Source organism: Falco peregrinus, chromosome 4 (genome assembly GCF_023634155.1).
Source record: "Falco peregrinus isolate bFalPer1 chromosome 4, bFalPer1.pri, whole genome shotgun sequence".
In the NCBI taxonomy this organism is placed as follows: domain Eukaryota; kingdom Metazoa; phylum Chordata; class Aves; order Falconiformes; family Falconidae; genus Falco; species Falco peregrinus.
The window spans coordinates 81,096,384-81,360,869 of NC_073724.1; the positions used below are offsets into that span (position 1 = coordinate 81,096,384).

Below are 264,486 nucleotides of genomic sequence, written 5' to 3' on the forward strand. Positions count from 1 at the left end.
TCTTTTTTAAGGATGACACACTCTTCTGGCACTGTACCCTCTGTTGGCACCATATGATCAGATCAAAATAAGAGTGACTTGGGGAAGTGTGGAAGAGCAAATGATTCGCAGTGAATAATTTAATAACATTTAGCCTCTTTTCCTTGTGTCAAGTGCCCACAAGTAGCTTAATACTTTCTTAACTGTATTCATAACCTGCGACTATTCACCACATATTTTCTCCCAATAACATGGATTGTAAATTGTTCTTTTGAACTATTTATTCAAATGGAATATTATTTTTCTTGGTATACAATTTTTTTCAGTGAACGGATAGATGCAAATGAATTCAGGTATCTCATGGAAATAGATTAAAAATTCATAATTTACTCTCTCAAATATTTGCTATGTGAGCAGTAAACTTATTTCTAGTAGCAAGTTTTCACTGGAATGCCTGAAAATATTGTCAGTAAAACTAGAAGGCATTTAATAGCTATATTCTGTTTGTTATGGTAGTCTTCTAGAATAGGAAACAAAATCAGCAAAAACTATTAACCCAATTCTCCCCCCACCCTCAAAAATCACCCCAAAGTAAAATCATGCCAATATTAAAAGAAACAGGTCTGATATTAATTTATCTCTTAAATCAGTTTCTTCTGGGTAGTCTTTAAAGTTTTGGGGTAAGTTCTGATGTCTCTATTTTCCCTCTCTTTCTCTAAAGCTCTCAGATATATACACTGAGCAACCTTATCTGTGAGAAGCTGTCTATAGCAGCATAGAGGTCAGGCTCACCCCTTGCCCAGGAGTCCTTGGAACAGTAGTTTTAGAAGTGTAATCTGGCCTTTTTTTTTTTACTGGCAAATGTGGCAGCCATTTGGCAGAGCTCTCATAAGCTCTCCTCCCTCTAATTTCAAAGTGCTTTACTACATGTTCCATGTTCTTTCTCTAAAAGCTAATTCAGCAGGAACGATCAAAACATATATTAAAGCCATTTACCTGTTCTGTGCTCCCTGCAATATTTCATGATGGTAACAAGGCTTTTCATAGAAGACTATTGAGGTGCTACAGTGTTTACTAGTATCTACTACTTATAAATTCTATTACACTTTTGCAGCATGCTGAACCCATTGATCACTCATTTGTATTGCACATGGACTCATTCAAGCATACACAAGGCTGAATTCCTCCAGCTGTTACTACTGTGCTTGACCATAAAGGAGAAATAGCTCATGCATGACCCCCCTTTTTGTAACTGATGTCTGTGGCATTATTTTCCTTTAGGATCACCTGTTAAGAGGACCCAAAGTTCATTTTAACCAAAATGCTAAATTCACTGTAAAGTTAGATATGGATATCTTGAACTGATGGACACAATGTTGGTAAAAAAGTGGGGGTTGAGACAGGTCATTCATTGAAATCTATTGTACAGAAGGCAGCTACTGCTGCTGCCACCTGATAAGCTGACAAAGGCTCTATTGCTCAGTTCCCTTTTTGTAGCTATATTCAGAACTTTTAAGTTGTTGGGACTTGGTTCTCCTTCCTTTCATGCCTTTTATTTTATCCTTATTGCTTCAATATCCTTTCTTGGAGATTTGCAGGCAGGTTATCAGTGCAGCAGAATTCTCGACATCTTTTTGTTCTTCTCTTACCCATATTCTCCCAAATTGGAAATGCCTGGTTTTAGGCCATCAGAACAAGTCTGGTGGTGCTAACCAGGATCATCCGAGAGTCCAGATCACCTGACGAGTCTGTAGGGATGGGGTACATCCAAGGTCAAGCTGGGAAGTCGTCAGCAAGCCAGGGTCAGGATCTGGTCTGGAGATAGAAAGAAGCATCAGACATAGCCCAGCAATTTCTGGGCAGGTCTACAGTAATGATGCAGGCCTGAGATCAGGCCAGAAAGTCAAGTCTGCAGCATGCTGTATTTACCCTTGTTTCACTAAACATTTTGTTCATTTGAGATTTACTGAAATTATAATCATCAGCACCTACACTAATCCAGTGAGAAATCCAAACAAATCTTACCATGTATCTAGCTATATCCTGTGGTAGCTACAATGAGAAAGAAATGTATGAATTTTCTCAAGAACTTGTATTTTTCATAACATACTCTTATTCACAAAGCAAATTCTGCAGGTCTGTTTCCCTGTTAGCAGCACAGTATTGCATTTGTTTTAGGTCTGTGTTTTGCCTGCTTCATAGCCATATTCTGTACTCTTTTCCCTAAGTATCTTTACTATTATCCTGCTGAACACCTATTTTGAAGCAAGGTCCCATCTTCCAGTATCTCTGTAGTGAGGACATATTATTCTGCTTCTTGTGCTGTCCCCAAAGTCATTCTTTGTTGCAGTTACTGTGGTTTATAAACAACAGATGCTCCGTGCCCCTTGTCCATCTTAAACAATTGCTGTCAAGATGTAGCATCAGAATAGGCCACCTTGGCAACAAACAAACATAAAATCCCCCATTCCAAAGTCTGGACATGCTTTTCAGTGTTAACCGCTCTGGCTGGAGATGTGAACGTGTTTCCAGCTCTTCTGCCTTTTCTCTGGGTTTAAAGAAACAGAGTTCCCAGGACACTTGTAATTCCAGCAAAAGAATTAATTTAATGAATTATAGTCCAACTAAACACAATCATACATGTAGTTAGTGTGTAAGATCCATGCCCATACCAATACAAAAGAACAGTGGAAAGCAAAATATACCCTTTTACTATGGAGCTAACTTTCCTCTTTTTGTTCATCCCAGAATTGTTTTGTCCATGAACTGAAAAGAAAAAGTCCTCCAGTGTAAGAATAGCTGTTTTCCATCTTTCACCAGAGAAATTCAAGAGTCTGTATTTGGTAATTATAGGTCAAGCTTTAAAAAAACATGTGAAGGTAAATCAAATTCTCTTATCTAAGGTTACTGACTTGTCCTTACATTCTGCTGATACTGTGGAAATCAGTACTCTTTTAATCATTAATTTTTCCCAGGCTTTATGCTTGATGCTTTCTTTTCTCAGTGGAAATTTAGATATATGATTGCATATTTTTCTCTTAAAATCTATGTTCCAGTTATGTACTTTTCAGCATACAGTTTACAGACCCTTGCAAATTCAGGAAAGGTAGCTAAGGAAGAAAGCTGTATTGTCAGAGAGTTTAATTCTGGACTTTGTATTTTCATTGTGAAAGTATTCAGGGACTGGAAATCATTAAAAAATACTGACACTTTATTCCTTCAGTTACATCTATTAGTTCAAAGAATTCATTCAAAGGGTCCCATGACCTGTGTTAAGTCTGGCAAGATGATTAAGATGATCTTTTCTGGCCTTAGAAAGTATGAACCTATGAAATGACTTATATGTGATATACTGGAAACTTATGCCAGTTTAAGCCTTGTGCAAAAAAACCCTGAGATTATTTTACATATGAACATTTTTATTTATTTATTTATTTATTTATTTCCCACACATGTGAATTTCCTTTAAAGCAGACAGGAGAAAGCTACTTTTCATGAGTTTGCACACCAAGGACCCTGAAGACAATACAGGATAAACAGGCTCCCAAATTACTTTTACTTACACTTTCTTCTTGCCTTCTGGCATAATGATTGCACCAATTTACAGTCCTTTATACATCACCAGAATGAAGGCAAGTAAAAAAGATTCCAAGTGAATTTAGTGGGAAGGGCTCTAATTTAGACAACGTTATGAATAATTTTTGGACTTTCCCCATAGAAATTAATGGTATAATGGAATGTCTATTAATTCACCTGTTCCATCCTCTACAGTACAATATATCTACGCTGGCCTTACATGGTCTTTCTTAGATGAGAAAGTAATGAGAAGCTGTCTTAGAAAGCACCTACTTGGACAATGATTTGGGAAAAAATTCTGACCACATAGGAAGGGAAATATATGACAGATTAATTTAGACATATTACTCAGAAGTAATTTGCCATTCAGGAATAAAATATACATAGCAATAGAAACCATTCTAATGTGTCTAAATTTGCTATACCATTCATAACAGAGATTGAACACAAAATTCAGCAATTTCCACCCATTTCTCATTTTCTAACAACCAGGTGCCACAGTGATTTCACTTACAGAATATTACTAAGACCTTTTAGCTTTTACAATATTTTAGAACATGTTATTTTATAAAGCAAGACGTGGTCACTGTGATCATCTATCCTCTGAAATGTGGACACTAGGACAAGACTGCACTTTACTAGCTACTCCAGTACTGATGAAGGTAGAGTGCAGTCCCAACACCAGCTCAGTATTGCCCTGCTTGTAAATGCAATATTCACACCAGTTCTTTTGGTTCAGGTGTCTTAATGGGAGCTTACATACAGCTGATGAACCCTCTGATAACTGAATTGGGTTTTGCCCAGACACATAGCCCTGGTGTATAATTTCTTATTTTCCATTTTATTCAGTGTGTGACTACATGTTTGTTCATACCAAAACACAAGTTTGTTTGCTTGTTTCTAGCTTAGAAGCATCCATATAACTTCCTAGCAATATATCATTCTTTTCATTTTTTAATATTTCCCAGTCTTTATCAGTATGTTTATTCCATATTGTAATAGCAATATGAAATACATGAGTGCAAAAATCCAAGACCATATCTACACATAAGGTGACCAGGGGCAGATCTCTGTTCCCCAAAGCCAAGTTTAATGCTGACACTGCTTAAGTCTAGCCTCTTGTACAGCAGACAGGCTACATTCACCATCTGTGGTATCCCTCTGACCCCAAGGCATAACCACTACAACTACTTCAAGAAAAAATTCAGGTCAAGTATTTGAAGTAATGTGAGAACTCTTTTGCACAGTTGCTTGAGAAGGGAAATAGCCTTGTCAATAGCCACACCTGGTAGTGTCTTCTGGCCTTCCAAACATGCTAGTAAGTATTGGGCACTGTACTTTATTAATGTATTGTAAAAACAAAAGCAATATCTACATCAGCCATGGTACATTATCCAAGAAAAAAACCTCTGTTTGCTAAGTAGTCTGGCATCTTCTCTTCAAAGAATATCTATTAAGATCAAGATTATCATTATATATATTTTTAATTGCAGCACAGTCAGCAACTATATCTATATGCTACTTCTAATTCCAGCCTACAGCTACTGCTTATTAGCAAGGAGATTTAAAAAACATTGACAATGTCTTTCAATGCTCAAAATATATCAGAAGTTTTAAAAACTCTCCTTTTTTTGCAGCAAATGAAGTGCACTGCTTAGAGAAAAGTAAACAAAGCTAAACATGTACTTGATATTGATTCAGTCTACACAACAGTTAGCAATATGGATGCAAATAAAGTGCTTGTCCTTTTATTATTATTAGTTAAAATTTACATCACTGGAATGCCCAAAGGCCTCAGTCAGAAGCAGAGGCCCATTACGCTAGACACTACACAGATATGCACCAGAACATTTTGTTCTAGTATCATCTTTCTCCTGCTGCACACTAAACTCATTGATGACTCATTGCTATTGCCCAGAGAGTCATTCAAGCATACAGAGGGTTGATTTCCTCCAGCTGCTCTGAAAAGTTTATAACCTAAGCAGCAAAGGAAGGAAGGGAAGAAAGCAAGCTTCTGGAATGGAAAATTTCATTTTGGAGGTTTTGCCTTGTGTTTCTTACAGCACAGATGTGTTGCAACACCCCTTCACTTTCTTGCTTCTCAGGTTCCCTTAGTTTCCCACTGCTCCACCATTCCACTCATTTTCTTAATCCTGTCTCCTTCCATTTGCTGCATTCTCCTTGCTTCTTCTCTATCACTTTCATGGTATATGCTTTTACCAGAACATCACCCTGTATCCTCCAAGCCTGGTAAGACGCTAGGATCTATATAGGAGTTTCAATACATATTGTATTCACTGGCCAACAAAGACCTCTGTAATTATTAATTAAAGTAGTGCGTTCAATTTTTAAATTCAAAATGTTCCACTGTTTCCTTCCACAGAGTGATTTATTCTAATTATGAAAATTAATGTGTTGCTGTATTATATATGTTCAGTTCTACTTCAGTTCAACTGATTAGTATATATAATCAGCTCTCCACAGAAAAGCCTCTTTGCCAGTAAGTATTTCTGCTGGGTAACAGGAGCAAGCCCCTCCCAAATTCATCCTTGCCCTCAGCAGGTGCATCGTTCTGTCTCTCACAATTAAGCCTTAGTAGAGTTTGAAACTAGATTCAATCAACTGCTCTCTGATCCTGTGGATGTGTCTTAACTACACTGATAGACAAATGTTTTTCTCTTTTTGCCTGTTTTCTCACCTCTTAGAAGGAAAAATTGAAAGAAGTCAACTAAGTGTGTTGATGTTTAGGATTGAAATAGGAGCCGACTATTTAGCTAATTTCAAATCCAATTACCTCAAAAGAATAATTTGTATTATTTTAAAATTGAAAAGATGGAAAAATCAGGCTTTATATGGAAATCTTGTAGCAAAGTAAACTGCAAACTACTGTAGTATTAGCCTTACCATAAAAAAAGGCAAAAAACCTTAAATGCAAAAGTATTCCTTTGCACAATAAAAGCATTTAAAATTTCATTTCTATTAAATATTATCAATATAATTTTTATGTCTTATACATTATATAAATGCAGAAAAAATTAAGATAATTATTTCTTAGACTTAGTATTAAACTTCTGTACTTCCCAAAGTAATGAAGTGTTCCTGATAAAATTTAAAGGAACCAAAATCCATTATGTTTGCAGTCAGTCATTGTTAGGATTCAGAGTTAATAACCGTACCGCTACTTTATACCTCTTCAAAATTATCACAGTGATTTGTGCATACAGTGTCACAAAGCATTTATTTGCTGAAATGTTAATTAGTTTTATTGCTAGTAGTGTCTTTCTTTAGTAACTCTTGGGGCTAAAAGAAATGTATCTACATGGATTGCTGACCAGTACAGCTTAGACTAAACTTAGACTCCAAGATTCACTAAAAACAGTTAATAAGTATATTCATACTAAGTTTCTTTGGGAACTCTTGGCTAACATCAGGGAGCACTGAGGTCTACTGACAGTCATTACCGAGGTGATCTTTTGATTCATATTTTTGTAAAGAAGAAAAAACCATGTTAGTAATATCAAAACCAAGGATGATTGATTATGTACAATCTTCATGCAGCTGCTCCTATGGAAGACTGGTAATACTGTCCCAGTTACTATTACTGTGCTGCACTACTACAAGAAGTGAGAAGCATTGCAATATTCCCCCAAAGAAAACAATACGCTATTCCATACAAATACTACCCTTTTACAGATACTGCCTTTTGTCTGGGGCTGTTGCTTGAAAAATAGTTCTGGTAGGAGTCTTTAATTAGCTGTAGTTATTGAAAATCAAATAGAAACACTAGGTTAAGCTCTCACCTGGAAAATTGGGAGAAAATTATATTAACTGCCTGTGTTTGGGAAGTAATAATTCCTGATTCTTTATTAATAATTCTGGCTTTAAAAAGAACAGGAAATAGTGAATGCAAAAATTAACCTAGAAGTTAAGATAATGGGAGGGGAAGGTTTATCTGTAATGGACTGGTAAATAATAGAATAATGTTATTTGTGAAAGTTCCCACCTCAGGATGTTTTGACAACAGATATTGTCTCCTGATCATGAAGAGCTGTTGCTATTCAACCATTATCCATCAGCTATCCTTCCTTTTATCTCCAACAGCTTATTGTCTGGTATCGATAACCTGCATTTTGGACAAGACTACCTCTTGTCCTTCCAACACATGCAGTTCCAGCCAATCAAGCAAAATTATTATTGTTCTCTGTTTGGCAAGGTTTCCCATGGAAAGTTTTCTGGCTTCAAATGAAGCACTCCCAACTTATCTGAATATTGCCTTATAGTACTGCCATCTAACTCAGGTCTAAAGCCATTATAATATCAAGTGGGAGACTGTAAATAGACTCAAATGATCCATACATGCTCCAAACCAATGAGATAAACATTTCTCATTCCTTCTGGAATAAAGCTTTGGATCAAATCCCATCAAGTAGCTCTAGTGGTATCCATTACACAACTATATTCTATTGCCCAGTTCTTGATTTATCTTCAGTTTTGATGCAAGCAACAATTCTGGAATTCATTTCCCAGCCTTGATTTTTGTAATTAAATGTGAATGTGGTGGCCTGAGTGAGCACCAAAAGTGCCATAGAACATGTGCTGTGAACTGCACACACTCTCCATAAGTTCCTAACACTAAATCATTTAGGTAGCACAACATGAGTGTTACGGCCATTCCAACTCTACAGTCAGGAACCTGTTATCTATTTCAGAGCAGTAATCTGAACTCTGTTCAGCTGGCACTTTTGGCAGTGGCACACATTTAATCAGAAGTTCTTGCTCCCTAGCTCTTGCCAACTATGGTAATACCATAACCCCTCACTGACAGTCTTGATGACCTTCCTTTATTGCCAGTCCAATTACACAAGGTAAAAACCAGGAATGACAAGAACATTGTGTAAGGTCACAAATTCAGATACTAGCAGTAAATCATAACTTCAAATGCCAGTAAAGCTAGATATAATGAATGCCACTGATAGCAGCTCTCAACATGAAAAAGTTATTTTAAGTGTTTTTTAAAACTGCCCAAGTATGGCTTTAGAAAGGCCCATGGGCTTATTCTGGTGATGCAAATAGTAGCAGCCTTTACAGCAAAGCGGTCAGATTCTATTCTGGTTTATGTCAAAGACTCAAAACAGTATTCCATGTTGACGCTGGGGACAAGGAAGGAAGAATCTGACCCTCAAACACTTGTGTTGAATGCAGGACAATGAGTTTCTTGTCAAAAACACTTGGTTTCAATTTGTGTGTAGTTTAGCCTATATTCTTATCATAGTTCCAGATGGTGGACATGAAAATATCACTTCTGAACTCCACTATGACTTACATCAGCTTTATTACAAACGACGTGTAATTAATGTGGGTCTTTTTCATTATCAAAAAAGAGGCCCAGACAGAATTTCAATGTATCAATTCTGTATTTGGCTTGATCTTTATCACTGCTCTGTACTTTTATTGACACAATTCAACCGTACACTTATGAGTCAGTCTTACTTTGGCCTAGCATACATAAAAGAAGAAAGGTTCAAAGAGCATGAAGAAGCAAATGTAAGGCAGACTTATGCTGCTAGTATGGGTTAGACAAATTTTCTTAACTATTTTGGTATTCTTTTTGCCAAAAAAAGTTTTAATATGTTTTGCTGCTGAAAAGAGGAAAACAAGCTATAGATTGTTTTCTGTCACACTACTTTATGAGCCACAGAATTTGCCATGTGTCACATTTCTCAAATAATACTTATTAATAACGTTAATCTTCAGCTATTGGCTAATTCATCTGAAAATTCCTTACCACCCACACATGATACAGCCTTTTCATAAATGTGAGTCATCAAATTAAGGAAGTGTTTATGGCAATGTAAAATATTAATTAGTTATCAGTCTAAGAAGATTCCAGGAATGCATGTTGAAAGTCCTTGTATTTTAACAAATGACAAAGAGATTAAGTCAAATAATTAACCTCCATATGACAAAAAATGTGATAGAGGAGAACAAGTCTTCAGTGTATCTGTTAAACACAGAGAAAGAGCATGCAAAAGCAAGCAAAAATCTAATGAGCAAAAAGAGACACAGTTATTTCTATACAGAAATATATTTTACATTGCATGTCACTCGGGGTACTTCTAGCCTTCAGACTATGATTCACATTGCCTGGGCAGCATGTGCAAGTGCCACAGAAAATCCATTCCTTAGATTATAGTCTGAAATAAAATAAATCTTAAATTATGGTCATAGTTTACTAACCCATATTAAATAATATGACGTAGTGAATCTGCATTGCCTTCCATTTTGGGGACTTGCTTGTCCTTGGTTAAATAATGCCCTTGTAAAATTGCAAGGCAAAAATAAACTGTTTTCCTCTTAACTAAACAGAGATAGCCCTGTGATGTGAAATTACTGAAAAGATGTGATTTGGGGAAATTACAGTTCCTTGTTAGTATGTATTGTGCATGCCCTACAGCCTTCCCTAACCAGTAGCTCCCAATTTCATTTAAATTGTAATGATTTCCTTTAAGGACAATTATGTTGCATAAGAGCAATGCATGCATAATAATGCTGCTTTGGCATGGTTCAGTATAGAATGAGAGTAATAACTGTTTATTAATATGATAATTAACTGTTAATGCTTAGCAACCTAATTATATCTGTTAACTTACATTTTTGAGCCTAATTCTAGCAAAAAGAATTCTATTAAAAATAATAAAAAGCTATGAGCATGATACTAAGGGCACAGTTACAGTTTAAAGTGCTGGATTTTGACTTCACTTACATGAAACAGATTCTGAATTTCTGCACACTGTGAATAAAAGTGGCTCTAAGGGCTTCCTTGTTTTAATAGGAAATGGTTCTATGTTAGAATTCGAGGCTTATTTCAGGGAATGCATGAATGAACTACACATATCATAAAATATGAAAAAAGTAATAAAACTATGTGTGAGTACTCTATAGGGTTATTAGAGTTTAGAAAGGGAAAAACTCTTTAGCAATTTTCACCAAAGGTGATATCAGTGGACTGTATTACTACTTTTCCTTTGTTTGGTCTAGCAACAAGAACAGCCTTGATTTTGAACAAATACGTGGACAAGTATAGCCCTAGCAAGGTCTTGGCTAGGAGCAATGAAATTTCAATGGCATACCTCAAAAACATGGACTAATTGGTGATAGTCTGAAAGAGAAAAATAAGAATGATCAAATACCTAAATTGTAGAACCTATGACTGCATTTGTTTATGAATGCATTCATTATGTCTATGAATGCATTTGTTTAGCCTACAGAAGAAAAAAATGAGGAGGAACATGACATTCTGCAAGTCAGAAGTTAAGCAGAATTGAGCAAGAATTGAATTGAGTCGGTGAACTGAACATGAAGAATCATCTTTAACAAGAAAGAAATGTTGAGTCATTAGAATGTGTTTCTAATGATTAACATAGCAAACCCATGCAATATTTTTTTCTGAGAAGACTGTAAAGTCTCCATCATTGGAGGCCCTGAAGCTAGTTAAGCCATTGTCAGGAATTAAACAGACTGAGCTGACTCTCAAGCAAGAGGATGGCTCAGTCAGCTCCTGTAGACTCTTGAGCCCTGGGACTCTTTGGTAGTACTTTTTCTCCAGAGCAGCATAATGGGACTGACTATTACTTCAAATATACAAAATTTAAGTATTGGCCTATGAACAGATTGTTTGCATTAATTTGTCCAATTGTTCTCTGAAGTACTATCACTGCACTTAAGATATCTATGCCATTTGATTGCCACTCTTACTATTAACTGGTCTTGCAACCTGTAAACCGAAAGCTGCCTTTTCACCTCTGTGGCTGCTAACATTTTGTTGTGTTCTCATTTCTTGAAACATTGTGATTGCAATTTCCTGTTCTACAGACTTTAGAACAAATGCTCAGGAAATAATTCACCTCAGAATATCTAGAAACACAAATAAGAATGAATCTAAGTGTCCCAAAGACAATGCCACATCATAGGCTTCTGTTCTTCAGATAGCTCATCCTGAAAACATTTGTTTAAGATGGAAGTGGAAATTTTCCACCTTACTTTCTTTCCTGCAGCATCTTCTTTTGCCCCATACTTTTGAGGACTTATTTTTCATGTTTGGTCTCACACTAAGCCTCAGTCCAGAATTTTTTTTTATTATAGTAAACAGTCTTTCTGAAAGCCTAACAATAAAACCCAGTAAGAATCTTCCCCCAGCCCTTTCCTCTGTTCATCACTTTCAAGTTAAAAAAGAATATAATGTAGAATAATTTTACTTGATCCTTTTGGTTTCCTTTGGCTAGGACTCTCATAGCTCTGAAACGGTTTGTATAACGTACCTCCTATCAGCTTCATTATAGTAATTGGTAATTTTGCTCTTCAGGATAAAGAATACAACTGGATTCAGTATTTCAGATAAGTCCTCCCTGCAGCATCCAAACATAAGTCATTGAAGGTTTTAATAATCAACAACAAGCATTTGAGTTTAATTTTGTTCCAGAATTAAGACTAACTGTCATTTGCAGAATGCAATGTCATACTAGCCAATGTCACTTACTTGGCAGATAGACACTTACTGAACCAGTGCGCTTTTTCCCTAGGAATGCACTGGCATGCCAAGGTCAACATGCTAGGGGTATGTTGCAGAAGATTAAGGATGGTAGGTAATACAGGGATTGATTCAGAATCCGCAGTTATGATCCAGAAGTTTTATATTAACTCACTAGACACTAAATTGGACTTTACAATATAGACGTTACAAATGCCAACAATTAAAATATATCTTAATAATGGTCATTTGAATCACAAAGATAATGGTAGGAGAACTGACTGACACAAAGTGTACTCTGAGATGTCCTATTAGTCCTATTCTACAGAGTTTCATTTGTAAGAAATGAAGGAAGCAAAAAAAGGAACACTGAAATTCGTGACCTTTCATTACAACTGGAATAAATCAACTCTAAAATAAAAGGGCATAACACTAGCACTCTGCATTCTCCATGTTGGGAAACCTCATCTATCTCTTACAAGAGAAATGGATTCTTGGCAAGCTGAGCTGGATGACAGTGTTCTGAATTGTTTGAGCCAGCTATTTCAGGCTGATTCATTAAGATCTATTAACACAAAATTTAAGATCCTTGACTTTACACTTTTTATTTCAGAATTAGAAATTCTGCTGCAGACAGATCAATTAAACCCTGTATTACTACCAAGCTGGTAAACTAAAAAGGACTTCTCTTTTCCTTTAACTCAATTATGGATGATGCAAGCAGATTAAACTGAGTACTAGAACTGTACTGCAATCAGAATTGGGAGATTCAATGATCAATGGACTTCTGTGCATCACCTTGCAAAACATACATATATAAACATGAAATAATTATGATTAGCATGATTCACAGTATGATCTGAGTGTTTATCCCCTTCAGGGGAATTGTACTTGTATCCCTTCAGTTCTCTGTAATGCAAAGAGATAAAGAAGATTACAGTTGCTTAGAGGAATCTAAAGCACTTACCAATGCAGTGCTGGTTACTGCTATACAACATGATGACCTGACCCTACTGGTCTCACCTCATCCCAGATACAGACACCTGGTGCTAACAGCATGGCTCACAGATCCTTATTTAAGCACCTTCACGATTGTTTTGCAAAGGGTAGATATGGCCTGCAAAAGACAATCTACAAAACGATTTTGCATTTGTTAAGGAGCCGTGTAAAATCAGTCAATAGAAAACACTTTATACCTATTTCTGGATGCAGACCTTTCTGCTCAGAGACAAGAAGCCTCTGTCAATCTAGGATCAGAGGCTAGGCCCATTTCTTAAAGTTTGGAGGCTTAACTGAGCAGGCTTATATTCATTAAAAAGTAGATGTCAGTGGTGCTGTCTGACTGTATACACTACCCTAGTGGCTAAGTACACTTGCCTAAATACTGAGGGACCTGTGCTGAGTTTCCAACTCACCCTGAGGAAACTCACATCTGCATTTCAGTTTGGGTGAGTTCCAGGTTTGGCTTGCATTCGTAGCTGGATGACTATATGAAAAGGAATGCAAGACTTATGGTGACAGGTGGAGAACAGGACAGAAAGATGACTCAGCAGTCAGGTTTTGAGTGTCTGCTGCTTGGATGTAAAAGAAATTGGGTTCTGGTTGTTGTCAGTTTGCTCAGGAACAATGCTTTCCAATGAAAAGAAAGTTAGGCAAAAACACCACGAGACCTGCATAGATGAACAAGGAGCTCCTGGACAAACTCAAACACAAAAGGAAGTCCACAAGAGGTGGAAGCAAGGACAAGAGGACAGGTATCCTGGGAGGAATACAAATAAATTGCCCAAGCACCCAGGGACCAGATTAGGAAAGTTAAAGACCTGATAGAATTAAATCTGGCCAGGGACATGAAGGGCAACAAGAAAAGCTTCTATAGGTATGTTGGTAATAAAAGGAAGACTAGAGAAAACCTGGGCCCTTTCCAGAAGGAAACAGGAGACATGGTTATCCAGGACATGGAGAAGGCTGAGGTATTCAATGGCTTTTTTGCCTTGATCTTCACCAGCAAGTGCTCCAGCCACGCTGCGCAAGATGCAGAAGGCAAAGGCAGGGACTGGGAGAATGAACCGCCCGCTGTAGGAGAAGATCAGGTTTGCAACTAAGGAACCTGAAGGTGCACAAGTCCATGGGACCTGATGAGATGTATCCACAGGTCCTGAGGGAACTGGCAGATGAAGTGGCTAAGCCACCATTCATCATATTTGAGAAGCTGTGGCAGCATGGTGAGGTTCTCACTGACTGGAAAAGGGGAAACACAACCCTCATTTTTAAAAGGGGAAATAAGGTAGTCCCAGGGAACTACAGGCCCTCTGTGCCTGGCAAGATCATGGAGCTGATCCTCCTGGAAACCATGCTAAGGCATATGGAAAATAAGGAGGTGATTGGTGACAGCCAGCATGGCTTCACTAGGGCCAAATAATGCCTGACAAATTTGGTGTCCTTCTATGATGGGTTTATAACATTGGTGGATGAGGGAAGGACAGAGTTGTAAAAAGCATTTGACGCTGTCCCATATGACATCCTTGTCTCTAAATTGGAAAGACATAGATTTGACAGCTGGACCACTCAGTAGGTAAGGAATCGGCTGGATGGTCATACTTAAAGAGTTCCAGTCAATGGCTTAATGTCTAAGGGTAGACCAGTGACAAGTGGCATTCCTCAGGATGAACCAGCGCTGTTTAACATCTTTGTTGGTGACAGGGACAGTGGGGCTGAATGCACCCTCAGCAAGTTTGCCAACAACACCAAGCTGCGTGGTACACTCAACAAGCTGGAGGGAAGGGATGCCATCCAGAGGGACCTTGACAGACTTGAGAGGTGGGCCCATGTGAACCTCATGAAGTTCAACAAGGCCAAGTGCAAGATCCTGCACCTGGGTCACGGCAACCCCAAGCATAAGTACAGGCTAGGTAGAGAATGGATTGAGAGCAGCCCTGAGGAGAAAGACTTGTGGTGTTGTGGATGAGAGGCTCAACATGACCCAGCAATGTGTGCTTACAGCCGAGAAAGCCAACAGTATCCTGGGCTGCATGAAAAGAAATATGACCAGCAGTCTGAGGGAAGTGATTCTCGCCCACTATGCTCTCACAAGACCCCATCTGGAATACTGCATTCAGCTCTGAGGCCCCAATGTAAGAAGGACATGGATCTGCTGAATCAAGTCCAGAGGAGGGCCACAAAGATGGTCAGACGGCTGGAACACCTCTCCTATGAAGACAGGCTGAGGGAGTTGGGATTGTTCAGCCTGGAGAAGAGAAGGCTCCAGGGAGACCTTATAGCAGCCTTCCAGCACCTCAAGGGGGCCTACAAGAAAGCTGGAGAGGGACTTTTTACAAGGCCATGTAGTGACAGGACAAGGAGGAATGGCTTTAAACCGAAAGAGGGTAGGTCCAGATATTAGATATTAGAAGAATTTCTTTACTGCAACGGTGGTGAGGCACTGGAACAGATTGCCAGAAAAGTTGTGGATGTCCTAGGTTGTGGATGTTCAAGGTCAGGTAGGATGGGGCTTTGAGCAACCTGATCTCACTGAAAGTGCCCCTGCCCACAGCAGGGGGTTTGGAACTAAGAGATCTTTATGGTCCCTTCCAACCCAAACCATTCTATGATTCTGATTTTCTAGTCCAGTTACCATGCAATGTTAAAATGCGTAAACAGTTCACGGCACAAGGATTCAAATGCAAGTCTGTTTTCAGCCATGTGTGCCATCCACTCATCTACAAAGCCCAGTTTCTAAATTATCTCCATCTGGTCCCAGGAATCTCACATCTTTTTGTACATTGGTGCAGGTGCAACAGTGGGAAACATCTCTGACAAGGCAAGCTGTTGTGGCTCTTACCTCACCTAAAAATTGGAGAAGTCTTTCAGGAGGAAGGCACGGGTTTAAATACTAAGCAGAGAACAAAACTGGCACCAGGTTTGTCCCTTCCTCCCTAAACTGCAAGCTGTTTGAATTTGGAGCTACCTGGCTGAGTAGTGCCATAAGGGACACCTTTCCTCTTTCCCTGTATTCCAGTGAAAGTATCCACAGCTAATACTCTCCAGGGAAGGTCTATACACAGGGTGTACTTCAGGAATGCTGTGAGCATGGCTGTGGGGTTGGGCTTTCCCAAGGTGCCCATCTACCACCAGCCCAGGTCATGATGGAGCACAGGTGTGTGCTGGTCACCTCACTCTCCAAGGGCCACCTCTCCTGTGCACGTGTGGGAGTCTATGAAACTTTACAGCTCAAAATTAAGGCATCAAACTACAGTGAACAAGTGATGTACTGTGTGCTTTGGGGATATATTTCCATATATGGTGGGGTTTTTTTGGTGCTTACTCTTCCTGGTTTGTACCACATCAGTAGTTTCTCAATCTCCAGACACACACACAAAAAAATAGATCCAAATGGATAAAAAATGGCTCTCCCATCCTTCAGTCTCATTCTACCAGTGGCCTAATGCTCTTCCTAGCAAAAATAAAAAAAAGATTTGATTATATTATCCACAGATCACTGGTCATGTAATATTTTGTAACATGTCTGCAAAGCCCCAGTGGAGCGATATAAATAACAAGGAGAAAGTAAAAATGAAAATCACTCAGCAGTTAATATAATCCTCTCCACGTTGTTTTGTATCATCGAAAATCTTTTCTTGTCTCTTGCCATTTTTTTCCTAAAAATTAGTAAAGTGGAGAAAGGTTGTGCTGTCATATGTCAGCCTCTCTAACAGACTCTTGCTCACTTTCAATTAGTGAATGACATTGGACCTCAAAAGTGATCCCAGACCATATTCTCTTTTAGTGTCACTTTATTGTTACTTATTGTGTTGCTAGAACCTGTATGCAGCAATTTGTAGAGTATGAAAGGCAAGGCTATATGGCATTCCTCAGATTAGCAAAACAAATACAATATCATATTCATAAATTAATACACAAATACAAAAAAAAAGATATATAAGTCCCAGTGTAAAAGGGAGAAATAAAATCAACGTTACTTATTATTTATTTTTCTCATAAAGTTTTTCTGTCTTGGCAGTTTTCTTAGCGCACATATAAATACAGACATGATAAAACTTTTTTATGACTTAAAAAATGTAGGAATAAAGGCATTATGAAGAAGACTATAAGGTGATGACCTGAAGAGACTGGGCAATTTTTTGTGGGAAAGGTATACAGAAGTAAAAGGAAAGGTATTTGGAAAGGAAAGTAAAATTACTTAAAGACTCACAAAGCAATATCCTTGCAAGAGATTTAAGAAACCTGATTTTTTTCATAAATATGTTTATATATCTACATGAACGCCAAGTAAACACCAAAAGTTAATACTATGCCAATTTAATCATCCATTTCAGGCTGGTGAAGGATTTTAGAACAATAAAAGTAATATGTTCCTCAATTTTAGGAAGAACTATAACATAACAAGCCAGACAGAATAAGGAGAAGCATACAGCACTGAAAAAAAAGCTTTCATAGAAAAAGTATTTCCAGTCTGCAAAATAGCAGAGCAGACTGTAAAAAATGTTAATATCCATTTATAAATAAAAGTATTGAAGACTATGTGTGGCTATATTCAAAACCTTGAGATGTTAAAATATTCTCAGCATTTCATTGTCAATTTTCTACCATCATTGTAAATTAGTTCTAAGTTATTTTTAAAAACACTGATATTATAGGTAACAGTGTGTGGAATAATTGTCTCCACAGCTGAAACTGACTTCATCATCATTCAATGTCACATCTGAGCCATAAATATTTGTACCATGTCACAGCTATTAAATGATGTCACAGCAACACATTAGCATTATACAACACTAAAGAGCTGAGGGTCATCAGTTTTGAGACTTTACATTTACAGCACAATTTTTTGGCCACTTGGAGCCATTTGATACTATATTCTCCTCCTGATCCATCCACAAATAACAGAGAAATACATTTGGTATTCGCACCTGAGTTAATCACATTCACTAGTCTTGCTATAAAATCAGTGGAGAAAACCAGAAACTTTTGGACCACCATTCATCTCTTTTTAAAGCATCTAAAATAGGCCAGAAGTATTGCACCTTGAAAGGTCTTATTTCCGTCCCTTGGTTAGAAAAGGAGCCCACAAAAGCTACATCATGTATAGATGTCTCCACTATAGATTTCTGAAGAGATTTAATTCCACTAATACATTTTAAATCTTTATTTTTCTGTATAAAATCCTGGTTACATGTGTCCAGAAGTACAGGTAATATTCTTGTGAGCACAAGTGATCACTCTGCTTGCTTCATCAGATTTCCCAAGATTCTGTCAAAGCAGCATGTAATATTTCAAATATATGTACACTGAATTGTCTGTAACATTTTGGGTCTCAGTCAAAACACTGTTGTCTTCAAGGTAATATTTTTTGAAGAGAATTAATTATTCATATACTTAGAAAATGTTACGATAAGGAAGAAGACCTTATGCCACTTAACTTCCGACATATAAAAGTTTTAAGACTGAGCCAGTCACCCTAACTTCTCTTGATAGTCACTGGAAAGAAAATGGCATCTCCAAAGGGCAACCCATCTGACCTATCCTAGATACCAATCTTAGGATGAGATGAATCATTCCCTTGAGATGCCTGTTTCTCTTCGTTGACTGTAAAGAGAGAATAGGGTGAGTTAGACAGATTTAATTTTTTTTTAATGCCTAAACTAGGGCAAATTAATCTTACCTGAAGAGGAAAAAGGTTAGGCTGCTTTGTATAGAAAGCTCATAAGAATCCAACAGGGGCCAAATTGAGCTCTGTTTAAAAAAGGGCAACAGCACAGGATTTGGTGAATTTCTTAATGTGTACTAGGCTGAATATATATACAGTATAATTGGACATGCAAGAAAACTCAGGAAAACAGTAAACAAAAAGGTTTCAAACAATGAAATAAAATATCTGTTCCAAAGCAGCCACATACTTCATATTTAATGATAAGAATCTTCTTAGGAGTTCAGACATTAAAAAAAATTGATAGGCTAAATTTACCTGCACTTATAGAGTGTCAAATTAACCCTTCTGATACTGGTGTCGTACCCATAGGAAAGATTAAAGTCAACACCATTCCTATATGTAGGGAACTTTCAATACAGAGGCACAGGCTTAAAGCCAAATGCAAAACTTGACCTACAGTGAATGCGTGTTTGGAAGCTAGTCAGGGTTGAGTGGAGAGAAATGTAAGTTTGAAAGAAACTGACTGGAATATAAGAGGAATAATAATTTATTGTTCAATAAATTAATAAGAACTATCCTATACCAATTACATGTATATTTAAAACTTGTAGTTGAAGTGGTTCCTAAAATATGGAAATTGCTTGTAAAGTAGGGAAATTTCTTTTGTCCTATCTTAAATTCCCATTGCTCTAACTTGCCAAATTCTGCATGAAATTATTTAAAGCTTTTTGTCAGGGTTTTGTGGTTGGTTTTGGTTTTTTTTGGGGGGGGGGGGGGGTAATACTAGCTTAAATTAGAAACATCACGCATTCATTCAAAGTGCAATGAAACAAAAGCATTCTAAAACTTTTTTTAACCATAAAAACAAAACAAAAAACCTCCTTACATGAAAATATTTTTAAATCTATTAGAAAGGATAATGCACAGAGGAAAAAGAAGGAAGATTTCTTACATTCTTCAGCTAGATATTGGATAAAGTCAGGTTGGATGGGGCTCTGAGCAACCTGATCTAGCGGAAGATGTGCCTGTTCATTGAAGGAGAGGTTAAACTAGATGACCTTTAAAGGTCCCTTCCAACCCAAACTATTCTATAATTCTATAAGTTAATATTTTTATAAATGTGCATGACTTTCTATGGAGAAAACCTATAGAATAGCTGCCCCGAAGTCAGTAGGAACATTTCCAAGAACTGTAAGGGTCAGACTTTCAAATGGTTCTGGGTGTATTGAGACTGTTTTCTACCTAGGCTATTGCACTATAGGTACTCTTTTTCCCTCACTTATTCTGTTCATTATGCTGACTTATTTGCACGATGCAAATAGTGTATCTGATGTTTTTCTGAAAAGCGACAGGACTTGCTTTGGTCAGGCATGGGGCATGGGGCAGGAAAGAAGGGACACGTGCATGAGCACTAGGGAGTGGGAGAGCATCAGGATAAATGACAGACCAGGCTGTGCAAACAGCAATTGAAATACAGGACCAGTGTCATGAATAGCCTGACATCTCAAAAACTTCAATAACATTTGATTTTAAAGTACATCTGACTACATTTAGAATCATGATATCAATGCACTATCAACAACCTACGCTGAGAATTTTTTTTTTAGCCTGTTTGATTTTACAACCACATTTCTCTGATGGAAAGTTAATAACCTAAGAAGTTCTTGGAAATCTCATTAAATATATTTTTTTAAACTGTATTAGATAGGAAAAACATTTACGCATTTTTTTCCCCCAGCAAAGTCAAGTTATCTAAGAATTTGTTTTTAAACCCTAGTGAACATACTTATGCTTACAAAATGTTACCCAGAGTATATGGCCTGATGCATTGACAAAGGATAGAAGGAAAAGACTTTATCAAAACCTTGAAGATATAGACTAAAAGAAAGACAGCATTACACTATGAGTCTGAGTTCATGAACACCCCAGGGACACTGGAACTATGCACAATGTGAAAGACATGATGCAAGATTCTGTTTTTTTACTCTGGAGTTTATCAAAAGTTATATCAATGAGACTAAGTGAGACTAGAAATAAAATTTTCCATAGCAACAGTCTTGTTTCGTAATGGTTCTTTTTAAGTGTCCACAGGGGACACTAGGAGGACACCAGGTCAGATAATCCACAAGTCTGATACAGTATAGTTAATTTAATGGTGGAATAAGGAAGGCAGATATGTGATCCAAAAGGTAGGAACTGAGCATAGAATTCCCTCAGTCCAGTACTGCAGAAGCTGAACTGAATAAGATGGAGAAACATGAAAGGAAAGAAGGATAAAGGGTATGTTTAGAAAACATGTCAGTGTTAGATAGCTTAGCATTTAACTTTCAGCACAGCACAGATGGAGGCAAGTCCAGTCAGGAATACTTGCCTAAATGAAAACATGCACTTGCATGTAAAATGTGCTTTTTTTTTTTTTTTTTTTTTTACACCAGATTTAATAAAAGAATTCAACAACAACATAACATTTCCATTTTGTAGATATCATGGACTTCATGAACCTTTCTTTCACTCTTTACCTACATACTGTATTAAACAGAATGAGCCACAGTCTTTCATAGTAGATAAGCACACAAAGGTCATAGACTTAGGCTCCATACCTGGCTGAACTACTCAGCAGAAAAGCAGCTGGACTGTGGAAACTGATCCTGTTAAATTCGACAGGTGTCCCCCAAAGTAAGTAGCTGGGAATTCCTTATTTCACTCAGACCAGTTTCTTTAATTTCATGCTTCCTGTGCACCACTGATTCCAACAGGCCTCAAAAACAACTTCCTATAATGGAGAAGGCTTAATGAGAAAATGAAGCCAATGTTCTGGATTAATGCCTTCCAAAGTCACAGGCTGTTAAGCAGGTGCCCAGAACAATTTTCAGACACGTTCTATAATCATCAAAAGGTCCTTAGTACCTCAGCAATGACCTCAAGCACAATTTTATTAATGTTTGTCATTAACTTATTGCTACTGCATTCAGGTTTTGAATTTTGAAAGTTGCTGCCAATCAGCCTTAGAATAAGCTTAAAAATCTTCCTACTTGTATGAATGTCAGTTAAACTGCTTATAATATTTGATGGCAGTTTTTGACTATGAAATTAGAACAACATTGGATGATGATGTACTAGTAAGCACAGGACAGAATTATGACAGTATTTGTTAATATAAAAGCTAGAGTATACTATCGAACAGAAAAATTGAGAGCAGGAGCTTAAGAAGAAAAGATTTAAAGTATATTCTTAATAAATGTACTTTCTTAAACGTAACACACATTTCTTATGATCACTATACAGGAAGTTATTCTCTAAAGAAATTTGAATATCTAAGAGCTGCTGGTTAAAGACTTGATAACACTGGAGAAAATCTGAGGATCAGGTGGAAAAAGAGTAAGGAGAGTAGTGCAAGAAGGGAAGGAATTGTGTATGAAGGTTAGAGCAGAAAATCAGGGGCAATTAGTCTGGAACACTGCAAAGAGGCCATTGTTCCTGGCTAGGATGTTTGCTGAGACTGCAAATCACATATTTATTTATTTCTGCTGAACTAGCCTTCTAAGTAATAAAGTGCTACAAGGGCACAGACCAAGAACAGTAACATAATTCATCTGAAATTAAGTCACAGCAACAGCTTATAGATAAATGGGTAAAGAGGTACATATTCTCCTGGCATAAATTGGATGTAACGTCACTGGAGTCAATGAAATTGTGTCATTTTACATCAAGAGAGAATTTGTTCTACAACAGAAGCAATAGTTTTGGCAGTTATGTCCCATCTTCAGTAACACCAAAGCTACAAAAAAAAATCCCATTTGCAGCTTCTTGTTCATCTGTCTAATAGTTCTGTCTAACATCTGGAAGGGTCCCCCAAGAATTACAAAAGAAATCAGTTTCCCTCCTAGTGACATCCAAAGACAAAGATATGCAATGAAATTCTGACTCTATTTACACCTGGAAGTCTCACTGAGCTCAACAGCACCATTTTATGACACACAGATTTGATACATTGTTTCTATTGTTCTTTGCCATTTAAATGTCTGAATATTTGTGTAGTAATAAATACAATATCTGCATAAACACAGATTCTTTGACACTTCAGCACTGCCATTTCTTCCATACGCAGTTTGATTAATAAAGGAATTATTAATCTGGGACAAATTGTCCAGACTGAACATTTAAACAATTTTATTCCTTAATGAAATTTCCATATTGTTTTTTTCTTCAGGCTTTTAGAAATTAAGTTGCAACTTAGACCAATGATAATTTTTTATTTCACAAATTGCAGAATTTTATAGGGACCCCCAAACACTTCAAAAATTAATTTATATACTTGTCTCTGCAGAGGTACTGCAATTCTTTCTTGCTCATATTTTGTTATGTATTTGTTTCTTTCATGTTATCATTTTTTGCTGCTGCTCATTCTGGTATTTTTCAGGTGAAGAAAGAAACTAAATCTCTTCAGGAAGACAGATGGATCTAAGAGCAGCATAAGCGTTACTAAGAATAGGCCTTTTATTCCAAAATATTTCTATATTTTTAATTCCTGTTTCTGACAGTTCATGGAATCCAACAGGAAAACAGAAATGCCTTTTACCAAAAGCGAAAGCTTTCTTCCAGAAGGTATTAGTCATTTCCTAAATATTGCTACATATTTCTTCGGAATCATTCAACAACCTACATGGACTTCCAAGAGTCTCGTACACTCTTTAACCCATCTTCAGTCTGCTTAAATGCAGATAAAGTAGGAAGAGAATAAGACATTGTTATTGCCAATGCTGCTTGGATCACAGTCAGCTACTTACGGTTATGACAAGCACCTTTTCATCTTTTTAGTAAACAAGAAGTCTAAAACTGAGGATGTGACAATGACAGGACACCACCTTACACTAGAAGCTTGTGGAATTTGGAAACTTTAAGAAAAAATGTAGCCTGCAGTGCTGAAGAATTCACAACAAATTTAGACTGTATGCTAGTGATCTGCCATAAACATGTTCTGGTGCTGGAAGCACTGTGTCTGTGTTACCGTCATACTAGGCTACACTGACAAAGGGACTTGTGCACTGAGCACTGACATCATGGCTTTACTGTGTTGCTCAGAAGCCTTGCTGGATTGCCACCTACATCTATAGGCAACTGAAGACTCTTTATTTGCTGTCCAATTATCTCCATAATAGAGGTCCTGATGCTACCACACTGCTTTGTGCCTATCTCCTGGTAAGGCTGGCAAATGGCTCATCTCACCAGGAACTTCCAGTATGTCAACTCTCTTATGTGTTTTAACAGCGTCACATAAAACACTTTTGTCCAGTATCTTAGTAGTCTCCTAGGACAGAGACACTGAGAACTGAATCCTCACCTCTGACCTCGGCCTCCTTTGAGATGAATACTCTGTCACTATATTGAGAGTGGCTGGGACTTTTCTGTAGGCTTTCTTATTGTTCTGTTTTTATTTGTCAGGTTTAGGGTAGCAGTGTGTAAAAGAGGTGTCTCAGGTTCTTAAATAAGAGAATTCTTGTGTCAGCAAATGTCTTCTTGAGGGAGGGGTTGAGAACCCACCCTTCTCTATCCTCAGTATTTTCAAAGAGCTTGACTATTTCATGTGAATCCCTGTTCAGCTTGCAAGTTTCTATGACACCTCACTTTCCCCATGCACTGAAAAAGTAGAAAATATAGTTTGTCTGCAGAGCTCTCAGAAGCTGGTATTGCAATATTTAAATTTTTCTCTGGATCCTTATCAATCTCCCTGATGACCTGGGGAAGAAGGAAATCGTGCTGCATTTATACCCAGCACAGCCTCTGAATTTCAGCACACTATACTATAATTACAGTTAGGTAAACAGATATGCAGCTTCAAGGTATACATTTCTGATGGCCTTACATCCACATGGAGAGGTAAGTGAAATGTCATAGCTGTGCAGGATATGCTTCCTCTTTATCAGTGACCATTACACAGTATTTGTAAATATTAAAACATTTTATTTCCAGTCCTTCTCTAGTTAATGGTTTTCAAAGTATTAGATTGAATTCACTGGCTTGAAATGCGATAAAACCAGTGGAGTTTCACTAGGAATGTGTTTGATTTAGTAAGAACAACTTTCATCTATGTTTCATTCATATCAAAGAATCCAAACTCCTTTATAAACAAAAGAATGAGTTCAGATACTAATGAAATGCAATCACCCATAGATGAAATGTAGCAGATTTCCTCTTTAGAGGAGTGGGGGGAAATGTATGTAACAGTTCAGCACCAGTAGTGGAAAAGAATCTCTAGATGAGAGAAAGGGGATTTTTTTACTACTCTGAACTAAGCAACACACATTGTGAAGTTTCAGGGTGAACTGCAGCCACAGTTATAGAAGAAAGGAAGGCTAAATTAGGCCCTTAACACATAAACAAATGCCTGAGAAAAATAACTTACAAAACCACTGATCACTGTCTTGGCTAGGTTGAGAGCTTTTTGATGAGCCACTTATTTGGGCAGGGACATGTGACTGTTATTAAAAGAGGTATATGCAAGGAAAGAAAAGGCATTCTCACAATGAAAGGGTTTAAGATGTCAATAAAGCACATGTTTATGGCAGTAACATTAAGCAGTTAACTGTGATTCACGGTTTTAAAAGCAGAAGTCATTTAGCTTGCTAATTACAATAACAGCTGCAAAATTGAAGAATTCTTCAACTATTTATGAGGTACAAAGACAAAGCCTGAAGATAAAGCATTAGAACATTTGAGATCTGACTGTTAAGGGTTTCCTATTACAACAGTCTCATCTGAGCCCAGCAGCCCCACCAAAGGGACTTTAGAAGCATCCTCAGTCTTTGCTGCTCAGTCCCTGTCTTGCTTTGCTGTTTTGGACACTGCTGGTTCTTCAGTTGATTGGTTTTGCCCATTGGCCAGGTGTTCGGCATGTGAAAGGTCTTGACTGGATATTGTGAATTGAATCCTTATATGCCTGCAGAAAGTCTGATTCAATGAAATAGTAAGTCCTTTCACAGGATGACCAGGCCACAAACCACAGATGTCTAAACCACTTCATATGAGTTGTAGCTTCTGACCCCTTCTTTTCTGCACGTACCACAACCATGAGATGTGGGCTGTAGCCTATGCAACAGTTCCTGGTGTTCCATACTCAGGTCTTTTTCCTCCTGCTTTCTTTTCTGAAATTCACTCTTACTCTTCCATTTCCTCTACAGATGTGAATGTTTTCAATCAGAATGTATTATACTATATAACCTATTAGATAAACAGCTGGTTCTGTGGTGGGATATAAACGTCTAGTCACAACCCTACAAATACACCAGGGATGATATGCACACAGTTTATGCTTAACAGGACTTTGGACAATTCCCTGTATCTTTTAGCAGCAAAGGGGTTAGGTTTCTTTCTGAGAAAAGTATAAAAGGGTCATTAAACTGTGTTTTGAGGTACATCCAGATGGAAAAATCTAAGAAAACAGCTACATACACTGTGAAGGATCTTGAGGATGCTTTTACATAAAGCTGATCAGAGTTGATCTCAAAGGATTACAAGTTTTGAAAAGCAGTGCAGGCAAATTAAAGCCAAGGCACAATATCCATCAAAGTACTGTAACAAAGTATATAAACTGCCCTTTGGTAACTATCAAGCATTGGATGCCACTGCAATGGCACTGGCACTAAATACAATAAAATCCTGTAGTGGTCATCCACTGTCATGTGTTGGGCAGTCTCATGCTAAGTGGTACTGTGTGTGTGCTGTGGTATCCTTAGGAGAATGCAATTAACTCCCTGGAGCCTTCTTATTATTTCCCTTACGAAAAAGATTTCCGGGGGAGCATGTGATAGAAGCTGCTTTTACAACTGCCTGGACAATACCTGAGATTTTTCTCTTCTATGGAATAAGTAAGGGAAAGAGGCAGCTGGTGGACACTCCCTCTGTGCATGGGCAAGAGTACCTGGAAATCAGGTTTCACTCAATACATCACTTGTTGTATATCTGCCATCTTAGCATGTTTTTCTTGACAGTAATTAACTCTTGCACCTCAAGACTAAAAACTAAAATTAAATCCACCATAGGAAACAGTCCTTGTCCTTTCATTTTGCATCCTCATTAGTTAAATATTTTGGGTAGGAAAGGCCCTTCTGATGGACTTCCTTTTCTGTCCTCCTCTTTGTTGCCCACCTACCAGCCTATCTATATGAATAAAATCCACATTAAATATGCAATGGTTAGCAGAGATGTACTGGAGAACTTGCCACTGAATAATGTCATTTAGATAATTAAGTTAGACTGCTAATAAAGCTAATGAGAGAAACAGTAGTTTTGGCAACAAGAGCTGGCAACTGCAGAGGAGAATGTGATTGCTGCTTGGATCATATGCACCTTCTAAGGTGCCATTTTAACATACATAAAGCAAGCACTACTTGGTGGGAAAAGAGAGTGCTTTCTTTCAGAGCTGCATACATCAGTAGTAACTACAGAATTGGTATAAAAAAGACTGTTTAAGATTCTGGGTGTCTCTCACACCAAACTCTGTGTTCTCCAGAGAGTTCAGAAGCTCACAGACAGCGTCTTCTGGAAACGTGTCACCTTCAGTTGCTATTGATCAGTAGCTACCTACTGTTGTGCTGGAGATTCAGCTCACCAGCAACAAAGTGTTGTCAGCACCAAGGGTGTTGCACAACAGTGCACAGAGCTTTTTGATGACTAAAGTAAAGAAAGAGATAACTTTGAATAAGGTCAGAAATTACTCAGTGATAGCATGTTTTCATGTTATCTGTGAAAGCATCACCATGGTTCACTTGACAAAGGTGAGAGACTTCTCCAAAACACTGAGAAACAATCATATAGGCTATCTTGGTTTTTAATACTGAAGAAAAGAGCTTCCTGCTCTTGTTTTTATCTTCATTTTTATCAAACTGAACTTGCATTATTTTACTTCAGTTTTATGTAATAATACATAGTGAAAAGTGGTTTATTTTTAATCTATCAGCAAAATATTTCCAAAAGGTGGTCTTTCTAAAGTATAAAAAATCAAAGTGTATAATAATTTCTATTAAAAAATGAAAATCATCTGAGAGAACTACACATTTAAGAAGTTAAACCTGTGCAAAAAAGAAATACAGTTATGACATATGGGATGCACAGAAGTCACCAAAATACATACATGCACATTGATTCAGTTTACAGTCTAGTCAACCTATGGACTTCCTGCCTAACTCTTTTCCTGGAAACCTGTGGGCTGTAAGAATTTGAAATATTTTCCCGCTTGAATTCAAGGTCCAAAGCTTGCTACAAGAAACTATTATTTTTTGGTGTACTCAGTTGAGAGAAAAACCTGTGCTGGCTGCATGTACCTGTTCTCTCTGCAGCCCCTGAGATCACGGCAAGGGTCTATTCAGTCCTCTGGCAGGCAGTAAGAAAGTCCTTTTGAGACCACCACTTACCATACTCAAGCAAAAGAAATCCTTCATGTTTGAATAATCATCTGATTTGGTTCCTTGAGGAATCCCTTACAAAGCTACACATTTCCACAGAAAGAGCAGTAAAGAAGGGGTATAGAAAAAAAAATTGAAGTCACGAGAGAAGACATCATTACTAGATATGCACAGTAAGATGATGCATAGATATTTTATCTCAGGCCAGAACTACAATGGAATAGATTATCTTATCCATCTGTGGTGGACTTTTCAGAAGGACGTATCACCATGGACCTGATTCTGTTTTGTCGTAAGTTTCTGCAGTTATTTCCCATATTTCCCATAACATTCAACAACAAAATATTGTTCACATAGTCATTATCTAACCGGCTATACTTAACTTTGGGAGGGCCAAAGTTACTGAAAGGCAGTATTTTTTCTTTCTTATCAGCCTCATTTTTGTGACCAGTGACTGACTGACTTCCTTTTGCTTTTACATGGGTATTTGCACTTTTATTCACATTTCTAATTTTTCAATAGCAATTAGGAACAGTTGGATAAAATACGTTAATGTCACACTGTTAGTATATAATTAGTAAACGTGTTTGTGCTTGAGAGCATACATCTGTGGGAAACCAGGGAATGGGGGGTAAGGTTCTTAAAATCTAAGGCCCAGTCTTAAACATACGCTGTACGTTTACTGTAATGGGGGAAACACTGAGTTATTTTCAAAATCTGGAAAATTCTGCAGCCTATCACAGGACGCAATGTTTGGCAGGCTTAATAAAAAAGATGTGCCCTTCAGACTGCTCTCAGTTTGTCCTATCATGTCTTTTTCTATCTTCTGCCTTATAACATTTTCGATGCCTTGTAAACTGATAGGGATTCATTCCTCAATGGTCATACACAGAGGTTAATAAGCTCCCAGCAACAGCTGACTTGGCACTAGAGAAGAAATACTCTCCCCTACATCCAGTTCAGAAATGTTACCTTCATATCCCCTTCCCTGTTTTGGGAAACTGAACTGACACTAAGTCTTTTTCCACCTCAGTTCTTCTGGATGTAGACTGGCAATGCAGGAAGTTTTTCCTCTTGTCATGTAGTTTAGATGCTGTTCATTGTGCAAATTGCTGGTCAGTGTGATGTGACACTGAGTCAGCCAGAGCCATGAGGCAGGTGTACCACCATTATTCCTTATGTCAAACCACAAAATAGGGCTCCGAGTGTTAAAAATAATTGTTCATTAGGTCACAGGGTAGGACAAGGTAACTACTACAATAGAGAAAAAGAAGATTGTGCAGGGGAAACAGCTTAAACTGAAAAAAATATCTCCCCTGTACGCTGTGTCTGTCCTTCTTTCTGACCTTGTTCTCCAGCCAGCAGTTTTCACCGTGGATTGCAGCAGACTCCCTCTGACTGCCTCAGAAAGTTTCCTTTCCATCACCTCTGTGTCTGTGCTCTTTGCTTTCTTGCTGGCTCGCACGCCAGCTGCAGGCTCCCTGCCTGCTCCATCCTGCACTTGCCAAAGGTTTTCCAGCAAAGCCTCTGAACTCGCTCTCAGAGATAACACCATCTCCCTCTCCCTTCAGAGGGTGCAAAATCCAGGACAAAACAAATCAGCAGCTTTTGACCTTGCTGTCCGGCGCAGCCTTTCAACAAAACACACTGGCACGGAAACTGTGAATAAACAAATAACTCAGGCTGTTTAACTGTCAGATTGACAGGGTGGTGAACGGTAGGAAAGGCTAAAAGAATTTAAGAGATTATTGGAGGACAAGCAACTAATCCTATGTGTATTTCTCCCACATTTCTTACATCGTAAAATGTCATTTCACTCATGTAGCCAGGAAGCAGAGAACTTGCTTGTTTAAGAACAGATCAGTAAGGTACTGAGGATTTTTATTACTCACAAGGATTCCTTCTAAGGTGATAAAAGAACATAGTTATCTATACTGGCACAAACAGCAAGGTGTCTCTGCCTTGTAATATTAGAGCCAAAATATGACACTTTCTATGCCTTAAATTCCTCTTTCTTTTTATCCTCAGAAGACGTGTACAAATTCCACCATAAAATAAATAGACCTTTGCATCAAGTGTTGATAATGTTAGAGGTTAAAAATATCCTCTACCTCCTGCCCCATCCGTGCCCTGCCAACTCTATATATTTTCATGCACATGCAAGTTTATTCTATAACATGTTCCTAGCAAGAGTCTGCTGTTAAAACTGCTATGTATTATACCTGATAAAATGCTGAGATAAAATGGAATTACAAAAAGCTCTGAAATACACCTTGGACAGTTCATGATGCTGTGCTAGGAAATGTACCTCACAGGACACTAAGAAACCTGTAATCTAAAGCATGGCACCAATTAATCTATGAGGAAAACTAATATGCATGATGCCTGGGTTTTGTGTACTCAATGAGCATGTTCACATGGTGAGGCTTTTTATTATTTGAATGTGCTGCACCAGAAGGGAAAGGATAAAAAATACACTGTCACCAATTTGGAATGAGGTCTGTAGCAGTCAGCTGGAAAGGAAGAGGACTGACTATAAATGGGAGAAAAGGAGATGTCCAAATAGGCAAAGCTTTCTACAAAAAACCACCCGGAAGAATGAAGACAATTGCTATAGATTTTAATTTTTTGTTTTCCTACAGGTTTTTTCAATTATAATCCTCCAAAGATTTGGAGACAGTAATTACTATAAATGTTGAAATGTCCTTAATTTATCTTTTTTTTTACTTTCTTGCTCCTGGCAATTTAATCCAACATGAGCAACACTGAAGGATTTTTTACCCCTTTTCCATTCTTCCAGACCCTCAGTTCCTTAAACAGTCACGAAAGCACCAGAAGAAATATTAAGCCCTGTAATTTTTCTAGTCTGCCACTCTTCCAACACTAGGTTTTTAAAGCTAAAGTATTCCTTCTTTCACCATTCTGAAGCTTTCATAAGTGCAAAGTTACAAATATAAAAATAAACCCTAACAGAACTATCACTCAGTGCGTTGAACCAAACTGCAAAAATAGGGCAGGAAGAGAAAGTCTAAGAAAGGGAAATAAATAATAATAATAATAAACAAAAATTAAAATACTTTTTCCAAATCAACTGCTTTTAAAAATGAATGTATAGTTGTATTTTTTGCTTGTGTCCCTTCTTCTAGTTAGATCTTTACAGCACTGGAATAAACTGCAATATACCGTTTATTTATGTTTTTGGCTTTGCACAAATGTTTCTCTGCTTTTCAATAAATTCTGCTCATAACATGTAAATATCTGTGGCAAAGACCATCCCCCTGGAGTGATCCAGCATGCATTGCTAAGCAATATTTTTTGAGTTTACTTTGGTTTTGTACTTTTATTCTTTCTCGGAGTTCTTTCTGTCATTTGCTTTCTTACCGTATGAATGCAGAGGGAAGTTCCATGAGGGCCTCTTTCTGCAAATAATATGCACGCAGCTATGTAAAGACTTCAGATTTCAGATAGCCCATGCAGAAGATCATGGCATTTACTAACTATCTTTGAATCTTATGTTCAGAAGCAGAATCCCAGTGGAATGTGGGAATACAAATTGGGAGTATTTCCACTCTAGATTACCGCTACTCTCTAAGTGGATGGGTCTGCTGCAGGCTCAACTCCACAGCAGAAAATTATTAAACTTTCCACTTTTTTTCCTTCCTCTGCACTTTGTAGTTTTTTTGTAAAAGATATTGGAGTACAGACTACATGAGAGCTACAGAGCACTCCAGCGAGGTCCCTTAACTAGGTTATCAGCAGAGAGTTCTTGAAGACATGCTGGAGTACGTAGTTTTTGGCCAACTGCTGACACAGCCTCAGCTTGTCCGAGTCTCACTTAACTAAAGGTAGAACACACATACAACAGAGTTTCTCATATCATTGAAACACAAGTGTAAGCCTGAAGGTGTAAATGTGTATCTCAGTACTTAACATGTTCGAAAATTATTAATGGACATACATGCTCTAAACCTGCCAACCCAAACAGCTAAAATGCAAGCACTCTGATGTTCATAGGTCTGTGTTTGTGCAAAGTGTTCCTAATATAGAATACTCTGCCAAGAGCTAAAAATACAAAATCAAGGTTTTATGCCTTTTCCCTAAAGAGGGGGGTGGGGGGTAGGGGACTGGCGAGGTACAAGCTACTTCTGAAACCACCATTTGAGAATGTGAAGCTGTTCAGCTCCTCAAACCATAACATGCCTTCCTGCCTTGCTCTTTTATTGAGATGCCAGTGGTTTTTGTTGTGCCTGCTTTTTTGTTGATGCCAGTGTTAGGTATGACACGGCAGCAGTTTCAAATGGGTTTACAACTGACCAGAAGCAGTCAGAAATGGTACATTTCCAGGTGTTTGTGAGAAAACACATCTCTACAGACAAGGAAATTTTATACTGGTATGATACCAGCAGCTCCAAGGCAACCTTGACATAAATTTTCAGCATATTCCTGCCATTGCTAGCTTTGCTATCCTATCAATTCAGTGTGATTATCTGCTCCAATACCAGGAATCCACATTTAATAGAGGGTTCCAGCAGCAATCCTTTGACACCATCAGCTAAAGCTTGTTCTCACTATCTTTTTTACCCTCATCTTTATTACTGTCTGCAAGAGAGCTTCGCAGTTCCATGAATTGGTATGTAAGGGCAGGTATTTGCTTCATAAACTCCTGCTGTTTCTCAACCGTTTGTCAGTGCAATGGAAGATTTTCAATACAGCATGTAATTATTACTGAGCAAGTAAAAACAGGAGCGAAAAGTGTTTGCTGTTGAAGTGTAGCAGAGAAAAATGTGATTTGTCAGGGTTGTTCCTTCCTGGAGTTTTTAAATTGCACCATGTCTTTCCCAAAAATGAATTCCTAAAAGACTATGGTATTTCTACCAGTGATCTCTTCTTGTGGGAATGGAAATGCCTGGCTGCCCTCCAGAAAAATAAACTCTCTATGAACAGAAACACCCCCCTGACATTGCATGTAACAGGCTAGCAGCACAGATGGTTATAGGACACTTAGCCATGGCAATAATTCATGGGCATCCCTACCCTTTTAAATAAAACTATTCATTTTTAATGAGCTAATAAAACTAATTTTGGGCAAAAGTTACATCAAGAATTTTACTTTGAGTTTTCACACTCAGGGTAACCGTAGCTGTGTGATCTTCTCCACTGAGCACAGAAAACATTTTTGCAAGTGCTGAAGCTATTTGGTGGGGACAGTCTGAGACACTCTGACACCGCCTTTAGGACTGAACTATACCATCCTCTAAGGACACGGGAGGTCAAGGCATTAGGCCACTGACAACATGACAACTGTACACCTTCTGTGATACTCTCAAATATCAGCATGTATTAAACGTAAATATTCATATCAAACTAGCAGTTAAGTTTGAAAGTATGGCTGTATAACCACTAATCAAAATGCTTGTTTTAATTATATCAAACTTACATAGATGCTGCTATTTTTGTCTTTTTATTTCTTATTTTATATCCTCTCTCTTGAGGTTGCCTTTGTTTCTGTTTCATTATTGGCCTTCCCGACTACAGACCTTTCTTGTCAGAATACTTCCACATCTTTTGCTACCTAGTGCTGCCTATACGTCGATCATCTCTACAGCTAAATTGCATAAAGCAGTACTTCGCTACCAAAAAAAAAAAATCTACTGCGAGGGATTGCATTTTCCTATTTGATGCTCCTATGGACCATTTCCATTTCCCCAGCTATCTCAGGATAGGAAGCCCAGCTCTTTGCTTTTTCCACTTCTTTCATTAGAGTTCACACTTCACCTCCAAATACACTGCTAGAGCAACTGTCTTTCTACACCAAAACCCTCTGGAGATGTATAAGCATTAGTAATCATCTTAGAGGTACTAACATGCAGAAACTTACCCTGTACTGTGTATGCTGCCTCTCGAGTTCTGCACAGGGAGCAGTCTCACAGTGCTCCTCTGTCTGAAAAATAAGAGTGGATGAAATAAGAAAGGTTCTGTGCAACTGCATGAACATGTTTGTTTTCTCCTTACAAATGCATTTACCAGGCAAACATCCAAATCCAGGGGCGTTCTGCCTGATGAAGCACCTGTCCCTGCAGGGCTGCGGTTGCTGTCTCTTCAGGAAGAAGCTCTGGATGCCGGTGCACTTCCCCCATCCCCTCCAGCTTTGTGCTTTGTAACAGGGTGTGCTATCAGCTCTGTGGTCTCTTCCTTATCTGAGAAAGCAAGGTCTTTTGATTGTGCAAATTGGTTTGAAATAGCATTTTTAATTATTTTAATTACTGTTACTACTGTTACTTGATCACAAAGAAGATTATAGTCCTATCATCCTTGTCACCAAACTTTATGAGAGTCAGTAGAATGGGAAAAGCATCACCTGATGGGCATCCCTTTTCCTTTAGCTTCATTCCTGCAAGTGTTTGCAACTTTTCTTGTCAGGCAATGATGCGCTGGATGCAGTAGTGTTTTTAATTACCTGAGTCACCATTCTAATATTATCATTACTCCCATAATATATACCCATATAAATGTAAGCTTATTGTTGAATGCAAGTGATGTCAACCTTCAAAATGCATGGTCATTTTAATTGTAACAGAATTATAAAAGGAAAATTGCTTTTTAGACAGTATTATCCTGTCAAAGATTTTAACTGTAACTAGTTAATTTGACAGCTTTACTGAAACTTTGTTATAATTAAATTCCTGTATCATGTAACTGTCTTGTTTGATTTTATTTCATATTAGAGTTTTTAATTCATTTAATTAACATTATAGCCTCATTAAGCAATGGTATGGTTTTAATGTAACTCATTTGTAAAACAGATATTAAGTTACTTCCTAATGGACCCATTGCACTCAAGTTCTATACAGATTGCACTCTTGCCTGACCCATGACTGAAATTAGACACAGCCTTAGATATTTAAATTCTTGCAGAATAGTATGAAACCGTGACAAGCAGAAGTGGGATAGCACATGGAATTTGTAAGTCCTTTGGCAAAACAGGGGTAGCAGAGAGTTGCAGGATGTGAAGATGTTTGTGGTCTGGACAAAATAAAATGCAACATCAGTTAAGGCAAACAATAACACCTTTCCTCACAACTTGTTATTTACATACAGTGTGTGTGGGGGGGTTTGGTTGTTTTATTAGGTTTGTGGGCTGTTTTGTTTTGGTTTGTTTTGTTTTTTAAATAAGAAAGGTTTCATAAAGAGTTTAGCCCAGAAATTGAAAGAACCGAATTATAATAAAAGGGAGGGGAAGACTTGTGTAACTTATCATCTGCTGATGGGATGAGGTTTTGTTAATTATTGCTGCATCTAAGGTTGGAAAGAGTAATGTCAAGTAGCTGATGTAAGATGACATTCAAAACGTGCCTCTCCTTTCAAAGAGATAATTTCCTACCATAGGTCCCACACTATTGTTTGATGAATTAACAATTAGTATTCGCTATTATTAGTTAGGTTTTAAAATATTTTTTAAAATTTCTTTGTGCAATTTGAATTACATCATATTAAGTACAAATAACTAAAGGCAATTATTTAAATATGCGCTGGTCAAAACTATGTGATATTACAGATTATTTCCTTATTTGCTATTATCGCAATTTTACATAAAAGTTTGTGACCTTAACTGAATTAAATCAAAAACTCACAGTAATAGTGGATATTAGCTTAATTTTTTTAAATGTCTGCCATTAAACGAACAGCCTTAAGGCATCCAAATAATTTGTTGCGCCAGCATATTAGGCTTTCTGGTTTCCCAAAAGCAGAGTGCATTGTATTCAATAATACTTTTTTTTTTTTTAAGAAGAAAAAGGAAAAGATAATTACTATGGCAACTCTCTAGCTTCATGCTTTCACTTTGCTTGTCAAAATCTTTGTAGAAGAGGTGTCGATGACATGCAGTACTTAAAAATATCCTCTAGATGGCACTGTTTACTACACTTAGAAGATGTGCTGGCGTTTCTAAGAAATAGCTGTACTTTGAACGAAATACATCAGACGAGTATTGTTCGAGCCTAAGCCTGCTCTCTTGACGTCAGTGGCCAAGATTTCAACAGTTTCAGTGAAAACAAGAATAGCTTCTATATTTGTCTATAAAACTAAACAAAAAATCTTGCACTTTTCTTTCAACACAAATGACCACTCTTTAAAATACAGTTAAAACAGTTTTCATTGCATCCTAAGCTATAAAACATACTATACAAATGCTTCCTAATTACTGAAACTCCTTCTTAAATACACACACATACTTAATTACTCTGGATGTCTTTGTTTAAAAATGACACTGTATAAATATTAATTTTTTTCCCAACTATTCTTTGTTCCATGATCTACATTCATTGTAGCACAGCAAATTTGAGTTCATTAGATCAGTTACTGCTATTTAGATGTAAATGTCTTCAAGGAGGAGTAATTACTCTCTAATCCTGATTTTTCTTAAAGTCAGGATAATGAAGACATGCTCTGACATTTCCCTGATAAAAAAAAACAAAAACCAAAAAAAAAAACCCCCAAAAAAAACCCAACAAAAAAACCCTGCAGAAACTCCCCTTGTGCCTCTGTATAACACAGTTTACAGTAGATACAATTTTGGAAATAATCTAGGTAATTTTTGTGGGACTTGAGCTAGTAAATTAGGTTAGGTTGAGCTCCAGGAAGTCATTTAGTGGCTGAAATGCCCATGCTCAAATTATCCGTCCCCCACAGGGGCACCTTGGTCACCTCTAGAACACACATGAAGAGTGAAAAATTCTAGAGTGCTCTGCTTCGAAAATGAACAAAGGGCCACTCCTTCCTTTAAACCAGTCAGAGAAGAAGGAACTGCAACTACCATGGTGATTCACCCACAAGCACATGTAGAGCATGTAGCTGTGGATGTTGTAGCAATATTTTGAACAATTTTTCGATTTGCACCTCCCTATAGATTCTCTTAAAGAACAAGACAGCCCTGTTTAGGAAACTGAAAGTAACTCTTAGTAGCAATGTTTTTTAATTACTTGTTACAGATCTCAGAAGTGATAAAGGAACCACCAAGAGCACTTGAATCACAGCCTGGAAATTCCTGACAGTTCTCCACAGAAGCAGGAGAGCCAAGAGGTTTATCTTAACCTGCAACTTATAGTAAGTCTGACCCAAGGGTCAGGCTTACTGACACTATGCAGGATTTTCTTCTGTGCCTGTTTGATGCAAGGGATATCAGCAGTTCATCAAGTAAGGAATGTAAGCCAAGGCTCTCTCCAGTCTTATCCACTATGCTTGGGAGTTGGTGCACATGCAGCCTGTCCCAGGATGACTTTAACCATATTATCAAAGTAAACAGCATCATCAGGAGACACAGTTAAGATGTTCTTTCAGAAATCAGGAATTGTGATTTTGAGTCTACAGAGGCAAAACCCGAGAAAGTTCCTTCTGGACTAAGAGAATATTAAAACCATTTAAACACAGATTTCATGGTTGTGCTTAAAAATAAGGTAGAACAAAATGTACTACGTTTTATACAAGGTTTGATTTTGTTGGCATGAACTATTTTATCCAGCCAGAAGAGTAAAAGCATCTTATTTATAGATCCTGATAGGGCTTGAGATACACATTGCTCAGACAGGCCAAGACCAAGAGGGTTTTGAACAGCCACAAAACTACAAGTTCAGCCTCTCAGAAATTTTAACTATGTAAATTGAAGCAAGCTGGGGAGAAACTTCCTCCAATTTGATGGCATTTAAGTTCAGATTTTCAGGATCACATCATGAGGCAGATGCCTATATTCTGTCCATAACTTACTTTAGGCAGCTAAGAATTTTTTAGATCTGTTTTTTGAGGCTTTGGGTTTTTTTAACCGCATATCTTCTTAGTGGTCTTACAGTATTATGAAAGATCTACTTCACATCAGAACAAGCAGTATCAGCGTTAATGAGAACAGAATTTGTGACAGTATACTTTAAATCAGAGCTGCCATAGGCTATATGGGAACACTGACATAATGATTTGTAATGCTAACGTAAAGAAAAAAAGTAATTAAAGAAAGAATTATGAAAATAAGCTTCATGTCTGTATGTTGAGGGAAGGGGCTGGGTTTTCAACATTTCCTCTTAATACTATCAAGATGTGCAGGTCCTGAACTTGAAATGAGTTCCAAGTACCTTAAAGCCCATGTTTAGGCACAGCAAATTGCTGACACAAGACCATTTCACTTCCCCTCGCGCCCCCCCCCCCCCCCCCCCGCCATGTTTAAGGAAGTTGAAACATATAGCTTCTGAAAGAGAACCAGTTAGGTTCAACTTCATAGAAAATTAAAAGCTCACAACTCCACTGGTTCTCTCACAGTAGCATAGGTATGTGTACAGAGAAGGATTCCTGCTATACCATCTCTAAAAAATATGTATCTCTAGGGCTAGCAGAGACAGTGTCTTCATTCACTTAAATGTAATCATGTTAATAAGAATTTCATAGTTTCCAGATTAAAAAAAATCTTATTTCTGTCACTAATGAGCAGCATATTATCATGCTGAATATAACTGGCTACTCCCATTGTATATCCTCAAGACCTCTGGCACTCACGCTATAAGAAAAAAATCCTCTTCAATAAGACTCCCTACATTTCTCAGTGAAGAATCAGCTGAACAGTAACGTAAACCAAGCAAGAGCTGAAGTTCTTCTTTGAAATGACGGGTGTTCAGTACATGAAGTTTACTAAATTGAGCAGGAGTTTTGGGGGACTGACAGCAGTGCAGCAGTGGGGAAAAAAAGGCTTTGTAATTACTACTCCTCACTGGTATGATAATAGCATGGGCAGGGTGGATCTGGTTTTACAGTGACTGATGTACTTTGTAATGCCTGAAAGTAAAAGACCTCCCAATTACAGAAATGAGATAAACTTACTGGGTTTGTATTATGCCTTCATGTGTCTTCTCCTAGCATCACATGCATTTCATCTGAGAAAATCTGTAGGTTTCTTTTTTTATTGCATAGATTTACTGTCCTCAGTGACAAATAGTTACATAGGTATATACCATACAGAAAAGGAATGTCTAAATAGGACTCTGAATAAACTTGAGTTCTGTTATCAAAAATATCCTATCTTGGAAACAATATCCTCTCCTCATCACAGGCCTGAGGTCTGCAAGCATGGATATAAGCTAATCAGCCAGAAGGCCTTCAGTCTATACAAGCTTTAAAAAGATAAAGGGGAAAGACAGAGATATGAAAGGGAATCTAAGCATTGATCCCTGTAAATCCATCTGAAAATAACAACTTTCTGGCCTATGTCAGAACAAACTTTGCCAGGGAAAAACTATCGCACTTCCAAGTGATTCCTAATATTGCATTTTTCTGACTCTAAGGTGTCCTTTCTGGGAGGGAGGATTTTCCTTGCTCACACAGCCTGAGTCTGCTCAAGCCCGATTACTGGGCAGAGGGAGGTGGGTGCCTTGTTAGGCTTTGCTGTGGACCACTGCGGCACCCTCTTGCCTCTGTTAGGACTAAAAGCAATCTAATCTACCTGTCTAGACAAGGCTTTGCTCTGGTCTGATCCCTCTCTTTGGTGTTGCTTGTGACATCCAGAAATTTGACAAGGAAAGCAATTATTGATCAGTCTGAGGTGTGTTTTGCTGTGATAATTGTCTAAGCATGACTGAGTGATGCCCCTGTAGATAGGTGCTTGCTTATTTCCTGAGGCAGGTTGTCCTCAGAGCGACAGAAACATTGATAAGAGGACAAAATGACTAACTTTGATGGAGTTTGTTTTGAAACATCTGCTGCTTGTCGACATGTGAGGCAGAAGCAGTGATTTATTAGTAATAAAAAGGAAAACCAATGAAACCTTCTGTCTTATTCTTGTCCTAAACTATTTTCTGACTATGAATGACTAGTATTTGCCCATGAAGAACTGCCCCATTATCTGTGTATTTTTAGTTTGCTTATGTTATGATTTACCACATACATCATAACAGATTATTAACTTTAAGACTTTGAGTAACTTCTGTCTATTAAAGAACCTGGCCAATAAAGTCACTGAATGGAACGGTGAACTGCTAAGAAGTGATATTGTAGTCATTTAGATTTTTTTTCTCTTGTCTAGAGTCTAAATATTTTTAGGATATTGAACAGAATGTAAATGAATGTGAAGGTCTTTGGTGACATTTCCTATTCCCTGAATGCATACCAAACACAGACCTGTAATTTTCCCCCAGCGTTTTAATGAGAGTAATTTCATTTGGATCAATCCTTTCTTTCAGGCTCAGCTCTACATGGGCACTCTGCAGAATTCTGACTTCCATGTCAAGAGGAGCTCTGACAGGAATTAACCTCCAGAAAGTCAAAATTACATCAAAGTATTTTCCCAGAACATGGTGGCATGTACAAAGTCGGGGTACTGCTGCCCATAAGAGGAAGACACAGCTTCCCTTTTACAGCTGTCAAGCCCTGAAGGACAAAGGTTCTTTGAGAATCACAGCCGTGCCACTGGTGCATGGGAAAGCGATGTGGTTCAGGAATCTGTGTTCTTCCCTTCACTGCATATGCATGGTAAATAGATGTGCATAATCTGTTCAATGAAAGGGTATAGCTCCTGCAATATTTCTACCATCAGAATGCAAAACATACCACCCCCAAAAGATAAAACCTCAAAACCATACATCCTTCGATTAACTGGAACATTAAGAACAGCAAAAGTGTTAGAAATAAGAAGACACGATCATAACAGCACAATGCTTTTAAACAGAATTTTGGCATCTGTCTGCGTGCCTATCTGTAATTTAAAGAATGAAGCTGTGTCTATGACAAATGAGTATCTTTTTCCCCAGAGGACACAGAGTTTAATCAAGCTTCACTACCTTAGTAACCTTTTGTAAATGGTGAGGCATAACTGACATGAGAGTAGAACTGAAAAACATAAGGTATTTAGGTTCAAATCTGGATGTAAAGATGTCAGTCTCACTAACGCAAGTTCGTGTGACTATATATTGATTTAAATTGAGCATTTTCTATTTTCTGTGCAAGCAAGGAGCAGGTCAGAAGTTGAAAGCAGAAAAACAAAGTGAATGCCTGAAGGAGGTCTCATTCCACGCTTTGAGTCTCATTCTGATCCTGTCAACACTGCATCAGCATAACTCCATCAATCAGATTTACATTACCATTTTGATGAAAATGAAAATGCTTTAGTAAAGCTTTCTTCAGACATTGTTTTGTCTGAAAACCTTTAGACTTCCTTTCTTTTCCTGTCTTTTTCTTTCTTCTGTTTTTTAAACAATAAAGCATCAATAAGACATCAGGTTATCTGCAGGTCTTGGAATATTTTCACCTTACACAAAAGCACGTTGGTTGGAATCTGCTTCTGTATTCTGATTCATCAGCTACTTCCATTGTAACAAATAACATGAGGGTAGCAAAGAATAAAACATTTTTTTTCTTTTTGTGCCACATGCAATTACATCTCTTTTAAGTGATTCAGTAATTGCATTTTAAACGGCACTTGTTTATTATTCTCATTTTGCCATATTGAAATTGATTTTTATTGTTTTACTAAATAATTACCAAAGCCCTGTGAGGGAGGAAAAAAAACCCCCATACTTTCTAGGAAACAATTCTAGTCTGTACATTAATCTGTACCTTTAAATAAACAGCAATAATTAATGGGAGTTCAGCACCTTGCTGTATTGTACACTGACAGGGATTAAACACTGGCACTGCAAAATGCCAGTTTTTGGCTTGTGCGTTTGTAGACCCTTCAGAGCCATGAACTGACATTTGCAATCTTTGCCAGTCAAAAAAAAAAAAAAAGGCAAATTCAGTTAAATTTAGTTCTGCCATTCAAATGGAATGAAGTTCATCACCTGTCCCTTTTGTGATTTGATTATCCAGGGACCGAGTTTATTTTCCTGAAGACAGACACATTAAAAGGGCCCGATTCTGCAACTATTGCCCCATCTCAGCAGCTCGATTGACTTAAATTATTCATCACTAACTGACTTAGCTATTGCTGTGTATTTAATAGTACAAATTAACAGTTCTGGACTCTTTGCTTAAGTGTTTTTCCTTTCCTAGAGCTCCCACAACCACTCTGACAAACAATTAAACACATTTTGAAATTATCAAAATTAGTATATTAAATAAATTATGATCTATAATTCAACTACCTGCCTTTTTTAAAACCTGTAGTTATGTATGGTTTACATTACCCAAAATACTGTTATTGACTTTGTTTGAACTACTCATGTAAATAGATTCCAGGTTCAATCCCTATACCCAAGAAGAGAAGGAAATTCTGAAGCAAGGTCCTAAAATCCAAACCATTAGGTGTATAAACTCTGGACAAAAGCAGCATGCTTGTAAGGAGAAATGTGCTTGTAAGAATATGCAGGAAACACGGGCTCCACAATCCTCTCCGCATGCTGCTCCCACCTTTGTGGCATTTTCACCTCTTGTCTTCACAGACTTCCCAAAGTTTTGGGGGTTAGGAGCACAGCAGATGATAAGCACCACTTTTTTGGCCCAGTAGTTCTTGTAGGAAGTGGATTTGGATTTCCTGTGTTTACCGTGAGACCGAACTGTAGCAGAAGCCCGAGTCAAGGACAAAGCAACACCAGGGCTAGTCTGGGCAAAGCAAATGCATGCCTTGTGAAGGTGGACTACTCCACAGACTAAATACTGCCCATAACAGGGCAAGTCCTCACTCACCCGCCACACTGAACTCCAACCTCTTCTCTTTCTGAAACACCCTGAAAGAGATCGGTGGAACTGGCAATTTGGCCTTGAATTTCCGATTGGAGATGGGACCAAGGATGTATTTGCTAATGATTTAAGCAACATTTAAGAAACCAGGCCCCCAGGGATAATTATGAGGTTTGTTAAATAGCTAGCACATAACCTGCTATTTGGACACCCAAGTGAATATTTATAATGCGTTTTTTCACTGTGCTGGACTGAAGAGGACATGCTACAGGTGCACCATAGGTTAGGAGGTTCCAGTGTTGCAGTGCAATGGCATGAAGTAAAAGAGCTCGTTCATTAGCATATGAATCAGCTCTCCGTAGAAAGTGGTAGAACTGCAGGAGAGGAAAAGCCATTTTGCTTTAATAATAACAGTCTGTAAGAGGCAATCCCAGGTACAAAATGATCAAGTGACCAGAGCCAGTTCAGTGAAGAATGATAGCATTTTATGCTCAACACTTCGAGATTAAAGTCTTTAGTTAGCTAAGCATAATGTGAATCAGTTTCATGTATAATGCATTGTGTGAGCCTGTAGCCAGTACGATACAATGTAAGCAATTCCATTTAGTGCAATTTGACTATAGCTAGTACAGAATAATTGGAGTCAGTTTCTAGCAAGCTAGAATTTGAGTCAAATATGATATGGAAAAGAATTTGATACATAATAATATGGAGGCGAAGATAACACGCAATGATGTGGATGAATAGTTAATACACTGTAATACAGAAGTCATTTTAATAGGTTATGATGTGATTAGAAGTCCAGTGTTCTTATACACAGACAAAAGCCTAATACATCACGGTAAAGAAAAGAGACTATTAAAGAACAGTACAAATAATGGTACATAGCTGCATTTGAGGGGAGTGTTAACATAAAATACTGCAGTTTTCTCAAATATAAGAGTGAACGAATAAACATTTACTGGAGGATAAAACATGGCTACTCAAGTGAACATCTCAGAGCAGTTCCTCACATCTCAGGGGCAGCATAACACTGCGTTGGGCGATTCCAGCTCCTGCTTGGGAAATCAGCACTTTCTATTCATTTTCTCCCATTATTAGAAGCAGTTGTGACGGGTCTAGCCCCTTTGGTACTCTGGGCCTCAATTTTACAATCTGTTGTGCAAATACTACAGTCTGAAGACCTGTCTCTGCTGTGAGTTTAATAACGTATACTTAGTTAAAGAACTACAGTGTTTTAAAGCAAGCATGGAGACATTAGCATGATAAACCTGCATGTAAAGAACTTTGGCTTTCTAAAATAACTCCAGAAAACAGAGAAAATATGCTGTTACTGTGTTGGGTTTAAATCCAACAGCCACTAGTTCATTGAAATTTTACTTTTGGGGTTTTTTTAGTCTTCCTAACTTTTCATGAGGCTAACCCTGTGTACATGAGAAGAGCTCATTTATGAGCATGTGCTAATCAGTTCTGACTACAAGTTAAAGTCATCCCTGAGCAAACAGAAAACTATGCAGCTTAGCAATAAAGTTAAATAATTATTAGCAGGCTATGTGATGTGACTACAATGTGACATTGAAATGACTATGGTGTGATTAGAATAAGAATGTTATATGTCTGTGATGTTACTAGAATGAGGCTATAAAACGTCTGTGATGCCATACTGCTGTGATACGACTAGTGTCAGAAAAAACGTGTGCATTATTAACGCATATATAAACATGCCGTATTTCAGAAGCAGACTGCGTTACACAGGATGCTAGTAGTTCTAATTATCTGCTTTATTAATGGCTGTTCTGCTTTGTATTTTAAAAGACAAAAGAATTGCATACTTAACTCATTCACAGAATTCATTTTTTAAGTGGTTTGGCAGCAAGGTTGCTCTTTCATGTCACTTGCTTGACTTTCAATGCTGGGGCTCTAGCCATCCTTCCTGTATTACATAATGAACATTTTTCTTAAACTATTATTAGATTCAGTTCCGTTTGCTACCATTACTTGATGTCATCAAAACCAGGATCAATTTTTTTTTTTTTCTGTGTGTATCTGTTAACAGCGGTCTTTCGGACACAAATACAAAGCACAGCAAAACTAAAGAGTGTTTAATCTTTACACATCACGGGATTATAGGATGCGCAATGTCCGCGTACAGTGCCTGCATCCATATGACTAGCAAGGATATGTACATTTATCAGTATGTACCACACAACACTAAGCCATGCAAATTACTGACCTCTGACAGATACAAGCAGCTTCCACCATTAGTTAACAGTGTGTCGTATGTGCAGGTGCATATGGAAGTCTAAAGGTAGGAGCCTGCATCTGAAAACGTAAAATCTTCCAGGTAGAAACTCACATCTTTAGCTGGCCAGTGCTATGAACTGAAAATGTGTAAATTATCTAGATGTAGTACCGCATATAGAAAAAGTCAAATGCTGATGTCATCTTTGCTTTTTGTGTGCATACATATTTGAAAGGCTTAACCAAAACCAGCAGCCAGTGTGGCCACATACCTGGGCATACTAAATCGGATCGGTACTGTGTCATATGGCTTGCAAGTTCAAGCTGAGAAAAGCTAGCAATAAAGGCAGAGTCAAATGAAGGCTCATTCATGCTCCAGAAAACGTTGAAAAAGGCACTACATATAATGCGTTATATATAATGCACTATAATCATCTTCTTGTCACACTTTTGAGGTCACTCATATCGCCATACACTGGCACTTTATTACACCATCTTCCAGGCATGTGATGCTGCTTTGTGGCTAGCTGGATAATCTACCCGTGTCATTTACGGGGAAGGTGCAACGATCACTTTTATTATTTATCAAACCACAGAGAGGAATGTTTTCCAGTTCAATGTTTAAGCAGACAAACCCCAAACCAGCAGAGCAGCTCTCCCCCTCCTTCGGCAACTATCTCGGCTGACCCTTCGGGAAGGGGAAGGAGAAAGGTGTGCAGGCATAAATGGGAGCCGAGACAGGGCTGGAGTCTGAGCAGCGTGAATTATAGATGAAAAGGCATGTATTAAATATAAAGCCGAACCGCGCTGAGGGCCGGGCCAGGGTGTTTCCTCCGGCACCGCGCGGCGCCGGGCAGCAGCCCGTGCCAGGCCGCGCACGCTGCGCACCCTGCGCGGCCACCAGCGCTGCGCGCCGGGGCTCCCCGCACCCCCGCGCCAGGGGCGCGCTCGCAGGCACCCCCCGCGCACACAAACAAAAGAAACCCCCGACCCCCCCCCAACGCGAGCCCACAGCACATGCTCATTTCTCCAGGGCACCCCGAGGCCACTCGCAAGCCCGATGCCCCTCTCCGCCCGCCTCCGCGCCCCCCGCCGCGCCCCCCCGCTGGGCTGCCCCCCCCCCCCGCTCCGGGGCGCTGCGCCCCCGACCGCGGAGCCCCCGCCGCGCCGCCCGCTGCGCCAGCCCCCGCGCCCCCCGCCCCCCTTCGCCTCGCCGCGGCCCCGCGCGTCCCCCCCACCCCCCCGCGCGGCGCGGAGCCGCTGCGCCGCCCGCCGCCCCCCGCCCCCCGGCCGGCCCGCGGAGCGACGTGCCCGGCGGCCAATGCCAGCGCCGCGCTCCGCCATCCACCGCCCCCGCCGGCGCGGGCCAATGCGGTGCGGCGGAAGGGGGGGCCTAGCGCCGCGCACACCCTCCCTCTGGGCTTATTGAGAGTTATATCAAGAATTTCAGTTCAGAGAGAGAGAGAAGGAGGGAGCGTGTGTGAGGGAGAGAGGCTGGGAGGGAGGAGGGAAAGCGCCGTCGCTTCCTCCCGTCACTAAAGCAATAACCCATTAGGATTTTTTTTTTATTTTTTTTATTTTTTTTTTTTTTACGGGCAACTATCAACCCAGAGCTAAAGAAGGAGAGAGAAGCATCGCCAGACCAACTCTTGTCATTTCCAGTAAGAAGTTGCAGACTTCATGTAGCTGCCTCTGCTCTGCTGAGAGAGGGATGGAAATTGTGTGCAGTGCAGAGTGGAAAATACCCCCGGTCTAAAGAAGTGCACCGGCGTTTTTCTTGCTGTTTGTTTGGGTTGTTGCGTGCACATTAAACACCCAAAGGATCGCCGCTTAATAGAAATGAAACGTGGAGAGGATGACTAACGACAGAACTGTGAATTTGTTCACTGGAGTTGCTAATTTGCCACCCTGAAGCAACACATATCTCAAGGAGGAAGCATTTAGCTGCTGCTGATTTCTCCAAAACTGGTGGTTTACCAGATGCATTGTGCTGTATCTGCTGGAACAGATCATTGCTTAGCTGCAGCAGATCGTCAAAGGTAGACAACCAACGTAAGTGCAAAGTTACCCATACACTGTGATGCATTTCATTTAAAGGGGGAGAAAGAAGGAAAGAAAGAAAAAAGCCAACACACAGTATGTTTGTCTAGGCAAAGAATAAGAATTGGTGTTTTGGATTCAGTTGGTGTTGGTAGCAAAGGCTCACCTACTCACTGTCTCTGCATCCCTACCTGCATCACTCTGCTGGAAGTAATCACGGGCATCAGCTACCGTGCAGCTTAATGCAGATAAGATTAGTGCTTGGGGGCTGCCCGGTTCTGCCAAACTGTAGGTGCTGCTGGCAGCCTTGCACCAGGGCAATTCGTGGTTAGCAGAGCATGCAAACAGAAGTGTCTGTCGGGTTTTCTTTTTTTTTTTTTTTTTTACACCTGCATTATTAGTCTGCAGTATTTATGTGTGGCAGCTGCTAATAACATCCTGAAGGGAGATCAGTATCAATGGGGAAAGGCTGCACCTTTTTTCCTCCCCTCGTCATCAGAAAATTTATTCCCCCCGCCCCCCTCCCCAATCTGTAAACATGCTGGCTGCTCCTAAGTTGCATTTGGAATTTCCAGCCTCCTGATTTAGGCAGTGTTTAAAAACAAACAAAGTTTAAGGTTATTACACAGAAGAAGAAGTATCCAACATCTGGAGAGGAAACATTGAGCTGAGAGTCTAGGAAACTGTAAGTCCTGTTATTGTCTCATCAGTTAACAGGGATGTGAAGTAGCCAGTGACGACTGCTGCAGCAGCAGCATGTCTGGGTGGTTATTTCCCAGTACGATAGCTATAGAGAGGGATGCAAGGCACAAGGAGCAGAGAAAAATCTGGTTAGTAACAGCTAAAAAATATGTACGGAAGCAAACAACAAATTACATTTGGCAGCTGACATAGCAGTTAGAATCCAGAAGTAGTGCGGGAAGATTTTTCACTTGCACCAAATGACTGGGTGGAGGAGGGTAGAGGGGGAATGCATGTTATGGATTACACAGTGTACCAAGAAATTTTTCAGAAAGTACGTGTTGAAACGGTAGCTACCCTTAATCCTGCAAATAGTTATTTCCATTCTCACTCTGTGCAAATGCAGCTGAAAAGATATTGGTGCATTTGTCCGGAGGGATTGCTTGTAAAGGGGAGCAGTAGGAATTTGTACTGCTGCATGTGTGCATTGCAAAACCAAGTAGTAGTTGGAGATCGTGGATTTGTCATGCCTAAAAAAAACCAATAATGCTGTTCTGTATCATTGTGTTGACAGTGCTGTCTCCAAATAAGAAATGAGATGTAATGCATCCTGCAGTCCATGCATGCCTCCTCTTGCAAATTGCGCATCATTCCTCTCTGGAAACCTTTAAATCCTAAAATCCAGGAAAAGAGCCTAAAAACATTATCATGAACCTAAGGGATTTTTACCTGTTGGCCGCTTTGATTGCCTGTTTAAGGCTGGATTCTGCTATAGCTCAAGAACTTATTTACACTATTAGAGAGGAGCTGCCTGAAAACGTACCCATAGGGAACATACCAAAGGACCTGAACATTTCTCATATCAATGCTGCCACGGGGACCAGTGCCAGCCTTGTCTACAGACTGGTGTCTAAAGCAGGGGATGCCCCTCTGGTCAAAGTCTCCAGTAACACCGGGGAAATCTTTACGACATCTAACAGAATAGACAGAGAAAAACTCTGTGCTGGAGCTTCCTATGCAGAAGAAAACGAGTGTTTCTTTGAACTTGAAGTGGTGATTCTCCCCAATGACTTTTTTAGGCTGATCAAAATAAAAATCATTGTAAAGGATACTAATGACAATGCACCTATGTTTCCATCCCCTGTCATCAATATCTCCATCCCAGAAAACACTCTGATCAACAGTCGCTTTCCAATCCCATCAGCAACAGATCCTGACACAGGTTTCAACGGCGTTCAGCACTACGAGTTGCTAAACGGGCAGAGTGTCTTTGGACTGGATATTGTAGAAACTCCAGAAGGAGAGAAATGGCCTCAGCTGATAGTGCAGCAGAACTTGGACAGAGAGCAAAAGGACACCTACGTGATGAAAATTAAAGTGGAGGATGGAGGTACCCCCCAGAAATCCAGCACAGCCATCCTGCAAGTCACAGTAAGTGATGTCAATGATAACAGGCCAGTATTTAAAGAGAGTCAAGTAGAGGTTCATATACCAGAGAATGCCCCCGTAGGCACTTCTGTAATTCAGCTTCATGCTACGGATGCAGATATAGGAAGCAATGCAGAAATCAGATATATTTTTGGTGCCCAGGTCGCCCCTGCAACCAAAAGATTTTTTGCTTTAAACAACACCACAGGGCTGATTACAGTTCAGAGGTCCTTAGATCGAGAAGAGACTGCTATTCACAAAGTGACAGTGCTGGCTAGTGATGGTAGCTCTACACCAGCCCGGGCAACTGTTACCATCAATGTCACTGATGTAAACGATAACCCTCCTAACATAGACCTCAGGTACATAATAAGTCCCATCAATGGCACAGTGTACTTATCTGAGAAAGATCCCATCAATACAAAGATTGCCCTAATTACAGTTTCAGATAAGGACACTGATGTGAACGGCAAAGTGATCTGTTTCATTGAGAGAGAGGTCCCCTTCCACTTGAAGGCGGTTTACGACAACCAGTATTTGTTAGAGACCTCTTCCTTGTTGGACTATGAGGGCACCAAAGAATTCAGCTTTAAAATTGTTGCTTCTGATTCTGGCAAGCCCAGTTTGAACCAGACTGCCCTGGTAAGAGTTAAACTGGAGGATGAAAATGACAACCCTCCGATTTTCAGCCAGCCTGTAATTGAGCTGTCAGTTTCTGAAAACAACCGACATGGTCTATACTTAACAACTATTAGTGCCACAGATGAAGACAGTGGGAAAAATGCAGACATTGTTTATCAGCTTGGCCCTAATGCCTCCTTTTTCGATCTGGATCGAAAGACAGGAGTTTTGACAGCCTCCAGAGTTTTTGACAGAGAAGAGCAGGAACGTTTCATTTTCACTGTTACAGCCCGAGACAATGGCACCCCTCCTTTGCAGAGTCAAGCAGCTGTAATTGTTACTGTGTTGGATGAAAATGACAACAGTCCCAAATTTACTCATAATCACTTCCAGTTTTTCGTATCGGAGAACTTACCAAAGTATAGCACGGTGGGGGTGATCACAGTGACCGATGCGGATGCTGGGGAAAATAAAGCAGTGACCCTTTCCATCCTGAATGACAATGAAAACTTTGTGCTGGATCCGTACTCTGGAGTTATAAAGTCCAATGTTTCTTTTGATCGAGAACAGCAGAGCTCCTACACCTTTGATGTTAAGGCAGTGGATGGAGGGCAACCTCCTCGCTCTTCAACAGCGAAAGTAACCATAAACGTCATGGATGTTAATGATAACAGCCCTGTTGTCATCTACCCACCTTCTAATACTTCTTTTAAGCTAGTGCCACTCTCAGCAATTCCAGGATCGGTGGTAGCCGAAGTCTTTGCTGTCGATATAGACACTGGCATGAATGCCGAGCTGAAGTACACGATTGTAAGCGGAAATAACAAGGGTTTGTTTCGGATTGATCCGGTGACAGGTAATATTACTCTGGAAGAAAAACCAACTCCTAATGATGTGGGGCTGCATCGCTTAGTTGTCAACATAAGTGATTTGGGTTATCCTAAATCCCTGCATACTCTTGTGCTTGTATTTTTGTATGTAAACGATACTGCTGGAAATGCCTCTTATATTTATGACTTGATACGCAGGACTATGGAAACACCTTTGGACCGGAACATAGGGGACAGTAGCCAACCCTACCAAAATGAGGACTATCTCACGATCATGATCGCTATTGTGGCAGGTGCCATGGTTGTCATAGTGGTGATATTTGTCACGGTTCTCGTTCGCTGTCGACATGCGTCCAGATTCAAAGCCGCCCAGAGGAGCAAGCAAGGTGCTGAGTGGATGTCTCCCAATCAGGAGAACAAGCAAAACAAGAAAAAGAAAAGGAAGAAAAGGAAATCTCCGAAGAGCTCTCTTTTGAACTTTGTGACCATTGAGGAGTCCAAACCTGATGATGCAGTTCATGAACCTATCAACGGGACAATAAGCCTTCCAGCGGAGCTGGAGGAGCAAAGTATAGGAAGATTTGACTGGGGCACAGCACCACCAACAACCTTTAAGCCTAACAGTCCTGATCTTGCCAAGCATTACAAATCTGCCTCTCCGCAGTCTGCTTTTCATCTCAAACCTGACACTCCAGTTTCAGTGAAAAAGCACCATGTGATTCAGGAACTCCCGTTGGACAACACCTTTGTTGGTGGTTGTGACACCCTTTCCAAACGCTCTTCCACTAGTTCAGATCACTTCAGTGCCTCAGAGTGCAGTTCCCAAGGAGGCTTCAAGACAAAGGGCCCCTTACACACCAGACAGGTAAACGAGCACTTTTACTGGTCTATAAGTACTGCATACAAGTGCCCGATCAACCAGTATTAAAAGTGCCACTATATTGTGGGGTTTTTTGTTTCAGTCTGATTTAGTTACATTACGGGGGGAACAAAAAAAAAAAAAGCCAAAACCTAAAACAAAAAGAAATAAAAAAAAACACTTGGCCCCTTTATCATTTACCTGGGGCTTAATCATGCATTTGTGAAATGCCACCGATACTTTGAGTTTTGAATATTACTGATTGTTAAAGGACTGTTACACGTCTGTGCAAGTGCATATACATGTGCATAAAGAAAACTGAAAAAAAGAAAAACTTTTTTTTTTCTCCCCAGTATTTCTTCAAATACAAAAGTTATTGAAGAACAAAACCTCTTTCCTTATATGCTAAATTTCAGTCAGAAAATCTGACTGTTTCAAGATTGAAGGGATATGTACATTCAGTTTGAAATTTCAAAGTGAGTTGGCTTGAATTTCTTTTACGGTTCAAGCTGATTTGGAACATTGCTAAGTTAGTGTTACTAAAGGGGTTAATTTTATTCCCTAACAAAGACAGCCAAATTTCCAAGCTACTCCATCTGTGAAGCACGTGGTTTGTTAATAGGATATAAATAAGCCATACGGAAGTCTTCCTCTGTTTTGAGTTTAAAATTACGTTATTGTAATAGATGAAAGTTGGTATTGCATAGAAAGTTTGTTGCATACTTTAAAAAATGGCCAAAGCATACTTTTGAAAGGAATGCGTTCTCTGAATACATCTGAATTATGCAGAAAAAAAAAAAAGTCATCCCATTGTAAATATTTTCTCATCTTAGTACTGCATAAGTGATCTGTCATAACTCATTTTAAACTGTGAAATACGCCATATGAAGAGGGATTAGGAGGCTGAGAATCTCATATTTCAACCAAATCCAGCATTAGTTTTTCTTAGGTCTAATAATTCCTTGCTAATAAAGATTTAAATGCGGCGCTGTCTAATTTATTTTATTGGTGCTTTTCTTCTGCCGCCGCCGCGGCGTGGCACCCGGCGCCGGCGCAGCCTGTAGGTGGCACTACGGTACCGTGGCGCCTGCGCTGGCCCGCCGCCAGCCCTGCAGCAGCTCGGGGAAGCGGGGGGGAGGGAAGGCTCGAGCTGATCCTACAGCCAAAGAACCTTTTATTTAAGGATAGTTGCACTGGAGTGGTCAGTAGTTAAGTTTTGTGTGTTTGCAAGGCAGCTTCCTTGGCGCTTCGCTTTCGCTGCACCGACTCGGTAGGTGTTAGGAGTCGCGTTTGTATTCCCGCTGGCGCTGTGCTCTCTGAGTGATGGTTATTTGTCTGAATTTATTAGGGATATGAATCCCAGAGAATCAAGTGAGACACATTTAGGCTTGTCTTTGCAAAAAGATTTTGACAGTAGCCAAGTTTAGGATAAAGTCATCCTCCTGCTCTTGCATTAGCCTTATCTGAGAGGAATGTGATGTTCCCAGAACTGTGTCTTGACTTTGGGTGTCTGTAAGGTGTCACACTAACAAGATGCTAAGAATAAAACAAGCGCTTTTGAGGCAGTTCTGCTAAAGTAACTGCTTTAAAACAACTCATACCTACAACCGGACACTGAAAACGTCTCAGAAGACTCACACAAAACTTTAACCTTTCTAAAGACTTTAAAGAAAGGTATACTCCCAGAGCTGTCTTCAGGCTGTTACGCAGCACCATACAGATACTGTCAGCAGAAGTTAAAAAAAGAAGCAATGTGGAAAAAACCCCAACAAATTTTTAGAATGAGTTCTGCATGATCTGTGGTTACTCGGCAGAAGTTTTCTCCCCAGTTTTAGTTACAAAACGTAACACCCCCAACCCACACATTCCTTTTCTGTTCTGAGATTTTGTTAATCTAATTTAAATTAGCTTTCCAAACTCAATTAGGAAACTCAGACTTAATCCCCCACAGTATCTAGAGGCAGTTAAGACCCCCCAAAATTATTTACCCAACAGAATGTGCAAGCTCTGCACAGTGACATTGAACACAGGAAAAAGAAACCGCCCCCCCCACCCCCACCCCCCCCCAACCCAAACAAAACCTACTGGTAGTAGTAGTATTTTCAGTTACCTGTGTTCATGACATTGAATACACTGGTTTTGGTTTATTGATAATATCAGTCATTATACCTGTATATGGATCTGATTCAAATCCCACTGAAGTCTTATTTTACCCTTTTTGAAGTCAGGAGGTGCTTGTATCGTATGATTTGGATTTCTCCCTGCAAAAGCTGTAATATTATATGTAATTTAATATATAACTCTTTCTTACGTAGGCAGTTGTCTGTACTGAGTTTGTGTATTTTTATTCTGTGATGAAGGAGACAGTGTCTTTCTTTTTTTTCCCCAATAAGGTTACAGGACATACATAACCTTTTTATGTCCCCTTGTCACTTTTGGCTGGAGGAGTCATCATTAGCAGCATTCCTATTATTCTATCTGTAAGTCCTGAGATGAGGATGCGTTTTAGCTCATATTCATTGGCACAGGGGTTAAATAACTTTCATAGGTCTTTTTTTAGATTTGTGATAGAGTATGGCTTTTAAGCAAAGCATTCAGACTTAAAAATCTTATTGAATAGTAGTGTGTGCTAATGCTACAGTATCTGAAAAACATTCTTTTAAATTCCTTTAGGAAGAAATACTTAGTTCTGTGCCACAATACCGTTTTCTTGAGGTTTAGCGTAATTAATTTTTCGGTTTCTAATGTTAGAAGTTGTATTAAGTCGCCTACATATTCGACAATTTTTTTTATGTGGTTTGCAAAGGTTGCGGGAATTGTGGAGGATGTTACATTAGGAAAAGAAGACATGTAGGATGAATATAGATCTAAGAAATACTAGCATCCTCCATTTTTACTTACAGTTTCTTTCAGTCCAAGGTAAATACACATGCAAATTATCGTGTGGATACATTAATATTAATAGAGCGCTGAGACCTGGAGTCCACACTTGGACTTCATTCGAGCAAAATCCCGTTGCTTTTAATGGGAGCTTGGCCCTAGAAATCTGTTAGAACTGGGTCCTAACTCAGAAGGCTTTTAGAATTCAAAAATAGATTGTTCAATACAATTTTCTTAATATTTCTTTGCTGGGCCATTTCTGTGCAATCGTCAATAAATTTAGTGGAAATTCTGTGGTTAAGTCTTCTCATGTCCCTTTGAATTGCACAAGCTGATGTTTCAGAAGGACCCAGTATGAAAACCAAAGCCTCCTTCAAGTGCCTATCTTGCAGTAAACCTGGTGGATGCTCTGAAAAGAGCATTTTTGAATACTTGAACTTGGGATTGTTCTAAATGCTAATTCACATAATTAGGAGTATGGAAATGATGTTGCACACCACCAGCTTATATAGCTAAGCTTCCAAAATCAGTGTTCTGACTCATAAAGAATACTGAAATCTATGCAGGCTTCTCAATCAGTGTTCTTTTCAGTATTTGATTGAACTTTAAAATGCACTTCAAATTAGTAAGTCATTACACCAAACAGCTACATAGAAATACAGTAGAAGACGACGTGTTGTATTATTCTATGTGAAAGGCCTCTTATAAAAACCAAACAAACAGAAAAAACTCCTACTCAATGTCATTAAATTAACAATAGATTAAATAATAAAAGAAATTAGGGCCAATTTACCGTGGTTATCCCAGTTTTAAATTATAACAACTTCATTTAATCAGATTTGAAGTACAGCAGTGACAAATTACACAGGTTTAAAATATGTATCAGTATGGGTTATGAGCAAAACCTTCAGCCTTCATTCCTAATCAAGTAGCATTTAGGCACGTGCTTAACTTTCATTTAAAGTGGTGAGACTGAAGCAGATCCTTAAAGTCCAAATGATTTCAAATGTTGTCTTCAAGAAAGACAGCCATAAGCACACTCTAAGCACTTTTCTGAATCAAGATGATAATTGAAAAATTTTGGAAATGTTCACAGTTCTACCAGATTCAGAAAAACTCAATATTTGTTAACACTGTCCTTTTGTTTCTGTGCTCTTGTGGCAGAAATTAAGGATCTGGGGCTTGACTGACACATTAAATGCATTCCGTACTACGGTATATTTTTAATCATACAGTCAATAACATAAGCTCTGTGGAGCTTGCTTTACTCCTTTTTCAGTCAATGGACTTCTTGCCTGATCAAGGAATGAGTAGCCAGGCTCCCACTGATCAATACACATCACTTAAGCTTTCTGTGGGAAATGTAATTGATGTTATCTTACTCTAGAGTGTTTAAAATTGTAACTTTGGGTTTTATGTAAGAGAAAAGAAAAGCTGAAAACATTAATGACTCTTAATTTGATATGCTGAGAGTGGCAATTTCAAGGTGCATAAGTTGATGGAAATCTGCATTGGAACAGCAGTGCAGAGTCTACGTCACCTGCGAATATTAAAATTCTGTAACCATAGCATTCCATAATTCTGTGTGTGGTATTATTTTCAGTGGCCTTATTTTACTGCTTAGTATAAAAAAGTACACTTCCATTTTTATTTTTTTTTTATGCTTAATTTGTTTTATGTCTTTGCATGGGTATTCTTCTTGGATGAGGACTAGTCATCTGGAAAAATGTCTGCATGTAAAATTCAGTTGTTTTCTAGTTATGTGTATTTATATATCTATACTGAAAATATTAGAAATGGTAAAAATGTACAGTGTATTTTTTCTATCCTGGTGTAACTGGAAAATAGGTTAACAGATTTTGCTTAACTGTCTAAAGAAATTCATCTTTGAGCTGAGACCAAGCATGGAAAATTTCAGCTGAAAAGAAGAATTTTTCAGAAAGTTAAGAGCATGTGAAAACGTGGGGTTATAATGGAAATCTGAACATAACCCTAAGCTATAATACCATTTTGTATAGTGACAGTAGAAATGCTAAACTAGCGAAGGGAACATTTTGTGTATACAGATACAGACAGTAAAAGCTTAGCAAGCTTCCTTTCTCTTTAAATGTTTCCCATGCAAAAGATTTTTCTCAGGATCACTAGAGTCTCATCTGTCCTAAATGTGCAAAGCCAAAATTTCACAAATGCTAATAAATTTGTGCCACATATGGGAGTGAGAACTGGATCTTGAGAATTTAATGCTATTGAAATTTTGTGATAATGTTCTTTTGTATATATGAACAAGGGAGGATTTTTTTAGTTTCCATTTCAGATTTTCACTTCCAAAGAGACTCGCACAGCAAAACCATATCAGCCACACTTTATTGACAGCAATTTTATTGTAGCTAGAGGCTTACAGTAAGCTGTTTATTGCTGTTCCCTAACTCGGTTGACAGCAATTGGGGAATTAATTTTCTTGCCCCTGATGTGTTTTCTTGGGTATAAACAACAGATGTTAAAGATATGAAAACTGTGACCCATTTATATTCAGCAAGTCTTTACGGGCATAGTCTACCTGTCTGAAGTGCAGGTTTCAAGTCTTAAGTAAGATTGCTTCATCAGTGCTAGGGTTCATACTTACACAATAGAACTGCTCATCTATACATATTCTTTACAAGGGCAGATACATAATACCTGAGGGACCAATCCTCATCTAGGTAAATTCAGTTCAAGAATAGCTGAGTTCAAGTTTCATTTATTTCAGGAGATGCTGTATTTTCTTACTCTACCATTTAATTGCACTGAATATACAGAATATAACTGACAAAATGGACATAGCGTGTTGTGAAAGATCTAACAGGAGTTACAGGTGATACCTCAATTTTTGATGTTACTTCTCCCACAAAATATCATGGTGGTCTGTAAAATCTACACTCGGAAGTTTCCTCAGTTGCTACTCAAGTACAGCTGTCTCACATATATTCTGTAATGTCCATGTCTTCACTGAAGGAAAACCACACAAAATCATTTATTACTTTCCTCTTCTTTTATTACTGCTTTGACTTACCATCCTGTGGTGGAACATATGTAAAATTATTTATCCCAATAGACCAATGTGGGCATTTAATCAGTTCATTTCTCATTTACATGAGATAAAATTCCATTGACTGGAAATATATTTCCCAGGCTGTAGATAAGAAATGAATGGATGCTATCATATTTTACTGAAGTATGGGGGGAGGGCAGCATCTTTTGTTTGTTTCCATTGGCGTCTTTCAGTAAGACATTTGCAGCACGAGGGACTTCAGCATCTTTCCTAACTGAGATTTTAAGTGCTTGTCTAGACGCAAAATGCATATCATCTTGACTGTTCCTTTAAAATTAAAATACAATAAAAAAAGTTCCTTCTAATACAGTTGCAATTGTTTAGTTGTAATGGATTGTGTTCCAGTGAGCTATAAGCTTTCTCTGGAAACAAAAATAGCCATTACTGACAGAAGACACCTTAAATTGCCATTACTGCACTATTACATTGGTCATGCAATTATGAAAAGTTCAAATAATAAATAAAATTGTTTGATAAAGCAACATTGTTGTAGCCATACAAAACCATGTGTAGATTATTCCTAGGACCTACGGATGCAGGGAAGCATTGGGGCCACTGTAATTTTGATATTAAGTTTGTATTGATCTTACTGGGGGAAAAAAAAGGACTTTAAAATCTTGGGAAGATTTGGCCTGCATTCTCAATTTAGTTTTCAGGTTTTGTATGTACCATCAATTATGTGTGAAAGTACAGGGAAGGTGGTTAAAAATCTGATTTGTAGTCATATTAAGGTGTCTAAATTGTACCAGTCTCAAAAGTTACCCATTATTTGTTTGTTCTTGTTTCTTTTGCAGCTAGTGAGTTGTGAGGGAGATTTGGTTTAAATTTGTTTAATTTTTTTTTCTTATTTGTTTTAAAGTCTTGGCATGGGTTGTCCTGCATCTTCTGTTGTATAGAGGGAAAAGTGAGTAATTCAGAATTTCTCAGGATTTGCTGGTGTGTAGTGTCTGTAGTTTCTTATGAGCTGATATAAGTTTGCCATTTCTTTTGTAAAATGCCACACTAAATTTTTTGAGCACAAATATTGGTATTATTACTTGAATGTTGTTTTGGAATATGCACACTTCTTGCTACAAGAGGAATATATGGAGCCCTTTCTTAGAGTAACAATTCAAAATTTGAAGCTGAATTCAAACTGGGGAAAATCTGCTGATTTACAACATCTGCAGCTCTTCTTGGTGTTAACTGCACAGATTTCTTGATGAAAAAGTTCTTGATGTTAACTTCTTTACAAAAGCAATAGGATGATATTGAGATTATATTTCCAAAATCTAAAAAATATGTAAAATTATTGGGAGTCAAGTGAGTAAAAAACATTTTAGTTTGAGCTGAATTTGATAAAATGTGGAGGATCATCTGTCACATTTTTCTTCCTTCCTTTGTTTCCTCCCCCCAGGTTCACAGAAACAAGTTCTAGGGAGCATTTTAAAATAGCAGCCTCTCACAACTCCAGAAAATTAAATTGGATATTCTCACTGGCTGATAACTGAAAGAGGCTAGCTATTGATATTGATTTGTAAAACAGTTATTAGCCTCAAATTGATATTTGTCCATTCTCCTTCATTCCTTTCAGGCAAATAAAGTGTTAATACAACTTCTTTTATTTGTAATTTTGCAGGATATTCTTAGCACCTCCTAGACTTCCATGTGTTGCTAGTAAGAAAATTCTGTGATTTGTTTTTTAATTGTATAAAATTGTTAAATATCTGCCTGTACAATATTTTTGATCAAATAAGCTACTGTAGCTTATGCCTTATATGGTCATATAGCCTTTAAAACACCAGAAAAAGTAAGAGGAAGACCATCTTTCCTTTGTGAGTATTTTTAGCCATTGTTACAGCCTCTTGTTGATTGATAGCTAGCATTTACATCTCTTCAATGGCTAAACCTGATAGGTGCGGAATTCTGTCTCATAATCTGTGCTCCTTCAAAACACTTAAGGTTATGGAGGCAATTGTGTTTCTGATGTAAAGACATCTGTAGGATACATATGTTTCTATATATGACATATATATATGGTTATTATAGGGAGTGTTCACTTGGATTCCTTAAGGGAAATAAAGGACTTGCTACTGAACTTCATGGTGGAATACTTCTGCCACTGAGGTTCACGTGAGTCTCTATCTTCTCCCATCAGTACATTTTGGAAGAAAGTTTTAAAAGAAGTTTGGTTTTACAGGAAGAGGTCCAGGACCTCAGAAAAGGGTGCAGACTCGTGAATTTTGGTTTAAGACAACACCTCTTTTCTATGTAGAGTAAGAGGCAGAGCCTGAAGGGGAGTGATGTTTAACCCCTGGTTTTAGTAGCTTTCCATTCAGAGGGGCAGTTTTTGGGAATACTGTTGTTATGCCAGTTCCTCTCCTTTCAACATATAGCGAATATATCTGAACATTATAGCTGCTTCAGATGCCCAACTTCTGACTGTGGATCTAGCCTGATTTCTGTAAATGACATTATCAAAAAAGCATAATTTGTATAATTTTCAACAGTATACTTAACCGGTAGCACCTATGCACACAGTACCTGATTTTGCTTCTGTTGACGTTGTGGTAAGATTCACTTTGTCTACCTTCTAATTGTATGTCAAATCTAATCTGCTTTACTGGGTTCATGACTTACACTACACTAAAGAAAGAATTCTCTGATTAAACTGGTTGCCAAAGCTGATGGATACTGTTGGGTGAGATGCATCCCACACCAGTGAAGAGTATGATCCAGTGGAGTGTGATGCAATCTGATCCATACTCTTCACTTTACCAGTGAAAAGCGTGATCCAGTCCAGTTTTCTCACTGAAATGGAAAGAAGGGTTTTAAGGGTATGTATTTCTTTAAATAAAGGTATTATTTGAATAGTGTATATGTGCACAAAAAATGTATAATGTACACAACTGACTTTGGGAAAGTATTCTTTAAATTATGTCTCACATTCAAAGGCTTCCAAACCAACTTACTGACCTTTTATTAAATTGTTATCTGGCCATTCATATAGCTGTCTATTTTAGTAAGATGGTGCAATGAAGCACCAGTTATTTTGTTTTGGTGCTGTTCTGGGTATTTCTGTTTTTCCTCAGTGCTGCATATTCTCTGATACCTCGTTCTGTGAATGTGAGTAGAGAAAAAGGAAGTTATAAACTTTTGATCTCTACCCTACCCTTGGTCATATCTAGCCATTTGCATTATAGTGTAAAAATGCTTCTTTTACCACTCTGCTTTAGGTATGTGTCTATAGCGGTATGAATTTTCAGCTACTTGTCAGATTGTTTCACTTTCGCCATTTCAAAAATATAGGTCAAAATACCAGTGAAGTGCTAGTGTTACCAGTAAAAGAATTTGGAATTGCCTTCAGTTTGTGACAGCAGTACCCTGAAACATGGATCACATTGAAGTCTGCAGCATCCACAGCAGCAGGAGGTAGACTGTGCACCAATAGCAAAGCCCTAGTCATCTCCCGTATTTTTAACAACTGCCAGATAAATAAAAAAAAGAAATGAAATCTGCATCTGTCTAAGGACAGTAAACCTTGCCTGTTGAAATTTAATCTCTCCCCTGTACAGGAGATGGACTTTCCTATTTGAGATTTCATCAGTTTCGTTTCACAAAGCTGTTACACCTGTCAAACATTTCAGTTTGAAATGAATGCCTGATATTTTTTGCCTTTATATGCTACAAGAGCACCAGGTTGTCAATCAGCAGAAATACAAAATGAGATGAGATAGGTGATCCACTACTATGATTGGCATTTTCTTTTTATTTTACAACCTCTTTTTTCCCTCAAACGGCAGTGACTTAAAGATGGCAATACTTGTCTATACTGTGGAGACAGATGAGAAACATGGATATAGCGAAGGGAAGCTGCCCTTGGTTTGCCCCAGTCCTGTTTGTCTTGACTTCTGATGGCCATCCTTCTGAAAGTACTGGTACAGTCCAGGTGGCCAATGAAACTGTAGGTGACTATTGCTATGAATTGTGTGAATATCAATCTCGTGTGAATGAGATGAAAATACACTTGCTTTGGTCTTTCTTAATTTTTGCTATAGAATTAATTCATTGCAACAAATCTCTTGCAGTCCGTAATGTTTAACTAGTAAAGCAGGACCACTTCTGGGTGGGATGTATAGGTTTTCAAAGTGCCTCCAGGCCAAGGGGTGGTCCAGAACCATAGCAAGGGATTTGAATCTTGTAATATTTTTGGTTTTTTAATCTGCTTCCATGATGATGAATCAGAACATTTGTTTCTTAATGTGGTTTTTCAAATTCTGGACTAAGAAATTGTCAAAACGGTAGGTGCTTTTCAATAATTTAAGAAACTGATGCACTTCTGTGGTTCTGTGATGTGTCTATTAATAGCATCCCTGCTGATCATCCCCAGATTTCAGTATTACTCAGCTTTGCTCAAATTTAGGCTTTGGTCTTCTTCTGTGCTTTTAACTGTTGATTAAGAAATATTCTAATCCATCACAGAGTACCAAGAAACTAATGGCTTGTGGAGTATTTTAGTCTTCAAGCTTCCACTATAAATGATACCAAAATAGTGTTGATTGGGTATGCTTGAATACATCTCTTTCTTTTATGAGATACTGTCACTGTCCTTTCTTGTTTCTCCTTTTAATCTTCTCCTCTGTTCTCTGAGCTCACTTCTTTTCGTACAACATATGTATGCACATATTAGAAACATGAGATTTATTGTCAAATGAATACTATCACAGGAAAGAAGTGGCACATGTTGTTGCGATCTGTTGTAGCACACCTAACTCGTAACCACTCATTGCTCTAGGTAAGGATTTCTAATGAACCAACTAGCTTCATTAAGTTTCAAAGATTTGAAGCATTTGGAAGCGTATCTGGATAGAAGCATAATATGGGAAGTAAAACACTTTCTAAACTAGATAGATAGTTGCTTTGACTTGTTCCAGTAGATTTAATAGAATCTAATCAGAATGATTTATAGTTATTAATACAAATCAGAGGAGAAAATCCATTCCTGCATTATGTATCACACATTTTTCCTCTGTAGCTTGGTGGCTTACTAGATTTGGATTGCAAAACTGAGCTGAAGGTTTGGCAGAGGAGAAACTAGGGCCTAACTTCGTAACTGTGGATTTGCAAAGGTGTTAGCTAGGACAGCTCTGTCTGGTTATAATTGGAACGGAGGGAGTAAGTTGCATGCCCTAAATTGCATGTCAAAATCTGAAGTATGTTTAATTTAGTGGACTTGTGAGTACTAGAAGCAGGTATAGGATGAACACATGCAGCTGGTTTTGTAGTATAATGCACTGTATTTTAATATGGACCAAATCCTTGTAATTTCCTTGTAATTGATATTACATAGGCATCCTAGATGTGCATTAGGGAGGAGTGAAACTAGTTTCGTACGGTATAATGGCTGGCATGAATCATTTCCCTTCAGAACAGTCAACATCTGTATTATAGACACACATAACAAACCCCACTGTATTATCTTCACCTACAGCTGCTGGAGTACCGGACAATATTGTGGTATGAGCTAGCCTGCTGGATTTCACCAGCTATTTTTGTAGCCGTCCTGTATCTGTCGTAGTTAAAACAAGAAGACAAAATAATTCTTTAATATATGTTTTGCTTGCTTGCTTTTTTTTATGACTGTTCATACTTTTCTCACAGATGGCATAATGCATTCACAATGTGTAATAGGTGTGGTATCTTGCTGAGACTTATGATAGAAAATTGATTCTGAAAACAATAGTAAAAAAATGTAAATCACAAAGCAGAACAGTGGAGATTGCAACTCAATAACTGGATAGTGCTTCTTGAATGCAGCAATTTGAAAGGGAGATTGGGATGAGAGATGAAAACGTTAATGTATCTTTACATTTCAAAATGGTTAAAAGCTTAGTGTGGATGTCTGGACTTGTAGGAAAACTTACTCTTTTAATAAGAAAGCTGGCAGTGCTGCTGTGATATACAGAATGTCAGTGATCCTTGAGTCTGCTTGTTTAAAGCAGCATGCTGAGCACTTTTCAGCAGAGTGGTTTCATGCAATGCCTACTAAGACGCTTTATAGATGGTGCAGATCAGCTCCAGACAAAGTACTTCTTGTTGCCATTTATGATTTTCATCTGTCATAAAATATGCCACAGAAGTAACTCCCGATTTCAGAGCATTCATTCTTTGGATCAGTGGTGACCACATGAAAAAACATTCTGCATTCACTCTCTTGCATTTGGTATTTTTTAACATTTTCATGTCCTAGTGCTAAATACAAGCCTAGTTTGTATTCAGTATTGTTGAAGTTCATTTCGGGAAGCCTCTAGCTATTGAAAGTGTTATATCTTACTTCCTGCTGTCCTCGGTAAAGATAGTTGGGGGTCAGGAGAGCCCTCTGCACTGTGTGCTGCTGCTTGCTCATGACATTTGAAGGCTGATAGGGATGCTGTGATAGCACCTTCAATTAAAGACACAGGCAACAAGCATAAAAAAGAGAATCCTCAAGACTGCCTAACATTATGCCATTGCCTCGATTAGAATAAAACCAGCATGAGAATAAATTGGCTATGTTAGCTTAATTGTGATCTTCACCTAAGTGCTGCCTATGAGACCTTAGACGTAGCAGAAAACCCTGGCTGAAATATCAAGGGGCTTTTTTTGATATTGCTTAGATTTATCATATTTATGTTAGAAAACAGTAAGTCAAATCTATTCCAGTTTTAAAGCCTTAAGCTTTTGCTGCCTGTTTGGGGTTTTCATTACTTTAACATGTATACAGTTACACAGATAATGAGAAACCTGCAAAACCTGCATATCACTGCATGTAACCGCTCTGCAACTATTTACCACCTCATTAGTTTTTTCAACAGCAAAGATAAGTTAGCATTCTGTCATGAAATTTGAACTGCCACCGCATCCAGCTGAAGCTTATAAGCCATGGCATAGTAACTTCGCAAAGTGCATTAACACTTGCACCAGAAGATGCAATCTTGTAAATACAAAAATTTCACATGACTTTTTATATATGTGAAGCCAGTTTATTTGACATTTTCTCCTGTAAATTTTGCTGCTCTTAGAAATCTTTTAAAATACAAAGGGAGAAATTTAGGTTTTTTTGTTATTCTGCACAACTCAATTGACTGAGGTAGACTTGATCTCATGTATGTTTGGACTGTGTTGTACACTCACTACTCTTTAAACATGGTGTGCCTTTTTCTCATTTTTGTTAAGGCTCATCTTCTCTGGAAAAAAAGGTGCATTTTACATCAAGATTGCTGTTGTGAGGTATCTGTCTAAATGTGAAATCCTTGTGGAGACAAGAAGCAGGTATTTCATACCTTGATGTAGCTGGTTGAGGTCAGCCTCGAACAATACACCTGGGGTTGATCACAACTGGCTATGTACAGGTGAAACTACAATACCTTTTCATTAGCAGGATTTTACACTGTATTACCTACTTCAGTGTAAAATCATGTTACACTATCTTGCAATGTCAGGATGCCTCTGAGGATATGGATTACATGCATACTTATTCTAGGTCCTTCTATGTTTCAAAAGTGATGCAAAATGAATCTCTGCCCTACTGTCTGGCAAAACTTTACAGTCTGGTTCTGTGGCTGAATTAATGTCCTTGTTGGACTTTCACATATATCCTTGGTAATTCTAGCAGTGATGTCCCTAAAAGTTCCTGCCAGGATTTCATTACTGTCTGGTATAATTCCAATGCATTTTCATACCTTCTTCAATATTGGTGCTACTGTTTTGCATTACGCACAATTGCATCAATGACTGCAGCTGCACACGATGGTTATAACTCAGTCATCCCCCCCAAAAAGGAGTAATATGAAGCATCAAAATCAAAACATTAATTCAACATAGGCCATTAAGTCATGACGGTACAGATGTGCCTGTATTCGATTTTTACTTAAGTAAACCACAGTATTTTATAGGAAGCATGGTCAGAATAAAGCATTTCATCCACAGGTTACTCCATGTTGGCAATAAGTGAGTAGAATAGGAACAAATGCCAGCTCATTTGCAAGTGAGGTGAGCAGGCCTGAGCATGAGTTGCCTTCTCCAGTTTTTTTGTGTTGTAATTTAAGTCTGCCTGCTCCTAAAAATGCACTTCTCAGCGTATGTCTCCACCTTTGTTAAAGTGTCTCCTGAAAATGTCCATAGGTTTGGGTTGCTGTCAGCCGAAGGGTTACCATCCCTTTAAAACCAGATTTAAGATTTGATGTTTATTTTAGGTAAGGAACCTGGATAAACAGTTGGCTTATACCTCTTAAAATGCTCCTTTACTGTTGTCTCATCTCCTTCATTTTTGATCTAAACTGAATTACTTTTGTGCTTTCTACTTCTGAACTTTCTAGGTAAGTTGTTTGCCTCATATCCTGCACAGATGCTCCACCCATCTAACGTTCCTCTCATTTTCAATATACTTTTTTTTCCCCCTACATATTTTCGCCCACAAACCTACCTGCAAGACCACATATTTGGTTCACAGTCAGTAGTTACTCAGTGGGAGGCATTTCCCATTCACATGTGATACATGCTGGCTGCTGCTTCCAATTATGCCATATGCTGGAGAGCTGAGCTGTTGAAGTATTGGAGTCAATGTTATAATCAAACCAGTTAAGAAAGTAGCAGTGTTGTCTTGTAAAGGGTTCTGGACAATGTCTGATTTCTGCCATAAGCAAAATGCTGACAAGTCCTGCTTTGTTTTGCTGCTTTTTCAGGTGGCAAAGAACTAGACATACATTCATTATATTGTAAAATCACAACCTTCGAGATCTTGCTGAATCTGCCCTACAGCTATTTATCACATGATTGCAGGGAATGAAAATAACATTTTTCCTTCTACTAGGAATATGTTGCTAACCTTGAGGCAAGACAGTGCATAATTTTATGTGTGCCTAGTCTTGCTGTTATATATAGACTGTTTTGAGATGAATCAGTGTTATCATTTCCCAGAATTTAGCACTAGTGTTTTACCAGAGCCAAGGAGATTTCATGTACTAGGCTCTTGGCTGCAAAAGTGACCAAGGATCCCAAGTCTGAGTCACATTTACACTAATGACATTTTATAGTCATGGAAAGAGGCCAAGAAGATGCTAGTATTATTTACTCCCAAGTTAATTTTTTTGTGTTGAGGTTAGAGCTGCACATAGTAATCTCTGTGTAAAGGCTATCTGAGCTCAGTCCTGATTTCACATCCATTAATTTTATATTTGTGAAATTACAGCTATTTCAGTGATGGTTTTGCTTGTAATCAAGAGTTGAATCTGTCTCCTCATGTCTATGTGGTAATCCCTCTTCCTCCCACAAGCAACAGTCTGCAGGAGACTCAGAGATCTCTAAGACTTTTTTCTTTCCTGTGATACCCATCCTTCTCTTGAAGCTTCTTGAATAATTTCTGTTTTTTAAAATTAAACATTAATTCACTTTAAATAGCAAGAATTAGGGAGGCTAGAGCTCAGTGCCTCTCCACAATTACTGGTTTAACCATTAAATTGCCTGTCTGATGCTCTATGTAGCTGCCTTACTATAGCTGTGTACCTAATATGTAGCTCTGACTCCTTGGTTTCCTTTGTTCATAGGGTGACCTGCAGCAAGTGGTTTTAAGCACATTGAAATTATTTCTGATATTGCATGGACACTTTCTGTCATGGCCCACTTTTGAGCTACTTATGCGCATGGACAGCATTTTTTAGGTATTGTCTAAACGTAAACATTTCCAGAATGTGATTTCCAAGCTATGTAAACTCAGTTTCAGTTTTTAATACTGTGATACTGTAACATATTAAGAACAGCAGGACAGCATGAAATTTATAGAAATAAATTGAGGCATATACTGATGAAAACAGCTGAATACACAAATCAGGCTACATCCACTGTTTTAAGTAATAACATACTTCTGAGTGTAGTTGTTAGCACTGTGTGTGCCTGTAACAGGCATTTGTACAGTTATAAAATAGATGTCATTATTTTGCAAGTACAGAGACAAAAGAATCATGTTTCTTGTCCACGGTTCTGTGCTATTTTAATGCAATGAGAGGTAGTTTAATGCAATGGTGAGATGCATTATACCTAATCCAAACCCAACAGAGCTTCGCACTATGCTGCTCCAACTTGCTGTGTGAATTTTTTTTAGGGGATTCCCAGCTGATTAAAGCTTAATAAAAACAAACATCAGAAAGGGAGAAGTTTGGTTTTACTCTCTTCCAGATTAGGGTAGCTGTCTTAAAATACAGGTATGAAAGCAGCTGTCTTTTTTTGAAGACTTAGCTGAGGCAAAAATATTGTGAAAAATTCTGCAGAACATACTTGGGCAAAATGCCCATTTGTTTTATTGAGAATTTTGCCTGATTAAGACCTGTTTTCCCCTTATCTCAGAGTTTCTTGGACAAATGGTGTTGACTCTGATCCAGTAAAGTAGAGCAAGCTTCTTAACTGGCACATTAAATAAAAGCTCAGCTGGGAAAGGAATGCAGTATTTTGTCTTTGCATTTCAATTGAGTTGAAACTTCTTATTTTAAGCTTAGGCTGTGAGAATCACCTCCAAGCAATGTAACATCATTTACAAAGTCAGGTGATAGATGCTTGGACTGAATACAAGTTTATGATGGGATACATCTTTCCTGTTAATAAAACCAAACCCAAATAAATGCAGTGTTCAGACTTCCTCATTCATTTCTTTCAAGCAACTCCATTCTGACTTCAGTACTCCTGCTGTTGTGAGTTGAGGATTTTTTTTAATTTTTTATTTTTTTATTTTTTTTAGCACCAACAGTGTATTATGCTAATCTGCATGCTGGGCAAAAGCCCAGTTGAGAGTCTAAAGGAAGTTTCACTTTTGACCACATCCCTGCTTTGAGCCAAGATTGCTAATGTAGAAAGGCTTGCTACCTCTAGAGGTGTGCAGAGGGTCTTGTACCTCTTCCTTAAAACTCTGGTGTACTCTTTACCTCTCCTTTTTCTTCCTTTTCTCTGGGGAAATGACTCATATTTTTACCAGCGTAATAACAAAGAGATCCACACTTTTTATTTCTAAAACAAACAAGTATTTTTTTTTTCCACTTGTACTGAGGCTTCAGTCTCGGCCAAATATTTGAAAAGATATCACCAACTGGTCTGCAACTCTTTAAGCAATTACCGTTGAATACAAACACTATGGTTCAAAATGAAATAAATACAAAAAATTTCAGCAAGGAAAATCTAGCACAAATCATAAGTAACTGATGCAAGTACTAACATACTTTTTTAATGTTAATACATAAAAATTGCAAAAGTACATTGTCAGTAATCCTGTGAGTGATTTAGTGCATTGTCTTATCACATGGTGAATGAAGGGAGGCTGCATGTAACACTGAATGCTTGTAACCTGTTTCACTATTCCGAGGAATACTGAAAATATTCAGTTTAATATACAGAAGTATTCGTTAAGAAGCTTACCAAAACAATATGGTGGGCTTAGACTAGGATCATACCAGAAGGTCCATCTCTCAGTTCTCTGAATCATAGGAAGAAACAGATTGTGTGACATGGAAAGTGAGAAATAATGTAATCTAACCAATCTGCACTTTAATAGAGTCATTGTGGGCTCGCTGAGGTTTCTCAGTTGATGTAGATATTTGACACAATACTGAAGAACTGACCATTTTAATTGTGACTATGTTTTCCTGGAAAGCAAGTGTCTGGGTAGGTTCAACGGAGTCTTTATCTGTGGGCTAGTTACATAGTGCTCTTCAGGGTGAACCAGCTGGTTGCATCAGTACTTACAGCAGCCCTCGTTTGGGGAACTGCAGTATTTAAGAAAGCCCAGGGGGAAAAAAGGTACTTGCTTCCTGCACTGTTTTTATTGCTTCCCCTGAAGCCTTCTGTTCATGATTCCTGTTGATCTTTGAAGTTTTTTTTCTGGGGCTTGGGAACTGTCGCTTTTTAGAAACCTATTGATGAAAGTTTTGTGACTCCTGCTTTTTTTGCTGAGTCTGCGGACTTAGTTTTTCCATTTCTTTAAGGTGCTTTGGCTTCCCTTCCTATTGTCTAACCAAAGTTACAAGGGTATTTGTAACTTTTTCTTCTCTCTTGCCCTTACTGCAGGCTTACTGGTTTTCACCTTTAATTTATTTCACAGGAGCATGTGCAAACGCTCCAGCAGAGTAACCATAATTTTTTATGGAGTCATAGGTCTGTTGCATGTTACTAGCTTGTGCTGTCTTAATAAAAGTTTGTATTAACTATGTAGGCTTAATTAGCATATTTGGGTTTGGAATCTTAAACTATAAAGCTTTCCTGTTTCCCAAAACAATCCATTTAATTCTGTATCAATGAGAAATATTTAAAACAGAATGGGCAAACATACTTATATGGGATATAATGTTGCATAGCTCCTTACAATAAAATATTTTTAAAATATTTTTTATATAGTTCATATAAATTTTAAGTGAGTTTAGAATAAATATCGTTATTGCTATTTCACTAGAGGGCAAACTGAGGTATAGAGAAAAAACATCTTAAAGTTAACACTCATTTTCAAAGCCAAGAGTAGAATGTGGATTAAAGACTATGTACATTAGATGCAGTGGCCCTTATGCAGAATACTTGTTGAATTAGATATAAGATTTTAATGTTTTCATGGAGGATAATGTAACAGATTTAGAAAGCTGAGAATGCCAATAAAACATCAGCAGTTATTTGCACAGTATTGTCAGGGACAGCTATTCTGGAGACAATTCAGTGATTCAGAGCTATTTGATTAATCAAATGAAGTCTCTGTTGTAGCAATGCAAAGAGGTTATGTCTGCTGGCAATCTGATTTGAAATCAAATGTTTATGGATTAATGAACACAAGACAATTGCTTCTAAGCCTCTTTTCAAGCAAAATCTTAGGTCTTTAGAAATGTGGATAAGTAGGGAATTATTAGCCAGGTCTGACAGCACAAGTGAAAATTTATCCCCTCAAACATGCACTCTTTACAATTAAAGGAAATCCAAGCAATTAAAAGCAGCCAAAATAAAGCAAAGACCAGAGCTTACAAATTGTGTTTGTTATTTTACTAACATATGGTAATGTAAGCAAATTGTAATCATAGTTACATTACATTCTAATTGAATGATAAACTTAACAGAGCTGTGTCGTTTCATATCAACTGAGGATCTATCCCACAATCTGCTTTTTAAAAAGCAGTCCTGGCCTCATCTTCACATGGCCCTTGTGCTTTAATGTATTGAAAAAAAATAATCATTCTTTCTGTCTTAGCAGTTGTTGTTCATTACATTGTCTTTGAAAACTGTGAACAATGTGCATATTACAAAAAGAAATGTATAATCCATTTGAGCATAAAGGAAAGTTCTGCTTTTATAGGAAATGACTCAGAAATAGTTCAGGTACAATTTTGCGTTCCCTTTGGTCTCTTTCTTTTCTGAGAAGGCTCTCTGCTTTGGTTTGATACTAAATTAGTTATAACTAAATGCCACCTTCGTTTCTGCCCCCACTGAGCTTAACAGTTAATTTTCCAAGATAGAATAAAGAAATCCTTGCTTTCATATTTTATCCCATCCCCATGGTGCAGCAGACCAATAAGAAGCATATAGTTCTTACCGAGTTAAAGAGAATGGGAACACTTCTCTGAAGAAAATTGGCTGGCTTTCATGCACTACATAAAAAATCATCAATTAAAAATGGAAACAGCTGGAAATGAACATCTTCCTTTTATTGAAGTTGAACATTAAACTGCTCCCTGATTTGACTTTCCCTCTATTTCTTTTAAGATGATCATCATTATTTTGATTTGCTAAGGTAACAGCAATAGCATTACCTGCTTGGGCTTGTTTATTGGAAAACCTGACTGTATGTAACAGCTGATCTACATACAAGTAGCTGCACTAGCTTCTGTGCACAAGGTAACTGAATCCTAAGTTTACAGGGGGATGAAATTTTTATCAGAACAGTTTAGGGTTAGCAAAAGACTTCCATTAAAATCTGTGGAAATTTTACCATTGATACCAAGTGCTTTTGAAAAGCCCACCCTTTTGCCTCATGTTAAACTCATGAGGATCACAGAACTAGATCCTAACGGTGCTGTCATCTACTTCACCTGAAAGGTGATCTAATTTGGAGGTTAGAATATGTTAAATGGAAATATTAGTGATAACAATAGTTAATCTGGAAAAAAAAAATAGCAGGACATCAGTCACACTGTCTTAAAACTGTAACAGATGCTGTTTTGTGGAAGGAGAAACTCCATGAACTGGCCACTTTGTTCAAGTTTCATACTATATCATCATCTCAAATTACGATTCTTTTAGTGTGTAATAGTGACTCATTTTTTAGCTGCTTGCTTTAGTTCTGCTTTATTTGTTTCTTTGTTTATTTTAGTTACATTAGTTTAGTTGGGCCAAAAGTAATTCAAGCAAGGAGAATATGATGTCACTCATCATGTCATTTCTTACTATGCATGTGCATGCGTAGATATGTGTACAGATATATACATGTGCTTGTATGTACAGGATCGTGTATACTTACGGAAATATACTGAGGATTCTACCTTAAAGCAAAGACGCAACACTGGCCAAAGGTACATTGCTCTTGTTGCCTCAAGAATATGCGCTGCTGTATAGTTAATAGCTAAAGAGTCATAGGAAGGAAGTTCAAAGTCCATTTCAACACTTCCAGAAAGATCAACGTTACTTCTTTTATGACTAACCTAAAACTGCTTTACATTTTCAAGTTGAGAAGTCAACCAAGTCCTCAGATAGTACTGGACAATCTCATTGTTTATGAAAACAGCTGAGGATCTAATTTAATGACATTTGAAGGTTCATTTTACAGGATAAAAACTGTAAGAGTATCCCACTGTTTTGAACAGTGTTGCAAGGACACATGGCTGGTATTACCAGTAGATCACTTCTGATTGTATTTAGAATTAAAAATGTTGAGAATTGACAGTGAAATCTCAACTATTTTTAGAACTAGTCATAGAAAATAATTCCAGTTTGCCTTTCAGTACAGAATGTGTTAAATTTGGGTTAGGCTTCAGTAGTCCCATCAAGCTTAGATATGATTCTTCTGCACAGAATTTTCCATATGTTATGCTCTGTGTACATCAAAACAAAACTAGCTCAATGATCTGGAGGCAGTGTACACTGCACCCATGGGTGAGTAAGACTGATTCATGCAGCAGTATGCTAAGAAGCATAAGTGGTGTGTGGTGGGCATGTAGATAATGTAATCGCACTCATGGCTGCCGTTCTAGTGGAAAGGATAACATCTTGCTGGATTTCTGAAGGATGAGATAGTAGTGAAAGTACAGTACTTCCAAAAGGCACGTCAGATCTGGGGAATAAAATGTTACAACTTTAAACATCTGAGATAACTAAGAAGAGGTTTGTTTTTATATTTCCTCTATTTTGTGGCTGAAACAGCTTTGGCTGTTTCATATTTTTTTGTGATTTATTTGCTTGTTTATTTATCTATTTATTCTATTTCAGAATTAAAATATCTAAATATTTAGTCAGTTTTTTCTTAATTAAAGATTTTCATTAGGCATGTCACTGAATACAAACCTTTGTACAACTAGTAACCAAACAAGCTTTTCTGTAAAGGCTTCACTAAATAATCAATCACAAATCCTGGCTCTGGGAGCTTGTAGCTGTTGCTTTTTCATGTCAGTAGAATTAAACCAAGGTTTACAGGTTTAAATTAATCAAGCTGATGAAAGGCCGGGTTTTGTTTGTTTGTTTGTTTTCCTAAAAAAAGAGATTAATTTGACTTCTGTCTATATGAGAAAAAAGATAGATATACACATACCTGCTGTCGGGTGGATACCCTGTGGCTTTGTGTGTGCATTAGTGTGTGTGCCTGTGTGCCTGTGCGTATGTATGAGAGAGAGAAAATTCAGAGAAACAGATTACTTTGCAGTGTAAAAATGTTGAATTAAAATGAGAAACACTGGTGTTTATAGAGAATCTCGTATTTAACGAGAACAGCCCTGAAAAGGAATGCTTTCAGTAATCTCTCTTTAACTGACTGAAGTGGAAGAAAGCCAAGTTGTTCAGTTGCACAATAGGTTGCAATCATGTGGGAGAGTTCCCAGTTGGGAGCTGAAAACTGAAAACCTGACATGCATAAGTGAATGAAGCTACCCTATATGATGTGTTGATTTAAGATTTTTTTTCCCCCTCCTTAAAAATACAGCTGGGTTTCTGCCTTTGTCTGAGTACTGAAGAGGCAACACTGTGAGACACAAGATTAGTTTAAAATTGACATTTTGGATGTCAGTGATAATTTGTCCTGATGTTATGGCTACTGGTTGCGACTGTGACAAGCACGCTTGATCCAAGCAGGCGCTGTAATAGCCAAATTTAATAGACGACCATTGTAATTTTCTGTCTTGTGGACAGCCGAGACTTTCCAATGTTCCTTCATCACAACAATCAAGGATTACTAAATAACAAGTCCACAGGATTGGGGGAGGATTGAAAGGATTAATGGAGTATGACAAAATTGCACCTGAGGGGGAAAATCTGTAGCAGTTTTTGTATGGTGATGTGGTACATCAGGCAAACTGGCAATTGCTACTGATCTTTACACATGCATGTCTTCAAATAAAGTGTGTGAAAGTCAAGCAGACGCAACTATGTGGCTAAGACTGTCATAAACATTTATGTCATCAGCCACATAAATCACTTAATGCTATCATTTTAAGTATTTTGATGATCAACTATATTAAGCATCAGTGAATTGTAGGCACTGTACTAAATCATTTTTTTCTCTGCTATAACCTCTTATCCTGCTAAACTAAATCCTAAAAAAGATTAAAAATGTAGGGTTAGTCCAACCCTTCTCTTCAAAGATAATTAAGGAATACAGTTCCTGTTTAGGAAGAATGTTTCCAGTTTTGGAACTTTAAAAAAATAAACAAACTGGTTTGCCATCTGCATTCATGTGCTAACCTGATGTTAAACCCCCTCCATCCCTTTGATAAACATCCATTTCAAAACAACAATGTTAGCCCCAAGTTCTTACGGGATATTACTGGGTTTTTTAAATGAACTGTTTAGCACTATGAAACATCAACAGTTTGTTAACAGATACTGGGTTGCTTTTCACACTGGTTTAAACCAAGAATCCAACCACTGATGGCAGTGGATTTACATGAAATAGAAACAAGGAGAAGCAAGAGGAGAGCTATCCAGCTTTATTTTTGAAACTCTTCTTTGGAAAGGAACTTATCTATTAAACATTTTTTATTTCTCTCTCAGAAAAATCTGGACTTGGGAGTATTTTTTTGACTTAAGTGGAAGTTTTAGATTTATGTTGTGTTCATGGTAGCTGAACTTAGCCTTTGCAGCAAGATACTTTCTTACCAGTTTGATATAAACACTTAATCATTAGGGAAAATAGCAACTGGTGCAAATGTTTAAACTTTTGTCTATGTAGATCTACACGAGAGAAAAAATGAAAGAAAATTCGCAAACACATTTAAAAGTTGCGGTCTAAGGTCATCTGTCATGTATTGTGAATTGTTTAAGGAAACACTTCTTTGCGAGCATTGACTGAAGGTCATGTTGTTATTTAGACTTTTGACGAGTGGAACAGTAAACGATTCATTAATTCCATTAGCCATCCTTTCTGCACACTGGGAAAAGCAAATGTAATTGTCAAGTATTCCTACTATATACTTAAGCTGTCAAGGATCCTGGAAGGCTTCAGCTGTCCTCTTCGAAGATATCAAAGGAAGGGGTGGGCAATTTTGTGTCTTTAAAACAGAAACAGGGAAAAAATGTGCCACATAATTTAAGCTAAAATATTTATTTTTAACCTAAAGTGACATTTTAATACAGAAACACTGGACAGGTTTCTGACTGGGAAAGCTTCTGATTATTATTTTTTTTAAAAAAAGAAGTTTTAAAGTACAGCCTGTCAGCATACCATTGGTGTTGTCTCTGAACCTGTCTTGTCTCCAGGAGCCATGCCAGCGACTGCTCATTTCCCTTTCCTTTGGGTTCCCGAGGCGATCCGTAGGTCTCACTCTGTGTGCTGCTGCAATGTGGTGGGCAGGCAAGTGTAGTATGACTGAGGTCGGTGAGCATGCTGCACTCTTTTTGCATGAATATTAGGCAAAATCAGGGCACATATTTTTATAGCTTTTCACCATGAAGTTTCCAGTGGGTTAGTGGACAGCAAAAGTGAAAAACGTCAGGTAGATCTGCAAAGTTCTTAGCATTTCTTCCTGTTGTTAACAGGGGTGACCACTGAAAGCCTAGTCTACCACATTTAGCAAGAAAAAGCAAGGAAAGGTTCCAGGATTAGTAGTCCAGCCAAAAGTGGATTACATTTGAATTAGAGTGTCTGCCCCCTGAGTGGTCACTGCTATTAGGTAGCGTTTTACAGAGAGAGAGCAAACTTTTTCTCCATAGAAGAGAAGTTGTATTGAAAAGACAGGGAGGCTCTTTGGTGCAAGAGGCTTCATTTCAACTATGGTGAAGAAGTCCAGGAAAAGTAGGTAAGCAAATTCATGTAGGGTGTGTTTATGTCCACCCTACCCATGTGCTTAAAAGAAATAGCATGCTCTCTTCTACAGATCTTAATGTCCCAGACATACTTGGTGGTAGTGAAAAACCCACAGTTGGTTATTACACGTTTCAGCAGATTCCTTTTATTTTGGCAATAATGAATGCAAAGCTGTCTTGTCCTTTGCAACACTTTGAGCTGATTGGATAACACATTGCAGAGTGGTTGGACACAAATCATGTAACCCTACTGTGCTCTGTTTGAAAGGAAAGCACAAGTTTTAATTCATTATTGGCTAACATTTTCTGGTATGCTTTTCCCACAGTTTTGAGTGACAGTCCCACACCCACAATACATGGTTTGTTTAATTGTGGTGCCGAAAACTTGACTTTCTCTTTAAAGAGGTAATTCTACATCTTGATTGTAAAATAATAAATAGTTTGCTGCTCAGTTTTCCATCCTGAAAAAGGAAACACATTTTGCATACTTCTGAAGACATAACTTTGTCACTGTGTGATTGTTTTTCTCTAAAACGTGAAAAACTGTGGAAAAGGAGGTCCACCTGTTGGGAAAAGTTTTGCTATGTGTGTGATATAATGTAATGAGTAATCATAAATGTAAAACACTTAATGTGATGATTTCCTATATAATGATTATGCAGTAGTTAGTAGCCACAGTATACTATATTACTCCTGTTATGTATTTTGGAGGTGGATGCTATGGATTCATAATATGTTTTAACTTGTATAAGTAGTACCAGTCCATCTGAGGGATAGTCTTCCCCCAGGTTGAAAATTATGAATTTACAGTGTTGATTTTTTGAATCTTATGAGCCACTACAGAGTGGAAAATATTTAAGGATAGCAGTGTATGTACTTCTGTATGTTACTGAGTGTTAAAATAAGCAATCAGTTGATTGTTAAATTAATATATATATAATGCATTATATTTATGCAAAAATAGCTGCAAAAATCAGGTGAAGTGTTTCACTTTGACTGTAGTAATAGGCACCATTGCTATGTATTTATCTATGCATAGTTTAGGAGAGAAGAAGAAGCTGTGAATGATTCTGTAATATTTTCTTCATTGTAGTGGCCATTGAGTTGAATAAGATTTCACTGCTATGTATAGTAATGAATCTTAAAAACTATCATTTCTAATCAGCGTTGGACAGTGCAAACAAACAGGTGTCCTTTAAAAAATGGACCTTTGTACGCTTTGAGTAAAGAACTACCTAAAAAGGATATAAAGTAGTTGTACATTCAAAATGTATTAAATTCCATTTTTCCTTTGCTATATTTTGTAAAACATTTTCATTGTAAACAGTATGCCTCTCATACATGTCAAATCAAAACTATTTTAAAAATATATACCTAATGTAATTGGAAGCTTATTGCACTCTCATGCAATGTATATATTGTGACTTCAAAAAGTCTGTACTGAACTTTGCTTAAACTACTAGTATGTGGATTTCTTTCAAATTTATTTTTAATTAATGATATTAAGGATAAGATCCTTTCTAAATGTACTTTAAAATTCACAATAAAGATTCAGAAGTTGTTTTGTACAATGTTGAGGCTTTGTGTTGAATTTTCTTGTTGAAATCTTTTCAAACTGGTACCTTGACTAGGTTCCACATTCCTCAAGTATGTGTTTAACATCATCATGATTTAAATCAGGTGTGTGCCATATCACAAAATACGGTATCTCCATTTACTTAAGAGCTGTCTTCATTAAATTAGGGATTGCTGCTCTGCTGAACACAGCATTTCCTGGCACTTCTGTAATTTCTACTGGAGATTCAATCTGGGTTCAATAAACTCTCTGTATTAGACTTGAAGGGTGAGATAAGCAGGTGAATGGTCTAGAGAACAGTTCTTATGGGAGCAGCTGAGGGAACTGGGGCTCTTTAGCCTGGAGAAAAGGATGCTGAGGGGAGACCTTACCGCTCTCTACAATTAACTGACAGAAGTTCATAGGCAGGTGGGTGGTGGTCTCTTCTCCTAAGTAACAAGCAATAGGACAAGAGAAAAAGGCCTCAAGTTGCACCAGGGGAGGTTTAGATTGGATATTGGGAAAAATTTCTTCATAGAAGGGGTTGCCAAATGTTGTAACAGGAGTCCCCATCCCTGGAGGTATTTAAAAGACATGTAGCTGTGGCACTTTGGGACATGGTTTAGTGGTGGACTTGGCAGTGCTAGGTTAATGATTGGACGATGATCTTAAAGGCCTTTTCTAACCTAAACACTTCTATGATTCTATAAAATGTATACTGTATTTTGTGTATCAGTTCAATCCAGGAGGCAATATAGAATGAGTTGGATCAAATAGTGGGGTAAACATAGAGAAAACCATGTGCTTATCTTAGAATATCTAAAAAACTGGTTTGTAACTCCCAATGGAAACAAAAAATAAATATGACATTATTGGGGAAAGATGCAGTGGTACAGTATACAGTCAAATCTATTGCAAGCTTTCATTTTTATTTTCTATGTCTTTTGTTTTTAATGTTATTTTTTATTAGATGATTCAGTAGTTATTAAGGTAAAAATGTTGGTGGCCTCAGTGGGGAACCTGCCTGAATAAAGACTTAATTAAGCTCTGTAGAGCTTGTAATAATGACTTTTTTATATCTGTCCTTCCTCATCTGGAAAAAAACTGACAATTATTTTGCTCAGAAATAGATGTTTCTGTTTAGCTTTGTGTAGCAGTGACTGAAAAGGTTAAGCAAGAGAACAGTATAATTTTTCTTTTGAGGATAAAATAGTCTATTTCCCGTGAAATTTACTACTTCTTAGCGGTTTACTTAACCAGAAGAGGATTAGGCTTTTAATTTTATGGATGAAATTTTAAAAAACATTTAACGTTGTCCCACTGATGTCACTATGAAATTGCTAGTGGCACAATTTTAGGTCATTGGTGTACATGTTTGACAATCCTATATGGCATACCTGTTTTAACATGGGATTGTAATTTTTCAAGATGCTTTCGCTGGTGCTGTAGATCTGCATATCTGAAAACATATATAGATTGATAGTTCCCATTCAGAAATCCCAATATAGGTCCTTAACTATGGCTAGCTAGAGTTTTGCACATTCAAAATGTAATTCTGATGTCAAGTAAATCTGATTTGAGAATTAGCTAGAAATCTATATGTCTTTCAAAATCCCCTATTTAACTTGTCTGTTTAAATAAGTAAGACTTTTCCCAAAATTATTTCCCACTGCAAAGCTTCAACTAAGGTCCAAGGTAAAATTAGAGCAAATTATCTTAATGGCAGATAATACTCAGCTGAATACTCAAGAAATGCCTTAAATTTAATGGTGCTATTCCTACAGAAAATCACATCTTTCTTTTCAAATGACTCCTTCGTAAAAGACTAAAGAATAGTTCTGGATTGTCTTCAGAAAAGAATCTGAAATTCAGGCTCTACAGAGAGCCCTCAGATCTCTAAAGACATAGTTTCACCATACACAGCTATTTTTTTTCAGTCTTTAGTAACATTTATCTCATTAAAGTTCTGCTATAGGGCTAACTCAACACTCAATTATGGTCAAGCACTGGTACTCCAAACGAGAGAACCATTTTCACTTTTAATTCTGGAAATGGGAATGGATGTTCAAGTACTCTTATGTGAGGAAACACTGATGACCAAACGGAGGTAGGCTCATGTACTTTCCTTGCAAATATAGCCAGAGACCAGAAATAGTACAACATGATTGCACGACAGAATAAACAAAACACTCACTGTCATCAGGAATGAAAGTCGATGCGTTGTCTGTTGGCTGGTTTGATGCTAGTCATCGCCTGCTCAGCTGTCTGGTATCTGAGACCCATAATTGTCTCTTGATTTTGTGTCTTTTTGCTAAGGTTCACATCTTTGTCTTCTCCATTATGAATTATGAATCTTTCTATTGCAATACTACTGCCAAAGTTAAGTGATTAGCCTAATTTAGAATCAGATTGTGTAACCCAGGCTCACATTAACTTGCAGCTAAATCTGCAAAGGGCCCCGTTAGATGCAATGTCGCAGTGTGCTTGTAAGTGCTCACTGGCATGCCAGGGGTTGTGCCATCCAGTGCGGAATAGGATTCCCCTGTGCAGAACCTGACTTTAGCCAAGGTTGAAGGCCCCTGTGTTCATTTTTAAATAATCTTATCTGAGTGACAGAGAAATGATCCCAGGTGTCCATAAGCAGAAGTCCCATCCTGAGTTTCATTTTATAAAATTTTATAATGCTGCAATATGTTGGTAAAATGGTGGTAATAACAAAGGTGTCATCAAACTAGGTTATGGTAACTCTCCTGAAGTAGGACAGACTTCTTATATCAGGGGTTTTTTTAAGAGCTACATGTGAGACTGATGAGCAATGCCATTTATTCATATGGAATACCATGCACCAACATAAACCTTGTCTAGGTTAATAACAGCCAGATTCTGGGGAGAAAAAAAAAAAAAAAAGGATAGGTGGGAGCCAGCTGGAGAAGGTTTGGTGGGGAGCAGGATGAACTAAAGTCACTGATATCCATCACTGGTAATCAATGATAAATATCACTGATAGCCATCATCAAAGGAAAAAAGAAAACACAGTTTATTATGAACCCAGGGGAACAATTTACTTTAGTTTTTGAACACAGATAAACTCAAAACCAATACCCTACAGTAAGAGTAAGTAAAATTAAATCTTATTTTGATCTTATGAACATCACATTTTTTTTATTTGTTGCAGTTTTTTATATTCCATGAAGTTAGAAGTTAGCAGTTAACAGTTATTTAACAGTCAGACTCAGTTATTTCTGTATGCATTTCTGTATTTATTTAAATTTTATTTTCTTAATGGAAGAAATTATTTTGCTGATGAGTTTCAGGAAACGCTCAAGTATTTTTACTTTGCAGCTTTCTTGAAGAAAGAGGGTATCTTCCAACAGCCAGTGTCTAAATATCTGATAAGAGTCTGCTTTGTAAGAAATGCAGTAAAATGTTTTTGTCTTTGAAAAAAGCTTTCCCTAGATTTTTGATGGGGAGTAGATTTGCTGGAGCAACTTGTTCAATTTCATTCTTGCATATTCACTTTGCCTTTAATACAAAATGTTTTCTTGCTTGCAACCTGAACCAGGATCTTGTCACAGCATTGCAAAAGGAAAATACATAGTGGGCTTGGCATTCCCTGACAATATGCTTTCATTAAAACTTCAAAATTTAAATGTATGGGGAAACGCATGTCATATCTCATCACAGAGCTTCACAGCTATTGCATTCATTGCCACTAGTATGTGGCAGAGTTCTTTTTATAGCTTGTTTCCCTTGTAAATTTAACTATAGTCAGTGAGTTATATTTGGGAGTGAATGTTTTGCCAACCTTAGCTAATCAATAGGAGTCTTACCTCCATCTCCATTAGCAGTTTAAATTAGTAACCAATGGTTAACATATTTTTAACATTGCAATTTTTCTCCCCCCAAGTTCCTTCTCAAACTTCTTCGCAGCACTATTTTCAGGTCACTACTCAATATCTTATCAGAAGGAGCGGATGGATAAGAATTCAGATACATGAGAAACGTTAAATGGCAATTGCTCAGTACTGCTTTGATTATTGCCAGAAATATGTTAATTAAGAACAGTGGAGAACGTAATCCTTTTCTGAACCCAAATGGCTATGACTGTTTCTAGAGCTGGGAGGCATGGGGCATGCTTTAACCAGTTACAAAGCTATTTAGATGGACCAGGAAATATAATGCAGAACGATTATACCAGTGAATCCGGTTCCAGGAGTGTCACATCATCCTTCCTTTTGCTGTTAGTTTCTTATTTTAGTGTCAAATATTTGAAACACAATCTATCATTTGGAACATATGTTAATTACAAAATAACATAAGAGCTCATTTTGCTGTCAGAAACATTACTTTTTCAGTCTGATAGTACAGAGCTATATGCCTGACAATAGCATTGTTAGTGGTTTGGAAAGTTTATTTTCTCCAGCCTCTTCAAAGTAGCCTTTCCAAAAGCATGTTCACAGATCACAGAGACAAGTCTCATTTCATGCCAGAAAGTCCTAGGATATTTTTTCTTTACAAACAGGAATGTCACTGCTCTGTCCTTCGTGGGAGATAGTGGTAGAAAGGGCTGGAGCTGTGTGTGCATCAGTGACAGGACTAAGAGACTTCATTTTACAACCAATACACTTGGTATTTATCTCCATGTGTACTTTTACACCATGGTTGTAGAACAATTATTTTTACGATTGATATTTTCTTTTTATAGAAGTCTCTGATAGGAGACTTGCAGCTCTGTGGTGGCATACCTGCATCCACAGGGGTACAGTCAGAAAGCTTCAACAGTGTTAAGTCTCCGTGCTTCTTTGTGGTTTTATGCTTTATTTTTAAAAGTATTTTGACATGGCTTTTTTGTGAGTTGGATTTGTTGTGGGTTTTTTTTTCTTCTTTTTCTCTTCTCTTACGGCAGCCCATTCTTTCCAGACTTGTAAAATTATTGATTTTTTTTCCTAATTAGTATTTTTTCTTAGTCTCTTTTTCTCATATAGCTGTTTTTCAGGATGACACAGTATTAGAGGCAAATGTTGACATCACCTAGTTATACCTTTAAAAATGGAAATAGTATATTATTGTTCCAATCCAAATCACTATACAAATACCATTGTAAACATCTTTGCTCTAAACCATGACAAGAAATTAGGTAGTCTGTCTTTGTAGGTGTGACAAGAATGTCAAGCTACAGTTAAAATACATGGGAAACCAGCATTATTTAAGAGAAAAAATAATTCAGTCTCATATCCAAAAATAGTTGGTCACCAAAAGCAAATATTTCACCTTAGGTAAAGGCTTCAAGCCTTCTTTAAAAAGAGCTATTTTATGGATTCTAAGAAAAAAGTGACATAATAACCATTAACAATTTTTAATTATCAAAATAATACAAACTTCACTAAGAAATATTTTTTAAATCCACTTAATTTTTTTTTCTCTAAGGAACTGGTGACACAAAATGCTATGTAAGAGGAATAATTTCTGAGTAATAAATGCTGTACTCCTGTATTATCAGCTGCCTGCTTCTGCAATTATCTTGGATTAAATTCATCTGACTGGCTGATCTAATCACCTAGACACCCTTTATAGTTAGTGGAGAGAAACAAACAATTTGGCACTTTGATTGATCTCATTTCATTCTGAAGTAGGTGCCCAAAATCAGTCCTGTGAATTTAACTCTTAAGTATTAAGTAGCTCACATGTAGACATGAACCTTGTAGAGATCTGAAGCTAAACAAGGGCAGTTTTTTCAGACCCCCTATTTAAGCGTTCTGTCTAAATATTTCCAGCCTCAATATTTCTGTGCTCAAGGCTGAGACATCAATGTATAGAATAAGTCATTTCTTGCAATGTGCTTCATTTAGAAATGTGTAAAGAACAGAATTAAGTGGAGCTGAGTGTTTTCAGTGATGGCAGGCTGAAGCCTTGGTAGGCATTGTGATTGCAGTACCTTAACAAAAAGCATAAATTATGAGCATTTTGGTTATTCTTTAACAGTAATGTAAAGTAATATATGTGGTTTTATACCAGTTGACCAATTAATGACAAGCGATTTATATATTGGTCATTATCTCCTTTGTAGTAGGTAAAGGAGTTAATTCTTAGGACATTTCTGAGAGCAAGCCCTCTAACCACCAACTGCTTTGACCTATTTTTTAGGTGGGGGTGGGTGTGGGTGTGGAAAAACATTAAAATTAAATTTTATGCTGAAAAGTGCCTCTTTTACCTTTGTCACCTGCAATCATTTTCTTGCAGCTACCTCTATCTGACTTGTGTCTAGCTTACTCTATAAATTGGTGTTTTTCGAACAGCTAGCCCAGAAAACTCAAATCTGGATAGGCTAGAATTCTTCCTTTCTTATGCATCATCACCAATTATATATGAGTCAGACTAAATTGCTCTATCAGGTTAATGTGTTATTCTCTGAGGAATTTGTGTCTGTAAGGTTTTCCTCTCAGATTTGTTTTTGTTTACTTTTTTCTGAATGGGCAGGATTTGCTTCATTATTAAACCCTAGATATTATGACTGGGATGGAAGAAGCTTTATTGAAATATTTCTGGAATTTTCTTCCAAATTTCACCTTACTGGAACGTCAAACCAGATGGAATGGATTCTTAGCTGTGAACTTCACTGGCAATGCAGTCAGTCCTGTCCAAGCTCCATCTCCACACCACCTTAAGACACTTAACACCTTAGGTCTAGCTGGGTTTCTTTAGGTGTCAAGGATGCTAGGGACAAGGCTACCTTGGTTGCTGTGTTCTCAGTGTTACAGCTTTGAGTCCACTTCTTCCATTCTTTTTGTGTCCAGAGTGAAGAGGAGGATTTTAGCTTTCAAAGAGAGCAATGATAACCATAACGATAAAAAAAATGAAAAAAGGAAGAGGAAAAAAATTCAAGCATAAATCCTGAAAGAGAGATCAACAAGCCTATGGATATGTAATTTCAAAGACCTATAGATTTTCAATAAATGTACTAGGAAAATATTTATTTCACAGCAGGATATGATCAACAAGCTGGAATTCATAAAAGACTGAGCTCTCAATCCATTCTTTTTTTCCAGCTGTTCTGCCTTTGGGAGCAGTGGAGCAGTCTGGAAAAGACTGCAGCAGATGAATGCAGAGACTCCTTTAGGAACATAGCAATGAGCACAGTATATCCGCATTTCTCTACTGACGATATGCAGTAGGTGATCTTTTTCAAAACTCTGTTACTCACACAGTATTAAAAAGAAATACAAAAGCTTAGCATACTCATGGGGCTTGCGAGTCAGGTTATTTCTCCCAGTGAGTTGGCATCCACAAGTTAAGAACTGTATTCTGGATGTTAGCTTTGTTGGTATAATAAAGAGAAATATATAAAACTAGATCCATTACCATGGAAATAGTGAAAGGTCATTTCCATGGCAACCATGGGAAGCTCTCATACTATAATTTTGAGGAAGCCTGTCTTTGAAGCTACAAAGCATTTATATGACAAACCTTATTTTAAATTAAATTAAATCTATATATGTAAAGTGGTAGACATTTTGAAAATTCTAACATACTACAGCCATTTGCTGGAAAGGGAATAAATATCAAAGCCAGACATGTTACTCATTTTGGCTATGGGGAAGCTGTTTGGTATCTTTTTGATATCTCATGTTGTAAATAGCTAATCTTTTTTACTGAGAACAGTAATCTTTTAGGATTCAGGACTGAGGTTTCTTTTTTCCATGGCTTCCTTTCCTGTCTAAGCCCAATGCCAGAACTTCAGCCTCAGAAGAATGCTTTCTAGTGTATATATATGTATATCTTTAACTTGAGAGCTTATTCAGGCACAGTGATTAGACAATTTGCAAGGGTCTACCTTTATGAAGAAGTTCTATAAAATTAATACAAAAAGCAGGGTTCTGTAAAAATATCTGTGAGATCCTGTGCAGGCATCTTTACCCCATTTTTTTGTTCCTTAACATCTATCACACAATCATCTTAGATTTTTCTTTAAACAGTCCCGTAGGTAGTCCTTTTTAGAAGTCTTGATTAATATTTCATAACAACTAAATAGACAATCAGCCTATAGATGCCGAAAAACAATCTTATCTGAAAAAATAATCTGCCAGTGTGTTTTTTTCTCAATAAGAGAGAATTTACTGTTTTTATAGTGCAAATATGGAGAGGTAGATGGAAAAAGAACACTAAGGTATTTAAAGGTGTTTTTGATGATACTGGAACACACATACACCGGCCTTCAGTGTGGATTTCCAAGCAAATATGAAGTTTGCCTGCAAAATCTTTGGAAGTTTGCTAAACTAGCTCTAAAAAGTAATTTAACTTTAGGGTCATCAAAGCACTGGAGGGGAAGAATACTGACTTATGATAATTTACATAAAATCATAATGAAGATTGGAGCCAGACTACTTTCTTTTTCTCTTATCTCATCAAAATCACTGAAGCAAAAGTCAGGGCATCTACTTTTACATACCTGCTTTAGATTTGAAACAGCAGTAAGCTTTCAGACATCCTACTCCCCAGGGTTGCCTATGAAGTCAATGGGAAGTTAGTGATATCTGAGGTTAGGCAGACTCTGAACTACAGGTCCTGCCCACAGAAGTATTTAGGAGTCTGTGCCCCATTAAAATCATTGGAGTGCAGTCACTTAAATGTCTTCTGCAGTCTGACTGTGCAGTTGCTTCATTACAGAGGCAGCAGCCTGTTGCAGCCTGGGAGGGCTGTCTGATTCACCCTTCAGAAATAACAGTGCTAAGGCTGGGGCTGCACTTCTCTAGAAGAGGCTCTGGATACTGTCCATACTGTCTTTCCTGTCAGGATTTCAAAATGCTTTTGAAACATTAAAACTTTTATCTTTCTTAGTTTGAGGGAACTAGAGATCAAAAATGTTAAGGCCAGCATTTCTAAGTTTCCACTAACTTGATGCAAGTTTTATCAGTACTCTTTCTGAAAAAACTTGGGCCTGGCTTCAGTCTGAGAGTCTAGGAGTCTAGGACAGGGAGTTCTTGCTGAAAATAGTATCCACTAGCATCTGCATTAACTGCAAATCAATTTAAGTTGTTTACCAGAAAGTTTTTTAGATTCACATGTAGGAAGGAAGGAGTGATGTACTGATCTGATGTACAGGTCACTATGAACAAGATTTTCCTGATTTGACATCCTGACCTTCGAGATGCAGCTAAACCAAAAGAGATAAATGAAAACATTGTGAGTTTTCTACATTATTCGTCACGTCAAGGGGACAGCCTTGGCTGGAGTCACTATACAGTTTGTCACAAACTATAGTGCAGCCATGCACTTCAGACTTCGAAATTGGAGATTATTCAGTCAAAACATTTGCATATTTTTAAGGTAGTATTCAGTGAGGCAACTGTAATGCAAGGTCTTGCCAAGACCCATCTGGTGTCATTAAATACTCTAAATGCATAGAACACTGTTTGTAGGGTTTTTGGGGTTTTTGGGTTTTTTGGGGGTTTTTTTTGTCATTGTATGCACGTATGTAATGCTCTCCATCTGGGAAAGCAAATGCTTGAACTCACTGAAGGCATGTATTTAATTTATATTATTTAAGTTCAGTTATACTTTTTTTTTTTTTTTTTGATATCTCATTTTTTTGGCCAGTCCCAGCTTGGCTGGATGAAGAGGTGTGGACCCTGTTATGTAGAAAGTCCACTTTGCTCCTAGATCGACTGAAGGAGTTTGCTAAACATTGGAACGATGGTTTTTTTTATTCTTCCTCACTAGTGCTAATCTCCTCTGATGAACAAAGATCAGATCTTGATAGCAGATGATGACCACTACAATCTCTCTGTTGAGTGATGTTTAAGTTGGGATCTTTCAAAAAGTTCTACTCACATCCCATATTTATTCACTTGTCTTAGTTTCATGTATGATATAGAAGTCTCCTTGATTTTTTTAGCTATTTGAGGTGTCACTACAGTCCTGTGGCATTTATCAGAAAGTGTCCTGCTCTACAGATTTTCTGGAAATCAAACCAAAATATTTTAAGAATTAAGTCAACAGCAAGTAAAAATTAGTTGTATCTTTTCTATCCCATATCTTTTGTCTTAAGTCTCACTTCTCCAGTCTTCCCGACTGGGAAGTTTTGTTCAAAGTTATAATTTTTTTGGCAGGAAAGTTCTACACAACATTCAACAGAAAGTACATCTATACTTCTTAATTAATTTGTTTTATTTAACTTTTTGCTGTGGCCAAGGAACTCTAGTTATCTAGTATGTTTTCTTCACATTTGGCCAGATCCAGATCAAAGTCAAAGGAAGACTCAGAGAAGTTTCAATGGGCTTTAGAAGAAACTGGTTTCATTTGTATACAGCTAGAAATATCAAAAAATAGTATTTGTAAGGGTTTCCAATGACATGAATCAGTCCTAAGGCAAGTATTGCAGTTACAGAATTTCAGTTCATATGTGCTGCATATAAAAAATAACTTTGAAGTCAGTTGGGATGGAGGAGGTGGGAAGAGACACACCAAGGAGTGTTCATATAGGATCCCCTTTGTGTCATCCCATAAGCTAGCTTTTAAATATGCAGATGACTTTGTTATTTGGCTACTTTCAACGATCCCCACTCCGCACACACTCCCCCCTGGTTTTTTTCCCCCGGCTAGGTTTTCAGAAGACTAAATTCAGTAGAGTGAGTCACTAGCCAGAAATGGTCAGTTGGCCCGAGCCTTCCCTGACTTTTACTATTTTCATTGGTGTAAAGAAATTGCTTTAAATAGCATTCTTCCATATTTTCCAACCATTAAAATAAGGAATGAAACAGGCCCAGACACATTTGGTCTTACTTTATGGGCCCAGTCCAAACCTTCTGCAGATTTTCTCAGTGACAATACTAATACCATGATGTACTTTTCACCTTTGATATTTGGAAGTACTAGATCAGTTCCTTTGCCTATTAATTTTTAAAGGATATGATTAATAAATGCATAAAAATGGGTCTGTATTTCTAAACTAATCTTTTTCATCAAAGGAAGTAGGATATGTCATTTGATACTATTATAACTGACAGTATTTAATTGACATTTTTGAGATTAAAAGAAAAGAAAAATAGTTTTAAATTATTAAAATGGGTCAAATGGTAATTTGGTGTTTTGAGCTCAAGAACAAGAACCAGAACAGTATTTCTTTGTATATTTCCTGCTCTTGATGATTTGAAAGTGGGAAATTGGAAAATATAAGTTTGATTTCTTTGGAGGATATTTATCTGCTGAAAGGTCAAACAAAAGGTTATCCTTGGATGACATTTTTGAGTATTATAAGAAAAGAGGGATGATAAAGATTGTAGAAAGAGATGTAAGGAGTGAAGAAGCTTTATAAAAAGCATCAAAAGAGAAATTCATAATTTCAAATTTTCAGGAGAATATATGCTAAAATGTCAGAAGAATGTTCATTTTAATTATCAATTGATCAGTAAAAGAGATTAAATACACCATCACCCATTAGAGTTACTGATTTAATGTTTTGATTAGAGATGCTGTTTATATAGACAATAACTTCAACAGCATACTATCACAGCCAGATCCCATGTGCCTTGCACTCGCCATTTGCAGAACATCTTAAAGCACTGGCACCAATTCTACCGGCAATCACTTTTAGCAAATTAAAGAAACTTGTGCCATATATGTGTTTCAAGATCAAGCCCCAAGCTGAGAAGTAACTCTAGGAAACCAGAGACAGAATTTTGGGTATGTCAGGTGGGAAACAAAACTGTAGGAAGATGCAGCTGGCAGAGAATTTTTAACTAAAAGGTGTCCTCAGTCTGTATGTATCATATGAATGTCAAAAGTGCTGTAATTGAAGTAGAGATCAGAGAAGACTGGACTTGAAACACAGACGTTTGTCAATATTTTTCAGTGGAAGGCATAATGAAAACAAAGCAAAAAACCCTGGTGGTCATACCAATAGAAATTAAATCTAGCCTCATCCACTCTAATTTAATATGTATCAATCATTCATATTTTTTCTGTAAGCAATAATAAATACACATAAGGTGCATCTGAAATGTAATGGGTGTGATAACTGATATACTCTTCACAAACACCCAAAGAATCTTAAGCAATTCCCTTCAGCTCAAAATGTGACACTGGTCTCCTTAGGGGTACGCTGGGTGCAGAAGGGCAGAAGTGGGAGTGACCAACAGTAGAGGCATCCATTCATCCTGGGCTCATGAAAAGCCCTCTGTCAGTGGCAGAAAATCAAGCTGCCTGGTAAGCACTGGCTGAGGTCAAGAAGAAGGGTACTTGTTTCTCGTCAGCTCTCGTATCCTCCCAGGGCACAGGGAAGGACTGAAGCCAGTGATTATTAGTGCATGCAGTTACTGAAAGTAGGCAGACAAACATTTACCTTTACACAATTCTCCTCCGACATATAGCACTGCCCAAAGGTCTGACTCAAGTACAAACACATATGCAAATGAAAAATCTACCAGATTTCAAAGTTATCTGTTAGTGGACAGTCATAGCATTGTCTGTGAAGATACAGTTCTTGCTTGTCTACATTAATGACACTGCTAGTGCTAAAGGAAGTGATATTAAGTGTAAGACCATAATATAATCCATAATGATGCAAGATCTAAGGCCCACTTCTTCCATCACTGAAAAATCTGCTGAAGTTAATAAACCAGAACCAAAGTAACGGGGGTTGTTACAAGATCCTAAGAATAAAAGTCTGCCAAAGACACTTTCAGGTCTTTTATAAGTCACAAGCATTTGCTATGCATGAACTATATAGCACAGGACTTCTTTAATGTTTGTTATACCTTAATCCTTCCTTTAATATTTAATAAACCAAATAAGTTTTGTAGAGTATCCCCTAATCTTAGTCTTCATTTCCACTTTGAGAGTTTTTTTGGAAATACTTTTTATTTTTTAAATTCCTGTAATAATCTATTAATTTACGAGGTTTTACAGTCATGGCATTACTGGCAAAGTGATTAAACAAGTAGGAAATTTAGTAATCCCAATCTTATTTTTATATTATATATTGTTATGTAATATATATTTATAGTGCATATACTATTATGTGAAATATATGTTACATACATGTAAGAATATATATAATATATAACATGTAATATATATTATACATATAATAATATATATCATATATGTAACATATATAATAACCTTGTATAGAACACCTTTTTAAAATCTGTGTGGGGGTGTGTGCATGTATCCTGTAATTTAAGTAAGGTGATATATTTGGTGTGGCTTACAATTTCCCTATAAGGGTAAGTAATTTACCTACCTTTTTGTTACAGAAATGTTTTACATAGTTTTATACGACTTACTATCATAAGGTTCAAGCTCATCTCAATGCCATTAGAGTTTTTGTTGTGCAGGAATTATCTCTGTCTTATAAATACTGAAAACTTAAAAAAAAACCCTTTTTTGCTGTTTTTATTTTCAAAATGATAATAATAGAAATTTTGTGAGTGATTGCTGTGGGAGCTGGCATACTGGTGTAACAGCACATCTATCTAGATCATGCAAGTGGCATTCAGAATCACAGAGTGGTCAGGATTGGAAGAGACCTCTGGAAATCATCCAGTCCAACCCACTGCTAAAGCACGTTTGCCTGAAGCAGGCTGCATAGAATCTGGGCAGATTTTGAATGTCTCCAGACAAGGATACTCCACAACCTCTCTGGGCAGCCTGTTCCAGAGCTCTGTCATTCTCAAAGTAAAGAAGTTTTTCATCATACTCAGCTGGAACTGCCTGTGCTGCAGCTTGTGCCCATTGCCCCTTGTCCTGTTGCTGGGCACTACTGAAAAGAGCCTTGGCCCCATCTTCTTGACACTCACCCTTAAGACATTTGTAGACACTGGTAAGTTCCCTTCTTAGTCTTCTCTCCAAGCTAAACAGGTCCAGCTCTCTCAGCCTTTCCTGATAAGGAAGATGCTCCTATCCCCTCATCATCTTTGTGGCCCTCTGTGGGGCCCACTCCAGTAGTTCCCTGTCTCTCTGGAACTGGGGAGCCCAGAATTGGGCCCAGCACACCAGACGCAGGCTCACCAGGGCAGAGTAGGGGGGGGAGGATCACCTCCCTTGGTCTGCTGGTCATGCTTCTCCTAATGCACCCCAGGATCCCATTGGCCTTCTTGTCCACTCCTCCCAGTTCTGCATCATCAGCAAACTTACTGAGGGTACACTCTGTCCCTTCAACCAAGTAATTTATGAATGAGTCAAAAAGGGCTGGACCCAGTGCTGACCTTTGTGGAACACCGCTGGCTACAGGCCTCTAACTAGACTCTGCACAGTTGATCACAACTCTCTGAGCTCTGCCATTTAGCCAGTTCTCAATCCACCTCACGGTCCACTCACCTAACCCACACTGCCTGAGCTTACCTGTGAGTGTGTAATGGGAGACAGTGTCAAAAGCCTTGCTGAAGTCAATGTAGAGAACACCCACCACTCTCCCCTCATCCACCAACCAGTAATTCCATCATAGAAGGCTATCAGGTTGGTCAGGCATGATTTCCCCTTGGTGAATCCATGCTGACTACTCCTGATAACCTTATTTTTTTCCACATGCTTCAAGGTGACCTCCAGGATGAGCTGTTCTGTCATCTTTCCAAGGATGGAGGTGAGGCTGACCGGCCTGCAGTTTCCTGGGTCCTCCTTGCCCTTTTTGAAGACTGGAGGGACAGTTTTCAAGATGTTGCATATCTCAGGCACCTCTCCTGTCCTCTATAACCTTTCAAAGATGATGGAGAGTGGTTAAGTAATAACAACTGCAAGCTCCCTCAGCCCTCAGGGTACATCCCAATGGGGCCCATGGATTTCTGTGTGTCAAGTTTGCTTAAGGGATCTCTAACCCTATCCTCCTTGACCAGGGGAAAGTCTTCCTTTCTCCAGACTTCTCTTGCCTCTAGCATCTGGGCAACTGCATGGCTGGCCTTGGCAGTAAAGATGGAAGTAAAGAAGGCATTCAGTAACTCCGCCTTCTCTGTGTCCTTTGTCACCAGGGCACCCACCTCATTCAGCAGCGGGCCCACATTTTCCCTAGTCATCCTTTTCCTAGTGATGTACTTGAAGAAGCCCGTCTTGTTGCCCTTGACTTCCCTCACCAGATTTAACTCCAAACAGATCTTAGCCTTCCTTGTCACATCTCTGCATGTTCTGACAACATCCCTATATTCTTCCCAAGTGGCCTGTCCCTTTTTCCACATTCTGTAAACTTCCTTCTTCTGCTTGAGTATTGCCAGAAGCTCGTTGCTCACCCTTGCAGGTCTTTTGCCCTCCTTTGCTTGATTTCTACACATGGGTATGCACCTATCTTGAGCTTGGAGGAAGTGATGCTTGAATATTGGCCAGTTCTCTTGGACCCCCCTACCTTCTAGGGACCTAAGCCATGGGATTCCTCAAAGCAGACTCTTGAAGAGGCCAAAGTTAGCTCTCTGGAAGTCCAGGGATGCAATCCTACTTGTTGCATTGCTTCCTCCATGCAGGATCCTGAACTCAGTCCCTGAAGCCAAGGCTGCCCCCAGTCTTCACATCTGCAACCAGTCCTTTGCCTGTGAGTACAACGTCTAGCAACGCACTTTGCCTTGTTGACTTCTCCACCACCTGCATCAAAAAGTTATCATTAATGGTCTGCAGGAACCTCCTGGAGGTCTGTGTGTGCCTAGCTGTGTTGGCTTTCCAGCAGATATGAGGGTGGCTGAAGTCCCCCATGAGAACCAGGGCCTGTGATCATGAGGCTACCTCCAGTTGTCAGTAGAAGGCCTCATTGACTTCCTCTTCCTGATCAGGTGGCTCATAGTAAACACCCACAGCAGTGTCCCCCATGTTGGCCTGCCCCTTAATCTTTACCCATAAGCTCTCAACTCATTCTGCATCCACCCCTGGGAAAAACTCAACACATTCCAGTTGCTCCCTCACATAAAGAGCAACTCTACCACCCTGCCTTGCTGGCCTGTCTTTCCTAAAAAGTACATAGCCATCCCTGACAGTGTTCCAGTCATGCAAGCTATCCCACCATGTCTCTGTAACTGCAATGAGATCAAGGCCCTGTGACCACACACAGATCTCTAATTCTTCCTGTCTATTCCCCACGCTGCGTACGTTGGTGTACAGGCATTTGGGAGAGGTAATCAAGCACGCAGGTTTCCCAGGAGGGGTGCAAGAAGATCCACTGTAGTCATACACACCCTTGAGGTATCTGGCCTTCTGGTACGCGTCTTGGGACGCAGCTAAAGAGCATTTGTCACAGCTCAGGCTGGCCTTTCTTATTCCCCACTTGGATGCAATGGCATAAGTATTGCCACTTTGGACCTCTCCCAGAGTTTGTTGGATCTGTGTCCAATCCAAACTACACAGTGCAATCAGATAGTTATAACTAACTACACTGGAATCACTAACTTTGTGGAGCATTGAGCTGGTAAGTGTACCAAAAGCTAACATATCTTTGTAAATAAGCATTAGAATTACTGTGTTTGGGATATTTTATATCCTTCTTGATACTGGTTTTCATTTCCATCACTCCAAGTCGCACGCAAATATTTTAGAGAGATAAGATTGCTGGTAATATGATCAGAAAAATGACTCTGAAAAGCTTGTAAAGTCCTGTACTTCCTCTCAATGACTTTCCTGTCAGTGCAGATAGGAAGTCAAAGATGGCTTTTCTAATTGCCAGATGTGTGAGTACAGTATCTGAAAATCCATGTTTCTGACTTTCACATTTAGCTTACTAATAAAAATTCTGCAGTTCAGATTTAGATAAATCATTTTGCTGATGCATAAGGTAGAACAGGAATTCAGTTCATTTTTAAATGAGGTGTAATTCTGATAGTAGTAAAAACTTGGTATTTAGTGTTAAAGGAGATTTGCATGAGTTTTAGAATAGCTGGGCAGATAGATCCTTATGAGGGCGAAGGACAAGAATTGATCAGTGATTTTCCTGAGTTTACTTTTAAATACTGAATGTGAAAGACCTGACCATAAGCCTGCTGAATAGAAGATCCTCTGTAATTTCAGCAGGCTTTGAATGTTGGGCTGATTACAGAATATAAAGCACTTCTATCTCAGTTCTTGTAAATACATCTATGAGAGTTTCTGAGGTTCTGCATGTACAGTATGTATCATGATAATACCCGGGTGAGGCCAGACCCTTTGAACCTGTCCTCCATCGTGCTTATTCTGATTATGCAGGTGTGAGGTCCAGTTGCCACCTAGTCTTGCCTTTTTCAACTTTAGAAACATCTTCATCACATTTTCAACTTAATATATTCCAATTTCATTATTCTGTGAGAAAATACTTTTTGAAATCTAAATTTGCTAAATAACGCACAAGTTTTGGTTTTTTTTTTTCATGCCCTTAAGGAAAGGAACTTTGAATTGAGTGTACAAGGAAGGTATGAAAGGCAAAATGTCCTTATAAATCAACCTTTATGCTTCAAAACCTGTTTGATGGAATCAAACACTTCTTTGAAATAAAGCTCAAATATGCATTTGATACAATGATTTTTAATGGCTAGAGTCCATGGGTGTCATGAGACATCCCATTTCCCATTTCTTGGCCATTTGTAACAGCCGATGCCGTGTAAGTCAAATCCATCAGAGGACATCTTTCAGCAGATTTCCACGCACCACCATTGCGGAGCTCCCTAAGGGCTCTGGAGAGACACGAGAAGAGATGTTTATTATGGGCTTCGTTTATTGAAGAAAACAGCTCTCGTATTTAGTGGGAGGATCACAGAGGCGCAGTGAGGCTCAGAGAAGTCCCTCAGCTCTAGATTTTAAATCTCCCAAGCTTGCTTGTTCTTTTATTTCTCTGTCATTGTGCACAGAACAGCATGACCACTGTTTGCCTCCTGAGACACAGCTGCCGGCGGGGGATAAGCGAGAGGCCCAGCGCAGCAGAGGGGAGGGGATGGTGTTTATACAGACTCAGCCTGCTGGAAGTTTATGCAGGAGGAATTGCTATTAAAGACATAAAAAAACGTTGAAAGGGAGGATTGCTTGGCATCTAATGGGGAGCTTTCTTAACCTCCACCTCACTGTCTTTCTGCCTCACAGAGTCTTTCTGCCTCCACCTCCCTCCAGCTCCGCTGAAATATTTTTAGCTGAAGCTTTGCTGATCAGGTGGCCAGTGCTGGGGAATCTGGTGAAGTGTTAAAATAGGCCAGGGCCATGCCCCAGTGGGCAGCTGATAATCTTTCTTCTCAGCACAAGCAGTGGGGGCTCATCACTGCTCTGTGGCCATCACTACCCCCTTCAGTAGTGTCACCTCAGAGCTGTTTCTCCACCGGTGCCCAGGCTCCTCTGAAAACACAAAAAATAAGCCCCCAAGCCCTTCCTTCATCCCTGATGTTTGCTACGGGTTTTGCAGCAATTGCTAATGTGCAGCTGACCGACCACACACTTCAGTTTCTTGGGAGCAGCACAGCTTTGAATACACATCCCAGGAGGCTGGGTGGCACACACCAAGTCAGCCTTCGGAAGGGTATAATTCACTTCTCCTTAGTTACTCAGCAACTTCAATGGACTCTTATTATCCCTCCTGGACAACTGGCAGTGTAAATAAACAGCAATCCTCCTTGCATCCCTGCGACACCCTGATTGCTGCTGTGGGTGTACAAAGAAGGGAGACAACCCGTCATGTGATCTCACGGATGCTTCAGCTGCAGCTTGGCCTTTTGCTTCTTTGGATTAACAAATATTACGTGTATAATATGTTTGTAGTTTTTCTTTAATATGCTGTTTTATGTAAGCATGTGAAATTTTACTCAGAGATTATATCACCTGAAAGACAAGGTGGGGTGGTGTTCCAGGTGGGGTTCATCTCACTGAACCCTAATGTTCTACAACTTAGATATTACATCTGAGCTTCATATATAGCTCTAAGGAAACAGAGAATAGGGTGTTGCAAGCCATTTGCCATTTTTAACAGCACTAAGATGACCTAAAATTCCTCATTTGCTCCACTCACCAAAGCATGCTAATGCTGTGGCATACTAATATTTCTTGCAGGATCAGATTATTTGGATTTAATATGTCTGATCAGAGAAGGAGCTGATTCAGTGTAACACATGTATGTCATAACGTATTCTCCCAGGGAATGTTAATTGCTTGTATTAAAAAAAATTGTAAAGTTTGTTGTTTTTTTTTTTTTAAAAAGATGTTTGTAATTTAGAGCAGCTATGTTATATGAATGCATTTTCCTTTATAGCATGCATGATTTTTAAAACTATGCTACTACAGTGTTTTTATAATCAGGCACAAGCTTTGCCTCAAATTGAATCATGTTTTTGTCTCTCTGTATTTATTTCTTTTCAAGCGTATTTGTCTCTTACATACCTGAGTGTGTATTTTATTTGCCTATGGTTTCTTTCTGTTTTATCTGCCAGTCTAATCTGCCTAACCTATTTTAGGCTTTTATAGTGGGCTTATCACTACAGTATCTAGGCATTAAATGCTTCAATGCATTTCTGAAGGCTTTCATTTTACTGCAATGCCTTTGAACACACTTAGGAAGTGTTATTAATTAGAACCAGCAGCACAGTACAACTTCAGGTACTAATTAGACATTGCCCTTCCATAGATGCTTTATAAGTTCCACCCCCAACCCCCCACCCCACCCTGGAGATTTTAGCTAACAGTAATTTTGAGATGGAGAAAACCATTGTATATGCTTTTGTCAATCTTTACTGTGTACACATTAGATATGACATGGTTAGATTATGCTTTTTTTGTAGAAAGCAAACATAACTCTTAAAGTTCTACGCCAATTATATATATTTAGGTAAATTCTGCCTTTGGACCCCTTCACGGGAAATTTAATGAAGACAATGAACTTTAAAAGGAGTCACCCAGTGGCAGTTTAATTCTAACATTCTGTTTCCTCTCATGTCTGGTAGGGTTTAAATGTTTTATTTGTTTGTTTGGTTGGTTTTTTTATCTCTTTTATGTCATAGAAACAACTTGCCCGGAATATTTTAAACAACAATTCCTTCTTCATAACAGTATAACTGTATTTCCTTTTATGTGAGTGTGACAAATTGTTTCATGCATCTGGTATTGTATTAGTGTTCCTAGCATGAGCAAGAGTTTAAATTTCTTTTAAACTTAAAAGAGTTTAAGTTTCTTGTGAGCAAGAATTTAAATACATTAAATAGCTCAGAAAATATCTTACTGTTTATTGGGAGCTAGGCTATCACTAGGAACTAACAGAAGCTGTCCTTACTTCACTGGAAAGCAAAACTTTCTTTGCAGTGCTACAACAGTTGGGGCTACAGAGCTTGGGATGCACCTTTTGCCACCCAGGGGCTGTATGAGTTATGGGCAGTGTAATGCCGTTAGGCAAGGCTGCCTTGCCCTCGATCTCACCACTTGAGCTACATCTGCATGTGCATCCTTGCCCAAGTTCAGTGTCAAGGCTGTTACTAGTGATCCACCCGCTGTAATAGTGCTTCACTGACCTTCACACAAGGCAAGGAATGGATAATGCTTTCTGCTGGTAGTTGTTTGGATACAAAAAAGAAGTCAAATATGAGAGACTTAAGTTACGTACATAAATGCCTTCCTTGGCATTTTTTTAATGTAGTGGAAGTACTTGCAGGACACTTCAACAGATCATCTGCACTTAAGAAAATAAATTGACTTAATGTTATAAACTCAGTGGGGAAAAATACAATACATGCTAAATGTGAGCTGCTTCAAGTCTTGATTCTGTGCTAATGGGTTTGAAGAGTAACTCCTCTGTCTTTTGTGCTGTAAATTTTGAACTGCACCTTTTAACTTTGAAATTGTTACAATGGGCATGAAAATTGGATGTTAGATAGAATAAATGTGAGGCTATTTATGATGTGAGGCTAAGATAGATTTGCTTGACTTAAACAATAATGTTTTATTTGCACCGCATTAATCTTTATACCAGAACTCTATTTCTGCCTTGCGTATTTCTTTTCTAGTATTAGCACTCAATATTGTTTCCTCCAAATGATTCTGCAAAAACCTGAGCCAGCTTGCTACATTTGGACAACATTCAGTTGCTTATGACCCATTTTTATGACCTTTTTCTTTCAAATAGGCCCTATACTTCATGTACCTCATAAAGTCAAACAAATGTGAGTATATTCTGTGATTAAAATTGCAGCTAGTATAGTTTAGCCTCTTGACACAAGTTTAAAATGAACAAGTCTTTCAAATTATTTTACTTTCCATTACTTAAGGTGCTGAAAAGGAACAAGTAGATGGGCTCAGTTTATTCTTTTGCATGAATCAACACTACAGTGAGGGATATCGCCAGTGTTTAAACGGAAGCAAAAAAATCCTTCCTAACAATAGCATTTGTTGGTCTTAAAAATCACAGGAGATTCTTCCCACTATGTTTACTACAAAGAGATAAGGAAGGAGCTCCCAAGACAGTTAATCCTTGCTTAGATTTTGGCTAGAAATTCAGCACCAGCATTTGTCAGAAATGGACCCACAGTGTTTGCAGAGGTGTGACCAAATGGTACTCATTGTTAAAACTATGTTTAAAATTGCATCTGTATAATACCTGAAATTAATTTATGAATCTCTAAGGAAAGTGATAGTGCACTTGATGAACACAGTGCTGGAGCAACATGCCAGTTCTAAAGACTGCTGTCTCCAGAAAGGTTTATCTCAGCAGACTGACTTCCCTACCTGAAAATAAAAGCATCATAGAAAGGCAGTGCAGTGATTTATGAAATATAACAGGAACCGAATCCCACATCTCAGGAATCTCCACATAACCTCTGCATGTCTACAGCTATCCCTGAAGTCATGATGCTGAATCCTAAAGAGCTAGGAAAGAAAGCAAGCTTTTGTCAGAAGTAGAGCCTTTGCAGTTCTTCAGGAATGAAGCTTTTGTTCAGCTCAGTGCAATGAGTTGCAGCTCAGCAGAACTTTTTGTACTTTTTTTTTGGCTGACATTGGACTGCAGCTGTGGTACAGATACCTTTTCAATGGATCTTTGCTGAACAAAATGAACAGTTGAGACAGGGCAAATATTTTTATGAGGTCCTTGGGGAAGTAAGATCCTTGGAGTAAAAAGAGTGATGATCATGAATTCACATAGTAATTTGACATTCACAGGTCACCTGAAATCTGAACTTTAAACTAAAGGACATATAGGTCACATTTAGTACATGGAATGCCATGACCACAGCATCTCTCTTCCTTACTTCCAGTACAGCGTACCATGTACACAGCAATCTAAGTGAATCATAGCTCCTTAGAGAGTCAGATTCCTGTGAAATAGCAACGCTTCTCTTAAATTGTATTACAGTGAGTTCTGCCAGCAGACCATCCACTCTACACTGCCATTCATACACAGAGACTTATATGAAGAAGTGATTTGAAAGTGTGAACTGGCTATGTATCAGCCACAGTACAATGCACTGTGTGGGCTTCCAGTTGTGCCATTTGACACTGGAGCATCTGATACTTCTTCTGATCCTCAGAATACATGCTAACACACAAAGAAATGCTATTTGCGTCAATGTGTACATTTAATGCATTTTTGTGCATATACACACTTTTCTGATAAAAATCAACTTGTAGTTATGGTTAAAGAATGGATAGAAATTAGCTATGTAAAATGAATAAATCATCACATTATATAAACCATTAACACAGAAATACCTGACACATTGTCAGAAGAATACAGCTGTATGTATATTTTAAACATGCAGAAACTTCTCTCACTTCACTGAAAAGTGGTATTGGCTGACGACAGGCATGCAATATAGTCTGGGGCAAATTAATTCTCTGGGGGTGAAAATTATCTTTCTAACTGGAAAGAAAGTTTTCTTTCTTAAAACTGATTGTTTTATTTATTCAGTTTAGTAGAGCAAGTCTTTATTGTGCAAATTGCATGCAAGTTGTTTGTTCTGCCCTTTTTTATTCCACAAAGATTTTTCTCATTTTTATACCAGAAAAGACTTTTATAAAGAAAAAAAAACAATAAGAAAACTAATTGTCTATTTAATCTGCTCCACCACAGTAGAATAGCCTTTCTTGAGTTGAACTTTTAGTTTATGTAGAAAGTAAAAAAAAATAAATTTTAAGAAAACCATCTCAATTTTTAAAATGTATAATGTAAAAAATAGTTTTAAAGCTCAATCCACATCCATCTAATCATTGCAGGGTTGCCTTCCTTCAAGTGTGGATGAAATTCCTTATATATTAATGCCAATAGGTTAGAAATACGTAGGTTCAATGCCCTGTGCTTTGTCCAGAGCAAGTGACTTACACGAATCCTTTTTCCACATATTTCTAGGGCTTCCTCAGTGAGGATGACAGGGCTAAGCATCCTATCTGAAACATGAGTTGTTAGCCTCTCCATTCTGACTACTTTGCTCCTGTGCATGGTAGTCCTTTTAAACAGATATTTGCAAACTTTGAGATGAACACAACTGAAGAAGATTCCCTTTCTTCCCTGTGTATTAAATACAGGAAATTCCTAGTAACATAATGTTTTCTCTCTCTGTAAGCCTAGCTGACCACTGGTGTAATAGGTTCTTGATTACTTATAAAAAAGGAAACTTTCATGGTCTTTGGGTTTTTTTCTTTAAAAATTGTTTAAAAGACTTTTTTGGGGTTGTGATGACAGGAAGAATATACGATATTTTTCAAAGGAGTCTCACTGGAACTCTAAAACTTTCTGGTGTCAATTGATTTAAAAAAACTCTAGCCCGTTCTCTGTTTATCTTGTACAATGTATAGAAGAAACAGCTTAAGCATCATTCCTACTGTCATACCTGCTTCCAGCCCACCATCCACATAACTCCTTAGCATGAGAATTTAATGGCCAGAACTCTTGAATGAAAAGCAGTAGCTATTTGACTTCTGCTGTCTCTCTCAGACATTCTCCAGATAATGTAGTATTGCTTGGTTGACATCATCCTAAAAATGCACCTTGGACGGATTTTTTCTATAAAATGATAGTTTCCTGTGCAGTCTGCTCCATCCTGGATCCAGTTCAGTACGGAGGAAGGTAATGTATCATTCTATAGACTGATTTCATAAGATGTCACAGGTTGGCTCCTGCAAAGTCAGAATTAGTGCAGTGTCTGCAAATACTAGCACCTGGGAGCGATGGCCTTGCAGTGATCTCATGTCTAGTGAATTAGGTTTTTCCCCATTCTGGAGCTCTCCAAAGCCCACTCATCTTCCAGTCCTCTCTCCAAAACCCCAAGCCTCCAAAGACAGTATCCTGTCGAAGCTGTGTTACCAAAATGGACCCAGTGGCATCATGCCATTACGTCTTGATGAATATGAGGTCTCATCTACTGCTCCAGACCATCACTGTGAGGTCTCTGCTTCCTAAGAGGGAAATACTGTCCTACAAAATGCCCAGGTTCTCTCTGTCCTCTGATCAGCCTAGATAGGAGGGAGCATGACAGCAACAAACCTGACTCTCTTCATGTCTGATAAGGTGTGTCATCCTCACTTGTGGGTAAAGGGAAGAGAGGACACACTGTTATGTGACTGACAGTGATTATGAAAGATCTGTAAGATCCTTCTCTACAGATTTTCCTGCTGTCCAGTGGGAATTAGAAATGGTTGCTCACAGTGCCTTTCCTTATGCAGCGACAGAGCCATCAAACATTTTGTTTCCCAACAATTTTGGCTTGTATCAAATGCGAAGCTGGCTCAGAAACAGTTTGTGAAAGAGAGAAAAGTAAGACTCTTAGCTCCAGTAAGTGCCTGAACACTCTTTCTCATTAACTTGGCATGGGTATGATGGTATTTCAACTTGACATTGACATGAACATTTCAATGGCTGGACAGTAAGCTCTCAGATAAAGCCGTTGTCTGACTAGGAAACAAGGCTCTTTTACAGGGCAGTCTCTTTATAGCAATTATAGTAAAAATTAACCTTTCAGAAGTTAAGTTTCTGTTGGAGGAGCCAAAACAAGGATTGAAAGCAAAGATTAATTTCCCAGCAACGATCTGAGCTGTTTCCTTTTCATATGAAAATAAAACTCAGACAGGTTTTTATGAGAGGTATTTAGATGCACATGAAAATACCAGTCTTTTAATTTTCCTAATTAGGCTCTGCTTCCAGATATGAACACTACCGGTCTTACACGTGAAAACAACCCTTTCCCAAACTTTGGAAAATTTGAAGCAAAATAAAGAAGAAAACCACACAGAAAATAATGTGGTTCTTTTTTTATTTTTTTTTTTTTTTTTTTTTTTTAATATGGCAAGCTTCTATATTTAGGAATAGACTTTGACAAGAGTTGCCTCATATGCTTGGTATTTTTTGGCATGCACTTTGAATATAGTACTTTTTCCGAGTACATTGCAGAAAAACATAGCTTTGATATGCTTTAGGATGTCTGTTCTGTGGTTCTGTGTATATTTATTAGTTTTACATTAGTTGCTAGTGTGTGTTTTTTCAAAATGTAAATGAAAATCTTTTAATCTGTCTCTACTTCTTCCTGTTCTTTGTTTTCTTCCCTTTGGTTATAAGCATTTTGTATCAGCCTTCTGAATCTATGTTACTATTACTAGAGCAGTGCCATAACGTGGTATCTGGAAGTTCAGTAGAGGCATTATGTATTAATATGATTCTTAAATCCCATGTTCTACTTTAAGAAAAGTCTGGGTGAATAAAGGCTCTGTAATGGCTTGTAACTAATGTGTGAAAGACTTGCCCAGTACTGTCAGACAGTGATATCCACAGTGAGAGTCCATATTTAGTTTATCAGTTTGCAAACTTTTGTTCTGCTTTTTTCATTTGAAGGTTTATTTTCAATAGCTGTACATTCATCCACTTATTTAGGTTTCAGTCGTCTTCTCTCTGAATGTATAATCTTAAACCATTTATTAATCTGAAGATTAATCTGCTTGTAAAGAGTACCTTTCCCCCAATTAGCATCAAGAAAGCCTTATTTTTTGCTGCTTTAGATGAATGCAAATTGTTTTGGTTTGTACGTGATGGCAAAGTAGGACTTCTGCCAGTTCCCTTGATTGTTTTAGAGAAATTCCAGACAGCTAGAAAGTAGTAGCTCCTTAATGCATGTAAGTCTCCTCTTGATGGTGCATTAATAGCTGTCATCAGAAGCATCATATAAAAATGTTGGTGTCAGCAGTGCTATGCCTAATGGCAGTCTCCTTGTGAACAGACTACGGAGAAAGTGAAAAAAGACAGAGGATTGTTTTAGACCCTGGTCCTTTATTTAGAGGAAAAGAGGGGTGAGACTGTCACTTTAAATAATAGTTTCTACTTCAGGAGATAGTTTGCTGGTTATTGTCTCTTCATGTTATGCCAAAGTTGATTTTTGTGTACTGGAGACAATAAATGTAATGTGGGAGCCTGATACATATTCATAATTTCGCTCTAAGGCTAAAGTGCTTTCCTTGTAAATTCATCTAGCTACAGATATTGTGAGCACCAAAAGCAATTACTTCACCCCATCAATTTGGTCTAAAAAAGAATACCATTAAAATCCTTGTTCTATATTTATTGTTCTAACAGGGAACAAGAACATTCTGCTGAGATACCAGTGCAAGAACCAAAATTAGGATGCTTTTTATTCAATTATATTTGACAAAGCTGGACACCTTTTTTGCAATTTGTAATGTAATAAATTTATGTACCTATCAAAAACAATTCATAGAGCTCTCCAGTGTTACAAAAATTTAGAAAAAGAACAGTATGCTTTCCATTTGCCAAGGAAAGCATGAAACTCAAGATAGAATGCTAATTTTTCAAGTTAGTGGTTCTGTTATCTGTTTTTCCACTACAAAACACCTAGAAACAAGAATCCATTGACTGGGTTCTGTACAGAGATCAAAAAGATGTGTCCTTCCCCCAACACTTCCATATAACACAGAATTAAAACTGTATAAAATCAAAGGGACAGTGGAAAACAGAAACATGAGGAGTTATTTTATGGTAAAGGACAACTGCAAGAGAAAATTTTAAAAAGAAGGATGAGCTAGCTTTCTAAGTGGGTAGCGAGGAGGCATTTCACCAAACTTGATATACACATAGAGGGAGATTTTTCTGAAAGTGGGTAAAAGACAGAAGGGCTCATGGGTTAATCAGAGACAGAGGTCAAACTCTCTGTATGGAAGAAAAATTGACAGAAAGGTGGAAGGTCATCCGTGAAAGTTCTTGAACATTAAAAAAAAAGTTATAATTTCTATGGCAAAGTAAATGATACAGATGAGACAACCTTTAAAAGGAGCAAAAAGCATGGAATGTGATGAAAGCATCAGACCAAGTCAATTATCTTTTGCATAAGAATTTTGAATGACTTCTAGTGTGTCAAGATTGCAGTTGTTGATGCAAGGGGGGGACTGTGAAGATGTGAGATGGGGAGAGGCTATACGCTAATTTTTCCTGTGTGCTTTGGGAAATACGATATACAGACGCCGGCCTGGAACTGTCCTAATTCATGGAGCTGCCTACACTAATAACATAGTGATCGCTGATTCACTATGCAGTCAATGGACAGAGGCACCTCCAAAGCATCATCCATCCTAAACCAGGCAGGCAAAACAAATCAGGTCAATCATCTTTCAGGGTTTCCTGTTTCTTTTGCTATACAAGGCAGTTTAGTGACTACCCCGACTTATAACATAAACATCTTGTCATAACATTATGTAAGATGAATCTTACCAGTAGTTGGATCATTAATGTAGATTTTTACTGTAGTACTGCCAAGAGGCTACAGACTACATTAAACTCTTGTTGTGCAGGTGCTGTAAAATAACGTCCTTTATACAAAGAGTCATATTTTTCTGTTTGTGCATCATGCATCTTACTTGGAGATTTCTAAAGCAGGAGTCTTGTGGACCAGAGGCAGAAGCTTTATAAGGTGAACTACAAAGAGCTTTTGAAATGTTTCTAAGTGGGCCCAATTGTGTCCAGAGATGTTCAGAGGTCTTGTTTCTTCTCCATTTAATGGTATGAATTTCAGGAACATTTTCTGTTTGGGAATGTCAATAATATGAACTGCTGCAAATCAAACTACATTAACTATATTTTTATAACCTATCAGATGAAATACACAACTAAAATTATGTATTTACTATGAAAAAAATGCTAGTGAAAAAGAAAATTATTTTTAAAACTAATTTAACTGGGTTTTTTTAACAAGTACTGTCAGTTTAGAACTGGTGCATACAGACTTAATATCTACAGTTGTCTTTTGTAAAAATGTGCTCTAAACAGTCTGAGTGTCCATGAGTGAGTACTTGTAGCTATAGAATAATTTAATACATGTGGGAAGAACATATTTCAAAGCATATACAAGGACTGACTCCTATTTTTGCACAGATTTCCAGATTTTATTCTTTCCTGCCTCAAAGCAAAAAGGTTTGCTCAGGGAAATTAGAACTTTCATATTTATTTGTTTTATTTTTAAAAAATTAACCTCAGGACAAAGTACTTCCCTATGCAGCACTGGACTTATGGGCTCACTTACTACTGTGTAGGAAAAAGACTTTATCACCTAGATCTGCACCTCAAGAAAGGACTCTCCAGAAGCTGAGTTACTGCATGATGGTGAGAAATGGATGTACCATCTTGGTCGCATCAGAAATGTGGTTAGAAGTTGTTGTTGCACTTGTCGCTGCACTATCTCAGGGTGACAGTTTGAATTTAGCTGTCGTGGCTGTCTTCTGTGAGACAGGAACTTGTCCTTCCCTCTGGGCTGGCAAACATGCTCATTTGGCCAAGGTGACATAAGAAATTTGTTGCTATAGTAGAAAATGAATACATGCCTCCTTGAGCCTATTCAGTTACTTATCAAATAAGATCATTAAAGCCCACATCCCCATCCCCACCCCCATTTTATTTGTTTTTCATTAGGACAGGTGTCTCAGTAGTGTGCATACAGAAAATCTTTGGACTCTGCTGAAGCTGGGATTGTATGTCACAAAATTCCTAGAACCCAGTAGAGAAGATATAATTTAATGAGATTGGTTAATTGAAGGAGGAATGTTTTAACTTGGTATGATACCTATGTAAAGGAAGTTTTGCCTAACTACCAAGGAACTGGAAAGAGGAACAGGACCTCCACATGGGAAACCCTTATAGTTAATCCAGGGAGCAGACATCTTCAACTTTTTGTTATGTTTTTGGTTTGGTTTTGGTTTGTTCTTTTTCTATTTGAAGTTCTCAGCTTGTTTTGTATGTGAGTTTTAAAAACATAATTTCAAATCCTGGTTGGCTTCTCTGTTCCTAACAAAGCTTCACACACATTACCATCTCAATATGCTCTGTCTGGACACCTATTACAAGGTCTCCTTCACATGGTAGGATGCATTGTCCACTACACAAGGGCTTTTTTTCTTCAAACGCTTTTGTTTGGTTGGTTTTTTTTAAGTAAATTTTTGTCGGTGTGAACGGGATCTGCCTATGTCAAGGTGGGAATGAAAACTAAATTTTATTCTGGATGTCCATCTGAAGCAGGTAATTTGAAGTTTGGATTCTGTTAATCAGCAGTAATGGACATCCACTAGTATTCAGGAAATATTTTGGATGTTAAATTCTGTTGCTTTAGTTACATCTGTACTAACAAAAACTCCTATAGAAGTTTCACAAGAAAAACTACTAATAGTAAATTTAAGATGGGGAGGCTTTCAGTTCAGTGTTTCTAATAAATTCAATAATATAGGAACTTAAAAGAAATTAGGTCTTTTCTGTGAAGACGCTGTAGTGCAAACAGGATAGTTACAAAGAGCTACAGCAGCCATTGCCAAAAGCCCTTTAAAATAAGATTACATTATCTCATTGTTGTGCCATTTTCAGTTGGTGAATTGTGATTTTGTTTTATAAGGCCCATTTAATATACAAATTTCAATGGAACTTGAAGGAGTGAGGTAATAGCTGTGATGATCTAAGATTACAAGTGTTTGGATAAACACAGATGATAGTTGTAATAGATCTGAGTTGTCACCTGAGATTATATAACCTGATTTATCATTTCACTGAAGAATTGCAGGTAACAGTTTACAATATATTTTCATACATGGTCTTGTCATTGTTTCCTTTAGTAAATTATGCTCCTCTATATAATAGAAAAAAGAGTTTTGGTTTGTCCTAAGGACATGTAAGATTTATGGAAAAGTTATTTTCTAGGTAGAAGAACTGATATTATTTGCTCATTCGCTTTAATACAGGGAGGGGCAGTTACGATCTTCATGTACTTATTTATATTGAATGCATATTTTTTTTCTCCTTCATGTTCTGGAGTTGCTAGAGTAACTGCATTTGTGAAAACTTGCAGGTAATTTAATTTCCATTTGCCAAAGTTAATAAAACCACTCTAAGAAAATTGCTTCTTTGTCAACATATTCTAATGATTACAGTGACTAGACAGGTCATGTCTCTTAGCTTCTGGAATCAGAGGGAGACAAGAAAGGATTCTGGTAAAAAAATATAGTTTGTGCATAAGTGGTTTTGAGTAAGTATTTTTACATGGATTTCTCAGCGAACTTGTCCAAACTTTACTATTAGAATTTAATGGCTAGTTTAGGAAAGATTTTCCATTTCAGTGGTCATGAGTCAGATATATAGCTGTTTTCTCTGCTCGAAGCAGCAACTTGTTTGACGTAGATCTTTTTTTCTGAATGCGTGATCACAGAGCGCTGCCGGCAAATGAACACGCAGTCACTTCCCATCCTCCTGTTGTGCATAGAGCAGTGCAAAGGTTGCACCTTGTTTTCCTCCTTCACTCAGGCCTGTAGCCTTTTTGTCAAGGGCACTGAAGTACGTCCAATTTTTATTTTCTAATGCAGTCTCCTGCTGACTGAAATCTAGGTCAAAACCTTGTGACCTTACTCCACGTGCATTCTTTCTGCTCCTCGGCAGCAGTGCTGTTTGATGGCTGCACCGCGAGCTTGTAGATCAGCTGCTGAGAGGCATGTGGCACCAAACAGTTTTGGCTGCGTGTGAAACTGTTGTTATAAACGTTTCTTATGTAAGAGCTGAAAAGTCATTGTACTACCTGTTTAGAAACATCATATTCCTCCACGAGTGCTGAGGCATTTCAGTAGTGATCCGGCAGTGTCTACTAGAAGAAGAAAATAGCTTTCTGGGGTCACAGCAAAGGTCCTGCTTCTGGAAGTGAGTGTCAAAGGAATGGTGTGATGGCAGGGAGATCACAGAGGTGACCTTCTGAGGTGGGAGGTTATTTATTTCTTGCTGCTCCATTCAGAGCAGTTAGCAGTTAGTACAGGTAGGAATCAGACTTGCTTCATTTCATAGCAGGGGCAGAGGGAGTTAACGTGAAGTAATGGGAAGCAGAACATGAATCAAGGGGAGAAATATAGCTTGAGTATCAGAGAAACTACTTAGTGGTAAGCTGTATTACAGAATCAGGCAGCTTCCCAAGGAGAGGTGATGGATTTGTATTGCTTGTGGCATTTAAAAGTAAGCAGCGCTCAGCACATGAAATACGTTAAGGGAGATCGCACCATCTCTAGCAGAATGACAGATTAGATGAACATCTCTAGATACAAATGTGTCACTACTGAGAAAAAGAGTGAAATGATTTCCAGAAAAGCTTAAATAAACACAACAGAAACAAAATACATTAACTTCTCTTTGAGATTGTTAAAAAAAGTTTCAGCTTCTTTTTCCTGTTTGTCTTGCAGAAATTAACCTTCTTTCTGTGAACCATAGTTCTGCATGTATGGCTTAACTTTTGTAATGCTTGTTCAGAGTTATAAAGGTCATACAATAATAGGTATCCAAGTCCATGCCACAAGACACGTACTTAATATATATATGCATTTTTAGAGCACTAGGTGACTGAAAATATCTTGCATAATTTTATTTTACAAAACTGAATTAGTATGTACTGTATTCTAGCTAATGCCAAACAGTGTCTTACACCAACTCTAGCTCCATGGCAGCAGCATACTGTTCAATCTAAATAAGCATTTTGTAATCTGGGCTTTCATTGTAACCAGTTGAATGCATCTGCCTTGTGTCTTTTAATGAATACTATGTCCAGAATGTCATAAACCCTCTAGTGGAATTAAAATCTCCGTAGTCTGAAGCATTTACTTTCAAAAATATTTAACATGCAGCTGCCTGCTAACATAGATAGCAAATCTCCATGTGAAGCTATCAAATAGAAATAAAGCACTTAAAAACTTGAGACATCATACAGTTTTGCCATTGAAGACCATTTAAAGCTTTAGGCACTGAGGTAACAATTTTTGTAAGAGGGAAGAAAGATATTTAGGTATTCAGAAGAAGATGAAGTCAGAGAGTGCTGTGCCAGGTGTTTCAGCTGTAGGAAAGCTTAAAGCATGGAAGGAGCAATGTAGCAGCAAAGCAGACCTGCTGAATAATTCATCACTGTCTTACACATTCCTGCTGCTGTACCATTATTTAGGAAAGAATATTATATTGTTATTGATTACAGCACTTGCTGACACGTTTCATTTGCTGGGAGGTGTGTGTGCATGCTTTTGTATTTCCGACACTTACACCATCACCAGAGAAACTTATATATGAGCTTGATTAAAATTTAAGAGTCTGGATGTTATACACACACACGCACGCACACGCATACTCAGCATTTATCCCTAACACTCCCGGTTTGGGGAGGGAGAGCTTGCTTCATGTGTCAGGGGAACAATCTTCCCACAGACGGTGTTTCTGAAGTGAAGAAAAACATTTCTTAAGGGAGTGCAAGTGGCTTTGCCTTTACCATAACACTGCTGGGAAAGCAACTCCTTTGTTATACTGACATGCCACCCTGCAAGTGCCATGGGAGCACGTGGGAAAGGACCCAGCAGCATCCTCTGCCACGAGAGCCAGCTCCACTGTGCTGTGATCACGGACAGCCCCATTTATACAAGCCAAACCCCAACAGTGCCCTTTCCCTAGCCTGCTGCAGTGGCTGATACAAGTAAAATTTCACCTGTAGTTGACTAAAGGCCAGAGGAACTTGATGGCTGTTGCAGCTAGTACATGTTATTTGAACAATGAAATGAAATCCTGTTCCTTACATGTTTGAAAACAAATCTAGATCTATCTATGCATGCATATCTGTATGTAGAAAATTTAATATCTACATAGAATATAGATAGGAGTGTATACAAATATATGCCAGTATTTAAGCTTTCAGATTTATACTGGAGCATTGCAAGATGTTTCATTTTTAGACTTCTGAAACACTACAGGATATTTTCCTGATTTAAGGAAAGGGGAAGGGAAGAAACAAACCAGATATATTTTGCCAATTTTTTTTTTTTTTAAAGGGAAATCTAGTATAGATGAAAAAGGCGTTGTGACAAAATCTAGATGTCTAGTATGGAGAAGATCCCATGTGGCTGTGGTGAGCTTTCTCTCAAATTTTGAGCTGGTAGGGGATGCTGTGCCAAATTCTGAACAGCACTGAAGGTTGACAGAGAATAAATGGCTTGTATGCTAGAGGAAACCCTTTCCTTACCTCTCTTTGAGTATCCAAATCCATAAATAGCAAAAAACCCACTACAAGCAGAACATAGGGTACCCAGAATGCTTTACTAAAAGTATAACCAGTTTTTTTCCCATTTTGAGAATCAACTTGGTGGAAATGAAATTAATTTTATACCAGGATTAATCCACAATAAGATACTGATCTGTTGAAGCAAATGGCTGCCCTTTCAATAATTTCAAAAGACTTAGGGCTCACTCCTAATGGCCAGTTTTGTTAGATGGCAAACAGTGATTAGATTCATAAATATTTGCTACATAAGTATTTGCTTCTTCTCAGATTTTAGAAGAGCCTGTTCACATTTAGGAGGTCCAGAGGCTTAGTAGATTACATGATCCCCTAACCCATCAGTCATATGTACACAGCGTATCCCTGTTTGATGTATGTAAACTGATTTTGCATAGCTTGGATGTTTCTAACTCTCTAAATACTAAATAAGGATTGCTCAGTAGAATATTCAGTAATATAACCTGCAAGTGTTAGTTGCAGTTTTGTTGTTGGTTTTGTTTTCCTCTCTCTCTCTTTCCTTCTTTGCCAGGAGAATTACGATGGACAGTTAATATTTTGTTTTGTAAATTTTTTATTTTACTCCTTAAAACTTAGATGGCAAGACTGAAGGGAAGCAGTGTGTTTAGAGGAGAAGATTTTAAATGAATTTCTCATGGTTTGTGTTTGCAGTGACTCTGGATATTGGATCAATATCTGAATAGAAATTTGTGAACATAATTTTACAACACCATTCTTCAAAATGCTTGGCCTTTACTAAGGTGAAAAAGGATGAATGCTGCAGATTTAGAAATAGGTGCTTCAAGGCTTGGATGATTTTGCATCAAAGACATCTCTTACTTTCACTGTTTAGTTATTGTGATTTACCTAGAAGAAATCCATACATAGATTTAGTCAGTGTTTTGTTTCTTGGTAGCTAGTTAAAATGAAAAGCAATAAATCTCTGAAACTTACCAAGAATGTTAAAAGGTACAACTTAATCATTATTTATTGTCTAAAGCTTTTGATATGTTTTATTTACTTTCAAGATGTGCCAAAAAAAAAAGAAAAGAGAGAGAAAGAAATGCAATGTATCTTTTACAAAATGTTCAGTAAAACTCACAATAATATAGTAGTGATTAGTGCAGAGCAATGCTTACAGCAATCATATAGTGCCAGCAATTATACTTCGGATCTACTACAAAAACAAGCTGTTCCTGATGTGCTCCTCAAAAGTAGGACAAAATGTTCTCCATTAGTCTGTTACTACTTAACATCTTTCTCTGCGTCACGTCTCAATTTTTTCTCTCATGCCATCTGCAGAAAAACATGTCTCTCAGCCTTCTAGATCCTGAGATGGCAATATTCAGAGCTGTAAGGGGAAATAGGACATGTGAGAAAAGAACCTTGCCATGGTGGTATTGTCGCAGCTTTTAAAAATATATAGATAAAGAACAAAGTTGCCAGCACTGATTTTTTATCTTCAGTAAAAGCAGTTGTATCATTACTCACATAAAAAGTTAAACATAAATTCATATATAAAATAAAAATATAATTCATATTCTGTGATTTTAATCTGTCTTTGCTGCCAAATTATATGAATGTTTAAACCTTTAATCTTGACCTTGGTTGGTAAGTTTTAGGGAAATGTGAGAACGGAATGCATTTTGGGCCAGCTGAAAGGATCTTTTCTTTCTCTAGAAATTAAAATATTCTATAAATAATTACATGTAAGAATGCACTCATTGTGAAACACATTCTTGTACATGTATGTGTCGTGTATTCCACAGAGAGGTGTCCCACTAGGTAGGGAGGTTTGCAGACCAATCTCATAACCTGAGTACGTGCCCGTGCCAGCACATCCTTTGCAGCAGAATGCTGATGAGATGAGCCTGGACCCAGGTGTCCTGCCGGACTGATGCTGTGCTGCTGAGCATCCCACCAGCCCTGGCTGCCTCCAGGGGCTGCCTTGTATGTTTTCAGCTGCTTTTATGGCAGGTAAAGAAAGAGCAGGAGCGTGCTTCTGCTGCAGGGCAGCACTGGGACCTCTCGGGGCTGGTTGGTGGTGAACATGTGGTGGGAGCAGTGCAGGAAGGGCTTGAGCAATACACCTAAATTCATTGGGCTTTTCAGAAAGAGGAGCACTTGTGACCTAGTGATGCAGTGAATGGTGGCATTTTTCTATAACATACATTGCTTCCTGACACGCTAATGCCGTCTTATGCCCTCAAATGTAATGCTGCTCAGTTACACTGAAGAATTTGGCTCAAGAAGCTAAATGTATTATTCTACCTATGAGAAACAGGGCTGGTTTGAAGAAGATTAGAGGCCAGTGGAGCTCAAAACTGTACTCTAATACACTGACAAACTTGAAGCTTCACAGTGAATCCAAACTGTTGTGACTGTAAGGAAGCACCTATGGACAAAGAGGAAAGGCAGCTAGAAAACTTTGAATGTCTTTGCTGAGGTGATAGAGGGCAAAAAATAATGGGAGATGCAACTAAGGAGCTTATGACAGGCTGAAATATGGTATGATGTGAAGTTAAGTCAGGGAAAACTGGTGGAGCTGAGCATTAAAGGGACATCCACTCACCACATGTGCGTGTCATGTGGCAAATCCCTGAGACTTTTAGCATGTACAGTGTTCTTCTCCCTTGGCACTTTTTCTACTTCAAACATGCTCCCTTTCTTGCTCCCATGTGCCCTCAGTTTTCTTTTTACGGTGAGTTTCTTCTTTTTCTTAACAGTGAATATTTGATTAACAGCTGCTCAAGTACTATCCACATTCTTCTCCAGGTAGCAACAAGTTTTTTTGTCTTTTTTGTGTATCTTTCACACTGGCTTTTTATCCTGGGAGTTTTTATCAATGTTGCATTTTTGCAGCTCTCACTGGCATCACCATTTTCTTTTTTACTCTTTCATTTTCTTTCCATTCTATATTTCATTCAGTACTGAGAAGGGAGATTGACAGTTATTTTATGCTCAGAATTAAAGGGTTGGAAACAAAGGGTTTTGCGGAAGTAGATAGAATTATTTATCCTTGTAAAAAATCTCAGTGATCTTTTAAAATTAATTGAAATATCTTCAGTGCTGGAAGCCCAAATATCACAAGGTTGTGAAAGAGCTTAGCCTAAAGCAGACTGATGCCAATAGAAGGATCACAAGTGACTTACAGTCGATTGGTATTAGAGCTGATTGGAATCAGTGACACTTCTGTGAAAAAGATGTCCCTCTCCCTGGGATTAACTAGCCTTAATTTATCTTTATAGTGTGAACATAGCTGATGTTGCCATAGGATATGATTGCCTATCATATTCTGAAATGTACTGTGTCATGTACTATGCTATATTATGTATCATGGTTTTAAAGATTTTTCTGTTTTCCGTTTTACAGTTAAGAACTGAGGCATGCATTGCTTCTATGGCTTGCTGAGGGTAACATGTGGAAGTCTGTTTCAGAGCAAGGATTTGAATTTCAATCTTGTGAGTCAGTGCTTTAGCACTCAAGCAATTGCTACTCTCTGACACCTCTCTGGTAATCAAAGACCAAAAAGTGAAGAAGGCTGAAATGCCTATGGTATATCAATCTTTATGTTGAACAAGAAAGAGAGGGAAAGAATTATCATAAAAAAAAAACCAAACAAAAACAAACAAACAAAAAAAAAACCCCAAGCAAAAAACCCAAAAAAAACAAACCCCAAAAAACCTTCTAAAATGTTCTTATTCTATTGAAACTGGGCCACTTGTGCACTCAGGGATTCAAGATTCATGGATTTAGGACAGCAAACACGAAGGTGCTTGGTTGTATATCCTAGTGGCTGAACAACTCCCTAGAGATACAAGAGTCTTACAGATCTGCTCATTGCACTGCTCAGACATTTTATATTAGAAAGTTGTTAGCTTAAGAAAAAGAAAGGAAGAATAATGGAAATTAATTTCCCTCCCCTCCCCCTGAAATGCAAGGTTTATTTTGCTTTATTCCTGTGGAAAGTAGATCTCTAAGACTGCTTAAATGAGAGGTTCCAGGCATTCTCAGAACAAATACCTAGAACATGGTGTGGTATGTAGTTACAGCACACATAAGCCTGACCAATTCAGACATTTTTCATCCTTTATGCAAACATTTTATTTTACATTTTTTTTAAAAAATGTTATTTGTGCTTGCTGGGTATAAAGAGATACAATTAATGTGTATTTGAACGACAGCTGTCTGCAATTTACCGTGTTACTGTGCCTCTGAACATGATGGATAACGGGTGCAGAGAGAAAATATGGTCAACAATAATATTGTCTCTTTAATTAATTTCACATCCATACAAGTACAAATGGACATGTGTCCTCATGGACATGATTCCCACATAAGAACTGTGGAGCTAGAGAGGAAAAATGTTGCAGCTCTAAATTCCACTATCTTATAATAAAGCAGACATGAAAATTTGGAGCCCTAACAAATGTGTACACCAGCCTTACTTAAGAGCTTAGTGTTACAGAAAAAAGAGTTTAAAGCTATTAGATGGTATCTTTAGGAAAGCTTTTTTGACAGCAACTATCTGGAAAGGTATGTGTCAGGAAGCTGAGACACCATCATATACAAACTTTACTGAGAAGACAGTTGATTTTCTGATTAAAACATGTGGTAGTAGTTGGGGGGTGGGGGTGGGGGGGGGTGGTGTCTTCTCCTTTCCGCTGTGAATTGCAGTGTTGGAATACTTCTAGAATAAAATAGAATCAGTTGTTTGCCCCTTCCCTTCCTGCCCCACCCCACCCCGCCCTGCCCTCCCTTTCCCTTCCCTTCCCTTCCCTTCCCTTCCCTTCCCTTCCCTTCCCTTCCCTTCCCTTCCCTTCCCTTCCCTTCCCTTCCCTTCCCTTCCCTTCCCTTCCCTTCCCTTCCCTTCCCTTCCCTTCCCTTCCCTTCCCTTCCCTTCCCTTCCCTTCCCTTCCCTTCCCCTGTTATCTTCGTGTCCATGTATATCTGTAAGGTATTTTACTGTGGTTGCTCCTTTAACAAATTCCAGCAAATATTCCTTCACCAGTAATCTTGACAAGTTTTATTGCTACACTTCAATTTCTTCCTCCACTAAGGGGTAGAATAATGACAGTCATCTTGCTCTCAAAAATAAATAAGGTAAATGCCATTTCTTTCCTCATTCTTCCTTTGACAATATGCAGTTCTCTGTTTTCACTGTGAAAAAATGCTGCTTTTTGGAGAATGGCCCTGTTTTGGAACATTTCATAAACAATGTAGTATCATGGATTTTATAGATTTGGACAAGGACAGCATCATCTTGACTGACACAGTGAGGATTTAAGCAATTAGTTGAGTAGATGTGCCTACATTTACATGCATCTGTAATTGTAAAGAGCCACACCAGATGCAAAACATTGATTAATGTTAAATGTCTATTTCAAGACTCGTAAATAGAATCATAGAACCACAGAATCATTTGGAAAAGACCTTTAAGATCATTGAGTCTAACCATTAACCTAGCACTGCCAAGTCCATCACCAAACCATGTCCCAAAGGGCCACATCTACATGTCTTTTAAATACCTCCACGGATAGGAACTCCACCACTGGCCTGTTCCAATGCTTGGTAACCCTTTCAATGAAGAAATTTTTCCTAATATCCAAACTAAACCTCACCTGGCACAACTTGAGGCCATTTCCTCTCATCCTATCATCTCATCTTATTGTTACTTGGGAAAAGACACAAACACCCACCTTGTTGCAACCTCCTTTCAGGTAGTTGTAGAGAGTGATAAAAACAAATAAAAGAGCTAAAGCCTCTTTAGCTCTGAGGACAAGCAGTATGTCATAGCTCACATCCATGCAGCTAGACTGTCTTTCCCAAAATCAAGATGACCACTGTCTGGCTTTTAGGGAACTGTCCCCATTCCAAGGTAATCCCTGAACCCTGGAACACCACAGTGTTGTCTATGACAGCAATAGTTGCCTTAAAACTGACAAGGACAGTGCTGCTAAACATACTGAAGGTGCCTGCCTAGTTTATGAAGCTGGATGAATGCTTCATTTTGTTTGGTTCAAGGACAGCATGAGAAGGCACACTGCACACTGAGAAATTAGCTGCACACGTTATTGTAGTTTTCTGCCTGCTACACTGAATCTCAGCAGTATCGTATTTCCATAGTAGTTGATTTTTTGGGATTATAAACCCAGAGGATGATAAACCCCAGGGATTATAAATCCCAGGGGATGATGAACCCCTGAGATATTAATCATGGACATCCAGAAGTCAAAGTCTGTGGATGCTAACCCAACGGGGGACCAAGCCCAAAAGGCACACTTGGTTATGGGGTAGAAACAAGCATGACTGACTCTAGGATACCATGTGTCTTCAAAAAGTTGTTTTGAGAAAACACGGTCATATGCAGAGGAATTAAAGCCAATATGCTTAATATGCACTGTCTGATCATTCTGCTTGTATTCACAGGTCTAGTTACAGTAGTCACTGTTAAAAAACAGAACTTTTTTTCTTTAGCCAAGCATGTGCATGCAACCTGCATTCATTGACTTGGTAGAAGGCTTCACTGAGTGAAAAACAGTGAATAGCAATAGGTAGCTATCTATCTATGTTCTGTATACAATTCTTTAGTTTTGAAAGGGGAAAGTATTATTCAGTTTCAGAAATTGAGATGTTTTGAGTCATCTAATTGTATTATTTTGCAGAGTGCTATTTCTTTTTCAGGGGTGACCCCTATTTCTTAGTTTTACCATCTTATGTTATAAACGACACCAGTATTAGCAAGAATGCCCCTGACTCTTAATTTTTTCCCGCACTGAGGAAAAATTGCTGATATTCCTGAATATTTTTTATATTCCTGAAAGATATTGCTGAATATTCCTATGTACTCAATGGCTGCTTCTAAAATATCAGTGTCTACTAAAATCCTTATTTATTTTTTGTGCATAAGCACATATGCATGTTGATATAGAACCACACCATATACTTCCCTCCTTCCTTCCTGCCTGCCTTTCTTGCTTTCTTCCTTCAGACATAACTGTTTGCAGATTGCTCTCCTGTTTTGCCATACAGCAGGGACATCGATCATTTTGAAGCTCAAGATATTTTTCATGAAAATGCTCAGGCCTTTTCATATTGAAAGAAGCCTGATTAAGTCAGAGATTTGAAAACTTCTTTTACCTGTCCGTGGAGTCTATGAATTTGACTGCCCTTATGTTGTCACTGTAAAATAAAAACAAAAATACATATGTTTGTGAAAAAGACATTCTTTCAGTTTTGCTCTTTTATCAATAAAGCAGCTTGAATGGCACATTATCATGGCCTCAGATACTGAGGATACACAGCTGTGAGAACTATATCATTAATTTCATCATCTCAGAGAAAACCAGGCCTGGAATTAATTTTTCCATTTCGGTATTGAAGCAGAGAATTCGGTTGGGGCTGGCCTTAGCATCTGCTTGGAGCCCCCCCAAAACCACTCAGGACTTCATCTTTGAAGCTAGCTGAGGAATGGACTCCCAGTCCAAAGAAAGCAGTGTTTATTCCTTTTGTGTATTTGGTGTGCTCACTTTTCTTTGAAATGTGACAAAGTCTGATGAGGCAGGCTCAGGAGCTTTATAAGCTTTACAGCGCAGTATGGCTATTAAGTTTATCTAAGATCATATTTACATAAGCATGCTTGTTTTTATCCAGAAAACATTTTACATTCATATGCTGGTTGAAAAGACACCTGTAAAGGTGGCATGATACTCTGGCCATACTGTAAGTCACCTAACTCAATCCTCATGTGTAGTTCCTAGAAATACTTCCATTATTGATCTCTACATGTCTGTCTTCTTTTCTGACTGAACTCCTCCTAAAGTGAGATGCTTTTCCAAAGTAGCATAAAGTCCCTCAGAAAAATAGTTATGGAACCTTTAAAATGAAGTCAAAACAGGAACCTGTTTTCCCCATTGCTATTGTACATTATAACCCCCCTCTTCTGTCTTTGTTGTGTTTCCAGACTAGAAGCTCCTGGGGTGAAAAAGCTGCTTTTGTTGTTGCTGTTGCAGTCTGTGAAAAAAAAAAAAAAATAAAAAAAAAAAAGCGCAAGCTTACAGTGAGCAATTATAAGTAATAATATCCACTGGTTTGGGAAAAAAACCACCACTGTGATTCCAGATTTGGGCAGATTAGTATTATGCTAGATTGAAATCCTTCCAATCATTTAATTTGTGGGGTGACACAAGATTTAATAAAAAGTCTTATCCTTATAGCACTGAAGCCAGTTCACACCCTCAATGACTGCTGTGTGAACAGGATCAGATTTTACACATGCAATAAGGTACAACTCCTGTGGTGCTTTTTTAAAAAAGAAAAAAGTTTACCTATCTGATAAAACCAAAATTGAATTAATTCTGGTTTTCTCTGAGACAGTAGGGTGATAAATCACAACTGTTACTGAAAGTCCATTTAAATGCCAATGACTACCACTGCTTTAATATTTCAGTTATCACAGAATTTCAAGGTTCGTAAAGAAGCAAAGGCTACATGCTGCTGTCCTTGAGTCAATGAGAACTTTTCATTGATTTTGAGGGAAGCAAGACAAAGGCCCAAGTGCGATATCTTGGATTGTACATTCTGGTTATCAATGATAAATATTGACTTCTTTCATGGCAGGTACTAAAGATTGGTTTTCCCCATTTTACAAGTGACAAAAATCAAAGCTGAGAGGTTAAATGCCTTGTGTTGAGCCACAGGTAAAGAACTAAGAGGCTCAGGGAGCTCTTGACAGTCAACTCTGAACTGAATCTTCTAGAAATTTGGCAGATACAGCAGGCAGCAGACAAGAAAGGAGGCATGTACTGACCGAAGGGCCAGGGAAATGCACAGAGATTCTTAATTGTATCAAGAGAAGCATGGGCAAAAAACAAAGCCCAAGAAAAATTTCCATGAGTTGAAACTGCAGTATGTGCTGTTCCTAATGGAGGAGTGGAGGAGCCCATTCAGAGTCAGGACTTGAGGGGTGTGGGACCCTGGGGATCCTGATCTTCACATTTGCTACTTGATGAGGTTTGACAAGGTCGTGCATTGCTTTGCTGGCACAGCGGGAAGTAAAATTGCAATGTGCAGATACAGAAGCACCAGGTGAGCTTGCCTGTCTGGTATACTGTGTTGAGGGAAGCTGGGATTGATTTAGCCATGTTTCTCTGGATGACAAAGTAGAAGAAGGAGCTGAGTGGCAGGCTAGTGGCCCTTTTAACCTCAGAACATGAAACCTTTTGCACTGATCAGCTTTTCCAGAAGGAGTCCCGATGAAAATGTCTTTAGTATTAAATGATGTAACTAGCAGAACGCACAGCACAAGGAAGAGGATTTTGTTAGCCTTTTCCCTGGAAGAGTTTTGCTGTCTGGAGTTTCTGCAGAAGGGAAAAGAGGAGGAAAATAGCAGCTATAGGAGATGCAATTTGCACAATCCAAATTGATCTGTTACATTTCAGATGTCTGCTTTTTTTTTATAGGGTTCTAGTTTACAGTAAAAATTATCTATCATGTTAAGATAGGGGGTTAAGGATTACTTATACAGAGCTAGAAAGAAAATAATGTGTTTGCCTTGTATTCTCCATGACATATAGCATCCCTGTTACCTAGGAGAGGAAGGTATATATGATAGGTACAGAAATTATAAGAAGATGAAGCAAATGTCTATAATTGGTCCCTAACTGCGAAAATAGGTGCTTCAAACAAGAAAAATGATCTTGTTGGGCAGTGTTTTTGCATCTTCATTAATAGAGAAAAGAAAAAAAAACAACACCCCAAACCAGAAATTATATATTTGCAAATAAAAAAAATTAAAATTTGCAATAAAATAGTCTGAATGTACAGTCATCAGCCATAAAGAGGTGTGATAGGTATTTCATATATATGTGTATATGTATATATCTCTATCCATGTATAACTATTTATAAATTCTTAGTATCACTGAGAGCTACTGGGCTGCTGAGGACTTACGTTAAAAAGATAGACTTGCATTTAAATGCTGATCTCAACTTTCCACTAGGGACCACTAAAAAGTCTTTCAGTAGAAAAGGCTGGGATCAGCAAAACACAAAATCATTATAGCTGCAGACTTTCTAGACCTGCTTTGTATTAAGCTTTTGAAAGGGACATTTGTTTAAGGATAAGATAGTTTTATCTTGCCTCGAATGCTTAATCTTCTTCTATAGCAGAACCCCGGTGTTCTCACAGCAAGGTCACTGAACAAGGACTGAGGGACATACCTGTCCACCCCCTCCCAAACTGGCACCCAACACGTCCTGCTGCAGTCTGTCTCTTAAAGGATGCCTACACTAGGAAATCTGGAAGTCTTTGTCTTGATTCCATCATTGCTTACATCATCATTTATCAAAGCAGACCTGTCTTAAGGTGTAACATGGATTTAACACAGGTGAGGGGTCAGCCAGGTGAAAATTTACCTGGGTGAGGGCTTTAGGGGATATGCCAGCTTTTTCCTTCTTCCCTTCCCTTACTACAAGCAATGTGAAGGTAATACTTCCACTGTCATGGAGTGAGGATGACTTTTTCAGCTTGTCAGGGTCTTTTTGAATTCTATCATAAATTTGGTCATGCTGTCACTTTCCTGTGGTAGCTGATTGAGGGGCTAGCATGAAGTGACCTGCAGCACCAGGGTGACCTGCTATTAAATATCCGAGTAGATAGCTCCTGAGAAGAAGGAATATCTCCCCACTCTAGATTCAGTTATGGGACAAAATAAAGTACCCACTTATATGGTAGATATTAGATATTTTTTTATTTGCACAATCTGAAGCATCATTGAGGAATTACATGGGAGCACAAAAGGGATCCCATACCAATGTAATCCTCTGAAAATCTGGATGAAGAACTGTAGATCATCTGGGCTTCACCTGTGAGTTGATTTATCCTCCAGCCCCACATCGGTCATTGGGATGATTTGCAGACCTAGGCAGTCCCTATAGTCTGCAATTTAGGGAGGAAAATGCTATGAAGAGACCGTCGGTAGGATGAATTGCATTAGGGTTTTCAGAAAAAAAAAACATTCAGAAAAGCTATACTATGAAAGTGAATACTGTTTCAAGTAACCTTTTTTTCCCCCTTGCATGTATTTTTGGAATTAAAGAAACCCTTTATCCTGACTTCTTGCTGCACATCTCTTTCACCCGGCAACAGATGACTTCTTATTCTTTTCTCACTTGTTCATGATTCTTGAAGAGGCAGCATATTCCAGGGCACTTTTTTAAACACCCCTTCAGTATCTTTTTATGCTACTACTTGCCTTAGGTATTAAGTTCTTTAAAACAAGGATTTTCTCTGGGTCACTTACCAAATTCACCCATCCAATACTCAAAAAAATTTAGGTAAAAACCATAGCAATCACTGTGACTTCGTAAGCAAGCTGATTCTTGCTCCATTCTTCTGAAGTAAGAACGAATGGACTTGCTTGTAGTAAAAACTGTGGATAAGAATGGCAAATATAATAAAGGGGCTGCTAAAAAACTGGTTGCGTGTACAGGGTAAATGCAGACCTCAAAAACAGAATCAGTTATCTCATAATAGACTTAAACAAAGTCTTTGATTTGATCATATACAAAACAAGACCAGGAATTCAACATGTTGAGAGGGACAGATCTGAACTTAAGTTCAGTTGCCTGTTTAATATCTGCATGTAGTAAAACCAGAAGCACAGATGTTGATTGTTTAAGCTATTCAGTGATACGTGCCATGTATCTGAGTCTATAATTTGGCATCTGGGATATAGAAACTGTTCTCACTAGAAGATTTGCTTATAATCCAATGATAAATGGCATAAGAAGTATCTTTTCCTAGAAAGGAAGGGTGCTCAAGGAAACAGGCTTTGAAATCTTTATTCTCTTCCCCTTTTTTACAGTAACTATGAGTCCACTGAAGTATTCATATCCCTGATGAATGCTGAACAGGAACACTGTGACAGAAAGTGCACTGCTTGGTAGTCCAAATGCGTAGAGTTAGATCACATCTCATGAGCTGCTGAATTTTAGCTATGTGTAGGTGGAATGTAACAAAACAATGTCCGCATAGTTTGTGCACTAGTGTATAATTAGTGAAGTACTTAAGCTTTCCTTTTCATTTTTGATCTTTTACGTGTGATAGGTAATGTGCTGTGCATAAAAATGACACAAGGTTCTCTCTACAATTCTTTCAGAATATTTCCATTTATAGAGACGTCAGAGAGCTTTTTTTTTGTTATAATTCTGAGGAACATGAATGTCTGAGAATCTGAACTGATTAACATCTCATACATGCAAATCTAACACAAAAGAATCTATTTACAGCTTGATTTCACAGCAGATTGCTACCATATTAGCAAACACCTTTAAGTAGTTTGAAAAAGTGATGATTTGTTATTTCCTTTGGGCTGTGTATTTCGCACATTTATATGACTGCTTTTTTCTTTCTCTTAATGATCTCCCCATCATCACAACCACCACCACCACCACCACCAAAAGAAAAAAAAAAAAAGCCTCTAACAGTTGCTCCCCATGTTGATGGATGATATACACAAAAATCATTCAAGGTCTGGCATAGAAACCAACTACTTCAGTCTATCTGTGGTTGTCTTTAAGTTTTTAAAGATAGCAGGAAGACAACCCATAGAATCTTAATTCAAATTAGAATTTCAATGTGAAAATGACTGAATATGACTAGACTGTAACCCAATATATCAGAATGAATTGGTAAAGAAAACTGTTTTGAAAAGATTTTTTAAACAAATTTCTGTTTAGCTGTCTTTGCTATTGCTATACATATATTATCAATTTAATATTGGATCAATTCAATTTCTGCTGTATAGATAAAAATTCATGAGCATTAATTAGCTTACAAACAACAATGAAAGGAAAGCTGAATAAGCATTGAGACTATTTTACATTTCATGCCTAGGAGTGGTTATTTTAGGTCAAAGATATTGTGAAGGAGAGAGCAAGCAAGGACAAACAAGAAAGCTTGGTCATTGCTCCTATGTTGTGCCTGTTCTAAATTTGGCTGTTTTCAGGGAATTCAATCCTAACACATTCAAAAGCAGTGCTGAATGAACAAAAGCATATCTGGGAAAAGGGGACCAGATTCTTAGTTGATATGAGTTATCATGGCTGCACTGACATCAGTTAAGCTACTGGCTGCAATATACAGTGCTCTACAAAAACCAAACACACACACATATATACATATATCTTTGTGCTAAGAGATTTATATTAATGGAGAACAGGAGGAGGGAATCAGATAAATGTTTGCATTTGTAATGGGCACAGAGAAGAAACCTACTCAAAAGTTACACAAAAATATTTTTATAGTTAAATATAGCCTTAGAAATGGGAAAATAAAGACTGCTAAATGTTTCATAATAAAGTTGCAACTTAGTAGATATTTCACAGTGAAGTAGGAGGAAGATTAGCTACAGAACTCCACTCGTAATTTCTGTGAGCTGCTTCTGAGCTGTCCAAAACATATTGTTTTGGACAGCACACAATATGGTGTAAGTATACCCTAGCTAAAACCAATGCCTCTCACTGAAGAGTGTGCTTACACTTACTGATACAAAAATGGCACTACAAAGAAAAAGCAAAAAAAAAAGGAAGAAAAATATGTATAATGAAAAACAAGTCATCATCATCCTTCAGATGATTGGCATGATCTGTATTTCCTCGTGTATCACCTCTATGCCATTGACACAGTTGTGGTTTGATGGTTGATACTGAGGATGCTCAAATGACCAAACAACATGGTTGCAATACTGTAGTGTTAGGTGCTGTGAGTATAACATGATGCACGACTGAAATGCATACAACAGAAGTGCTGTGATTTTGAAGTTCTAGCACTGGTTCCTATCCTAAGTAAATGCAATGCATTGGCATTGCAGTGGCTGGATACTTGCTGTTTTATTGGTCTGCCATACCATTTAGGAACCTTAGTCTTGGAGATGGATTCTGTTGCATTAGATGTTACCCAAGTGCTGTTAACACCTGAAGTACTGTATGTATGTTCTGGGCTCCCCAGCACAAGAGAGGCATGGAGTTGTCTGTGTGAAAGGCCACAAAGATGATGAGGGGATTGGCATATCTGTCCTGTGAGGAAAGGCTGAGAAAGCTGGAACTGCTCAGCTTGGAGAAAAGAAGGCTCAGTGGGGGTCATACTAATGTGTAGAGGGTGCAAAGAAGAGGGATACAGGCTCTTTTCAGTGGTGCCGTGACAGAAGAGGCAGTGAGCACGAACTGAAACACAGGAAGTTCCTCCTGAACATGAGGAAACACTTTTTCACTGTGAGGATGGCCAAGCACTGGCACAGGTTGCCTTGGGAGGTTGGGAGTCTCCCTCCTTGGAGATGCTCAAGCACTGTCTGGATATGGTCCTGGGGAACCAGCTCTAGGTGTCCCTGCTTCAGCAGGGGGGGTTGGACTAAATGACCTCCAGATGTCCCTTCCAACCTCAACCATTCTGTGATTCTGTGACACAGGGCTTCTAACTGCTGAATGGTTCAGAGCATGCTTTATGGTGCTGTACTTTTGCCATACTATGAAACGTGAGGGCTATTTTAGGCATCCATCTAAATTTATCTATTAGAAGACTTCTTAAAACTCAAGGAAAATAAGTGATTATCCTAGGTTAATGCCAACATTAGTCTTACAACACTTTATGTGCAGTGGAAATTATACTTGTGCAAATAGAATTGTGAAGGATATAGCCATGCTAATTAACATGCTAATTCCTCTTATGGTAGAATAAACAATCCAGGTAAAAATTAAAGCTAAATTAGAGACTTCACATGAATGAAAAACATTGCAAAACGGGGAGGAGCCAGTGTTTCTAAGGGTGTGAAACAGAACGGAAACTGAAGCTAGCCTGTGCTTGGATTTGAACCTTATAATTCCTCTTTAAGAGGTCTATTTCCAAATGTAATAAGAAAATACAAAAACATTGTGTGCTGGGAAATATTGGTTGTATGTAGTATGTGTGGGATTTTATCCTCACTCCCCCCACCCCACCCCCTATACGTCTACCCATGAAGTACCTTAAATTACAGAGTATTAAGAGTAGGATGGAAAGAGCAATCAGAAGGAGAAAAGCTTTTGTAAGAGGCTGACATCACAGCTTTTTCAGGTATCTCTTTAAGAGATTGAATATGGAAGGGAAGACCAGGTGTTCATCTGAAATAAGGTCACCAACGAATAGAATACCAGACACAGTTTTACTAAAATTGGGTCTGACTCATTTTGTAACAGTATGAAACATTTTTTCTCAAAAGGACCAGCTCTCAAAAGGATTTTTCTCTGAAGAGCTGGTTGGTCAGTCTGCTTTTAGAACATCATATGAAGGGACGAGGATTTGAGAAGCGCTGTCATTAAGCCATTCAAGTTTTCATTATAAAACCTTTGCTCTTCCTGTCTTCATGAGAGTAGTGAAGGTTTGCTAGCATGATAAAATGATGCTCAAGTATTTTTTCATTTCAGTTCTATTATATTCTGTTCTGCCACCCTTCAATCCATTGTATGCCTACAGAGCATTATAAATGTATCAGAATATAGTTTGCGGTTTATCATTGTTAAAATGCAATGCAGCTGTGATTAGTACAATAAATATTGAAAGCACCAAAACCCAGTAAATAATACCAAATCTTTAACAAAATTCCAAATGAAAGCTTTCTACTTGTTTACAAAATGCAACCCTGTGTTTATTGTCATACACAAGCACAATGCTAAACAATTTTTAACATGAACAGACCTTAATGATCAGAGATTTAACAAAGAAGGATATATTAAGCTGCCTTTTAAAAGATAATTTCTTCTCTGTGCCTTTCTGAAAAGTATGGCTATTAATCAGTCAGACATTGTGAGTAACCCAACATTGAATTAAGTCAGGGAACAGAGAAAATACACCAGAGTACAGGAGGTAAAGGAGTTTGGACACCTTGCAGTACACAGAAAATTGATTAGGAGGGTTCGGGGTTTCCAACTAAGTAAACAGTTTCCTGTGTGGTCCTCTCTCTGAATTCTTATCACTTTTATCTGCTGATGCCCTTTGCCAGCCTATCATTCTTAATCCTTGTTCTCAATAAAGTACTTCAAGATGTTTAGATTAATTTTCTTAATTTATTCTAGCCCAGTTATGCCCAAATATCTGTTTCTCCTGTTGACTTGGCCCATTATTTATCTTTTATGCTCTATTTGAATTTTTTACATTGCTCTTCTTTTTCAGAAGAATTGACTGATGTTTATTTAGCAGAGCAAAAGCTATTAGAGCATTTCAAAGCAAGGTAGTTAGCCTTTTTTTTGGTCTATTTTGGCAATATCAGATGATGTGTTAAACAGCTTTTGAAAAATCTTGGTGATATGCCTGGTATCACCTTTACTGACATTATTTCTATCGTGTCTTGTTTTATTACTTGTTTCAAAATGGAAAAAAGACCTCCTTTAAAGAACTTCAAAACTGGAACAGTAGAGATGGAAGGGGACCCATAACTCTGCATTACTATTCTGCAAATCCTAATGTTAAAAAAAGCAGCCTAGTCTAGTGGAAGGTGTCCCTGCCCATGGCAGGGTGGTGGGAACTAGATGATCTTTAAGGTGCCTTCCAGCCCAAACCATTCTATGATTCTGTGAAAATACTAACTCCTTTGACATCTTGAATTTTTTTGTGTTTCAGTTTTACATTGATTTACATTTCATCCTGAATTTTTACTTTTATTTAAAGTGTGTAAATTAGCAACTCATATGTTTATGTTACATCCATTAATATTCTCAGTTCTGTTGCTGCAAGTTCAGTTACTGACAAATTATAGAGGAGATCATCCCAAGTATGAGGTCTTTTACTTCTGATTAGAAAATGCAGCTGTATGGTTCACACTCATCTCATTTGAGATTAATATCTGTTTACTGTGCTAGGACATTTTCTTGCTCACATGTTGAAGAAATCTGTTGAGTTTATGTTAAAGTCATGGTGATGAGATTTCTGATGATACCCATATACAAGATTAATTTACCTTAAAAAATAGTAGGGACTGTTCTTATTAAGGATGACAGTCAATTTCTAGCTATTGAAATACCTAAAATGTTCAATCTTAATTAAAATTTTTAAACTATTACTACCTCAACTGATAATTAGTAAAATTCTTTATCAATTCTGTTATCTATGTGAACCAACAAATGGCAAACCAACAATTCATTACTTGTCTTTTAAAATACAAAAATGGGAAAATGGGATGATATCACATTTGACTCTATTTGCATTTGCCTTTGAGAAGGTTGACTCACAGAATGAAACTAGATTTGTCAAAAATCTTTTTGTCTGTTACGGATTTCACTTAGGATATAAAAATAATTCCACTTGAAACAAGAGTAAAATCCTAATCAATTGCAGTAATTTTAAGGTTGCTTTGGCTTTAGAAGTGACCAGTAATTTATCCTGGTTGCCTACAGAAAAAAAATCCTAGAACCATGAATGTAAATGCTCCTAATTCATTTACATTGTGATGACAACTTAATCAGAAGTAATCTTGTAGTTCATATTATTTACTTCACATACCTGTTTTGTACTTTGACATTTCCCTTAAATCTCTTTGGTTTTAGGAGTGGATCCTTGTGGCCTAGACATTTTCCTAACAATCTCAAGGAGTTTTATTATGAACTTGCTATAAAATTTCAAGCATGCGTTAGCTTCTTTAATTCTTCTATTTATCTTTGCCTGTTTATTTTTGTCAGTCATGTCTTCAGCCTGGATTCTCTGTCAAGTCCATGGACTTTGGAACCTGTCAGAAGATAGGGTCTGTTCAATCAGAAAAAGCACTCAGCTGTATGCCAAAAGCTGCGGTTATTATTTAGAATTAACAATGTTGCAAATGCAGAGCTTTTTTTTTTCAGTACTTATTTTGGTTCTGTTTGAGGGCGTTAGGCCAAAAACAGGAACAATACAAAAAGCTGTAATTCTGTTGATGTCAGTGTATTCAGTCCTCTAACTCTGAGGCTAGATTGGCCCGTTGCCCATGTATTGTAACTTTCGGAGGATCTGATCCCAGACCAATGGACATAGAAAGCATCTGCCTGTCAGTCTTTTTCAATTACTTGAGAGTCAGTATGGTATATTCCTCTATAGCTGTAATTATAGTTCTCAAGGGATAGTCAAGATACAGAGCTTTCCTTTCAGACAATGCTCACTGCCTCAGGGGGGAACAATAAACATGCAGATATTCTTAGACAGCCACTGCCACTCACAATAGCTGTTCCTAGATGTATAGGATCATAATACTGAGGAATTATATGGTTTGTTGTAAGGATTTTTTAATATAGTTGCCAGCAGCCTCAAACAGCAAACTAGTTCAAAGACTGTATTAATTTATTAAGCTTAATCTAGGCTAGTATCAACAGCCCACTGAAATGGTAGAGAGTTGCATAATAATTTCACAAATATGCATACATTGCACAATTAATTTCAAAGTTAGCCTTATCTGCCTGTCATTTCTCTTTAAATAAAGGATTTAGATTGGTAGCTCTAGACTGAAAAAATTTAGATTGGTAGGTCTACACTGAAGGTGAGAGATGGAGTCTGCTGGGGCTTCCCTTCTCCTGGGTCAGAACTTACACGTATAATAGGAGGAGCATAGGCAAAGCCACTGAAATGCTGATGTTGTCCAGTGCCTTCCTACATTCTCCCTTAGCATCTGCCAAATTTGCTCATAATTTACTAGAAGCAAATGCTGGAATATCTTAGCACAAAGAATCATGGGCTCTGGCCACATCAAATACAGCTGAGTGCAGAAACAAAAGACTCGGGTATTAATGGAATGCCTTTGCTATAGAATGTTCTCATGTGGGCAAGGTGGGCCTGGATGCACAGTCTTGGGTGCCAGTCTGTCAGTTCACTGGCTACTGCAGATAAGACCTTGGTACCCGAATGAGCTGCCCTCTCCCTCTCCCTCTGCATGTGACAGTATGACCTGGCTACAGGAATCAGAGATAGAATGGAAATGGTCTGTCACTCTTTGTCATAGGCAACTGCTGTTCAGAATGGAGAAAAAAGGTTTTTAAAGTGGAGGCAAAAGTGCATGCCTATTATAAATGTCATTTATTTAAATACCAGGATCACTGAAAGGGTATTTTATTCATTTTCTTGCTTCTGAAAAATTAAAGGAATATGTCTGAGAGTTTCACCTCAATGATTGCAGTACAGAAAGTGAGGAAACGGAGGTCAGTTTTCAGTTGTCATTTTTCCCATTACATTATGCATCAGCAAATGAAGCTTTCTGTGATTTACCATTTGTGTTGTTTATTGCTTTCATCCTGTTTTGGAAAATCCATTTTTTTCAAAATTAGATTTAAAACCCCGGAATCCTTAATTCTGTCAGAATGTAGGGAAACTAGCAGAATTCATAATGAAATCATGATTCCTAGTTCTGAAGGTACCTTGAGTACCATTGCTAAGCCATTCTTTCAGGTGGTATAAAGGTTATTGGTGCAACAGATTATCCAGTACATTTTGTTTAAGGTCTTTTTTCTTTTAATAAGGATAAGAGTCTGAGGGGCTGATTACTTGCATTGTCTTAGATGGAAATTACTAAATGGATGACAACATTTTTCAGTTGTGTTTCAATAGGTTTGGACTACTTTCACTCACAGGAGCCTACACCTTTTCCATTCACAGAATTCCCACGGAAGCAGTGATCCTAGTAACTTTAACTCCTTAAAAATAGTTGAATGACTGTTTTCAGGTTTGTCACCAGATTTTACTGTGATCGGCCAAACTTCTGTGTGACCAGAGTGAAGGAAAAGTGAAAAATTGCTTGCACCTCATCTTCGGAGCAGTACATCTTCCTCCTCGTGTGACTTTATGTGTATGTCTCTGTGTTCAGGGCAGAAACGGTTTGAGGATGAATGCATGCTGGCAAAGGAAAGAGAAGATTGTCTGGAGTCCCCATGGGGCCTACATTTATAAAAATGATGACAAAAATGAGGAGACATGTGAAAAAAAATTCAGGTATTTTTAGGGATATGTAATTACTCACTCCTCGTGTAGGTATCTATGAATGAAAAGGTGGAAGATTAGGTTTTGAATATTCAGTAACTGCAATTCTTCCCCTGTAAACTCTCATCTGTGGCTTGTCCACTGTTCTTCTGCTGGGGCAAAAGAAGAAAGGGAAGGAGAGTAAGTTAGAGGTCTGCTGTGAAAAAAGTAATGAGCATAATATAATTCTCCAGATCTAGGTATGCAGTGCTGCGTTAAACAACCTTGTTTGAAAGATGAGCTTTGGAACAAGTGAGGTTATCGCAGTCCACAGCTGAACACCAAGGGGCTCTTGAAAGATATATAAATACCTACCATCAAAATTCATCTGCCTTCTCTAAACACAGAAGATAAAATTAACTGAGTCCTACCTATCAGAAACATAGTGGATGGATTTAAGGTTAATTATTCTTAATTTGTGACACATTTTTAACTGCTGAGGACAGGTTTTTAGTTAATAAGAGCATAATAACTTTGTTTCCTGATATCTCATCGCCACATCAGGTAATTCACTAGAGGATACATGTATGTGCTGTGGAAAAGAAACTAGGCTTATTATACTAATTGTTTATGAATTGGTCAGAGTAACCAGATGAACATCTCATGAGACTGAGAGTTGCTTTACTTATTATTTGACTGTATGTGCCGGCAAGGTTCAGGAGCCTTATTGATTGTACATAGTTTAAGTCTCATTTCAGGGCTAAAACCTTAAATTCACTTGACTTCTATCAGGGAGAGATGAATGCTGTCTGACAGTAAAACTGAGGGACAAAGAGAAATTTCTCTGAATAACTTTCCAAAGTATTTATGAACTCCCATGGAACTAAAATACATAGAACTTGCACTAAATGCATCCTTTATTTTTGAATGCCAATTTAAAATATATAGTAAGAAAAATGAAAAAATAATCTTTTCAGATCAACAGAATTCTTAAACTTTGGTAGATGTTAGTTTTAATTATGAGCTTCTTAAAATGTTTTTAATAACTTCAAATGTTAAAATTAAATATCAAAATTTTATCATGAAGCCATGTCATTTAGGTAACACCAGAACTAAAAGTAGTTGTCTAGTCCCTTGACTTTATAGGGAAGTTTGAGTTTGCATGTCTTCTTCATGGATTACTGAATATTTCAGTGTTGGAAAGCTGTATTTTTCCCCACCTCTCTCCTCTCTGAACTGTCCTTTTGGGCCAGATTTAGTAAGTGTGCCTGATTAACTTCCCTCACTTTGGTACAAATAAAATAAACTGCTGGAGCCTTTCTTTCCCCAAGTTGATAGCTGTGTAACTGCATGCCTTCTCCTCATATTTATCTGATCAGAAAATACCCTCTTCATATGCTTATCTTCTCTAATGTATTTTTGTTTTGTCTTATGTCTTAAGCCATATATCTGCTTTCTTTCTCAGAAACCATCTCACAGAGAGAACTAGTTTCTTTAAAGGTTGCTCCTTTCAAGGTGACCCACTGCAGACAAACTCAGTGACTTTAATTTGTCTGTACCTTCCTCGGGCAAAGCAGAGATCACAATTCAGTAGTCTGCTGGCAAGAAAAACACACAGTGACAACCTCAAGCACTCCAGACTTCTCAGAGAGCACTCAGTGTATAAAAATAACCAAGTTCATATTTATTTTGTTTGCCTTTTGATTTTAGAACATTTTCAGTCCACCTAAGTGGTATTTTCAAACTCTTCCCTGCAACTAGGCAGCTGCATGTATTTTTTATTTACAAGCCACATGTCCTGGTTCCTTCCAAATGTTCATGTGTTCTTAAGACCAAGAGCCAAAAAGCACAGAAGAGGCTACAAAATTTGTGATAAATCCTGAAAGCTGATCCAAACCAGATTTGAAATATGCAGCTTCCCTTGGCCTGACTATTCCTTCCCTTTATTGAGGAGGGAGAAAAAAAGAGGGGGGCATATGTGCAGTTCTTTACTCAGTCATTTTATTCTCACTTCTGCTCCAGCAAAGGTGAGACAAAGGATAGTTTACCACAACAAATAATCTGTTGCTACAACAAGAAGCTTCACTTAGTTAGTTCAGTCTCATATACAAAACAGAAATTGAAGTTTCCCTGTGCAGTTATTGTTTATCCTCATTGTATGAGTCTTTTTCTCCCCTTTATGTGACTCTGAAATTGAGCCTGCAATAAATAAAGTCAGCGTGAGTGAGGACAGTGTTATAGAGGACCACAATATCCTTATTTTAAATGGAAGAAAATTCTAGAAAAAAAGACTTTTTACTGTCCCATTGCAGGTACAACTGAAGCTGAGAGAATTGCACTAATGCTACCTCTGCCATTGCAGAATGGGTGATGGGTGTGGGGGACCAACACTACAGAAGATGCTCTTTAGGTAGTGGAGGCTATGAAAGCCAGCTTGCATAACAGGATGGAACTGCGGACATTTCAAGGTGTGCAGCCCTGTAGTGTTTTAAGATCAAATACTGTGAACAGTAGGACCCAAAAGCTTTTCTCCGTATAAAGGAGCTTTCTGCTGTGCCAAACAACTTTTACATTTTCATTATTAGCTGAAGTGTAGCAATGAACGGACCTGATCCAAGTAAATTACTCATGCATCAGCTGCTTGCATGTATGTTACTTACATGGAACAAGTTAGAGGTTCCAGCAGCTTCATAATCAATGCAGCAGCTCACTGAAGAAGACATACTCTGTGCAGACAGATTTTGTAATTTAATCTGTCAGTTCCATAGCTGCCAGATATGGTATATCACATAATATCTCTTTATATTATGGTGCTTTGCTATAATCCTGAATTTCATTGAAAGCAATAGGACCGTGCTCTTTTACTTTCAATATGAATTTGACCCATTGATCTAATTTGGTCCACTCTATTTCATCAGCCACTTCATGTACCAACTTCCTGAGGCAAAACATTTCCATAGAGGTGCCTGCACACTAATTATGGAAACTTAATAAAAAAAAACCCCAACAACCTCACCACCACCACCACAAACCCCACACAATATAGAATTTTACCTACGTAAAAAAACACAAGATGAAATCATTAGAGCAGTTAAGGAGGCTGATATGACACATTTTCTCTTTCGCCTCTGTGTGGAAAGGATACATTTTCAGGGCAGAGTCTGTGGCCTTGAACGCAGTATTTAAAACATTGAAGTATACAGTTAGGGTATTACATGCTTTAAATAAACCTGAACTGAAAAAAATTAAAAAGGATATTTATAGGTATCAAATTAAAAAATTGTAATTTAATCCAAATTTAAAAGTAAAGAAAAATAATTGTGAATACCTAAACATGCACACACAGAGATAATAATTTCCTGTGTTTAAAAAAAAATCGTTGGAAGCTTGGGCTTTGCAGAACAACTTAGAGTTTCTAAGTTTGAAACTTTTTTTACTTATAGTAGCTAAGTGGTGCATCCATAGCTACTGTGTTGGTCTCATATGGCACAGTAATTGGGGATATATAGAAAACAGATGGAAGAGATTTGATAAACTAATATACTAAGACTGCTTTGTTTCCAAGATTTCTTTGTAAATCTGTGGTTGAAAAATATTTTATACATCATATTACTTTGAGTGAAAAAGAGATGCTAAAGATGCCAGGAAGAGAAAAATAATGCAGCTTTGTTTCTTTTTAAAAAAATGTTGTATAACAAACCAGAACCCTCTTAGGTTCCCAAGTGTGTCTCTGTGTGTTGACTCTATGTTGGGGGTGTTTTATCTGTGATGTTGGTAAGTTAATGGCAAACATCATAAAAACTGTATAAAATAAAAAAATAATAATAAAAAAAAATTGTTGGCAGAGGATATGCAGTCACCCAGAGCAACAGACAGCATTGTTCCAGGAGAAGTGACAAAGTTTCTCCTGGTATATACTGATTTGTCACTTCCCTTGGGAAATAAATACGTCAATGCATTTTCTGCCTTATGTGTAATAAAATACCCTTCCAGTCACAGAAATAAATAAATGCTCCTCTCCTCCTTCCCTCTCTAGATAATAAGCAAAACTTAAAGTCAAACTCACTTTTTGTCTCCCAATAATCTGTCAAATAAGAAGCAGTGTCCTATAATTCAATTCAGTTAAAAATTACTCTCCATTCTTTTATTCAGGAATGTCAAATCTAAGTTTATGGAAGAAGGAATCTGAGTGAGGGTGGTTTTTATGTGGGTACAGTTTATTTTGGTTTTAATGCAAAGTAATGAAAAGTCAGGCACAGCAAATCTGAAGTCAGTGCAGTGTGACCTGTACATGTGGATTAGCACCACTGCACAGTGCGCACAGTATGCAAGGTCCATGCAACAGGGTGCAGTCACACATTAGCAAATGGTGTATTCATTGAGTACTCACTGCACAGAGTGCTCCTCAAGTGTCCAGCAAAGCTACAAATTCCGTTTTATGTTCCGACATTATCCTCTGTAGTGGAAACTGCTGTAGAGCTGGACTGACAGTGCCCTTTGCTTGGTCTAGGCCATCTGTCTCTTGGACTTTATTATTCCTGGCATGGAGGAAATTAAGCAAAGATGGTTTGTGACTCTCGGTATTGCCACATTGAGTTTCCATCTGTTTTATTCCTGTACAAGAACACATATTAGTGCTACCCCAATGAATATACGTAGCTGTGAGTTCAGCCTGATTCTTCAGGTGTGCTTTATGGGAAGTGTCCTGCTGGGCTTGAATGCTTTAGGTGACCTCAGCTAGATCATTTCCATATTGCTCTGTTTAAGGACACTTTTGGTGGAATTTGATGCATGCAAGTTGAGTAAAACACAGAAATTTTTTTTATTATTTTTCATTTCTGGGGTGTTTTGCAGTCATTGGCAGTGCTAAAAAAAGTATGTAATAAAAATTGGTCTCAAAAATTGTATTCTTTATAAAACATTTATTATGAAGGCTCAATCTGAACTTCCAAAGCCTGAAAACCATTTTTTAAAAGATGATCCTGTATTCTGTTATCAGAAAAGTGTAACTAGCAGCCATTTTAGTTTATGCTTAATTTAAAAAAAAATAATTAAAAAAAAAAGGCTTGAAGGGGAAAGAACTGTTCTGTTTAGTGCCAAACGTTTATTCTTATCTTTCTTTTTGAGTTATTCTTTTTTGTGTGAGTTACTTTGGCTCCTTTTTTGGAAATTTAATTCGGTTAATTTGTGCAAGTAAAATAGGGAAAAATAATTATATCTATTTTATTCAGGTAAATTTTGCCTTCCCAATTATGACTTGTTATTTGACAGTGTCTTAGTTCAGGGCGTCACATCTTGAAAGTTCTACAGTCATTTTAGACCTTTGAAATTTCTTCATGAATACTTAATTCTGCATTTGTAGAAGAGTCTGTGCTGGAGAGATCTGTAGTACTGTTCAATCTGTTGCCACTAGCTCTTAGTGCAGATTGTGCAAGGCTGCGGAATAAATCAGTATTATTTTGTCCACTGGAATGTTACCCCTTCAGATCCTTGCACAGAGCATACAAAATAGCACCAGATGCAGACAGTGATATATGTTCCAGGGTGGTTCTCCCAATTATCATCATGAACCTCTCTTGCCTGCATTGATGTTTTGTGAGAAGAACAGGGAACAGCACTGGTTCCTGAATGTGTGTGATGGATGGCATTTATTTTCATTTCTTTGTTCCTCTAAAAAGGGAGTGACTGGGTAGGAGGGAGGTAGCTTTATTTCCTTGTGTAAGGGAGATCCCAGAGCACAGGGGAGAGAGTGTGTGGCAGCTGAGCAGGAGCCTGTAACAGGGAGCTGGTGAGAAGTGCAGGGAGCAGATGTGCTGCGCAAGTGCAGAGGTGGTGGAAAGAAAATTTTTGAGGGACCTAGAGGGTACTGCACAGTGTGCTGCAACCCAGATTGAGTCATTTGGTCTGAAACCAAGCCTGGAGAGAAGGAATTGCTTTCAAATATGTGATTTGGGATACATTGAAGGGAATGTTGTTTACAATCCTGTTTACAGTTTCTGTTGTTTTACATAGCCGATTGTGAGTTTACTCCATTGAAAAATATCTGATCTAGTGTTAGTTCAAATACAAACTTTTGATTAAGAACATGTTGGAGTTTTCTAGGTATTCCTTATACTGAAAGGAAGTACCATTTCAATATGAGTAAAGGGAGTACTTTGAAGTTCTGGCTGCCTTTGGCTCTTGTCACAACAGATTGAATTTTTCAGATCAGAAATGCATATTTATTTTTTTAAACAACATCTCTGAATTACTTGCTCTAAAAATGGATTCTGTAATCATTGAGCTATCAGGGTTGGGCAGATGTACATCAAGAATGGCAAAGTCACTGCCCTAGATTTCTTTTTTCCTTTTCTCCCCTCCGCCTTTTGCTTTTAACTATTTAGACTTTTCCCAAAAGAGAAAAGACCCCACCAAAACAGAAACCTAGTTAGCATGCAAGGTGTTACTTTTAATGCCTGTTACAAGTACTGTCTTGAAGACCCTAATCTGCTTCTTGAAACTGTAAAAATAAGCAGTAAGAATCAAAAATAAAGTATTAATTTTTTTTCCCATAATTTCCAACAGAATTAACTTGTTTGAGCTACCCAGGTATAGCACCCTTAACGTACTGAATGCTATGCTGTTTAGACAAACCAGAACCTGTAATAAAAACAATTCAAATAGACAGGACACTTAACTACTTTACTCTTAAGTGTAAATTGATATGTGAACTGAACTCAGTGGTGTTTTCCCACTGAGCTCAGTTGTGCTGGAATAGATAAAATGTTACTGGTTTGTGCACACATCTTAAAAGTGAGAGTGTTTGACACATGCTACAGCAATTCTGGCAAACATTCCTTCTCATCCTTTTCTTTACATTTGAATTTCCTGAGGGTCCCAACTAATAAAGTTTGTCAGAAAAGCAGTCTATCGGCATCCCTAAAGGACTTTCATTAGAAGGGAGGCCAACTTCTTCCCTGTTTCTGATTCTCAGTTTATTTGCCACAATATCTGGATTGGATTTTAAACATTTATTTTCTTTCAGGATTTCTGTAATAATAAATTCCTTGCCAGTCAACTCCATTTTCTAAATTTCATACTGAGGTAGCCTCTCTACAATGATGTCCTTTTTTTCAGGGGAAAAGTTAGAGAACTTTGCAGTCACAAATCTTCTCCTGCCTTGCAACCAAACATCTAACTTCTTTGCCAGAACACCTGAAAGACACAGCAATCAATATATTTACACAAAATACTGGGTGTACATACCTATAAATTAGCAGTTAATCAGCAGAGCTCAAGCATAACCTTGGGGTTGGCTCTGTAACAATGTCTTGCTTAAAACCTCTCAGTGATTAAAAAATAATAAATACTTAGTTCTTACTTTGATATTTGTCTGAGTAGATTTAAAAGCTTTTTAGAAGAGGTAACCTCGACTAACCATGTTTTACAGATGGGAAGAGAAGGACACAGTCCCCCTAACTTCACTGAACAAACCAACAACAAAGTTACAATTAGAAATTCAGGCCTCCAGACTGCCTGTCAGGGCTGTCAATGCTACGTCACACTTACAGGCAATAATATAAAATGAAATTTGTCCCCGTGCCTATTCTGGATGGACTATTATTATTAGCATTGTGTATTTACATGCTTGTGTCCTTTGACATTTACACATCGGTATCACTGTTCATAGTAGGTGCATAATGTAACATCAGCAACACTAAACCAAATGCGAAGTGGCTAGAAATTAATGGGGTCTATGCCAAAGACATTTGGGTGGCAGACTTTGGCTCTTGTTCTTGCTTCGTTAACCATTGAAAGAGGGGGAAAAAACCAGTGTGGAAGAAGGCAGAAAATTGGCAGTAATTGATGAGGAAAAAGAGCAATTGCCAGAAATTCTGGAGGAGCGTGAGTAGACCTCTGGGAGTAAGAGAGGAGAAGTCAAAAGTTTAAGTGGTCACAGGGAGAGGGGAGGTACACTGACACTGCAGCATTCTTTGAGTACAAGAGGGAGGACGTCAGAATGGAACAGTGGCATGGACACTGGTTTAAATCAAACTAACTAAAAGCTAAATGCAGCAGCTAGTATTTTCCTAATAAGGCTATGTGATTTTCCTTACTAATTTTAATGCGAACCAGAGTAGGTCCCATGGTAAAGGTTTTCCATGCAAATTTTAAATAAATCAATGTTAAATTTAAGTTCAGTTATGATAATTTTTCTGTACAGAGCAAGAAGAGTGCACATCAGGGCATTTCCGCCCCAAAACCAGGTGGTGAGGAAGTGGCCGGTAGCAGATGGGACAAGGCAGTGGATTTTAATCTTGTAGTAGACTGGAGTTTCAATGTGACTTGAACAAGTCAGATTCAGATTATCAGGCGCAACACAGCATGCAGCCGATTGTGGGCAGCCTGCTGGGCTGCATCTCTCGAGAAGAAAATGAAGCACTCTGCAGTGGATGGGAAAGATGATTTACTATGGGAGGCTTACTGTATTTAGTTTAGGTTCTGTTTAACCTCCAGGACCTTTGTGAAGAGAAGAGACAGAAAGTAAGGAGTAAAAAAAAAATGATGGGAAAGGAAGAATAACTGAATCAAAAGTGGATACAGGAGAAAATGACTAGGACATGAGACAGGATGAAGTGGAGGAAGGATGGCACAAGGGAGAGAGGGGACCATCTTGCGTTAGGGGAGAGACATGGAAGAAGTTTCCTTTTAGAAGTTTTCCATCCAGCAGTATCTAAAGCCCACAATAAAGATTTTGTTGTTCATACTACTTTTAGTAGTATGTACTAAAACATACATATTTTTAGCATCTGGGCTTGAGCCTGCCCTGCTGGACGGTGCCCATCTGGTGAGTAGCAGGGTGAAGATGGGTGCCCCCCAGCACCTTGTCTCTCCTCTGTGCAGGGTGGTTTGCTCAGGGCTGCAGGCACAGCACTGGGGGGAGGCAGCCATGGGCAGCACAGGGCTGTGAACCCCGCGGGGGCTGGGGCCCAGGCTGAGCTCTATGCTGGAGTGACAGCAGGTCAGGGCTCTTGAAGCAATGGGATACAAGGGCAGTTCCCAGAGGTACCACTCAGAAGTGGAAAGGAAGCAGAAATGGCTGCTAGGTGAGTGGCTCTGCTCTGTCCTTTCTCCCAGCTCAGTTGTCATATTTTTAACTATCTTCATTATTTTGTTCCTTTCCTCTGCATTAAGCTTTTTTTCCTTTTTTTTTTTTTTTCTTTTTTTCTTTTTTTCCTTCTTAAATTCTGCTTTTTGAGACAAGGAAAAAACATAGACTATTTAAGGTCACTGTATTTACAAGCTTGATTTTCATTACTGTTCTCTCTTTTAGTACCCTGCATTCTTCAGGCCTTAATAATGTTGTTGGGCTTTTTGACTACTGTTATACATGGAACAAATGGTTTTATTGAACTGTCCAAAATACTTTCCACATCTTTTCGTCTGAATAGGTGCACTTAATTTAGAACTCATTTGTACATAGGAGCAATTCACATTATTTCATCCAGTGTGTATTGCCTCTTGCCTACACTGAATTTTATCTGTTGAGTTTCTTAAATGCACAACTTTGTTTAGCTTTTCTGAAGTTCTCTCCAGCCTTCTCTAATCTTGACTAACCCACGTCACTTTGACTGTGAGTTTTAAAGGTTCCATTAATACTTTAAATGGTTTTTAATTTTTTGTTTTGTTTTGGGATTGGCAAGGCAGTATCAGAGGTACACTGAGAATACCTTTGTTCAGCAGAGTTACAGTAATTGCTTCTGTCTCTTGCAGTTTGAAGAAAGTGAAATAAAGTGAAAATACCCATTCATAACAGGAAAATGTAAAGTCAAATAGGCACAAAGTTTTTAATATTTAATTTTCCACATTATAAAGCAGACTCTTCTTCTCCGCCTTCCCATAAATGCAGAAATGGATAGGATTAATTAAACATTAAACCATTATTCTTCTTAAAAGAAAAGTCCTTGCTGGTCATGTTTGATATAATATATTCCCAAGGTGATCTTTCCCCCATACGAAGCTTCCTCATCATTGGTTTAAAAAATAATTAATAAAAAAATAAATATTTTGTTATCATATTGCTCTTATCTTTTTACTGTAGGAGAAAAGGGCATTATTTGCTAAATCTTCCTTTAATTAAATAATTGACTGGAGGACTGATTCCATAATGGGAATGTTATGTGACATTCAGTGCAGGCAGTGATTTAGAAATGAGACATAGAGTCTGTGGAAGGAAAAAGGTTTCTAGGTCCTTGGGCTCTAAGGAAGAAGCATATTTACTTTCTAGACTGTTTGCCTTCTAGAAAAGGAGGAGGAGCAGGGAGTGAAACCAACAGAATAGGGCCACTAGCATTTTTAGCTAATGAGATGCAGTGTCAAGAGGGTGCTATTTCTATCTGTGAGATATGGCTATAGGCTGACAGAATAAGAAAACAAGAAACATATGAAGTAAACTCAAAAAAGCAAAAATATGCCATCCAGGAAGAAAATAAACCGGAGAATTCCTCTTTTTTTTGGTATAAAAGTAACTCATGCTTGCTTAAATTACTTCAGGATTGCGTTTTGTGATCATGAGCATACAAACATAACTATTGCATTGGTTGTGTACTGTATTCTTTAATTTTTCTCTATTACTAGCTTTGTTACTTTGCAGAGTGTGCTTAAGCTAAATGGGTAGTTCTGGTCTGCATTTTAACCATAATAGCACTGAATAAAAATGATGGTTACTGACATATTGACACAGATGAATAGAGAAAAGTCTTTATAGACCTACAAAATTAGGGGGTAGGTGGGTGGTGAGAGAAGATATGTCCATGTAATACATTTCCTGATGCAATACTCGTAAATAATGAATTGTCAGGAAGTCTCCAGACTTAAGGAGACACAAAACTTTAAGAAACAGTCTAAGAATTTCCCTACTCTCTTGATTGCTCCATGGAAGCTCAGACGACTTCTACTGGTCCTTTAACTCAGATTTTACCTACTCTCTTTGAGCAATAACTCTGCAATTTATAGCACTTCATTTTAATCTCCCAATGGTATATTTACTATCTTAGATCATATGTTAAAAGCACAGCGAGCCACAGAGGAGGAAAAGGGAGACCTATTGCTGCTCAGATGTGTAGTACCTTCTTTCAGGCCTCATCCACTACTACCTTTTAAAATGAAACCAAAAGAAGAGTGGACAAATGATACAAACTTGGGGTGCACATGTCAGTGGGAGAGGAAATGAAAAGGAGAGAGTGGTCCAATCACTGCTGTGACTACAAGAATTCAGTGTAAGGTAGGGTCTTTCTAGCTCCCGACTGCCGTAACTTTGATTAACCTTGCAGTGTTTCAGCACAGGGTCATGCTATCCCGTTGACACTTTTCCTTTGAGATGTCAGTCACATTTCAATAACTTTCCAGTGTGGGCTTGTAAGTCCTGTCTCTTCATTGACTTTGAATGAGGCAGGTTGCTTATGAATGCAGCTTGAAGTGTCACTCAGATATTCTTGCATTGTGTTATCTTTGATTGACTTGTCTGGAGTGGTGGAAAATTCAGGGTATCTAACTGTCCCTGTTTTGACAGTGAGAACCCTCCATTTTTTAATTTTTATTTTTAATTCCTGAGACTCTTTCACCCTTCTGATGATAATGGGATTTGGTACTGCCTTTTTCTTTAAAGTTTTAACAAGCCCAGGAGAGTCATGCTGCAGATGTAGCATCTTAGCATTTCTGACTGGAGTTTAGGTTCTCACAGCATGAAAAGCATAAACTCCACTAATGGAAGATAATGTGTTAATGATAGCAGGGAAAGAACTGGTAGGAAAGGGCATAAAAGTAATTCCTATTGGTTTAGTCTTCAAGATAGCTTTTAGTTTATGTCTGGATTGTGTAATTCCTAATGGTTAGGCCCAAGGCCATTTAAAAAGGGCCAGCAAGAAGGAAAGAAAAGCATTTCTAGTTTTTCAGTGTTTATTGTTAGCAACATACACTGTAGCTGTTTTTGTGGAAGTTTCACTATATAGTAGAAGGCTGTGTCCCAGAGCAGTGATTGTTCCAAGGCTGTGTTATTCAATAAACTGATTTATAACATATGACTGCAGTTATAATCCAAGAGTTTCTTCATTTATTTTAAACAAAATAAATATTTCTGTGCTGTAACCACTTGAGGTTTATAATCTCATTTTCAGGAGTGCCCTGGCTCACATAAACAGACTTACCCCCTTCCAGTGCTAACAGAAAATGCAGAGTCTGTGGTGGAGGAGGGTAAAAGTCTGTAATATAAAATAGTTCGTATCTGTTTCATAGTGCTTCATAAATCTGGTTCCCAGGCAGTAGAGGGAAATGAATAAGAAGCGTTTTTGTTTTTTTCAAGCTACTGCTACAGCTTGTTTGCTCAGCTGAACAGAAAGAAGTGTATAAAATCAGCTAGTACTAGAAACTAGATGTAAAACAATAGCAAACAAAAAACTTTAACAACCATAATCTGTTGTCAGTGAAAGGCAAAGATACTAAATTCACAATGGTGCTTATTTTTCTAATGTAAGTGGTAGTGGAAGCTGTCATGCTGAGGTGTGAAAAAGGAAGCAAGGACTGTATCCTGAGCATTGCCATGTCAAACTCTTGCACGCATGTCCATATCCAAGGCTGAACTTTGGCTAGATCTGTAGCCACCCCTGTAGTGCACAGGGAGAGTGCTGTGTCTGAGGTGGTATCCACAGACTTTACTATGATGAGGAGAGAGCTATTTAAGCAAGCCAATAGCAGGGAGAAGGTGGTGTCTTTCAGCAGCAGGAATGAAAAATACCCATCTAAGCTCATAGTCCGATGGCTACGGCACTTTACTTGGCAATAGGAGTTGGAATACTCTTGAAAGACAATTGACCTGTTATACTCTCATATGTTACATCAGTGCTTGCACTACTGTGTAATTGGGACCAATGATTCTTGGTGCAGCCAGGTTTTATTTTTTAAGTAGTACTTACAGTGGCACTCTGTATAGACCTCAATCTGCTACACGTGCTTGAGGGTGCCTGTAAGATGAACATCTCAGAAACAGGAGGCCGAAAAACGTCTAGTTTCTTATTCATCCTGATGGGGCTTAAGTCTGCTCTGGCTGTGAAATTGTTAAGTTCTGTTGAAACTGAGACTCTTCCCAGTGTCTTCAGAAGCAGGACCTTAAATGTGTGAAAATCTTCGGTATATGAAGTGTAGTGGGGTGATCTTGGCCAGATGCCCACCCAGGGGCTCTCACTCCCCCTCCTCGGCAGGACAGAGGGAAAATCAGACACAAAAGCCCACAGGTCAAAGTAAAGACAGGGAGATCACTTACCAGTTACCATCATGGGCAAAACAGACTTGACTGGGAGAAAATGTATTTGATTTATTGCCAATTTACATAGAGTTGGATGGTGAAAATCAAAGACAAATCAAAACACCTTCCCCCCACCACTGAGTGGTGCAGGAGGATGGGAAATGGCAGGTAGGGGTCAGTCCGTAACAGCTCTGCTCTGCCGCTCCTTCCTCCTCGCATATTTCCCCTGCTCCAGCAGCGGTCGATCCCATGGCCTGCAGTCCCTCAGGATACACTTGCTGTGGCATGGGACCCTCCGCATGTATCTGCTCAGACGTGGTCTCCTCCACGGGCTGCCGGGAGCGCCTGGGGCGCCTCCTCCCCCTCCTTGCTCTCTCACTTCAGTGTCTTCAGGGCTGGCTTACACTTTATTCCTGCCACTGCCTGTGCAGCATTTTGACCTTTCTGAAACCTCTTTCCCCGGGGCGGCACCGCGCTGGCCGGGGGCCTGGCAGTGCTCTGTGGTGGGTGGGCTAGAACCAGCTGGAACCGGCTGTGGCCGGCCCGGGGCAGCCCCGCCGTCTCACGGAAGCCCTGCAGCTGCCGGTGTGGAAGCCCTGTGGCGTACAGCAGTGCACCCAGGTAAGCCGCCTGAGAAAGGCAGGTGGGTTCTCACATATTGTAGAAACTGTTTTTCAAGATTGTTTTGTCTTAACGACCTATGAAAGATTTTCCAAGTTCTGTTTTGACCTCAGGAGAATCCCAGACCGGATTCGTAAGAAATAAGGAGACGCTATTTTAATTAACTTGCCTTTAACTTAGTAGGTGGTGTCAGACTAACCATTTAACAATTTTACCCAGAAGTTCTTCTTCCCTTTCTTTATATATTTTCTCTAATAATTAACACCAAAACTCTATGTCTTAATGTTTGCAGAAGCTTTGAGAACATGGGCAGGAAAGAGTAAGTTCAGATTTGTCCAATATATGGTGCTTTGATTGGAAATGTCACCTTCTCCTAATACGTATCACAAGCAGATGTTATGTTTTATTATGTGTCACTTAACGGTACCAAGATTAACCTTAATTTGCTTTCCTTATGGCTTACACACAGAGAAAAGGCAAACCGATCTATGAAAATGTAACAGGTATATATATATAGGCATTAGGCCATCAACAGGCTTGGAATCATGATTTTTAAATGAAAAGCAAATAGATGGATTCACAAATACCTAGATGCCCTCACTAGCGTATTCTTTATGATTTCATTTCTGTGAGTAGTTACATGTTTTTCTTAATACGCTGATACCTCTTTAAATGTTTTGGGAAATAATGTTAGCATGTTTTCCGTGCAAGTAGTTTCTTTTGATTTCTATGTGTTTATTTTTGTATAACATATTGCATATCACATAAATGCAAAAAAATGTGTACATATGTGTATGTGTATATTTGATGTGTGTATAATGTGTGTAATATAATTTTCAGTAGCAACATTATGGCCACTCCCATGATAGAAGCTAATATGCTCAAGAAGAGACATTTCTGAATCATACTGATCCTCCATGTGATACAGACTTAATTCTTCATTCACCTGTCTTGAAATGTAGCAGAGCAATAGAAAAAAAAAGAAAAAAAAATATTCCCCAGTGGACAGCCATGAGCAAGAAGACAGAAAGCAGTGACATGACTTGAGATACTGCACTGGGGCCTTTGTCTAACTGCTGAGGCCCATGTATTATCACAACGAGTGCCTGTGGAAAGTCTTTTTGTTATCTTTTTGAAAGAGGTGTTAGCAATTTTCTAATATTTCTGTCTCATTCGTGCTTTATTATTCGATGCCTACGGAACTGTTTCTCCTGACCTAAGTGCCTGTATTTTTATGCAGTTACTGAACAGATTTAAGATGTGTAAGCAGGCAGGATCTCTCTGTACACCTGTGAAGGTGCATAACTTCTCTTCATTGCCAAGTTAAGTTGCTCATAAAAGCAATTTAACATACTTCAAGAAGGTGGATTTGCCAGATACTCATAATGTAGGTGTAAATAAGGTGTTAAGTTAGGCTGAGTGCTAAGGATCCCATTTAAGTAGTGTAGTCAAATATGTAGTGAGTACTAAGTGTACTAAGTAGAGGAAAAAATGAGGGGAGGAACCATATATTTATATTGATCATTGAGTGTGAGCATAAATTTGCATTTTTATTAATTAGTTGGAATTTTATAAAACTCCACCTTTTTAGAATTTCACCAGGAGATGCAGCTTATTTCAGGATGAATAGAAGAAAGATGTTAGAAGGTGTCTGTGTCTGTTGCCAGCACTTTTTGCTCTTTGCAGCTCTGTACTTTCTAGCAGTCTGACTGAATCTATGTCCTACGTGCTAGGTGTCTGTGTTTAAGCCATTCTTGCCTGGAGATCATCTTCAAGTCTGGCAGACTTGGTATCATCAAGAAGTCTGATATTTTGCCAGCAGGGCTCTATTGAGGCTTGCAGGGTAGCGCTGTAGCTGCAGACTGCAGGGTTGTATCACACACAAGCAGTGGAAGGGTGATAGGCATTTCTGGGATAATGACAACAAATACTTCCTAATCACTTTGGAATATTTATTTATTTATTTTTGGTTTAGTGATTCTACCTGACTGTATGCGAGTGCTCTTTGGCCACTGGATGTCATCTCTGAGTTGATGAATCTGGAGCATTAGCCTACTTTTCCACCACTTCTCATTTGTTCCTTCTGAATGCAGCAATGATGTACTAGAGAAATCCTACTATTAGGTTAAGTTTTTCGTAGTTTAATTCCACTTTGTTGTATAGGTCATATAACTTGCGCGTTAATGTCTCCCTGGGTGAGTGGGAAACACGCACTGTTTTAATTCCCATCAAGAAAAATAGCTTCAGCCAGTTCAGAATATGTGTCCTAACCTGCTAACAGCAGCACCTATTTGTGCATGGTGCCAGATTTGTTAGGTGTGATCCAGGAATGCTTACTACTGAAACTGGTCTAGCAAGCCTCCTTCATGGATTTGGGCGAACTGGAGAAGGAGGAACTCAGTCCTGAGAAGGCAAGGGAATGGATCTCATGCCTAGATCAGACATATGACTGAAGCCTCATGGTCATTGCACATCCTCCGAGCCTCGATAGCAGACTGTGTGAGTACTCTTCGCTAATGTTAATTGAAGTGTAGTTAGACATGATCAGTTGATGTAGCTCAGCTCATGTGTGGTATGTCTGTATACTGAGGTCACTTGAGAGTATGAGTAACCGAACTTATATAAGCAAAAAATACTGATGTAAAAAAGAAGGAAGAGGGGTTTTTTTTAGGTTAGATGTATAGAAAAGCTTTTCAGTGACAAAGATGGTTAAGCAGCAGAACCATTTTGTGATATTGCTATCACTGCATATCTGAAAGACATGAAAATGTTAAACATAGTAAGAATTGTTTTCTTATGGGCAGAAGTGCCTTTGAGCACTAGGACTGAAAGGCCCACAAAAGAATTTGCCTGCTCTAAGCCATTTAGCAAAAGTGATCTGATAATCCCATGGTGGAAGAGAGAACCTAATTGTGGTTTCCCAAGCCCTGCCTTTCATTTAACAGAATCTTTGGTCTGCAGCTTTCCTTTACAATCTTTTAGATCTTTTTTCAATCTGTCTGATAGTATTGGTATTTCAATCCCATATACACATACTTTTTTCTGACTTTTATTTGTTACTTAGATGTTTTCCATCCAAATTCTGAGCTGGGATGGTTTTGCTAAAATTGTAGTTGTTGGAAGAACTGCGGGGACAAGATATAAGTTTTGATACAATATTTTGATTGAGTTTCTTCCTCTAATCTTAAGAGGAAATAACATTATTTGCCTTCGATGTTTAAAAATTGTTCACGACTTTAAGCAGCTGCTATCATTCTTGCCTCTGTATGCATGTGTGCCTCTGGAGAGAATAGCTGTGAGGAGTACCTTTTTCTGGAACGTCCCGAGGATGATTCTGGCTGGAGTTTCAGTGTCATAGTTGTGCCTGGCTTCATTCTCACCATGCATTTACCCTGGGGCAAATACAGTTTTAATTTCAATAGCATTTGCTTTTTATTAATTTTACTTCATTTTATATTTTCACTTTTAATTTCATTTGGGCTTTCTTTTCCTCCTGAAAAAGTTGTGTAGAAACTGGAAAATAAATTAAAAAGAATCACTGACACACTAGGAGACACACAGCTCAATAACTTATTAAGGTTTAGGGATGCTTATTACATATATTCTCAATTTTCATTCACAACATGTGAAGTGCAAACTCCATCTCTCTTTTGACTGTGCACTGTTGGTACAATGGATTACATTTTTTCCTTGCGCAGGATATATTGTCTATTGAGATCCATGAAAATAAACACAATAAAAATTCCAATGAAATGTTATTGTATTGAATAAGTGGTTGCTTTTAAAGTCTCGCTATTTCAGCTGCATTAATTGTACAAGCTACAGAGTTTAATATTTTCTGAGGAAAAAAATTAGGAGCTTGTTTGAATTATTCATGTTTTGAAAATGGCCTGTTAAGACAGCTATTTTCATAACTCATTTTTACTGCAAGTTTAGCACATACCAAAACTTCCACTGAATTGAGAAATTAGGATAGTTATGATTTTACCTATGTATTTTCATGCTTTCATTTAAAGAAATAGCTTCCTTAATGTTAATATGCTGCACATTGTCATGGATGGGGTACTACAGACCTATGAAATCATATAATGATTTTCTTAGTTCATCAGGCTGTAAGATTTTGTCCTTCTTAACATTAACAGGATAGCTTTCCAACTAAAAGATTTTTAACCTGCCTTTCTCTCCAGTGCAGGGAAAACCTATGCCCCCACATAAATGATAGTTTCATAATACATGATGAGGAAACTAGTAGCAAAACCAATGGTATTAAGCCTGAGATACTTTTTCTGGTTTTGGTCTGTAGAAGGGGAGAGTCAGAAACTGAAAGCTGTCTCAATATCCCTCCTTGGACCACATGGAAATAATTTGATAAACGTTCTCAAGCAACTTGGGAGCCAAGAGGGAGTATTAACTGAGGGGCAGCATTTTTCTGTTTGGGGACCCAAGTTGCCTGATGCATGCAGATTAGCCTGGATCTTCCGTTCATGCTTCTTACAGTCTGAATCCAAACACTTAGCAAGTGTTAGCAGCTGGAACCCTAATAGCTTCCTTGGAAGAATGACACTAGATCCATATTTATTCAACACCTTTTCAGGAAACTCATTTATGTAATAAAAAAGGATAGTTTACTTCCAGCTTGCTGCTGCTGTATTGCAGCAGCAATGTTTTTGTTCCTGGGTACAGCCAAATTAATAATTTCTTGATATATGCCAGGTTATATTGCTCTTTCCTGACCAAATAAACTGATTTAAATATGTTGCTTGTACTACACTTGGATACTGACCCTAGTAAATTGTGGTGACATCCAGAAAATTACTCATTAGGAAGAGGTATTTAGAATAAATGAGCTGTAGATTGAAATAGCAAATGTGCTATAAATCTCATTTTTTAATGTGTTTGATTTAATTTACAGTCCTGGTTCTAGTCCATCTTTATCTGGATATTGCTTTCTTCTTAAAAGGATTTTCAATAAAATGCACATCCACCTAGCAGGATATTCTGAGTATGTGCTTACCTTTGACAGATCATTGGGCTTTAAATGAAAGTTAAAAGAGCATGTTTGCCCTAATAAAGGTGGTTTTTAAAACAAAAGAAAACAAAAGAAAACCACAAATTTCTAATGAAAAACTGCTAAACATTAACAATAAAAAAAAAAAGAAAAAAGAAAAAAAGAAAATCATGTGCCATATGGCAATTATGCCAAAAGATTGAATTTATTACCAAATAAAACTGTTGGCTTGTGCATTTCACAGTTTCCTCCATTCCCAACCAGTGTGTTTTTAGAGGCTTTCTGTAGGGTTAGTTGCCCAGACTTCTGCAAAAACAACAGTTTGTCCTTATTGCAGGAGGTGTTAGGAAATCAAATCCAACTGGAGCACCGAATGAAATTACAGACTGGTTTTGTCCCAGCTGCATGATACATGCCAAGAGCTGATTTTTCAGTTCAGACATTTAAAGAAATGAATACAGAATTCTATTTGTTCTCCTACTGAATGAGTTATCCTTATTGTGTTTTTCATACTTCTATGTGCTGTCTAATATTGCAGCAAAGTCACTGTTTGTTTTTACCTCAGTGGAGATGTTTTTACATGTCATGTTTTCTTATTAGTCATCTTTTAAGGAGGGGAAAAAAAAAAAGTAACAACCTGTGTAAAACTTGAGTTTAGTTTACTGAATGATATTTGTGTGTGACAGACTTACTGTACCAGTGATAGCCATAATGATTTATAACAGCTTCACATGTGACATGTTCCATTGTTGCTGTTGTTTTATTGAATGACATTTTTTCTACAAAAATCCTATGGGATTTCAGAGCAATTCAGTCACTGGCATTACAGAAAATTCCTGTGAAATTTCTTCTAATGTTGCCTGGTCTCACAGAGCCTGCCAATGAATACTTGCATCTCAACAGGATTTTGAATCTTTAAAAATATGTGTTTAATATCTGAACTTTTGTGCCATCAATTCCTTTATAATCTACAGTTTTAATCAGGTCACGTTATGGAAAGTATTTCCCTTCTTTCTCCCCCTCCGACCTACTGCAGCTGTTCATCTATTAAAGTGGATGTTTGCATTATCACCTCTGATAAGATTTGGAGTTGTGAGGGTGAGATGCAGTTAGCATTCATTTAGCATGCATATTCAGATGACATGCATGTAGTTTGCATGCAAATTTTATTTTTTTGTTGTGCAGGGACCTACTGAATGAACTTCCTTGGTGTGTTCAGCAGTGCTTAGTGCATTCAAAAATCTGTTGACAAAAAGAGGGTGAAGGGATAAATTTGAAGACGTGAGATCCCCTCACTTCCCCTTGGGCACGCAGTGTGACTTTCACAACTAAGTTGGCAGAGATCCTTGAGACATGAAAGGGAATTCTTCAGCAAGGACAATGGTGTTTTTATTTGGCAGTAGGAAAAGATGCAAGGGAACACAATTAAGCTCCGTACTCTTGTGCTGAATGGCTTAATTCAGCTATGTTCATTCACCGATATTTCATTCCTGTTCCTGTGATTGGCGTGGGGAGGAGTATGGAGGGGGGTGGGGGGGTGGGAACCAGCCCACAGAAGCTCCCTTCACAAGGACAACTTACTTATCTATAACCTGTCAAATTTGCCAACAGCTAATGTCAGTGTAGTAAACCCTTTCTGAACGTACTTGTGCAGTTTGTTCTTCAGATTGGTTTGTGAACAGATTCATCCTTGAATCTCTCCCCTCTCTCAGGCCTCTCCTAATTTGCCATCTTTGGCATTTAATGTCAAGGAAATAGTATAATGTGAATTTGTGAAAAAGATTTTCAGCAAGTTCATGCTGATACAGAATTTCCCTGAGAGGCAACATTAATAATGGGTTGGCACAACATATTTGCTGGAGTGGGTTTGATGCCTTGATTGAGTTTCCGTGGTGCGTTTGTTGTTGCTTTGGGGAACGCGCGGATATTGGGTTCAACAGACCATAGAATTTTGAATTAACCTCTCTTTTTCTCTTCATGAATATAATGGCTTCAGAATCTGTTTTTGCTTTGGCCTTTTATTTAAGAGAAGAGAAGCTCCAGTTTTAAAAAAAATCTGCCATTTTTAAAAGCATTGTGAGAAAAAAATAAATATATATAAGGAAACATAGATTCATAAGAATCTCTTAGGCAACTTTCCCTCAAGAGTTTCTTACACTGATTCTCTATAAAACAGTCATTTTAACCGTAAAGTGCGAAAGATAAAAAACCATTAGCACTAAGTTCACATACAGCAGATTCAGTTACACTGTTGTTTGGGAGAAGCCGATGATGATTTTCAAGAGTCCTGTTAAACCCTGTCAGGGGTCTCATCTTAGTTAATTTCTCTTTTCCTGGGAGCTGTAATTGAATAATGTAATTTTACAAGATGAAGACTGAAAAAAATACAGATATTTTTTTTTTAAATTCCCTGTTGCTGTGCTCAGAGTATGTTCTGCTTGCTTTTTCAGTCAAGGAATTTGCTTTGAGGGTCTCAAAACACCAGAGTAACCATCTGATCTTTGCATTATTTCTAAAGCCTAAGAAGTTTCTTTTGTGTGTGTGTGTGTTTGAGAGATCTACACAGTTGGATGGGGGAGAAGGTAGCTGCTAATAGAAGGCAGTAGTTAGAGGCTATATCTGCATTGCGGGGTGAAAAAATACGCTTAGATTTAACATAAGGGAAAGTTGGTATAATATCTAATAATAAGGCAATTTGTAATCTGAAGTACAGGGCGAGTATGCAATTTGTGTTATTTAAAAATTACATTACTGTCAAAGTACATAACCTTTTTTTGCATACTATTTTTACTCCTTAGATTGTTATATTACAAAGAGGTTAAACATTAAATTTATTCTTTAACTTCGGTATTTCACCATGTTTACTCTCTAAGCCCTGTTTGCTTATCAGGACACGTGTTCAAGTTCTTTTAATTTATTAGCTGTTTACTTTAGCTCAGTCTCACAGTATTTTGGTGGTTCCTCTCACAAGCAAATGTTTATATCCAAGCCTTTAATTCAAAAGAAAAAAAGTTGCCTGTGATAATATTATTATTTACGTTTTTGGTTTTATCTTAAAGAAAATATGATATGAACAGTTTTTCAAGTTTACAAGTTTAACCCTACCTTAACAGCAAGGCAGTGGCATATTCCTGAAATGTTCTTTCTACCAAAGTACTGGCTGTGGCTACAAAGAATGAATAAAAGGTGTTTCATACTTTAGTGATTTGTTTCCTTGAGATCCTCATTCAAAGTTGTGTGTGGGGGGTTTAGAAAGTGTGTTAAGAGTTAGCTGAAATTATGCTGACCATAGCTTAGCTCTTAGGAAAATGGTGTTTAAGACTTTTAACATGTCTTCCACCCAGCCCTGAGAGAAACACCCAAAAGTGGCAGTTTCCTCTCTTTGTTTATAAAATGCTACAGCAAGTATTAAAAGTATATTTTCGTTGGTTATTGTATGCACCAGGATTTTTTCCAAATGTTCTTGTTCTCACTATTTTAGCTCCACTTCTGGTTAACAGCAAGCAAAGCAAGAAACAGAGAAAGAGATCTTTGCAGCAAGACAAGCTTGTAATGTAGCAAGTAGTGTAACCATAGGGTGAAGCTGGGGGAGTAGGGTGTGCTGTTCTGTTACCAACTGGCTTAACATTCCTGCTCTTTTTGCTCTTGCCTTTGCCCCTAAAAGCTCCACAGGCAAATCAGAACTGATTGCTGAATGGACCTGATTTTCCGAATGGTCAGCACCTGTTAACTCTGGGTAGGAGAGAAAGATCTGAGTATCCCAGCAATCCTGTAAAAAGATAAGAAACATTTACTTAATACTGTCTTTTCCATTATTTTTATCTCTACTGGTCTCAACTTTAATAGTGACAAAGGAAAATTCTAGGAAAAATTGTCATGATGTTGCCAAGCCCACACAACTGCACTTGATTTGGTAATCCCATTTCTTGCATGACAGAAAATGTGGGCAGTTTTGGTATCTGAAGATAACACTGCTTTTTTACATGCAAATAGAAGACACTTAGCTTGTCACCATATGGAACAAAAGTAATTGCTAAGGATGAAAGGCAAAGCAAGACAGTTAGCATGCTTGTTGTTTTGTCAAGAAGCAACCTTCTTATATCTGAGAATGCTGTAATTCAGGTTTCATGATGAGGGTTTTTGGGAATGCACCAGAAGTAGTGATTTGAAAGATTTATTGATTTATTGCAGTGACAAATGCAATGGAAACCTGTTTGGAGGCTTGCTGTATACTCAGTTGCTTTTTCTAACTGATTCATTATCAGTTATTTGACGAGGAGGAGCTCAGTATAACATTATATTGATGTGGATCACTGCAGAACAAAATATGTTGAATTTCATAGGCTTGCCTATACAGCAGAGCTGATCATCACTGTATCTTAAATATCAGGTATTTTCTTTGATAGGTTTGCCACCTGTTGAACAAGTAGTAGTCTTTTGGCATGGTAAAGTTATAATGATAAGTAACTTGCAGATATGTTGAAACAAAGTGATTGCTCCTGGTTTCCCATCCTCACTCATGGGATTTAATCAAGGATACAAGAGGGGCTATCCTCATTTTTGTAAGACTATTAAAAAGTGAATGTCTTTTAGAGCATATTTTCACATGTTCTCTGATTTAGATTCAGCAAGACCCAGTATTCCTTCACTTGTTTTCTTCAGGGAAGCTTCAGCTCTTAAAGTCCTAAGGAAAATGGTCTCAACAAAAGCTATAGCAGAAGAATTTGTAACTGTCCACAAAGAACAGTTTGGCAGTCTGCTGTCCTCACATGGTTCATAATGGGTGCTTTGATGCAACTCTGAGAATTAGCGCCACTGTTAAATGCTTTGCTACCACAGGTTCTTCGATCCTGAAAAAAAAAATCCTAATATGACCTGAAACTCTCTTTTTTTCTGGGTTGAAGTCTATTCATTTTCCCCTACTCAGGAAATAGCCTGGCATTTTCTCCACCCTCTGTGGTCATTGTTTCCTCTTCATGACTCAGTGTATTGGATAGGAAATCCGGACTCCAGTGTGTGTCCTTACCTATTTCAAAAGTCCCTGTGTCACATTCATAGGATTTTAGTTAGGCTTTCTGAATTAACCTTTCAAATTTTGGGGTAATGAGAATTTAAGCTATGAGTTTAGGCATAACTATGCTTTTTGACTCTGTTTCCCTTTCCTTCCCACAAAATTTTTCTTAAATGTAAGGTTTGCATAATATTCCCTTGTGAATGTTTCATGTATGTAAAAACAAAATTAAAAATTGCAAGACAGAAAATTATTTTTTTTGAGCCTTTCTTATCAAGAGACTATTTTACTAAATTTTATGGAGCATATTCAAAAAACATTGTCTGCTAATTATGAAATGACTGAAATATTTTAAAATTAGTTACTATATATTTAAACTAAAAATTCAGTATGTGTTTATAATCTTTAATAAAAAATACAAAACTTGATTGGAACCCCCCCCCAACCCAGAAATTTTCTTGTATGCAGTTAATATTCTGAAATGGCATGCTGTACCATCAAGTATCAGTCTGCTTCAACCCACCTGTATGCCTATATATGTATTACTTCTGCAGTTATTATAATACTGGAGTTATGATGAGAAATCAAAGCTAGAGAGATTAGGTTACTCACACAAAAAAGGGTTATTTTGTAGTTGACCTAGGTGATGTGACTTACTAGTTGCCAACAGAGCTACAGTATGTTTTTTGATTGACTTGCATGAGAGCATCAGCAACTTGTCCAAGGGTTTTTTGTTTCCCTTTTGTATTTCAAAGACAGCAGCCTTACTTGCCTTACTTAAGATTTGTGTGATGACTTCAGCTGAATTTTTCTGCATTTAGTCAAAGCCTTTAAATTTCTTAATGGTGTGGTTTATAGTATGCTAATTTAGTTAATTTTGCTGCACAAGATAATACACTGATTTAGAAATGCATGCAGTAGTCCAGTTTTGAGTTGAAGGAGACTCTTTCTTGGTTTGTTTCTGTAGGCACGTATTGTCTGCTCTGACCTGTAATTCATGTAATAAATCATTTTTAACGCTGGCACAGGTGTCCTTTTGAGTTTAAGTATGCTTTCCGATCATATTGTCTGCTGTAATTTTTTTCTGATGTATGGCTCATTATCACATCATTCTGTGTGTGCAGGTATTTTTATACCAGCAGCTTTTGTAGCCATTTCTAGTTTCATAGCTGAATTTCCTATGCTCATTTTTGAGTGTCGTATTCAAACTGTATGCATGAGCTTTAAAGTACCATATTTGAATCACTCTTGCAATTTTTCAGTGAAATTTGAATCTGTCTGAACCTGATTTATTCCGCAGTGCGAAAAAAATGGTTTGATCAAGTAATGGTTGAGAAAGTAGCAAAAAATTCCAGAGTTCTCTATAATTTCATATATAGATAGCTACCTATGGCATTGCAGTGGTGAGGGTTTGACTCTGCAGAAATGATTTATGGTAGTTCTTAAACATACAGGCAGTATTTCTGGCATGCTGTGTGTGTAAAGGACTATAGGACTTTCTGTAAAAAAAGTAAATGCTTTTTTCTCCAATTCAAACTGAAAAAAACCCAGGAAAAGTAATAGGTTGATGATCCAGTCCCTTCCAAAGCAAAAGTCAACTATACCTAGGTTATTCCTCACAGATATTTGTTTATTAAAGACACTGAACTGTGAGAAATCCAAAGCTCACTTAGCAATCTGAGTGTTTCAGTAATCTTTCATACTGTTCGAAAGGTTTTCAGCATCTTCCTACAATTTAATTTCACTAATTCTTTATCATGGACAAGACATTGCTCTTTAGAGCTACCTTTTATACATTAAATGATTGCTGTCATCTTTATTTTCAGCCTCCTCTTCTTCACCTTTAACAGTCTCCGGTTGTTAAATCTCAGATCTTTCCTTTTTAGTCAGACTCATGATAATTCTCCTTTGGATTTTTTTCCTGTTGGTTTATATCTCTTTGAGCTGCCCAAAACAGGTCAGAAACAATCCATCTTCGTTTTTTCCAAAACTGGAGCAAAGCAGAAGATTGATCTTCTATATTCTGCAGGCAGTTTTCAGTTTTACATATCCAAGGATGTGTGACTTGGAACAGAAGGACACTTCTGATTTATTTCCATATTTGATCTCCAGATCCTTCCCTGAAAAACCTCTACCATCCAGTCGTTCTGTGTCTTGTATTTGTACAGATTTGTTCCTGCCTTTTAAAATTTTACCTTCTAACTGACCTTCCAATACACTGGCAGGCCTGGTTATGTGTGTTCTTTAAATGCAGTAAGCACTCTCTTTATCATTCACATCATTATTAAACTTTAAACGGGCCTGCTAAAGAAAAAAAAGGTAAAAGAAATCAATTTTTGTAATAGCTTAGCCATGATTACACTATATGTACAGTTACCTAATGAGTTTTGCACTCACACTATATTAGTACCACTTAGACAAGCTTTCACCTTTTTTCTTTTTTTATATGTTTGAAAATTTTCTGAGCCAAGAGCTACATAAGTGACCTTATTTGCATCTCACCTCTCCCCATGGTCTGTTACCATTTTGTGGAGACATTTAATTCTGTTGACATTTGTTCTTAAAGGATTGACTATTTCTTAATTAATTGCTTTTGCCTGTTCCTTACCTCCTTTTCATATTTCCAGTTACATAAAAATAGTGTTGTTCATTTGTTCCACAACTTTTCTGAGTCTCAATAGCTGACAGAGAGATTTGTTATTCCTAAGTTTATGCTTCCTTTTTGTTAAGTATTGCGTTTTCATTTTTTCCATTTTCTTGATATGTCACATGCCCTTCACAGACTGCTTTTCTGATGGCAACATGGTCTGAGATAGCTTTACCTGTTCTCTCTATGACCTGGGAGGAAGTTCATCAGGCACATCTGTTCTGAAAACTAATTTACTTAAGTACTCTCTAACCTTTCCTGTCTGTATTTTTAATTGAAATCATTCCTTTGTTGTTTGTATTAATTATGCTAGTCACCTCCTCATTGTTGACCTTTTTCATTAAAACTAATGCAGAAAAGACATTAAACGCTTTTGCCTTCACAGTGTCATCTGTCAGTAACTTTTTTGCTCTATTGGATAGCAGAACAATATTTTCCTTTGTCCTCCTTTTAGTCAGTTTGAATAGATTCAGTTTGATTAGTGCAGGATGTGGATATTTTAATTATGTTTTATCCTCCCAGCAAGTCAGTTTAAATTGCCATGGAAGGGATTTACTTTTTTCATTGGCCTTCTGGTGTTCGTGTTCATGCCAAAAGTCAAGTTCTGGTATTCCTGGAAAGTTTTATACAAGTAAATACACATTATTAAAAAAAAAAAAAAAAAAAAAAAGCATTCAAACCAAGACGAGGAAAAGTTGAACTCCAGAGACGTGACAGTTTTGTTTGCTGTGTGACACATTCAGCCTATCATTATTCATACACAATGAAACTGAACACTATAGCCATCAGAAATCACTTTGCAATGACCAGTCAGAGGATTTGATGATGTGAACATTCCTGATTCTCCAGTCTTCTATACAGGATCTTTTATATGCTGGAATGTGTTTTAACATATCTACGTAAAGAACTTTGGAATGGTTCAAAGCTGTGCTGGGGGATGTTTGGACTGGACATTAGGAAGCACTTCTTCACTGAGAGGGTTGTCAGACACTGGAACAGGTTTCCTAGAGAGGTGGTATATTCCCCAAGCCTGTCAGTGTTTAAGAGGCGTTTGGACAGTGCCCTTATTCATATGTTTTAACGTTGGTCAGTCCCAAAATGGTCAGGCAGTTGGACTAGGTGATCGTTGTAGGCCCCTTCCAGCTGAACAATTCTATCCTATTCTACCCTACCCTATTCTGTTCTGTCCTCTCAGCATGTATACTGGCCACAGTGAAGGTCTTCTACAATTGAATTATATTCTTAATAAGCAATACATTACTGCAAATAAGTATCTCGGTTTGTCACTTGAGCAGCATGATCTCAGAATTATTTTTACATGAAAATCTCACTAGTAATATTAAAAATAATAATAAAAAATGGGTAATATCTGTGACAACACTTTCTGTAACACTTCAGCAGCATCTGTTTGACCTTCAAGAAACACCTGTTCCTTATGGCACCATAACATTACTACAAGATTGCAGGAGCGGTCTGGAAATTAAGACCATGCGTGGCAATCAGCTGAGGGGAATGTGCTCGAGCTTGTAAGTCACGAACCCTGGGAGGACAAGGAGTGTGAATAGACACAACAATTAACAGAGCATAGGGGAGTGGTGGACGGATGGCGCCAAGGATGGCGCCAAGGAGAGGTAACACCTTGCTGTTGATTGGTGGTAGTTAACCACCAATCAGGGATTGCCTAGTATGCAATGCTTAGCTCAAAAGAACCAATCTGTTCAAAATGCACGATTTCTGAAAGTATATAAACTCGTGCTTCTGTACAATAAATGGACATTTGCTTGCATCAAGCTGTGTCCCATCTCTTCATTCGCTGCACAAGATGGCTAAAGATGTCTTAAAGCAATTAAGTAGGCACAATTTGTGAATTTCACAAAGTGAGTCCTTAAAAGATATCTCTACCACCTGAAGCAGAATGAGATTTTACCATTGTATGTGCAATTTGCAGGCTGCGTAGGAGCCGAAGAATGGAAAAGTTGACAACAAGAGAATACACTCGTGGATCCTTTTGTCTTCAGATGGGACAAGAGTGTTGAACATGATAATATGGACTCTGTAACCATTCATACTTACTATTAGTCACTGAAAGAGGAGCTTCCTGGCTAGAGGAGACTGAGATTTACAGTGCTGAAAATGCATTAGATCAGCCCTGGGGAACTTAAAGGAAAAGACTCCACAGCTAGAGGAGAGATTTGTCTTTTGGTGTGTGTGTGTGTATAGGAGGGAAATGACTGTGGAAGAACATACTTAAGAGTTAAGCTGAATCTTTCAATTTACAGTATATGTTCTTCAGAATTAATATATCAAGAGGCTTTTATTGGATATGTAAGTTAAAGAGCACAGAGCATCAGGTACCCATGTAAAATCCTCTGCTGTAGGAGATTTCAGGATGCTTTGTTGCAAGTAGACAACTTGGAAGGAAAACTTGCCCTTTGTTATAATACAGATTGTCAATGATGCCAGGGCTGCTAAGGTACCATAAGCACTTACAGGCAATTTACTAAAGCTGTGATAACTAAAATTCATGTCAAAGAGACCTAAATTATTTGTCAGATATTAACAGCCTAAAATGTAGCTACAATATTTTCTAACAAATAGAAAGTAAGATTATATTTTACAGTGACAGTACATTTAGTCTGGGGCGGGGGGATTAATTCAGCAATATCTTAATAGCATAATGTTATTGCCACCAGGGTAGTGCTTTCTTTATAATTTTATTTTGTTGGGTGAATCCCTTGCTTGCTGTTGTTTGGTTAGGTATGTCAGGTGCTAATTTCCTGTAGGCAGCACAGCAAGTGAAACGAGTGAAATGTTGTTATACCCTTGGGCACCTAAACTCCATGCTGTTTGGTAGCATCATCAGACAGGTAATTCCAAGGGTAGATGATACTAAGTTATCACAGCCCCAGGTATCACAAGGATGAAATAAGCCTCCCCAAGCTAATCCTGAAAGAGTTGTTATGCTAGAGTATTTATGTTGTAGCCTTCATCATTCTTTTCATCAAATAACTGTTTTGAAAAGTTCACAATTACAGGCAAACAAAACAACACCCAACCAACTAATAACAAAATAAACTCCAGTTTATTTCATTTTATGACTGTGCACTTTAGAAAACATACTGGTAATCCCTTCCATTGTTGTCATATTTACAACATTCTTTCACCATCTTCCAGAAAATTTATAACCTTTCCACTAAATCTAAGAGTTGAGTGGAGGCATCAGTCTCATCAGCCTCATGATAACTGGAAAGAATCTACCCTACCTAAGCAAGGTCTTGGATTTAATTGTTTATTTTGGGGGCAGTGTAGCATGAGAAGTCTTTCTGCAAATCCTCCATTCTTCTTAAACCTCGCTTGTGTCTTTATTAGGTTGTGTTTCATTACCAATAAAACTCTTTTGCATTTACTTGTTGATTAAATTGCAGGTTTGTGCAAATGCTAAGTAAAGTTTAGCTAATGCTGAAACGTGCTGCAGACAGTGTGCATTTGGGTCAGTGTAATTCCTGCTATAGAATTTGATGCTAAAATTATTTGTCAATCAAAATGTAAGGTTTTCAAGGGGTAAGTAACTATCCAGTATATATCGGAGCACAAGTATAGACATTATTCTCTGACTATAATACACACTAATTTTAATAACCAGTTTTCCTCCATAATAATATTTTTTCCTATTTTATTGTATCTATTCAGTTTATCAACCTTAAGCTCTAGGTAATAATAATAATAATAATGACAATAACAACTACAATAATAATAATTTTGTATGCACAAATGTATTGAGTGACCTCAAAACCACATAAAATTTAAATTTTTCACTTTTTAAAAGGGAATAATTGAAGATAAGAGTAAAAAAAAAAATGAAACTTCTGTTTGGATTTACACAGTAATTTGTTCTTGATAATGCAGCGTCAAGGACAATTGTTAGGGCCAAATTATTACAAAGATGAAATAAATCCTACCATTTCTTTGGTCCTTTTTGGTCAGGTTAAGTAAGAGGTAGCTTAGTGGTTTAGCAGGACTCTGGAAATTGGGAGGAATCAGTCTCCATAGTATCAGGTCCACAACATTTGTTCAGTATTTTTGAAAAGGACTGAAATGATTGCATCCTTGTCCACCTACACTCCTAGGTTCTGTTCACCTAACACCCATCCCCACAGCAGTTGTGTCACAGTAGAATTTTTAAAACTTAGCACAGTTTGTTCCCTTTGCTTCTGAAGACTTTTGCATTTCTTTAGTCTTGGTTCGGTACTGTCACTTTCCAAGGTAATTCTGAGTAAGAAATAAAATACACCAAACTGTATGTAAAGTTACAGTAGATAGATATTGAACATGCGGTGTGTGTAATTACCAGTGCATAGGTCATCGTCTTAAGAAGATTTTAGTCATGGGCTATGATTTTGTCAAATAAACTTCAACACTTTGGTGAAGCATTAAGACCAGCTACTTGCATTGAGAAATCTTTCCTTTTATTGATTTTATTTTTCTTGGAGAAAAACAGCAATAAAAATGGATTCTAGAATAAATTTAATTTGTGGGGTTTTTTTACTCTACTGCTTAAAAGCATTAATTTTTAACTGTTACAAAGCTGGTCTTCTTACCCGTATTACTGGAACAGAGCACTATGCTGTTAAATTGCAGTTAAATCTCTGGTATAACTATTTTTACGGAGGTAAAAAGACAGCTGAATTGGAAACTAGAGAATATTTTTCTTTCTGTGTTGATACAGAGGACTCGTTAAATCTCATATCAGGCTTGCAAGCACTGTGGAAGGACAGACATTTCAGAGAACTTCAACCTCTTAGGAACTTTGGAAGTTAATGAGCCATCCCATAGTTATTATTTTGTGTTTTATCAGGGGTTTGCTCTGGGCTTTTATTTGATTTTCAGATTGTAGTGTGATCTCTGGATGACATCAGCTCTAGAAATGCTGTGTTTTCCAGTAATGGTTGGGTATACCAAAATCTTTTAATGTGATTTGAGTCTTTTAAGATCTTCCAAGTGTCCCAACACCATTAGACATTTCAGACAAGAATCAATAGAGCTTCATGGAGTTCTTCAGAGACTCAAGGACACTTTGGCCATGGTGAATTCTGTAGCACTAGGATCTGCCAGGTGTACTGGGACCTCGAAATATCCTGGTATGTAGCGGTAGCATCAATAATGCTTCATCTCCTTCAGAGCTCCCAGGCTACCTTTGGTCCCATGCTTGTCTCAGAAGTACCCTGTTTTTGAGGTGTTTTGATGTCAGGATGACATGCAACCAGTTAGTGTGAGGAGGAGGAGGACATAGCTGCCTCCACTTCTTCCCCCTTGACTCTGGCAGCAGGGAGGGTCCAGTGGGGGAGCACTGCCTCAAATCTAGAGAAGCAAATGGAGAACAGGAAGAAAGGGAAACCCCTGTTAGGACATTACTGAAGGATCAGAATTTTTGTGTTGTTTTAGGTCACTCACTGATGCTACTTTTCTGTTTTGTTCTCCCTATGAGACAGTCAGAAATGCTTAAACAAACACACACCACCACCCCACACCACCCCCCCCAAAAACCCCAAACCAACCCAAAAAACCACCAAAACAAAACAAACTAGCTTCTTTTCTACTTAATATTATAAGGCTATGAGAATATTGGTCTAACAAAAGCTTCTCTTAAAGAAGTGTATCAGAAGACATTCAAGCATCTGGCAAACGTGAACCCACTCTCTCTAAGGCTAACCAAAAACACTTCAGTGTGGCTTGTTTTATCCAGCCTGTTCATGTAGACCCATAAAGTACAGCAGTAGCATCACTATTAGAAATGATGATTTGCCTGACCCGTGTTACATGTTTGAACTAGCAGGTCTATGTCAGAGAAGTTCATTCCTGGGTTAAACCAAGTCTTCTAGACATAACACTTAGAAGTAAGTAGCAATCTCTCCATCTTCTTTGAGCTTTTGATCAGAAACTCGGGGTCGATTTTCTTCAGCTAGAAGCATCCTTTTGGAGAATTTCAAACAAAACTGAAAACTATTGCTCTTAACACATTCTCTCTCCTACCTTGCAAAGGCCTGGCCTTTATTCAGAGACTTGTATTCAAGTTTCCCATTTTACCTTTTTTGATTACTTAAATAAAACCAGAAAAACTAAACAACCATGTTTTTTTCTAAAAATATATTTATCCTTTGAGGTAAAATGAGTACTGGAGTTCATTATCCTTTCGACCTAAGTAAGAAGTTAAAGAGTGAGAGTCAGTAGAGTGAACGCTTTTTTTTTTTTGTATGGAGAAGGGTGTTAAGGAGGTGAGGAACTAAAAAGACATTTGTTTTATAGCAGTCAGGCCTTCTTGTGCTGACATGCAGTGTTTTTCCACTCCAGATGACATGGTTAGACATCTTCTGACACCCCGGGGGATGTAAATCAGAGACTGAGGATTTTGGACTTTTGACTCTCTGGAGAAATGTACCCAGTATTTTAATTTAATTTAATTTAGCTTTCTCAACTGTATGTTGGCTTATATATAGATGCATGCAGATTTCAATATACACATATATATCCCCTTTCAAATTTTCAGAAGAAAAAATCTTTAGCTTGTTATCATTTTCCTATACATTATCCAGAGGTGTACTAGGAACAGCCTGCTGTACAGCTGTTCATCTCCAGCTGAACAGGTTCATAGGGAATGAAGAGCTTAGAGCAATTTGTAGGCAACGAAGCAAAAAGAAAAATCCACAAAGAAGCAGCTGATGTGAGCAGCTTTTAAAAAGATTGAAAGAAAAGGGAAAGAATAGGGAGTCGAATGTAGAACAGAGAGAGAACATGATTTTGGAAGAAATCCGAATTACGGTTTTTCAAAACCAAGGAGAAGCTACAGTGCTTACTTTATAAGCCATACTTCCATCATTTCATACATTTTACTGCTTGCTGAACAATATCTATGCTTAGAATATGCAGACGTTAAGCCAGCTCTTTACCTTTGTTGCACAAATAGCTAGGAGCTTGAGACTGGCAGCCAAAGTTTTGTGTTACGGCTTTGTCCCTGACATACACCTAGGCCTCAGTCAGGAAAGTGTTTAGGATATGTTAAATTTTAAGCACACAGCTGAATCCCACTACTTGCAGTAATACCTTTCTGGAACAAAACCTGCATGTCAGACTCTGCAAACTAATCTTGCAGTGCCTGTTTTCCTATTTGTAAGATGAGAACAACAGTACCTAGTTTCTATGTGTGTTTTGTAGCTTAATTCAGGGCATTTATATACTACTCCAAGCAAGACTCTTAAGATGGCAGAATTGTGGTTTATTGCTATATTTCATTAGCATTAACAGGAATTATTATGTGTGTGTAGTTCAGAGATACAAATATCTACATTTTCATGGCATTACACAGTATTGAAAATTTTAAAGGGAAGACTGTCAGTATTAATTGTCATGAAGTCAATATGACAGTCACGTTCAGCTCCTTAGCTCACATCAAATCACATAGGGATTACTTCAAGAGATCCTTCAGTGCTTTTTTTTTTTTTTTTTCCCTTTAGTTATTTATTCTTTTACAAAGTGAGTGTGAAATACTGACAATCAAAACCTATGTGTCAGTATACACAGTTTACTTTCCAGAGGGCCCTATCAACTAAGGAAAGAAGGGATGAGGTGAGAAAACCTATGAAAAAGGTGTAAGAGCAACTGTTAGAGTATAGATATTTTTATTTAGATATTTTTATTTAGATATTTTTATTTAGATATTTTTATTTAGATATTTTTATTTAGATATTTTTATTTAGACGTTTTCACATGGACTTTTTTCAGAAGGAAAATAAATACTTCATGATGTACAGATAATCTGTTGATAAATCATTAAAGAACAAAAAAACCCCCAAAAAACTGTATGAGAAAGGATGAAGAAAAACACTTTAAAATGTGGTGGCTGCTGTATTTTTTAAAACATGTTAGTGATTTTGAATTCCCCATAAGAGTGTGTTTGATATTCCTGAGATCTGTAATAGATGTGATGCAGTGTCATGGCACAGAGGGACCCATTATTATATTTCAATGGTTCATTTATTACCTGAGGGTGAGCACAGACAGTAAAACAAGGTATCAAGCATACTTTTAACCTGTAGTCTTAGAAGAAGCTAAATGAAGGGTTTAAGTGTATTTTAAGTTATTATCCTTAGAACCATCTCTCTCCCTCTCTGCAACTGGTGAACATGAGTGTTGCCCAGTTTGCAGTGTCAGCCCCTTATATTGCTTTTCACTTAGACCTGTTGTTTTCACCACAGGTCTCTTCATGCTTTTTCCTCTGTTTTGTGTGGCAAGCTACAGGTTGTGTCAGATAACTTCAACATGATTCCTGCTTAGGGGAAAAAATGTTTAAAAAAAGAGAAATATTTCACTTTTGAGTGACAGTAAAAAAGCACAAGACTGGCATATTTTTTTGAAACATACACAGGTCATAGATCAGACAGAAGAGTGTGGCACTCATGCTTAGAAAGAGGAATAGACTGTTCTTAAATACTGGAGGATAAAAAGCTAGAGAAAATGGCAGAATATTCCTCTATTGCAGAAATATTATGGGTGTATGTTCGTACTTGCAGTGCTGCTAAAGCTTGTTCCTAACTGAGCTTCAGATATAAACTGTTTGTGGAGGTCAGACAGAGGGTAAACCAGGCTAAATAGTGTCTCTGCTTTAGAGAAGGCATGCAGACTCTGGGCCAGGAAAGCAGGGGAATTAATTTTACTATAAATTTGGGATGGAATCAGAACTTTGTATTTTCTCCCACTTCCCCGTCTGCATCCCCAGCCACACATAGTCTCCAGTCATCAAATAATGAGAAAAGCAATGATAGAAGCTGGGGGAGCAGGGACCAACCACAGTGCTGGTAGCCTTCCCTCTCTTCCTTGAGAAATCTGTGTTTCACAGTAAGATATTAATGTGAGGCTGTTAGTATTTCTTTATATATATATATATATATGTATATATATAAAGAGACAATAATGTGGAGAAAAATAATACAGAAGACATTTTTTTAGCAGCTTTAAGGTTTAAGGAAGCAGCTCCAGAAGTCCAAGGACGTCTCTTCTGTGTTGGGCAAAGAAATATATGAGATCCTTAATGACATTGATGTTAGAAAGGACTGAAGGTGCTCATAGCACTAAGCAAAGTAATAATAAATGTTTTACTACTGTTAACTGCTTAATTCAAATTCATATTAATATTCTAGTATTCAGAATCATTATTGTGTTTTCCTTGTCTGACAGTTGTTTTAGGGTGGTGAAGGATGGAAAGCACTGAACTCTGTCCTCACTGAAGCTAATGTCATTAAATGTCCTAGCCTTTACCCCATACATATAATTCTGCCTGTAGTTTTGTTTGAGTAAAGCCAGCTCAGCAGCAAAGACAATTATTTTGAGATAATTTTTATGTTACACCTCTTTATTTTACTACTGAGGGTTATCTGTGTTTAGTGATTCCATCTTGGGAGTCCACCTCATTTCTTAGTTGCAATGAACTTTGTGTTTATAATTTTTCATCAGTTTCCAAGCAGTCAAGTCTGTAGTATCGATGTATTTATCATCAATTTACGTGACCCGAACATAAGTCTTTACTGTACTGCACCCCCCGACTCTCCCTTTTAAGCTCTGCTGTAATGTATTTTGTTGAAATCCAGGGGAAGTATTAGGTTCATTGCTCTTCAGACAGATACGAGGTTTTACGATTTTAGGCTTCTATTGTAAGTATACCAGTTTGCACTCTATATCATTGTATACTGTTTTTTCCCGTTAGTAGTTTGAATACATCTAATATCTGTTGATTATATCCTTGTGTCAGCGTTTCATCCTTAATACTAAAATAGTAATACAGTATATTTAGTTTTTCTTAATGTTTTTCAACCGTAGATCTGAGACTACTTCACAAAGGAGTTAAATATTGTTCACCACAGTTTACATATTGTGAAAGTGAGTTATAGGTCCCTACCCTAATGATTTGCCCCAAATTAAACTAAGAAAGGTAAGATAGAACTGGAGATAGAGGCCAGATTTCCTAATACTCATTACCCTCTTCTGCTTCCAAAACATTAAGGTTGTGATGTTCTCATCCAGATAAAGCAGAAACACTCCTTAAATGTATGAGAAGCTATTTAAACCACATCCTATTCCTTAATTTTGTCCCTCAGTAGGATACAGTATCCTTCCTTATTTCTAAGGAAATTAACTGCGGGGTTTTTTTTTTAAAAAAAAAAAGAAAAAAAAAAAAGATTATATTTGGATTTGTCCAAAGATTAACACGATCAGTTTAAATTAAATTAATTCAAATAAATCTTTATATTCAAAATACCTCTACTGGAGAATAACCAGTGTTTTATTTTTCTTTTGAGTCTGCCTTTTGCTGCTTTAATGGAGTAAAGATGAACTGGAATAAAAACTTTGCTATGCAGGACTATCTGAGAATGTTCCTTGTGTGTTGTCTAATTAGCATTTTACAACACAAAAAGAAAAAAAAAAGGCATTTTAAAATCAGCTGCAAAAACATACACACCTCTTTTTGGTGTGGCAGTGCTTCTTAAAACAGTTTTAAATGATTAGTCCTTTAAAAACAAGACCATTTCATTTAAAAAAAAAAGCGCCAGTCAGTTTACCAGTGACATTTAAATGGATTAGTGCCATGTTCTCTCTGTGATACATTCTGGTAGTCAAAGTTTAACAAGAAAATACATACCAATCCGTGTTTGAAACAAAATGAGTTTTTGGTAATAATTTACTGAAACTACATTTAGTTCACTAAAAGCTTATTTATATGGAGACTTTCAGGAAAATTAATCTGTAAGAAAAGAATTTAAAGTGGATTAGTTAAACCTAATTAAGTCTCTGTATAGATGTTCATTCAGAATAAAAATTGCCTTGATTTGGTTTAACTTAACTCCTTTCCAAATGAATTACGACAACCAGAGATTTAATGTAGTTTAAATAATCTACTTTAAAAATTAAATGCAGAATAATTCTGCTGCATGTCTCTGTGTAGACAGGGTCTCTGGGAGGAATCTGTCTGTCTGACCCTTTCTCAGATGTTAACATAGGTGTAGACATTAACTGAATTTAAAAGGTAGTCCAAAGTCTTGCAAAAGGTATTAAGTCACTCTGATTTCGGAAATGATCTCTTACGAAACGACAGGATACAGACAAATAAGCTGTTTAACAGGTATGAACTTGTGATAGGAGGGAAGGAATATTTTCTGATGGTACCTGTTCCTAGTAACTGTGAGAAAGGCTAGACTTCAGCTTTCAGGTTAACTTTTGGTGAGGTGAACATGACCCCCTCCCCTGAGAAGGAGCCAACTGGATAGGGTCATCCTCTGTCGGGTGATAGGAAGTTGGTACTTGCCTGATTAACTGTCATCTGTTCAAAACATGATGGTTTCTTTATTCTGAGATTCCTGTTTGGATACATCCTGTTAATAATCGTGAATTACCAATAAGGTATTTATATGGTTCTTTGACTGTGTGTTTTTTAAAAAGCTGGCATTTCTTTCAAAATTTTAGAGTATCACCACATACCACAGTTACTGAGTGACAAATGACTTAGGCAGCCATAAGGCTGGACAGATTCCTAAAGAAAAATAACACCCATCTCTGACATAGCTATGCTGTGCTTGAATGAACATGAAAGCTTGGAGGAACATAGAGGCATGGTCAAAATGAATTTTGGAAAGAGCTCTCCCATGAATAAAGGTCTTGGTGTTTAAAAATGAAGTGTCTTACAGGTAGGAGAGACTGACTCTTGGAGCACTGTATGTAACTAATTATTTTTTCTCTGCCAGTTGTGCAAGGTGTTGCATGATTCCAGTACTTTCAGTTATAATGGATTGAATTTTTTCACAAGGGACTTGGGAACCAGCTTTATTTGAGGCTAAAGTATTTTGATAAGTGGTAGATTATCTCCCCATACTGAAAGCAACAGAAAGGATGATGATTCTGTAAGACCTCAACTTGATAAATTTTCCAGTACGTTGAGGATATTGTCGGAACCACTGTGAACTGAAAAAAATGGGGGGGAAGTTATTGAAACTTAAGACTGACAGTTCTGTGTGTACAGTAAGTACACAATGAGTCCAGATACAGGTGATTTCATTTTCAAAACATCAGCAGTACTGTTGTTCTCTTGAATTGATTTTTACATGGCACAGTTTAAAAGCTGGGTTTGTTTCTCTTTGCTTGCTTAGTAACAAACATCAGTGGAGAGCAAACTTACAATCACTGTAACAAGAGCTGTCACAGAAATGCTCAACACTACTATACACACTGATTGTACTATTGGATTTTGAAAAAAAAGAGGAAGGAAAAACAAAATATGGAATAGTAATAGAAGGAAACAACAGAACGATTTTGAGAACTGAGAACTACCTGGTAATATCCTTCACCTTTATGTGAAATAAGCCACAGAACTGTAATGAAAGCCATTACTGGTGCATAAATGTACTTTTTCACACATATGAATCAAGTCTGGAGAAACAGAAAAAAACTGTAAGTGAGAAAAAGGAAGTTAAACTGTGCAGCTGCAGAACTACAGATTCACAGTTGACCCTTTCAGAAAAGGATCCGCCCTGCTGAGGGTCCCTGGCAGGATGAAACAGCAAAATCTGCCCTGCAGAGATACCTCCTCTCTCACCCAGGTGCAAGTCCCTACCTTCTGCTCTGTCTGACTTCTGTGAACTGTTGCTGCTTGCCATATCCACAGAAAACAAACCATACGGAAACAAAGTAATTTTCTTCTGGCTGAGCAAGCTAAATGTGCTCTTTGGGGGATCAGCTGAACACTGGTACCTGCAGGTGATGAGGAGTAGGACAATGTGCCCTGAGTGAAGGGGGGTAAAAGGCAGTTTGAACTTCTTTCAAGTACACCTGAACGTTGAGTTCAGGTACAAATATGGAAATGTTTGTTTTCTGTACAGGTACATATTTTTATTGTTCTTACACAATCATGCAATACATCTGAAGTGATATATCTGCTTACTTCACGTGCATAACTTTGGAGTTGAAAATCTTGGTTTTTGTGGTATTGTTTTTCCTTTTTTTAGTTCAGTATCTATGGTAGATACTGCTTTGCTAAATATTTTCAGAAGCCTCTGAATTATTAAGGCATAAATTAGATGATTTAAGAGCAGAATGTTGTTTATAAAAGTGCACTTGTCAGTGTTGGGGAGGTAAAAAGAAATAATCCTACCATGACAGTAGTCCCTCGGAAAGACCTTACCTTCCTGATACCATCCGTGTTTCTTGTGGTTCAGAACACTTGTTAAGCTGAAGAGAGGGAAGAGAAGTGCGTGACATTTAGACTTGATGTAACATGAACCATTTCTTATCTCTCCCCTCAGTCCCTCTCCTCTGCCTCCCTTCTGTCTCCATTTACAACTTCACTATCCCTTCTGCCTCCTGGGACCATAACCTTAGTGTAATCTTTGTTCTTTTTGCTTCCTTCTGCATGTCTAAGACAAACTGTTTCTTTTCTGTTTCTTTTTTTGTTTGTTTGTTTTTGTTTTAGTTAAAAAAAAAATCCACGTTGCTTTCAATGTTTTTTCTGCCAGAAGCCCTTTTCCTTCTATTTTTTCAGACTACATCTTCTCCTGTCTCATCTCTCTGCCTCACAATTCCCAGATCAGCCAGCCCACAGGGTTAAAATCCCAGGTGACACTACCAATTTTGCCTGCTATTTGGAGGGGGAGCATGTCATAAAGTGGGCATGGTCCTATTGGCTTGTAGAACTGAACCCCTTTCTTTCTTTTCTTTTTCTCAAAAGATAGCCTGAGAGATAATGATGCCAGAATGCACCATTCTTCCAACCTGAACTGGATTTCAGTAAGCCTGGAAAACATCTCTATCATTATGAACTTCTCAAATATTCACTAGCCATTTTAATCACACTTGTGAGATTATTTCATGATTTTCATGTTAATTAGACATTTGGCAGTGCAGGTTTTCATTTTTCAAATTACGAGTGAGCCAAAAGTTCTTTGTTAGGATTTTCCTAGAAGCATTGCTGTCGTGGAAGAGCAGTCCAACTTGCACTTTACCCTATTTAGATTTACAAAGTAAGTATGTTTGTGCCTAAATCCCATGGAGATCTGGTCTGGATAGGTGTTCTGCAAGGAAGCTTAACACACAGACAACACTGAGTTTAGCCACAAGTAGTCATGACCATGGCCGCTTTCATTCACAACACATTTAGAATGTAAAGTGGTGCTTTTCTTTTCGAGCATTTGCCCAGGAAGTAACAGACTTAGGAGGATCTGAATGATGCTGACTTGTTTATGGGTTTCACCCTAAATTCTGTTGCTTCACTTCTTCAGAAGAATAGGAACAACAGTATTTGCATATTTTGCAGAGTGTTTCGAGATCTCCCATTGAACTGTTTAAAAATACGTATGGATTTTAAAAGAAGCTTTGAAGTGTCCATGATTTTGCATTAATAGTTCTGTATTAATAATTTTGAGGTCCAAATTAATGCTGTTATAAATGGCACCACTTAGATATGCCTTGTATGTTCCTAACTGTGCAATCACCAAGCAAATGCAGTAGTTAGACGTCTTACGGCAATTCTATGTGGGAGAACAACTAAGAGTATGAAGTTAATGCAGCTAAATTAAGGACCATTAAGACCCTATATGGAAACTCTTAATAAGAAGTGGAGTGCTTAAGGGAGGATTAAACTACAAAAAATAAAGGCATTTTAATTCAGAATGAGAGCATCTACATATAGTTTAATGTGTTTTAATTTCTCTGCATTAACTTCATAGTTTTAGTTGATTCGTTTTAACCTTCCCAGCTGTAGGCAGTCCCAAGTGATACTTTTTCACAGAGTGTATCTTCGGAAACTGCCTTCTTAAAATTATGTATCCTTCTATCCCACTCCTTGCAAGTAACCCAAGAAGATTCTTGTTTAAAAAATAAATAAAAATAATAGTAATATGCATTCTGTCATCAACTGATTATGGCAACAGGCATGGCCATCAGAGTAAGAAACTACCATATTGAAAGAATATATAAGCTAAAAATAAATTCATGTTTTACAATTAGAGGTTAAAATCTTAAGGGGAATTCAAAAGTTCATGAATGAAGGACACAATGGAAAATTGCAGAGAACAGCAGAAGAAATACCAAGACAGTAAAAGTCATCATGTCCTGGCCACTGAAACTGAATGGCTGAGTTCAAACCTGATGATTAGGACTGAAGTGAGAAATACAGATGTTTCTGTGTTTGGCTCAGCCCATGGTAAAGAAGTACATGATGCTGTGCTATGCCAAACGTGGGATTCGTCCTGTTAATCCATGGAATTTGTTTGCAAAATAGTATCTTCTTTATTACTGTAGTGTCTCCTCTAGCTTTGCTGTTGTTGGAGAGATTCAGTTTGGCTGCTTGGTTATTATTTTATTGTCCCTTACCAAAAATATCAACTCTAAGTAAAGAAATATATAAAACTGCCAGATAAACCATCCCACATCTTATACTCTATAATTAACATAGGAATTCTGCAACATTTTCAGCATTGAGAAGGCTGCATCATGGACATGAACATCAATACTTTTGTCTACTGGAATCAACAGTTTGGGTTAGAAATTAGATTTTTGGTCCTATTTATGGCACACTACTTCAATGGCTTCCAAATATTTAGATTTCCAATTTTTGCCCCATGGCATTATTTATAGAAGTTCATGGAAGTGAACAGAACTGTGGCCATGTCCACTGGCAGAGTAGCTGGTTCCAGTTACATTCTTCACTGATGTTCATGCTATGCTGATTGTAACACTTAAGCAAATGGAAAGACAGCTATAAGGATGATAGAATACAGTGAGGAACAGGGGCATCAATATGTCACATAGGAAGGAAGCAGAATATTTTATAGTTCTAAAAGTTACCACATCTGTGAAGGACAGAAGTCCTGCTGGTTGTTATTGCTGGTTTGAGATTTTAAAGGACCTTGCTAACGTCACTTAATGTATTAGAATATTATTGATTTTTTAAAATAATAGCCTATACAATTAAGAAGATTAGAAAATTCAAATCTGTAGTTACTGGAGAGGTTTCTTACCATGCAGTATTGATATAGTTGATGCTAAGTAGATTTATTTTTGTAACTCGGTCATTATTATTTTCTTACATTTAATTAGGTATTAACAGTAAAGAGTAGGGAGCAGTATTTGAAAACAGCATTTCAGTTTAGAGTCACATAACTAAACTTCAGTGCATATCTTCACGAAGGTGTCCTGCTACAGGGAGAGAACAACAGTCTTCATAGATATGATGCCAAATCCTGTGCTTTATCATGAGTTAGTGGACTGCCAGTCCTGGGGCTAGTGCTTTTTCTTGTTCACCCGTGCATTTTGTTGTTAAGAGTGTGTAGACTTGCATTCTCCATTTAAAGAAATCAGTGCTTCCTTACACCCACACACACCCCCCCCCCCCCTTTTTTTTTCCCACTGTCAACCATTTTTCTTGTCAGTTTGTTTTCCCCATTGCTGGGTGAAGAGATTATGAGAAATAAACCAGTGAGGCACATCAAACCTTCTAAGAAGGCCAGGGCAGTAATTCAGTGGCTGAGTTTTCCCAGTCTATTCTCTTTCAAGTGGCTTGTTTAAAAACAAGCAACAGAAATGAAACCTTACAGTGTCCCTTGTTGATATTTAACAGAACTATAGAAAGACCTTTTGCCTTAATAATGCCAGTGACATGCATTTTGTTTCTCTTTCTAATTATTTATTTATAGTTGACATGAAAATGCTTCCCACTTGACATCGCTAACTGCACAAAACCTAGTTGCGTATTGCTTTTGTGAGACTTTCATTATTATAGCATGATTAAAGTAGTACATTAATTATGCATCCTGCTATAAAACTGGATACAGCAGAGAAATAAATACATATTAATAATACATTAGTTATTCATCTGTATACTTGTCATTTGAATGAGATGTAAACTACTACATCTTCAGTTCATGACGACCACCACTCATCTGCTTTTTAAATCCACTTACATCTCACTACTGTGGAAGGACAAGCTTTTGTTAAAGGTCATCTTGTGCTACAAATGACTAGTCCAAAGATCAAGTGGGCCAAACATCTGTATTACAAAGCTGAAAGTTTATCTGACTGTGAGATATGGTGGCAGCATAATAAAGCAGATTGGCCACTAGGCTGGGCTGTGTACAGTCAAATCTTAATCATTAAAAGTTGTAAAGTGTGTGGTCATTACAAGTGAGATGCCTTCCTGAAGCAACAAGAGTGATTCTCACTTTTTATTCATGGGTTTCCTTGTATGGCTGGAAAGGAAACTTTTATACTAAAGGGAAGCCGGCAACAGTTTGCTGAATTGATGAAAAATATTGTAGACGTGGGTATTTAAGAAACAGTATGTCTTGTGAAGTACATCATGTGATTGGATTGCCTTAACAGAAGATTGTAAGGTTATGTGTGGATAGCTCAAATGTGAGGATGGTACAGCTATTTAAGTAGTAGCAGAAGGGGTTCCTAAATCTCTCACATGAAGCAGTAATTTATCTAAAGGACAGAGCCAACAGATCAATTAAAATTGCACTGAAGTAACTGCAGAGAACTTTTACTCAAAGAAAACGTTTGCTTTCTTTTTGGCTCAAGATAAAATAAAAATTAGTTTATTTAATGTAAAAGCTGCGTGGCAAGATTTGCATTAGGAAATTAAATGTGCCTGGTACTGTTGATGCCGGTGAGGTCAACTGTCATGGAGTGACCCATGTTCATATTATTAAAATTTGCTAGTCTACAAATGAAGGTCAGTGCAGACAAATTGCCTGTGGAGAATACTGTTAACTCCTAAAGCTTGCCTGAAATACAATTTGGAAGAGGCCTAGCTGACCAGGAATAAAACTATGCCAGGGAGTATTAGTGTAATTTAACAGGTGGTTGAATTTCAGTCCCTTGGTACCTTTGCTATCACTGATTATTTTCCTGGTAGTGGTAGTGTCATTGAGTGAATTCCCAGAAGATGGAGTTGTCCAAAGATATATTTTAATTAAAAATTTTAGTTCCATCATTAAATGGCATATGTATGACTTCTCTATTGCTTAGAGTTTTTAGATATAGTTTCATTATTAGGCCAGTACATGTGAAGGGGAAGTTAGATATTTCTGCTGAGGCTAAGTCAAAAACAGGCATAAAATCCTTAAACTATCAGCTACATTATTGTTGTGTTTTCACATTGTCTTTAGTATTGAACAACAACAAATAGAAAGCGTGGGTGTGCAGTTTTAGAACCTGTTTGATTATCTTCATGTAAGTCAAGACAGGTTGATGTTAGTAATACAATAAAACAACAACATAATAATATGTAGCTCTGACTTGGGATTTGCACCAAGAGATTTAGAAGCATATGAACAAGAAAGTAAATATTATTTTATGGACTGTTAAAGTGAGACCCAGTCAAGTAGAGTGTCATGACCAGAATCACATTTTAGGTCATGGGCAGCATCGGGAATAGGATGTAGATCTCTTGAATGCCATGCTAAAGATCTGTTCATTGTTGCAGCACCAATGGTTCGGCACATAGATTTAATTTTTTCCCCAGATAAATTCTGTAGAAGGTTCTGAGTCATGTAACATGAACAAGTCATCTTTAAAGGGTAGTGATTCAGAGCAATATGTGAAAGTCTATCAAGCTGAAATGGCTTTCTCTCTTCCTGTCTCTCCTTTCTTGTATTTTCATATCTTCCTAGTTTTCTCTAGGAAGATCTAGAAGATCACCCAGGCAAGAAACCTGTCTGCCAAAGACAGATTTACCTGTTCATAAACCCTTCCTGATAAATATTTTATATGCCTTTTTTAAAAAACTTCCAGTGGTGGAAAATAACAGTGTTTTTATACGTAATCTTTTCAGTCTACCTGTCAGTCCTTTGTTATCCTTTACTCTTGGAAGGTTGTTTTTTTTCATAGTATTTAACCTATATTTCCTTTACTTTGAGTCCATAGTGTCCTCACTGGCTCTGTTTTCCAAATCCATTGCCTTCCCTTTTGTCACACCTGTTGATATATTTGAAAATTACGGATCTTAAGTATGCAAAAACTTGACTATTGAGTATACCAAAGAGTGGATCTATTTCTTCGTTCACCACTATTTGCAAACCTTTCTAAAAACACTCTCTTGGTTACCATCTAGACCCATCTAGTATGAGAGATGAAAACACATGAATACTAGTGAACACCAGCTTGCAAGTAAGGAAGAAGCAAACCAAAAAAAACCAACACCTTGATGTTGTAACCATTCAGCTGGTGTACTGTTTAATTTCCTTAATTTTAAAACAATTTTGCACAATTATATATTCACTCTTTGCTTTGTTTTGTAAAAACCCTGGAGTGATCTCTGTGAGAGGAAATTAAATGATCTAGCTGGCTGCTGAATGCTTTGGCTGCTTTAGGGCACTTTGATAGAAGTGGTTTTGCATTAGCTGGTGTCATGTCGTCCAGTCTCCTGTCCCCCCCATCCCTCCCGTCCCCCCCCCCCCCCCCCCCCCCCCCCGCCATGTCCCCCTCCTTCATTATTCTCTCTCTCTCTCTCTCTCTCTCTCCCTCTCTCTTTTTTAAGGGCAAGTCATAAATAATTCTACTCCAAAAACATGACACTGTAACATTTCTATAAGAATCATGTCCTGCTGTTTGCTAACCTTGTATAGCAACAGTGCATTCATTAAATTAGTTTAGAGGGATGTTTTGGCAGTGCTGTATATTCATAAATGCATGCAAGTAATTCTGTTTAAAGCACTAGGTTTTCTTAACTTCTCCAAATATGCTAATGGTGTTGTAGCTGACAGAGCACAAAAAATCAGTATCAGAAGAGTTATCCCTTAATTCCCACACTGCTACATATATGCTTTCCTTTTGTATTTGTACAAAAAAACCCCAAAGTTTGTATTTGCAATTAGAGCCCCTCCCAGTTTTTCTGTAAGTTGTTGATGATACTGCAGTCGTCTGTCAAGGTTGGTGAGCTGTAGACAAAAAAAAAACCCTCTGACACTCCTGGGGAGTGGGGGATGGTAAGCTGGAGCCATTTCCGTGGGGCTTTGTAACACTCTTTTAGTTCCAGGAATCTGTAAATTTCCCTCAATTAGACCGTTTCTCTGGAGCTATCACCAAGAATTGCTCTTTATATGTACAGACATTTTAAGGTATGGGGAAATGAGCAGTAGAAAACAGTATGTGTCTCAAGCAAACTTGAAATCTTTGTAATTCCAAATAGAAACTGTTCCAGTTGTATCTGAAGATAGTGCAACTTCAATAAGTCTTTTCAAAATCCACTTTGAAGGGAAGTTCTGTGGCATCTCTGCCATTTTCTCAGATGACTGTGCTAAAAGGAACAGTCTGCAAAGTAATTTGTAGGATCTGGATAGGCTAGTTAGAAATTCTTTGTGAAGCTAGAGAAAGGTGAACTGGAGTTTCACTGGCTTTCCTACCTTACGCATTTGTCTGAATTTATACGATACATGTTTTGTGATACAGAGCAGCAACATGAGCTTCAGGAGTTAAAGGTTAGGTTGTGGTCATATATGGGATACGAACTTAAGGAGCATGGTTTCCTGAGGATTTGAGTGGTTCTTGCTCTCCCTCCCTGCCTTGGCAGCCTGTTAGCTTGCTTTCTCAATAACATCTGTGGTTTCTAGGTTTTATGTGGCTGGTAGGGCCACTGATTTTTTTGGCTGGACATCATCATTAGATGTACACACATACTTGCAGACACACATGCACTGTCTGTCTCTGGCTAGCAACCATAGAAGAGATGTCCAGTTGGTCTAATAATAAAATAAAAATGCTATTAAAGTGATGCTGCTGCTTTGTGGTTTCTTCATACTAATGCTTTGACAGTACGCCAAGGCACTGCAATGTGGGCTCAAGATACAAACGAAGTCTGGAGTGAAAAATGAAGGGCCGGGGGGGTGGAAATTATTTCAGTAACACTGAAGTGAACTGAATATTATTCTGAGATGTGCTAGCAGCTGAGAAAGGAAACAAGTGTAATATTCCCCTTCCGTTTTCCGTTCTTGCTTGTTATCTTTCGTGTTTGCTTGGAACGCCTTTTTATGAGCGAGATATGCTCTGATAAAGAAAGCAGTGATACATGAAGTAGCACTGTGACAAAGTACAAAGCAATCATTGCCCTCACTTAGCCTCACTACACTTTCACACCATTAACCGTGTAATAAGACTTACACTTAGGATCTCACCTTCATGCTTTCTGCGGTAGTGCCATGCTTGAAGAGTGACAGACCCTGCTAAAGCACAACAAGATATTAGGTGATTCTCATAATATCACTCTAAACAAATACATCTTATTATTTCCGATTGTGTAGGAAGGTTAAATGACTTGTTTCAGCTCAAAACAGGAAGTCAGTGATTAAGATTGGGAATTCATATAGAGTTATTTGGTACATGTTTATTTGAAATACCATAACATTAACAACCATGAAAAATATCTGTGCATATTTGGCGATTGAGGCAAATTACCGGACTGTTAACTAATTTTAGAATTATTTACATAAGCAATTCACTTATCTGTATAAAAATGTCAGTTCTCTTTCTGCTAATATTGAGATTTCTTTTTCTGGTTCCTTCTTTTCATTCCTTTTGGTCTGTTTTTTAATCCTCAAAGTTCTTTCATCCCTTTAGCCAGGATCTGCTCCTAAGTACTTTGCTTTCAACAAGAGACTGTCTTTTTGTAGCAGACAGCCAGTTCCAGTTGGTGGGATTGTAAACAGAAAGTACCCATGACAACTGATTCATCCCCCACAGAGAACACACATAATACCTAGGAAATGTCTGCACTTAGAAAGAGTGGATCCTGTCCTCAGCTCAGGTTTGCAACACAAAGTGCCAGAAACAGCTGCCAAGAGAATTAATTTTGGCTTAAACTTTATGAATAAACTAATGTATGGTGAGGCATGTAGTCTCCATTGATGTTGCTGCCTGTGTTCTTCCTATCTAAAGAACAGAGAAGCAAGCTTCAGTCTGCAATGTGTGATCATTTTCCGTAATACCTGATTTAATAGGAGTAATTTCTACCTACACCGTGTCTTCTTTTTGAGACGCTCACACTACAACCATAAATTAATTAAGCTTTGTACTCCCTCTGTGCAGCATAGGTAGACTCAGGAATAGAGTGGTTTAAGGTTATACTACTGTGCCAGTTGGGAAATACCAGAAATCTAGTTTTCTTACTCTCTATGTGCTCTGGGGCAGACTCAATGCGTGCTATGAATGCAAGGACTGAAAAAGACCACGAGGAACGAGGTATTGATAGTACCACTAGGCTTACAGCTTGAGACAAGGAGCCCCGCCTGGAAGAGCTGGAGTGCATGTGGCAGTGAAGCGAGGGCTGATTCCTTATGAAAAGATGTATGCTAGAACCTTCTGAGGTACACAGCCTTTCCAGTGGTCCTTGAAGAGGCTGTCACAGTGGCCTGTACAGTTCTGCCTTGTTGCCCTAATTCAAAGTAAATTAGTGATGCATCTTCCTTACAATGATTTTCTTAAGATCAAGGTGGTGGCTCTGTGCAGATGTGGATTTCCCGCTGGGGCTGACAGGGTAAGATCATTTCCATTTGGCATCACCTGCTATGGCTTATACTCCTGCGGTATGTGACAGCCATAAATGCTTAGGTTGGTCAGACTTAGTACTGTGTATACCTGCTGGTATGGGACACAGAACAGCCAGCTGAGCTTAGGAATCCTGTCTCCCAGTTTTGTTACTATTAAAAGTTGTCTGATAAATACACCCCCCCTTGAAGCCCTATATTTTTATGTGCAGTAACTTTTCGTTTTGTTTTCCAGAGTAGCAACTCTGCACTGTATAAATTATTACCTCAGGCACTAGGACACTGTTGGTAAGAAAGAGAAAAGAAAGACTATAAATGGGTGTGAGAAAGAAAGGGTTTCTGCATTTTAAGAGTAATGGCTAGAAGACAATTAAGGCCTAGCTTTTAAATCATAGGTCTGGGCCAGTGTATATTGGGACTGCAAATTGGAAATGTTGCATTATTTTTAAGTGGCTGAATAGCTGCTGCAGCATCTATAACAATTGTGACTTCTCTAAAGCGGCATAACTTACTGCAGTGAAAAAAAGGAATGAAATTTAGTCTACCTAAAGAGAATATATCTTGACATTTACCCACCATTAAGTATACATTCTAATCCCATGCTATCCATACGCTTTGGTTTACAAACAAATGACTCAATTAATGTCTCTTAAAGCCTTCTGGGAGGGAGAGTGGAGGACATGCACTGCTTGAGCAATGGTTGCTGAAGGCACTTTGATTACTTAAGCTTGGAATAGGCATAATATCCCAGCGTGGGGGATCCTTATGCCTGGCAGCACTTTCTCTTCTCCTTCTGGAAAGTGTTGCATGCCTCTGCAGTAACTCAGGCTGTTTACTAATCCCCAGGGGAAGGCTGTGGTGGTGCTGCTGCCCAAGGAGATACATGCTCCTCCAGTCACCCACTACCTAGGGAAACATGAGGTGGTCTCCTTCCTTTTGTGCTTACCTGGTAACCCACTACAAATATCTCTTTCCTCTAGAGTGTAAGGGGGCAGCAGATTTATTTTTTTTTAATAAAAACTTGATAAAATAATTTGATGGTTTTAGTCGTTAAAAGTCATCAGGGGTTTAATTCCTGAGAATTGCATTGATCCACAGCCAGTGTTTCAGAGCTGGAAGATACCGATTTGTGAGCCATCGAAATGGGTTCCAATCCTACATTCTCCCACTTCTCCCAGTGATCTTCTGTTTTTGTGAGGCTTTTTTATTTTTCTAAGTTTGACAGGCAGCAGAAAGCTGTTTGTCATTGTTTTCAAAAGTGTCTTCCCTACTCGTGGCAGGTTTGATGTTCCAGTTGGTCAGTTATATGTTGCTGGGCTCTGTCTGTCCTCTTACTACCTCCAGATAGCAGAAGGAACATCCAAAGATGGGAAAACCTCTCTTAAAAGCTCTGATGTGCATCTAGCACAGAGTTATCCAGGATTAGCAGAGTCCCATTAATCAGTATGGGTCAGGTGAGGTCTAAATTCTGTTTGCAATTCAGTCTAGCCAGAACTTCATAGCAGACATAAGGAGAGAAAAAATGGAGTCATTCTACCATCAGAGTCAGTTTGCCCATCCAACATTACCATAAAAGCGATTGGACTTGCCAGTTTGCTGTGTCGGGGTTCTGGTAGTGCTGTGTACCATCTTGTCCTAAATGGGGACCGCTGGTCTAAGTCAGGGTGTGTAAGGTTTTAATATTAACTATTACTTCTGTCACAGGATGGATCCTCCTAGGGAAGTAGAACTCAGAATGGACAGAAATACCTTTTAAGTCCTCTATCTCTGCATGTGATCACTGGTGAATTCCTTGAACAACACAACAGGAATCTTTCCAGAGCCTTTTGTGAATTCTAGTTGTGGTTTTACTAAAACTGTTTTGTCACATTTCCAGAGCTTCTTGAGCAAGGGATTCCTTGTAATAGCCACTAGATTGCTTTTTAATTTATGCAAATTCACTGACATAGATTGTTGGTAGCTGAAAAACACACAAAAATGGAATGTCTTTGAGTTTTATTCTTCAAGTTACTTCTAAGTTGCTACAGTCTGGGTATCTCTGCTCAGTTTAGTTTCCTGTTTTGGTAAGTGATAGCGTTAGGAGGAGTTGCTTGCATTTCTCAGAAAGAAAGGTTAGTTTTGTAGTTGTGCAGAGATGGACTGAAGTGGTACAAAATGAAAGGGAGAAACCAGAGAAACAAGAGGTTATGATATCAGAAGCAGAAATATGCTTTGCTTTATAATCATGATTCAGTTCCACCACCCCAGTCCCCACCCCAAAGAAGACCATATTCATTCTGTTGAAATATGGAAAGCTGAAAATTCATTTTGATATTGTAAGAGGAAATAAAAAGGACTCAAAGATTAATAACAGAATGTCAATGTATACATGTAATACAGGCTTGAACCTGAGGGCAATCCTTTCAAGGAGTTGAATGACATCTGTGTGTAATTTAATAAATGACTGTTGTAACAAAAGTGGAGAAGCTCTCAAACACATTGTTTTTGTGTTGATTGCTCAGTTCAATTACTGTAAACAAATAATGTAACATTATGATAGTCATTGAAATAAATCTAGTCTAAAAGGGTTGAAAAAAGGTTGGAAATATCAAAGCCACGTTTATCCATAATTCAATGATTTGATGCTAGACTCACCTAAAAATAAAAGGCCATCCTTCTATGAGAATATCAGTAGCAAGGCTGCCAATTTCAAGAGCTTAATGACAACTTTTAGCTGATGGTTAAAACAGATTTTTTTTTTCCCCCCAACGTAAATGTTCACAAGTTACCGTACACACAGAAAACAACAACAGGTAGAGGTTAGATATATTAATTGATGGGTGTTTATTTCTATTTACAGGCACTCCTCTGACGAGCTGGATTTACAAAGAAAAAATAGATAACTGTAATCTAAAATTAAGCGTATTTTTTGTGCCATTTGAAATAACCAGGTGATTCATTAGGTAATAGGCTAAGTTCCTCTGGAAAGTCCAAATTCAAGACACTCCAAAATAATTTTTTCCTGTTCTGCTTTTCCTACAGACTACAGCTGCTTTCTTGTGTTAAAAAGGTTTTGTTTGCTCAGTAGATCTCCATGTGCCTGAATTTTCTTGCCCTTTCACCTCAGATTTTTCCTAAACCTCTTGTGTAATTTGGTTACTTCGTATCCCCAGCTTTTTCAGCAGGAGCAGGCTTCCCTCCTTCCCACAAGCTAGCCCTACCCAGAGCAATGCATTTAAGACTGAGAGGATAGGATGCAGCTGCCTTTAAAAGCCTGTCAATGATGCTTCATTTTAAGCCACTGAGAACTATTAGCACAGCTGCACAGTGAGGTGGATTTACACTTTATACATTTCCCCCCCCCCCCCCCCCCCCCCCCCCCGAGGAATTTCTCAAAAGCTGTATAGAATAATGAGTTAACTGCTGATGCATGAAGGCAAATGAAGACACTGCCTTATGCTTAATAACATCCTATGGACAGCCCTGCATTTTAGAGCCAGTTTTTCTGGGTAGACATTGTCTAGGTCACATGCTGGGGTTATTCTTTACAGGGAATTTGAGGAGATTCTTAACTTCAGATGTGGCAGTCCTAGAGTAGGAATTTAACTTATCATTATATCTACAGCTTGTATCTTACTTCCTTTGAGCACGTAATTTTTTCAGTCTTGACAGCTCACACAGTAACAGTAGACTGCAGCAAAGCTGTTAATTTGGGACTCATAATTTATGAGTTATGGTGCATTTTATCATCAATGAAGATTTTTTTTATACTGAGCAGTAGCTGGTTGCCTTAGTGTCCACCGTGCCCCCTTTTCCCAGCACTCCTCTTTTCCCTGTAGGCTCCATAAATTACTAGCTTTATCCAGTCTGAGAAAAAGAAAAGGCAAGGGAGCAAGCCAGGCAAGGCTGCAAGCTGAGGTTTCTCTGCCTGCTTGCTTCCACTTTCCCTTTTTCTGTTTATTAAAGATGTAGCTGTCATCCACATGGCAGCTCTGCCTGGTTGCAGGAGGGCAGTGAGGGCAGAGGAAGACCCTGGCAGGAACAGCAATGAGAGTGGATGCCGCTGGGTATTTGTTGCTGTGGTTAAAAATACCAAGTTTAAAACATATCTTAACATTGCAAATGAAAACAAGTCATTGTGACCTTTCTATAATTTCTAGCTAGGCTGGTTACAAAAAAATCAAACATACATTTCATGCAATAGATAATCTCTGTCCATATGACAGTCAAGAAGATGGAGTGTATAGTTTGGTAATGACTGACCTAATGACTCGGACACTACCTGACATAGAGGTATGGGAAGAGGCTTGAGTTGCCTCTGCCCACATTCCTTCAAAACTGAAGTCAGATCTTCAAAACTGAATTTTAATCTTGAAAAAACAAGAAATCACAGGCCTGTGAGTTTTGCAAGGAATTGCATGCAATGGATTGTATTAAATTCTCTTAATTCCTCAACATTATTACTATAAGGAAATATATTTGGATTTCTGTTTACAAATTTATGTTTAATACATTTGTATTTTTCCATATGCATCATCTAAAATTTTTTGTGATTTATGTTCTTGTGCTACTGCTTGTGACAGAGGAAGCCATCACCTTTAAATGGGATAACAATTTCATTAAAACATCTCCTTTTGCAGAGATCAAACCTTTTGCCTTCTAAACAGGCTGGAGAAAACATTCTCTAAATGATTAAAAGGTCTTTGAAAATGTAATTCTAACAATCAGAACCAAATTAACTACCAGTTAACATGATTATGTGCATTAAAAAGTGAAAGTCTGAAACCAGCAGCTTCATGTGACGTAAGTTCTTAAAAAGGAGACATCAAAGAAACCCACAACTATAAAATGTTAACAAAATATTTGGAAAATTAACTTAAGGTTGTACTGCAGGTGATTAGAATTCATTTGAAAATTCTTTAAAAGGGATGTTCCAATTCGATTTTAATGAAAACACTTGCTTTGGTGGCTTTAATAAATTGGGATTAGTTGGTAAAAAACCATGAAATGTCAGATGCTCCGACATGATAGAAAATATCACCTTTCAAACACCCAGTGGAATTTCTGCATAGCTACTGATCTGTTACTTTGCCAGTGCTGGGAAGTGATTGCTGGATTTCCAAATGTCATCAGAGTAGTTTGAGTCATGCCATACAGAAGTAAATTTCTGGATGTTCTTATGAGCTTTCCCAAACAACTGATTTCCTCTGGCTTTGGCAGTTCTCTGAACTGTAGTTTAATACCCCACAAACTCACTGAACATTTTGGGCTAAAGGACTTTAATCACTTAAATCAAGGATTATGTGGGTATGTTCAGCATTTAGATGGGAATGATATCCTGAAGACTCTTGAGAGCTACCATTGTGTTGAAGGTCTTGTGTGCTGAAGTACCTGCTGATAAAACTGCCAACACTGCTGCATTAATACATGCATACAGCTGTTCGTGTACTGAAGCTTCTGGCTTGCTAAAAGCCCTGCCTTTTGCATGTGGTATTTTCAAAGCAAGTATTAGTCCTCCTGGGCCCCCTTCCTGTTGGCTTTCTGAGGATAAGCAGACTAAGCCTCAACTCAGCTGTACAGAGAGCCTGTCACTAGACCCCTGCCCATAACACGGTATGCATGCTTGCATGGAGAGGGACAAGTAGCAAGGGCAGATGACATTTCCCATTCCTTAGTTTTGCTTGGGTATTAAAGACATGACATGACTCCTACTCCTTTTGAGGCACTTGAGTCCAGAAGGGGGAAGGAGTGTACTAGGAGGCACTACAACCTGAAGTTGTATCTGAGAGGTGGATTTATGCATCCCCTTCTCTTTCCTTCTGATTACTTTCTGCATGCCCTTGTTCAGGCTGCTGGCTTTTGCAAAGCTATTATCAAGCACTTAAAGTGCAAGGAGAACCTGACAATGAAACACAGATCTACCCAATCCTTCAACTGGGTGCCAGGTATGTCACCACTGAGTATTGCAAAGGCTTAGTCCTTCTTTCTTTTATCCTGAGCTAATTAGCACTATGATTAGAAGAGTGTCTGCAGGCCATGACTCACACTGCTGTTAGCAGTGGTGGAGTTAGACCAATATAACAAGAGAAAGTATACTCTTCACCATTAAGCCTCCTGTGAAAAAGGCAGCTTTTACTGGCATGTGATAAAAAAAGCAGTGTCCTTTCTCAAGGAACAGCATTGCATGTTGTTCTGGCAGCGTTAGATCAGACAGTGAACCTGCTGAGAAAGCACTGAATGGGATTTGTTGGGTCAGCTGCCTTATACAGCTAACCCAGGTATAGGGTAATGGTTAAACCTTTCAAGTTTGGTACACAGGATTCCCAGAAGCAGACAGCACTAGGAGAAAGGCTCAAGTTTCATATACAGCAATATTAATTTTGGATTGCTCTTTTGATTAATAAATTAGGTGCTCAATGGGGTGAAGGTTTCTTTTCTTTCAAGGAGTTGGTGTGTACTTTGTTTGGAACAGATTAGAAATGTGATTTCACAGAGGAAATGTAATCTCATTTTGAACATTTACTGAATGCTAATTTCATGCTTATATGTTGGCAGAAAAACAGAATAGCATTAATTAGTTTGAATTATTTTCTAACCTGTTGTCTCCCTTTTTCTAGGACTAGATTAGTAGAGAAAACATCCAGGCCCATTCTTTGGCTCTCAGATAATGCAACAGAGTTTGCATTCGTATGGCTAAATTCTCCCCTGTTTTTTAACCCTCCTCCAAAAAAGGCTGGCCTGCTTTGTGCTGCCAGGTGGAAATTGCTACTGGTTCCTCCTATTTCACATGCAATATTTAGGTACTGCATGGGAAATGATACTTGGCGTGACTAAAGGATGGAATATTGATACTTGTGTGCCAGTGCTTGACCGAACCCGTGTGTTTTATATTACAGAGAGAGCCTGTGTCAGATGCCATACGACCACTACACAGGGCTAGCTAACACTGAAGGAACAGCTAAGTACTTGTGCTGAGCACAGAACTTAATTCACTGGTTGCCTACAGAGTTGTTAGACAAAATATAGCATTATACTGTACTTTTAACTAAAAAGACTCTCCAAGCATTGAGATGGGCTATGCAGGAGGCTGTGAAATGCCCGTTTTCTGCAAGTTGTTAAGTATAGGTTAGGCAGGTATCTACTAGGCGTACACTAATCCTGCCTCACATTAGGGAGATGCACGAGCTGATGTCCTGAGGTTCTGTCAGCCATAGTTTTCTATAGTGCTGCGGTGTTACAGTGCTTCTTTGCTGGCAGTTATGACGTGTGGAAAAAAAAATCATAAGTGTCTCTTGTACTGAATAAACAGTTCCTAGGTTTTTTGTGCTGAATGGCATTGACTTCCAAAATAGTGAATTTTTGATTATTATTTTTTTTAATCTCAAAAATACTGATGTTACAAGAGATTCCTTCAGGTATTTTGATACTGTGAATTGCTCTATGTTTAGAAACTGATCTATAGCCATGGATACAGATTAATTTTTAAATAGGAAGAAAATTAGAAATACATACACACATTTTTCTTTGATGACTTAGGACTGCTCAAAGTAATATTTTCCGTTCACATAAAATCCTTTAAAAAATAAAATGGTTGATGGATCCTTTACAAGAAAAAGCCATATAAACATCTGAGTTCATACGTATTCAATATAACTGTTTCCGATCCATAAATTTAAATCTCTTGATGTTGATCTCATATCTCCTCTTCCTGCTTCCCCTAGACTTTTATATAGGATTGTCTCAGGATAAAAAATGCTAAACTAAAACAAGAATTAAAACACTGTTGCTCTCCCCTGTAAAATTATCAATGTTTTGGGATATGACTAATATGAAATGTTACACTCTGTGGTTAACAGTCATGGGTTATATTTTACAGAAAGATTGCTTGGAAACTTAGTTGTAGATGCAGTGAAAAAAATGGGTCCTTGGAATCCTAGGCACCAACATCTTATCCAAAATTAGCATTGAAAATTAACTTTCATTTTTGTGTTAGTTAAACATCTGACACATTCTATTGCAGTTTTTCTTTTGTGATCATAAAAAGTTAGAAGCTTCTCAAATGGTGTTTGGTGTTTACAATGCATTTGTCTGGGCAGATGTGTTTGTAAAACTACCAAACCATTCCAATTTATAAACATAGTTCAAATAAATATTGTTTCATCTGTGTGAAGGAGAGTGATTCCTTCATCTCCAGACTTCCTAGAACACAAATATTATTACTGCAATGTAATAGCTGCTGCTGTTGTATGTGGTTTGTGACTGCTGGTTCTCCCTGCTTTTTTTTGTTCCTTGGTATGTTTATTTATAGGGGAGTTATGAGACTGTGATTGAAGTTGGAAAAGACGGTCCCCTTGGGCTTAAAAAGTGACTGACCCCAATCAGCAGCGCTTGTTGTAAGTGATACTGGAGTCTCTTCATGAGTGAGTCGAAAGTAGTTTCCTGTCAGGTTTAGTTAGGATTGGGTTTTTTCTTTTCATTTATTTTGCACCAGCATAGACAATTTTTGGTTTTATGTACAGTGCAGTTCCTGTGCTGCCTTAAAGATACAAAGAAGAAAGCCTGTGTTTGAAATAGAGAGACTATTACAGTTAAATTTTGGTTCAATGGAGTTGTCACCTAAGAGCTTTCTATGCATTGAGGGAGAGATTTCTCCAGCGAGTCCTGTCAGGGACCCTTAAAAAGTAGAGACTTAGGATTGAGTTTCCCATCACGGTCTGTTCTCCTTTATCTTCTGCATCTGCAGTTTGAAACTAACCTGGATTGTGTCTTTGCACAATATGTTGTACAAATGATATGTGAAGCTACACAGGCAGAGAATAGTGATGTATCTGATGATGCTGTGGTTGGATGAAGAAATAAAGAACAACCTACCTTTAAAAAAGGGTATTTTCTTCATTCTCCAGGGAAGCAGTTGATAGGGAAAAAAACAAAACCCAAAACAAATCCCCCAAAATACCTTCAGTTTTCCACACTGGACAATTAACAAATGTGAGTTTAGGGTTGTGGTTTGCTGCTTTTTTTTTTTTTAATTTATTGAATAAGTTTACCAAAAAATGTACTTTAGTTGAGGGGATTACATCCATGTTTGACAAGACATCATTACCCCTTTCTGAGAGTGACTTCTAATTTTGTTTTGACATTCCTTCTGTAAAAAGTCCATTTTCCTTTGCAATATTTTTCTCAGTATGATAGTCTGGCATTGACGCTTTAAATTTGACAGAAGGAAGCAGATACAATCCTCAAGTAGCCATTTTATTTCTGGATGTTGCTGGCTGTTGTTCCTTTTATTGTTCCATTGCTGAATGACTTTAACTCCTGTCATTTCCCCCCTCTAACTTCTGTTTTAGGAGAATAAAAAAAAAAACACACAAAAAAAAAAAAAAAGAAGAAAAGAGAGGAGGAAATTATTGAAGGAGAATGACATGTTTTACACTTTCTTTTGATGGTCAGAGAATTTATTGAAGTGCTGTTTTTGACAGGATGGTTTCAACTGCAATCCAGGGCCAGCCTCAGATCTGAGACAGAGCCTGGATCTGACTAGGACAGAGGGGCTTCTGCCTAAAACTGTCTTGCAGTTCCAACTACATCAGCTGCAACTGCAGTTTCCTGTTTCTGTGAGATCGTTGTCAGACCTGGTTATTAGATTGAAGTGCTCCAAGACAAATGGTGCCCTGTCACAGAAGTGCCAAGTGTTATTAAGTATTAGTAAAAGTATTTAGCTACCACCTTGCTGGTAGTGATCATCTGCAAATCTAAGGGGAAAGCTCTGAGATGGTTGGTGTGTAAGTGATTTGAAGCTGCTTTTGGCCCACCATCACCAAGAATTGTGCTGCCTTATGAAAAAGCCAGAATGCTGCAGACTAACATACTGAGGATAGCTTTTGTTTCCTGCACATCTTGAAGCAACTGCTTCCCTCTCCCTTTGTTTGCTACCTTTTGACATGCTCACAGCGAGGAATGATTGAATATCTGATTAACATCACGTAAGAAGTGTTTTTGCCCAGTTTTCTGACGAGATGCCCAACCAGTCCAAATCCCTTGAGCTTTATGCAGGAGGTAATCCCACGATCCAATGTCAGCATAATCCCCCCAAGACAGCTTAAATATTTGTAGTTCTTTCTTAAATCAAGAAATCCCTTGAGGTTTATACCAATCCCAATTTAAAAAAATTACTTGACCTGAAAACCCTGGAGGAATGTTTTGCCTCTGGCTTCTTGGCCAGCTTGCTCTAATAAGATATCAATAAGGTATACAAGGTCATAATTTATAATATGATATGAAAATTATGCATCCAGTGAAAGGCTAGGGGGAAAAATAAGGGATTGCAATGGTGGTAGAGACAGCATTTATTGTGATTACTAGAAGGGGGCCTTAGTGGGCTGGGATTATTGTACTTTAAGTGAAATTGATTTTGTTCATGATTTGATTTTAATCTAGTTTAGATGAATCAAATTCTACAAGGAGCAGATATTTAATTTACAACATTAGGATGAAAAGGACATCAGTTCAGAGAAGTTTAATGCATATGATGTGATAAAAGCAGTATCTGATTATGAGAGGGTTTTTTACAATAATTCCTTGTTATTTCATTACTTCTTGGATAATTTTTTTCTCTCCACATAATATTTTTATTAAATCCAGCCAAGATTCTAGTCTCCTTAATAATATTTAGGCTGATTGCCTGAGTGAAAATAATAATAGTAATACTCAAAATTGGAGGAGGACAGGGAGGAAGACAGAATTCCAGATTTACCACACTGATTTTTGCTAGAGATCTACTCTTGGAACACACAGAGGGTCCTCACTCGCCGCCAGGGTACTTGTAGGCAAGCTTCTTTGCAAAATGAGTCCTAGCTATCTTGTTGCAGACTGCAGTTGTAAACAATCTGTAGAAACCAATCTCCTGCAGTTTTCCAGTCTACTGTTTTCTAATCTAGGGGAGTTGGAACGCTTTGCAATTTGGAAGAAGTTGGTTGCTATTGAAGAGAGGTCTCCTATGCTTTAGCAGTCAGAACCAGAGAGATCTGTTTTCTTAGGTTAACACCAGAGCTGGGAAAGCCATCCATGCTAAGAATGCAGACAAAGTTCAGCTGATGCGTGTGTGTGTGTATACATACACACACACATATATAGACGTTTCTTTTCATTATAGAATAATTTATGTGAAAATATTCCTATTTCTTTCTTTCCTTCCTGATATCTGATTACTAGCGGCCTCTTGTCGGAAGAAGGAAATACTGTTGATTCACTGGCTTCCTTGCATCTTTTTAGCACTGTTTGCTGGATTGTTGTAGATAAATCAGAAAACTACTTTCCTCACTGAGGAATGTTTTCTGTTTGGATGTTTAATGAACAAACTTTTTATATGCTTAAGGAAAACATTTGCTGTGTTGGAAAGGACTTTCTATTACTATCTACACTCACAAAGATTGGCACGGATCATGGTGATCAGCATGGGAAAATAATAAAAAGAAATAATGAAGGAGAATAATTACATCATAGATGCAGGGCAGGAGTTGGCAGAAAAGCATTTTAATACATCAGTCTGGGAATGCTTGATTTTATGTCACCTTGCTGTGCTTGCTTGTATTAAAATAAATTACAAATGCTTTTGCCCTCTGTGTAAAAAATATAAATAATAGTTCTCATTTGTGAAATGCTTTTCAGCAAAAGGCAAAAAAAGAAGGAGGAGGGGAGTTTTTTTAGAAAAGGTGGCTGTACGGGTCTGACAGCCTGTGTCCAGAGGATGGGACCTTCCCTTTCAATGCTTAAATCTAATCATATGTCTCCAGCAAAACTGCATCCCTATTCAGCTCCCTCTTCCGTATAACAAGTTGTTCCAATTTAAAACCAATTTAGTTAAACTGGGACACTGGTGGATAATTGTCAGATTCCTCCTGTTTGGAAGCAGAATTCACTCTAGAGAAATCTCTGGAGACGGGTTTACATCGACATAAATGAAATTAAGATTTTTAGGAGTGCACACTATCTGTAGAGAATGCATTGGGTTTCCCCCTTATTATACTGTTCTTAAGCTAGTACCCTCATCCAAGAACTGTGGTCTTTGTGGTTCCCCATCAGAGGCTGAGAGCCACTATAGGAGCCATTTGAAGGACACATTGAGAACGTGGTCTGGCATGCAGAGAGACACTGTTTCCCTTTCTGATTTGGAGACTTGGCTCCTTTTTGACATATCCAGCAAATAACACTCGCTGAGATCCTCATCAATCAGTGAAGTACATGTTTTATATTTTAGTATCTTACACAGATGCTGTGCCAACGAGTAGATGTATTGTTTCATTCTGTCCTTAAATACTCAGGTGTTGTAGGCAACAGCTGCAATTTTAGTTTGCAGTTTTAAAGTATAATGGCCTTATCCATCTGTATTGTTTTATTTTCTGTCATTAACTAATTGGCATTGGCCAATAAGGCTGTATTGTTTTGGATCACAGAAAGTTCACCTGGCGTTTGTGTGAAGTGGTGTTAGACATGGTAAGAGATAGAGCATTGACTGTGGTCTATGTGAGTAACAATAATGGATTCCTACCACCTGCAACAACTATGGTTTCACTCCCTGTCTTGCTTTTTCCTTGAGATGCTGGGAATAGTACGAATTTTGTTGTCATTGCTGACTGTAAGTCCTGTACTGAGATTGCATCAGTTCATTTAGCAGGAGCTTTTCAGGAGTCTACTGGCAGGAATTGATTTCCTTATTTTGGTCCTTACATTTTGGGATTCAACCCAAAAAGCAGTTTTCAGTGAAAGAGGTTCTACTCTTATATATATTAAAAAAATTACCAAAATGTATTATGCTAGGTAATCCAATTTTGTTTGTATGTAAGTATGTTTAAAAATTCCTGAATGCCTTAAAATATTTTTTTTTTCACATTGCGATGCTAACAAGTATGTCTTTAGGAAGAGAGGGTAGAAGGGGGCAACGTAAATATGCAAATCTGGACATTACGTTGATGAGATAAATACTCTTGTGCAATTAAAATCTTGAGTATATTCTTATTTTTATAATATCATACTTCCTAGCCCTTACCAGGCTTTAAACTGCCCCAGACTGTGAAAGGCTGTATTCAGTGTCACAGATGTGTGCTGGAGAATGCAGACAGTTTGACATGTACTTGTCAGTGTCAGCTGAGAAAAGAGCTGGCATGGATTGTTTGGTGGAACAATGAAGGAGGTGGTGTCTCCGGGACAATAGCACTAGCTGGCGGAGCAGATGGACTGCTAGCTTGGGAGGTCTAACTAATCCTCTCTCAGAACAATGAACAAGAGTTTAGGCTTTACTTGGCTAAATGCCACTAAAGTGAAACAGAAATGTGGATGGATCAGGAGTCCTCAGTTAGGGACTTAAAGTGCAATAATTTTGCCTGTAAATGCTGTTTGAAATGTTCCAGAATGAGTGTGTGTATCAGCACAGGGATTCATTACTGTCAAGGAAATCCAGAAAGTCTACCCATATGAGCAAATTCGTGTAGGTGAAGTGGTAACATCATTTCTTGAATAAAGAACCTTTCACTAGAAGACTATCTGCAGTTCCTTATAGCTTTGCCAAAATTAATTTATCTAACATATTCCCTTGCCAAGATCTGCCAAGGCTGAGATTTTTGAAAATATCTAAAAGCAAAACATAGTATTAAATAAAATAAATAAATGAATAAACAAAACCAACAAACAACCCTCTTGTAACTGTTTGCTAGGGAAATTTCAGCCCCTTTGTGCTTTGGAAAATGAACCTGGAATTGGTAAGAATATATCTTTTGCACTTTCTTTAGGAAAACCACCTACATTTAATTCACTCGAACACATTTAAAACTATCTCAGTCTGCCCTGGCTCAGTAGCAACATTAGCATTTGGCAGCTAATGTCTGTGATTTGTGCCTGAATTGAGCTTGCTTTATCTCTTAGAAATCACTGGTGTGACCTGAGTGCCCACGAACCATCCCTAAATAGCTGTACCCATGTATAGCAGGGTGAACAGCTCATTTCTTCCAATATGGGCTCTTGGTCTCCACAGGGAGATTCCCTTCTGTGCTTTCAGTATTAATCCACTTAATGTTCAAACAGAAGTGAGAATTGCAGTCTGGCTTGGTTGTAATGAGGTAAGGAGCAGGCATGGACTAGGAAATGGGGGAGCGGGAGGGAAGAGATACCTCTGTCAGCAGGAGGAAGAGATGGCAGGAGGTGCCTGAGAGGCACAGGGTGGCCCATGGGTGTTGCTGACCACAGATTCAGCTAGGCAGGAATGTGAAAGCTGGAGCAAAGGTGACGAACTGTATTGGCAGGGTAAACAGGGCGTATGAATGTGGGAGAGCAGTAGTGGAGACTAGACTGGAACGGTGACTGAGGAAAATGCGGGTAACCAGGTGAATGAGTAGCTCAAAGCTGGAAAAGAACGACAAACTAGAAGCTCAGTTAGAAAACATTCATGAGGGCTGATTGGAAAGCTAGAAACTTGCTTCTGTAGGATCACTCTGATATTGACGGTGAGAAAGCCAGATCAGTTGCCTGTGCCAGGTATGCGAAGTCACTCTCTTCATTGGCTGGAAAGGATATTTAGGAAAGAGAACTTTTTTATGCCTGAAGTTAGCCTGGCAGCGTGTGACTTAAATGAAGCTTTCATCCCAGTGAGGGCTTGCTCGCTGTGTGTTTCTTACTGTCTGTGTAACAGCCTGCAATTCACCGACTGACATGCAGAAAGCCTTGCGCTTGCCCTGGCAGCTGAGGTTGAGGGATATCTGTTCAGAGCCTGTGGGATGTTGTGCAGTGCCAACTGCTGGAAAAAGCAAGACCCTGGAGCTCTGAAATTTATTTCACACCTCTCTGTTTTTGATTCCAGCAGATGCACATCAGCTTTCCTTTGTGAAATATGCCCAGCAATGCTACCACAAGCTGCACAGTGATGTGTGGATAAATCTGTTAATATTTAGAAAGAACTAAAAAGCTATAGTGGGAGAATCAAGAACCCTTGAGGAAGTTACTAGTATTTTGGTATCAAGTCATGATTTGGACAGCATGCTGGAAAGGGTGTGTGGTGTATTTGCTGAATAGTGAGGATAAAGTAAGCACAAGAATAGCTGCTCTTTAAGAAGCAGTGCCTGATCTGTGTACTCAGTAAGAAGAAAAAGCAGATGTAATTAACAGTGTGTACGGAGAGGGGAAAAGAAAATGAAGCAATTGTTATTCTGGCATTCCCTAATTTCTGGATACCTGATTTTGTGGTGTTAACAGTCTGCTATATTATTTCAGCAGTGCAGTTTTCACTAATGTTCAGGCTAAGCCTACCTACTCATCTTCCTTACTTCAGAAAGCTCCCTTAAAAAAAGCAACCAAAAAAACTACCACACAAATCCCTGCTTGCTGGGAAGGGGTTAATAACACAAGCCGTTTTTCTGTCTACTTTGCTAATCTGGACACCATGTTAGATTCACAATTGCCTATGAGGTTATCTACCGTGTTGAAGCTCAGAAGAGTTTTCAATGGCACTCATTTGTAGTAATACCTGTTGGGGGGAAGAAAGAGCTTGTGCAATTACACTTCTCATATAGCCATTGCTTATCTGAGTCTGCCCCTGAGTCAGGAAGCCTTTTCTGGCTTGAGCAGTGCAGTGAAGAATGACTCCCTGCAAACAGAATGGAAACTCAAAACGAGATTGAGTTTAAATCCACAGCTGGGACTTGAACATTTGGCACCAGGGATCATAAGGTCATTGCAATAAGACAGGGAATGTTCGTGCATAGTGTGTAAGAAACACATCAGCTTGCCAGCTCTCACTGCAGATTTTCACTATCTGGTAAATGTGTGCTGTACAATAGATGTCCATCATTTTAACTTGCAAAACCCCCAAGTCTGTATGAATTCATTCTTTTTTGTGGTCAAAAATATTTACCTGCAGTAAATATTTACTTCAATTAGAGTTCTCACTTCCAACTCTGTAGAAAATGCATTTTTATATTCTTTTTGACAAATAAAAGATAGAAAATGTCCTATGAAATATGATTACATTGCTCAGGATACCAAAATACATAACCAAACATAACTGAAAGCAGTTAGGCAACTGTTCTTTCTTAGCTTTTGGTTGTGTGTTTTTTTTAAAAAAACACCAGTGCTTGAAATTTGTGTATATCTTTTAATGCCTTGCACATTCAATATTACATGGCCACTAAAGTTATTAATAATATTAAATTAGGGAAAAAACCAAACAACATTGTTTGCAAAGATAGTCTTCCAGATTTTCTTTTCACTGTTTATTCCAGATTAGGTGTATTATCTTGCATAATTCTTGGTAAATTCAAATAACCAAAAAAGAAAGTGCGTCTTTTTAAAGAGGCAGTGTGACTTCTGAATCTAAAGATGCATATTAATCTTACAGCAAATAATCCTGCCTGAAAAATACATAAAATGCATTTTAATAGAATTGGAGGTAATAATTTCTTGCTGTGAAGGAAAGGTGAAAGTTTCACTGAGACAGAAAGGAGAAACCAGTCTAGCTTCAAGGACTTTAAGTAAAACTTGGTTCTGTACAGGGAAACAGGCACAGGAGCAGATTTGGGAATCTGCACAGGACTGAGTTTGCATGAAAAAAGTTGTTTGGTAAGAATTTATTAGTGAGAAAAATAATTTAGTTGATGTTATTTATAAGTTCTCTGTAACTTTTGTAATAACTAATGCACTAATCTCTGAGACATTGAATGTGTTTTGTTGTCTTCTGATAAAGATGACAGTTTTTTCAGATTAGATCTGTGTACTTTATATAGTGTATAAACTATACTTTTAGGCATCCAAGTCCACACAAGACAGAGCTGTTGAACCCCCTAAGCTTTGAAAAACAGAGCTCACATGGGATAATTGAAATGTCAGACATAAAGCCATATTAAACTGGGCTTCATCAGTTAAGCCTCTCACAGAGCTGCATGTGCTGTATAAAAGCTAGCAAACCAAACAACTGGTGTTATAACTTTCACTTCCAAATGACATGATTGATTGCTTTTTTTTTTAATGGTAAATGGGGAATAACTAGGAGCTAATAATGCAGATAATGCACCCTAAGGATGGACTAAATGTATGAACAAAACCGTTAAGAACTACAAAAGGTAGAGCTGAAACCTCTGTCATTTGATTTAAATAGCGTGTTACACTGGAGACTATTAAAGAAAGGAATCCAGATTAGGGAATCTTATGGTTTGAGAAAATGTTCAGTCTGAACTGGATGAAAAACAAGCCCTTTTGCAATTTGCTGAATCAAAAATTAAAAAAGTTTCAAGTGTGCTGGCACATAGTGTTTTGAATTTAAATAGGCACCCTGCAGTTGCTCAGTGAAGCTGGCATTCTTGACAGACCAGCAACTTCAGTTTAGTGATCAGCTACTTTGGGGTTTAGGATCTGCGGCTCTGATAGGAACTGGGATACTTGAGGCTGTCCCCATTGCAGAATGGGAGATAAATACAGGGAGAACTGGACCTCTCAGCACTTTCAGTCTCCAGGCTCCTTCACACAGCACGCCTGGCATGACTAATTGCCCTGATGGGAGCCCTTAAAACTGTTCATCTACTGCAGCAAGCATGGGCCCAAATATTTTTTTGGGCTCAATGAATACACAGTCAGAGGAACTCTGTAGGGAAGCTGAATAGAAATCGTAGTAATAAGGAAAATGTCACTTTTCAGGGACTTCTCTGTCATTTTTTTTGTTTTACAGTAATGTCTTCTTAACTTCCCTTGACAAAGTTTCCCATCTAGTCCAAGACTTTAATTTACACAGAAACCTTTCTGACTGCCAAATCCAGAATTTATTCAGCAAAACAAAATGTTTCTGGCCATGATGTGTTGTCTCTTATGCATCCCATCACTTCCTCCCCTCCTCCCCCCCCCCCCCCCCCCCCCCCCCCGGGAAAAACAGCTCTTCTGGCTGCTACTTTTCATGCTTCTCAAAAAGGTGGTTAAAGACTCACAAGTCAGATACTGATTTACAGCTGAAAGGTAATACTCCCCTCCTTCAGTTAAGTGGTTTTTCCATTCTTTATCACAAGATGTGGTCATTTGTAACAGTTTCCCACCCTGTGTCTACTTAGATCTGTGTCGTATCATTTACTCTTAACCAGGAACCCTCCAAATAACTCAGTTTAACCTTCACTTTACACAATGTTCTTACAAAACGTGTTTTGTTATTTTAAGGATTGTTCTGCTGAATGACTAACACCCAACATCTTCATAAGTAAGCATTAAGGCTAGAAATATGGACCTGTGTTTACTTGACACTACATTTACCTTGGCAAGATAAAGATCAGGTTCTTAAAATATGATGGGGCAATAACCATTAAGCTTCTGCCTCTTAACCTTTCATTCTGGCTTTCCATCTTTATGTATTAACCACAGTGCTTTCCTTCATTCTGATGTATTTTTATTGTACTTTCCCAGCAGGCTTGCAGTAATGCTACTTTCTGTGGCTCTGTATGCAAAACACACACTCTTTGAATAATAGAAATTTTGTTTATTCCATTTCAGGGGCAAGCAAATTTGAAGAGAAGTACCATGATGGCTAATTCTCTTTCAGTTTCTCTTACAGCAGGTTGCAAATTATCTTTGACTACTATTGTAGGCAGAAGTATACTACAACAAAAGAGTGTTGCTATATGAAGGAATCCATTAAATGTGGCTTTGATTTTTCTCCTCTATGGTGTGCATGTTTCAATACATTCTGCCCAACCAAACCTGTAGCTCGTACACACTACAAAGCAGTTTCAGATGGTTTCGCTCATACAGAATACTTTTGTCTGCTAAAACTATTGTGGAATTACGCTGTTGACATTTCAGCCATTGAAGTGGCCTTTCTTTGCTCTAATTAGCCAGCTGAGACTGTCAGCCTTTTCTATAGAGACAAATTTTTATGAGATTTATGGTGGCTACTTGTTCAAGAGGAGTTAGCTGTGAAAGACACATCTGAGTGAAAAAACTTGCCACTGTGCAAACTGTTGTTGTATTTGAGAGTGTGAGGATTGCTGTCAAAGGCACACTGGTGCAGGATGAATGGTTGGTGTTGCTCTGCCCAGCCAGTAAAGGCAGGGTAGTTTCACAAGATTGTCTTCAAAAATTAATTGTATACATCTCAGTCTTGTCCTTTGAGTACAACAGTCAGGGCTACCTTTGATGCCTCTGTAGAGACTTTAATGACTATTAACAGGATATGCTCTGGGGACTATATTTAGTCGTTGTATGGAATAAGCTTATTTTTGGTGCTTTTCTGAGGTTTGAGGGAAAAAGGCTCTTCACAGCCCCTTTCTTCTCTGAAGCAATGCATCTGTACACCACATAGTGGGTGGGATTTTCTAGCTCTTAGGTTCCTGAGTACTGTGAAGATGCTGGACTGTATGAGAAAGGAAGGAAAGTGTTACACTGCTGAATTCTGCCAAATACCTCATCTACTGTTTGCTTCACTTTGAGTGAAGTTTTTACAACTCTTGAAAGAATAAAGCCTGGTAAAGTTTTCAAGTAAGATAGACAGCAGGATTGTATACTAGCAGGAGTGATTATTTTGTTACTGAGGAAAAAAATGCAAAAGTGATGTATGTGTACAGGGTATGTAGCGCTGCAAGACCTACAATACAAGCTATGTCTTCACTTGTCAGTGAGGCTGGATTTTTAGGAGCAGATGATTTGATATTTAAAACAAGACAACTTGCCAAAGTCGTTACTTTAGTATCTTCCAGTAGGTACATTCCCTGTTCAAATCAATAAAATACCCATCTCTGCTTTCATTAAGCATGAGCCCAGTGTCACCATCTCCTAGAAGTGTGCTGCAAGATTACAATATGTAGCTGCCTTCTGCTTAAACACGAGTAAGCTTGTGATAAGTGCACTTTAAACTGGATTTTCTTCCTCTTCCGTGCTTCCTCGCCCTCCTTTCTTTTTATCCCCTTGGTCGTAAGGGTTTAATTTTCACTAGCTTGCCAAAAGCATAATTATACTTGCTGCCTATAAATACCCAGTGGAGATCAAAAGAGAAGACAGAGGAAGTAATTTTTAGAATTCTAAAAAAGAATTGCGAATGTAAACTGAAAGTGCCGACAGGATTGGAAGTGTGTGGGCTGGATCACTAATTTCCACTAGGGCAGGCTTCATTCAAGGGGAAAATATGGTTAAATTAGACACACTTAGGTAATGAATTATTTGCATATCTCTAATGAGCACTTCAGATTACCTGCTATTAGAATTCTTCACACCCAACGTAAATTTGGACGGGATACTGCCTACACAACTCTCAGTTTCAGGAAAAGGAATTACATTTACTTTTTAGTATACAGGCATCTTATCTGACTGTAAGATGTTGTGTGCCTTATGTAAAATGCTGTCAGTTATGTAGGACTTTACATATACACAGAAAATACAGGCTGGATTGTTTAGAGTCTTTGTTCTTTGTGTTAAATTGTAATTCACCGAATTGTGGTAGAGGCAACCTTAGCAGATTGAAATAGCAACATCCTGAGTAACTTTCAGCAAGCTCTGCTTGCTGATCTGTGTTTGGAAAATAATAGAGCAGCTCTGTATGTTAGTACATACTAATTTTTAAAGTTGTCAGAGAATTAATTTATCACTTTGTGTAACCTTTGATTGAAGGTACGGACTGTAGGTTGGACAATGAATTCACAGATGCACAGTTTACATTATTTAGAGGTATGATGATTTTGACACAGGCTGTATTCCTGTTAGCATGGCTTAGAGAAAAAGCCTTTGGATCATCAAGGTGAAATTCATATGGTCTGTTCAGAAATTCCCTGTAGTCAGTGAAAAGACTGCTGTTAATACAAGCAGACTTTATATTAGACGGAAAACCTTCTCCTTCAAAGCTCTTTCCAGCTCTGCACTTGCTTATTTTTATAGATTCTTTTTTATATAATTTTCTTTACTACAGTGCCTTTTACTGATCACTTGTTCACTGTTTTGCCCTAATACCATTCCCTTTCTGGGCTTTCATTCTGGATCTTACTATTAATTTTTGTACACTTCTATTAATGAGTTAAATCACTGTCTTGTATATTCATTCAAATAACTCTTCAAAACTCATCCCTTTTATGGAGCCTTTAGGCAGAACCCATTGACTTAAAGAAATCTGAAATGCAAATAATATACTTGGCAAATACATAATACAGTTAATCACTTTCACTGGAAAACTGTGGTTTTCCAGCATACTCTGGAATATTCTTTTTTCCCATGTGTTTTTTCCATATCCCATAGTTTTTTTTGCATTCCCCACCAGTTTTTTTTTTCATTGTTACTAAATAACTTCTGCATTTGTTCTATTACCACTAACTTTTTCTTGACCCTATTTCCCTGTAATGCGTGTGATTCACACATGGGGATAATATAACAATCTAAGTGTATATATAAAACCATTAGCTCTTATGCTTAAAAATACTCTACTGCTGATATACTGTCTTACTTTGCTTTTATCAAGCAATCATATTTTAAAAACATGTATACAGAGTTACCTGAATGTTTGAAAAAAAGGTCAGAAGTAAAATACATATTAACATTGCAAAGGATAATAAATTGTTCCATAATCATTTCTTGATTTTTGAACATTTTTTAATGTTGCTCCATGTAAGTATAATGAACCTCTTCTGTTACTGTCTATGGATATTGCTGAAGGATTCATTAGAAGAACACCGAGAGGTGGATAGGAATGCATTTTAAACCTCTCTGAATATACAAAAGATGAATAAATAAGTTGAAGGTAAAATATTTCTCTAGCCTTTCTGTGTGCTTTAAAATATATGTCAACCTTTCCCTGTCTGTGTCAAGCCATGAGTGACATTTGAACAGCAATTTTTGTTCACATGTGGCATATCTAGGCTGTCTCTGGATTTCTCCTTAAAAACAGCCTCTTCCCCCCCGCCCAAACCCACAAACCCAGAACAATTCTCTTATGATGCCATTTCCAAAGCCCTTTGTGTTGTCACTAGAAGCAAATATACCAGTCATTCTTTTGTTATATAGAATCAATACCGTATCTTATTTGCAAGAATTTTGCATGTGTATAAAGATTACTTTGTTGGAAACAAAGGCAACCATCATCCTTTTAATGGTAAAATGCCTCAAATATAATTCTTCTGTTATCACCAGTATAATATCATCAAACAAATTAGTTTTTAACAAATCCAGTTAGATGCTAGATGTTGGTTTATACCTCATGATACCATCACAAGAAAGGAAAACACTACTAATATGCACAAACATCCCTTTGTGAGTATAATGCTTAAATAGTAAATAACTTCTTTCTATGGATATTTTGCAACGAATGTAGAAGTAATAAATACAGAAAACAAATTAAATCTAGAAACATTTGACATGACAGGCTCAGATTTTCCTCAGCTGAGTGAGACCTCAGAGTTAAATACAAAGGGGTTATTATGAATCTGCTTACTAATAACTGTGATTATCACAAATGAAAAGAATAATTGCTATATTTACTTTGCATATGGGTCCTCACAAAACAGCATGTTATCTCAGGACCCATGTGCAAAGCAAATATAATAATTTGTTATTGTAGTTATTCTGCTAAGGCTTACTGAACACCTTCTCCAGCAACTTTTTTATCAAATGTGTGAAACCAAACACTGATCTATGAAGAAAATATAATGAGAAGAAAAAGTAGGGCTGCTTGGCATAAGATAATATTAAATGCAAGACACTTGCATGATGTTCTCTTCGAGATCAGAAACTTGTTGGTTATCATTGGGTACGCTTCAACAGGAGGTCTGTTTTTTATTTTTGTCTTGAGAGATGTTTCTCTTTACAGCTGACATCAAGCTTTCACATCAAACCTTCACATGTATAAACAAGATCAAAAGTTTTGAAAAACTTTAAATTCCTCAGTCAGCATCTCTTTTTATGAGCTCAGTCATAATGTTACTTTACACAGTGTGGTATGGCTGTTTTCCCTGATTGCTTTTAGTTATTTTTTATAACGGTGTGAAAGAATTAATGGTGTTACAACCTGAGAAATGGAACAGCATCAGACAATGGGGTAAAAGAATGGTCTGGATCAAAAGGTCTGGATGTAAAACTACAGCTTTCATGGATTCATAAGAAATAGACAAAATGATTGGGATTGTCACAGTCTGTTGCTTTTCAGTTCTCAAGCTGCTGTATTTTTTAAGTTAGAGAGCAGTGGATCTTCATGCATAAACCTGCATCTTGAATAATCTCTGCAAAATCAAAGCTAGAGGTAGGGGGATCAGTAGCAGGGGTGCAAGGGAGGCAAAGGAAGTGGGCTGTAAGGGATTGACAGGAAGGATACTAAGGGGAGTCTCTGTGTTAAATTCTTGCTCAATCACACATAGGTACTTTGCAGAGTCCCTTGTTTCATTTTGGTTTACTTTTTTAATAGATAACCACAGGATCAGGAAATGTAAAATCAATAAACCCTTACAAATGATATGATGTTTTCTGAATACCATACAGTGTCTTTTGTCATTGGAGTGCCGGATTTTTTGCTGGTGTGAGCCAGTATGGTTCTGTCAACCTTATGGAGTAACTGGTAGCATCAGCAACAGTGGGATTCCAGGGATTTACATTAATTAAAACTGGATTTCAGACTGAATTCCCTGGTTTTATTTTTTTTGGTCTTGCCTTTACCTGTACAGAGGTTGTTGTAAGTACCATTGCCTATTTCTTCCTTATGGCTGTCACATTTGTCTGACGTTAAATAGTTAAAAGTTGAAACCCAAATGGGATTTTCATAGTGCGAAGGCATTGTGATATGCATTTAGGTGTTGTCTGTTTCCGTTTTACCAACTTGCTGTATAGTTCATCTAACTTCTCTGAGTTGAGCTGGAAGCCTTGTATTGGGAGCTGTAGCTATCAGTGGAAGTAAATGAGTTGCCACTAGTTACAACACTTTTTTTTGCCCCTTAAGCAGCAGAGTCAGGAAGCCTGGGACAAGATAAAAAAAATCAAAATAATTGGATGTAAGAAATCTGAAGGTACAGCAGAGACGTCACATTTTTTTTTACAGGTAACTGTAGAATTTGAATAATTTAACCTTTAAAATGTTGTTTATTCTGTTGTGATCAAGAGGAAAAAATGTCAGTCCTTTCTTTTGCTGATGCCATTTACAGGGTATGATTACAGATGCATGGTGTAGGTGCTTGTGTACAAGGAGCCTTCATCTCAGTGAGGAGCTTTGCTGTGTGAAACAAATCAACCAGAACAATTAAAAAAGAAAAAAAAATCATGCTTAGATTTACCTAGCAGCACTCTGTGCATTTACAAAGTGAAGAGTTTGGCTTGTGAATCTACGTAGGAAAAATGTGGCGTAAACTAAGAGCTTTTGGGTTTATTGCCAAAATCATGACCATTTCTTTGCTTTGTTCCTAAGGTATTTGTGATCATCCCATCTCTTGTACTCCGGAATTGCTTGCTGTCTGGGCACTATGCAGGACAGTGTCTCCCTGTGGTCTCGCACTGGCAGCTGGGGGTGTCCCCATGGGGGTGGCGGGGCAGGGCCTCACTACCCCGGCCAGAAGCAGGGCAGCTGGGAGGCAGTGGAGGCAGCGCCAGCTCTGGGCATTGGGCAACCCCCTGGGGACTGGCTGAGGCCAGGCTGGGAGTCAGGCCAAGGTCTGGACCAGCGGGAGGAGAGCTGGGCACAGGCAGGGCTGTTGATGCAAATGCTGATGATGAGTGGTAGCACCTGCTCTTTCCTGCATGTGCAGTGGTGCATGCCATTGAAATTGTAGGTGACTGATTCAGAAGACTTCAGGATGGCTAGTTCCATGTGCTGTAAAATGGTCTGGTTTACATTTGCAACCTTCTGAAGTTGGAAAGTCTCTATTCTCTTGGCTTTGCTTGAGGAGATGCAGTTCAGACTATCACCGTGTGTCACACTGCATATTTGCAGTGCTATGTGCTGCTTGGTACTAGTCATTGTGGAGCTCCGAAGGTCTTTACTACAAAGACTTTGATTCATGGAGTCATACCATATGTGCTTTGCCAGCAATACTTCACCGCTGGTGGGAGAATGGTGATGTGCTGGTTGTCTTTAATATTCCTATTCTGGGAAAGCCAACAGAAATGTGTTCATGGAAAAGTGAGAATCGATCAAGGAACAGATCTCTTACCCAGAACTTTGTTGTAGAACTTTGTGTGCTTTAAAACGTGACTGACAGGCTCTGAAAAATGGCCTCACAATGTTTTATCCTTGCTCCTTCCAGAAAAAAAATGTATTTTGTGGAACGTATTGCTTCACAGGGTCTAGAATATATTCTGTTATATACTATGCCACTGCAGATCGTCCACTGAAAAATACTTTGCTTGCGTTATGATGCATGGCCTGTAGCATGCCTTAGGGCATGGCACTTGGGCTCAAGTGATGCTGAGTTACTGTATATGCACTGTATAGTTGCTTAAACTTTCTTCAACATAAAACAGCACATTTACACATTAGACAAGCACAAAATGGTCCATGTGGAACTACTTTCACTTGAGGCAAAGTGTCCTTGTAGAGGTTTGAAGTGTGAAGTGAATTTTATCATTTTAAATTGTACAAATAAGCAGAAAAGAAAGTTAATTTGTATTCTTTTTCCTGTTTCAGGATAGTAGAGGAGAAAGTTTTCTCTTTTTCTCTGCTTTTTTTTTTTCTTTCAGTTTTTTGGGAAGGGTAGGAGGGCTAAGACAAATTAGCTGTTTCTTAAGGATGCAAGCCAATTTCCGAAGGACTATAAAATATAACAAAGAATGTGAGAGAGTGAGCCTCTCAGAGCTGAATGAGAAGTCTGATGAGTAAATTTATTTTGTGTTTTATTATGTGGAGCTTTTTATTTAGAAGGGTGGAAGGTGAAAAGGAAGTAATTGTGTTGCATTTATGGTCTGTCAGAAAATGCTATGCGTTTCTCTTTTCCTGGAAAAAGCCTTAGCCATTGGACATACCAGTTGCATATTTGCATATATTTCAAGATAAATCTTAAGAGATTGTATCGGTTGCATCCTACTTGAAACACTAGCATATGCAGAGGTGTAATGCAGCATGGAATTTATGCCTTTACCTTACAGGGTTTTGGGCAGACTTACTGTTCCTGAGGGTTTTAAAAAACTTTTTCACGTCTTACGATCTAGCTGTTTTCATTCAAAATTATATTTTTCCCTGAGGAGCTTTCCAAAAAGTGCTCATCAAATAAAAATTTGAATTAGTTGAATTTACAGATTCAGGTAGAAGTATCACCCGTGTGCAGTGTCAGATGTGAGAAGACTGTGATTCATGAACAGCAGCAGTAATTCAGAGACCAAAATCTGGTCCTTTGAGCTTGCAATGCACTATGATTTGCAGAGGAGTAAAACTGAAGTCTCTCCGTTGAAGGTATTGGAACTACATCTGAGAGCGAAGCCACTACATCCCAGTCACCATGCTGCAGTAGTATGCTGCAAGTAAAATGCCTGCTGAAACAGCTGAGGATTCCTTTTTTCACCGTGACTATGAAAGCTTTGGCAGTTGCCTTTTCAAACATAGAATGTCTGAGTTTCATGGAGAGTTCAGGATTGCTTAACGAGAGGTGGTCCCTACAGCTGCCTGGACCTGAATAGACAGGGCAATCTGGAAATCAGCCTCCCTAGCATGTAGTTCACTATGTGTTAAGCCCCCATTTTAATTTATAGTCCATAATACAGTTTCTTTGGCAGAGATTCCTCAATCTCCATTTCATCGATATGACTTCTGTATAACGGAGCTTTCTCTGGTGCTCCCTCTATCTCCATGAAGCCTGCCTCTTAGGACACACAGAATTCAGCAGCAGGATTATCACCTGGTGCCAGCCCTTGCAGACGCCTAGCATTATTGAAAATGTGCTGGTACCTCACATTGCTATGCAGGTCCAGGATCATTAAAATTTTATCATATAAAGCCTGCTGTCTGCACTGAAGAGGAATTGAGAGCTGTAGAAGAGGATGATCATGTATTTTACCAAATCTTCTGAAAGGGAAAAACCAGCAGGTTCAGAGCAGGAAGGAACCAGAATAACATCTCCTTTAATTTAAATATAATATAATGTCAAAATCCTTGAAATTGACATTTATCTACTGTAGTTCATTTTAACTTTTTCCCCAGAGTGGCTTAGTGTCCCGTGGTTGCACAACAGTTCAAACCAGTTGCACACAATGTAATTTTCACATGTTTCTCCTGCAAGGCAGATATTCATCAAAGAATGCAACAGACAGCTAAAGCAAAAGGCGGCAAGCTATAGATTATAACATTGATTTATCAGGGGTCAGACTGTCAGATTACTAGGTTTAGAGACTAGGCCTTTTGTGCTTCCTAGCACCAATGCAGGTAGAAACTGGCAGACAGATAATTAACCAGAGTATGCTGCAGGTAAGACAATTAAGAAGTTTCAATTTAAAAAAAAAAATTAAAATCACCTAAGCTGTTTGCTGGCCAAACTCTTTTGGTTTGTTATCAAAGGATCAAATGAAAGGAGTTTGGCTTACTTGTGTTTTTACCAGGATTGCTTTTTATTCTTAATAGTTTGCTTGAGTATGTGCAGTTTCCTTTTCAGTTACAATTAAAATTAGTTAAATTTTAAATTAAGAATTAAAGTAAAACACAATTTAAAAGAAATTAGAGTAGGAACATTTTAAAAGTATATACTTTTTAAATATACAGGAAATTTTTAGGAAATGCTTATTCTGAATGAACTAGGAAAATATGGAAAAGATGAGTTTGAATTAAGTTTTCCAAAATGTTAACCTTTTCTTTTTTCCCCTACTATCTGAATAAGTATCTTAAGATAACTGATGTACAGAAATTACACCTAGCTCCCACTGAAGACAAATTCTTTCTGAGTTTTCTGGTAGGATATAGTTCCCACAGATGGTGTATTCAAAATACAGTATTTTGAATTCACAGCCTGTTGGCAAACCTCAGATTCAAAGGTTTGCCCCTAAATAGAAGTAAGATCCATAAGAAAAAGTTCTCTGTCCCATAACCTGTATTTAGATAAATAAAACATACATGTTTCTTAAATGAATAAAGATAAAGACAAAATCAGATCTACTGCAGGTGAAAAGTATTTCCGTCCTTGTATTTCATGCATACACAAACTATTTCAGTGTTAGGTGGACTTCAGTGATTAATGAATTCAGGAAAGGCAAACCCTAATTTTCTTAGAAGACTAACACCTAACTGTTCTTGCTTTAAAAGCTATAAAGAGACCTTTTTCTGTAAAGCAGTAGGACTAGTGGCAAAGACTTCACAGGTACTTAAAAGAAGCACAGGTGTTTTCATTGTTTAATGAAATTAAGGGGCAAACCCCCTGTATTTTCTTACTGAGAAGTAATGTTTATCCCTAGAATTAACAGCACTGTGTGTTGCATGAATGTTTCTTCTGTATGCTTCTTACTCTTTAATGTAACATTGGCTTTAGAACAGTTTGTCAGTGTACGGTGATGTTATTTCACTTACGAGGTAAAAATGCTTGTTTTTTTCAGTTCTTGGCTTCTCTTTTTTTTTTACAGATGACTGCACCTTCATTTATTTGTATGTCAGACTAGCTTTGTCTAAATAGAATACATTGTTATGTTGGCTTGCCCCAAGTTTTTTATAACTTAAGCAACAATTTATGTCAGGAAGGCTCTGGTATTACAGTGAGAAAATGTTGGGAAACTACAGACAAGCAAAGATAACGCTGATGTTCAAAAAGTTGCCTGGCCTCTCAGAACAACTTTATATTATGAGCTGTGGGGTTTTTTTACTTTCCCATTTTTTTGTAAATGAGCAGTTCTGCATATGTGTGTTACTCATACTTTAACGATTCTCTTGAGGTGCTCAAGAGAGGATGTGAGTGGCAAAGAGACTGTGGAACCACCATCTGTGAAAGGAGAAACTGCTTCTTCCAGTGTGAAAATCTCCACAGCTTCATCCTTGTCCACCCTTGCCTTCTACAATACAGACCCTCTGAGAAAGGAGGGTGGCAGGTAGACAATGGGGTTTGAAAAGCTTTTGGAGAACTGGTAGGCTTCCACAAGGGCCTGCTTCTGGTATTATTCTTGCAGACCACTGAGCTTATTCCTGTGGGTTCAGATGCATTAGAAATAAATGAACAAGGGATTTTGCAAGATAAATTTCTATTTAATTTTCATCTTTTACTGTACTTTGGATGATCTAGCTTTTTATAGGGATAGTAGTCGTCCAGGTGGGTATTATGAGTCACCTACTGAAAAATAACAGGTTGCTGTTATCTGGCAAAGAAATGCCTGCTATCCTTTCTGAATGTGAAGAAACTATAAGAAATTTTACCATATGACAACTTTCTATAAAAATCAGCTAGATAATGGTATTTCTGATCTCTGATTAGTATTTGTTGACAGGGTTGCTATCAAGTGTTTTAAAACTAAAATTTGAAAATATTTTGGCACTGTCAAGGTTGCAGCTATTTAGAACATTATTTTTCTTGCTTGTACTTGTAGAAAATTTTCATATAGCTGTAGTCTGCTTCCTTACCAAAAAATATATGCCCTATTTTTTGAATGCATATAACCTTTTGAAACTTGTAACTTGATGAAACCTATTTGGACTTGTTTTCATGGATCTAGCAAAAGAGAGCTCTGTGATCTCGATCCTCTTTCTTCACTTAGCATCAGGTTGTAGCTCAAAGACTTCATAAAGCTCTTCAAAGAAAGTACTAGAAGAATTCTCATTATGAGTGTTAGCTACATTACTTGGTTCTAATTTGTTTCATTTTCAAAACCAATAAAAAACATTTCACTGAAATAATTCGGTAAAATCTAGTCATCATGAAACAGCAATAAATAAAAACTGTGAGCCAACCTTATTCAGATGACAGGCATAATTTTGGTTTCCTACAGTAAAAGTTACACTGAAGTGAAAGTAAATGAGATCACAGCTTTCCCTGTGTTCTAGAAAACTTGTCAGCCTTCACTAGGGGCATTTCTACTAGCTGTAATCATCATTATTATTTCTTGCATTCCCTTAGCTGTGGGAAACATGATGAGTAACAGCAGTCTCATAATGTATATTGATCACCCAAGAATTAATATACTCAAAAAATATTTACCACTCTGTTAGCACTTTTCATTTCTTTAAACGTGAAAGCACTTTTGAAAGACTTGAGTGAGTCTGTATTTTTTCATTTTACTTATGGAGAAAACAAAGCAGAGGCTGGCGAAGTGACTTTGCCGAGTCACAACCTCAGAAGGGCAAATGAAGTGAATTGGGCCCCCATGCTCCCAGGGCTGGAAGGGGAGAAAAACTTGGCCAATTTCTCCAACCATGGTTGTACTTGCTATTTCTGTAAAAGCATGTTTTTGTGTAAATGCCTCTCTAGATATTTATTTTCTGAAAGTAACAGCTTCTTCCATGCTTGCTCTGTCTCACAGCATTTTCATTTCTGCTCAACTTTGTGCCATTTCTACGTTCGAAAAATGCATGCACACAAATCAGCCGTTGAAGTTTTCTAGAGCTGAATACGAGGTTTTCTTGTTCAACCTCTTGATCATGGCATACAGTCAATCGTAGGAAAAGGTGCTTGTAGGGAAGTCTAGTTCAGCACTTCAGTTTTACCAGACGTAGTACTTCATTTTTATCTCTTTCTGCCAGTACTCCAGCAGGAGTTTTCCGGGGGGCTGCGACAATGTTTTGTGAGAGATAAGATAATGTAGTGCACACACGCTGATTCCTAAAAAGTGTGTTTTCTAGCATACCGCATTGATAGGAAGGCAAGTAAACAGTAACTGCCTCTCTGGCATACAGCTATCACTAGGGGACACTGCCATCCAAAACCTTTTCTTCCATGCAGTGCTGCACAGCTGGGCATGGGCACTACAATTTATAGTCCAGTGACTACAGTTCCAGCTAGTCTCCTTTGAACCAATTTTGCTTTTAAAATGACCAGTCTCTGCTTTGTTCTTTGTTTAAAAAAAAAGAAATCAACTGAGTTTTACACCAGATTTGTAAAGTTCCAAATCCTTTTGTTTCAGTGACAAATACTTCTTCCATTGAGCCTTTTTACATGTCAGGGTGGAACCATCCCCAGGCTGATTTAAAGGCAAAAGACAGAAATGGGCCACTCCAGGCTTCCTGTAAACAGTTTAGATGAGAACAATGTGCTAACAGTTCTACACAGTTTTCAGAGGGGGCTGAATTTGCTGGATTGCTGAGTCACTGACAAGCTGTCGTGTGAACAAGACAGTAATTTCTTTCAATTAGAAACTCATACAGGCAGGAATATCCTTCAAATATAACGGAGGTAAAAGAAAAATTTGGCTCCATTTCGGTGACAGATTCCTCTGCTGCTGTAGAGCAAGCGGCAGATGATGGAATTGTGCATATACTTAAAGACATCAAACTTTTCTTTTCTTTTCTTTTCTTTGTTTTTTTTCCTTTCAGTATTTCCTATCTTCTCTAAATTCATTTTACTGTTGGCTGACTGTCACTGGTTACCATAGCAACCACCTCTGGTAGCAGCAAGTCTGGGATGCCCGATGTGAGCATCTTCACATTTGAGCCTTGCCAAGGCTAGCTATTAATCCAGGGTTATATATTGGCTCAACACTGTAAGATTGCTCTATTTTTCCCCCGCTTTAGCTGGCTGCTGAGTTGGTTACTTCTTTTTCTTCACTTATCTATTGGGCAATCTGGGGTTAATTTTCATTCTTGGATCTTTTCGTGTTAGCTATTTTGGAGGACTGGTTAGATTAAGTATCTTTCAACAAAATAACATACATGATTACATTAAAGAACCTCTTCTTCAGTACAGTCCTTAATGAAAAAGAAGGATTGGAGGTAATCTTATTCTTTGGACAAATTTTCACAGTTTATTAGGACACATTTCACTTGCAAGCTGTTTAAATGCTTTGCATGGCGTAACTGGTCAGTTTTTTACTGGGGTAAGGGGGAGAGAAATACATTTAATGGTAGCGTGTTTGGAGACAGGCAACTAGTATGGAACAGATGTGAAAGATGCCGCACTTAATGGGAATAGTGGAAAGGTATAAGTGTCTTCCCAGTTTTCTTGACCCCCATACCCTCACCATCAAACAACCCCTAACAGCAGTAGAAAACTTGCTGCAAAGCAGAAGTAGCAAAGTGGTTAAAAGTACTTCGTTGGGAAATGAGAACTGCAGTGCAGTGATTGGTTTGATTTGCTGAATAAATTGCTATGTTCAGATTCAATGTGTATCATTAAGCAAAACACTGTACCCCTGCACAGCCTGTCACAACTGATATCCAAATTGACACAGCTAGTCTTAAATAAGTTTTTACTCTTGTCAATAATTAAAGGCAAAAACACCCAAATCACCCCACCAAAAAAAACAACCACTAAACATAAAGTATTTGCATTTTTATTCCATATACACAAAAGAGAGAGTAATGTTTCTTTGTGGTATTTCCTTAAAGAAACATAATACTCTTTAAAAATATATTGAGTATTGCAGTATTCTCTATGGATTATTTTAAAAGTAGCCAAGGGGTACTGTTCATTCAGTAGGAGTTCTCTTTATTAAACATGACTGAAAGCTAGATGCATAATATGCTGTCTTCTTAATACAGTGGAAACTGCACTCTGATAATTTGTAGCTATGATGTAAAATGGCTGTTCATTCAAAATCTGAACTCTGCTTTTTTTTTTTTTCTTTCTTCTTTTTTCTTTTCTTTTCCTTGAGTTTGGAAAAATCCCTGCAGATCTGTTTGGAAGTTTGAGTTCAAACTGCTGTGATGGGAGTTTTCAGGAGAAACTGGACAGAACTCATATAAATAATTGATGTAGAATAATGTTTCTGGAGAAAGGGGAAGGATGAGTCTTGAGAGAGGAGATATAATGACTCTAAGGTACAGAAGCTTATTTAGACCAAACTTAGGTTTTAGGGCAATTCCTCAGGTATTTAGAAAGCTGCAGACCCTACTGAGAGGCCTATCAGCATATCAGTGTACTATTTTCTATTAGGGAAATCCATTTATTTATTGGAGAAAGAGTGTAAATTAATCATTTATTTGAGAGAGTAAGTAGGGTGAATCGATGCTGAATACCTTTTTTCCTGACTCTTACAGCTGCTATACTCATACCTGATTTTAGTCAGAATCCTGCAGATTCTGTTTCTCATGGTAAACAAGCATCTTTTTGCACAGCCCAGCACTAAGTACAAACTTTGGAATGTTGCTTATTAATTGCAGTTGACATTTGTGAGCTTGGGGTCAGGCTGCTTTTTGAAAAAATGTCTACATGACAAATTTCAAAAAGTATTTTTGGCAGTTGCAATCCTAAAGACCTATGGACAGTTCTATAAACTCGTTTTCAGCCTTCCTTAATATTAGTTTAACACTCCAATGTTTAATCAAATTGTTTGATATTTAAATATTAAACATTGCCATTTTCCTCTGGACACTTAAACCAATATTAAAACAGAGTGAATATGAGCATCTTGTTTAATTATTGTTAATAGTCCAGGCAAATTCCAAGACTGAAATATCACACCTCTAAAGGAAATGCAGTTCTGTTTATTCTTGGTGACAGGTATTTTCACCACATGAACTTAAAATATTTTGAGCTTTTGTAGCCTTCTTCAATAGATAATTCCTTTACACTGGAGGGAAGTTTGGTGTCAGGATGAAAATAATGCTAAGTTTTTGATGACTGACAGAAAGAAAGGCTCCTTCCTAATGTAGATAGGAATGACAGTCTGTGGTCGGACATATAATATTGGTTTGAAATCTGTATCACTGAGCATTCTGGTCTAAATTTTTAAAGACATGTAGTTTTGCCCTGCATGTAATGTTAAGACCTTCATGTTGTAGGTTAATAGTCTCAAAAATACCCAAAAATATTATGGAAAGTTAGTCTTAGAGATGTGTACTTCCATATAAAACAATATATTTTAAAGGCCATATGTAACTACTAGGATTTGCTGGACCCTTCTGCATTTCTGGGGGGAAAAAAGCAAACAAAAAAGCATCCAAAAAGCAAACAAAAAAAGATAAAGCGGGAGGTGGGGCAAGGGGAGCTTGGTTTTCTGTGGTGGATGAAATTCAGAAGGCAGTCCAAATAAAAAAAAGAAGGGGGTTAAGGGAATGACCTTTGATAGTGGGTCTGACCAATTTGTTAAACTGGGCTAAATTAAGTTATTTAACCTCAGACTTTGTTCACGGTCCTAGTTAAACTGTGGATAGACTGGTTCACCATACTTCCTTCAGGCTACACAGAAGGATCAGTTAAAACACTCTTATGTAGTTGCTTCTGGAAACAGTGGAAGGTGTGCTACAGAGCGTTTGGATGCATGGCAGAACTTGTACCTACCCACCTGAAGAATAAAAAAAGGTATTTCTGAAATAGAAGTTCAGAGGCTAGTGAATTTATTGACTGCAGCTGTGAAGGTGAGTAGCTAAAAGCAGGAATAGTAGTCATGGCCGTTCAGCTGTGAAGATGGCAAAAAAACCCCACCAGAAACCCAACCCAACCCAACCCCGTTTCTGTGTTCAAGGCACTCTTCCCACCCCCCACCCCCCCACCCCCCAATGTTTATTTCTAAGCATGAAAGCTATATTCTGTATCCAGGTTTAGACAAAGTCAGGTGTCCTGACATATACTGTAAGTAAACAGGATTGTGTGAAGGACATTTCTGATGACTTCTTTGTTTCTCCTAACAGAAACAGCAAACAAGTTCTCCAGTAATGGCAAAACATTCAAGATAAAATATACACAACGGAATTAATTCTTGCAGTATACTAAAAACTTGATGGATTGTTGTACTTGTGTCATGCTTCAAAAACATGATCTTTTCTTACGTAATTTTTGATACCTCATTTTGTTAGAAATGCCATGGATATTCAGCACTGGCCGTACACAGAGAGGTTGCCTGAGTACCTGTTAAATCTCTGTTCATTTGTAGAAATCTTTAAAGCACTTTAGCCAAAAGAGATTTGGTTTTGTGGTGCCAGTATGCACTGCCAGCTCTTACTGTTTTAGTATACCTATGTTCTTGGTGGATGATGGGCTATTCCCTGTCTTTCTCTACTTTTGGGGAGCTTTGCTCCTTTCAACCATGTTAGTGAAGGTGAGGAATCTCTTCCTACACATCTTTATTGACTCTCAAGCTTTTGAGTGGAGGAATAGAGTCTAGAGTTTTGATTTCTTGTTGGTTTTAGAACAAGCAGACAAGAAGCATTGACTTACTGAACAAAAGAGATCAGGCTTGGATGATGATGCAAATGATGATTCAGAAGAGGTTTAAAATGAAATGCCAATAAATATGATCACAGGCCATACCTACTCAGCTATTTCTTGATCAGTTGGCACAGCTCTGTATGTGTTTACTACCCAAAGCGATTAAGTAATTTGTTTGTGATGAAGACAGTTAAACTGTAAAAGCCAAATGCCTGAAATTACTATGCTAGTCATGCAAATGTTCCTTGGTGTACACAGACAGCTTCCTGAGGCTGTGGCTTATTTACAGGTAGGTGAAGACCTACAAGTCAAAAAGAAATTGAGATGATATTCAAGAATCTTTCTGTTTTTCTTGATCATTAGAGAAAGGATAAATAATGAATAAAAGCAAAACAAGTCCAGCACTAAGAGGCAAGCAGCTTTTTCTGCCACATGATGAACATTTGCTTCATTCATGCATCATAAGTCTGCAGCTTGTTGTCAGTGTTTTCCTTAGTTTTCCAGTACAGAGCCCTGGAGCATACCCACACTACTTGTCCTTACAAGTGTATTGAAATAATGACTTTGATTCGGGTGGAGGTGAATGGAAAAGGGAGGGACTTGTATATTTGTAGTGACTAGATAAGTACTGTTCATGAGCTTGCATTTACTTGCTCTTGCAAAGTTGTTTTTTTTTTTTCCCAAGGTGTGTTACCCTGCGTGTGCTGCTTTTTACTTTAAACCAGTTAGAGCCATTTACATCACAGGGAATTAATAAGGAAACAGCTCTTGAGGACTTGTGACCGCTTTTCTTTAACACAGAGTAATAAAAAAAACCCCAACAGATCAAAATGGTAGTATTAGCATCACCAAAGTATAAAAAAAAATAAAGCACAAAGCAATAATTTATTAGATGTTTGCTCATTAACCATCCTGAACAATAAGAGAGAAGTCTCTTCTTGTAGAGCCTGGGATGTGTGGTACTGGAGGTGTTTTTACCTAAGGAATAATGTTTCAGCATGCCCAGCAGGTGAATTAGTGAGCTTTCTGAGGTGGATGCCTTACACTTGTAGGAGTGATGTTTGCTTTCTACCATTTTTTCTATTTGGGAATGGTTGCAGCTGTTAGCCTTCCTCTAAATTCTGACCCACTAGACAGCTGATATTGCTGCCATGCAAAACTCTAGCTGCACTTTCTTTGTCACAGGTGTTTTGGGCTGGAGTCACCTGGTAATTCTCATTGACTCTCCCAAGAACTCATTTGCAACACACACAGTCATTTTAGGTACTTGACAGTGATTTGATTGGTTATTATTTTGTTTCAATCAGATCACATATTGCATGTCACAGCAAATTGAAATGATTTCATAAACACCTGGTCCAAATTGTGAATTGTGGTTTTATGAGTTAAATTTAACTCTAAAATATTTTTAACCATGAGTTTTCATTATCTGTCATTGTTTTTCTTCTTGCTGTTTTGTTAACAGGACTCTTTTTTTTTTTCTTCCCTTCAGTTTGCTCTGCTGGTTTTTTTTGCAATTCCCATTAAATACATAGAGTTTAAATAGAAATTGAGAAATAAAGATAGCTTGATGTTTATGAATGTTGGGAATCTCAGGTGATAGCCACCTGATTTTTTCATGTGAAATAATTTGTATTTTATTTTACTCTAAAACTTTTAATTGCTAGATTACATGATTTCCAGTGATAAGTGATGAAGGAGGCAGTGGGTCCCACTAGTGGCCATTACCTGCAACTTGTGCCCAGTTTGTGTTCAATCCATTACCAACAAGTGATGTTTTAGGTTCATTTATATTAAAATTATATTTATTATATAAAAATATATATTATTTTATATATATGTACGAAATAAAAATATAAAATTATATTAAAATGTCATTGTATTTCAAAATTTGTAGTCTGGTAAGATATGCTGCTTTAGAGAATGTGAGGATTTACAAAATCTTACGCTTCAAAAATAATGGGAGAAGCTTTCCAGGTTTCTTTTTAAGCAACTCTTTTCAGACAGTAAGCAAACTGCATACATACCAAGAAAGCATGTATAATAGACATCAAGAAAAACCTGGAACATTTCTCTTTTTTCCATCAGATAGTTTGAAAATGTCAAATAAAGGCTATGTTGTTCTTTTCATTTTAACTAGAAAATTCTCAGCAATACCTAGGTAGCAGGAAGAAAATATCCATGGATTGTTATGTTATAGTCACAGTTTCTAGAACCAAACTATAACCAAAATTCACAGCTGCTGTGTCATTTTAAGATTTAGAACTCACTGCGTTTACATTTTAATGATCCATGGCAGCTGTTGATCTGAGTCATTAATGAGATTTTGAAGCATCTGCATTTAAACGTATATTCTGCAAGAGACAAGAGTACGCCTGGAAAATGAGTGTTCTGTCATGGTAATAATAAAAAGTTTTGCATGCTCAAGCTGAGAGGATTCACAAGAGTGAATCTTCTGCTCTACCTTGTAAAAGGTTACACAGTACAAACTTTCTGTTAAATGAGGAGGGGCGGAGGGAGAACTCTTGCTGCGATTTCAAATAGAGCCATTTGGTCTAGAAGCACATGGAAAATGGCCCCTAGGTAAAGGCACCTGCCAGTTCTGTGTGGAGAGTAAAGTAGTAGGAAAGTCTCACCAGTGAAATGTGATTTTGTAGCTCACTCATTCTGACTATTACTTCCTTTGAGGGCTGCGGAGTACCTTCAGAATGACAGATCGAGTACATACAGTGTCACCTAAGCGATGTTTGATGCAATCTCATAGATATTTGGGTATAGTTAAACTCGTATTAAAAACTGCAATTAGTAACCTTCCCAAACAATGTTGAAACTGTAATTCTGTTGCATAAAATCTCCCCTTCTAATTAAGTAGTTTTGTTTTGGGTTTGGTTTTTTTGTTGTATTGTTTTTTGCTTTTTTGGTTGGTTTTTTAAAATGTTGTACATATTAGTGGGTTTCTGTATCAGTAATAGCTTGCTTACAGGTCGGTAGAGAAAAATACAAATCTTTTTCAAGCGATAGAATGAATTTCTAACAGACTTTGCCATCTTGTACACTGTCTTTCACCTGAAGACTTGTTCTGTCTACTTTACATCCTTGGGAAATTGCTCTGGTTAATTTTTCCTTGCCGATAGGCTAAATTATATTTTCCCAATATAACAAAAAGACAAAACTTTCCAAATCAGAAGTTGGAGAGTATGTGCAAAAGCCCAGAGTGAACCATGATCAAGCTTTCTTGTAGAAGTGCTTTATTGTTGTATTTAGTCCTACTGAACAAGAAATAGGTGCCTCACTGGGTCCCTAGTAAAGCTGTACCTTTTTTAGGTGATTGCTCATTAGTCTAAACAGGCCAATTGCTGTTACAAAGCCCAAAATACTGCCCATTAGGACATGTGAGAAGTAGCTTGGAAGAGGTATAGGAGGATGCTGATGTGTTATTGTTTACAGAATGTTGGGACCAACCTACTGTTTCAAATGTCTTACTTTCATGAAGACTAATGCTGTAAATTGCCCGAGGTATTAGGTAGGGAACTAGCATACAGCAAAGTAACAAAACAATAAATAGTAGTTTTCTTTCAGACAATATACGCCTGCTACTGATTTCTGGTAAGGCAGAGAGTCACAATCATAACCGCTGCTTCAGAAAAGGTTTGCTAAAACATGTAAAGTCCCAAATAATGGTTGCTTTACAGCTTATTCGTTATTTGGAGTTAATTGTTTTGGAATTTGGCCGGCATGGACAGTTTAGGAACAGATACTACTTCTAATTTGGCCAGAGAAATTAAGGACAATGAGAGATACGGTTGAAAAGAACAACTTTTTTGTATCTTTTTCAAAAATTATCCACTGCTGATTAGTGTTATTTCTTCAGTCCAGTTGTCCTATACAGATCTTTGATTTGACTGAATGCCAACTCTCAGTTATTCAGCATCATTGTCTCGTTTGCAGCGGAGAGCTTATCTTTTGGCTTTTGACATACTATGTTGCAATTGCAGCCTGTGTTAGCTATTAAATCTTGCCACTTGGGCATTGCAGAATTTAATGACTAGTGAAAATGAAGTAATTTTATGCAAGTAACTACAATTGTAGCAGACCCGTTCCTTTGGAGAATTTATGATTATGTGATGGTGCATCTCAGTTCTTTATGAGCTTGGGTAGAGGACAGCATACCTATAGCCTAAATGCACCTTACTTCATCATCCAGATGTTGAAAAACTCAGACTGTAACGTGTTCGAGCCCTTTCCCCATCTCTAATCCTTCATCCCATGTCAGGAGTTCATAGAATCATAGACCCATAGAATTGTTTTAAGTTGGGAAAGACCTTTGAGATCATCAAGTCCTCCAGCCATTAACCTAGCACTGCCGAGTCCACCACTAAACTATGTCCCAAAGTGCCACATCTACCCATCTTTAAATATCTCCAGGGATAGTGACTTCACCACTTCCCTGAGCAGCCTGTTCCAATGCTTGACAACCCTTCCAGTGAAGATTTTTTTCTTACTATCCAATCTAAACCTTCCCTGGTGCAACTTGTGGCTGTCTCCTCTAATCCTATCACTTGTTCCTTGGGAAAAGAGACCAACACCCACCTCGCTACAACCTCCATTCAGGTAGCTGTAGAGAGGAATAAGATCTTCCCTGAGTCTCCTCTTTTCCAGGCTAAACAACCCCAGTTCCCTCAGCAGCTCCTCATAAGACTTGGTCTTTAGGTACTTCACCAGCTTCACGGCCCTTCTCTGGACACACTCCTGCACCTGAATGTCTTTCTTGTAGTGAGGGGCCCAAAACTGAACACAGGATTCAAAGTCCAGCCTCACCAGTGCCCAGTGTAGAGGGACAATCACTTTGTCCTGCTGGCCACACTATTTCTGATACAAGCCAGGATGCTATTGGCCTTCTTGGCCAGCTGGGCATACTAATGGCTCGTGTTTAGCCAGCTGTGGACCAGCGCCCCCCAGGTCCTGTTCTGCCAGGCAGCTTTCCAGCCAGTTTTCCCTAAGACTGTAGCGTTGTATGGGGTTGCTGTGTCCCAAGTGCAGGACCTGGCACTTCTCCTTGTTGAACCTCATATAACCGGCCTTAGCCCATTGATCCAGCCTGTCCAGATCCCTCTGCAGAGCCTTCCTGCCCTCCAGAATATCAGTACCCCTGCCCAACTTCACGCCATCTGCAAACTTGATGGGGGTGCACTTGATCCCCTCGTCCAGATCATTAAGATGTTAAAGAGGACTGGTCCCAATACTGAGCCCTGGGGAACACCACTCGTGACCATCCGCCAACTGTATTTAACACCATTCACTGCCACTCTTTGGGCTCTGCCATCCAGCCAGTTTTTTACTTGGGAAGTCATACACCCATCCAAACCATGAGCAGCAAATATCCATTTTGTCCAGGAGGATGCTGTGGGAGACAGTGTCAAAGGCTTTATTGAGGTCCAGGTAGACAACATCCACAGCCTTTCCCTCATCCACTAGGTGGGTCACCTTGCCGTAGAAAGAGATCAGGTTAGCCAAGCAGGACCTGCCTTTTGTAAACGCATGCTGGCTGGGCCTGATCACTTGGTTGTCCTGTACGTGCCATGTGATAGCACCAAAGATGGTCTGCTCCATAGTCTTCCCTGGCATCGAGATAAGGCTGACAGGCCTGTAGTTCTCTGGATCCTCCTTCCATCTCTTCTTGTAGATGGGCCTCACATTTGCTAACCTCCAGTCAACTAGGACCTCCCCAGGTAGCCAGGACTGTTGATAAATGATGGAAAGTGGCTTGGTGAGATATTCCACAAGCTCCCTCAACACCTGGCGTCATATTGTGAGTATCTAAGTGGTGTAGCAGGTTACTAACCATTTCCCCTTGGATTATGGGGACTTTGTTCTGCCCCCTGTCCCAGTCTTCCAGCTCAGGGGGCTGGGTACCTGAAGAACAACTAGTGTTACTATTAAAGGCTGATGCAAAGAAGGTGTTAAGTGCCACAAGGGTTATGCTGAGAAGCACAGAAACCTCTTGTGATAATGGGGTCCACTTACATCCTCTTCTGGCAAGATAACCAGCTGCTTTCTGCTTTGAGATCTTTTGGAAGAAAAAACTTTAAAACTTAGAATATTTACCTTCCTGGTTAACTAACTACTGACTAAGAGCAGAATTACGATTTCAAGCTTCATCCTACAAACACCTTACACATCTAAGTAGCAAGTATCAGGGGATTTATTATATGGATAAGGGTTGCACAACTGGGCCCTTGGACACTTTGGAGTCCTGAGTAGAGGCTGATTTTGAGATGTGAGTAGTTTTGTGGAAGCCATTAAAATTCTGATATTACCTACATTTTAATGTTCATTCCATATCGGACAGTAAATGTAGACAAAGGAAATAGTAACAGAACATATTCTGTGCAGTAATACCCAGAGTTACATTTATGCTGGGACAGTAGAAACAGAGAATTTGTTATTATCTTTGCTATTGCTGGGACCCTGTGGTTTACTTTAGGATTAAAAAGAGTTAATACATAAACCATATATTTATTGTAAGTATAAGTTACACTTATAAGTATACTTAAGTATTAATTATGTTTTGTTTAGACCTAATATTTATGGTTAAGCTTTTCCAATTGCTTCACCATTGTCATGGAAATGTGGCTTATGTCCTGATGAAAACTACAAAATAAATATGCTGTCCTTTTCCATTGATGTCTTCCAGTCACACCATTCCTGATTGAAATGTCTTACAAAAAGGAGCTTTTAAGCCTTAGGAAAACCAATTCAGAACCATTAAGCATAGTTCAATCTTCTGTACTGAGGAGAAAAAAAAGAAATCACTTCTGGATTGAGCGTAAAGCATGGTGTATGCCAAATCCCAAACAATGTGTAGAGAAAGCTACAAGCAAATGAGAGAGTTCTGCATGTAATTGAATATAATTGTGTATAGTTGCAACAGCAATAGCAATAGCCTTTGTTTCAGTACAGTCAGGAGCATCCCTTTCACCTTTGGTACTGAAGCCTAACTTACAATTGGGTAAGTGACATTTCCAGTTTTGGAAGGTTCAGATTTTAGAAGTGCTGAGTGGGGTCTTGTAACGTTCTGCACATTGACTTTCTTGTCATTGAAAATAGGAATGAATTCGCTTTTCTGTTTTGAAAAGACATTTGCCATAATGGAAACAGAAGTGATAACACTTCTCACTGGTGCTTTTTCCAAAACTCATTCTGAAGTATACAGCGACACCAACCAAAACAGCGTGGCCTTTCTTCAGCTGAGATGCTAAAATTCTATCCCATCTCTATTTCATTCCATGTACATTTCTACCTAATCTAATGGGATCTGAAATTCTAATATGACAAGATTTTTTTAATGGTAAGAGAAGTGTATTTATTTGTCTATACCTGGCACAATGTATATCAAAATAACACATAGCCAATATGAGGTATAGAAAAAAAAGCACAAAATGTTGTTTAGATTTAAAATGCAAAACAAGAAGATAGCATGCATTTGTGTAACATGAATGATGTAATGTTATTGTGGAAAACCTAATTGTGCATAACTGCAACAAAATATTTTATCTTTTATTTTAATAGTTGGCTGACATTTATGCTTCTTTGCTAAGAAAGAGAAAGCAAATTAGTTGGTATAGTTTTCAGTAATTGTGTAGATTTTTCATATGAAAATAATATTTGACTTCAGGCCATGGTTTTTAACTGATGACAAAATTTAGAACAGAGGACTTGAAAAGGTAGGCTAGTGGAGTTAAAAAGATAGCACGATCATCTAGGTGAAATTTTTTCTTGCAAAATAGTGATCATTTAGCTAAATCTGCTCTTCCTGATGAGATGTTCTTCTACTTCTTTCACAGTATGAAATACCAAGGAAGAAGCTAACTTGAAACTAAGTAGTTGTTAGTAAAAATAAAATGGCCAAAATGTGGCTGGAAATGCAGTATTTATGCAGCATTAAGGTATATTATTTTCATTTGTGTAGTACTTATTAAGAAAAAATACAATACGCTCTTTACCCAGCAGATGGCTTTCAAATTAAACGTATTTCAGTGTTTCATGATTGTGGAATTGTTATCAATGAGAATTAAGTCTTAATAAAAATTTAAAAGATTGAGAACAATACACATACCATTTATCTTGAGCTCATGTTTGTAAATACTCACAGGCTGGAAACACTTCTCATATTCCTGTAAGACCAACAGTATTCATACTTTTTATTATTTTATGTAACAGATGATCCATTTCTTCCAGGCTTTTCAATTAAATTCCTTGTTGTTGCTAACCAGCTCCTCCTCTTTTGCTATTGAACTTTGTGCTACAACAGCAGATTTATGCCAGAGTGTGGTCAGTGCATGTCCTGTGGTCTGAATTCAGCCTAGAACCAGTCTTGCAGACTAACTGCAAACCCTCAGACATACCTAAACCGTATGGTTTATACCTAAACCGTTGCTAGGTGGATGTCTCAAAAGACAGCACTGATGCAAATTTGTAATCCACATGGTGCTTTGTAACATTGTGGAGGATGTACCAGCTGAAGGTGGGAAAGGTAGAACATAATTTTTTAATGCTAGTTTATTATTTTTTTCCTGGAAAAAAGGAATAAATAATCATAGGACCATGTCTTGTTAGTGAGGCATGCATCTGAAAGTTGAGAAAAATAAACACTATCAAAGCAGAGGCAGTTTGTAGAACCATAGAACAGCCCAGGTTGGAAGGGACCTCAGAAGATCATCTGATCCAACCTTTTGTGGAAAAGGAAGCCTTGATGAGATTATGTAGCACCCTACATATGTCCAGTTGCATCTTGAAAACCTACAGTGATGGAAGTTGTGGGGAAGGAGAGGAGACAAAGCAGAACACATTTTTCTTTGTAGCAGATAATCACAGCTTAGCTCAGCTGGGGCTCCCTGTCTTTGCTCAAGTGTTTTCCCCAGGTCAAGTATCTTTGCAGTCTCTCTGCAGTGTCCATTTTGTGAACACCCTCTGGATTCAACTTCTCTTCAAGGTAGTTACAGCCCTCCAGCATTGTGTTCACACAGCTGACCCTCCAAACACAGCTGCTCTATGTGCCCCCACCCCCAATAGCTTCATTTGCTTCCTAGTTACCCTAGTTACCACAGAACTTACCAGGTTTTGTGCTGCATAGGTGTCAGATGAAAGCAATAGTAGCAGTTAATTGAACCTCTATAAAGGTGCTAGTATGGTTTATCTCCCTGCTATGTAGTTTGATAGCTTTTTTTGAATGAGGTCTCTGACAAGTTGGTTGAATCTGAATCTTTGAAAATGGTAGGCGGTTTTAATGCTATATAATTAAGTTGGCTTTTAGTATAATACCAATAATAATAAACAGATTACTACTGTTTTCCTCCAAAACCTCTAACAGATACTTAGAATACTTAAAGGTTTTCTCGCCCCGTGCCCCTGCTCCACCCTCCCACCCCCCAGCTTTGTGAATGTAATGAAATAATAACAGTGGGAGGAAGAATTATTTGAGAATACTGTTCAAAATCAATGATCCTGCTTTACCAAGTATCGCTCATACTCTTTTTTTTTTTTTGATTCAGTTTTCAGTTAACAGATCTGATTTGAGGAAAAGCTCTTTTATGCTTGTGCCTATCATTATTTACTGAAAGTCTTCATATAGGAAAGAACTAGAGAAAGAAAAGCTAATGAATTTGAAAATAGTGTAAGAACAAAAGGGTAAAGAAGAATACCTTATCTCTGTAAGCAGCAAGACAGGCACAAAGGAGAAAAAAAATGTGTTAAGGGAACTGTTGAGAATATGAAGCAGAAGAAGCAAAGTGTCTCTTGTTTGGAGACATTGCATGTGTCTTCCAGCTGCAGGATGTGAAGCAAGATGTCAATAGCATAGCTGGAGGTTAAGGTAGGGCTTGAAGACAATTGGGACACATGGAATCAATTGGTATAGCTGCCACAGCAAAAAATTGGTTCTGCATCTAGAAATTTCACAATTGCTGCAAACACATGCACAGTGCTATATAGCTTACGGTAATGGTTATACTAATTGACAATAGGTGACAAATCCAGTCCGCTAACTGGAATAGAGTGGGGTGGAGTACAGTAGAGCGTAGAACAATTATTCTGCAAAAGGGAAGACCAAAGTCCTAATACACCAGGATTTTGTAGGAAATACTAAGACACTAGGGTGGTACTAGGATAATAGTAAATGGATCAAAAAAGTGATTATTACACAGTCTCCCTCCAAACTGCCCAGATGTCTCAAGAGAAAATGCAAACAACACAAGCAAAGCAAAGAACAAAATAATCAAATAGCTAGAGATGGAAAAGTCGACATCCAGGAAACTTTTCTCCAAATTATTTTTAAAAGTACTGTAGTTTAAATCACGAAACATGGCACGTTACCTCTCTTCCAAAACATTGTAACCGTTAGTCTATGTAAGATTCCCAAGAATATCAAGAGCTGTAAGTGCTGAGTCCTTCTTTGAATCTTGGTAAGGTCTTGACATCAGTGACATCCTGTGGCATTGAGTTCCGTAATCTAATTATGCGCTGCATTAAAAAGCATGTCCTTTTATCAGGTTTGGAGCTGCTGCTTTTCACTTTCACTTAGTGTCCTTTTGTTCTTGAATTATGGGATGCAGGACTACAGAAGCTCCTGATCTATTTTCTCTTCACCACTTACCATTTTTATACTTTCATCATATCCCTCTTTATTCATCTTTTTTTCTAAGGTTAACAATTCCAATTTTTTTTCAGTCTTTTCATATGAAGGCTTCTCTATATGCCTAATTATTGCAGTCGTTCTTTTCTGAATACCTTCTAATGCAGTAATATCATTTTTGTGATGGGGTGACCAGTACTCCATACTATTCCAGAGGAAGGAAAATTATTGATTCATATAATGATATTATATTTTCTTTCTTATTCCCCAACTCGTTTCTTATGCATCTTAACATTTTACTTGCTTTTTTGACTGCAGCTGCACATGGAGCTGGGCTCTTTATTGAGCTGGCTGTAGTGAGGCCCAGGTGTTTTTCCTAAGTTGCACTCTTAATTGAGATCTGTGGTAAAGCGAATGATTTGTTACATGGCTTGTTTTTTTTCACCAATCTGCATTTAAATAGATGATTTTCACCTCTATTAAGATGGCCCATCCATCTAGCTTGGTCAGTTACCTCTGAAGTTTCCCATCTTCTTCAGACTTGGTTAACAAAATTCTTTGTGTGTTATCTGCAAATTTTGCCATATTGCTGTTCACTCTTTTTTTTCACATTAATTAATACATTTTGAACACCTGGTCCTTGTATGGTGCCTTGAAGCACCCTGCTGTTAACTTTTTTGCTGTAATGAAAATTGACAATATATATGCCTTTTTTTATCTTTGAGAAAAGTTTTGCTTCATTTTGCATCCTATCCCAAAATGACTTTAGTCTCTGACTGAGGTGGAAACTGTTAGTCTCTTGAGAGGAACATTGTTCTTGCCACATTTATTCAGTTACTCTAACAAGGTTAAGGGCCTGATACCTTCAAAATAAAGCTAAATCTTTGAGACACAACTATGCTTTTTGTGACTACAAATATGGAAATTAAGGACAGAAGATGAAACAAGTAGTTAATTCATTCAGCATGTTGGGCAGACACGCACTAAGTTAAGATGGGGGCAAGCTTTTAACATAGCAGATCTTAACACTGTCTTGGTGATAATCTTAAAAACAGCAATATAATCAGTCTAAACAGGCTGTGTGAAAATAAGGGGAAAAAAAGAAACTAGTGGTAAGGTCTAGGCAGCTTTTATTTTTCCAGACTTTCTCTCAAAATCTGATATGAACCAAGATATTTTAAGGTTTGGAATCCCCAAAGTTCTTGTGGAAAAGAGGAAAGGCAAACTTATTTTGAGGCTTTATATGTCCTGACATCCCCTAGGCCTGCTTATTTCCTGGTATCTCTCTCTCTTTCTCTCAAGTGTTCCCAATCCTCTCCCTGAGAGAGTCTATGTCTGCTTCATCAATCCTGACTGCCTACAGTGTGCAACAGACTCCACCACCTTTCTTCACACAGAAGATTGCTTGCACAAAGGAAGGCTCCTCAGACTGCTTGGGATACCTTGCACAGATGCATGCCACTGCCTTGAATTCAGAATGGACACTAAAAGAGATCCTGAACATATTGGTGGAAATGTGATCAGTCACCTGCAACTCAGACTCTACGTGCTTGGTAAAGGAACTGTAAGGACAACTAGAACTTCTTGCGATATTGCCAAAGTTTTATCTGAAGGAAATACAGTATTTTCCATACTGTAGTTCACCCAACCTTAACCAAACTATTTTGGGTGGAAGGGAAGTTGACAACAGGTATCAAGTCTTTCTTTTCTGAATGAGCCTGTGAAAATGCTAGTAACCTCTCTACAACTCTTGCCAGAGCGTAGTAAGATTTGAAGGCAAAATATGGAATATAATCTATGGCTATCTGTGGACCAATTATACATACATACATAATTAGTTATGCACACATACATATCTGTGTGTATATGAGTATATATACTATATACATCCCTTTTCCTTGAGCAAGCTGTTTTGATATAGTCAAATATAGGATGCTGAATTATAAGACAGTAACAGTAAAACTTGCCACTGTGACCTGTTTTTTCATGTAAAGCAACACAAAAATTATCAGTATAATATAGTATAATCAAAAATGCAAATAGAGTTTCTTATCAGAAGGAAGAATAGGAAGAAGACTTGGTGCTATTCACTGAATTTTGGAAGGTTCTAAAATACCACAGCGCTTGTGCAATGTAAGAAAGTTACAGGGATAGAATATAAATTGCAGTCACACCTGTTAGTGAACATGGTATGTTAATGACACTTTTGCATCAAATATAAGAACAGAAACTGTACTGTGTGCCATTTAGCTAATTTTGAGGGGAGAAAAATGTATACCAAAAATATGAGCTCACTGCAGTAAAAAAATCAAAGCTGAATGCTTTTCACAATATATTTGCAAAATAAGTAGCAACTTAATAAAACGTTAGTCTTTACACTTTGCCAGCTAAAGCTAAGATGACTTGATGTCAAGTGATTGAAGGCTGAGTTTTGCAGAAACAATGCATATGGAAAGCAGTGAGAATACTGTGCCTGCTGCTGGCTTTATACTGAAAATATCCATGCTTTGCATTTGCTGTGGGTTAATATATCTCTTGAAATGTGTGTGTATTTGGATAGTATTAAGAGATAAATACATGCCTTTTTAATGGTGCATTGCCATTTGGGATATCACAGAACACTTTTCAATATCTCTAGGAGACTGTCACTCAATAAATGAAGCCTGTAGCCCACCAATATTCATGTAAACCCACCATGATAAAATGTATCAATAAATAAGCATTAAAACACTGTCTGAAATAAATCCATTTCTGATAATATTCCAATGCAGAATCGGCACCTTTTTTAACAGGATTTTTTTTTTTTTGTTCTTTCATTTTTCTCTAGAACCTATATAAAAATTAATGTGAACCAGAAGAAAATTTATCAGTGCTTTTCAGGCAGGCTGCTTGTTTCTCTCCTTTCCTTAAAAGGCTGTGCACCCGCCTGTGTTCCCCAGACTTTAGTAGCATATCAGAATCCATAACAGATGCTGCATTTTTAAAATTAAATGTTTTAATACCTTCCCTCCCTCCATCCTGTTAGTTCCCAGTAATGACTTCTTTTTAGGGAGTAGTATCAATGGTTATTATTTTAATGTACAAGATAATAAGTGAAGCAACACAGAGGGAATAAGCTGTGAAGGGTTATATTGGCTAACATACCTGTTTGTTTGGAAGGTCCTTTTTCATAACCTTAAATCTGTGGAAAAAAAACCTACCAGCTTCAGGTCATGGGAGTTTCTCTAAATATTGGGAGCAGGCTTGGGTGGCATTTTTAGTACCACTGCATTTCAGGTTCATATAAACCCTAAAATCATTATGATTTTTTTTCTTTAGCCTAGGCAAAGTAATAGAATTATGAGGCACAAAAGGTGCTGAATTTTAGCTGCCTTCCCCCTGCTCCCTGCCCCCCAAGTTTCACAGCTACAAAAAAGTTTCTGTGTAAGATCCTTACTCGGCTATCCTGCACTTAATCAAGAACTGGCACAATGTATTTTTGCTGCCCTTACTGAGGATTTACAACATATTTACAATCATAGAGACATAAACATATGCAATTATTCTATTCAGGATTTACAAATTCACTCTAAGGTAAAAAAATGTATCAGTAAAAATCAATAGGAACTTTTTTTTTTTCTTCAGTGGAACTCAGAATTCATCCAAATGTGACAAAGATGTAGTTGAAAGGCTTTTTTCTATGAACATTCTCAAATCACTTGTGATTTCACTTTTTTTTTTTGGATGGCACTCTATTTTTCAAAGACATTGATTTTTTTTCCTGACACTTTTAATTATATTTGTCTATGTAAGACAAACTGTGATCCTCAAACTACCTAGTCAAAACTCTCAGAGCAGAATTGTATATGGTTCCCAGAAGGAAACAGCTGAAAACACTAAAGCTAGGTAGACAGATACATTAATTATTACATTAACTTCAAGTATTTTTTTTTAATACCGATTCTACTTTTAGAAATGGAGAATCTGTCAAATCAGGAATTTGGCAGGTAACGTACAAAATATGCCATTTATCTGTTAGAGAACAAAATACTCTTCTGGCTGAATCTTATTAAAAGAAACTTCTGTGTCTTTGGACTAAAATCCAGAGATTTCACAAGATATGTAGGTCTTGCCTATGCATAAGTTGTGCATATCGTATTCATCCATACTAAGTATTATTTTAAAGTATATTAGTGTATTGTTAGAAACGTGTACATCAGCAGATGTGAATGTTGTCCACTCCTAGACTGGATTGCCTTGTGATAGCATAACTGTCAGAGTGCTTCGTTTAATTTTCCTAATTGATATGGAACGTAGGGCTGAATCAGTGAAAATATTTAATCTTTCCTATCAAAACTAAATAGCATTTCAATTCTTATGATATATTCCCAAGGTCTTACTGATCATTCATTGTAAAGGCATATCTAACAAGAGCATCATTAAAATTCAAGATATTCTAGTATGAAGACTTAATCTTGTATTTGTCTATGTAGTTTTGTAAAAGGGATGTTGCTCTGTGAACAGTATCTTAAAGGCAAGTCTTCAGTGTGTAACTCCATAGAAGTTAAATGCCTTTTCATTTAATAGCAATGGTAACTGTCATAGCTTCACTCTCTAATTTGTTTTTCATTGTTCATCTCGTTTTTGTTTTATTTCACATATCACTGATTTTGAACAGCGAATCAGATTGGCCTTTAACTTTTAGGTTCCATTTCATATTCCATTGAGCAGATACAGCATAGTGCCACTCATGCAATAGTAAGTTAGGGCTACAGGAGGAGGTGGGGAAGAATGGAACCCACAATAGCAAAGTAGTAAAGTTTGTACTGTCATTTTCCTAAAAATGTAAAAATCTATTGGTTCAATTAACTTCTTTTCGATAACTTCAGAAGTATGTGTATATTAAAGGTGCTGGAATTTTTTGTCGCAGGCTTATTTTAGGAGAGTAATTTAAAGATGTAGAGTACAGGCAGAGGTATTGATAATAGTGTCAGTGTTACGTCATAGCATGCTATTGGACAATATATATTTTCTTAGGAAAAGGAGAAAAAAAATGCCATAGTACTTAATTTGCAAATGAGATGACTGGTAAAGAAACATTTTAATTATGTGGCTAACTGTAAAAGAAGAATTTTAATGAAGCAGTAGTTAATTTGCATGCAGATGTCTCTGAACTGCCTTGTAAATTTTAGCCAAATGTTTGAAGTTTGTCCATAACATTAACTGAGAAATGTAGTTTAAAACAGGGTGTTATGTAAGTTCTTCCCACGTCCCAGGAACTGGTAAATCCAAGTAGCCCTATCATGACTGTCAGCCTGTATGCCTTTATACAGATTCAATTTAAAATACTTCTTGTACTTAAAACCTGCTTGGACAGATCTTGCATCTTTCCATACCCTTGTGGTTCTCCCTAGATTGTCAGTTTCTACATATCACTGTGGTGGAAAGCATATCTAATTAGGAAGGCAAAACAATGTTGTGTGGAGTAAAAGCAGTACTACTCATTTTAATTAAACTTCGGATACATAGGGATTATTAGTAATTGCTATATGTACATTTTTTTATAAATGTAAAGAACCATGGATAGAAATGCCTTATTTCTTTCAAAATCATTCTTTGTATACCTATGTTAACTAAACGTTTTCCTCTACACCTAAAATAGATTTGTGGTCTCCATATTTATTGTCTGAGAGATCATCAACATGTCTCCTATTAATGGAACTCCAAGATAAAGCTTAATGTTATAATATAATCCAGGGGTCCTCAAACTTTTTAACCAGGGGGCCGGCGTGCGGATGAAGTGGCAGGCAGTCATCTGCGGCTGCTTGGCTTCCCCCCCCCAACCCCGGGGGGGGGGGGGGGGTGGCGGGGGCGGGGGGGGTGTCTGTAAATACTGGGGGCCGGATTGAGGACCCTGGGGGGTCGTATCCAGCCCATGGGCCGTAGTTTGAGGACCCCTGATGTAATTCCATATTCTTTTTCCTACCATTAGTACACAGCACACTGCCTTTTTATGCTGTGGACAGTCCACATTCAACTACATATTGTTTTCATCTTACCTCTGTAAGTTTTGTCTAATGAATACAAAATGCATTCATTTTCCAACTGAGACAGAAAAAAAATATTTCCTTTTTTTCTGTCCTTCATTACCTTATCACATTTACCATTCTTTAATTAAATGCATTGATAGTTGATACATGTGTTGATCAAGCCTTTTATTATGGCATGGCTAAGGGGAGGCTTTCAGAAGCTAGTCTTGAATATGATGAAGCTTTCAATATGATGAATTAGGATGCATAATTTATGGCTGACATAATTAGTGTGATATGGGGAAACAAACAGTTCTAATGTTAAATCCTGATATAAAAGGAACTTCGTAAATGCTTAGATCACTTAAGTTGTGTAAGAGAGATGATAAACTAAACAAAACCAACGATGAACCAGGAAATCATTCAGACATTTACAGTATAAGCTTTTCTGTGTCCCAAAAGATCAAAAGAAAAGTATGTCAGTGGTGCACTTACCTGTTTCTCACCTTGAGACTTACCAAAGTAGTTGTCAGTGGAAGATCTGTGTTGAGCCAATCAGGAATCCAGTGTTAAGCAAAATGTATGATCTTTGTCCCCTTGGTAACAGTGTGTCTAGCACAACACAAAATGTGTTGCTCTAATTGTTGCCCTAATTGACACCTTTGTTGACAGTCTTAGAAGAAAGGTCAAGATGTGGTTAGGCATGGGACTCATGTACTGTCTTACAGCTGCAGCCTCCTTGGCTGAATGCTGCAATTTATTGAGCAGCCATGTGCTCTTTAAATTCTACTAATGTTTTAGCAAATTCCATGGGTAAATATCATATTCATTTAATCTTTTCTTTTTTCTTTTATGATTTCCTACGAGTAGTGTGCTTACTGTGTTAAATCAGTGTGAGAGAAAATGAAAGGAGGTACTGAGCTAGTGAAAATACATCTGCAACCCGAACACTTTGTAACTTCTCTTACTGTTGACAGGCAGTGTTTTATACAGCAGAATATTAACACCACCTAGGCCAAGCTACTTTGGGTATTTGAAGAAAGTACATATTAGAACATCTAAGTTTAAATTTTTCTATTCCATATATAGTCATATTCTGTGAGGTAGCCACTCCTAGAGGGTGATTCAGAGCCCTAAATTAGTTGACTAAAGTTAGACAGTGTGAATACCTCCCACAATAGCAATATGTTGCAGAGGGACAGAAAGGAGACAAGTGAAGGGAGAAAGGGGGAAGAGAGTGATAGGGACTATGAATGATGTAAGTCTATAGTGAACTTTAGAAATGGTTAGAAATGAGTAGAAGTTTTCGGACAAAAGGGAGATCTGTTTGCTTGGTATAGCACATACTACAAACTGAGTAGCTTTTTCATAGGTAACTGTTACAATAGTGCTGATATGACACCTTCAACTGTGACTATCCATATATTTATTTATCTGTACTACAGTTGTTCTTGGAGTCCTTAGTCAATAATGGAGGACTAAAGTACATATATGAATAACTCCTGCTTCAAAGAGCTTACAAGAAAAATAGAATTCATAGGCAAAGAATAGGAAGGCAAAGAGAAGGAAGAAGAATGAAATCACCTGCCCAAAGTCACCAAGGTTAATAATTCTTTTTTTGCTATAAAATGGACTATAATCCATAATCTCCGCAATTTCCATGTGTGAAAGCATTTGTAATACACACAACTTTTTGGAATTTGTTTGAAAAACATTTGCCTTCAGTAAAAAGCAAGTTTCTATACTCAGGAGTAATGGCACCACGGTAAACAGTCTCATTTATGTTCATAAGGGTTGGGCAGAGCTCTTGAAAATGTAGTTCTTTCACAGTATTTATGGCTCTTCTGTTTTTGATTAAAATAATTAATTTGGGTCGTAGGCACCTTTTTAAAGAGAAATCAAGAATTCTGCATTCATCTGTCTGTACATTTATTAGCTCATTAGTCACTGTAGAAGTGGATGGCAAATCTCAATTTTTCATTTTCAGAACCAAAGGTTACTAAAGGACAGACATCCTCCATGTCACAGACTTTTGATTTTTTAATTTGTATTTAAAATCCTTTTAGAAGTCTTTTGACATTTAATAGTATTGCCAAGGAGCTTTCTAGCCATGCATGGACATAATATGCACACACATACTAATGGTTTGTATCTATCCATTTACCTATCTACCTATCCATCTGTATGTTATGTAGGATAAAAACAATTGATATATAATCATCTGTTGAGATCCATGTATCTCTGAGAAATTTTCTGTTACATATTGTCATTATTGTGCACCTTATAAAAAACATATTGTGGTTTGGGGAGAGATGAGAAGCAAATTCCTCTGTTAAAACAGACAGAGCCATTATTTCACTTGCTGTTCTCTTTGATGGACTTCCACTTTGCTGGCTCACTGCAAATTGGCTCAGTTGATGAAGTTTTGAAATTTCATACCCTTAGTTTTGGTAAAGCTAATATGTGAGTCATAGGTTGTAGTTTCAGGGCTTCCCATTTGTAAGTACTGATAGTACAGATGGTCTGATACCAACCTGTTCTAGTGGCTAATTTACAAAAGTACACTATATTGGAGCAGAGCAATACATTCTTGACAGTGTGTGGATTTCCTAAATTGCATCATATTTTAGATTGTGGTTTAGATTTGGTGTGGGCCAGCTGTTGTAGACATAACGATACTGTACGTATTATATTGTGGATGAAATTGAGCACCCTATGCCAGTTCTTACAAGTCTGGTTGATCTTGCTGGACAGGAGGCTTCAGCTGGATACCTGTTCACTAGCAGACAAGTGTGAATTTCAGCTTGCATCATTTTGGTAACAGGAATGAAAAATATTTAGGCAAGTTATATTCTGCCTGAAAATAGTGAAATAATTTCACATGGACATTCATTCTATTCAGCAAGAGTATGAGATGTTTTGGTTGGGTACAGAACAGGCCTGTACAGGCTATATTTGATATCTGATGGCTATAGTTTTCTTTAGACAGGCTCATAAATTGTGCCTCTTAATAGAGAGGAAGTAGTGAACGAACATATGTTGCAATGTCATATATTTAGCAATGTGAGCTTTATAACTACTGAATATTTAGATTTTTACAGTTCTAGAAAAAGTGCTAAATGTTAAAGCACTAGAAAAAGATTAAGATTTACTTATTACTGTAACTATCACTTTATAGTCATTCGTCTGCGTAACTTCCCATGCTTTTTTTGTCAATTTAATAGAGAGTGGATTCAGATACATTGCGTTGCGAGTGTATCCTTGGGTAACAACTGCTGCATTCAGGCACTATTTTCTTTCTTCTGGAGTAGAGAGATAAGACCTTTCATTCCACCAGTATCAGATTTCTCTTCACTCTGTAGCAGGAGCTAGACACTATGAATGTATCTGTGGCACTGAACATACCAGCCCTGCAGATGTCCAAGTCAGGGAGCGTGTTCCCCACAGGATGCAAATTTCGTATTTTGACAACAGAAGGACATCTGCCATATCCCTCTTCTCAGTGTCCTGATAATCCTGGAAAGGAAATCAGGGCACATGGATTTGGCAGAAGGAGTCATGTTCCAAGAGGGTAAGTTTAGATGCAGCTGGAACATTTTGAGCTACTTATGCTGTGCTTGATTTTCTGCTCTCTTACAACGTGTACTAAACATATTTATTTCCTTGCCTGCATACACACTTACTCCTGCTTAAAAGTGTTAACATTTTTATATGCCTGAGTTACAAAGAATGTACCTCAAAAATGCAGTCAAAATGCAGTAGTTTCTTAGTACTAAAGCAATCAGTTTCCCTGAGTAGCTGAAACTGTGACTAAAAGAATGTCTGATGAAAGAACATCCTTTAAAACTGAGTCGGTCTTCCTTCCCACCACTAAAGAAGGGTGATTTGGTGATAAAGAAGAGAACCACTTGTGAAATGAAAATGTCCATTATAAAACAATAACAACAATAGTAACAGTAACAACAACAATAATAATAAAAATAAATAAAGAATAATTAAAAACTGGTTGTGGTTTAACTCTGCCAGGTAGCTCAGCCCCACACAGCTGCTGGCTCACTCCACCACAGTGGGTTGAGATAAAGGCAGTTTAACAGGTAAAATGAAAGCTGTGCATGCAGGCAAAGCAAAACAAGGAATTCATTCACTGATTCCCATCAGCAGGCAGGTGTTTAGCCACCTCCAGGAAAGCAGGGCTCCATCATAATGCCAAATGGCCACCCTCCCTGCTTCTTCCCATAGCTTATATTGCTAAGAACAATGTCATATGGTATAGGATATGCCTTTGGTCAGATGGGGTCAGCTGTCCCAGCTGTGTCCCCTCACAACTTCTTGTGCACCCCCAGCTTCCTCACTGGCAGGGCAGTGTGAGAAACAGAAAAGGCTTTGAGGCTGTGCCAGCCCTGCTCAGCAATAGTTAAAAAATCAGGGTGTAATCAACACTGTTTTGGCTACAAATCCAAAGCATAGCACCATGCTGACTACTGTGAAGAATATTAATTCTATCCCAGCCAAAACAAGTACAAAACTAAGCTTCAAGATATGATTAATCTCATTTATTTGTTGAACCCTGTATATTCTTCATATAAATATATACTGCATAATAATTTTAAAAACTGGCTTCCATTGCTGGATCCAGTGCTGTGCACTTCTGGAAAGCCATCTAATATCTGTTATCCTCACAGAATGGGAGAGAAAAAAGGTCATTTTCTCTTCATACCTTTTCCTTCACATTTTGAATACAAACCTAAAATTTTCATATAAATATGCAGTTCATGTTATAAACTGTGACTACTCATGTGAGGTTATAATATATTGCCTTGGGTCAGCTAAAGACTGATAGGATTAAATATAGTGTAGCTCAACTTTGGTTTTTTGTCAGTTTTAGCGGTAGCAAGTTCATCTCACTGCTTATGTTTCCATGCAACCCTTTGCCTATGTGAAGTCACATTTCATTTATTGATTAATAAAGTCCTTCTAATCGCCTCTCACATCAGTTGTAGGACTCATAAGTAGGGTGGTAAGCGTCATGAAGTTAGGAAGAATGTAATGTAATGTAAATTCCAAGCACAGTTGTGCACTTCGTTTTGTTGTTCACTTTCCTTTATATTGTTTACATGCTGGGAATTTGCTTCCTGACTTGCTGGAAAAATGCCAGACTCAAAGGAAGTTTCAGGGTCCTCTTCCTTTTCACCTTCTGGTTCAAATACTCTTGTGCATTCAGCAGGAGGATGCCAGCTGCATGAATTCAAGAAGCACAGACTGCAGGAGAAGACGTTTTTAGCATAACTCACTGCTCTCTGGTTTTGAGTGTTGCTTATTGGAACCTGTTCTTACGCTGGCTGACAGTGTAACATGTATGGCAATGTGAGAGGGATGGCTATTGAACACCAATGTCTTAGACTTCTGGATAAAAAGCATTTTAAGCAATTTTTTTTTTTTTTTTTAATTAAACAGTGGAGGGAAGGGGACTTCTCTTGCAGTTTTGATAGTTGTTTACAATAATTTGCTTTAGTGTCTGTGGAAATATATAGTACAACTTGATTATGCTCTGAAAGCCTTTCATTGCTTGAGTGGTAGCATTGAGCTGCCCTGCCTTATGTAAGCCAAATGTTATTGAATTGGAGCCACTTGCAGAAATCTTAGGATGTCTCTGGAGGGATGTGCCAGGGCAGAGACATACTGGTTTGGACTAAGGAACTTGTAACCATTTTTCCTAGTCAAATTATGTATTACTAATGACAGCAGTTCTACAAGAAACACAAGTGAAGGTGCTGTAGATAACTGCAGAGGAAGGAGAAAATACATGGTCTTCCTGCCTTTTGTTTTCAAAGTCTAGCCTTAGAAAATTAAAGGACAGGAGAAAAATAAATTATTAATACTGCTCATGAAATTTTAAAAGTACAAACATATCCTGAAATATAGTAGCAGGAGGGTGATAAACCCGCAGCTTTTCTACTTTCTTTCAGTAGTGGACACATTCGTGCAATAGCACTCAAGCACAGCTTCTTACTGCAGGTGCTTTTCACATTTTGGGAGTTCACTGCCCTTGTTTTGTTAGCCTCAGCATTTTGAAAGTGTTGGCTCACCCGCAGTGCTTGCAAATATATCACTGTCCATGCTGCCTTTGCTCTTTGTATTTACTGGTGTCTTATGCTTCAGGGTTTCTGATGCCCTTGAGAAGCTGTGACCATTTTTTACATCTGAAAGAGCGCCAATTCATTTATTAAGACAGAGTCTGTGGAGCCTGGATAAATTTATTCTATCTAACATTTAATAAAACATAAAATTAAAAATGTGACTTATGCTGTGACATACTCAGCATTATCCTTCCAAGGTTTATATTTGAGTGTTGCAGGGCCCCATTCTCCAGAAAGTAACATGCTATCAATCTACCTCCGAGGTGACAAGGCCACTGACGTTTTCCTGTGGTGGTTGTTTAATAATTAATTTTTCATTGCTAGTGTGTTCAATAAATAGATTGCAACATTTAAGACCAGTTTAATAGGTTTATAGGTTCCTTATAAATTCCAGTAATGATAATAGTTAATAAGAGAATAATGAATTCGTGCACAAAGATCTCAAGACCAATCAAGCAAATTAAATCTGGCCTACACCTAAGCTGTGGCTGCTGGGGTGGGTATTTTTTTTTTCTTTATCTTTTTTTTTCACTGTAAAATGTATCCTGTGTGAATAAGCCTATCTGGTGATTTGTTGAATTTCTTAGTGTTTCACTTGTCATAGTAATTTAAATCTTTAATCTGAGGACGTGGCAGGCATATGAACTGGCACATTAAATCAATATTATGTTGCAGACAATGTCTCTGAAGAGGTTGCCATTGTGTAGGGGAATGCAATAATAGGAATAATAAAAAGAAATTGCATTTTGATCTTTCCACATATATTATTACAATACTGTTTACCCATTTTAGAAAACATACAGCTCTGCTTGTAAAGGCAATCCCTTGCACAGTGCTCTGCCACATACTCAAAATGCAAAGTGGAAGAAAAACCCCAGGAGTCAGGATTACTATTTGGATTCAAGAGCATCAACCCTACAAAGAAGGAGTCTGTTGCTTAACAGGCATTTGCTTGGCATTTAAAATAGATAGTTGTTGGTCTCGTTAAGAGTTCCTGATAGTCAGAGATAACCTCATTAAGAAAGTTAATAAAGGAGGAAGGTAGATTTGGTTTATCTGCTTACTTTATGACTCATCCAGGGCCTGATTTTCCACTTCTTTTCAAGCTTTTCTATATAATCACTTGAACTGGGGTGATTCAGTTGTTTCACAGACATGTCCATGGCTCTTTATTATTGCACACACAGTACACTGGGAAGGGATTCAAAGCACTATTATTCACTCTTGGTTCTGAAACTATCTTACTGAGCATATATTCACTTAATTATCCATTTTCTATATCTGTAAATACGAATCAAGCTGATGACCTCAGTAAGATGTTTGGATTAAAAATGCTGGATAAGAGATGCAAAACAGTGGGAAATTGGGGCATCCATTTTTCCAGAACTTTAGGATCTGACTTAAGATCTTTTTTTATCAGTTCTTTTTTTAAAGAAAGTCTGCTTAGAAAGGACCTTGCCAAAAATCTGTGATATAACCTGAAAAGCAAGGCGAAAAAAACCCAGCCCACAACAACTACATCTATTATTATCTATATTCTGAAGAAATCAACCTTAGGAAAGACTACATATCTAAACCAAAAGCTGGCAACCAATACTTCATGTGACAATTCAAGGTATTTCTTTAGCCTTCCTTGTTACCTTGCCATAAACCAAGGTTACCACCTCTCAAGCTTGCAGGCAAGGAAAAGACCGCAAGGTGGTAAGTAATCGTGGCCTGAGCAGCAGTTAGTTGTGGCTGCTGCTCCAGTTTATCTGCTGAACAACTTCTAGAGAAATCATAGGCTAGGTACCCATGTGTAGGTGGAGAAAAGAAGAGAAGGGCTTGGGAAATGCAGCTGTTGTGGTTATTGCAGGTAGAAAGATATGCGGCTGGAAGATTATGTTGCACTACTGAAGAGCAGAAATAGGGTGGGAGGATGCTGTAGCAAAATGTAAGAGAAAAACTCTGGCATTAGGTTATCATAAGATGACAAAAGAGTTAATTATTTAGCCTTGATTAGTTGGGACCCCATGTATTTAGAACAGGTACTACTTATAATTAACTGGTACTAGCCTGTTTCTGGTTTTGGCAGTAGCTGATTAACACTATCAATGGTGATGGCTATCCTGACAAAAGTAGGTATTTCACTACTATAAGCTGACCAGGTGCTGCAAACGGGATTTGCCACGCTGCAACCCATCAGTGCCACCTGCCATTATTGCAGTATTTGCCATTTTAAAATTTGGACACAGTGAATACTTGTTCTGTGGTAAGAGATCATTGCTGACCCATTTCTGCACACAGCAGTTGCCAGTCAGTGGCTGGTAGTGACCTTTTTCTCACAGTGGCGAACAGTCATCGCTGAGAAGCAATGGGCACTGACCAGCGAATGCAAATTGCACTTACTGCACAGCTCACTAGCAGGGTATATTCTGTGTAGGCTCTTATTCTGGGGCAAGGAGCTGAAGAAAGCAGTTACTGCTTCCTGCCAGCTATAGGTCCCTAATTAGTTTCTGCAGCGACTTTGTGATTCACAGCAGGTGATGAGCAGTGATAGTTTACTAGTGGAGTATGTAGTGACTTCAGATAAAAAGCCTGGGGCTGAGGAGATAGGAAATGTAGTAGCAAAATCGGATTATCGTAGCCAGAAGGGAATCAGGTAGCAATATTTATTTTTTCTAAGACTGAAGATGTAATAAACAAACTAGTTAAGGTTTTGAAACAGGAGGGGAGAAGAGGGTAGGAAGAGAGATTACAGCATGGAAATCTTAGGTTGAAATTTTGTGGCTCACCCATTCATTTGCCTTGTGCACTCCCATTTGGTCTTAACAAAAGTCTTCATATTGCTGTGACTGAAATCCACTTAATATTTATTCTCTGAAGACCCACGCAATTTCAGTGAAGTCATTCCTGAAACACAGTGGGAGATTCAAACTCAGCGCATGCGTTTCTACAGAACAGTCACTAAATCCCAAGAAATGCTGTTTTCTAAAGAATGGGAGGAGCAATGGTGGATGACTTGACTGAAGATAAGAATTCAGAATAGGCTTGATAACGAGATTTCTCCTTTATGTGCAGTAAGTGCATAGAAAGAATAGCATCAGCAAACCTGTCAGGTTGGAAGTATTTAGGGGAAGACCAAAATATTTAGCAACTGTTCTCCCAGAAACTGTAGAAAAAAATATTAAAAGTAGCATCTTACTGATGGCTCCATGTAGGCAAATGGGAGAGCATAGTAATTTGTTTAGTATTTCTTTTTTTACTTCAATTTATGAGGTTAGTAATAACACTGCAGCAATGCAGAATGATATGTGCAACTGTTTGCTTTAATTAGTGGGCCTTGAAAATTTATCCTGATTTTACAGAAGCAGGCAGGCATTTATTACAGTATTCCTGATTACTGAAGAGAATGTTACTTGATGAGTAAGATACCCTTTTGTAGCCCAAAATAAATTTTGAAGAGGAGATGACTAAGAAGTTGTATTTCTTTACCTGTTAGAACTGCAATGAAAGAACTTCTAAGAAATCAGCAAGGTGTGACTTTTATTTAAATTGTACACTCAGCTGATTCCCGTTCCCTAGGTAAGTCGTATGTACAATTAACATTAGCTTAATTACAGTATGGCCACCTTTAACTCTCCCTCTCTTGGAATTAGTTATTTCAGTGTATCTGAGAGTGACAAATCTCATTCCTGGCACTGTGTCCAACTCCCAGATCTGTGCAGGAAACCTTTGCTTTAGTCCATCCAAAGTACATTTTTTCTTCCGTTTAGCGCTCTCAGCCTGATAGAATAGTAACCTTCTCCAAGTTGATGTTAAGATTCATTCATGTAGGGTATGGAATCTTATGTCCGTCCTTAAATACCTCCTATGGTTAGACATTCTATATAAAATCCTGGACTTGTTAATTAAGTATGGTAATTTGAGGTCTCAGTTCATTCTGTTTATGAAAAATGCCATTTCGGATATACAGTATTGTAGCATTTAAAAAATGCTGACTTGTTAAACATAACCATTGCATATTTATGCAGAGAATGCTTTGAGAACATTTGCTTTTAGAAAAACACCAGGTTTTAGGCAGAAGAAGTAGTTCTTCTAACTCCATCTAAATTATTTCTTCCATGTTACTGCTACTTTTGGAGGACTTCGGAGGTGTTTAAATGCCCACGTAATAAATTTCATGTGGGTTACTGGTGCCTCACTTTAAACTTGGGATTAACACAACACTTTATTTTTCAAAAATAAATTTGGATATAAAATGTAGCAGGCAGGATTTTGTTCACTGACTGGGTTCCTTGATTTTCAGGCCGTGCCATGGAGGATCAGGGTGCTGTTCCCTCAGAGTCCTCTTACAACAGTAGATGGTGTCAGGGAGAAATTAAGGGAAGTATGGAAAGCTCCAAAATGGAAATGTAGCAGCACTTCCACTGAGCATGTTTCTATCCTGCATGTCTAGTAGCAGAGTTATGCACTGAAATATGAGAGTTTATTTTATTACAAAAGAGAATATATGGTGTCCAGTATAGTAGTTGATGGTCTGGTTGTCTATATAAATATCTAAACCTCCTTTATATCCTTCTGGGCCCTTAGCTTCAGTGATGGCTTGAAAGAATATGATAAAACATGCTGCCTGGTACCAACTTTCTCTTCTCTTGGGAATGAGATACTCACTATTATGAGAAGGTACTCACCATGCTCTTCTGACTCTGACAGACCTGATCAAATACCTTCCTACCAGAAGTGGCCAGCCTCTTTTTCCCTGGGAGAGAAAAAATGTGCTTCTCCCTCTCCACTCTATTAATAGTGTTTAGGTACTAATGGATTGGTCTTGCGAAATTGAATTCGTACCTGCTGACAGCTACCAGCTCAGGCTTGATTCAGTCAGCCATATAGATCATTTATGGACCATGGATAGATTCATGGCAATGCTTGTTAAAAAATAAGTAAGAAAGTATGATATGAAGTCTGTATAAATCCGTATCAGACTTACAACAGGTAGGTTGAAGTAAAAATAATTAGAAAAAAGATTGGTGTACATTGCAGGAATATGCAGATTAACAAAGTAATAAGGACAGAGGTCCAGATCCTCAGGGCATTGTAAATCATCGTCCCTTAACTGCAGTTACTAAAGCTATGCTGATTTACACCTACAGAATTGATCCAGTAGCAAATCCTTAGTGATAATGTTGGTGTTTTCTCTTGGTAACGAAGCTGCAGGCATCAGGGATGACAGTTGGTTTGTGGGGAAACTTTAGAACAGAATACAGAGAAAAGACAACATGCATATTTACAGCATGTGGGGAACTTAAGGCTGCAGAAGACCTTCTGGAGTTTCTGTGTTCAGTTCCTTTTTACTATTGCAAGCAATAACATTATCCCATTTAATTTTTTTCTTAGAAAGGAGGTGGTTAGTTGAGGCAGAATGGTATTTTAAGCACAGCTTTACTCCAAAAAACAGATTGAATGGAACTTTTATCGCATGCTGCCCTCTGGTTTCTTTTATGATCATTTTTGCATCTTTCATAACAAGAAAGAAATTTATATATTAAAAGTGGGGTTTTTTTTGTTTGTGGCTTTTTTTTTCCCTTTGCTGTTGTGATTTTGGAGGGTGGGCGGTTTGGCGGGTTTTTTTGGTTTTGTTTGTTTGTTTGTTTGTTTTTTTGTTTAGGGTTTGGGGTTTTTTTTTTGCTTCCTTTTTCCTTAATGCTATTGTAAACTGTAAAGCTGGGGAAGTTGTGGAAGAACAAACTGGATGGTCGTCTAGTTCATTCATCTTCCAGGTTCTTAATAACGTTCTCTTTTCAGAGCATAGTTTTGTAAAGTCTGCAGGGTCTATATACGCTGCCTATGTAGTTAAAACTGGTAGCACTGAGGAACACCACATCAGTGCACTACAGCTAGTAAATTGACTTGATGCTGCTTTGCACTGTGGCATGGAACTCTACTTACCATCTGAAGTATCTGTTAATCTGGGAATGTCCAGCAGACCCCAGTCCTCTGTGCTGTGTCTACTAAGCGAGGAATTTTGTCTGCCAAATCTTCAGGACTGGCAGCAACATACGAAGCCAGAAGGACAACAGCTTGGCTTACAAGTAGCATGCTGAGTCTGCAAGGACCAGATAGATTGAAAGACTGCCTATTGACTTGTAAATTCAGAAAATTTGATAGTCAGTCCTGTGGCATACTGAAAATGCAAAAGTGTTCTATACTGTTTATGAATGTAGTTTACAGAATAGGATTACATTTTAGGTAAACATCAGCTTTTTATGCAAAAATTCTGAATAAACTCTGACATTTTTTTATTACTAATGAAGTGGAACTTCAGCTCCAAAAACGTTTGAAATTGCATGTTGCTGTTTTTAGCTAGAGACTTTTACTTGCTTCAGACGGTTACTAGAGGAGTGCATATGTAATGATGTCATGCAGGAGGGCAGGGGGGGAGATGTGAGAGAGGGAGGGAAAGGAGGACTTTTTTATCTTCCAAAATGCAGTTCCTCATAAGTGATAGAGAAGATAGCATGGATAAGCATTTGGTTTCATTCCCTAAGCTCAATCTGTTTTATTTGAATTTATCAAACTTTCCCTATCTTCAGAGAAGAATGAAAATGAACATTTTGCGGAGAAATGTTTTATATTTCTAGATGTATTTTTTTTTTTTTCTTCTTCTTCTTCCTGGCTATGTTTGAAAGCCCCTGGAGTCTCTTTCCTGACGTTTATCAAATTCAGTTAAGGTACCATCAGATCTTGGCAAAGCAATGTATACAGAAATTGACTGTTATGAGACACTAATAAAAGTTATCAAGCTTTTTTCTTTCCAAAACCCTATGTTCTTATTTTCCTGATCAAATACAGTGTATTGTGAATGAGAGCTGCTTTATTTATTCAGCTAAATTGTTTTGAAACAACAACACTGGCAAAAGATCTCTGTGAGTTTTTTTGCTGGAAAATGATAATTACTACTTGTAGGAAAACATTGGGTCTCCTGCAGAGGAATAGTTATCAGGTCTTTGAAGTTTGGAGCTAAAATATATGGATATTAAAGACAGCATCCCTATGGTACACAAGTTAGAATATCTTCATATTTAACTGGTGAGTTTTACATTTTTGTTTTGAGGGGGAAGGTGTTTTTGTGTTGGTTTTGTTTTGTTTTCTTTTCTAATAACAGGGCAGAGATTTCCGTTCATGAGGAAGTTAGCAGTAACTGCTAAATCAAGAGTTTGAGACAGGACACTGCCACATGCAGGAGTAACATTAATTCAGGTGATATTTCAGGTGTTGGTAGCATACACATTCACTGGCTTGGTATTCTTGAGGAGAATGCACCAGAGTAGATAAACTCATCAAAGTATTCAGGGAAGTGGCAGTGTGAAGGAGCTTTAGCGGGCTATGGGCTAATTTTATTAAGTGCTGCTTCCATTATCAGGCAGTTGCGTTCATTACTAGCAAAAATCAGTTGCAGAATGAATTGCATGGTTTCTTGAAGAGCTCGCACATATGAAAATACAATTTGGATAATGAAATCTAAATTTTGGAACCTGTTCGCTGGCTATAGTATTTAATTAAAGGAAAACGTCTATGTTAAAGCAACAGCAACACCCAACAGTTATTTTAGTATATTGCCCAATAAAGGGCACTTTTTAGGCTTATACTATGCAACTAAAGTGGTTAATCGAAACAGATTGACTGCATGAAGGAAAATTAGGTTAAATTGGTAAACTTGACTGTTACACAGATTAGTGAATATACTCATTATTACAGACTGAAACTCCCTTTTCATAGTACATTGCACTAACGTGAAGCTGTCCTGGTCTGCAGGGTGATTTACAAACTGTCTTCAATACCCCTGGATAAGTAAGACATAAGAGTCTGTCTGTGGATGTACTTCTGTCTGTGGTCTTGCTGTGCAAGACAACAGCTGAAACGGGTCTGCTGTACTTTGTGTATGGTACAGAGTTTTTGATACTGTAGATACCAACAATTTATTTGGAACAGCACAGTTCAGATATGTATGGAAATTCTTAGATACTTGGTCCAGTTGTTTTGTGATTATCTTGATTAAAAAAAAAAATAATTTACCAGTGCAAAACTGGTGCTACAAATGTGCTTAAGGACATCTGAGAAAAACAGATGAAGAAGTCAAACCCCTCAAAGAATTACATTTGGATAACAAAAACAAACAAAGAAGAGAGAAAAAAAAAAAAAAAAAAGACATTCATTGATTCCACAGCTTAATAGAACACCATCTTGCAGATCTGTGAATTTAGTTCCATGTTTAGTAGGATATTTACAGCAAGTTATACAATGGAGTCACTATAGTAAATGGTGATGTAAAAAGCACTGTAAAGAAAACTAAAAATCTGGAAGAGTCCATAGACAGACTAAATTTTCATTAAAAAGTCCTTGTAACAGAATATTTCTATTTTATTGTTGCAGTTCATCATAGTATGCTTCTTTAAAAAGAAGCGACCAGGCAGTTGAGAAAAAAACTCTTGTTTTGCATTAATCTGGCTCTGAGCTTTGGCTCAGGCAAATATCTGCAAAAAGAGTGCTTACCCCTTTGCTGAGAGCAGCAGGACACTGAGTAGGACCAGAGAGGGAAGAAGAAAGTGAAAATGAAAGATGGGTTTTGCCACACAACAGAGACCTGGAGTTCTGGGCAGAGCAGGGACCACAGGTGCAGCCAAGTTGTAGAAGGGATGGAGGGAAAGGTTGCTCTGTTTTTTTTCTGCTTGTTTTCTTCCCTGAGGGACAGTTGCTTCCACAGAGTTTTTTGCAGTATGGTAAGCTATTGAAAGACAGCTGATCTGAGAGGAAAGCAGGCGGAAGAGACAGCAGGCAAGAGAGGAATTTGTCTATAGTCTTTCCTGTTACATGCAGAGTTTTTTCCATGTTAATGTATCTGTTTTTCCAAGTTACTTTCTAATACAGCTCACTCAGAGGTGTGTGTGTGTGTGGTGGTGTTGAAAAGGAAAAAACCTCAAAAGCCTTATTTTGCTTATAGACCTCACCTGAAGGAAAGGAGTGGGCAGGCTTACTTCCAACCTGTTGCTGTCTAAAGTCTAGCCATAGTGAAAAAAAACAAAAACCAAAGCCCAAAGAAAATAAAACTTGTTAGAGATACATAGCTATGCAGATAATTCCAGATGGTGAGCCCTCAGGATCTTTTAGCCTGATTACAAGCAGTATGGATAACTGACTGTGACTGATATTTAGTTATCAAGACACCCGCCACCACATCTGGTGGGTGACTTCCTTCCTTACCATCAGATGGGTTTGTTGTAGATGTAGGAGGAGAATGGGGCCAGGCATACTGTCAGGGCCAGTGTTTTGGGGGATTGCACATTTCCCCCAGGGAACTGACCACTGACCACCACCAGTTCTTTCATAAATAGATGTGCACCTGACACTTTGGGATGGTGGTTTAGGCTGGTGTCTGGGCATTATCTTGGCATTTATCTTCAAAAACCCAGATCCTGTATTGCTGTGTACAGTGCATGAGTTAACAGCGAGCAACCAGCCATGTCTGACATCCACGATAGCAAGCATGATAGCTTGGAAGGCCTTTTCAGCATGTGGCATTCACGCATTTTGACAGCATACATGCAACAGTTTTGAAGTAATTTATGTAATGCACTTTGGGAACTGTATAGCCACTCAGTAAGGAAATATTTGGGATCGTGACAGCTACAGGTGATTTGCTGGGTCCAAAAGTGCTTCCGACGAATCCTTGATGTTTTGCAGGGTATGGGTAGATGAATATTCTAAGAACAGAACTGTAGAGTCAGCATGCATGTAAATGTCTGTATTTCTCTCTTTCCATAAATGCTGGATTTAGGGAAATTTTCTCAGAGTTGTCCTCTCACTGGATCTGACCTTTTTAAGACTGAAACAGAACAGAAAATACCAAATTCTTTCTACCTCCCTGTGCACTCCAGTCAGTTCATAAGGGCAGGCTAGTCTTTGAGAGCTATTTCAAATAACAGGGTTATTTACCCGATTTTTTAATTTACATGATTTTTTAAGCACTAAATTAAGAGTGTATTTTACGTATTTTATTACAAATGTAATTTTATCTTAATTTATATGTACACTGGCAATTAGTGGGAATGAAAATGCAGGATGATTTTAGATAATTTGCAGGTAGATAATTCAGGAAGTTGGGTAGGAGATGAAAATATGTTACCCAGTGTCTGTCATAGTATGTTAAGTCCAGATGAGTTTGTGGCTTAAAGCCTTTTCCAGCCATCTACAAACAGCAATTTTCCTTCTCTGTGATTAAGACTAAGTTTGATATGAGGTCGGCAGCTGATTCACTAAGTTGTTTGACAACCTTTCAGTGTGTCTTATTTCAATACTGATTCCTGTCCTTTTTATCTTTTGCACCATCAGCTGCGTTCACAGCTCTTCACATGCTTAGAGGCTTTTATACTACTTTGTGTTTTTTTAATCAACAGTATTCCCATTTATATATGTATGTATATAAATACATGTATCTATATTCTGTATACAAACACCAGAATAATGTTCTTGTGACATAATACTTTACATATTTACTGACATTTTGTCTCTAGAAGGTAAAGATGGTGCTTAGCCACAGAAGAGCTAAGCTCACCTCCCACAGACATCTCTTCTAGTGTGCATGTATCTGTTACATTGCTTGATACTTAGAAGTGATCCAGAACCTTTCTTGCAATCTCTGTACAGCGTCAGCTCTGTAACGGAATTCTGACAAACCTGAAATTTATGTTTCACAAAGAATTTGTCAATTTGACTTTCTGTTTGAATTCCAAACTAGATAGGTTAGACAGAACATTTTATTTTTCTTTCTATTTTCGAAATACTTGGGGAAGATTGGAGTTAAATTTTTAAAATGTTGACAGCATCAGGGTAATCTGGCAGGACATTATTTTATGATATTTTACCAGTCAGCTCAGATTTCGTAGTATTTTCTTTTTTTTTTTCCTGGATGTCATAATATTTTTGACCGTACCTACTTGTGATTAAGCATTACAAGACTTATTCTTCCAGTTTACTTTTATGATAGTATGTGATGCTCAGATGTCTGATATTGTGCATGTAAGGATTTTATTTTGGATATTCAAAGTCTTGATTGTCTGAGCAGTTTTTTGTTCTATAAAATCAGTCTTACTGAAGTCGATTGGACTACTTGTGTGAAGGTAATAGTGTTTGGTATTGGTAACAACAATACAGTTGGGTTTTTTTTCTTTGTTATTGCATATATCTATTATAGTAGTAACAAATATAATTTAGGTTATTGAACCTGGTAATTCTTTGGGTGAGTTCACAGCAAGGGCACATTGGGCTGAATGAAAAGTTGTAAAACTTTAAAGTAGTCAATAAACCAATAAGTGTATCAACAGTATATACTATTAGACAGCAGTGGAGTAATACTGATGATACAACAGTCTTTTAAGTCTTTAAGAACAAGTTTCTTCAAATTATTCTTTTTGAGTAAATGACTTTTGAATAGGTCCTAGCTTAAAAAAAACCCCAACAAAAATATAAACAAAAATAGTGCAATGTAAGAGGTTGCGCCAGCTTCTTAAGATGTAATTTGCTTAGGAAATTAAATGCCTATTATAATATTCTGAGTGCTGTCAGTGGAATTAAGTGAGGTTTTTATTTTCAGTAAATGACAAGCTGTGTAGCACACTATGCCACACCCTGCAGTTTCTTTCCTCCTCCATTTTAAGATTGAGAGCCTCAAGTATCGCTAACAATCAAGGCAGGCTTTCCTACAGCAACAGTATCATTACAAATAAGTAGCTTAGCACTCTGCCCATTAATGCACAGAACAAATCCTAGCACCGATTTGCTACCACTAAAACCTATTAGAACACTGGCCTCAAAAGGGACAAGTCATTGAAAATGTACTAATTATCAGTCAGGCTCTTCAGAAAGATTTTGGGTCAATGCCAGGCGTTATTGAGATTTTCAGTAAGTTCAGACTGGATTTTCTGTTTGGTTCTCTGAAATAAACTTGTAGGTAGAGAATTTGTTTCGTGCATGTGTAAATTGAAACCTTATGGATTTATGGAAGTTTTTGTGTTAAAAGAAAATCTATTTTTAGCGAGTTACAGTGCGCTGCTGGGATAGCAAGTGGTAGCACACTGTGCCATCTCTGAAACCTATATTCAGCCTGTACTTGGGTCTTGAACCTGGCCCAGGTTATATCACCATTGTTACTTGCCTGTCCTTTGTCAGGAAGCTGAAAAGCAGTCAACATAAAATAATAAATGAGTAAATGTTTACACTGATGTCATGGTTGGTGCACTGCAGACTGTCTGGGGTGGGGAGCTTGTCTGTGAAAAATGGACAATGTGTGAATTTATGGCTCTGTCAGGTCATTTTCATGGCTAAGGGAATGGGTATAGTGGTTATCGACCAGCGGAGAATTTATATCTAGGATTGACTGTCGTTGTTCAGTACAATGGATTGTTTCTCACATGTCTCATAAATAATGTGCAGCTTTTCATTCAAACTGATGAGTATACCAAAAAGTTGTATTTTCTGCTTTCCCTCTGCATGCTGTTGAAACAGTCATGACATCTTGCCACTTTCTTCTGCTGCTTTTACATCTATGAGGCCTGAGAGGGGAAAGAAGATAAACAGCTATAGAAGTGCCTACTTACTTATTTGTTTTAAGCAGTCAGAAGCCATCTGTTACAGGATGTGTATTGACACTGCCTCTCATCCCTGGCTGAGTCAGTGGTGGAACTGGGTCCTCCACACTTTGGCATCTCAAGATGAAAATGTTCCAGGAAGGTGGTAGAAACTGAAGTTTCTACCAAGTAAATGGGATGTTGATTGGCTTCAGTGAAACTTAATTATTTTTTACAGTGCTGGATAGCCTGGCAGGGTCTTTAAAACTAATATTTCTTCAAATAAGCAGAGAAAAAACATCCTGTAGCTGTTTAGTTATGGTGATACTGACTATGAACTGAATAAAAGCAACCACTCATGGTCGGGTAAGCTTGTGCTACCAAACTTGAATAATCCATCATTTACTCTTCTGGTAAGAAAAGTGTAGTCCTCCAATACTGTTCCTTTCAGCTGTGGGAGGAGATGGGATGCTTGGAATAGTTGTAAAAATTCAATGGAGGCTTTTCCAGCCTACATTCTTCATTTGTGAGCAGCTTCCACACAAGGTAGCAGTGGAAAATGTTGACTGCCAGACTTGTGGCTTTCAGGAATTTGTGGGGAAAATCAGATGTTGTGTTAGGTATCTGGAGCTTCTTCTGGTGTGGCTGTCCCGCTGCTCTCTTCAGGGCCAAGGTACTAGCCACTCCTTTCCTCTTCTAACCAGGCCAGACCCAGATCTGCCTGTCAACTTAGTACTTGTCTAGCAACTGTGTATTGTGGTGGACCACCTCAGCAGCAATACCGCAGCTTAAGTAGACATTCCCAATTAGCTCAAAGTGAGCCAGCTTTGCTTTCGCTAGCAATATAGCCACGGGCAGCATAGTGGGAGCTATTTGCTGAAGTGCTTACTCAGCATCGGTTAGATGGGGCAATCCTTAATGGACTGATATAATGGATATGCTATTATGTAAAAATCTGAGTGGTAGCAACTGTGGCGTAGTTTACACCACAGTGGTAATACATCTCCTGGGGATTTGCACCTCAAAATGCACTGAGAGCTGTGCAGTGTGGTTGGTTTTTGTTTGTTTTGTTTTGTTTTGGGTTTTTTTGTTTGTTTTTTTTTTTTTTTTGAGGAGGGGGTGGAGGGATGTGTGTTTGCTTTTTGATTTGGGCTTTTTGGGGGTTTTTGTTATTTGTTTTTCCCTCCAGCTTCATTCTCCTTCAGAATGAAGATGTACCTATTCTTAAGATGTAAAGATGTAAAGCTGTATCCTATTGTGTTCCTCTCAGGAGGGAAACTCCTCTCTACTAATTCCTAATGCTTTGCCTGTAGTATTGTACCAATGAAAGCGCTGCATGTGTTTATGTTAGAAGGCATTCCTCTTCATAGTAAGAACAAGTTTGATTTGAAAAGGCTTGAAGTGGATAAACAGAATTTTTTTCCTAGTGCTTTATTTTCATTTAATTTGGTATTCTTCAGGTGTGTTTTAACTGCTGTATATTAATTCGGATCTCCCCCCGCTGCCCCCCCGCCACGCCCCTCCCCCCCCCCCCCCCATGTCTTTATGAAGGCAGTTTGTGGTTACAGTGGCAGTAGATCACCAACCAACACTGAAATGTTTTGCCTGTTTTTTGAACTCTTAATTTTGGGGTTAAAGAATATTTGGATTTGCTTTGGTTTGAATTATTTCTTCCTGGTGTATGAGGAAAATACAATTAAGGCTGAAGCAAGGTATTTTTGCTTAATAAAGGAAGAACAGTGTGTTCAATATGTGTATCTTTATTCTCAGAGCCTCAGAAGAGAATTCATTAAAAGGGAAACTAAACCAGTGATTCAGTGATAAAGCAGCATGCTTCCATGTGGAATATCTGCTTCAATTTACAGCTTTTTCTGCATGTTTTGGAGTAGCTGTTATTATGCCGACTTACTAAAATTTCTTAACTGTTTTCCCTTTGTCATACACTGAATTCCTGTAGTTGAAAATGGAAGTAGAGCCTCTATTGAAAGGATGAAACCTATCCAGGAGTTCCTGCACTAAGCATCTGCTGTCCAATGGTAAGGGATCATGCTAACAGAAACACTGCAGAAGTGCAGAGTGAAACTATTTCTGAATGCAGGTCCAATGTTAGCTGTGTGAGACACTTTCATGTTTGGATTTGGGGTTTGTTTTTGTTGTATTTTCACTTGAAAATAGAACTTAACTGCAGCTGAACCATAATACTTCGCCAGTTTTCGCTTGCTATAGCCTGCTAGACATAGTTCCTTTGGGAACAGCAAACTCCCCCTAGATGCCTCTGAACAGTCAAGATTTCTTTTCTTTGACCTATGGATTTGATCCCAATTGACAGGGATCCCAGAGCACAACTGATACTCTCACCCTTGATCCATGTGGAAGCAAATCCTTCTGCTATACAGCTGGTGGACTTAGACAATGTATACACATAGAAAGGCTCAAATAAAAGTCATCACTGACCTTTGTTATTTTGGCGTGATCTTTTCTTATCCATTATGAAACTGAGATCAAATGCACAGTAGTGCTGAAAGCAAAAGGCCTGTCATGGACAAGGGGATGTGTGTCCTGGTTTCAGATGGGACAGAGTTAATTTTCTTCCTAGTAGCTGGTGCAGTGCTGAGTTTTGGATTTGGTGTCAGGACAATACTGACAGCACACTGATGGGTTTGGTTGCTACTGGGTGATGTTTATACTCAGTCAAGGACTTTTCAGTTTCTCAGGCCCTGCCAGCGTGAGGGCTGGAGGGGCACGGGAAATTGGGAGGGGACACAGCCAGGACAGGTGACCTGAACTAGCCAAAGGAATATTCCATACCATATGGTGTCATGCTCGGTATATATAAGCTGGGGGAAGAAGAAGGAAGGGGGGGATGTTTGGAGTTAATGGCGTTTGTATTCCTGAGTAACTGTTATGCATGATGGAGCCCTGCTTTCCCAGGGATGCCAGGACTGCTGCCTCCCGATGAGAAGTGGTGAATAAATTCCTTCTTTCGCTTTGCTTGTGTGCATGACTTTAGCTTTACCTAATATTACACTGTTTTTAACCCAATCCATGAGTTTTTTCACTTTTACTCTTATTCTGTCCCCCATCCCACTCTGCAGGGATTGAGCAAGTGGCTCTGTGGTGCTTGTTTGCCAGCTGGGGTTAAACTGTCACAGTCCTTTCTGGCACCCAATGTGGGGCTCAAAGGATTCGCAATAACAGATTTGATTGGAATGTGCTAGTTTGGATTTACAGCTGTTATGGCTTTTTCACTATTATAATCGGCAGGCTCCTGTGCTTGCCATGGAGCTAGCTTGTCTTACTGTGTATTAGTCTAGTCCTTGTTAGTGGCTGCTTCTTGCTTTCGCTGCTTGCTGTAGTGCTGCACTGCTTATCATCTTACTGTGCTGTGCCTGGGAACATTTTGATAACAGCAATGGCGATGCGCCTGGGCTGGCAGATGGCCAGGGCATCGCTGCTGTTTCTGTGCTGCTGTACTGAACAGGCTGGAACGCCAGTGTGAACTTGAGTCAGAGGGACGGTGTGACCTGTGGATGAGTCCATGTGGGAGCAGGACACCCCAAAGCCCCTGCGGCCATGACTAAGTCCATGCCAGCGTAGGAAGTGTCTTGAAGTGTCTATGGCCATGGCTATGACCATGCTGCAGCAGGTATGCCTCTGAAGGAGCTGTGGCCCAAGGACAAGTCCACACTGGAAAGGTACACCTCAAAGCATCTGTTGCTGTGGATGAGTCCATGCTGCAGCAGGTACAGCCCGAAGCATCAGTGGCTGTGCATGAGGTCATGCTGGAGCATCTCAAAGCATGTGGCCATGGGTAAGCCATGACAGAGCAGGTATACCCCTGGAGAGACTATTCATAGCTGAGGCTCCACTTGGAGAGGGTACAACCCTAAGGGACTGCAGTCTGTGGATAAATCCAAGTCGGAGCAGGGGCAAGGAGAGGAGTTTATTGCAATGTTAAAAATTACGGGCTGGTCCAAAGGGACCAGGGCTAGATACTGTATACCTTTACCCATTATTTGAGTTTCCTGTTACATGAATTACTATAGCAGGAACCACCTGAACCATTGGAGGACAAGCCTTACAAGAAACAGTGCAAGTGCAGCAGTGACCCCATGTGAGCTGGCTTTGGTGCCCAGTAACCCCATATAACACACAACCTCTCCTGTCCTGAGTAACCACCATAATAGATGGAGCCCAAAGTCATGGACTAAATAAATTCAGTGGACATTTGTGGACATCTGTGGACACTTTTACAGGGGTGGCCCATAAACTAGGGGAATGATATCTGTGTATTGTATCAAAGGATGGGATGGGTGGTAGTGGTTGATGAGGTTGTATTGGAAAGTGTGGCATGACATAAATGGTATGGAATAAGGGATGGATACTGTCCTGGTTTCAGCTAGGATAGAGTTAATTTTCTTCTTAGTAGCTGGTGCAGTGCTGTGTTTTGGATTTGGTGTGAGGACAATGTTGATAGGACACTGATGCTTTTAGCTGTTGTTGGGTCATGTTTATACTAAGTCAATGACATTTTAGTTTCTCAGCCCTGCCAGCAAGAGGGCTGGAGGGGCACGGGAAATTGGGAGGGGACACAGCCAGGACAACTGACTCCAAGGGATATTTCGTACCATATGGCATCCTGCTCGGTATATATAAACTGGGGAAAGAAGAAGGAAGGAGGGATGTTCAGTGTTATGGTACATGCCTTCCCGAGTAACCGTTATGCGTGATGGAGCCCTGCTTTCCTGGAGATGGCAGAATGGCTGCCAGCCGATGGGAAGTAGTGAATAAATTGCTTTGGTTTTTTGTATGCACAGCTTTTGCTTTACCTATTAAACTGGCTTTATTTCAACCCATGTTTTTTTGCACTTCTACTTTTCTGAATCTCTCCCCCACCCCCCTGTGGGGGAAATGAGTGAGTGGCTGCATGGGGCTTGGTTGCATCCAGGTTAAACCATCACAGTGTGTCCAGTGATGAGGATCAGTAAAAGAGCAGCACCTTGCTAATGTGACACGGAGTTAAATGTGCCTCGAGCTGCCATATATTTGAGGGACAAAGAGGTCCTGCCATCCGTTATGAATTTTGCCCAATATAGTACTTCCTTGCTGTATATCTAATACCAGTGTAAGTTTTGTGTTTGATCCCCTGGATTCTATCCATGTGTCTAAAATGCATTCCATAAGCTCTGTGAGAGCTTACATCCAGTATTGTGACTAAGCAAGCAGGATTTTTGAAGCAGTACTTAATTTGTAAGAATGTCCATGCATGGTTCTGTGGTCAAAATTCTGTTCATAGCATACATACTTCTGAAGAGGAGAAAGATTATATTTTCATAATTTATACAGAAAAATTATTCTTTCCCCTGATATTTACTTGTGGGTTGGTTGGTTGTTTGTTTTCCAATAGAACAGGTTGTGTGTTTAGAGGAGGCTGTATGTAAGTGTATTTTTAATAGTATAAGAGATCTGACATCGTGCCACTCATAAAAATTATATGCTGATAAAGCAGTAGGCTGAGATCTGCTGTTCAGTCTCTTACTTCCTTAAAGGTTTTGAATAACCCTTGGCAGCTCACTTATCTCTGTAATTAATTTCGCATCTGAGAAGTAAAAGAGATTCTCAGTTTTTCCTTACATATTTCACTATTAAGATTTATAAAATATTTTTTTTAAAGCATGTTTCTATTGAACAAATTGAACTAGCTGTATCTTATCTGGGTTTTCCAGTTAATCCTCTAATTTAGTCAGATGAGAATATTAAAAATAAGAATTAGTCCTTTTTTACTGTTGTGAAACAGAAAGGAGGAATATAGTCTTTTAAAGTATGATACGAGTAGGAACCATTATTATGATTATTTTTTTTTAAATAGAGAGCTTTATTCTTGCATCAGGATGAGGACAATTTTTTTTTTCCTTTCCAAAGTCAAAACTACTTTTCTATTTGTATTCTGTTGATCAGTTTGGTTTTTACACATAAAAGGATAGTGCTCACAAAGATTAATGTGTATTTGCATTACATAGAACAACATACACATTTTTAATGCCTTGCATTCAAATTCTAGCTTAGATTATTTTTATAGCTCTCCTTACTATGGAACTCACATGCCATTTCATCCAGTGAGTGATTCAATCTCTGAAGTCTGATGAAGAAAATAAACATCTAACAGTGCAATCAACAATGATGTTGTACCTTTCAGAACAGCAGTATTACCCTTAAATCTTAAGTTTGTCTTCACAGGACTTGGTATAAAATAGTGCATTGTACTTCAGTCTCAGTGCATATTGTTACTACAATGAGTAGTCGGGCAGCTTAGTAATGTAATGAGTAAGAGAAAAGCAAAGTTCTAGTATGTTGTCCCAAAGCCTAGCAGGTAAGTCCCTAAATCAAATATTGGGCAAGATCTGGGAATAACTAATGATCTCTAAAATGAAGGTTCTGCCTTAGCTATGTAATGAGGACACTTTCAGGGTTTCACCACATCTGGGAAGACATTTTTAGAATTGCAATTTTGTACCAAGGCACCTACCTTCTACTGTAAAAAATTATTTTATTTACCTGTTAAGGTACAAAAATGACTTCAATTTCCGGCATAGCCTGAAAGTAAACATTTTATTTCCAACAGACTTTCTTTGGCCTTTGAATATGCGGTGTGTCTGACCAAAAGTGCTTTCAGTGACATTATTGGAAATACAACAGAGTAGGGTTTGGATTATTATATAATTTCTGGATATTAGCCTGAGAGCCAAATAAAAATGCCAGAGCTAGACTTTCTATGATGTTTTGTCTTATTTGGCAATAGCATATGTATGTGCTTCAATTTCTAAATCTTGGTGCATGCAGAATTGGAGTTTGATGGTCTTACATGACAAGTACCTGTTCTGTATGCCCAGTGATCAACATTGTTACTGCTGTGTCTGCAGTAATGATTATTAATGCTGCTATTATTTTAAAATAAACATTATGGATTAGAATAGTTAGATTGAAAGGGACCCACAGTGATAATCTATTCCTACTGCCTGTTGGACTTAGTTCCCTGATATAACTCAGGTTGATCCTGAGAGAACTAGGTAAGTACTTAAAACAGGTGAAATCTTTATTTAAAAGGTAAATATAAACAAAATTATAGAAAGTATCTGCAAGCTATGAAATTCATACTAAGTCAAAATTCAGAACATCTCTAGTAGCTACCTGTTGACAAGGCCAAACTACACAAACAACTTCAAGCTAATTGGAAAAGAGGAACAAATCCAACAGCAAACTATTTACCTTGCACAGATCACTTAGTTACTCAGTTAAAGGCAAGAAAATTCTTTTTGGTGTATAGTGATATAAAAATTCCCTGAGGTTAGACAAGGGTTTGAAAACTAGAGCTAGATTTGTCATTTTGAATTTTGGCAAGTTTTAATTGTGTCAATACCAGCTTCTCAAAATTCCTATTGTTTGTTATAGAGGATCAATCTTTGGCTTGTATTAGAGCACCTATTTCAATTTTCATGTGTGTTGCAGCCTTTCAAATAATGGCTGCAGTAAAACAAACCATAACTCTTCTATCTCCTCCACCCACCCCCCCCCACCCCACCCCCCCCCAATTATTTTATTTTTTGGCCTTTGTTATGATGCAGATCTAGAGACTTCCTACTTTCACCTGTAGGAATTTCTGTGATTCTTAGTGCTTCAGTACACAGCCAGCCAGCTTAATTTAAAAGACCAGTGGAGGTGTTTTGGAAGGTTTTCTACTTAAATTGATTAATGAATATTCAGACAATCCATTCAGCTAGCACTTCTGTGGGTTGCTGACATCTTAAACCACTGAAGCCCTTACTAAAGTGGTTGTGACTATACCTTTGTGATGCAAAAAGCTTAAAATGTGAGAAAACAATCACGTGAAGTCTTTTTTAAGGTATTGCTATTTATAAAGACGATTTGAATTTCCTTTGTACCAGTTTTACATCACTTTTTCAGCTAAGTTTTGCTGGTAGCTGTAGGTTCTACTTAAGTAGTATAAATTTTTAATGTGAAAAAAGAATCACTAAAATTTTGAAATTGGAAAATCTACATTTCATATGATGATATTTGAATTGCTGTGACTAAAAATTGGTTTGGGTGTTTTTTTGGTTGTTTTTTTTTTCTTCTGAAACAAAGCAAAAATGAAAGATGAGCTTACTAATCAGCTAAGTCTTCATATGATCTTACTTTTTTATGATGGGTAAAAGGACAAGGAATATCTTAGTGATTTTTCTTGTTTTCTTTAGGCAAACATTTGGAATGGAACAAGAGATCTAAGGATCTACTTAGAAAACAAGTATCAATGTAGTCAACAGAGTTTACAGTAAGCTGTTTGTAGAGCCTTTCATGACCATACACCAAGACTTTATGGATAGTCAGTGTCTAGCCTGGCTGGCATCTTGCTGGGCTAAATCATCTGAGCCTTTTTTCAACCATTTTTTCTTAGTGATGTTTATGGAATTTTTTGTTGTGCAGGTAGAGAAATGGCATGTATCTGTTGCTTTAAGGGAAGCTGAGAGCAATTATGTTGAATCATATTTGGAAAAGGCAGTTGTATACAAGTCCAATATCACCTACAGCCAAAGTCTGAGTCCTTTTTGACTTTCAGTTTCTCTCTCTTACAGTAACTTCTATGTATTTGGGTACTGAGTCTTTTATCTCTGGCAACATTTGAGATAGCATGACATCGTGTCGAAAGCAAGTGGGAAATTTTGGAATGTGCCTCCAAGTCCGGTCCACCAAGTGCATAAGTTAACATCTGTCCACAGTATGAACAACTGGAGAATGGAGTTTGTGGGCATGGAGGAGAGATGTGTTGGTGCATATGGAGAACTTATAAAAGCATAGAAGTTAAGAGTCCCTGGTCCCTAGCCAAGATGAGAAGTGACACCACTTTATAACTGTACAATTGCACTTTTTGTTTTGTGTTATGTTTCAATCTGTTTTGAGAATTAATTAGACAAATATTTCAGTGGTGATTTTTTCAGCATCAGTGATCTCCCACACATGGCCAACCTTAAAATAGCTATTGCACTGGTTTGATGGACAGGAACATGATAGGAAAACTTAGGTTAGCTTGGAATTTGCAATTAAATAGTATGACAGCTAACTTTAAGGCCAGTGACATTAACCCAGTGCTGTATTAGAAGGGACTTCAAAGAATACATGACATCTTATTTTAAATTGTTTCCCCAGTGTCCAAGATCATCATCTTGATGTTTGCATATGCTGAGTACAATTTGAGTCCCAAGATAGTTTGTCATAATTAATTCTTGTGGAAACTATTGAAACTGCTATTTCTCTTCAAATTTGGCACCATCTCTTGCACAGTTTAACAGTGCTCTCTTTTTATCACTACTGTGTTTTTGTTTACCAATATACCTATTCTTGTTCATCAGTTACTCTTTGAATAGTGGATTCCGGAATGTTTTTGAAAAATGAAAACTTAAAATCGTTCTTTGGAGGGTTAATTAGTGCTTCTGTCCCTGTGTCCTTTCTACTATACATAGTCTTAGGTTTATTTTTGAAATACAGCACTTTGGAGGGTTAATTAGTGCTTCTGTCCCTGTGTCCTTTCTACTATACATAGTCTTAGGTTTATTTTTGAAATACAGCACTTGAAAGTGTTGCTGTGGGGCTCATACCATGCTGCCTGCTCATCCTCTCTCTGTGGGAAGTCCTGGTTAGGCCTCAGGCTTGTCTCACACATGCACCAAATTGTCATTCAAAACAACAATATGATTTGCTATTGCTCAGAGTGTTAGCTTACATTTTAGCATCCTTCAGTTGGAGGTGCTTTAATTCACACTAAATGCATGGGCATTTTCTGTAGAATCATAAGAAATTAGGATTTATAAAAGCCTATTGGACCACGTAGCATCAGCTTTTGCTGTAACAGGAATTTTCTAGACTGATTTGAAATAATGAAATCTCAAATCAAGCAACTTTTGCCTTTCAGTTTACTAGACTGTGGGTTTTTTGTGTGTGAAATCTGTTTTTTTTTAAACTTTGTCTCTTTGCTGTCCTTGTTTGTTATGTTTAGCCTTCAAACAGCTTTTGTTAGGTATTTTAACTTTTTTTTTGCTTTTAAGCCCTCACCTCAGAAGTTGATATTGCAAAGCAAAATATTAACAAACACTGAAAACATTATTAGATATTGGAACACTTTAAACAGGTATGAGATAATTTTCCTGACTTCAGGGGAACTTACAGTTATTGTTACCAACTAAAGTAGCATGTATGTGTATTCTAGTATATAAAAAAATTAATTTAAAAAACATGTGTGCTTTCACAGTATATTGAGTAGTATGTCAGACTGTCAGCTATTAGTAGATATTTTAAAGTTGTCATATTTTGAATTTTGTAGCACTGATGAAATGAGATAATTGATAAGGCAATTTGTGGTACGGCATAAATATATAGCATTCATCAGATAAAAATGGTTGCTGAGGAATTATACCATATTTAGTAGCATTAACCTCTTTGTCCTTTATATAATGGCATCAGAATGGTTCTGGAATGAAAATGGGTCTTTCCTTGAAATTTATCCTCCATTAATATCGCTTGTAATTTCTGTTATGTATCACCAATTATATCTTGGCACTTTGCCTGTCATAGTGGATATGCTCTTACAGTTGCAAAACCATTTCATCTAGAAGACCTGGTAGCCTGAAACAGTGCATTACGTTTACAGCAGAGAGAGAGAATTTAGGGAGCAATGCAATTTTCCAGAAACTCTTGCTAATGGAGGTTGGATGCCTACCAGAAATGATGCTAAGGAGATCTGAGGTATGAGAGAGACAGAGAGAGACCTTCTGCTCAGTTGCCATTCAAGTTGTAACCTGCTATGACAGTTGTCAACATTGCCCTTTCTGATTTCTCCCAGTTGTATTCCATTTATTATAAGCACTTCAAAGAGACGCCTGCTGGGGAATCCAGAGGAGAGTCACTGCAGGAGTCTGGCTAACAGATTTATTCAAAAGTATACTTGCCCCCTGCTATGAGCAATAATTTAATGAACACTTCACAACAACAATATCAAAATAGCTATGCCCCTTGCTTTCAATGGAGGGAACAGGCGAGAAAAGTGGGCTTCCAAAATGCATCCTGTGCTTTTGCAGCCAGTATCTGGGCCCCTATCTTTCTGCCTTGTTACAGTGAGTAGAGAGCAGGAGTTAAAAGCTTGACCTGTTACACAGGATTCATAATGTTTGAAAGCAGGCAAGCACTGCACGATTTTCTTACTGGATCCCCAAATATTTTTTCTTTTTTTCTCTTTGAAAATGAAAGAGATTTGAGAAAGCCTGTATCTGAGTGGTTTTGTGTAATTTTGAAGGAAAGATACACATTACTAAAGCAATAGGCAAAGGGTAACGTACAAATCTGAAAACTGTTTTGTGGAAAGTCAGATATAAGTAAGTGGAAAAAAACAATACAAGGCCTGCAGAGTATGGGAGAGATCTTTAAATAAAGTTAGTAATTATACTTACTGGATATCTGAATGGCTTACTCTGTTTAGCGAGAGGATACTCGTGCCCTCTACCAGTACAACCTCTTGCAATTCCATTTTGCTAAAGTGGAAAAAAATATATAGCCAAAGAATTACAAAACATTCTATAGAAAAAAATAATTTCCTGTCTGAGAGCAGCTGAGCATGACTGTCTGTGGTACTTGTTTGGGGGAGCAATGTTGGCCCTTCATTTAAAATGACACTTCTGAAAAGTACATTTTAACCTCAGTTGAAGCAGTGGGGCTTCACGATGCAGTAATTTTCCAAATATTGTGTAACAGTTCAGTGGTATCTCCTCCAAGCTCAGTAAAACAACTAAATGACTGCTAAAAGAAATGCACCAAATGAACACAAATTGTCCACTGGAGAACCAAGAAAATAACATCACCTGGTGAAGGGCTAGTTTTGCAAAGAGAAGGTATTTACATGCAGAAATAGTATTATATACACATCTAGTTAACTGTCTAAAATATAGACACATGTTAATACCTGGCATAGATTTCACGGGCACAGTCTTGATTATTTAGCTTTTGAGCCACAAAATTATCCTCATATTAATGTCCTGTATACTTGTTATAGATCAGAGCCTGTCTTTTAGATTATTCACTAGAGTTTACAAAATCTGTTGTTCTATGATCCTAATTCAGTTTATTTTCAAAGAGAAACTGTAGGAGGCCATCATCAGTACACTAATATGGGGCAAGCTGTTACTAATATCAAATCAGAACTCATTAAAATACAATGTTGGCGATACCAGTCATTATTAAAGTCAGGTTACACTGGTGCAATTCTGTCAATGAGGAAGGTGAATAGTTCACTCAGGATTACTAGTGCAGTTGCTCATAATTAGCCTGCAGGATGTTGAATGTCAGTTAGTTACATCTTTAGACTATTCATGTGCCGGGGGCCTGAAAATTCAGTTTAACCTATCATATAATGGACCTTCCTATTATATCCTGCCTTGTTTGTTTCCTGTTTTTAATTTTTCTTCCAGTGAAGAAGGAAATACGTTCTTTAGTTACTTACCAAAAGGGCTCCTCTTATGCAAAACAGCACTATTGAAATGAACTTGATCAATCTCATTTTCTCACTTTTTCTGGATCCTACTATGACTTTTGAGCTTCACAGAGAACAGACAGCTGGCTTGTAGCTTGTAGGAGTGTGGATATCACTGAGGTCTGATAACATTAATGTGACTGGGAGTTAATTTGCTTGTCTACGTGCTCTGCATTGTGGGGTGCATCTTTAGGTTTAACAGTTGTGCTGGAAAAGCAGTCTGCCTTCAAAGCTGGGTAGTATGAATAAGAGGAGATAAGAGGATTCACAGCCAGAGTAATTTCTAACTGATGCTGTTAAACCTTGATTTAGGATATTTCTGCACAGCTTGGCCCATGCTCACAAAATGAAACTGGTGGACTGTGCTGAGATCATAGGCAGTGATTAAACATTTATAGTTAACGGTAGTATACTATGGTATTGCTGCTGCCCAGAGGCAAAGCATTGTAATGCAGATTCAGCATAGATGCTGCAAGAACTCTAAAACAAAAGGGCTTGTAGAGTCTTTTCTGCAGTACTGGCTCCCGGCTGTTCTTAAAACTACATGTATTTCTTTTCTGTTCTTCTTTATTTTAGTAGGGGGGCAGGCGGAAAAGTAAGTGGAGGCTGCTAATAATGCTTCAAAAACTGCAGCTTCAATCCTTTATCTGTCCTCTGCTTAAAGTTTACTCTCATGTACGTTAGGTTGCTCTGCTTCTGTAAACTGTTTACACAATTAAATTCTGTAACCCTAATGCAAGTGTGTAGCTGTGCTGGTGGTAGTGGTTCAGTTGCAAGATAGATTGATTAATTAAAATGCCTACTTGAAGAAGGCCACCATTTGTTAAAGAAATGGGTGTAGTCTCTGGGGTTTTAAATGCATTCCTGCCGTACCTGTGATCCTTTTAATGTATATATGACAAGCATGTTTAAAACAGGATGAGTCTTGTTTTTAGGTGATTGGAAGAAATAATTTCTTAACTGCTAGCAGCAGCTGATATTCAAAAGTTTTGTGTTTTGCTTTGTTTGTATTTATTTGCATACCAGAGACTACTGTTTGCATAATAACAGCATTTTTAGTTTAAGTCCCTGTATGGCTGATTGCACATGCATCTCAACGTAGCAGTTTTTTATGCTATGTTGAGATCCAGTTCATCTTTCTGTCTTGCATAGTGTTGACTTGTAAATGTACTCAGTATCTGAAGAAAATAGTGGGGTCATAGCAACATGCTTTTGATACTGAATGTCATAATTATTATGCTGTGAATTTCCTGATGCTGGCAGGTTGGTGGAAGAGGGAGAGAGAAAGGACTTAAAGGACGTAGATAATCACATCTCCATTATGTACATGTAGCAGTTCAGATAAACAAGTGCTAGTTTACTGCAACAAATGGC

General features: G+C 38.0%; 1 protein-coding gene across 2 annotated transcripts; it reads left to right on the forward strand.

Annotated features, from left to right (window-relative positions):
* The first annotated feature begins 46,523 nt into the window (after positions 1 to 46,523).
* PCDH9 (protocadherin 9) lies at positions 46,524 to 228,551 on the forward strand. 2 transcript variants are annotated; one of them, XM_013305305.3, is made up of 3 exons: positions 46,524 to 47,089; positions 48,333 to 51,502; positions 227,094 to 228,551. In XM_013305305.3, the coding sequence occupies exons 2-3, from the start codon at positions 48,467 to 48,469 to the stop codon at positions 227,112 to 227,114; spliced, it is 3,057 nt and encodes a 1,018-aa protein (XP_013160759.3). In that variant the 5' UTR covers positions 46,524 to 47,089; positions 48,333 to 48,466; the 3' UTR covers positions 227,115 to 228,551. The 2 variants fall into 2 exon arrangements, with proteins under 2 accessions (XP_013160759.3, XP_055658498.1); XM_055802523.1 differs by lacking the exon at positions 227,094 to 228,551 and having other exon boundaries at positions 48,333 to 53,436.
* Positions 228,552 to 264,486: the final 35,935 nt, after the last annotated feature.

Coding starts and splice junctions, on each gene's coding strand:
- PCDH9 (XM_055802523.1), top strand. CDS start 48,467: ATGAACCTAAGGGATTTTTACCTGTTGGCCGCTTTGATTGCCTGTTTA.